The 288,358-nt window shown below is 43.8% G+C and overlaps 1 protein-coding gene across 2 annotated transcripts; it reads left to right on the forward strand.

The window, feature by feature from the left end:
• Positions 1 to 23,660: 23,660 nt before the first annotated feature.
• TBX15 (T-box transcription factor 15) lies at positions 23,661 to 163,986 on the forward strand. 2 transcript variants are annotated; one of them, XM_044983970.1, is made up of 10 exons: positions 23,661 to 23,842; positions 82,459 to 82,473; positions 96,343 to 96,347; positions 106,782 to 106,995; positions 116,605 to 116,706; positions 118,303 to 118,474; positions 118,925 to 119,092; positions 126,040 to 126,104; positions 141,956 to 142,053; positions 162,354 to 163,986. In XM_044983970.1, the coding sequence occupies exons 1-10, from the start codon at positions 23,661 to 23,663 to the stop codon at positions 163,136 to 163,138; spliced, it is 1,806 nt and encodes a 601-aa protein (XP_044839905.1). In that variant the 3' UTR covers positions 163,139 to 163,986. The 2 variants fall into 2 exon arrangements, with proteins under 2 accessions (XP_044839905.1, XP_044839898.1); XM_044983963.1 differs by lacking the exons at positions 82,459 to 82,473; positions 96,343 to 96,347 and having other exon boundaries at positions 23,661 to 23,862.
• Positions 163,987 to 288,358: the final 124,372 nt, after the last annotated feature.

Below are 288,358 nucleotides of genomic sequence, written 5' to 3' on the forward strand. Positions count from 1 at the left end.
ACAGGAATAGGAGTCTGGAGACCTGGCTTTGCATATGCTTCCTGTGTGACTTTGGTCAAGTTACTTTAGCCCTCTGTGCCTCAGTTTCCTCAGTTGTAAAATGAGGCTAAGAAGCCTTCCTTGCCTCACAGAGGTAAACTACTGTTTGTCAACCTAGAGTTATAGCACTTCAGCCTGAGACACACTGCCAGTGGAGTGCATGGCATAGACAAACAATGAAACATACCAGGGCGCAGACATTTCAATCCTGCATAATAAATAAGGAAGCCAAGGAAAGCATTAAGCCTTCGTGTCTTACAGAAACCTACAGGCGAGGCCTTCCTATCTTGGTTTTCTTGCTCTGCTCCAAGGGCTCAGCTGGCTTGAAAGAAACATGCATGGCCCTGCCCTATTGCAGCCCCTTCATCTTTCCTTTCTCCTGGCAGCTTGAAAGGGAGGGCCTCCACCGAGGATCTAATATCAAAAGGGAAAGGGTAATGCCACTAGGTGGAGGGGGGAAATAATTACCAAATTTCCTGAATAGTAAACAGCTTTAAACCCCCTGAACGCTTTGCTAGCTGGGCCCTAGTGGATGCCTGCACAGTTATATCATCCATCTGCCTGCTGCAGTTTGGGCTATTGTTGCAGCTCACACACACACGAAAATAGGTTGATTTTAAAAGTATCATAAACGTTAATAGCGGTGGGCCCGGCAGGAGAAATTGAATGAATTCTTCAAAGTCCGTGGACAGGAGGGAGTTTCTCCGGTGCGGCTTCCCCTTCCCTGCAGGGAATTACACCGCTCCGGTGGAGGCTCCGCCGCCGCACACGCCAGGAGTTCCAAGGGAGAGAAGGGGCCGGGGCACGAGCAGTAGCTCGGGACGGCCAGCAGGGGGCAGCGTGGTGACTTGGCTCGGGCGGGATGCAGCCGCCGCGCGGTGAGTCTGGCCAGCAGCCCGGGGGTGGGTAGCGCTGCCCGCGCTCTGCAGGGCCCGGGAACCCGAATCCGCCGTCTCGGGACACAGCTCGCTCCCTGCCCCGCAGCCCGGCGCTGCTTCCCGCCCGGCGACGCTGCTCTGCCCGCGCTAGAGAGCGCAGCTCCGGCTCCCCACTGGAGCCCCGCCGGGCTTTGCCGCGGCGCTGGGGGGGAACTTCCCAAAGCGCGTTGGAGCCAAATCCCGAAGTGGCCCTAGCGGAAGGGGGGAGCAGGGGCAGAGGCGGGAATGGGGGGGTCTCAGCAGCAGCACCCCTGGTCCGTGCCGGGGCAAAGTCTGACCCTGGCCAGCCGGAGAACAGGTCCCAGCCCCACCCGGCTCCGCCGCCGCTTTCTGGGAGGCGTGCGGGGGGGTCGGGTCCCACCGCGGCTGGGAAGGTCACGGATCAATAAAGGCAGGTGTCGCTTGAGATCACATTGCACGAAACTCCCCATGGCCGCGGAAGGACCAGCGCCGGAGCGAGGAGTGAAGTCTCGGGCCCAGTTTCAGCTCCTTGGAGCCCGAGGGGCACGTGAGGGGGTGGGGGTGGGGGGTCCCTTCCTGCAGCACTGAAATATTGCACGCTTTGGCCTGCCCCCTTACCGTGTAGATTTCAGAGCGGAGATGTATAGGGGACAATCCCGCTCCCTTGGGGGGAGGAGGTTTGACACTTGGATCGGGCAACCTAAGGCGGCCAATCGAGCCCGTGCCTTAAAGCAAAAGTGAGTTTAATACAGGGTAAGACTCGTGTTGCTCTTCAGAGCACGAGACGCTAAGGCACAGATGAGAGTAAATCTGTGCACCAAACCCCTCTGCTTTTCTCAAACATACACACAACGCGAGAGGCGCCAAGGCTCAGGTTGGGTCGTAGGGCCTCCCTGAATGTCTATCGCACGTAGGGGGAGACGCACGCTCGATTTCCTTGGAACCTTTATAATACTCCGTAAAGGTATTTCCCCCAGGCATCTCGCTAACCACTGCTGGAAACTCAGGCAACACAGCCATATCTTAAGTACGGATGTGACACTGAAGTACGTTACCCGGCTCTTGGTTTGTCTTTGATTCAGTTCTGCGCCGTGATACACACCAGTGCTTATGAGAGGATGGCTAAAAATATCCCATCTCCTAAGGAGACCGCTGCTCCTCAGTGAGTAGCAAAGGCAGCCGCCTAACCTGCGGGCTCTTCCGCTCTGCGCTTGCCTGTTCCATGCTGCTAAGGGCTCTGCATCCCGCAGGGTGAGACGCGTTTAGTCACTGCCGTGCCACTAGTAGGAATCCCGTCTCCAAACAATTGCCATTGAGCGAGTGAGGGTGGCGGAGGCTGGGAGCGGCCTCAGGGAGGGAGCATTTTCTGTAACCCTTCGTCTATAAAGTCCTGCAGATCTAGATCAGGACTGTGTAGGTGGGAAATGCAGAATTGTTGCACCCATCCTAATTGCATCCCTATTCCGGTGGCTTTTAGGGGAGAATTCGCTTAAGTGAGCCTGCGTCAGGCTGAACCTAGTTCGACCGAAGTGTACATGTCTTCGGAAGACAAAGAATAGCCTGTAAGCTGCGAAATACCCCAAAATGTAACATTCCCAGCCCTGGCACATGCGAACCATTTTGGCAGAGCACGACGTCAACTTTAACTTTACATGAAAATGCATCGGGGAAACGCACAGCAAGCGCTGGCGCTGGCAGGCAGAAACACTTTTGCCTGAAGTGCAAGAGACCTTGTTTTTCAAGCATCTCAGAGGGGGGAATGAAAGTGATTTCACAAGGAAGGAAAAAAAGAGTTTAAAAGAAACATAAAAGCACAAAACAATCACAGACCCAAAGAAATGTAAATCCCAAGCTCCGGACAAAATTCCGTGCACGGAGTCCCTTAGTTCTCTGTTAATGCCCCCGTGAAGATTTACAGAGCCATGCGTGCTAAAGAGGACTTCGCCATAGATTCTCACTTGAACACTAGAATTCAGCGTTTAGAACATTGTACAACAGCGAACATTCAATGCGGATACAGTTCTAGTTAGCTCCCGTTGTCTTCCCATTGTTATGAAGTCTGGGCAAGGAGCTCTCTGACCCCACACATTTCTGGGATTTCAGCATTCAATTTCATAAAAATATCCGTTTTATATGGGGGGAGGGGGTTCCGGAGCGAATAAATCAGTGATTCAATAAAAAAAAAATCCTGGGTCCCAAATACTTTCAAAGAATATTGCAACTTCCCTTACTGATCGTTTTTTTTCTGAACAAACATTTCTTTCAAAATATGGACAGATTCTTTTTTATGTACTCGCTGTCTATTTCTTTATCTTATAGTGCAATACAGTGTTTGGTCTTGTACACATGTGCGTCAGGTGTCCCCCCCCCCGCCTTTGATTCTTGACAGCTGGTCAGCTTTGAATTATGAAATGAGTATTCATACGTGTCTGACTGTTTCCACATTCTAGCACAATACAATGTATATTGCGCCTTTGGAGATCCGTTTGGATACAATCCTATTCAAACACACATGAAAGAGGATTTCAGGGAGGAGATTCTGTATTTAAGGCATAGAAATCTGCATAGAAAATACAGCATGTGGGTGCATAGTCCGTGGGAATATGCATTTTGTATGGGTGTACGCAGAGACAGATTGCATACGCGAGATTTGATGTGTAAAGCATAAACGAATAATATAGTGGGGAACAGCTAGACATGCAATCTGATTATCAGAAAGTGACACACGGACTGTCTCTCTCTCTGTAAATACTGCCTGCCCTTAGGTACCTCTACCTCACCAAAGCAGTAATTTCTCAGCACGGTAACTCTATTGACTCATTGAGATTGCTCTCTGAAATAAATACTGTTTCAGGCTCTGGAGCCAAGGTTCTGTGGGTCTCGTGCAGGTCTTCTGCTCCCATGGTGCTTCCTCTTATCTTGCTGTGGAGCAGGGTGCACACGATGAAGTAAGAACTTTAATGTTTTGAAATGCAATGTTGAAAGCCTCGCGAAATTGATCTTTTCACTAGCTGCAAAATATTTTGGAGACTCCCCCCAAACCCCTCTCGGAAAGGAAGTGCTTTTCAAAGACCCTCTTAGCCGCCGCAGATGTGGAGGCGCTGCAGATTTGAGTGCAGGCGCTGCAGATATTCTGAAACCCTGAACGGTCACACGTTTCTTGATGTCTAATATCTTGGGACATGGTATCCAGTGGCAGTCAGTCACCCTGTCTTCATGCTCTCTCTGGGGAGCAACGTGCTCTGTGCGTGGTTTGGTGCATGCGTGTGTGTTAGCCTGCGTGTTACCAGTGTTTCAGTTAACTTTATGCTCTGTACGTTTGAAGGGTATCCCTGATTTCTCTCTGGCTTTCACACCCTCCTGTGGGCAGGCTGGAGTCCCTGAGTATTAATGGCGCAGCCCCATGGCTCTGACCTTCTTTTCTCAATATAAGGGAGCTCCGCTTCAATTCCCCACCCAATGGCTGGATGTTGAAGCTAGACAAATTCAGACTGGGAATAAGGGGTATATTTTTAAGGGTGAATGTAATTAACCTCTGGAACAATTTACCAAGGGTCCCGGTGGATTCTGCGTCACTGACCATTTTTTACAAGTTCAGATGTTTTTTTTCTAACAGATCTGCTCTAGGATTTATTTTCAGGCAGTTTTCTATGGCCTGTGTTCTACAGGGGGTCAGAATAGATGATCACAGTGGTCCCTGCAAGCCTTGGAATCTAGGAACATCTGCGCTCCTAACCCATCCACTCTCTGGGTATTTTTTTTATCTTCAACTTTTCAGCAACACTTTATTCTCAGCTCTCCTCCCTGTCCTGAACTTGTAGTGAGGCACCAGAAAGATGTTGGTGAAACGTTGTGTTTTGTGGGAGGTAATGATTTCAAGAGATCCATACAGTTGAGCCTCCCGCCCAAATAAATACATAAAAATCGCACCTATTCTCTTAACGTCGCCTGTCCTTTCCGAGGTGAGCTCTTGTCCCTTTTCTAACTTGCAGATCGACCTAGCTATCTGTCATTTGCTAATCCTGCTACGTGGTGGGCACATTATAAATTAGACACAGAGATACAATCGGTTGGGTTCGATATAAATGATAATGTGCCCTTACTTGAGTGTCTAGTTTTCCTTGGCTGCTCTGGTTCTTATGCAACGAATTTAAAAAACAAAAACAAACAAAACAATTCAAGACGTTTAAAAGAAAACCCCACCATCACCAGCCAGAAAAGCAAGGGGCTTTGACTGATTGAGATTTCTGTGAAGGAAATGTGTTTATCTGACTTGACTATAGTAAAATCGTACAAACTCTCAGGCCATCAAAACGAAGCCAATGCATAAAACAGGGAAAAAAAGATAAAATTCAGCTCTCATCAAAGGCCTCTCACAGTCTATTGCTACTTTTGAAGAATAAACATTCTTTTTCAAATGTAAAAACCCACCGAGTTCTGATTTTCTTAATAATTTTCCTTTCCGATTTTCAACCCTTCTATTTTTTTAAGGGCTCTTCCTTAGAAAACAAGGGAATCAGCAACGGTGGAGTCTAGCCTTCTGATGAAAATGTGAAGAAATAATGCCTATAACCCAATTTTGTTACTGGGGGGGGGCGTGTGTTGGAAAATAGCAATAAAATTATAAAAATCATTAGAAGTGAGCCCCAGCGTGAACACACGAGCAGAACACCGTTGTGAATCACGTTGGCTCCAGAAACTAAACAGGGCCCGATCCTGCAACTTTTGCTATCTAAAAAGTCAAAATTATTATCTACTCGAGCCAATAGATACACCGAGTGATGAGGATGCAGGATCCAGAGCTTACGGAGGAACTGCGGAACCGGCGGTTACTGCAAGATTTATGGTTAGGGACCTTGGAAGGCTTTGAACAAAAACCCCAGCGGATTTAATGTCTTGGATTCGGAATAGCTGCATTTTGGGAGTATTTTGCATTTTGCAGCAACTACCTATGATCCATATTGTATCGCTCAGGTGTCCTCCCTCAGGCTACTTCTACCACCTGTGCCCGATTTCTCTCTTGATCTCTTGGGGGGAGTAGTTTGCTAAATGGCCTCCCAAAAAATTACAGAAACTTTTTAACCAAGGCTCTTTTTTTTAAGTGCTGTGCAGCCCTGAAAATTAACAGTCCTCAGGGGACCAATTATGAAATCTGAAGCTGGTACAGGTAACCCTGAAAATCTTGAGGTGGAAGAGAAGGAGGACTCGTGTAGCATAAGTTGGTCGGTACTGTGCTAAGCCTTGTGTTTAAAGAATAATAAGGGCGATAAATATGGTAGCTACAGTAAGGAAGCTGCTAAGAAAGACGCGAACGCTGTCACAGGGAGGGATCGGGGTTGCTCGTGCCAGCCTGCACGTCTAGTCCTATGTTTATGCAGAAGAATCTGAGCTTGAACGGGGAAAGAAAAGGACGGGTGCCGGGTTTGACAGACATTGTTGTCTGCATTGCGGTGTGTGTGGACAGTGGAAGAACAGCGGAGTCTCTTCTGCGCTTCTCTTTAGTGTAACGAAGCGAGTGGGTGGAGCATCCTAGCTAGGGCAGAAGTAAAGGCGGGGTGAGGAGCAGGACACCGGGTTTGGTCGCCACCGTGACCTGTCTGTTGGCTCGATGAGGCTGCCGGCGCGCTGTACCCGGGAATGTTTGCGGGAGCAGCGCCGCACCGGCCGCCCGGGTTACATGCAAGGCAGCAAAGAAAGGCGACCAGGGCCTACAACTGTGCCAAGGATGTTTGTTTCTTTGGGGCTGGGGACGGGGGGGGGATCCTTGCTACGGCAAAGCGTAGTCGCACCACTGTCTGTAGGGGGGGATTGACTCCGTGTTACGTTTGTCGGCTCTGTTTCGCAGCCAGATATTTGTTCTGCCAGCCCGCAAGGTACCGGTCACAGCATCCATCCTGCAAAATCTGCTCAGGCGAGTAGGCTCGCCTGCCGCAGGCCTGGTCGGGGCCTTTATTTTGCAGCAAAACCCCTTTTTTAGATCCATGCCTGGGCCAAGAGCTCAGAATGAAGCCAGCAGCCCAACCGGCGGGACCCTTCTCCCTCTGCTCCCATCTTCTCTTCCTGCCTGGGGGAGAACAAAGGCCCAGATCGCAGCCGGAGTCTGACATTTGTGGCGTTCAGATATTAACGAGCAACAAGCTGTAAAGACAATTATTTAGATAAGGAACGTTCACAACAGGGACCCGCGGAGAGGGGCCTACACCTCCCCCCCCCCCGAAATCTGACCGATGCCGCCTTCCCTGCTGTCCCCTCTCAGCCTTTGAGTGGTTGGGAGGATGGCCTGTAAACTGCTCGTTACTCCACAGTCATTTCTCCCCCGCAGCCAAGCCAGGCGATCCCTTCTCCCTTTCTGGCGTGTGCGCTGCGCTATAAACTTCACAATCATGCTTTGCAAAGGGCCAGTCTCGGCTACCAGCCAGAGGTACAGTCGCCCCAGCCGCCTCTTTCCCTTTTGCAGGAAACCCTCTGCCAGACAAGCACTGCGATCCTATAACTGTATCCTTTCGACACAGAGATCAGGACATAGGTACTGGAACTAGAGGTGCTAAGGACGCTACCGCACCCCCAGCCTGAAGCGGTTCCCATCCTATACAGGATTTATAATTTGGTTCAATGGCTCTCAGCTCCCGCCACTACACAAATTGTTCCTGCACCCCTGGATCACGGGTCCGATCCTGCGGGAACAAAAGCCATGGCATCCGTGGGAGTGGAAGCCAAGCAAGGAGAGTGGCTAAACGCAGATACACCTGCCTCCCTCCTGACTACCTCTAGATGCCCGTCTGTTACGGATATTTTTATGCGATGGGTATGTTTAATTTCTTGGTATACAACGAAATAAACATTTCTCTGGAGCCCCTAAGGACCTGATTGCTTCGGTCCTCCGCACCTGAGAATACCCTGCTGGGAGCTGGCTTATTAAAACAGACTAATCCTGTCGTCCCCCCGTCCCCCCCCCCATTAGTGCACCGCATGCTATTGGGTTATGTTAGGCTACTGTACCATGCAGGGGTGTGATTGCTTTTTAGAACCTCCTATAAAAGACTGAAGCATAAGGCGCAGTCTGGGTCTGAAACTCGTTTTCCTGCGTATTATTAAACGGCAGCCTGCATAGTCCGTCAAACAGCTGTAGAAATGGCGCAAGGCACAGAGAAAGACCAGCCTTGTGTCCCTCCCGTTTTATGGACAGAAGAAAGCTGCGTACGGCGTTTGCTGTCTTGAGGTTGTGTGCAGCTCTTTAGGCAGGTTATGTCTTTGGAGCCCAGCCACCGAATCCATTGTCTTTATCTGATGCTTGAAAGATTGGGGGGAGCGAGGGAGAAAAATCATGGTTGAAAACGCTTTGAAGTCGTCCGACTGTTGCAGTTCCAGTTTTCCCCCCGCCAGTCTCCAGATGCATCACGACTCCTGACTTTGATCTCCCAAAGCCGCGTTTTATATTTTTTAATTTTTCAAAAAATGGCTGGGTGACTGAGAGCATGATGGCAACCATGCCGGGAGTGAGCTCATGGGGCGGGGCGGCGGCAGATAGTTAATGGAGCTGAGGATTGAAGATGCAGGGAAGGGATTTCTATCCACGGGCTCTAGAGGAACATCTGCACCGGGCTCGTTTTACAGCCATTCTTGTTCACAGGGGAAAACGTTCCGCCAGTGCATATGGGCGTAGCTGCCGTATGCGATGCGCTTCCCTTTATGTGTAAACGGGTCTGTTCGCGGGCTGCGAGAACTGGGGCACGGGGCCTGGGAGGTGGTTCACAGCTGGGGATTACAAACCGCCTGGGATCTTTTAAAACCGGGAAAGTTCGTCTAAAAACAACGCGGGAGTTTGAGTGGGCTGGAGGGCCAGGGCCAGGAGCCACACATACGGGAAAGCCACTTGCCGGGGGCCCACGTCCTTCCAGAGAGGACAGGAGAAGGGATTCCGTTTGCTTCGGAAAAGGGCCCAGCCGTTCTGAATCGCTCGCCTAGCAAGGGGCTGAGTGAAAGGAGACGGCTCGTGCGGTTTGTTTGTGTCTAGAGGTTTAGTGTCATAATCCCAGATCGGCTGGGGATTAGGGAAAGAGCAGGCTCATGCCAGCCAAAGCCGGGGCCGCCTGCGTTCCTCCTACCCCTCACCAGGAGGGCAAGGGCTCTGGTTGCCCTGCATTTCCCGAGGTTCCGGATCTGGCTCCAACAAAGTCACACGCTCTTCCCAGGCTGCAGTGAATGAATGTCTCCAGGCGTATAGGGGGCGTGCTGCAAGGCAGAGACCCTGGGCACCTTCTTAGGCCTGTAGCTGAGGGTGACCAGACAGCAAATGTGAAAAATTGGGACGGGGTGGGGGGTAATAGGAGCCTATATAAGAAAAAAGACCCTAAAATCGGGACTGTCCCCATAAAATTGGGACATCTGGTCACCCTAGATCTCTGGCCCTGCTTCCCCTGAAGCGCCCTGCTCAGAGTTCCTATTAACACTCCCCTAAAGCCCTGAGCCGGATGGCCCCTCCTACCTGTCCATAGCCCCTGATCATTTCAGAGGCTTCATCAGCCAACCCGCTCCGGACTTGTGTCTGGCCCTGGCATACTGGAGCAGGAAACAAGACGTGGTGAAAATCCGCTCGCTGCTCTTTGGCAGAGGAAAGCGAATCCAGAAGTAAAACACAAGAGAATCCCAGAGGCAGTATCCGGTGCCCAGAGCTCTTTTAATATGAAAGGAAAAACATGCGGTGAATTCCACGTCACCACTAACAATATTCAGATTCCTGGTGCTAGCGGGGACGTAATTGCTGTGTTATTTATTATGATCGGCATTTATTAGAATTAGTGTTTTATTTGTTTTACGTTATTAATCTATTCGTATTTTACTTATTTCATTATTAAAACCCTTTGCCTTTCAAAGATGTAATTCACTAATTATTTTTAAAATCTGTCTGAATTATTAAATACACTTTCTTCAAATTCTCTTTCTTTCGCTATACCCTAGTCCCCCCTTCTTTGTCATTGGCTTTATTGGGAGCAGGATGCTACACAAGAGCCATCTAGTCCTCTGACGTTTTAGATCACGGGAGCAACAGATTCTGATTTCCTAGGAATTGAAGATTATCCCTGTGGAAGTGGATTAAATGTAAATGGAACCAGGCATTCTTATTCTGTAATAGGAGTGTCCACACATGGAGTTAATCCGGAGTAGCTAAAAGCCTTTTCAGTAATGGAGTGTTTTGGGGTGTTTTTGAAAGTCTCCAGCGCCGACGCAATACATGGAACATATTATATTCGCGTTTATATTTCTACTGCCCCTAATAAATACAAGAAACGAAATTAGTACAGTTGCTTACAGTTCACAAAGCAAAGCATACACATTAATTAATGAGAGTAGATAAAAATTACAGGACAAAAACATCCACAAAAAGGATATATTAATTGAACAGCAAAAAGTGAAGGTTGCTACTTGGCGCAGGATGTCTTGGTTTTATATATAATATTGCCAGGTTAATACAAATTGCAGACCCGATCCTTCAAGCCCCCTGTTCACATGAATAGTCCTTACTCCTTGTTAGGAGCTAGTCCTTACTAATTATTTCAAAGGGACTTCTCATCTCACCTTCCTAAAGCTTTGCAGAATAGGGCCCACGTATGGTACATTAACCAAATGTAACCCCCCAAAAAACAGATTCAGGGCAGGAATAGACACTATAATAAGATTGACAAAGAGTCCTGTGGCACCTTATAGACTAACAGAAGTATTGGAGCGTGAGCTTTTGTGGGTGAATACGAAGACGAAGTGGGCATTCACCCAGGAAAGCTCATGCTCCAATACGTCTATTAGTCTATAAGGTGCCACAGGACTTTGTCACTGTTTACAGATCCAGACTAACAGGGCTACCCCTCTGATACTATAATGAGATTGTGTGTGCACGTACAGAGCACACCTATATGGATCCAAAATGTGAATGTCTCGCACACACAGCCCCATCTCTCTCTCTCTCTCTCTCTCTCTCTCTCTCTCTCTCTCTCTCTCTCTCACACACACACACACACACACACACACACACACACACGCTGGCATGCAGCCGCAGGACTTAGAGCACTCATCCTTCACAAAATCCTCATGGAAGAGCCCGGGTAACATTTCCGTTCACTAACAAATAAAATAGCATCAGAATTCAGCTAGAGACGTGTGAGTCTGCCTGCGTGTGAGTATGAGGAAGAGACAAATAGATTGATGGCAAAAATAAGTTGTAGAAAATAAAAGAAAAATACCAGGCTCCGTCAAAAGACGAAAGGAAAAAGGAAAAAAAGAGACAGAAATTGTTAGACGCGGACACGGAAGAGTTATGGGGAGACAGCAACATTTGGTGCCTATAAACCACCTCAAAGAATTGCAGAGCAACAACAAAATGTCTCAGAATACATTTTAATGTTCTGTTTGCGTTGGACAAGTGCACACATGCTGAATTTCCCATCAGAGGGGAATGAAAGCAGCAGAGGAGGAGTTTTTGCCAACATTCCCCAGAACCTCATAGTCAGGGAGGAAAAGGGATAGATTTTATCCTGAAGAGCAAGAGGAGAAACACCACCAACCCATAAGGACTAGATGCAGCAGGGCAGAATTGCTGTGGCACATCAGGCTGGTAAGAAATGGACTGATCTGTTGCAGCATCTCTGTCCAGAAGAAAGCTTCGATTTTGACCGTAAGAAATGTTTCATACCCTGCCACTAAAGACCCCCGCCCCTCGCGCCCAGGCGGGTGCCGGGGTTCGCCGCAGGCTGAGGTTTAGGTCTCAGCAGACGGCGAGGTTTTCTGCGCAGAGATGCCAGTGTGGAATCGGCTTTCATCGGGGGCCACTTGCAAGCCCAGCCCCAGGGTGCCCGGCACACTGATTAGACGAGAGGCAAGGGCAAGTCTCTGCTCTGATGGGGAGCCCGTCAGCATCCGGACAAACACGCCCAGCTAAACGCCGTTTGATTGCCACTGTGTCCAGCTTTGGCTTTTCCAATCAGCCAGTGCCGCCTGGCACACAGCTTGTGTCTAGTTCTCCCGGAGAGGGACGACTAGCCCGAAACAGCCCCCTCTGTAGCTGGGCGCCGCCCACCACACAAAAGAGCAGCTAGTTCAGGAAAAACAATAGGGTGACCAGACAGCAACTGTGAACAAACGGGACAGGGGTGTGTGTGTGTGGGGGGGGGAAATAGGCACCTATATAAGAAAAAGTCCCCAAAACCGGGACTGTCCCTTTAAAAACGGGACATCCGATCACCCTAAGAAACATCCCTCTGCCGCAAGCACAGACCCGAGCTCCCTAGCTAAGGGCTGCTTAGCTTGCTGCCTGCAGGGGATGCCCCCCCGGTCTCTGGCACTTTACTAAACCCGAGCTACAGTGGCGCAGACTCTGCCGTGTCTTTTTGCCGCTAGCAATTTTCTTTCTCTCCCCAATGCTGCCTGCACGAGCTCCCCTCGGGGTCTGATCTTCCCGCCTATGGCAATAGCCGCGAGCCTGACCCCTTTGGCCTGCCGGGCCAATCCAGGGCCCGGGTCCCTTGCCAGCCGTCCCATTGCCAAGGCAGGTCCCTGGCAACTGAGCTGCACACAGGCGCCTGGGAGGAGAACAGAACTCTGCTCCTGTCCCATCACCTGTGGAAACACGTCCAGGCGGGGGCAGAGCTGTCAGCCACGCAGCGCCTTGATGGACCCGGTCCCCGGGACCCAGCAGGCCGGGAGCTTGCTCGCTCCTCTTCTGGGATGTCAGCCGTCAATAGCTGGCCAGGGGGGCGCGGACTCGCAGGCTGGGCCTGTGACACGGCAGAGTCTGCGCCACTGTAGCTCGGGTTTAGTAAAGTACCTGATAACCCTGTGGCATCTCCCAATTCTGGCCAAGTCCCTGCCTCTGTAGCTGTGTGAGCTGTAGGCGCTCAGACACTGGGTCAATTTACAAGCCTGGGTTGCTAACCCTTCACAATGATGGGCAATTAATCATTGTCTCCCTTCCCAGCGGCCAAGCCATGTCACTTGTTTCCGGGCCAGGCTTTCTGCGCTGCAGTCTTCTGCCGGGGCTGCAGTTCGGGTAACAGGCTGCCACTGCCGAGATCGCCTCAGCTCTGAGCTCTAACACGAGCTTTCTGCCTGACCCCGGGCTAAGCTCTGATCTCACACACTTCCCTGTCTCACAGCGTGGGGGTAAATTTAAATCCACACAGAGCAGGGCGGCCCTCAGATACCAAACTGCTGGGTGCCGTATCAATTCCCTTCTACATGGTCCGCGCAGCTTCCGGGGTCTTGGGTCTGCATCTTCACTACTAAGGCTGAGGACCTGATGGGGAAGTTGTCTTCCTTCAGTCCTAAGGATAAACCTTTGAGATCAAAGTCTCCTTCTGGAGCAGAACAGGTGAAATAACACAAGAAGCGAGTCAGGAAGAAAAGTAACCAGAACCGGTTACGCCGATGAGTGGGGCTGTGAATTTTCACATTCCAGAAAATGTTCGGAAATGCAGAAAGTTTTAGAAATTTTAGTATAAGTGACTGGCCTAAAATTCTGTATCAGAAGGTTTCAGAGTGGTATCAGTGTTAGTCTGTCTCAGCAAAAAGGAGTACTTGTGGCACCTTAGAAACGAACACATTTATTTGGGCATAAGCTTTCGTGGGCTAACACCCACTTCATCAGATGTGTGCAGTGGAAAATACAGTAGGTATATATATATATATATATATATATATATATATATATATATATATATATATATATATATATATATATATATATATATATATATATATATATACACAGAGAACATGAAAAAATGGAGGTTGCCATACCCACTCTAAGGAGACTAATCAATTAAGGTGGGCTATTAGCAGGGGAAAAAAAACTTTTGTAGTGATAATCAGGATGGCCCATTTCAAAGTTAATAGGAAGATGTGAGTAACAGTAGGGGGGCAATTAGCATGGGAAATAGTTTTTAGTTTGTGTAGTGACCCATCCACTCCTAGTCTTTATTCAGGCCTAATTTAATGGTGTCCAGTTTGCAAATTAATTCCAGTTCTGCAGTTTCTCATTGGAGTCTGTTTTTGAATTTTTTGTTGTTGAAGAATTGAGACTTTTAGGTCTGTAATTGAGTGACCAGGAAGGCTGAAGTGTTCTTCCACTGGTTTTTGTATGTTATAATTCTTGACGTCTGATTTGTGTCCATTTATTCTTTTGTGTAGAGACTGGCTGGTTTGGCCAATGTACATGGCAGAGGGGCATTGCTGGCACATGACGGCAGATATCACATTGCTAGATGTCCAGGTGAACGAGCCCCTGATGGTGTGGTTGATGTGATTAGGTCCTATGATGGTGTCCCTTGAATAGATATACGGACAGAGTTGGCAACGGACTTTGTTGCAAGGATAGGTACCTGGGTTATTGTTTTTGTTGTGTGGTTGCTGGTGAGTATTTGCTTCAGGTTTGGGGGCTGTCTGTAAGTGAGGACTGGCCTGTCTCCCAAGATCTGTGAGAGTGAGGGATCCTCCTTCAGGATAAGTCGTAGATCCTTGATGATGCGCTGGAGAGGTTTTAGTTGAGGGCTGAAGGTGACGGCTAGTAGCGTTCTGTTACTTTCTTTGTTGGGGCCTGTCCTGTAGTAGGTGACTTCTGGGTACCCTTCTGGCTCGGTCAATCTGTTTCTTCACTTCAGCAGGTGGGTAGTGTAGTTTCAAGAACGCTTAACCCTACGTCCCCACTAGCACCAGGAATCTAATGAAGTGGGTTTTAGCCCAGGAAAGCTTATGCCCAAATCAATTTGTTAGACTCTAAGGTGCCACAACTACTCCTCCTTTTTGTATCAGAAGGAGTGACACTGGTGACCCATCAATCAATGTTTTCTTCTTTAAAAGGTTTGAGTCCTCCAAATAGGGAGAAAAATCAATAGCCGATTTTTATAAATAAACAAATCTATTCCTAGAAGTGGCAGAGGTGCCTTAGAAATAGGAAATAGGATTAAATGTGCAGTGAATATTCTTGACAACTAATAAATCCACCAGCTCTGTACAAAGAGGATAACAGCTATATATTAATAAAATGTAGTGTTGCTTTAATAATTATAATTATAATTGTTATTCTTTGCATGGCTTGTTGATCGAAAATAATCGTGGCAATTTTGTAAGTGCTGGAGTCTGATTTATCTCACTAACTTCACTTATATTTGTTCAATAACTTATCTTGGTTAAATGGAAGAGTTTTACATAATTAGGAATACATAAAAGCATAATACCTATTCGACGACTTTTGCAAGCATACAGTAGCTATACAAAAATTATTGTAATGGCGATATCCGGCAACCCTTCCCTATTTGAATAGTCCCAGTGAAGTCTGCTATGCCTTAGGGTCAGACCTAAAGTGGGATGTTTACAACATAATATACATCAAGTGTGGGGCTGGGTAATGCACAGGCCTTTCCGGACTCAATGTTTGGTTCACAAGAGCTGGGCCCACCCCTCGATCCCCCAAACAAAACGCCCTTGTATTTACTGTTTTGGCGGAACGCACATTGAAATGCCCCGCAGAGTTAGACTTTAGATCTGGAAAAGCGGGGCAATAGTTCTCTAGTCCAGCCTGGATCCTGTTTCGGTAACAAGGGATGGCTGTGCGGGTGCAGCAGGTCATGTGAGAGCCCGTGTACGTGAGAGCCCAAGCCCAGCACTTTGTGGGAAACGATTCACATTTAAAGCGTGCAGCTGCAGGCTTGGAGTGCGCGGAAGTGGGCGAGTTGAATTTGCGAGGCGGGCCATGCACAGAGGGGGCAAATGAAGGATGCAAGCGGGTCAGGTCCCTTTGGAGACTCACAGTTTACATTGTTTTCCACTTTGCCTTAATAGCTCTCATCTCCCTAAAGCTAGTTACCCGCCCTCTGGGCCGGGGACTTTCCCCCTCGTGCTTCTGAAATCCCGCTCAAAGGAGATTGTTGCTTTCTCTGCTCAGTTCTAGTCCGGGTAGGGGTGGCAGGAGGCTGCGGGGCGCCCAGAGAGGTCCCTTCCCCTCTCTGATCCGGGGTGGGAAGGGATCCCTCATCAGCCAGATGGCCGCCCTGATTCCCTTGAGCAGAAAACAACCGGCCGAGCGCTTGTTCCCACTTCTAGCCAATAGAAGGGGAGTCTCCAGGGCCCTGCTCCGTTCCCAACTAGGGGAGGAATAAACCCAAGAAAGCGCTCCGGGGCTTGCAGAGCCCCATCGGACTGTCCCCGGCTTTGCGCACTACGCACGCTCTCCCTGCCCTGGGGATTCTCACGCAGGTTTGAGACAGACCCTGTCAAACCCGGTCTTCCTCCTTCAAAGCCTCCCCAGACCCCGAATCTTGAGTCCTGGGGACAACGGCAGCGCACTTGTGTCTCTAAGGCGAGCAAGGAGCGTTGGCAGGAATGGGAATAGGCAGGAGAAGGCCTCTAGGGCTCCAGGCTGGGTTGTGTGTCCTGACTGGCATCAACCAGCATCAGGAAAAGAAGCAGATTTGCTGAGACACTTTCTGGCGGTTTCTCGGGCCAGCTTTAACCTTTCCCTCGGGGAGATTCGCCTCTCAAAAGCAAACCCACCGTTGCTTCCCTGTGGCTCGCTTGTCTCAGGGATGGGCCCCATGCACTCACAGTCTGCAAATCGCTCTGAGTTACAGGGCGCAGCGAGATTTTTGGGGAAGAATCACACACGCTGTATGCAAAAAACCGAACCCTCAAGTTATTATTGCCCAGACTTTCTCACGCCGACACGTTCACCCCCGCAAGTAATTAAAAAGCAGCGGGTGGGAAGCTAACAAATGTATGACTTTGCCAACAACTTTGTGAAGAGTCGCCTTTTTATGAATTACAAGTCAAACCCTAAAGACCTGATTTCCAGTGAGGTCAGCGGAAGTTTGCCTAGGGACTGAGCAAAGGATCTCAGAATTTGGCAGAACACTTTAAAATAGGATCACATAAGCAAACTATATGTTTAGGCGCTTAAATCTAGTTTGCCAGCCAGAAAGCATCAGGCATTTTTTTTAACTCTCCATGAGTCTGACACGGAGTAAAATGATAGCAAAGAAGGTTCATCTGTTATCAGTTTGCAAAGAAACTATCCATTTTCCTTGGCTTCTCTGAGTCTCCTAGGTCTGACTCTTACACGATTGTTGTATTTCATAGTACATACAGGCTGCTTCTATTCAAAACTGTTTAACTTCTTGCTTCCAACAATGCGATATTGTTCCATGGTTGTTATATTTTATCAAATAAACTTTGAATGATTTAGCGAAAGTCTTTTTATTCCCAATTACCATATAACCATGTTAACATCATCAGCATTTAAGAGTGACACGGTCACTGGATTAATGATACTATTTTATTTTGTCTGCTACGGAATGAGAATATTCTGTGCATACACACACACGCACACAGGAGAGATAAAACTGCGCCTGTCCTCTAACCTTCCAATCTCTGGGAGACGGTTGTCGTTTTGTGGCTTGATTATTACAGATAAAATGTCCTGTACAAAAAGCGATCGCAGAAATAAATATTCACACGCACACCCATGCACACACATACACGTCCATGTACTTCTCTCTGCGATTGCTGTCACAATAGACCTGACTTAAGCTATAGCTCTGGTTTAAGCGTCTGCCAGAGGTAAACCTACTTGCCGTCTCGCCTCTGCTCTCAATTTATCCAATCATTTCAGGGTTCCACCTTCCCCATTTTCTTCATTCGCTTTCTCGATCTTGCCTCTTTTCTTCTGAAGTGTATGTAGAAAACGATAGTTGAGGCTTTTAAAATATACGATCCCATTCTCTAACCCTTCCTCTCCGTGGAAAAACAAATACACCTGCAAGCCAGGAGCAGAGCGGCTGAGGTAGGAGCCCACATGAAAACATAAAAACAACTGTAGGAACAAAGCAAACGCCTAGTGTTCTCTTCCTTTCCAGCCGGGGCTCCGGTGTGACAGCAACTTCCTCTCCGTGCCAGCTCTATTCTACAGGACAAATGCAATGGCCAGAAAGGTAATAAAGTGAGATGGGGACAAGGCGCTTTGACACAGCTGACTAGACCCTTATCTTTCTCCTTGGCCTTCCCTGGGGTTCAGGGGAGCCGAGAACACTGGCCAGTCTTAAGTAACCCTATTTCTTTTGCAATCGCTGCCTGCGAAGCGGCGAGCTCTGCAGCATTCCCGTGCGTTTCGGGTGCCTCTCTCTTTCAGGTGCCCTTCGGTTAGCTCGCTTTTGTCCCGAATGATCTGGGACCGGTGACCACACGAGCTTGCCTGTCAACAGAGACCTCAGCAAGAGCAGGTAGCGAACTTCAAAAGAAAGTTACTCCGCCAGAAAGCCGTGTCCTGATACATCCCTATAGCGCGCGCGTGTGTGAGGGGGGGTTTTGTGTACCGAGGTGTGTTTGTGTGGAAGCTGTGTGTTTACCACTGGGGTGCTAATACCAGGTGCTAAAATGTGTAAATCAGTGTGCGGATGCGGATGTGCGATTCTGGGGTGGGGGGTCGCCATGTCAAAAGGCTTAAAACTCTGCAGACAGTCTCTGTGCAGGAGGACCGAGTATAGTGAGTTTTAGATTAAAAATAGATCCGCCTGTTGCTCGGGGTTACTTGGAGTTTTAGCGTCGAAAATGCAACATACATGTCAGCCAGCCCTTTATTTGTTGAGCTGGGAGATAGTGTGTAAAGAGGCTTCCTTGCACGCCTAGTTTGGGCTCTGGGCTTGATCAGTAAGGGAAATTTACTGGGTATGAATTATCCATCGGAACTATTTCCAAAATGCTCCCCGGGAATGCTTCACAACAGTCAGAGAGGCACGGTGGGTGAGGCGGTATCTTTTACTGGACCAGCTTCTGCTGGGGAGAGAGGAGCCTTGCAGCTTCCGAGGAGCTCTGAGTAAACTCCAAAGCTCGTCTGTATCCCCAACAGAAGTGGGTCCAATAAAAGCTATTACCTCACCCACCTTGTCTCTCTCCTATCCTGGGACCAACACGGCTACGCCGCCGCTGCATTTCACAGCAGTCAGGTCTGGTTAGTGCCTGGGAAGAAGCGGCGCCTGGAGCTGGTGGAAGGTTAGGGGCAGTTTTAATTCCAGATGGGTGTCGCCTTCTGGTGGCGTGGGGCCGGGGGCACGGGGGCACTTGGCTGGCTTTAGAGAAGGAAATTTCTTGCCAAATCCTTGCTTTGGGGATTTTTAACTTTCGCCCTGAAAACAAAAGGAAGGCAGAAACCAAGCCCGAGCAACGGGCGGGCTTTGGGGATGGTACAACCCAAAGCCAACCAGGCTGAAGTCCTGGTGAAATGGAGGGGAGCTGGTGGCTTGTTTTATAGTCCAAGTGGATAATCAGATTTCTCTCTCTCTCCTGATAGAAAGCAGATAAATTTATGGAGGGAGAGCTAAGAGAATAATTACAGGGTGAAAGTAGTTAAATTTTATTTCAAGTCCCAAAGGAAAAACCTGACATTTTATTGCAAACATCTGGAAGGTTTAAGAGGCTGGCATGGTGTTTGTTTAAAATACTAATAGAGGTTTTTATTCTGTAAAAAACAAACAAAACCCCACTTAAAAACGCTCGGACCTGTAAACATTTCGCGGTGCTTCACTACTCAAAGCCTGAGCTGGACCCAGGAGAAGCGGTTGAAGGAGTCCGGTGTCAAATGGGTGCATAGCTATTAATTAGCTAATAATAAATAACAATACCGTTTGTGCAGGCTATAAAAAGAGAGTGTAGGCATATTTTTACAGTCACCATAAATGACCTTGCACAGCACAGGAAATTCACCCCTCTTGAAATTCCACTGGCAAACTGCAATTCTGCCTAAATTAATCTCGCCTCTTAAACAAGCGCTGGTTTAAACATACTCCAATCCGCTTTAAAGACAATCTAAATTGTATTAAAGTCACGTAAATCATTCGCTCACATTATAAGGCAGCCTTCAGCCCACACCCGCTGACTAGCTTTAACATTGTTTTCAATTACTAGCTCGAAAAATCCCCAAGCTAGCTCTGGCTGCTGCAGGATTCTAGTTAACGTTTCTCGTTTTGAGTAGCAGAATGTCTGAAATCCGCTCCTTTCCGCCTCGGAGAGCAGAACATCTGCACGGCTCTCCCACCTCGCAGCAGGCACCCCCATTCCTTTTTTGCATTAATATTGCCAGAGAGAAAGGAATAGCTCCAGCTTGCACTGCGACGACTGGAAAGCTGGAGTCTGATTTCTTTATACACGCTCGGACCCGACCCTGGGTCTTTATTCAGCGGAGCAGCTTCCTTGACAATGGGGCTACTCCGGAAAAATCAGGACTATTCGCCTCTTGATTAAGGCTCAGGAATTTCCTATGAGATAGATACGTTATTTTTTAATGAGGAAAGGTCAAATTCTGACACCAGTTCCTGCGGTAAATCCGGAGTCACTCCAAACTGACTTCAGTGGGGTGACTCCAGATTTACACAGCTGTAACCAAGATGCTGGTCCCAAATACTGCTCTTTTAGTTTACCCGAGCAGAACTCCAGTGGTCCAAATTAATCCCTGGGGTAACTCCATTGAGTTTGACTTATTGACTTTGTCGTGGTGTGAATAAGGCACCAGGATTTGGCCCTAGACTTTTAAGAATGGACGGAGATCTCATTTTATGTTTGCTCCTGATTAGCGAGGACTCGCACAGACAACACTTCTTAACACACAAGAAGAAATCTTTGCAAGAGGGCGGCCTTTGTTTTCCCCATAACAACAACAAACAACAACAACAACAACAACAACAAGACTATTAAACTACTTTCTGTCCTGTGCAGTAACGGTGGCCACATTTCAGGGAAACAGAGGCATTTCTTTGCTTTGCGTTTCTGCTCTTGGTTTAAAGTCAATGATAAGCCGCCAACAGGTTGGGCGTTGTTGGTCACAACTTTGGGCAAATTTTCGATATTCATTAGAACTACGAATTTACATTATGCGCGTAAATTCTACAGGTCACAATGATACCAGGGAATTTTGACCTCTGTCTGTGTCTGCAAGATAATAAATGTAACACACAGCCCTATATTAATGTATACTGGTTGCATCCAAATTCCCCAGTAACTTTACCAAACGGAAATTAGTATCTGAAAATCTTGCTCCTTCTCAATTATTGGCAAACTTTGTGACTCTTTGAGTCTATAATTATCGGTTGTATGATCATGGTATGTAATCTATATATGCTAGGGGTTTTGTAAATTTTATTTAAAAAGTGTTCCTGTATCAGAACCTTTGAAACTAGAGATTGTATAGCACACACAGATGGATAGATGAGAGAGAGAGAGAGAGAGAGAGGAAAATCTATATATCTTAACAATTATAATGGAAATTGGTAGATAATTAAAAAAACTATTGTCTACTAAACCAACACTTTTTTAAAGCTTGGGGAAGGTATCTGAAGGAAATATAAGCTCAACATGTGATTTAAATATACTGCTTTTCAAATACAATTCCGTGTTGCTAAACTTCATAAGTGATTCTGTGTTTTCTTGATCTTTCTTCTTCTTCTTCTTCTTCAAATCTACCTCTTAACATGCGATTCTTCTGTAAAATCGTCCTGGCTGTCTCCGTCTCGCAGAAGAATGCCACAAGGCGTGCAGAAAAGAGGGAATCATTTTTCAGGAAATTTCTTCTCCTTTAGCTTTAGAGCAAAACCCCCTGGAAAACAATCGTATTTAAATAAATCTGACCTCTCCAGTTCCCTAAGAATGTAATAATAATAATAATAATAATAATAATAAATCTAGCTTCCTCAAAAACCTCCCTTCCGAATGGCCTCTTTGCAACCAGGGTTATCTAGGAACGCCCTAAGACCCCAATGGCCATGCGATGCAGGGAAAGGCGAGAACACCCCAGTGCACCTCAGTTGGTCGCTGTGTATGTGCCTGGTGTTCAGCTGTCGAAAGCGATCTATTTTGAAACAAATAATTCCCAGTTCCCGCCCAGGAAAATTGCATCGAGTTTCCCCATGTCACTCAGCTGTTGAAATCACACCTTTCAGGTCTTTTATCTTTAAAACCTCTTCCTCGCAAAGGTTATTGTTTTAACTTTACCAGAGGGCTACGGAGTATTGGGACAGTCTAAAGAGAGATGTGAAAGCGTCGTTGATGCCACACACATGGACATGGAGGTGTGTGTGTTCAGCCCCAGAAACTGATCCATGGCTGCCTCAAAGTCAGGGGCGCTGGAACAATTTGTACAATGGGGGAGCTGAGAGCCATTGAACCAAACTGTAAAGCCTGTATATAATGGAAACCACTTCCAGCCAGGAGGTGCTACAGCACCCCTCCTTCCAGCACTTATGCCCAAAGTTTTCATTTCTGCCCACAAGTCTTTGGGATGGTGCATCCACCGCAAAAGTTAATTTAAAATTAGTCTAACTACGTCCAGCCATTCTACCTAGTTTGAAAACAGCTCCAGGTCAGCCATTTCTCTCTTTTTTCCCCTGTGACCATCAAAATAAAATAAATAAATAAGTAACTAAATCCGTTACTGAATTTGAAGTGTCTATTACATTTTCCTCCTCATTTATTCGATGAGGAAGATCCAATTATTATGTTGTCCGGCCTTCTATTTTTCTAATTTCTATTTTGTTGATATATTTTCCATGTTTCATTTATTATTTACGTCATACAATGCTTAGCGTTATGTTTATCTGTCTTTCTAATCATTCAAAATAATTTCTTGCTGAGATACATTAGCGGAAACATGAGTTTTTTCTTGGTAAATCGAGCTATTCTTAGTATTGCTAGGAACTCCCTCCCCAGATGGTTTTACAGATGTATACTGTTATTTATTTATGTGGCCTTTACCTGATTTTCTCTGGCAGGATACAATTCTACACTAGCAAAAGAACATGGAAAATCCAAATGTCAAAATACAAGGTAGTCTCAATGGCAGCAAATATTTACAACTAGGGCAAAATGGCGCAGTCAGTTTAACACCGCTTTCACAGCCCGATTGTCATCAAAATCACGTAAAAAGAGACACCATTCTCAGGGGAAACGGGTCTAATACACGAAGCCGTTATTTTCGAAAGGGAAACCACCAGCAGCAGCAGCAGCAACAAAGACAACAGCACTGCATTTGAAGGCGTCCTGCAAATAAATAGTCCCTCATCGTTAAGTCCCAGGTTTTAAGGCCCTTTCAAATACTATGTTTGGTGCTTTAGTGGCTAGAAGTCACTAAAAACTCTGGGTGCGGAGGGGATTCGCTAAGCGTTGGAGTTGTTACCTCGCTGCATTTATAGCTAGATTTTTTCCTGCACGTCTCCATTCTTTATAGAGTTAATTCTCCTCCAGGGTTCCAGGACCCACCAGGCCAAATTCCTAGCTCTCAAGCCTGAGTCTCCCTCCCCTCCTCATTGGGTTGCAGCTTTTGGGTTTCTCTCCTTCCCTTCCTCCTATTGGTCAGGGACTTTTTTTTTTTGACAGGCGCAAGCAGCCTGCCTAACTCTTTGGAAAAAAAAATTCCCAGAAGTTTGTATCAATCAGAGGGAGGCAGAAGGGAAAGGAGAGGGGGAAAAAAAGATGAAATCCAGCCTGCAGTCCCTCTGAGCAAGTGCTGAGGACCTGGGCTGCCCACTCTCGCCCGACCCTGCCACATGTAGAGCCTACAGAGGACTCAGGGCTCTTCTGGAGGCGCAGCTGGGGAGGGGCTGGTGGGGAGAGAGGCGACCGGCTTTGCCTCTGCTCCCCAAGCTCTGCCTTGCGGGCCCCTGGTTGCTCCTCCGGCGCGGCTCCGGGCTGGGGGCTAAGATGAGTGAGCGGAGAAGATCTGCAGTAGCCCTCAGCTCCCGGGCTCACGCTTTCTCGGTAGAAGCCTTGATTGGGACAAATAAAAAGCGGAAACTGCGAGACTGGGAGGACAAGGGGTTGGATTTGTCCATGGAGAGCCTCAGCCCCAATGGCCAGCTAGGGGAGAACGAAGACCCGACCCAGTGCCTGGACCTCAACCCCGGTTAGTGACCCGCCTTTTCTATCCCCATCCCGCTTCCCTCCCGTTAGCCACAGAGCCACTCGCAGCCGCGGGCCCCTTCGCCGGGCGGCAGAGCCTTGCACCGCCCCGTCTCCTGCAGGCTGGTTCGCGTAGCGGGGAGCCGGGGGGGGGGGGAATGGCTCCCACCCGGCCGACACTCACTTTCTCTGGCCCTGACAGCCCCCAGGCGGGGCCCGGCTCCGCTGCTCCCCCCAGCTCTCGCGCTGCGGGGACACACGCCTTTCCTCGCTTTGCAGGGCGCGGGGCGATTTCCTGCGCCGCTAAGCAACTGGTGCCCCTGCTGAGCGGGCGGGTCACGGTGTACTGGCGTGTGTGTGTGTGGGGGGGTTAATCCTGCGGGGCGAGTGGGTTCCCCCCGGGTCCGCACTCCCAAGCACGCTCCGCGATCCGCCTCGCCTGTAAACCCTCCTCCCCCGGCTTTTGCAGCCACTTTGCTCCCGCCAGCGCGCGACGAAAACAAAAGCGCCCAGCCCGAGGCGCCCCAGCTGTTGGCAGGAGGCGAAAGCTCCGGCCGGGCTGACTGAGCGGGGATTGCGAGCAACGCCCGTGCCGGAGCTGGCCAGGGAAAGCAGCACAGAGACGCAGGGGCAAATGCCCTGTGCAGCAAAGCAGCGAGCGCCGCCCTGAGCCTCACCAGAGGTCTGGGGCCCGATCCTGGCCCCGGGGAGGCCAACGGGCAAAGTGCCATTGAGTGAGTGTGGAGGCGGCAGGATCGGGCCCCGGAGGGATCTGGCGCTGGTGCCTCGCTAGCGCTGTAGGGACTGGCCCGCAGCAGCCCCTGGCTCAGGCCGACAGCCCCGGGCCATAGGGGCCCGTCCCCCTTTGCGCGGGCCTCGCCGTTACTTTCCGTGGGGAGCTCTGCTCCTCTCCCGGCCAGGCGGCCCGTTGCAATGATCTCCCCGCTTGCGCCCTGGGTCTGGCCCTCCTCGATTCCAGCCTTCCTGGTGGAAAGGGAAAGGGAACGAAAGGAAATACGTTAAAATACGGCGTAATTTTAAAAATATATTAATTACACTAATAGATTCAATACTGTCTACGTGCATTCAGTGACAGATACTGCGTAATATACGGAAAACAACCCCCGGGGTTCACAACACAAAAAGTACAAGACAAGCCGGTTGGCCCCAGCTCGGATTCCTGCTGGGGATTGTCTGAAAGAACAGGCTGGATTCGCTTACTCAGTTTTCACTTGTTTAAAAAATTAAAATCTTGACTTAATTAAGAGATTTCTCGGAGTAAAAAAATTAAATTATTGTCCCGTGGTGATTTTACTCATGCCTAATTTCCATTTTAAAAAGCAAATGTGCCCAATAGAAGTCCCTGTCTGTAATGTACTCGGGGAATACAGAAGTACAGATCAATGCCACGGCTAGAGCTACGGGGGAAAAGAATAGACACTGGCTGAAAACTATTCCTTTTCACCAAATGAACAACCGTCCTGCTAGGTTAGTTGCCTTCGGCTTTTTGCGGCTACACAATCTTTTAAAATACGATTACAGCAATTATTATTACGATTATGATGATTAGGGGCGAAAGGGAATTCTATATAATTTCCAAATCACTTTTTGTGTCTGGGGGAAAGTTTTCTGTTCATCGCTGAAAAAATCACTGTCTCCCGTACTCACTTGAACCCACGATACTTTGGGACGCAAATACTTATTTTTTGTACAATTTTAAATGATTACATAAAGATCGCTTTCCTCAAATCCCGCATAAAAATCGGACAGAAAGGTACTGGTCAAAATTTAACAATTGTAAAAAAGGATTTAAAAAAAAGGAAGGTGGGAAAATACTGAAAATTCTAGAGACCCTTTCTCCGCTCCCTCCAGCTCTCAAGGAACTGTTATTTTTATTATTAATAAAAGTAATCTGAATTGCAATAACATCAATTTCTTCTTCCTATGAAACTCAAAGAGACTTGCCTAAAATTTTATGGTTAGGGAATTCCCTGTGAAGAAAATGCTCCCTAGCAATGAGAAAAAGTGGAGACACGAATAATAATAATAATAATAATAAATACATAAATAAATAAAAAGTAAATCAAGTTTACAAATTATTCCTCAGGAAAATCAATCAATCAATCAATCAATCAATCAATCAATCAAATCCCTTCTCCAGTAATCTGGCAGATCTGCGTGTTATCTCGTTTTTCGTTATATTAATTTCCAATTAATACCCTTTATTGGAGGCTACACACAAAACATAAGACTATTTAACTTGTCCATTTCTGCATGAATTTGGAATAGAGACACCCCAAAGAGCCAGAATGGAAAGCGGGTAAATACGGCTGCTAACGTCTGAAATATTGGAAAGCAAAGTGATTTCATAAAGCCCAGCAAATCAAGACCAGATGTTAAAATCATTTTTAGGGTGATAGTATAAATATTAAAAAATCTGAGAGTGCAATTTGCACAATCACTTCATTAAATCCATTCAGTCCAAATCTACTGTAGTTTTCCTTTGCTGCTGGGTGAAAATAGATTAGCTGTTATAGATAGAAATAGCTCTATCTCTATCTATCTACATATACGTGTATAGCATATACCATGCCTATTGACAAAAAAATTACCAATTAAATGCAAACTTTGAAGCTAAATCTTAATAAATCTCAAAAGGTGCATTAGAAGTGAAATAAAAAAGATAATGCCACAAACTCAAAGTCTTGCACCAAATAGTACAGCAAATAGTCAACAATGTTGTACGTTGACAATGGATTTATTATTATTACTTCCCATAAATTCCATATTTTCAAGCCAATTTTTGTTAAAAGTTTTCCGTTATCTACCAGGGTTTAATTTTATTTTTATTAAATTGAAATTAAGGAAACGAAATTGGATCTCGGGAGGTTTTAAAATCACGATAATTAGGTCGAGCATACAATATTATAAATAATAAATACGTAATCAATATTTAATAATCAATAATTACTAGTACTTCATGCTAATATAGTGCGGTGTCTGTCTGTATAGACTAATATTTAATGGAACCCGGGCGCAGCTGGGACTCATTTGATACTTCAATTCCATATTTTAATCTTTGTTATCAGGGCGACCGGGTTTGGGTTTAATCGGGGCTAGCTGAGGTGTTAACGCCTCTTCCCGGGGATGTGCCCGAGCGAGGTGGATGGCTGTATGTTGTCAGGATTGCTTGTGAATTTCGTGTTCTGGGACCCCTACCCCCTTCCCTAAAGAAACGAAGCTAATGCGGGTGTTGCTGCCTGACGCTGCGTCTCATTTTCATTCTTGTTTGGAAGCGCCTTTTTTGCGACTCTCTCGGTGAATCTTACAAAAGCCATTCCGCGAAAAACCACGTGCACCGGGGAGCCAAACCTTTTCACATTCACACATCTCCCTTTCGGTTAAACAAACCACCGAGTATTGGGACTTCCCGGCCATGCCCAAGGCCTCGCGTTAGAGTGTATTCAACAGTAATGAGACCTGAGATCCCAAGCTGGACACAACCCCACCTTCTCCTGAAGGGAAGGGCAATGTCTGCTGCCCGGATGTGCTCTGTGAAGGGGAAGAATGATTTGGATAAATCTTCTAGGTTTATAAAGATCTCTCCAGTAGATGCAAGTTATTAATGCCTCAGCAATGAATCTTGTCGTCAGAGTTAATGTGCTGTTTTATGAGACTCAGTTTACACAAGTCTGAAGCTGGATTCGAATCACAAAGTTATGGAAAGGCATTCTGGATTAACACCCCCCCCCCGCCGCGGGTGAACTGGGTTGTTCTGAAATAGGCACACGGCATGGCAGGAGTTGTTTGGAGACTTTCTGAGTGAGTGTGTGTGGCACACACACACAGAGATCCGGCGGCCAATGCCGGTTTCCCTGAGCGAGGAGTAGAGGATGGAGCCCTGCATGAATGTGTGCGCACTGGGTGAGGAGCCAGGGGCTGGTTTATTCTGTAATTCCGTGATCAGCACAGAGTCCTAGAAAGGAAAAAAACGCCCCACAACTGTCAATAAATCCTTTAAAATGCGCCCTTGCTCCACTCAGTGGCCATAGCAGTTACACCCCCCGCAGGCACGGAGCGAACCCCAATTCCGCTCTTCTGCGCAGCGCCCGGAGCCCAGGCCTTAGGCACATAACGGGGGGATGGCTCAGGATCGCCGCTGCGGTTTATCCCCACCACTCCGCATAGCTCCGGCGGCTGGCTGGGCCGAGCAGGTCGGCTGAGGGGGGGAGCCCGGAGCAGCAGGCCGGCCGCTGGGTCTCAGAACTGGCCTTGGCCCCGGGGCAGCAGGCGGGCGGGGGTGCGGTACTGCCCTGGGCTTGCATTGCCCGAGCCGCTGGGTGCGGGTGCAGGGCCGGCTGCGTGCGGCTGGGCCAGGGCGAAGGCCAGCCCGGGGCTACCCCGGAGCGCAGAGGACTGGCGCGGGGAGCTGAGCGCTAATGGAGGACGCAGCCTGCCCACGCCTGGCAGGGGGCAGGCGCTGAACTCGCCTCTGTGCCGGGCTGCGGCACAGGCAGCGCCTTGGCTGAAAGGGCTCCTCTGTCTGCGCCGCCGCACGGCTCCGGCGGGGGCTTGGCCTGGGGGCGGCGGAGCGGGCTGGACGGGTTAACACGTCGGTGCTGGCTGCGCTCCCGGGGCCGGGCGCTGGGCTGGGTGGAGAGGGAAACCCTGCCGGGAGCAGAGCAGCTGCAGGCGGCCAGAGGGACGCTCAACACCCGGCTCCGCGAGCCTCCCGAGCCTCCTCCTCTCTTGCTGCCCGGCCCTGCTCTCACTGCGGCCCCCAGCACCCGCCCCTGCCTAGCCAAGGGCTTGCGGTGGCTCCAGAGCTGAGCTCGCGGCCGAGGGGATCCCCGTGACTCTGGTCCCTAGCGCTGCAGATTAACTGCCGTAGGGGCCGGGCCTTGATTTGCCCCGAATGACCTCGTCTAGGTCACTCCCCTCCCACTGGCTTATTGTGCAATCGCTAAGGGCACTTGGCACCGCGCTGCTGCCTCTCGCCTGCGCATCTCAACGCGCGCCGCAAGCATTCACGAGTCGGAGCTTTCCACGCCTCTGGGAAGTGGGGAAATAGTATCCGCATTTCAGAGATGGGGAAAACTTGCTGTTGGGTTAAATCAAACACTGAAATGCTCAGTCCAGTAACGGTTTTAGACAATCAATTAACACACATCCCTGGTATCTCTGGGTTTCCAGGTATTTGTAGGCTAAACATGATCAGCGCTAAAGTCTTGCGTGTCTTAATCACTGTATCTTTCAATCCTTTATGTATAATTTATTCATCGTCATTTACAGCTGTATCTTTCAGCAGGGACGGAGTGACATTAGCAGGCTGTGGGGAGAGTTTAGTGAGCTCATCTGCTCTTCAGAAATTTGTGATTGACGTTTTTGTGGGTACGTTCGAAATCTGGAATTCCCTTTGAAGCACAGTTTTTCGGTCAGTTGCCCACGTTGTACTTTTAGAGATACACACAGGCCCATTATCTGTATTAGAGAGAGCCAGCGAGAACACAGTGATGTGGTAAGCCCGTTTTTATTCTTCGAATTTAAGATAGCCTTACTACAAGCAGAGAAGCCACCAGTGAAATATGCACATTTCCCTAAGCAAATGCCTGTAACACCTTGATACTACACAGTCCCCCAGGATATTGTTTATGCCACATATTTTACAGAAGAAAACATTTGAGAAACGTTGGAGAGTTTTACATTTTGTCAAATTCGGTCCGCATTTCATATCCTTCTTCCTGTCAAGCCATGCACCCTAGTTACTGTAGGGCTTTGGAGGGAGAGAAAATAATACATTTTAGAAAGATCTAAAAAAGCTCCACCACACTGTCCTAATTTTATGGTGTGATGACTTGTGTCCTACCAAGATTAGGAACAACAGCATTACACCCTTGGCAAGGGGGGAATTCCCAGCTCCTTTCCAATGGTATAAAGCTCTTATGCCTGGACCTAAGTGTTCATGAGCTATTCATCTTAAACGTGCTCCTGGACTGAATACTGACCATCTTGCACTTCAGCATCATGTAATTTTGTGGGGGAAATTCCAGACGTTGAGGAAAGGAGAAAGCAGGGATGTCTAAAATAACTACAACAAACAGCGGCTGTCTAAATCTGCTCAGAGGTTTAGAACTGGCAAGTAATCCTGGCCAAGAGGGATTAGTGGGCAGAAAGCAGGTACGAGAGTCAAAGGGCTGGTAATTCCTGCAACAATAAATACAGTTTACCACATGCTTCCACAATTGATCATAGAGATATAATCACCACTTATTTGTTATTTTAATGTATATACGTCATTACATTCATTCCTATTCATGTATATGAATCTATGTATAATATAATATACTCAAGACATGTATACTTGTACATAGGTTAGAAATAATAATATAAGAACAGCCATACTGGATCAGACCAAAGGTCCATCTAGCCCAGTATCATGTCTTCCTACAGTGGCCAATGCCAGATACATCAGAGGGAATGAACAGACCAGGGCAATTATCAAGTGATCCATCCGTTGTGGTCCAGTCCCACCACCTGGCAGTCAGATGCTTAGGGACACTCAAAGCATGGGGTTGCATCCCTGATCATCTTGGCTAATAACCATTGATGGATGTAGCCTCCATTGGCCTAAGCTGCAAAATATGGTTCCAGCTCTGATTGTTTAGAGTTGAGTTTTGGTTACGACCTATCTGATAGAGTGTGGTGAGGCAACCCAGGCAGAGGAAAAGGAGTTGGGAAACTTAAGTTCCATTCTTAATTCTGCCACTCACTTGGTGTGGAACATTATACAGGTCAAGTCGCCATTCTGTGCTTCAGCTTGCCCATCTGTAAAATCGGGTGTATGAAATATACCCACCTTTGTGATCTGCAGATCCCAAATGCTGTATTAGAATTAAGTGTTAGATAGAAAGCTCTAAATGTGTAATTGAGCAGAAGTGGCTGAGACTGTGATAGTCTGTACTGTATTTGATAATTTGAGGAAATAATGAAAATGTAACCTCCAAGACATGTATGCACCCCCTGCGCTTTGCCCACAGAGTGGATGCTATTGCTGTCAGACGGTGACATTATAGAGAAAAGAAGATGGAGCTGTCTAGATGGGAACCAGGAGTACAGTGTGGGAGCTCAGACTAGGTTTGTGTTGCTCAAGTTCATCCAAAAAGAGCGAGCAAGTGAGAAGGGTTTATCCCTACAGTAATCTCTATCTTATTGAATTGGTGGGCTCTGCTGTCATGCCTGTTAAACTCTTCCTGCAAGGAGGTGAATTGTTCACACTGAACTAAGACTGCAGGTAATGGAATAATATGAAAATACCTAGGAATTGTTTCCAAGGCAGCAGAGTCTTAGAAAGGAAACAGCATGTCAAACAATGTCTTGCTTTCTTTTTACTTATTTTGAATATCCAAAACTATCCAAATTATTCCATCTGCAGGAAGTGGGAAAAGGTGGGAATGGAAAGGACATTCACGTCTGTGACGAGATCTCAGGGAAAATCGAAAGAGCTTCTATTACAGGCACAAGTCAAGTAACTTCCTACTAACCATCCATCATGTCTCCCTCCTCCCAGTTCAGGCTGAGCTCTTATATCAAATATCAGCGTAACTAGTCTCCCTCAGGCAGAGGTGTCCTGGTCTATCTATATCTGTCTTTACAGAAAACTGATGTTTTTTTCAGATGGAAAAGTAAGAGAGAGATCGAGAGACCCTGGCTCAGTGCAGGGGATGGATTAGATGACTTCTTGAGGTTCCTTCAAGCCCTACGTTTCTATGATTCTACAATTCTAAGTCTGGTACCTCCAGAAAAGAACATTTCTATTGCTGTAGGGCCTGATCCTGCAAACCCCTCTTCACATGAGTAAGAATTACTCACACAAGTCAAGTATTCCTATTGAAGTCAATGGATTTCTTGCATGAAACAAGGTTTGCAGTCTTGGGCCCTCAAGGACCAACATGTTTTTTAAATCGCTCTCTCTCTGAGCCCTGGTCTATATTATAAAATGTGCTGGTGTAACTAAACCCATTAAAATCAATGTAATTACACCAGGGCAAACCACTAATGTACATGTACTGAAACTGGTTCAAAAAGCACTTCAACCAATTTATGCTTTAAGCTAAATCAGCTTAAGTGCAGTGTAAACCAGTTTAAGTGCATCTATAGCAGGAGTTTATGCTCGTGTAACTAAATCAATTTTTTAGTTACATTGGTGGGAGTTTTCTACTATAAGAACGGCCTATCGGGTCAGATCAAAGGTCCATCTAGCCCAGTATTCTGCCTTCCGACAGTGGCCAGTGCCAGGTGCCCCAGAGGGAATGAACAGAACAGGTAATCATCAAGTGATCCATCCTCTGTCGCTCATTCCCAGCTTCTGGCAAACAGAGGTTAGGGACACCATCCCTGCCCATTCTGGCTAATAGCCATTGATGGACTTATCCTCTGTTAACTTATCTATTCTTTTTTGAATAAGCGATAGTCTTGGCCTTCACAACATCCTCTGGCAAGGACTTCCACAGGTTGACTGTGTGTTGTGTGAAAAAATACTTTCTTTAAGTATTAGTATACTATAAAAAAGGCTTCCTAGATTATCATAGTTTCCCAGAAGGGCTGGGTTTCTCAGTATCTAGCGATGAAAGTTTATTAATTTGTGACCAAATATTAGTGCTCAAACATCTTGTGCAAACACTTTTAATGATATTGTACAGTTTGTAGCAGGGGAGAGGGAGGCATTTAATATTAAATAGTAGATGCAGAGGTGAAATGATGAGAATTTGCTGGTCAGGGTGCATGGTGTTCGCAGCTTTCATTTAATCTTTTTAGTTGAACCACATTAGCCTTTTAAATGAACAAATGAACGAACAAACACTTCCACCTTTGCTAAAAATGGTACATCTCTACTGGCAGCAGCAACAATGGGAATCATAGTGTAAACAGGACTCCAGGCAGCCTTGTCTTTTAAAGTATCTCGTCATCTAACTCTGCTTAGAGCTGGTCTACACAACACAATGTTAAAAATATTGGCATTCTCCCGTACCATATCTACATGAGGGCTTCCACAACTGCTATCACTAATAGTGATGCACTGCAAGTTGTTAGCAGCACTGGGATATTTTTCAGAAAAAAATGCCAATGTAGACAAGGCCTTTTAGCCTCAGTTTCAACCTCTGTAAAATACAGATAACAATATTAACCTAATTGATTGGTAAAGCACTTTGAGATCCTTGGGTAGAAAATACTTCTTCTTCTTCTGGTAATGTTTGTAAGGCCCTATAGTGACAATGGCTAGAGAAATGCAAAGTGTTATTATTGTAAAATTAAACTGAAATGTTAATGGAAGCCAGTAAAGATATTTTAAAACTGTAACATGATCAGAAAACCTATGTCCAGTTAAAGCTATATCAGCAGCATTCATACCAAATACAATATTTTAAGTGTGTAGATTGGCAGACTAGAAAATGATGAGTTACAAAATCATTCGGAGCAGTGACAAAAGCATTAGAAAAATTAATATCTCCATGTGTCATTTGCTAAGTAGCCCTATTGATCTGACAATATTGTGAAGATGGTGTGAAGAAGACCCAGTGACAGATGCAAAGTAGTTGTCCAAAGATTGCTTCAGAGACAATGTAAGATCGAAAATGTTGATATTTGTAAATGTAAATTATGATTGTAATGTAGGCCAGAGTGAGGCCAGCAAATACTTTAGGCCAGCTACTACCAGTTTGTCTTCCTAAGATTTACTTTCATGTTGACATCTATTCTGTCTCTGTTTCCCCACCACACTGACAATGGCCCTACCTTCCATGATGGGAACATACGAAACACCTAGAGCATTGTCAAATAGACATCCCCAGTGACATCCCCAGCAGGCAGGAAGCTGCTGGGCATAGCTTGGAAAGAAGGTACTGCCAACCAGCCTTAAAATAAGGGATTTACGTTTTCTGAAAAGTAGCTTACAAACTGGTTAGGTACTGATACAAGTTATATTAATAATCAGCACATTTCTGTGGATGTGGTCCCAATATTGAGGCCTTGGTGCTCAGTGAATTAGTGCACCAGCACCTCACCTTTACCTTTGGAAAGCTGCAGTCAACTCTAGACTAGGTCACAAGGGAACATAAATTTGGTGGTCTCTCATCAAAAACTCTAATAAACGGTTGCACACATTGGAAAACCTCCACATAATTTGTATAACAGAGCTGCTGAAGATGTCCCAGGATTGTAATAGGGATGCGGATCAGGACTGAGGGTGTTTCGGCAGAGCGATTTGTGGAAGTTTGCATAGCAAATTGCATACACTATACCTGCCTCAAGGCCATACTGTTAGACCCGAGCATTGTTATGATTTTCAGTTAATCAATACTTTATTTTAAGAAAAGAAAACTAATGTTAGAGAGTGGCTGGATAATTATCTCACAAGTGCAGCATCACACGTTCCATCGGCAGGGAAGAATCACAGTTCCAAACTCAGGGTTACATTTTGTAAACCCCTTTGTGGTCTCACAAACCTAAACCTCATACTTAATAATCTTTATAATACAATATTACCAGACTGTCTGTTGAACTGATCTGGACTGCCACACACCAACCCAAAGCTCATGATCTGGAGATGTCAGAGTGCTCTGGTTTCTCCAATCAGTCTCGCACCACCAATAATCCCCGTGGACTTCGCATTGGGAAGTGTATTTACCTTGTGCAACTCTCTCGGGCTGTAGATAGCCATGTCCAGCGTGGGGTTCAGGAAGGAGAGGTCTGTCCATTCCCTCATTCCATTTGCTTCTTTCAGGAGAATTAGACTGAAGGTGATTTTCTCACAGTTATTAGGAATCAGCGTGGCGCGTTGATGAGCCTCAATCCCATTAATAAATCCTTGTATAAGATTGAAGATGTTATTTGTTTAAATATCCAGGTGTTCTGGCTTGTTTATGACCTTTACAAATCACATTGTGTGTAACTTGGCTCCCAGATCTTCCCAGTGCTGTCCTGCTATCCCTACATCTTAGTCTGTGCTTCTGAAATCATTCGGATGGGCATTACATTTCACCTGGTTTTATTCTGCCATTAGCACTCCTGTGCATCTGGGTGAGAAAAGTACAGGAAATAAAATGAATAGGATCTACTCATGTTCTCACAGCAGCTAACAGCAACACTCCCACTGGTTTCTGTGGGAGCAAGGTCTAGCCCATACATTATACCAAATGCTGCCTAAGCTTAAATAAACCTCCATGAGATAATTGAGATGGGTGACCATAAATCTTTAGGCAACATTTCCTCTTGCAAATGTAGCAATTGCTTCTGAAATTACTCTTTTTATGTGTTTCCCAGACACACACAGGGCTGTGATACTTTGATCTAATTCTGACTGTTGGGTTTAATGTGCGAGTGGCTGAGTGGTGCGGGTGACCTGTGATATACAGGTGGTCAGGCTGGATGATCTGGTGGTCCCTTTTGGCCTTAAACTTTGACTGAATGAAGTAACAAAGTGCCTATTCTTTATCATGTTGTGGCATATGATAAACCTAAAGTTATGCTGAAGCCTTGTTTACCTGCTAGCTACTGTATTAGGGACCGATCCTGTAAGGCGCTGAGCACCCACCACTCATAGTGGCTTTATGGTGCGACCTTTTATATCTGAAAATTAGGCCAGAAAGACTCAGAGGTGCTGATCATCCAAAATTCCCACTGAAATCATCATGACCTCTTCCTTGGGCAGTTACCCGGGGTCTCAACTACTCCAGTCAGGCATTCACCACCAGCCACTGCCCTCCCCATCTGTGGAGTCACCAGGTGTTCCTGATTTGTGTACTGGCATCTCTCTCTGATGTGCTGAGATGCTGGATCAATCACAGAGAAAGCCAGAGGAAAGCTAGAGGGTTAGATCCACAAACGGACTTAGGTGCCTCATTGCCACTTAATGCAACTGAGATGCACTTTATGCCACTCAGATCCTCAAAGCCACCTCTCCGCCACTGCCTACCTCGGCCTAACAATGTAGGCCTCTAAATTGCGATGGTGCCTAAGGCTGCCTCTACACTACACACCACTTTGTGTGGTATGGAAGGGCTGCGTAGTTACACGCCATGCTGGAAAATGCACTGTGTCCCCAGTGCTGTGTGTAGCTACACGTGTCAGTGAAAAGCTCTGGCAGGACAGGAGGGAGCATTTCCCCACTGTATCCCCTCTGCCAGAGCCTTTCCCTGATGCCCGACTCTTTCCCTGCAGCGGGGAAAGGCTCTAGCAGCAGGGAAGCAGCAGGGTGATCTCTAAAAATATTAAAAATAGTATTAAAATATGTACTAAAAATAGCAATGCAGATGGGAAAGCCTGGCTTGGGCTAGTAGAGAGCCATGTAAGGTATATGCTCGGGTTCATACCCACAGCCTTCAGGTGTGTCTGTACTCACCTCACCGTCTACACTGCTACTTAAACCAGCGCTGGGGACTGCCTGGGTACATATTCTACATGTCGCCGGAGGAAGTTTCCATTGGTGGGCATGTGCACCACTGACTTGAGTCCTGATGCTGCTGAGTTGCTTGGTGCCCTGGCTCACACCTAAGCCCTGGTGGGATTCCCTCACCTGCATGGTCCAATCTGGCAGGTGTGTCCCAAGCGTGCTTAGCCCCCACAAAAGATGGTTGGGGGTGATTAGCTCACAACGTTTTGGGGCTTGTGCATGTATGCATGCATAAATATCCACAGAATACTCAACAGGCCAGAGTAGGGCACTCCCCTTGGATATGGGAGAACTGGGTTCAAGACCCTACACCAAAAATTATTTCTACACAGTGGAACAGCTTCAATGAGTAATTGAGAGGGGCCAGAAAGACACCTTCCCCCTTGCTAAGAACACCCAATAGCCTGGTAGTCAGCTACCTCTGCTGGGATATGAGAAATCTCAGTTCAAGGTCCTCCAGCCCTTCCCTTTGATGAATGAGGCTTTGGCCCCACCCCTCTCCTTGTCATTTCCTACTGGTTATCTTAGACAGCTTCCTGCTCAATCTGCAATCTTCTGAGGATCCCTTTCTTAAGCACCTAACTCTCCTTATGTATTGTATTTGGGGTGCCTAGGAATCCTAGGCTGAGGATTCCCCTGGCTGGCAGGGTGCCTAAAATGAGGTATTGCAATGCTTACATCTCTTTGTGGCTCTAGGTCTGTGTGACTGCTTTTAGCACATGAAAGGAATCAAGTCCGCCTCTAGTGTAAAGTTACCAGATGGTAATGCTCCTTATGCTTTCTATCTTGTTGTCAGTTTAGGTTTTCTATAACGTGCTCATCATTCTGGCATTCTAGCATGTGACCTCTTTATTGTGTAACTTCTTCACAGCCCTTAACGCAAGGCCACTGGAAGACTGTGCTTTTAAAGTAAGAAGTTGGATCTACCCTTCAAAGCATCATGCTTGAGGTGTGTGGGAATGCCTGGAAACATACAGTCCAGCACATAGTCCTGGCTGCCTAAATGTTTTTATTTCACTCTCAAATTTAAAAAAAATAATCAAAGGATTTATTGTTCTAGGATTTTGGGATTTCCTGTCCAGGCAGCTTGGCGCAAATAAAAAAAGTGTCCATCAAACAACTCAGGTGAAGGCTCTGTTCAGCCCAGGCACATTATCTGCTTTAATGCTGCTAAGTGATACCCACACAAGACTGTAGCACGGCAGGTCTGCTGTGCAAATCGTGCAACTTTCTGGCTGGGTGGCAGGAAGGTTGTGTTGCCCTCTTAGAGACTGTTCAGGCTGACCCTGAAACATTAGCTCTATTTGCTCCTGGATTCAAGAAAACCCTCAGAAGGAGCTGGGATGGTTGTGGAGATTTGTAGTGATTTGTTTCGATATTGAAGAAAATGGTGTTGGTGAATAGACTTAGTGAGGCTATACTTACACGACAGGGCTTCACTTATTTCCTTTATTAAGGAATCTGTGCTGAAGTGCCGGCTCATCAGAGGGGTTCCAGATTTGTTGTCTGATTAGCAGTGAGAAGCTGGGGGGTGGGTTCCAGGAAAATGTGGGGAATTATTCACTTTTTTATAAAAATGAAGACAAGATTAATCAAATTCATACAGGACACAACAGCAAATGATCCAATACTATCATAACCTATTGCAGAGGTCGGCAACCTTTCAGAAGTGGTGTGCCGAGTCTTCATTTATTCACTCTAATTTAAGGTTTCGCGTGCCAGTTATACATTTTAAAGTTTTTAGAAGGTCTCTTTCTATAAGTCTATAATATATAACTAAACTATTGTTGTATGTAAAGTAAATAAGGGTTTTAAAATGGTTAAGTAGCTTCATTTAAAATTAAATTAAAATGCAGAGCCGCCCCGGACCGGTGGCCAGGACCTGGGCAGTGTGAGTGCCACTGAAAATCAGCTCAAGTGCTGCCTTCAGCACGTGTGCCATAGGTTGCCTACCCCTGATCAATCAAATCTACCCCAAAGAAGGCTTTGGGCACTTGTGGTTCCCTTTCTGCTTCCACCATATCAACCCGTCCCTTGAAGAAGAGTCTGGAGATAGCTGCTAGACTGGGGGTCCATTGGGCTCCTGTAGGAGCTGAGCTACCCCCAGGCTGAGAAGCTGCGCTAGGGAACCCTGAGAGCCACAGGAACGATCAATTATTATTATTGTTGTTGTTGTTGCTGTAGTGCCTAACCGCCTCAGTTAGGGTCAAGCTTCCGTTGCACTGGGCAGACAGTTTCTGCTTTAAAGAGGTTGCCATCTAAATAGGTAAAGGGGGGAGGCAAAGGGTGCAACATACAAGTAAAGTGATCAGTGATCAGGTATATTTTTTAATTTTTGTTTTGATTATATATATCTATAATATCATGCCCTGGGTGGAGTGATGGGGAGATCAGGAAGAGAGGAGTTAATAGGAGCACAAAAGTAAGAAACACGACAGAGATGGGGGGTTGATGGGGGAGGGAGAGAAGAGGGACTATAGAGTGAAAGAAAGAGAAGGGGAGGGTTAGGGGCCTGAGCACACCACATCCCCAGACTGTGTGATGCATGAATGGGAATTTGATGTTTTTTCATCCCCTTGGTGGGTTTTTGTACATAGGGACTAGCCTGGCTCTTGAAGGGGATAGGCAGAACCTATTAACTACAGTCCAGTGTCATTTATGCAGGTACTGGACATCAGTTCAATATAGTGTACAAGGCAGATGGGTAAAGTATTGACTAAGAATACTGGCTAGGGCCCGTTAAATTCATCCAAAATGTTATGAACAAGGCTGATTCCTTATCACACTGCCACAGACCACCACGGGGTGGTGGAAAAACCTGGTTCATGAATTCACCCGGATGGGGCCTTTTTATTGGTTATTTATGGGTATTTGGACAACTGCCGGGTATTCCTGACAATGTCTGTGAATTCCCAAATTGTCACAGATTGTAGCATGAGTGATTACAAGGCCCAAAATTGTCCTGGAAAGGGAAGTATTCCGTATTAATTACGCACTCAAGTGTGGGTTGGCCTGCATGGAGTGCAGGGACAGGGGGAGGCACAACCTGTACTGATTATCCACCTTGCAGTAGCAGTGTGAGAGGGAAGCAGGCTGCACACAGCTGCTATGTCTCCACTTCATGCAGTTGATTGTGAGGGGGAAGAATAGACCAGGGACTGACTCCACTCCCTCCCCTTATTGCGCTGACCAGCATAGCTGCTCCAGTGATCCAGGGAATGGCTATCATGGCAGGCAGAGCCCTGGCACAGCTGATTGCCTCCCAGGCTCATGGCAAAGCCACCACTGAACCCTCTTCTCTTGTTTAAAACGTTTCAGTCATCCAGGAAATGGAAACAACAATGTGTGACCATGGTGACCAGTCACACTACAATGGGAATTGCGAGTGGAACTGCAGTCTGAAAATCATTCATCCAGCCTGTATTCTCAAAACTTACAAATAAAGAACTCATTTAGAGGAAACCAGCATCAGTTCATGAACAATTTGTGACCAGAAAAACAACTAAACACATAACAAATCGGGCAGCAGCTGTTCCCTGAGCAAAGTTATTCTATTATTATTATTATTAATAATCATATTAATACAGTGCCAATAATGTAGCAGGCAATATGCAGACAAATAGGGAAACACTGTCCCCAGAGACTTTATGATTAACAGATTATTTGGTTAGATGAACACCAGCTATTTAACACATTTCTGCTGGAAAATAAAAGTGTTTCTTGATTATTTTTTCCCTATGTTACTGTTTGCCTTTAAAAACAAAACAAAACCAAAAAATCCCCAGAATTGTGACTTTTTGACTTTTTTGATACAACAGGGTCAGGCGTTTCTCGTTTTTGTTACCATGTGACAAATAACTAATCTTTCTGCCGAGACATTACTATTTGGGATATTACATATACTTAGACTGCAAGCTCTTCAAGGCAGCGTCTGTCTTTTTGTTTTGTGTGTACGATTCCCAGCACAGTGGGCTCCTAGCCTATGGCACGGGTTCCCGGAAGCTACGGCAACACAAATAAGAAATAATAATATGAAGGTGGAGTTGATCAGATGCCTTCCAACAAGTAGGTTCCCTTTGTTTGACCCTTTGACCTCACTCCCGTCCCTGTTATCTCGTTAGTTGTCCCCCGGAATTATTTGGTTTCCAGGCCCTGTGGATCCTCCCCTCAGGCGGGGGAGGAGGGTCCTTAAGCGGTGGGTGGGCTCTGCTTTTTAAATCGTTTTTAAATCATGACCCTCTATTAATAACATTTACACATCTTTTTCAGCTGGACAGTCTTAGAATTATTACCCCTTCTTTGGCATTTGCTGTGAGCAGGAGAACAGGGTCTTAAAGCAGGAAGTTGTCAAGTTTGTGTGAGTGGGGTCTTAGAGTGGCACCATTTCATGATCAGTAATAAAGGATTGTTGTAGATATTGATCTAACAGAGGACACAGGGACCCAAACACCTTAATACTGTGGAACCTGCTTAGAGAGGAAGGGAAAGAGTGGAAATTACAGTTGCAGTGAAGTAGAATGCAAGTCCCACATTGTTTCAGTTCAGGATTCATCATAGATTAACCCATCATAGATTTTATAGTGAAATTAGTTTATGAAAAAGAAAAGATTCCTGACATAATAGTTCTGCTTATTCTACCTGGCACACTAGGGGAAATTTTAAAAATAAAGTTTTCCCCACATTAAAATGATAGAAAGAAAGGGCTTTTTGTCTTTCTGCATGCCAAGCACTCCTGAGGTAAGAAGGCTTGGTTAACATAGACATATCAAACCTTTCTGTTTCCGGCCCACTTTGCAATGATCAGGATAAAGTTTTAAATCAGATTAAAACACAGCAGAGAGTCACCTTTCAGAATCATCAGATCCAAAATATCTTAGTAAGGAAGATGCAGAAGAGAGAAGACAGAGTTTAATTTTTTTAAGGGAGGAATTTACAAAGATCAGAGCAATACCAGATTATTTTTTCCCTCCAATTAAATTTCAAGTTGTAGTGGCAGAGAAAAGAAAAACTTATTAATTAGAAAGAAGCACGAAACTTTGAAAAACATTTATAATGGCAGTTTCCTTTGCATCTGTACTGCATACTTGGTTAGATATTCATTAGTACTTAAGCACATGCTTAACTTTAAGTATGTGAATAGTCCCATTAACTTCAGTGGGAGCACTCACATACCTAAAATTAAGCACATAGATAAGAACATTGCTGGATTAGGTCAGAGAGCTCAGCAACTTGCAGGAGTGAGCCACTTGCATCACCTGTTTCTAATTTATTTTCCTGTATTTTTTAGATTTATCACTCCTTTAATAACTGGGGATTTTTTACTAGAAGCAACTCTCATTGTTCTTGTTATTTCAGCAGTGATAACTACAGTTTTGGGCAGTGAAAGTTTTAATTGTGTGTGTCTATCTTAATGGTTTTTTATAGTCTTTTTGGTACAATCTATCTGTCTAGCTGATTAAATCTTCACCAGTCTTTTGAAGTTCACAACTTTTAAAAAAAGGTGCTGTTTAGAAATCTTGAAACAGACGGAAATTTTTCCCTGTCTTTAATCAGAGTCACTTTGCATCTTCACCTCTCCCATTTATACAATAGATTTGTTTCTGTGACAGCCAGGGCTTCCCAGAAGACAAGCGTCAGGGTGAAATTTTCTCTCAAAAAGAGTAATTCTATAACTCCCCAGTGTTAAACAGAAGATTAAAAAAAAAAAACAAAAAAAACCCCCAAACCCAACAATACATTGAAAGACACATTGAAAACATTTGCCTAAGATTGTCACTTTGCTAAACTGAAGCAGAGCTGGAGAAATTCCTGAAGCATTTACATCTAATGAGCAAGGCGTGGGCCAAGCAGAATGGAAAGAAGTTTTAATGTTGAATAACTCAGGAGCAACTGCAAAACAGCCATGAGGAGAAGAAAAGCTGGTGCTTTTAGCAAAAGACAATAATAGTCTAGTAAAAGCCAAACCAAGCAATCTGGGGTTGTATCCTACCATTAGTCCAAAAGGGACACTGTCAACATGATTTTTTTTGACACTGCCTACTTTCAGAATCATCCAATTTCTTATATTACGGGCTGATTTAAAAAAAAACTGCCTTAAACATTTTTGATTAGAGCTTTTCTGCTCCTCTGTTCATACTTATCAAGGTGATTTCAGTTAGTCAGTTTCCCCATTTTGATAGCTAAGGTCTCAAACCTGCAAACGCTTAAGCATGTGCTTCACTTTGCAACCATGGGCAATCTCACTGACATCACTCATGGTAGTAAAGGTAACCATACTCAGAATGGTTGCAGGATCAGGGGCAGCTGTACAAGGGAAATTGAAACTGCCTATGCACAAAGTGCTGCCAGTGGCACAAATTAACCATATGGAGAACACAGAGTAAAATATTGTCCTCTCATTCCCCGATCACAGGAATCTTGGATGTTATTAGTAACTACGGCAGATACACAAATTTCAGAGAGACGTATGATTTTTCATGTCAAGTATGTCCTTTTAAACAGAACTGCTCATTGTAATTAAGGGATGATTTGGCTTGATACATATTAGAACTGAGAGGGTGGGGGACAAAATCTGATTCTTTTAAAAAAATTATTTTCTTTTTAATATAAAACTGTTGATCTGTTTGGTTGCTCTCCATTGGACTCTAGTGAGGAAGAAGCCTTGTTTTTATTTCACCTGCCTTATGATGTCTCTTGGTACATTTAGCATTTCTGATTACGGAGCTCAGGACGGTTTCATTCAGAAATATTGATGTTATTATTGCATCCCCATTATGGTGACACCAGATGCCACAATAGAAAATAAAATCAAGCCACAACTCCTCTGAGTTCTTATTCACGTGACTAGTCCTGCTAACGTCACTGGGTAATGGCTTGGCTAAAATGTATATAAGTAGAGACTTATGCTCCTAAGCGACTATGTCACTTTTGAAAATGAGACTTTGGTTTCTAAGTCACTTAGTTGTTTTTGAAAATTTGATCTGCTGCCTAGGCCAAGCTTGAAAGGGTTATGTTGGCGTGTGCTAACTAACGTGTTAAAAGTCCAGCCTAGATAAGGCATACTGCTTTTGGCACATGCTAAACTGGTTGAGTTAAAGCTTAGGGAGCCCCGGCCCTGACATCATACCTTAAATCCTATTGACAAGGCAAGTGACGGTAACACGATCAGGCCCAAAATAATGAAGTCAGAATAATTTTGGGATTGAAAAGGATTTGGTGAAAAGTTTGTTTCCTCTCTAAAATATCTATCTGAGATACAGGCTAAAAAGAAGAGAAGACGTCTGCTGTCCCCCTGCTTTTTGGATTTTGATTGCAGAGAATGTGCAATGGAGACAAGCAATTATTGTTTCCAGCTCCCAGCCCTCGTTTCCCGCACAATCGGGCTGCTCTTTTATTCTGAGCGCCATTTGCACAGCACAGGGGGAGATGTCAGCAGTTTGATCTTTAACACATGTGGGGAAAACAACTGGAGAGTAGCACATTTGGAAGGTTGTAGCAACATTTTACACTCCGAGGTCTCCATGTTGCAGTCCTACCACTCCTCGAACTCTGATTGACTTCAGTGCATTTTGGTAATTGGAAAAATTGTGGTGCAGAGAGGCAAACTCCCCTAGTTTTACACCCAAGTTTTCAAAGGGGCCTCAACCCTTTTTTATGATAGAGGTTCAGTGTGAGCTCACTACAGTGCCTTGGGAAAGTTTCTGCTCCATGCTAGTGAAGGTTATTTTAACACGGCTTTTGTATTTTATATAATTTGCTTTATAATTTAAGGTGGTATTTCCCAAACTTTTGGAAGCTGAGCCCCAGTCCAGGAAAATGAAACCAATCGTCCCTACCCCTGCCGCCCTGGAATGTGTTGTTAAAGGCTTACTCATGTTAATTTATATACCTTCTGTGCCCCCTCACTCCGTTAGTCCTTCCTCTCTCTCCTCCCTCAGGAGGATGCCCTCCATATCTTGGGGAACACTGGTGTAGATCTTTATAATATCGCACTTCCTCTCCTTTCTTACAATATGTGATGAGCAGTGAAATAGTTAATGCGGACATATAACATATCATCAGCATCTGAGTGAGCACCCACCAAAATGATCAGTGCCATTCACAACTCAGAGCTACTGTTTCAGGCTCTCTACAAACTCAGGCAGATGTCTGTGCATTGGTTACCCTTGTGTCAGACTTTGAAGGTTCTCTTTGCAACCATAACTGCTAGAGATTGACTTTTTCTTTAAATGAGAAGTGAAATGTTGAAGAGCAATTGAGAAGTGTATCTATGCTTCCTAGCTACCCTTTATAATCCCCATCCAGGAGTTTATGCTGTACACTTTGGGAAACATTATTTTAAGTGATACAGCACTTCCTAATGGTTAGAGCAGGGGACTTGGATTCAGGAGACCTGAGTTCTGTTTCAGGTTTTGCTACTTACTTGCTGTGTGACATTAAGCAAGTCATTTAGCCCCAGATTTTCAAGGGTTTACTAGTTTTGTGTGACTCAGTGTTTGGGTTCCCAAACTTTACACAAAATTCTTTGTGCCTCAGTTTTCCCACCTGTAAAATGGGAGATAATACAAAATTCACCCCCAGTAGAAAATGTTTTGAGATCCTAAAATAAAAGGAACTATATAAATACAAAGTATTATTATTAATCATAGTTTTTAAAAGTAAAAATATTTTAAGATTAAAACAAATCCATTAAAATAGTGTTAAAATACCTGTGTGGTTTTATTTTTCACTATGATTATTTTGACCAAGATATGCCTCATTGTACATGTAAGTGAGATATTTAACTGTAACAATATCTTCTCTTAAGACCAATTTAAATCCTGTACGAAGGGTTCAATTTCATCCATTGGCCCTTGTGTGGAGCTTCAGGTATTAATTTTACCCAGAGTACAGATAGCTACTTCAGGCTTCCAACATTGCCTAAGCTCCTTCGGCTCACCATATGCTCACCATCTCTGTGTCCCTGACCTAGCTTTGGGGCTTGTACCTATGTCAGTGGAAGTAATAAAATCTGAGGCTAAAATAACAGCAGCAGCAAAGATGTGCCATTAAAATAACAGCACCACCACCACCACTCAGTGGACAAAGAAGCATGAGGTAATATGTATAGGCCTGAGCCTGTGTTCCTTGCATACCCTGGGAGTCTTGCGGGTACAAAGAATGCAGGATCTGGATCTAGTTTGTATATTAATAGATTTCTCCCATTCTCCCTCTTGCAAAGGCCAGGGAACAACAGAAATAAATACAAGAGAACAAAAACGATGACATATACAGGCAATGAATTAAAATGTAAATGGAACCAAAACAATGAATAATATTAATGTTTATTTTTAGCAACTTATTATTAATACGGTTGTGAGGACTTTGAGCCCAGTTCTGCTCTCACTGTAAGCAATGGGCCATTGATGTCAATGGAAGCAGGACTGGGTCCTTGTACTGTATAGTGTCTCAACTCATCTGTGGTGTGATGAATTCATATGATTGCATCCACCAGCACTGCCTCCTGGAACATTTTAGTGCATTTGGTTAATACATCTTCAGAGCCAGCATGATGCTGACGTGACGATGAGACTGAGGTGATTAATGCAGCATAGATGCCTAGATAGGGAAGCAATGATATTTTCCACACATTTTCAGAGCTGAGTTGGGGTTTTTTTGGAGTATTTGATGGGATTTTTGTAAAACCATCAGTTTATGCTCTGAATCCCCCAACCACCCAACATTGTCTGTGCTACAGGAAAAGGTACCTTTGCAAACATAAAGAACATAAAGGCTTTTAAAATTACATGCAGATCTGTCTAACTAGGCTACCTAGATGTGGGGAATTGATTTAAACACAGTAAAAATAAATAAATAAAAAGGCTAAAAGTACAAGACTGAAGGTGACTTTGGACGTGGCTTCAAATTCTTAGTGCAGAGGGCAGCTTTCGCTGCTGTGAGTGTTCGTGTTTAGTCATGTGGGTCTGGTTACCATTTTAAACACTACAGCTTAAGTGTTTGCAGGATGGGACCATTGTCTGTCTACTAAAAGAAAAAATCTCCTAATAATTTGGAGCTTCTGCTTTTGGGGAGTTGGTTACTGTGAGTCAAAGAGCGGCTGGTACCAGCTAAAATTCTTTCCCCCTCCCTGTTGCTCTACCTCCAACAATAAAATCAATGGCACTTTCACCAACTTTCATCAGAAAATCCAGTGAGTTTTGTGCTGCTATAGTAGGGGTGGCCTGAGCTCAAATAGACTTTATGCAAACCACCGCTAACTGCAGCCTGGCTGCCCACTACAAGAAACTCCTCTCTGTTTTGTGTAACTGCCTCTGGAGTTTCGGGTGCGTGCCAAGGTTCTGGGCTTTACTGCTCTACCTCCCCATATCCATGGGCCGGATCCAAAAAATCTTTACTCACATAAATGGTGCCAGTGGGGCTACTTGTTAGTAAGCAGTAAAGTAGCAGGAGCTAGAGGATCAACAGCTACACTCTTTAAAATGCTTCCAGATTTCTTCAGCCTCATATCAAGGAAGAAGGACACAGAAAAATGGTTGGTCCAGCCTTGCAAGCACTACCAGGTGTAGCACTTGCTACAGTGAGTATCCAAATGAAGTAAGTTTGCAGGACTAGGATTCTTAAGACATGGGCCTTTCTGTACTAAAATTACTAACAGCAATTAATATCTGTCATTTCATAACTACAATAATGCTAACATTGTTATTTATAAAGTGGCCACCCACTGAATTGTTGGGAGTACTGCAATAATACAATAAAAAACCAATTAAAATATCATGAAATAATTCATATAAAAACAAAATCAAATAACAAAGAGCAACACGACGTGGCAGCATGAAAAAGGACATTGAGTAAACATTTTCATAATGAATGGTAATTGGAATAGCAGCTACATATGAAGACTTATTTCCTGTTACTTTGGGTTTGTTTTCTGCATTACCGCAGGTACCTAGGCCAGGGACAGTTAGCAATAACATCATTTTTATTAATAAAATATCATTAATAAAATGCAGTATCAGATGAAGGTGTAAATGAATTATAGAGGCAAGCTCTTAGTGTGAGAGACTATAAAGGGTTTTTCTTTCAAAACGACTGCATGCTGTATTGGCTTCAATTATATTCAGATGTGCAAGATACTTTACAAGAATGCCTGGAAATGTGAGAAAAAGAGAGAGAGAGAGAGAGAGAGAGAGATGGGGATTCTAAAGAGCTCTGAAAGATAAGAGCCCAATTAATTATTAATAGGCACACAGAATATATACATATCCAAAAGTAATGATAACAAAACCCAATCTGTCTTACAACAGTCATAAGAATAAAGAGGGACATAGTAGTATAGCATTTATATTTATGCCAAGGGTGATTTATACCAGCTGAGGATCTGACGGATTTTCTAAAAAGTTACCAAAAAAAAGGCCTGTCATTTACAGGTGTCATATGTTCACCCGCCTGAGCTTGTCTGTGTCTTATGCACTATTCTATTTGTGTTTTAAGGGAATATTTGAATGGACAAGAACTTTATTTTACAATTAAAAAAGAATCTAACAAAAAAGTGGATCATGCATGCTGTCCCTTGAAACCCTCTCAGCATGGAAACAGCCTTCCATTTTTGAGCACGCAGAATAACATGACAGTCAGATCTCCTTCCTAGGCCCCTTCTCTTGTGCAACAGCTTGTCTCATTTTAAATCTGAATCCTTCTAATAGCAGGCACTGTCCATGCACTTTACAAAGGAGGGTAATTACCCTTATCTGTATTTTACAGAGTGGGAACCTGTGGCACAGAAAGGAGAAATGACTTGGCCAAGGTCACACATGGATGCCCCACTCCTGCATTTTGTTTCACACAGGCAGACCCAAGACCTGTGAAAATTCTGCTGACTTCAGTGAGGCCAGGTCTACATTATAAACTTATATCAGGATGACTACTTTACACAGAGGTGTGAAAAATCCATCCCCCTGAGCGATGTAGTTATTCCAACCTAATCCCCAGCATAGATAGCGCTATGTTGACAGGAGGGCTTCTCCCATTGACATAACTACTGCCTCTCGTGGAGATGGATTAACTATCCTGACAGGAAAAGCTCCTCCATCGACATAGTACCATCTTCACTGAAGTGCTACACCAGCACGACTGCAGTGTTTTAAGTGTAGACATGCTCTGAGTCTCTGAACAGATTCAGGGGTCCATCCATAGTCATCAGAGTGCTGGATCAGAGCTAGAATTAGTGGCAGAAAGAGGTTTAAAATCCCAGTTTCCCGACTGCCAGACCAGTGAGCATGCAGTCTCTCTGGAGACTGAGCTCTGAGAGATGACAGAACTAAATGGGACCGGTTTCTGTAACCATCACTCCCTGCAAACAGCTCATTACAGCTACAGATGCAAATTCCATCCAAAACCAGACATGTTTACATGAACAGCAAAAGGAAGCAGCAGGGAACAATTCCATTCCCATTACAGAAGCCAAAGGAGAGTCTGTTCCCTAATGCACTCAGGCAGTGTCACAATCCATTCTCCTGAAACCACTGCCACCTGGGGGGAAAGGAGGATAAACAAGGGGTGCTTAGTGCTCCTCTCCTGCTTTTATCCTCAGCCATTTTCAGTCTGAGTCTATAAATTGCATGCATATTTTCATCTTTCCTTCGGAAGTAATTTGGGGTGTAATCCACTTATTGTTGCTTCTTCTGTTTAGCCTCTGGGGGTGCTATTTTTGTAGCCGGAGCAAATATCGCCTTTCGAGGCCTGCTGCATTTGGAAATGTTCTTAGAATATTGTCCTTTCCACTTTGGACACAGACCGTGGATATGTCCTTGCAAACAGACAGAGTGGGGACACCTGAAACAAGCGCTGCATTGAGCGGGAAGTGGAAGGAAACATGCAGAGGAAAAACAATATTTTACTTGTATTTGGTTTTAGAGGAAAATAAGTGCCAGGTGGCATTGCCTTTGCCACTTTGTTTGGTAGTTATTCTATGGGTGTGACTACACTGCAACCCCCTCGACTCCTGCAGCAGCAGGTCTCAGAGCCTGGGTCTACAGTCTCGGGCCCATGCTATGGAGCTAAAAGTAGCAGTGTAGCCATTCCTGCTCAGGCTGGATCTCAGACTCTGAAACCCAGCGAGGGGAGTGGGTCTGAGAGCCCGAGCTCCACCTCAAGTAGGCATGTCTACACTGCTAATGTTAGTACCCTAGCAGGAGCCTACGTCTGTAGACCTGGACTCTGACCTCTGCTGCTGCAGAGGTTGATTTTTTTTGCAGTGTAGCCATACCCTATGTGATCGCAAATTTTAATAATGTCCAGCACCAAGTGTCAGCTCTATGGGTGAGTCTGTAATACTGGCTCTACACCAAAATACAGGAGGAAAGATTCAGCAAAGCAGGACAAAATGGCAGGTGATGAACTAGAGAGGGGGAGGAGAATGAGACTTGCCTTTTCCCTCCTGAGAGTTTTATGAGTTTGTAGCCTTCTTTCTGCACACGGAGGAGAAACAGCTGATTCTGACGAATCTTGCAGTCACAGGAGACCGCAGGATTCTCAAGAGTTCACAGATGGGCAAATATTTTTGCTACGGATAAAAATGATATGGGGGTTAAGGGGTTAAGAAATACAAGGAAAAGGGGACACGGAGAGGCAAGAGCGGGAAGGGGGAGAATAGATTGTTTTGCTGATGAGATCAACTAAATGATGTTGAGGCACTCCCTTGAGAAAGTCTTTCTAAGGAGTTTGTCCTTCTTTAAGTGTGAATTATGTGTCACACCAGGGTAAATCTGGAATAACTGCATTGAATTCAGTGGAATTACTCCTGATTTACACCAAGGAAACTCAGTTCAGAATTTGGCCCACAGACTGCATGGCGTTATTCTAGCTTTACATTATTGTAATTCAGAGCAGAATCTATCCCATAATCTGCCTGATTCTCCTCTTGTTTACACTAGTGTAAATCAGAAGCCAAAGAGAGAGGATAATTCTGCAGCCTGTACGGGCTTTGTTCTTTACTGGAGCCATGTCTGGGTTCTGGACCTGATTTACAAAGGATAGGCCCATAGCTAGACTATGAAGGGCCCAAGATGCTCTTTGATGACAGAAATCCCAGAGCAGTGCTTTCCATCCACTCGCCTACACATCAACACTTCAGGCTTTTGGGCTCCCCTTTTCAGTTTAATGGTGAGTTTCCATGCTAGGCCCCAGTGCACTGGTGCTGCCCCATCCCATTCCATTGTGCATGCTCTAAGCCATGTTAAAATCCTTGCAAACCAATCAGTTTGCAGTTCAGACACTATTGCCTGTGAGAGTGGGCACAGTTGATTTGGAGGCAGTGGCCACTGGTGGGTACAGGTGAAGTTGAGGTGACTGGGAGCCATTCTCCTAAAAGTCCTGCAGGACCAGGCAACCCATCACTAGTTACCCTGTAGGATAGTCCACACAATGAACAAGATGTAGCTCATAGAGGCAGGATCTGTTCAGATCATTCAAAGGTCCCAACCTAAAATGCTCCCTCTGGATCTGAATGGCGCTATGCTCAGATCAAATGGAAACTCAGCATGTAGCATGCCCATCTTAAAGATGAGAGTGTCTGTGATCAGTTCAATGTCATACCAGTGAGAGGTGGCCTTCATGGTCCTGGTAGTTTGACAATGCAGAAAGACTAGGGGTGTCCCCAAAGTATCAGCTCCCTTTGCAAGTCAAGGCAAGGAAGGCACCCTGCCTAGCTAGAGAAAGATTGATTTCTGGTGCACAGACGGGGGAAATGCTGCTTACTATTAAGTTTCTTGAAGCCGTGAGCAGTTGCAAAGGCAAGTTTGAAAGCAGGATACACTTGACAAGGACATCCAGGGCTTAGAAGAGATTTAAAAGGTTTTAAAGAGGAAATCAGATATGATCAAGAGAGTTTGAAGATGGTAATTTAACAGGGAAACGACATATTCCTAGAGGGGGGATGCTTCTTTGTGTATTGATTTTTCTCTGATTCAACTGAAAATATGCAGGAGGATATTAAAACCAGAGCTTCTGGGGTATGGTTTGGATGAAATCAGAAAGAGGGAGAATGTGGCAAATTTGCCCACACTTGAAAAGTCACGTCAGGGCCATAAACATTGCAAGATGCAAGGCTGCCAAATGCAAAGGCGGAGAAATATCCTTCTCCCTTCAATTGGCTCATTCCATATGAAGCCACAGTGCAAGCTAGAGCAGCAAGGACTCTGGAAGGCAAAGAGAAATCACAAAGCAGCCAAATACAGGGCCTAATGCAAGAGCAAAAATCTCCTGTACCTCTTTGCATGTAACCTACCAAAGCTTTACAGCAAGTGTATTGAGTTAGTAGACTGAAGGGACCAGATTATCATCTTAGTTACACTGGTGTAAATCAACTGAGTTACTCCAGATCTACACCACTGCAAAAAAGATCAGAATCTGGGCCTACGCCTTCAGAAGGAAAAGGGAGCTTGCTCTACATCTGACATTTTCTTCAGCTTTGTAAAAGTCATTGATCATAGCGTTTTGCAGGTACACTTCCCAGTAAGTAAAACCAAAAATCTGGCTTGGTTTCTTTGTATGTGTTATTTTCTCTTTCCATTTCCTGCACTCTTCCTTTTTCCTGCCTTCTGCTATGAGTCTCACCTTTCCTTTGTCTTTTTCAAGCTATTTTCTCTTCACTCTCAGTTTTCCAGACAGTGTAATAACTGAGCACTCTCCTTCCGTCTCTTCCCCTTTCATCTCCTCTCTCTTTTGGGACTATGGAGTGGGGAGGGAACAAGGCCTCCCAAATCCAAGGACTTGGGGGAGTCCTGGGGAAGGGCACCCCTAGCTTCCTGGAGTCAGGAGCCATTTGCCTCTGTTTGGCTCCAGTGGCCCCATTTCCCCCTCAGGGATCCAGAAGAATTCATGCTGCCATTAATTGGTATCCCTGGCGGCCAGGGCTGCTTCTAGGGTGGGCAAGCGCTCTGGGAGCCATCTTCCAAGGGCTGCCACATGCACTGCTTGGCCACTTGATTTATTTAGTTGCTCTACTGATCAGCCAGACTTTTTTGCTGTTGTTGTTGGTTTGGTTTGGTTTTTTGCCTGGCTGCTCCGGAGGGTCGCCAAGACTTTTTTCTGTTCTGGCTGGCAAAATTCCTAGAGCTGTTCCTGCTTGAGGCTGCTCAGTAGCAATTGTGGAAGGGGCCCAGCTGTAGTTGATAGAGCTGTGAGTTGCGTTAACTGCCCCCTGGATTTCTGTGTTTATGCTGGGTCTGCAGCGGGTGTGTGTGTGTGAAGCTGAAGCATGGTAAGGTCCTTGCTCTGTGCCTCAAATGACCCAGAGACCCTTCTTCAGAGAGTCCCATTAGAGAGAAATGTGCAGCTACTGGGAGTGATGCAGATGTGGTATCTACCTTCTGTGCAGACCAGGAATGTGCACTTGCAGAGGAGTAGCTCCAGGACATAGTAAATGATGTTGGAATTGCAGACATGTTGTGTTAGCCTAAATCTTGATATTATCACCAAACACCTGTACAGTCCTCCAAGGGTATTTCTCTGATTCCAAAGCAGGAGCTTCTTTGCTTCAAAGCTTATGTTTAAAGTAAGTGATGGCAACATGAACAGTACAACCAAAGAGTCAAACGGAAAGCTCACAAGGTCCCAGACTATTTCTTCAGGCGCTCTACAGCTTAACTTTCCTTGACAGGCATTTCCTCCAACCCATCTACCCACCTGCAACTGAAAGTTAATAGATTTAAGTGAAACAGCCTAAATTGAAAAAATTCCCAGACAGAATTTCATATGTATCAATTTGAAATAATTCACAAAAACAACAGAGCAATAACTACTGCTTATTTCCCCCATTTTACCTTTCTTTGGCATTATGCAAATAATCAAGTATAATTGACAGTTTTCTATTCCCATCGATAGGTGGCACTAGCAATTTCTATATTTCAATTAGCAAAATGGGTAGCACTAGCAGTTTCTGTGCTTGTTGCTCTCAGAACTAAGGGAATACATTATGTTTGAACTTCATAATTCTTATATTTAATTTAGAAATTATTTCCTTCTAATTTTCCATGGGGCACATTTTGTCTTGATTAACTCACCATGCAACACCACTGAAATCAATGGGAATGCCCAGAGCCAATCATTTACTGAGCTACATTCCTATTGCATTCAGGGAACGTCAGAGAAGCCCTCCTATAGGTAATGTAATTCATGTACATTCCCATGATTGCAGCTAATGCAAACTCTAACATCATAGGTCATGTTTTGCCTCCATTGCACTTGCAGAACTGTATTGAAATGACTGATTGTAACTGGAAGCTCAGTAAGTTCACATTTTTTTGGAGTGGCATTTTAAACATTGTGCCAAAAAATACTTTTAATCCAAAGAGATTCTTCATTTAATAAAAATATTGGCGCAAGTAGTGAAACTGCAGTGTTATATTATTAAGTCATGTTATATTATTAAGTGTTATATTATTAAGTATCCATGTAGTAGACCTATGGTATCAGTGGATGGGCTGGGAACAACCTTTTGGCCAGGTACTATTCTCAATTACTCTGGTATAAATCCATTAGGTTCTATCTACATTCTTCACTCATGTTCATAGAGTTATAGATTCATAGAGTATAAGCCCAGAAGGGGTCATTAGATCATCTAATCTGACCTCCTGGATACCACAGGACATTACATTTCACCCAGTTACCACTGTATTGAGCCCAATAACTTGTATTTGACTAAAGCATCTATTCCAGAAAGGATCCAGTCTTGAATTAAAGACATCAAGAGATGGAGAATCTACCACTTCTCTTGGCAGTTTGTTCCAGTGGTTAATCACCTTCACTGTTATACATTTATGCCTAACTTCTAATTTGAATTTGTCTGGTTTCAGCTTCCAGCCATTGGTTCTTGTTATGCTTTTCTCCGCGAGCTTGAAGAGCCTTTTAGTTAATGGTATGTTCTCCCCCTGAAGGTGCTTATACAGCTGTATGCAAATATGAATTAGTCATTATATGTACAGATTCCTACATGAACTGGGCCAGAGAAAGTGAAATGGCTTTATAGCCCACACACTGTCCTGGGAAATCCAGGTTCCAGCCCCAGCTCCACTGGATATTTAAGTATTTCATACAAAGTGAAAATACAAATTGAAGTGCCCAAGTTAGCCTGGGGACTTCAGTTCAGGCCTCCTATCTCCCAGATAAGTGCTCAAACCACATAAGGAGTGAGTGGGGGTGGGGGCAACACCTCTTTGTTTTTTGTGAGGAAGGGCTGACCTGGCTTAGATAATTCTGGGAGAGGGTTTGCAGCTGTGAATCCCAGGCAGAGTGCCTGATGCCTCCCTCCAGCCCAGAGTTAGGAGAATAAATCCCCTTGAGGGAATGGGGCTTAGGCTCCCGACCCTGGCATTTCCTACTGGCTAGCTTCAGTAGCTTCCCGTTCTGCTTGCTGACTTCTGTGATTCCATTTAGGCCCCTGACTCTCGCCATACATTGTATAGGGACCCTACGAGCCTAACTCAGGGCTCAGGATTCCACTGGGCAGCAGGGCACCAAGGGCTAGAGACATAAAATGACTTGAGCACCTAAATGTCACTTTAGATGCCTAAATCCCAGATTCACCAAACCTCACTCAGCTGCCATGGAACCCTGTTGATGTCTAAACTCAATCAGCATGTACATTTTTGCAGCAAAATTCCCTCAGTGCCTATGTTTCTGCCTCTGCACCTACGCAGTGCAGCTCCCACACCAGGCGCCCAAATGCCTAACTCCCTGAGGGGTGGATCTTAGGACACATCCCTCTCCTTGCCAGCTCCTATTGGCTAGTTTAGACAAGGAGTCAGCTATCATGCTGGCTTTTGTGAATCTCGTTTACAGGTGCCTGTCTTTCTCCACTCACTGCACAGGGCTGTTAGGTGCCTAACTTCGGCTTTGTAAATCCCAGTGATTTTTCCAGGATCCTAAAAGTGAGGCTTTGGGATGCTGAGTGTCACCATGCCTAAGTTGTGAATCTAGTCCCTACCGTCAGGCGGCGCAGGGCTGAGTCCCTTTTGTGGATCTAGCTCTTAAAGGTCAAATTTTTAGCAGTAATTTTTTAAACTTGCAATGTTCAGAGTTTCTTGCACCAGCGAGGTATGTTTATTGTTGCCTTGCTGTGGAGGATCTAATGCTTGTAAATTCCCAGGTGCTATTTAATCTTGACTAATGCAACCTCACCCCTTCTGGCTTTCGCTAATGTATCCCTGGTCCATTCAAGTCCATTCAAAACGCTGCTTCCAAAATCACCTTCCTAGCTCTTTGTTTCAGTTGTGTCATCCCCCTCTTCAGGTCCCTCCATGGGTTCCCCCTTTTTCTCTGCATCAAACTCAAACTGAACTGTGGAGGTTGACTGAATTACTTGTCACTGAATCCTATTTAATGTGAGTGTAATTTATCAATGTCTGCCCTCAGCTACACCTGTGCAACCCCAAAGAAGTCAATCGGTGGCACTGGTATGAGGACAGACAGTGGCCTTCAAATTGTCAATTGTTTTCTTGTGGTTCTTTTTTTTTCTAGATAGCATATCTATGACAATGCCCATATTAATAGAAGCAGCAGTCACACCTGCTAGCAGGAAACTCTGGTGCATGCTAATAGTCAGCTTTAACACTAGTACTGCAGCTGCTAAGACAGCGTGTAAGCTCTTGGCCTCACCATCATTCACACATGCACATGGCTGTCACTTTTTGCTCCTCTGCCTGTGCACCTGTGCCACAGTGTTGGTGTTTACAGCATAACACACAGGGTAAGTCAGGTGATTTCTGGGGCTTTTGCACCTGTGAGTTTGAATTTTGTTCAGTGAAAGCAAAATTTGGGGAGAAGGGATAGAGATTGTTCCCTTCCCGTCTCCAGTCAAATACAGCTGAGGAAGAAGGGTGCCCCCCCTACAGCCACACACACTTGAAGGAACAGGAGAGAGGAATCAGAGGGGTAGCTGTGTTAATCTGTATCAGTAAAAACAATGAGGAGTCCTTGTGGCACCTTAGAGACTAACAAATTTATTTGGGCATAAGCTTTCATGGGCTAGAACCCACTTCATCAGATGCATGGAGTGGAAAATACAGTAAGCAGGTATAAATATACAGCACATGAAAAGATGGGAGCTGTCTTACCAAGTGTGGGGTCAGTGCTAATGAGACCAATTCAATTAGGGTGGATGTGGCCCATTCCCAGCAGTTGACAAAAAGGTGTGAGTATCAACAGAGGGAAAATGACTTTATGTAGTTACCCAGACACTCCCAATCTTTATTCAGGCCTAATTGGATGGTGTCCAATTTGCAAATTAATTCCAGTTCTGCAGTTTCTCGTTGAAGTCTGTTTTTGATGTTTTTTTTGTTGAAGAATGGCCACTTTTAAGTCTGTTATTGAGTGTCCAGGGAGATTGAAGTGCTCTCCTACTGGTTTTTGAATGTTACAATTCTTAATGTCTGATTTGTGTCCATTTATTCTTTTGTTTAGAGACTGTCCGGTTTGGCCAATGTACATGGCAGAGGGGCATTGCTGGCACATGATGGCATATATCACATTGGTAGATGTGCAGGTAAACGAGCCCTTGATAGTGTGGCTGATGTGGTTGGTCCTATTGAATAGATATGCCGACAGAGTTGGTAACAGGGTTGGTTGCAGGGGTTGGTTCCTGGGTTAATGTTTCTGTTGTGTGGTGTGTAGTTGCTGGTGAGTATTTGCTTCAGGTTGGGGGGCTGTCTGTAAGCGAGGACTGGCCTGTCTCCCAAGGTCTGTGAGAGTGAGGGATCCTCCTTCAAGATAAGTCGTAGATCCTTGATGATGCGCTGGAGAGGTTTTAGTTAGGGGCTGAAGGTGACAGCTAGTGGCGTTCTGTTACTTTCTTTGTTGGGCCTGTCCTGTAGTAGGTGACTTCTGGGTACTCTTCTGGCTCTATCAATCTGTTTCTTCACTTCCCCAGGTGGGTATTGTAGTTTTAAGAATGCCTGATAGAGATCCTGTAGAAGTTTGTCTCTGTCTGATGGATTGGAGCAAATGCGGTTGTATCTTAGGGCTTGGCTATAGACAGTGGATTGTGTGATGTGGTCTGGATGAAAGCTGGAGGCATGTAGGTAAGTATAGTGGTCAGTAGGTTTCTGGTATAGGGTGGTGTTTATGTGACTATTGTTCATTTGTACTGTAGTGTCCAGGAAGTGGACCTCTTGTGTGGACTGGTCCAGGCTGAGGTTGATGGTAGGGTGGAAATTGTTGAAATCCTGGTGACATTCCTCAAGGGCCTCCTTCCCATGGGTTCAGATGATGAAGATGTTATCAATGTAACACAAGTAGAGGAGGGGCGCTAGGGGACGAGAGCTGAGGAAGCGCTGTTCTAAGTCAGTCATAAAAATGTTGTCAGACTGTGGCGCCATGCGGGTACCCATAGCAGTGCCAGTGACTTGAAGTCACTCCATTGCTACATAGTTAGAAGAAAGGGGAGAGAATTTCGCCTTGCAGCCACATAAAATTAGGGGATGACAATTCAGGTCTGGTCACCCCATCTCAGAAAGTATTCAGCAGAAATGGAAGCAAACAACATGATTACAATGATTACAGATGTGCAAAAGCCTCCATACGAGGAGAGACTGAAACTGTTAGGACTGTTCAATTTAGAGAGAAGGTGAATAAGAGGGGAATACAGAACAATGGTTGGGATAGAGGAGGTGAATCAGGTGCTTCTATTTACAGTTTCTCATAACACAAGAACAAAGGGGCTTCCAAGGAAACTGAAAAACAGTAAATGTAAAATGAAATACTTTTTCATACAACTCATAATGCCAAGCAGAGTTGGGCTGAGGTCTCTAGGCACTTCCACAATGGCACCATTACTAGACAACCCCAGAGAGGTGAAATGACTTGCCCAACACCAGCTGGTTGCCGGCAGATCTGTGGGGAAAGGGATGAAGTGTCTTACACCACCATTCCTGGGGTTTGAGGCTAGGAAGACACATGCACAGAAGGTGTGGGAGTGCACAAGCCCATGGTAGCAGCTGCAGGATCATCATCACAGATAGCCACTGGGTAAGCGTGGGAGTTCTCTGCCATCAGCAGTGAAAAGATAATGTCTGAAGGGTTGAATTTTGAATATTGTTTTCAAAACTTTGAAAATAGCTTCTTTCCATTTGGAGTGGTTTGAATTGCAGGCACCCTGCTGCATGTTATGTCATGCTATATGGGTGTCTGAATAGGAAGCATCGTGGTCTCTACTGGGAATTATAAGTGGAGCTGGAAACAACCCCTATATTTAAGACTGCCTAACACTTTCCATTACAAGCCCCTGTTTTCAGTTGTTTACAACTTGGACAAACTTTTACTGTTTGGGTTGAAACTTTCCATGATTGCTCATTGCCTAGGGCTGATTTTCTTGTCTTTATTTTTCTCTCTCCCTGCCTCCTCCTTCCTTTAAAAAAAAAGTTTTAGCAAAAATGGCTTAGCTGTTCTGAGAATGAGTTTAGGGAAAAATAAGCAGCTTTGCCTATATTAAGTCCCTCCCCCCCAGTGGCTTCTATTCAGATCTCTAACATCTCTAAGGTTCAGAGCAGGAATCTGAAATTTGCCGGGAAGATGCTTTTGTTCCAATGAAAATCCACCCATTTTTGACTCAGTGAGAAGCCTCTGAAAGTTGCCATGCTCAGTAAAGCTTATTACGGGCTTATTGCTAAAAATCTCTGAACAATCCATGAGCACTAGGCATGCTCCAGCCTTACAGAGTTCCCTGCATAACAAGTTCCCTGAGCATGATCTCAGGCACAGAGCTGGAGGAGCTCACGAAAGGCAGCAGTAGCAGCAACTACCCTAGCCCCTTTGGCCTATGGAAGGCAAAAGTTAAAGTAAGGAGGAGCAAGGATGAAAGCAGAGTTTCCTGTCCGCTGCTAAACAGCAGAAGGAGCACTCCTCCTACCGCTCCCTGGTTTAGGGATACTGGTCACCATCCTCACAGTGAAAACCAATGGAGTGAAGGTTTGCATAAATCTATATGAATTTACATTTATTTAAATATATTTGCATACAGCTAGAAAGAAGGAGAGAAAAGGAGATGAGAGTGAGAGGAGGGCAAAGAGACTCCAGCGTTTCATTCTCTTCTGCCTTTTTCTCCTCAGCATGAGCATTTCATTCATTTCCTGAAATTTAAGCTGTTTAGGGGAGGGACTTCCTCTTTGCTATGTATTCGTGCAGTTCTTAGCACAATGGGGACCAAGACTGGGGCCCCTACAGGCTACAGTAATACAAATAATAAATAATAGTTCCCTTCCCTCTTTCCCTCTCTGTCCAAGAGTTTCATCCTTCTTTACCCCAAGACCAAGTTCATTCCAAACCCACCCCCCAAACCACATTCCCTCTCCCCGCAAAGACACAATGACATTTAAGAACACATACCCTCAAAGTGCTTATTAAAAATAAACTCCCCCTAAAAATGCCATGCTTGAAACACTCTCCCCTCCCACTCAGTATAAAAAACACTAACACTCCTCCAATCTAATCGTGTTTTTAAAAACCAGCCAAAAGCCCACCAATTTTCAAACAAACCCCAAACCATACACACATCCACCCAAATTCACCCATTTCGTTTAAGAAATTAACACGGCCTAAAATCCACCCCTTTCACGCATGCACACCCTCTCTACACACAAATACCACATATAGACAGCTGGGGAGCAGGCAGGATCTTCCTCCTGCCTCCTTCACCATGAGAGGGGAAGGGCAGTGTAGGGAGGGTCTTCTCCCTCCCTTCTAACTCTAGGGGACTCAGCACAGGAAGGGTCTTCACTTGCCCCATTCTTTCCCAGGTTTAGTGAGCTGGGCTGTGCAGGAAGCTGGAGGAACAGGAACAGCTGCTACCCAGCCAGCTGCAGCACTGAGAAGTTACCAGCCCATCCAATGGGAGACAAAGGGCAGGCGCTTCGCCTAGTCCTAGGTCCTGTTCTGTTCATTTCCTCTGAGGCACCTGGCATTGGCCACTGTCAGGAGACAGGATGCTGGGTTAGATGGACCTTTGGTCTGACCCAGTACGGCCGTTCTTATGTTCTGGTTAGAATTTAATTGAACTGTGTTACCCCAGAAGGGGACCGAACTGAGCTAGTGACTTAGCTGGAGAGCTGGGGTCAGAAAGGCTCACGACAGAGCGAAGAGGTGCCAGGGAAGGGTCTGGGCACTGCTCCATAGCAGAGCAGGTACCATTGGAAGCTAGTCCAGGAGGGACGGAGGCTAATCAGGGTACTGTGATAGGCCCTGTTAGACTGACTGAGAATCGAGCCCGGAGACAGGGCTACAGGCTGAGGTTACAGAGGCCACCATGAGAGACCCTGTTGGACTTGTACCGCGGCAGGGGTCCATTTTGTGTGTATGGCTACAGGCTATGTGTGACTCGGCCAGAGTCGCTGAAAACCTGCTCGAGAAGTTTAACTATCAACAGGGGTCATGCAAGCAGAGCAAAGCTGAGAGAGTGCAGGTGCAGACACACCTGGATGGCAGGGGCACTCATGTGAGGTGAGTGGCCCCGTCACAAGCCCATTTAGGAACATAAATAAATTACAATGTGATCCTATGAGGAGCTAAATTTCCTCAAATCCCATTGACTTCAGTTGGAGCTGATCCGGATTCCCAGTACCTCACAAGAATGGGCCCTTTTTTGAGCAGAGTTGAGTAGGTAGAGTTTTACCAGATAAAGAGATGAGAGATAGACATTACATTAAGAAAGAAAATGATGAGAAATAAGAGGGCTAGTATGACTAAAAGAAGGTCTAGTTACCCAGCAAACACACAGAAGAGACTGGATAAAGGAGTGAGAGGACTGCAAACCAGAGGGATAAAGAAGGCATGGGGAACTCAGAGGATAGAAGAAGAGGCAGAAGAGCAAGGTGAAGTGTTATTGCTTAAAGCAGTGGAAGGAAATAGGAAAGTGAGTGAGAGATGGGGGAGATGAAAGTTGTGAAGGGAGCAGGCTGTTGCATCGAGTGAATGGCAGAAATAGCAAGTTATTGCTTATTATTTGTATAGAGCTTTCATTGTGCTAAATGATTTACAGTGTTCCAGATGGAAAGTGTTCACACTTGGAAGCCTAAAGTTGGGAACATCAATCCACATTTGGGCCCCTACATAAGTGGCCTGGTTTTCAGAAGGGCTGAGCTCCCCAGAAGTCAATGGCAGTTTGTTCTGGGTGTTGGCCAAAGTCAATGGCCAGTGTATGTCTGGTGTCTCAGGTGCCAACTACTATTGCCACTAAACTAAAAAACCACAAAGGAAACACAGGGTCTAAAATAGGGAATCCTGTGATGATGTTATCTTTAAAGAAATCTGTTACTGTTATTACCTGATACTTCTCCATAGCTCAAGGAGGTAGATTGGTTTACGTTTAAAAGAGGTTTTTGGTGCCAAAGGCAGAATTTAACTAACTCAGTTTAACAAACTAACCTACTATAACAAAACCAATGCAAATTTGTCTAGACAACCCTAAAAACAGAGATTATATCCAGTCATGCTTCAGGTGATCTATGGAGGGATGGCATAGCAAGCAGGAGAATTGCTCTGGAGGTTTGAAACAGAAACTAGTCTGAGGGAGGAAGATGAGAGACTCCAAGGGAGATTCAACAGAAATCCATCCTGTTGGAGACTCAATGAAGTGAGCGAGAGAGATGAAAATAGGAATGTTAACCCCCCCCCACATTAGTTTTTTTTGTGATGCACACTAATAAAAAAGTACAATACCTTAAAATGAAAATCATGTGGGAAATGGCATGTTGCATGAAAAACCAACACAAAGAGCAATGTGTTCTCCTTAAAATAATTAAAAACACAAAATGCTGAGAAGATTGCAGAGATAATTTGCGTCCTCTCGTGGAGTGCATAGGGAAAGCACATTCAAAGCAAAATTAATTCCACATATAGCAAAGGCAATAATGAACTTTGAGCTAAACATGGTTTTCAGTGCTGATCTACACTAGCCAGATGGAAGGATGCACTAAAAGCAGAAATAAGTTTTAGCTAATATTTTGCTAGTTCTTTTTTCCCATCTTCTCCCATTTTGCTAGTTCTATTAAATAGCCTTGACATTTGCCTGGTACACTGAAGATATCTCAGAGTGTGAAATCGTAAGGAGCTGAAGTTGCACTGCAACCCACACAATCCCTGGTATTGTGATGCCACAGAGCAATGTTTTCTGAAATATCGCTGGCTAACCAGCAAGTAACAAGCAAAACAAGATTTTAAAAAGCTAGTTGTTTGTATTTCTGTGTGGACTCACCCGTGGAGCCTGGTTAGTGGGAATCATTCAGTACAGAAATCAGGGAAACTCAATTTACATTTGTGCTTTGCAATTCACCTTTAACATTGTCTTCTAGCAAGATTTTGACCACTATAGCTGTCTGTTGTTGGGGACTGATAAATGCAGACAGTGAATGATCCATCACATATATAACTTCAACACAGAAGTGGAAGGAATAACTACTTACGGGCTTGTAAAATAAAGTAAAGTGTTAGAATAGAATCGTTCTGCATAGGATTATATATTATACAAACTCACCAAATAAAAGGAAAAAGACAAACCACAAGGGAAAGGCCACTCACAAGGCCAAACTCAGGCAAGCAAGTTTATCCCCTGAGGAACAGGAACTCAATGACTTATAGCCCCAGTATAAAGCCTATCGCCCTTAGTTTCAGAACAGAGCACTTTTGTCAGCCTCAACAGAGTGACTATTATTGACTTTCAGAAGCAGGAAGAGCAATATGGACTAAGTGCAGTGAACAAGCAAAAGGCACACAGGTTAAAATCCAGACTCCAGCACCTGGCCTGGCCCAGGACAGGTGAGTGGGGGGAGGGCAGGCAGGAAGAATTCTCTCTCCAGGCCACACCTTTGAAGCCTCTCCACAGAGTCTACCTCAGCCCGTGGCCTCCACTCCATTCCTACCCCTCAAGGGTAGGATGAGAAAGTCTTATTGATACTCTTTGCCTACCTATGCCTCACTCCCTCTGCCATTGGTGTGCTGCTGTGTAGGGGCCTGTGCTGAGTTGAGCTTTGCAGGTCCCCCATCCACTCCGCATCCAGTCCCAATTGCGCATAGGAATCATACCATTTCTGCTGTCTGGGGTGCCTTTGCACCTGGGGCAGGGTGGGGTGGAGCTATTGTTTTGCCCTAAAGCCTTAAAACACATGGCATATATTACTCAGCCATGGCTTCTATGGAATTGGATTTTTTTTCTTAAATATTAAAAGTTCTTGATCCTTCATGAGATGTTCCTCCTGTATCTTTTCCTACTCCTTTGCTTTCAGCTCTCTTTTTCACATTGGCTATGTCCCTCAGCCAGCATTTTGTCAGCCTTGAGCTTCTTTCTCTGCCTTTTGATTGGCCAAGAACTGGTCCAACACATTGGCCTTTACTCTTTTGCTGGTTTTCATGCAGAAGTTCTCCAATTTATGTATGGTGACCTTTCACCCATAATGTATGTGCTAGTCTGCATAATAACAGCCCTGGGGCTTCTCCCTGGAAGCTGAGAGTTTGGAAAGTAGCACAACAGGTCTCCTTGGAAACAACTTGCTCAATCAGTAAAACTAGGCACACATTTTTCAGAACTACATGGTGTATAATGCCAAACCAACAGAAGTTCCTTCTTTGACAGGGTTACAGGCCTAGTAGATGGGTGGGAAGCAGTAGATCTGATATATCTTGATTTTAGTAAGGCTTTTGACACAGTTCTTCATGACAGTTTCACAAGCAAACTAGCGATATGTGGCCTAGATGAAATTGCTATAAGGTGGGTGCAAAACTGGTTAAAAGATGTTATTCAAAGAATAGTTATCAATGGTTTGCTGTCAGATTGGGAGAGTGTATGTAGTAGCATCCTGCAGGGGTCAGTCTTGGGTCCAGTACTATTCAATATTTTCATTAATGACTTGGATAATGGAGAGGAGAGTATGGTTATGAAATTTGCTGATGACACAAAGCTGGGAGGGGTTGCAAGCACTTTGGGGGACAGGATAAGAATTCAAAACAACCTTGGAAAATTGGAGAATTGGTGAAATTCAACAAGATGAAATTCAGTAAAGATAAGTTCAAAGCACTTCACTTATGAAGGAAAAATCAAATGCACAACTACAAAATGAGGAATAACTGGCTAGGTGGTTGTACTGCTGAAAAGGATCTGGGGGTTATAGTGGATCACAAATTGAAGACGAGTCAACAATGTGATACAGTTGTGAAAAAGATTAATATCATTCTGGGTTGTACTAATGGAGTGTTGTATGTAAGACACGGGAAGTAGCTGTCCTGCTCTACTCAGCTCTGGTGAGGCTTCATCTGGAGTACTGTATCCAGGTCTGGGCACCATACTGTAGGAAAGATGTGGACAAATTGGAGAGAGTCCAGAGTAGAGCAACAGAAATGATAAAAGGTTTAGAAAACCTGACTTAAGAAGAAAGGTTAAAAAATGAGCTTGTTTAGTATTGATAAAAGAAGCCTGGGGGTGGGAGCGTGTCAATCTTCAAATATGTTAAGGGCTGTTATAAAGAGGACTGTTCTCTCTGTCTACTGAAGGTAGGACATGAAGTAATGGTCTTAATCTGCAGCAAGGAAGATTTAGGTTAGATATTAAGAAAAGCTTTCTAAACTATAAGGGTAGTTCAGCTCTGGAATAGTCTTCTAAGGTAGGTTGTGGAATCCCCATTATTGGGAGGTTTTTATGAACAAGTTGGACAAACATCTGTCAGGGGTGGGCTAGGTTTGTTTGGTCCTACCTTAGCACAGGGGGAAGGACTAGATGACCTCTGGTGGTCCTTTCCAGCCCTACATTTCTCTGATCCTATAATTATGGTCAAAAAATACATGTTCATAATTTATTTGCATTAAGTGCATAGTTTTTTGTTTGAAAAATTTTATATAAAACCCATTAATTTTAATTGCAAGCAGTCACGAGAGCTGCACACACAAATGGCCAGTTAAAATATTTATCTAGTAATCTGCAGTTTTCCTGTGACTGTGCATGCAGTCATGGCAACTGTACATATAAATTACTGCAGAGAGTAAACAAACTACATAGTTCTGAGAATTTAGACCACAGAGTACCTCTTACGTTTTCTGAGTTCCCTTCCTGTTTTTGGTAATTAAAAAAAAAAAAGTGAAGTCATTGTTGTGCCGTGTCTAGTTGCTTGTGTAGCATTTTTAAACTTTGCGTGTCTGCTGGTTTGGAATCCATAGCCTCTAGTGAAAATGTTCCAGCTGCAGGAATCTGCTCTGAGGAAGAAGAGGATGGCAGCTGGCCATCTTTGTTTTCTAACGTGCATGGTTCGAAGAAAGAAGAATCCCTTGTGGGAGTTGATTTAGATAGTTTTGGCAGCTTTAAATTACTCACAGCATGCTGCAAAGTCAGCGCTATGAGATATTTTCAGTTCCGTTGAAATCTCATGTTAACCCACCCCCCAACTCAAACAGAAATAAGGCAGCAGGGCAGGAGATCACTACAAACATGGCTGTCAGCTGGCTCGTGCCTGCCTGCTACATAGTTGGAGCATTAATGAGTTGAGTTAATTGCTTTGGGAGCTTTGTGTAGAGATTGCATTGAAACACCAAATTTTGGGATGCATTTCGAGATGTACACAACGAATTGCTTGTCTTTCAAGCTTGTGTTGTGTGAAAAGGAATCATCAGATGGCACTTTTACAGATAGTATTACACTGTTGTTTTAGGATAATGCGTATTGTCAGCTGCAAAATAGTATTTTAGGAGCTGAACATTTTGCCAGCAAAGTCAGTTCTTCCCTATTAGAACCAAGCTATAATGTTTTTGCACCACGTACAATTTTGTTCACTTTTGTGGTTATAGCACGTACACAAGTTGAGAAGGATTCTTAGACAGAGAACGCAGCTGCTGCTTACAGGTTATACGCATATAAGTTAAAAAACTTTAAATGGTGTCAAATTATAATTTCATTCTAATCTGAAACATGACTATGTCACATTATTACTCAAAGTCTCTTCCTTTTCTTCAGAGTAATTTCTGTCTCTTTTACTAATTACAATACATTTTTTGTAGTTTTTTTTCTGTGTATATGCACTCTAAGGAGTTTCTTGTACTGTCCTCTGAAGCACCGCGTACTGGCCACTAATAGACTATATAAACCACTGGTTTGGCACCATATTGCCATTTCTATGCATCAAATTTATAGCAGTCTTAATTTACAACTTAAGGGACCAATCTTGTTCCCTTTAAAGTCAATAAGAGCCACAATTAAAAGAGAGTTTCCATCAACACAATTGTTACCTAAGTTACAATTGCAGAATCTTTATTGTTGAGGATGCATGTCTCAGAAAGAGCCCAGCTCGACTCTCAGATCCCAGAGTAAGTTTGCAAGGCTGGCAGTTGAAAACATCTTTTTACGTGTAAATTGAGCAGATTTGATCCAGAAATGATCGAGGGACAATGGACATGGGACTCCTTAATGTCATTTTGACAATCAGTTCTTCAGAGCAAAACTTCTACAAATATTACAATGTGTGTCTGGAAAATGGTCAAGCACACTCTCTTCCCACATCCAAATGGAGAACATAACATAACAGGGTACATAGCAGCTATTCTTAATTTTTTTTTGTAACTACTGTGACACCCAGGCCAGTGGGGTACAGGAGACTGGTAGAGGGCAAGTATACTGGTCACTGGATGAGTAGTTTTCTGTTCCCTGAGTGACCAGAGCAGGGGCTGCACTAGAGTAATCAGGAACCTGCTAGAACCAATTAAGGCAGACAGGCTGATTAGATCACCTGCAGCCAATCAAGGCAGGCTAATCAGGGCACCTGGGTTTAAAAAGGAGCTCACTCCAGTCAGGGAGGGGGGAGCCAGAGGAGAGGAAGTGCGTGTGAGGAGCTGGGTGCAAGAGGCGCAAGGACCTGAGTGGGAGTGGGAGTGCTGCTGGAGGACTAAGGAGTACAAGCGTTATCAGACACCAGGAGGAAGGTCCTGTGGTGAGGATAAAGAAGGTGTTTGGAGGAGGCCATGGGGAAATAGCCCAGGGAGTTGTAGCTGTCATGCAGCTGTTACAGGAGGCACTATAGACATCTGCAATCCACAGGGCCCTGGGCTGGAACCCGGAGTAGAGGGTGGGCCCAGGTTCCCCCCAAACCTCCCAAACTCCTGATCAGACACAGGAGGAGTTGACCCGACTGTGGGGAAGATCACTGAGGTGAGCAAATCTGCCAATAAGCGCAGGACCCACCAAGGTAGAGGAGGAACTTTGTCACACTACTCAAACATCAAAAGATAATGTCCCTTAGCAAGGGAAAGGGATGGAATGTTGTCAGCAGCATATTCCCTGAATGTTGTAAATGAGAAATGAGTGTCACAATGGAGAGTGAGCTAGAGCTATTCAGTTTTCCTTTGCACTGCAATGGGTCATTCCAATCTCTGACCTTGCTCCTCAGCTCAGTACTCACTTCACTGCCCTATTCCAAGTATCAGTGGAGCAGCAAAGCAAAACTGACGAGAAGCCCAATTCTCAGTTGCTCTACCCCATCCAAAAGCCTCTCCAATTGCATAAGAGAGCAGTAAACCATGTGGGAAATAAGTAAGAGGTTTTATTGATCCGGGTAAAGCTCCCAGAATAACATTATCCCAGCCACTGGCATCAGAGGCATGACGACAGTGTGTCAGGGAGCATGCGGGAGCATGGACAGAGGGCACTGTGCACCTTCTTTTTCAACTGGCAGAAAGCTCATATGAGGCTATTGGAGCCAGAGCATAAGAAGCACTGAGGCTGCTTTGACTTATTCTGAGGGCCCCTTCAGTATTTGGACAGCCGAAGGTAAAGGAACACAAAGGTGAGTTAAGGCCATCTTTGCTTGGCACAGGAAGAGAGGAATGGAGAAGTGGGGCCAAGATATTTGCCCCTTCAGAGATCTTAAGTATTGCTGGTCAGAAACCAGAATTCCCACTCCATGGGAAAGTCTGACATTTTGAACATTGTTTTCATGTCAAATGGGAACAAAAAGCTGAATTTTTGAAATTTCCCAAGAACAAAAATTTTTAAAACTTTTGATTCAGAACCATCTAAATGTTTCATTTTGATAATGTTGGATTGTTTCATTTCAATAATATTGACACATTATTACAATATAATATAACTAGTTGAAACTACATGAATAGAAACAGTAAAATAAAAAAAGTCTTGATGCTATCAAAATAACACAACTAAATCCAAATGTTTCATCTTGACTTTTTCACATTGAAAATTTCATTGAAAGCAACACAGTTGTGTGAAATGTTTGGATTTTGACAAAACTGCATCTTCTGACCGAAAACTGTTCCGTCTAAATTTTTTTGACCAGCTCTAATATTGACAGTTTCATTTTGTTGCTGCTTTCTTATGTGGCCCAGAATAGTAGGGGAAAAAAGAGGCATAATGAAGTGCTCGTAAATTGGACCATGTATTCATTAGTACCTGGTACCCAGCCTCCCTTTTACCCACCTGTTCTCAGTACATTCTTCATTCGGGCTCCAGTTTTGTGCAGCTCGTTGTGATGTTTCTCACCAACGATGACAAGTAGTGGAAGAAGGAGTGAGGGGAGTGGCAGGAGCTTATTCCTTGCACCCCTCAAAACTGTTGGTGAGAGGACTTGGGCAAGGTGGAACCTGGGGTTTTTTGGAGTGAACTGGGGTGGGGGCAGGTCAGAGGGCGATTGTTAGGCAGTGGGGGAGGTTGTCGGGGGCAAGGGGCAGGCAGTGAAAGGTTGTTTGGAGTGAGAGGGGAAGCCTGGGGTGGGGATGTTGGGATTAGATGGGACAACTGGGAGAGTTCCCCCCATTCTGCCCCTTCTTTCCATTAGCGGCCCCCATTCTGCCAGCTATAGTCTGTCCCTGTCTCTTCAGTCCCATCCCACTGACTTCAGTCTCTGACCCCACCCTGTCCCGCTCCATTGCCCCTCCCCTCTCCTGAAGGTAGGGCACTGAGGCAGCCAGCCAGTTGCTGATGCTTTCTGCTGCCAAGAGCTCTGTTCAGAGCCTGCAGAAGGACCAGAGAGTAGCCAGGCAGCTGCCTTCAGACCCATCTTCACAGCAATCGTGGGGGCCAGGAGGAGAACTGCAGGGAAAAGGCCATTCACTCCCACAGAATCCTTGAGCAGGACTTTGGAAAAGCCAAAGAAGAGACCAGCTGCCAGAGTAGCCATCTCAGGTTTTACACTGACACCAGACCAGGCCGGGACTTGTGGAGTTTATTCCGTATCCTATGGATGGCTGTGTTATGCAGGCGTGACCAACACATTATGTACTTCCTGATGATGGGTCTCAGTGATTAGATCTAAGGAGCTTTTCTGGCACTGCAATATAATAATAATGATCACCATCTTTTAAAAACTCCTCAGGTCAGATTCTCTGCTGTGCTGAGTTTCTGCTTCATGCAATAGAGGGCTGGGGGTGGACCACCAGGCTGCCAGTAATGGCTATCTGATTCCAGCTCCTTGACTATCTAGCTGACCTCCGTTATGGTCCTCAAGAGACTGACTATCATCTGAGGATAGCTGCAGCATAGTGTCGTCTAGCCATGCCTCCTCCCCACCCCTAACATATCCCCTGCCATGGAGGCTGAGAGCAGTTTGGATACAAGGGTCAGTTATGCAGTCTCTAAGCACACTGGGGAGTGCCCACTGCCAGGGAGTCTTCAGCAGGGGGCAGAAGGCCAGATTCCATCCCCTTTAAGTGTTGTTCTTTCTCATTTCCCATACTTCTTGCATTTGTGCTTAGAAGTTACAGAAATATAAGTGAAATAATACATGTGATACATGTGACCAATACACACTGGGATAATTCAGTGTGGAAAAATCTTTCAGACTATCCCTAAGGCCTAATCTTGAAAATGGAGGTGGAGGAATGAGGAAAAGAACAATGACAATTACAATAAGATTATACTGTTATTTAGATCATTATGGGCAAGACTCCTGGGTTCTAGTCCAAGCTCTGCCATGAAATCGCTGCATGACCTTTGACAAGTGCCTCAGTTTTTCTGTATGTAAAATGGGGGTAATAAGATCTAACTAATGAGTTTTATTTTCATTGTCCAAGCTGATAGAAATGCAGAAAGTAACGTTAACAATTAGTAGGGTGACAAATAGATTTTTTTTTCATTTTGCTTAATCTAAGGTGCTCTATTGGTAATGTGTAAGGAACATGTATAAGGAAATTTTGTTCTCCACAGCTGCATGATTTTTATCCTATGTCTGTTTACAGGCATTAATTGTCAATGCAAAGAGGTGCAAAAGGAAAACTGTTGGGCAAAAATATGTCCAGAAAGTAGCAAGCACGTCTTATTCATTTCTGGGCAGTAGAAAAGCTCTTTAAAAGGCCTGTGCATAAAGCAAATGGGCGGATGGGGTGTGATTCAGCTCCTTCTCTCCCAACCATCTGGTGAAGTGAAAAAGCTGTTCCATGTTTTTATGCTGAAATAATAGCTACAGAACAGCTCCATGGCCCGGGGATGAGGAGTCCTTTCCCTTTTGCCTCTGTAGCAACCAAAGTACTTCAGCAGGCAGTAGGGAGAGGATTTGAGGGACTGGAAATGCCAGAAGAATATAAGAACGGCCATACTGGGTCAGATCCATCTAGCCTAGTATCCTGTCTTCTGACAGTGGCCAATGCCAGGTGCTTCAGAGGGAATGGACAGAACAGGTAATCATCAAGTGATCCATCCGCAGTAGCCCATTCCCTGCTTCTGGCAAACAGAAGGAATAATAGACAAGGTGGGTGAGGTAATATCTTTTATTGGACCAACTTTTGTTGTTGAAAAAGACAAGCTTTGGAGCTCTCAGAGCTCTTCTTCAGAATGTCACAACACAATAGAAGGTGGAACAGGTTGTTTAGAATATGTGTTAACTACTTATGCTAAGAGAGCATTCATGGTAAAGTGGCCTGTTAACACCTCTCCAGTCATAAAACAAAAAAGGGGGGTTAGTGGATTACAGATTTTTGTAATAAGCCATAAATCCAGTGTCTTTATTCAGATCATGATTTTTAGTGTATGGCAAAATTATGAAATTAAGCTTCCAGCCTCATCTTTTGAAGGTGTCCTGTAGGTTTCTTTTGAGGATGAGGACTGAGAGGTCAGACAGGGAGTGATCATTTTGTGAAAAGTGTTCAGCCACAGGTAATTGGGTGTTTTTGTCTTACGATTTTTCTGTGTGAGTTAATATGAGAGTGTAGTGATTGTCTGGTTTCACCCACATAGTTGTTGGAGCATTTGATGCACTTGGTGAGGTATGCCACATGTTATGACAGGCACTTTTTAAGACCCATGGATCTTGAAAGGTGTGTTGTTGGGGGGTGTTGACGTTTGAGTAGTGCAACTATGTCTGCATGTTTTGCTTCTGTTGTTATGGCAGGGTCTGGTGCCACTTCGAGTTGGTGTGTCTTTGTCTGTGTGGAGCTTGCTTCTGATGATGAGCTTGGAGAGGTTGGGGGTTTGTTTGAAGGCGAGAAGAGGAGGTTTCTGGAGAGATTTATTTCAGGAAGTAGGCCCCATCAAGTATGGGTTATAATTGTTTGATGATACCCCATGTGGACTCCAGTGTGGAGTGGTAGGAGACAATTAGAGGAATGCAATTGGTGGTTTTTTTGTTTTTTTTTCTGCATTGAAGCACATTCTCTCAGAGTATTTGGGGGGCCCATTCCATGATGCGGTGAAGCACTCAGATACCACAGAATATGCTCGGAGGAGAAAGCCTGGGATACCCACCTTAACATACTTCAAACTGTCTTCATCAAAGAAGGAAACTTTACCAGAGAAGTAGATTGCATTATGGAAGAGGCCACCCAAATATTCTGAGAGAACCTGCTTCAATACAGAAACAGAAAAACCTCCTACAGCACACACCTAGTTGTCCTCTGTTCCACACTGGAACCCACAGAGGGTATAATTAAACATTTATAATCTATACTAGATGGGGACCACACCCTGAAAGAAATTAGTCCCAAATCCTCTCTTCTGACCTTCAAACAATCCCCCAATCTCATCATCAGAAGCAAGTAGAGCTCTGTGTAGTTGCAAGCTTGTCTCTTTCACTAGCAGAAATTGATTCAATGAAAGATATTACCTCTCCCACCACCTTATCTCTCTAATATCCTGGGACCAACACAGAAAACAAGAAAAAATAATGAATATTTCATGCTCTCATTCATTTTCTTACACTGTCTTCCCATATAAGTACCCAGAAACCTTTATTTCCTAGCTATTATCTATTTATTTATTTATTATCTTGATTACAGTCTCTTCTGCTTTCAACTTCCTCAAGACATGTCCTAGATTTTGCCTCTCTGCCATCTGGCTAGGTTCCCTCCAAGATCCTCTAAGAGATGCTACCAGAACCCAACCTGACATGGAGACACAGAGCCTGATTCTCCATTCTCCTTGTAAAGTCATTTACACCCATGCAAAGGGAGGGCAAAACATTGAATAATCAAATTGCTCCTCTGGTACCAATGTGAATGAAAAATGCTGCTGAAATCATAGGGTACGTCTACACTACAAGACTATTTCGAATCTACTTAATTCGAATTTGTGGAATCGACCTTATGAAGTCGAATTTGTGTATCCACACTAAATACACTAATTCGACTGTCTGAGTCCACAGTAACGGGGCCAGCGTCGACTTTGGAAGCGGTGCACTGTGGGAAGCTATCCCACAGTTCCCGCACTCCCCGCTGCCCATTGGAATGCTGGGTAGAGCCCCCAATGCCTGCTGGGAGAAAAAATGTGTCGAGGGTGGTTTTGGGTAACTGTCATCATTGAACCGTCAATCACGCCCTCCCTCCCTCCCTCCCTCCCTGAAAGCACCTGCGGGCAATCTGTTCGTGCACTTTTCTGCTCAGTGACAGCGCGGGCGCCACAGCACTTTGAGCACGGATCCCGCTGCAGTTATGGCCATTGTCAACTCCTCGCACCTTATCGTCCACCTCTTCCACAGTCAGCTGCTGAGAAATAGGGCTACTTTTCAATGGTGCTGCGAGCACTGGTGGACCATGGGGGACGTTTTACCAACATCAACGTCGGGTGGCCAGGCAAAGTTCATGACGTGCTTGTTTTCAGGAACTCTGGTCTGTTTAGACGCCTGCAGGAAGGTAGTTTCTTCCCGGACCACAAAATAAGTCTTGGGGATGTGCAGATGCCTATAGTGATCGTCGGGGACCCAGCCTACCCGCTAATGCCCTGGCTCGTGAAGCTCTGTGCAGGCGCCTTGCACAGCGACAAGGAACTCTTCAAGTACCAGCGAGCAGTGAGCAGCGTGACCTGTGACTGTTCAGTTTCTTTACAGAGAAGCTGAACCTGCCCCTGTTTCTTTACCAAGTTACTGTTGACTAGCATCTGCAGTTACATACCCCGCCAACCCCGCTTCCCCAACTTCCAACACATGTATAAAAATAAAATACATGTTCCACTGTAACTTTACAAAGGTTTCTTTATTGATGACTTTGCGTTACAGGGTTGAAGCTGGGACACGGACTGTGCTGGGTAGGGTGTGCGGTGATGTAAAGACCGCCTGTAAACTCGAGGAATGACAGGCTCCTGCTCCCAGAGCGGTCTGCAGTGCCGGACTGGATGTTTCAACGGAGCCTGCCATCCCTCCTTTTTGGGACTCTGTGTGCGTGGGCTATGTGGCCTTTTGGCGGGGGAGGACGGATACAGATTCCTCTGCTGCGTGGCTCTGTGGTCCAGGACAGGGACCATTGCATGAGATCTGTAACCCCCCTCCCCCGCTACAAAGCCACGTACCCCCCCCCCCACAGAACCTGCAAACCACCTCCCATACCTACCAGGGTGCGTACTGACTGCAGTGTGTGTGTGACCTGCTGCTGATCCTGCCCCCATGTCTGTACCCTGGTAAAGGTGATTGTCCTGTCAAATTACCAACCCCCTTCCCCCCCTTCAAACACAGTCTCCTCTAAAAGAACATGACGGAAAAAGTAATTAACAGAAAAGTATTTTTTATTATCAACTAGACAGTTAGGGGATGAAACTGGGATGGGGGCTTGGGTGAGGCGGGAAGGAAAGGACTTCTCAAAAATTAGGCTATGAGAGCTTTTCGGTACTTGAGCACTCTGCTGGGGTGCAGTGACAGTTTACACGGCCTCTGGCGCCCCTCCTTCTGGTTATTTTGGGTGAGGGGGGTATGGGACTTTGTGGCGGGGGAGGGCGGTTGCAGATACACTGCAGGGGGGCTCTGTCCTCCTGCCTGAGGTCCTGCAGAACATGCACAAGGCGCAGGAGCATGTCCGTTTGCTCCCTCATTAGTCCAAGCAGCGTTTGAGTCGACTGCTTGTCTTCCTCACGCCACCTCTCCTCCCGTTCGCTGTGTGAGCGCTGGTACAGAGAGAGGGTCTCCCTCCACTGGCTCTGCTGGCCCGCCTCGTCTCGGGAGCACCCCATAACTTCAGCGAACATCTCATCCCCTGTCTTTTTCTTTCGCCGCCTAATCTTTGCCAGCCTCTGTGAGGGGGATGCTGTGGCAGGTCTGGAGACAGTCAAAGCTGTGTGATGGGAAAAAGGGAGTGAATTCCTTGCAAAGATAAATTTTGGCGAACAATGAACACAGTGTAGTCTGTCTCTGTGAATTCTGGGTTGAGATCCCAGTGCCTGATAGGGCAAACACCATTTTCGCGGGTGGTTCTGGGTAAATGTCGTCAGTCATCCCTTCCTCCGGGAAAGCTACAGCAGACAATCATTTCTAGCCCGTTTTCCCTGGATTGCCCTGGCAGACGCCACAGCATGGAAACCATGGAGCCTATTTTGCCTTTTGTGCCTGTCACCGTATGTGTACTAGATGCCGCTGACAGAGGCGGTCCAGCAGCGCTACACAGCAGCATGCTTTTGCTTTTGCATGATAGCAGAGATGGTTACCAGCCATACTGTACCATCTACCATACCATAAATTGGTAATAAGATGGGCATGGTTACCAGTCCTTTTGCACTGCAACATTTGCTGCTGTCATAAGTGCCCCTGGCTGCTCTTAGCCAGGGGCGCAAAAGCCAAAATTGGGAATGACTCCCTGAGTCAATCCCTCCTTTTTGGTATGTAAAAATAGAATCAGTCCTGCCTAGAATATGGGCAAGTGTACTAGAGAACCACTGTATCAGAGAACCAGAGAGCACAGCTGCTCTGTGTCAGATCCTGCATAGATTATGAGCTGAATGCTATTCACAGGGGGTGCTCCTGCAACAACCACACCTGTTCATTCCATTCTTCCCCAGCCTTCCTGGGCTACCATAGCATTGTCCCCCCACTTGTGTGATGAAGTAATAAAGAATGCAGGAATAAGACACAGTGACTTGTTAGTGAGATATGAGTGGAAGGCAGCCTCCAGTTGCTATGATAGTCCAGATAGGACATTAAGGAGTGTGGAGGAGAGGAGCCCAGCATCCTGCTGCTAGTCCAGGGGCAATTGAATCTTTTATTTACACATGAAGGGTGGGGGCTGATGAAGCTCAGCCCCCTGTTGCTATGATGAAGACGGTTACCAGCCATACTGCACCATCTACCAGGAAAAATTAGGGCCAGGCGCCCTTGATCGACCTCACTGATGCTAGTACGTATGGTTACCAGTCCTTTTGCACTGCCCCATGTGCCAATAGGCTGATGATGACGATGGATATCAGTCTTATTGTACCATCAGCCATCCATAGCGTGGGGGGAGTGAGGATGTCGGTGTTCAGTGCTGCACCATCGCATCTATCTTCAGCATTTAGTAAAGATACGGTGACATGTAAAAGAGTCAACAGAGGATTGTTTTCCCTTTCACTTCTGGGGGTGGGGGTGTGTGCGTAAATTGCCGAGCTATGCCCTGACCCACCGCGGACACTGTGTTTGACCCTAGAAGCATTTGGAGCTCAGCCAAGAATGCAAATGCTTTTCGGAGACAGCAGGAACTGTGGGATACCTTGCGTCCTCAGTCCCCCCTCCCTCCATGAGCGTCCATTTGATTCTTTGGCTTTCCGTTACGCTCGTCACGCAGCAGCGTGCTGAATCTGTGCTATGCCGTCTGTCCGGAGTTTTTTGAAAAATACTCTGGACCAGGCGTAACATTACAGTAATTCCCCTAATTAGATGCAGGACTCTCCGAGCGAGATCACCCTGAGGACGGTCACTGAAGGAGATAGAGAGCGCATGCTGCGTGAAAGCCAGCACAAACCAGGGCCCTATGCAGCAGTGCTCGGGGAGGCAATGCTCCCTGAGTACCTCATGAAAGCCTCGCGCGGAAAAGTGTGCTGCCACGGAGCACCCAATAAGGCAGCTCTCCCCAGGAACCTCCTGTGGAGGCTTTTCGATTACCTGCAGGAGAGCTTCGTGGATATCTCCCAGGAGGATTTCTGTTCTATCCCCATATATAGAGAGACCTCCTTTTCACATACTTCAGATTCCTGTTATATTAAGAATAAAAGTTTACATGGTTAAAGCACTTACCGAGTGATCCTTCTCCTGATTCAGGATCCGGGTTAATGGCCGGGGAGGGTTGGTAGGGGATCTCCGTGACAGTGATGAATAGATCCTGGCTGTCGGGGAAACCAGCGTTGTAAGCGCTGTCGCCTGCCTCGTCCTCCACAAACCCTTCCTCATCTTCCCCGTCCGCGAACATCGCAGAGGAACTGGCCGTTGACACTGTCCCATCGTCAGAGTCCATGGTCGCTGGTGGGGCAGTGGTGGCAGGCTCCGTAGCATCCATTTGCCGCTTTGATTTTTTGGTAGCCTTGTCTGGGGTCCTTGATTTTCACGCGGCGCTGCGTGGCATCCCGGCTGTATCCTCTGTCTCTCATGGCTTTGGAGACCTTCTCGTAGGTCTTTGCATTCCGTTTTTTGGAGCGCAGCTCTGAAAGCACAGACTCCTCGCCCCACACACCGATCAGATCCAAGAGTTCCCGGTCAGTCTATGCCGGGTCCCTCTTTCTATTCAGAGATTACATGAACTCCTCTGCTGGAGAGCTCTGCATCGCTGCCGGTGCTGCTGAGCTCGCCCCGATGTCCAACCACAAAATGAGATTCTAACTGTCCAGACAGGAAAAGGAATTCAAATTTTCCCGGGACTTTTCCTGTGTGGCTGGTCAGAGCATCCAAGCTCGGACTGCTGTCCAGAGCGTCAACAGAGTGGTGCAGTGTGGGATAGCTCCCGGAGCTAGTAAGTTCGATTTGCATCCACACCTAGCCTAATTCGAGATAGCCATGTCGAATTTAGCGCTACTCCCCTTGTCGGGGTGGAGTACCGAATTCGAACTAAAGAGCCCTCTAGGTCGAATTAAACGGCTTCCTAGTGTGGACAGTTGAGCGGTTAATTTGAATTAACGCTGCTAAATTCGATTTAAAGTCCTAGTGTAGACCAGGCCATAGTTATGCTGGTGTAAAATTGTTGTAAATGAGAGAAGAATCAGGATCAATTTACATGGATGTACATGACTACACAAGGTTCATGGCAGTGAAGAATCAAGCCTTGACACACACTTACTTTCCACTTGTTGATACTCGGCTTTATATCTTCCTGACTCTGTTCATACATTTTCAATAGTTTGGGCATTTTACAGAACTAAGGAAATTATATTCCCTTTCCTTTCCTTACTGGATCATGGCTCCTTTTCCTTTTTCACATGCACCCTGTTTTGTGTCTAGTTGTCCTTCTTTCCTACCCCCTGTGCTGCCTTGCTTCTCCCTCTCTGATTACACGCATGCAGGTCCACTCCTGTCTTACTTCACTGCTCCAATCTACGGTTCTCCTCAGAATAGCAAACAAGCTAGCTTGCATTTCAGCGGGCTTGCTAATTGTGCAGCTACAGTTCTCTGCTTACCAAGGGAGTGGAATGGCCTGTGGGGAACAGAATGGAATGGAGAAAAGTGTCAGTACGTTGTACTGGCTGATTACTAGCTCAGGACTGAAGTGCATAGGTAGAACTGTGTAGGAAGTCTACAGATAGGATTGCAGGGAGAAACTGCATGCCAGGAGTGATGCTAGTGGTGGTGGTGGGGTTATCTGTAGACAAAAGAATGAGATCGTAGTCCGATAGCAACTTTTCTCTCATAAGTGGCAGTGATGATGTTTTTATCTGTTAGTGCTCCCTGCTGTTAGGTCACCTTAAAGAAATGAATAGGTTCTATTTCTTTAATGTATTTAAACACATTTAGAATGGGTGTTTACAAAAACCCCATACTTTGCATAACCATAGATTCCAAAACCAGAAGGGTCTATTTTGATAATCTTGTCTGACTTCCTGTATAACACAGGCCATAGATCTTCCCCCAAATAATAATTCCTAGAGCAGATCTTTTAGACAAACAGCCAATCTTGATCTAAAAATTGTGAGTGATGGAGCTCCACCATGACCCTTGGCAAATTGTTCCAATGGTTAATTACTCTGTTAAAAAAATTATGCCTTATTTCCAGTCTGAATTTTCTAGTTTCAAATTCCAGCCATTGGATCATTGGATCTTTCTCTGCTAGATTAAAGAGTCAATTGTTAAATATGTGTTCCTCATGCAGGTACTTATAGACTGTGATCCAGGCATCTCTTAAGCTTCTTTTCGTTAAGCTAAATAGATTGAGCTCCTTGAATCTATTGCTAGAAGGCAGGTTTACTAATCTTTTATCATTTTCATGGTTCTTCTCTGAACCCTCTCCAATTTATAAATGTAGAAACTGTCACCTACAATGGGACAGATTTACTCCAGGACCCATGTTGTTTTCTAGTAACACAGATGCTTGCAGAAAGTCCACCACGGTAGCTTGAGGTGACAGAAAGTGAATGGAGCCTCCCCTTTGCAGGGTAAGTCAAAATGGGAAAGGCTAGCCAAGAATTGGAGGTGGTAGGGGGCCCGTACCCTCTCCAGTGAATCAGACCTAATAGCTCTCTGAAAACTATCAAGCTTCATCCCGTTACCTCCTCTGTAACAATGAAAACAGTTTCTCTTTTTTTTAGAAACAATATTTGTAAGTGTTTCACAGTCCTTTAGAGCTAGGCTGTCCCAGTTCAGCATCCTTGGAAATTTCTGAAGCACACGCATCACTAACATACTTATCTGCTTAATAGGGAAAACCAGGTCTTTCTACAGCAGCTTTCTTTCTTCCTCCTGGGTTACATCTTTAGTGTGTCTTCTCCACTTTCACTTTTATTCCTCATTTACTTTTTCTCCTGGGCTCTTCCCTGTCTCTTAATTTTTCTTTCCTTTTTTCTTCATGTTCTAGTTTCCTCCCTTAATGTTTGTATTCTCTCCCTTCCCCAGTCTATCACTGAGGGCCGGCCATAAGATTTTCTGGGAGTGTTACCTTAGAGATTCTTTTTGGCCCCTAAAACTGAAACATTCATTTTAAATAATAATAATAATGATAATAAATCCTTGATCTACAGATGTAGCCTTTTCTGCTGCAGAAGGAGTGGTTCCCAGCTGCTTGCATTGACAGTAATGGACAGTACCCAATGTCTGAAAATGTTTTCAAGCGATAGTTCTCCAAATAAACTAGGAATTTAGTTTATTGGTCAATAGGCCACCGTACATCGAAGGGTTTTGTGCACATGTTGTGGCACATGTTGCCAATTCTTTTTCTTTTTAGTATGCTCTCTCCTTTCTCTATTTATTTCACTTTGCTCATCCGTGTCTGTCCTTAATGCCCTCCCTTCCCCACCCACCCAGAGCCCCATATCTTTATCTTCATATATGAGGCCAATCCCTTCCTCTCCCCAGCTTGACTCTTTGTGGGTCCTTCTCTCTCCTGTACCTAAAATTTTTTTCCTACCTAAACAATTCACTGAAATCGACACAAACTAAATTTTTTAGTGATATTGAGTCTGCATTTTTTGCTGAAAAAGTTTCATCTGAAATTTTTTTCCCTAACTCTAAGTGTGGTGCTGGCAGCAGGGTAGAGAGACTGTCTGTTCCTCAACCTGCTGGTGCTCAACTAGTCCAGGAGGAGGAGGAAGCAGAAGCCTGATGCTTTAGGTCCTTGCCAGCAGAGACAGAATAGGGAATAGAATGAGCAAAATGGGTGTCAAGGGGGAACATTCTGGAAAGAGGGAGACTTCATTTGGGATCTTATTTCCCAGGCTGGACTCTCAGGTTACCTTCCAATTTCAGTGTAGGCCAATCCTTCCACATCTGGATAAGCTCTGTGCAGAGAAAGCAGCTCATCTGCCATGGAAGCATGTGAAGGTAAAGCTATTGAACTTGTGTATGTGTTTGCGTCCAGCTGTCTTATTCAGGCTGAATTATTCTGGAAAATTTCAGCCAAAACAGTTCAGCTGTTTCTGAGAACAAACTTAGTGAAAAATATGTTGTTTTGCTCATGTTACAAAATTCTTGAAACCTTTCCTTTGAAAGTTGTGTAGTGTGGAGTGAATGAGGCAGGAGATTACAGGAAGAGAAAGGACAGTCTCATGGGCAAAGGAGCTGAATTCTGCTCTGGAGAATTGGATTCTATTCCTGCCTCTGCCACAGAGTTTCTATGTGATGCTGGGCAAGTCACTTAAGCCAGACTTTTCACAGGTGGTCACTAACTGTATGTTCCTCATTTTCTGGGTGCTGAGTACTCACAGCTGTAGCTGAAGTCAATGGGAGCTGTGCTTGGAACATAGGAAGTACTATATAATGCTAAGAACTCTGAAAAATCAGGCCCTAGGCATGTCAAATTAGACATGCAAAATTAGTGGACAGTTTTGATCTTAAACTCTTTGTGCCTTGGGTCCCCATTTTTAAATGGGGATAATAATACCCCCCGCATCTCAAAGGGATGTTTGTGAAAATATATCAGTTAATATTTGTGAAGCACTCAGCTACTATAGTGATAACATACAGCACTATTATTATAGTGATTACATGTACCACTATTACTGACATCACACCTTTAGTTAATCTGGTGCAATTTCGTTTATAGATGAGATTTAAACCAGCCTTCTGCGCACAGGCTGGTGACGTGTGTTAGTCAATTCAGTCATACTTACTGGTGTGACAAGCTAGACAAGTATTGCCCAAGTGTAACAGATTTGTCATAGGTGGGTTGATACAGTCAAAGCTGGTTGGGTTTTATAGTGTATCTGGATCTCTCTCTCATGTCTATTTGTTTTTCATAGATTCCAAGCCCAGATAATTATTTTCAACGCCCATTCCTGTTAATTACTGATTGGGATCAGTTGATAAATTTCATAATCATACGTCCTCTCAGGAGCTTAAATGCCAAGAAAACAGTCAATAGCAGTTGAGTAGGGCCAGTAATTTGACATTGCTTGAGCAAAGATTGTGCAGGGCCTGGAATGCCTCAATTTGCCATTCTGTGCTATAGTATTGCATGGCTAGATACTAAGGCTATCTGGCCCTTTTGGTTAATCTTAGTTCACCCAGCACTGCCTATGAAGTTCATCATAGCACCTGGGAGTGGATAGTTTTGATCTGAGCAATTCCCTCAAGTATGAGTCTATTTGGATTTAGCCAGGAGTTGCTTGGCTGTTCCATTCAGGCCAGTCTTAGCATGATGCAGTGGGGTATTGGGAAGTTCTACTCGCAGTTGTTTGAGAGCACTGTAACTTACGGATACCATGGAAGATAATGTATATGTGTATCTTTGCATTTGTGCATACTTAGCCCCTGCCCAAATCCCCCAGATCACTAGCTATTTCTACAATATATTAATAGGTAAGAAATAACTATAGCTGGCTGAAAAAGACAATTTTATTTCAAATTTTCTGTGAACATTTTTGCACAAAATTGTTTGGGTTGAATTTTTTTGTGTGGAAATAATACTGGATTTTTTGACCAGTTCTAACTACAAGTGAATGATGGAACAGGGATTATAACACATGATTTCTGCTTTCTTGACTCCTGTGCTACCAATTAGACCATTCAGCTTTATAAAGTATGAAAGCCCTGTTCATTCTTGGTCAATGGCAAACTTTGTTGATCTTTTGACTGATGTGCATGATTATGGGCTGTACTGTGCTTCTTGCCTCAAATTTTTCATATTGCTGGGGTTTTACTTTGAAGCGCTTCCCCACACCTTTGAAACAAAAGTTCGTGTAGTATGTCTGAGCACACAGGTAAACATAAGGAAGACACATGTAGTAAGTCACCAGGAGCCTATGGACAATCTGAGGTTTGTGAAGGAAATAAAAAAATGAACTAGCAGTGACACTGTCAAAGATATGTAACAAAACCTTGAAAATAGTGGACTAGAACCTCAGCTCCATGGAAGCTGCATTGCACTGCTCCAGTGGCTCAAAGCAGCAATAAAGCAAGCTTCCTTTCCATACACACTAGTTCCTGTGCAGATGGGCACTATGCCACTGTTGCTGTGAGGGCCTCTGGAAAGGGCCTGTTTGGTATTTACAATTCTGCGTGTGTAGGTTGGTGTTGATGGATGAGACAGCATTCATGTTCTCAGCATGAATGCTTCTGTGTTTGGAGTTATTGCTAAGTTCATAATCAGGGCTTAGGCCTTTGCTATGCTTGGTCCGCTATGTGCAGAAGTAATGGGGGACCCACCAAGGGAATCCCGGGGGCCTGTTAACTTCCGTGTCAATGGGGGCAACTAGATAGTTATTAATCTGTGTTTAAATAAATTGTCTTATTTAATGAAAAAAATCATCAATTGAGTGTTGGAAAGTATCAGAGGGTTAGCTGGGTTAGTCTGGATCTATAAAAGCAGCAAAGAGTCCTGTGGCACCTTAAAGACTAACAGACTTATTGGAGCATGAGCTTTCGTGGGTGAATACCCACTTCTTCGGACGCATGTACACGAGTATTGGAAGGAAATCAAGCACAAAAGTCAAGAAATGCAGAGTAAAGGTTTGCAAGCCCCATCTCAGCTCTGCCTCCTTGTGTTTGTGCATCAAAGTATAATCTGTGATCATTGCACATTATTTGTCACTTAGCACAAAGTGAAATGACTTTTACAACTTTACATGAAGTACAGCTCTTTATTTGCAATTGTTATTATTTCAAAGTGGTATAAGCTAAACTGAAAAAAGGCACTCAGAGTGGAATAAGAGTGTCTACCTGGGGATTTATACAGGTATAACTATAGGGGTATAATTATGCTGGTAATTTCCCCATGTAGACAAGCCTTGAGGTGATTCTGGTCAGCATGATAGGCTGCAGTCACAGCACACCAGCAGCTTAGCAGTTATCTAGTTGTTTGTAGACATCACAGTAAAGGAGAGTTTTGAGTGTGGATAATGAGGTTGCTTTACGGAAGCTTGTGGGGGAACTTCTCCCATGCATGAGAGATGGAATGAGAGTTCTAGTTACCAAATTTAACAAGTGGATGATGAAGACTGGCATCATTAGCCAACTGGAGGTGGGAGCTGACTTCTCATTAGCATATTGAGAAATGGTAGGTGGGAAGGGACTTCAAAGAGAAGACAAGTAGTTTTTGTTTGATGTCATGATGGGAGGCAAAAAAAGGGGTGACATGGTCAAAGTGACAAGATAGGAAGCTTATCTTTGGAGCAGTGTTTGGATGGATACGAGCAGGGCAAGAATGCATTTCTTGAGGTCAGAGAAGAGGACATTGCAGTTGTCAAACATGAGTATTGCCAATTCACACAAATTTGGCCCCTGTGCAGCTAGTGTCATGATGATGTGGATACCTGCAGCTCCGTGTGATGTTTGAGATACATTGCTCTCTAGAGTAGTGGATGGTGTACTGAATTACACACACAGCACGCCTGAGATCCACTGGCTGGTATTAACATTTCGGTGCCTTTCACAAGCCCTTATTATGGGCCATGGTCTCATACCCCAGCGTATCACTATGAGTCACATATTTCATAGATAAGATAATTAGTAGTTTGTAGAAAGTTACATCAAGTAGAGCTAGGAAGAGAACCCAGGGCTCTAACATAACAGAGCTGAGTCATCTACCTTGCCACACAGTCTTTCAAAACAGCCATCAGATTACGTGCTTGTGTAACCCACTAACAGGGGCTCTGTGTCACCCTAGAGCAGGTAGTCTGCATAGGAAGGTTTTAAAGTCGGTTACTGTGGGAATGCTACATGAGCTCATTCTCTAGGTTAAGCAGTAGAGATTCATCCAGAGATTCCTGGTTCAGCCCTAACTGATAATCTGAATAGGGATGTTGGTACATTTGGCTATGTTGGACCACAATCTATTCCCAGACCCAGGAATAGAAACCCAAAACCTTGATGCCCAGTATTCCATTGTTGTCTCACAGATACTTGTCTAACCCACTGCAATGTGTGTGTTGTGTTTCCCTGCATTGGCTGGTCTGCACAGAGGGTAGCAGCCTGCTTTCCACCTACTGCCCCTACCCACGAGGTATTCCTATAGCTGAGGAGGTCTAGGCTGCGGATCTAAAGATATGTATACAGATTAGTGTAGGGATCCTGCAGTAATTGTTAGAATCATTTTATATTGTAAAACATTGTATTTAGAGGTAAAATTTGGATGTTGTGCTTATTGTTTTACTGTTGCATTTTTATTCTTTGTATTTGGTTAATGGGAGCTGTCCCTTTAAGAATAGGGGGTGGCAGATGTAGAGTGTTTGAGACTGTGAGCTCTGTATGGGAGATGTTGTCTATATTACATCCAGAGCATGGAAGCCCATACCCGTGAAAGCTCCAAAAGGTCAGAATTTGATTTAATCAATTTATTTACAGAAAGCAGGTCTCCTTTTCTAAAGGGTCGTTAGCATTTATGGGGACTGGATGTGGCAGGGCATTGCTTATCAGCTACAGAGTCTATTACAAATAGGTGACAGTCTGAATCCTGCCCAGCTCAGCAGGGATTACCAGCTGTTCACATCTAATGGATGTTTGGTGGCCTCTATTTGAGATGAGTCTCAATTCTAGGTCCCACATCACAGACTGACCACACTGTGCCTTGCACTACAGTGTCATCTCTTCAGGGCAGGTCTCTCACTGGGTGTTTGTTCTGAGTCTAGCCTGACGGCACCCTGATCCCAGGCAGATCCTCTAGTTAGAGCTCCTGCAGCAGGGGTCAAACTTGCCCTACCCACTATAAGTGTGTGGGAGTTGGCATCACTGCAGTTGTTACCCACACATTAGGGATGAGCAGGAGGAATTAATAAATCAGCAGACAGACAAAAAAGTGATTCAATCTTTTTAAAAAAATCAGGATTTTTCAGGGCAATCTCATGATTTTCTAGGGTCTGATCCATGAGTTTTGAACTTTGGGTTGGTGGTACTATTGCACTTAACCCAGCTATGATCTGTTGTTTTTTCTACATCTATTATTGCTGATGGTTCTTATCACTCTTTGTAACTTAGAAGTGATTTTATTAAGGATAAGTCATCTAGCTTCAGTTCAAAATAACCTCAGAGTTATGAACTGCCTTAGGAATGGAGGTTGTTCGTAGCTCTGAAATGTTCGTAATTCTGAACGAAATGTTATGGTGGTTCTTTCAAAAGTTTACAACTGAACATTGACTTAATACAGCTTTGAAACTTTACTGTGCAGAAGAAAAGTGCTGCTTTCCCTTTATTTATTTTAGTAGTTTACATTTAACACAGTATTGTACTGTACTTGATTTTGTTGTTGTTGTTGTTGTTGTCTCTGGTGCTGCCTGATTGCATACTTCCGGTTCAATCAGAATAGCTCAATTGACCTGAGCCAATATATACCATCTAAAGATCTGGTCCAGTAAAAGTCCAGTGAGTGAAGAGTCTTGTTTGAGTTATGTCAAAGCCAGGCAGGAGTATTTTAGTTCTGAAGATGAGTTTCAACATATTGACTCCCAGCCTGGCAATATGTTCTCACAACTCCTCATGGGCCAGTTTGTGACAATCTGCAACAGGCCCTCCATGGGGGCAGTGTGGAATCACATTACCTGAGAGGAGGTCCAGGAGTGATTTATCTCAAGAGGTCTAATCTCTTCCTGAGCTTCCTGGCATACATGGGGAATGCACAAACTCCACCTTCCCTTAGGAAGGTGATGCAGCCCAGCTCCCACGGGTATACCCATGAAGTTCTACAGGGTGGTGTGGATAAAAAGTGGACCATAGCCTTGCCTCTCCCCCCTTGGGGTGAGCTGTGACCATGGGACATTAGGCGCAAGCCATCCATGTACTCTCCTCAGTACTGGCACCGCTTTTGTGCTAGGCCATTGTGTGAGGGAGAATAAGGAAATGGTGGCAAAAGCTCTTTTCTCCCCTACTCCCCCATGCAAAGATCGGTGGCACTTTCACCTTTGTGGGTGAGCGTACAATAGTTCCTAATGCAGTTTTGGTTCATAATGGTTTAGAATTCTGATTTGTAGAAGTGTCACCGAGAGGGAGGAGGCTGAAAAAACTACAAACAAAACAACCCTGTAGCTAAATGGCAGGAGCAGCTGCCTCATGACATTGCCTGGCACACACTCTCCTTTTTCCATGTTCAGCTGGCAGTATAATGTAATATAATGTGTTTAGGTGCATGGCACAATGGGAGCAACATGAGCCTGTATGGAGAGGAGGAGCACAGTGCACCATGTTATGCAGAGGAGGGAAATGCTTTGTTTTCCCAGGGATGAGTGCTATGTTATATTCCTTCCTGGGGGAGGGGAGTGCTTTACAGCATGTTGCCCCATGGGGGAAGTGGAGTGCTGTGCTACTTTTTGTCTGCAGGGGAGGGGAGCCCTGAATGGCACTTTACTGTGCTGAGCAATGCAGTGGTATGGTGTGTGGGGCAGGAAGGTGGGGGGTGCACTGCATGTTGTCACTTGCAGTAGTGGAGCGCTGCATGGTGCATTGACCATGTAGCTCTTTTGCTCACATATGTGCTTCACTTCCATTTCTGACCTCAGAGTAGCCAACGTTTTTTCAAAGGCAAGTCTGGAAAGTTGAGACCCCTTTGTTCAAGGCTACAAGCGTTTGTAGGTTACTCTAGGCCAGAGGTCATCAGTTATTTTTTGGCCAAGGTATAGTCAACCTCCAGACTCCAGAGAAAATAATTTAAAAAAGAACAATAATGATAATAATAAGTAAATAAAAAGATTTCACAGTCCGTTCAAAAACTTCTGGTGTTCTGGATTTGGCCTGCGGTCCGCCTATTGACTACCCTTGCTCTAGGCTGATTCCTAGTGTCTTGACCTTTGCAGTGGTGTTAACTACTTTGAATAAATTGGCAATCAGTTAACTTGAGGTAAAAAATCTCTAGAGAAGATAAGCCCTAACCACTGGACTCAGAGATATTCTGTGGGTCTTTCTCACTCTCCTGTTGAATCTGTTCCACTTTAAATAAATAATTAAATATTGAGTGAGCCAGAGTGAGTTTGGATCTATAGCCCAGTGGTTGGGGCACTCATGTGAGAGGTGGGAAACTCCTGTTCAAATCCCTTCTCACAGGCGGGTGGGAGTTGAAGTAGAGTTTCCCACATGGTAGCATAAGCACTGGGCTAAAGGTTGGAAGGGAGACCATCTACTCCCTCAGCTGTTTTGTGTGGAGCTGTTGGGCATGCTCTGAGCATGCCTACTGGATCAGGCTCTGCAAATGAAATAAGTGCCCGCCTTCCTCCGGTTTGTGGATTGTGCTGGGGTTTAGGTGTGAGCTAGGCATCTGGAGCCTGCCTGAGGCAGCTGTGGGCATGCTCAGAAGCAGAAACATAGGCACCTAGGGGACTTTTACAGCAAAAATTTGGGTGACAAGTGAGTTTAGGCACCTACAGGGCTTGGTGGCAGCTAAGCGATGATTTTTGTGGCTCACGATGGTGCCTAAATCTGGGTTTTAGGCACCTAAGTCTCTTTGTAGATCTGGGCTTTAGGCTCTCACTGCCCCAAATCCCCATCTGCCAAATGTGGCTCCTAGTACTGTCCTGGGGTAATAGCACTGTCCTACTTCAGCGGGGTGCTGTACGGGTCATACATTACAGATTGTGAGCCCCACACGTTACTATGTAAATCCCGGAGATTAATCTTCATTTAAAAAATCTGTTTATCAACATATTTCATATTAATGAGTATTTTCAACGAAATGCCATAGCTTCGTATGATGGTGGTGAGATGGGAATGGAGGGTAGTGCATGGCAGTGGGATAGATTAATGTTATAGTGAAATTTATGGGGCTGTTTCAGTAGAATTTGGTTCCTTTGGGCCACAGAGTACACATAGCTCTTGCTAAAGGGACTGTCTTCTGGGTAAATATTACAGCCTTTAGGAGTAAAAGAAGCCCATGCCTGTAAACCCTTCACACTCCTAGCTCCTTCCTCTCCCAGCCCGTCCGCACCTTTACTTAACCTCTGCTTTCTTCTTGTTTTCCTCCCTTCTCTTCCCTTCCTTCTCTTTGTCTCTCCCCCACACCACCAGTCTTCCACAATAAGCTTCCCTGAAAAGCAATCCAGCTGCTTCTCAGACCCTGCTGAGCTCTGCAGATGGGCTGGGAGGGGGAGTAACAGATTCCCTTTGAAGCACCACTGTGGAAGTTCACGATGGGATTTCGAAGGGAAATTACTGCGTTCCCCCTGCAGCCTGGCTGTGGGGCTCAGCCGCCCTACAGAAATGGCTGGGATGCCTTTCACTGACTGATTGAACAAGAGGAAATGGAAGGGTAGCAGGCGGGTGGTCAGAGGGAAAGTGGAAAGCCAGGGAGAAAAGAGGAGCACTGACATTTTGAACCTGTTTTTTGACCACCGTGAAGTGAGGGCTGGCCGCTTTTCTATCAGATCAGTACAGACCTCTGGCCACTTTACACTATTAGAAAGGAAGGACTGAAACGGCTTTTGAGCTACAAATTGTAGTTGACAGGGTAGCTGGGATAATGGAGGATGGGAAGAGGAAGAAGAGGTCCAAATATCCAGTTTCAAGAGCTAAATTAATTACTATTAAATTGAGCATGTCTCCTTAGTTTAATCCAAATGCCAGTAAGGGGTGCCTTAGCTGGCTATTGGTGCACTTGGCCTTTGGCCCCAATCCACACAACAACCCTGGAATATGCACCAATACTTGACTATATTTTGCCTTCATGCTGTTTTGTCAGGCATTCTGATTGTCTAGAAAGATTAATCTGTTGCAGTGTCTGGGATGGATGAGGTGGAACATCTGTGTATCCACAAATTGTATATTTCCTGTACTAAATCATCACTGGCACAGGTAGTGCCTGTTACGTGACCTGATCCAAAATCCATTGATCTCAATGGGAATCTTTCTGTCCGTGGGCTCAGGATCAGACCCATAGTCAATTCATTGTACTTTGCAGCAAGCTGGATCTAAACTCTGTGACATGGCTTCCTGATTTCTTTGGCAGACAGGAAATTTTTGTGGCACCTTCCCTTAAATTAAAAAGTGGAGATTTTTATTGATTTAAGTATAAAAATGAATAATTCTGTGAGTGCAGTAGCCATGGCGAGAATTATTTTGATATTACATTCCATTTATTTTACGCTTTCTTCTATTTTCAGTTTTCTTATGCCACAGATTTTTGTACTGATGACACATAACTGCATTGGTGTAGAAATAAGTTGTAAATTTTTAACGGTGAGAGTAATTAACCATTGGAACAATTTACTAAGGATTGTGGTGGATTCCCCACCACTGACAATTTTTAAATCAAGTTTCGATGTTTTTCTAAAAGATCTGCTGTAGGAATTATTTTGGGGAATTCTGTGGCCTGTGTTATACAGGAGATCAGACCAGATTATCACAGTGGTCCCTCCTGGCCTTGGAATCTATGAATCATAGAATTTGTCAGTAGGTAAGCTGTAGGTTTTGGCAGCTGAGTAGAGGGGAAATGTGGGGTTTGGCACATAGGAAAGTATGGAAGACATTTAGGGATTGTGAGATAAATATATGATCTGTGCCTGCTAAAATGATCAACAGTGAAATGGTTAACTATGTTGCCACTGAAATTGTCATCTTTAGATTGCAGAGTTAACTCCCCACTGAGATAAGTGGGGCAGTTCATTTCTCTCAGAACTAATGTTTCAGGCTGTCTGTAGTCTCAGGAAGTCAACATTACATTGGTTTTCTCAGTTCACGTTCTGAAGGTTTTTTTGCAACTTAAAACCTAGATACTAAAGCAGAAACTCATGGCAAGGGAGATTCCTCAGTAATATCTGTGGCAAGAAATCATGGAATAAGTGGGTACTTTGCTATAATTAAGACTGAAATAGAGTTCCTGTTATAACCATGTTTTGAGATACTCATATGATTCCTACGTGTTTACCTTTTAATCTGAAAATTGTCATGCTTGGTCTCTATCCCAAAAGGAATGTTTTTGAAATGTTTGAACATTATTATGTCTTTGAGTTATGATAGAATGGAACAAAAGTACTTTTCCCATTGTCATAAATAAAATGACTTTTTCAGTGGGGTGAAGATGGTACAAAAACAGCTAAACTGGAACCTCGAAGTCTGTCATGATTCCAGTTCTCCATGTGCAGCACATGCTTGTCAAAGTTTAAAAAAATGGGTTGTGAAATAGCCTAGTTCTGAATGTTTGAAAATGGACAGCTGTGCATGTATATAGAAAATGTATGTCCATTTGTGTGAAATAGCTTGGATCCTAAAAGTGCCTACGCCAGCCCCCCCCGTAAGTCAATAGCATGTAATACATTGACTTCAACAGCTATGGGATTAGGTCCTTAATAATGTGCCACTTTCACAACTTTAACACTGCCAGATTGATTGACTATGTACAAATAGGTTGGTATAAGTTATGTCGCTCAGGAGTGTGAGTAAGCCACCCCCCTGAGTGATGTAAGTTACACCGACCTAAATGCTGGATAGAACATAGGTGTTTGAATGGATTTCTCTGTGTGTGACACTGAATGTCAGGACAAGAACAAAGATTTCTTTCAATGAAGGGAAAGGGTTTAGGGACATCTTCAGTGCCTGTGTGATTGGAATGTGTGAGTCTGTAAATATGAATGGAGCTTGCAGGTTCATTTGGTTCAGCTTGTGGTTGCAAGGATGTTTGAAAACGTGTGTATGAATGTGGGTGCTCCTCCTGTTTGACTAGTAATGTACATAGATAGGGGACAACTGTATGTGAGTTTGTCTACGGGCCAAATCTTCAGCTGGTGCGAGTCAGGGTAGGTCAGTCAAAATCAACAGAATGACACCAGCTGAGGAGCTGGCTGATGGAATCTATGCGTGATTCCATGTGGGTGTACGGCTGTCTGGGATCGTGACTGGCACACTGTGTAAGGATGCTGCTTTGGAAACTTGAACCGAAAATAGCTTGTAATGCAAGAGAGAGAAAGCCAAGCCACAAATAACCATCAGTGCAGCAATGAGGTTTTCTGTTAAAGAAAAAGAAAATGCTCACTGAGACTGGTTCACCAGCCTGTTATATCAGCTGTATGATGGTGTTACTCCATTGAAATCTATAGGGGCTCTGGGTGCTTAGCACTTTGGAAAATCAGATCACTTATTTCATTGTTTAAATATGCATTTAGGAGCCTACCTTTAAGCACACATTTTAAAAAAAGTCTTGGCCTTAGCTTCCCTCTTTAATGCTTATGCTCTTTAAATAGCTATATATGGTTATCTTGTGCACCTGTGCATCACTATATGTATATAGTTCTAAAATCTTTTCCCATAAATCAATCCGTCTAGCTCTTAAAGAATTTTTTCCTCTAGTCTGAACTCCTTCCAGGTTTCTCCTACATATTTCAGCTACTGAAGTGCCCCAGCTGAACACAATATTCCAGCTCCCCTCTCTCCAGGCCTAACTAGAGAAGGACTGTTCCTACTATAGGCTAGTGTGAGTTAACAATCTGCTCTGAGCATGGGGTAATGTGTTGTTGTGCTGTCCCTGGAGTAACCCAGGAGGTAGGTCATGACATACTGCGTCAAGCACTCCTTGCTGGCTCCCTGCTGCTCAGGGGAGGGAATAAATAGGTATAGACTCAGTGCAGCATGTATCTGTCAGGTGCTGACTCAGCTATGCTGCCTGGCATGTAGGGAGCAGGGAGGAAGCCAAGGAGCCACTTTTCCTACTTCTCCACCCACTTAAAGGGGAACGTAGTGGTTCTACCGAGCCTGTTTCCCCTCCTGCACCATGAGTGAAGGTAGTCAGCTCAAGGTAGTAAGGGGGCTTGGCTTCCTACACCCTGTAGGAGAGCTGCCTTACCTGGTCTGGTTCAGATTAGCCCCTGCCTCAGTTTCCCCATCACTTGCCCCCACACTCCTAACTTTCCCAGGAACGACTCTCTGCCACACTCAGAGTCTTTCAGGTCCTTCTTCCAGGGCAGTGTTTGGTTAATTCAGACAAAACAAAATAAGACAAACTCACAGTGTAGGCTGCCAGTATTCTCTTCTCCCTTCTCTCTCTCTGCTCCACCCATTTGATGATGATTGTCCATTTACAATTACATGTTGAGACCTATCAGTTAGCCAGCTTTTAATCCATGTTATGTGTGCCTTGGTAATTTGATATCTTTCTAGTTTTTTAATCAAATTTTGTGTTTTACCAAGTCAAATGCCTTATAGAAGTCTGTCTATTACATCAACATTATTATGTTTTTCAATCAAACTTGTAATTTAATAAAATAATGATACCGAGTTAGATTGACAGGATCTGTTTTCCATAACCTCCTGTTGATTAACATTAATTGCATTACCCTCCTTTAATTCTTTATTAAATGAGTCCTGTGTGAACCACTTCATTTTCTGCCTTGGATTGATGTCAATCTCACAAACTTATTATTATCCAGGTCATCCTGTTCACTCTTTTTTTAAATATTGGTAGAACATTAGCTTTCTTCCTGTCTTCTGGAACTTCTCCAGTGTTCCAAGACCTATTGAAAATCAGCATTAATGATCCTCAATCAACTCTTTTAAAACTCTTGGATGTAAGTTATCCAGACATGCTGATATAAAACTTTTTAACTTTATTAGCTGCTGTTTCACAGCCTCATGAGTTACTATTGGAATGTAAAGAGTATCATCATTATCATATGATATGATTACATCATCTGGCTTTTCTCCAGATATAAAACAGAAATATTTATTGAACATGTCTGCCTTTTCTGCATGATTATTGATAATTCTACCATTTCCATCTAGTAATGGACCAGTACTATGTTAGGTTTCTTTTTTTTTTCTTAATATACTTTTAAAAACTCTTTTATTGTCCTTAATGATACTGGACATATGTTTTTCCTTTTATCCTTTTGCTTCCTTTATCAATTTTTTACAATTCCTAGCTTCTGATTTATATTCATTAATATCCCCTTTAGCTTGTGACACTGTTCTGTCTCACACAGTAATGCAGGCTTTGTTTAAAAAAAAGTTTTGTGTGGTCCTTGGGGGCTAGAGGTTAAAAAGGAAATCTCCGTTTCATACAGATTTTTCTGGTGGGCTTGTCTCATTCAACCATAGATACCTTATTACATGTCCAGACACTAGTACTACAAATGATCCAGTTTAGATACAAGGCATTAATCTATACAAGTGGCTGAAGAAAGCAATACATTTGCCACTCAGGAAAAAATACCTGAGGATGGTTATAGACAGTTCAATAAAAACATCTGCTTAGTGTGCAAAAAAGAGGTTAAAAAACAAACAAAAAGTTAAATTGCATAAGGAAATGGAATAGAAAATGCTAATGAAAATATAATTCCATTATATATATCAATGGTACACACTCTTCTTGAATGTTGAGTACAGTTCCAGGAATCCAATTTTTTTTTAAATGAAAGGGGCTCAGAGGCAGATGATAAAACTGATTAGAGGAATGGATAGCTTCCATCTGAAGAGAGACTAAAAGGACTGGAATTAGATGTGAGAGAAATTCAGAATTTCCATCCCATGGGAAATTCTGACATTTCAACATGTTTGCATCCCTAATCAAGATGAAAAGTTGAAATTTTGAAAATTTTCACAGAATGGAAATAAAAAAAATCAGTTCAGAAATGCCAAAATAAACATTGCAATTTTGAGAGAAATGAAACATTTTGACATTCTGAAATTGAAACATTTTGTTTTGGTTTGTTGAATTGATCTGAATTGTTTGTTACCAGTTGTTAAACTGCATTTTCTTGTTGTGGCACATTGCCTCATAGGAGTTGTAGTTCAGGAGCCTGGGCCAGGCTCCCTGGCCAGACTATATCTCCCATGATACACCATGCAGCTTAGTCAGAAGATAGCACTGCATTATGGGACCCAAGTGCATAGGGACAAATGGGAGTCGAAACTACAATTCCCATAAGGCAGTGTGCTGATAGGGAAATGCAGTTTAATATTTTGCTGAACTTATTCGAAACTAAAAGTTTTGGGTCAGTTCATCAAAACAAAATATTCCAATTCAGGTTGAATCAACCCAAAACAAAATATTTAATTTCAGCTTTCCTGACAAAAAATTGAATGGGGGGGGGGGAATTTCTCACCCAAACTTTTGATTTTTGTGGAAACTTTATTTTTTTTCCAGAAAATAATTAAAATGGAAAATTTCAAGCCAGGTTTTATTCAGATTAGTGAGTTTATCCCATATAAAAGGGATATGGTAGAGGTATCTAAAATAATGAAGACTACTGAGAAGGGAACAGATGCTTATATTAATGTATTCTCATAATACAGGAACAAGAGGACATTCAATTGAACTAAAAGGAACATTTAAACAGATTTAAAACTGAAAAAAGGAAATACTTCTTTTCCCCATTGTGTAATTACATTGTGGAGCTCATTGGTCTTTGAGGCCAAGAGCTTAGCAGGACTCAAGAAAGGATTAGACATTCCTCATTATAGTGACTGGCTTCCTAATACTTCTGGGTCATAGCCACAGCAAAAAGTGATGGTATAGGGAGACATATGTAATGCCCCTTGTTTGGAGTTTATAAACCACCACATTTCTGTGAATTGGGATTCATAAAGATTTAAAATGACAATCTTTGATTTGTCTGAGTTGAAATAATTTGTTTGATGGACAGTAGCTTCAGTTTGGCTATGGCTAATCTCAAGAATTTTAATCTCAGGGCGAGTATCATACATTTCTAGCATTATTCCTATGGGCAGTTTGTGACAGTGAGATTATTGTTTTTCCTTTCTTCACCAATTTTTGCTTTTGCTGATAGAGATAAGTGCAAGCTGAAGAATCCAGAAACAAACTGCCACAGAGGCTGTGATTAGGAAGGGTCAGCCATAAAGCTTGGATCTGGTTTAAAACTGCACACTTTGCAGTTATTGAGATCCACAATTTTGGTTCAGACCAATCTGTAAATATTTGTTGTGTGATTTTATCTATAAGTATAATCATTCTATATATGAGCTACACCATATGATGTATCCACTACCTGGTCTTCTTTTTAGTTTTCCTTACCTTTCAAGTGTGTTTCCACTCTTTAATTTTACATAGACTCTTGGATGTTGGTAGAACAAATTCTTTGTTGTCTGTACAGCCGAGTATCTTGATCAGGTTAAAGAGGTCACTAATTTCATACCCTCCTCATCTTTTTTTATGGGCCACTTTCTCCTAGTACTTTTTATATTTGTAAAAACCCATAGCCTCTCTTTTGTTCTGCATTTGGTGGTGGATGTTGCTCTTTTCTTTTTTTGTGCAGTGTTAACTGATTTGTTATATTCTTATCTGGTTCCCGCCTCCTTTTCCATTTCAGGTACAGGCTTTTTAAACCTCAGATATTTGAAGTGTCTTTATAAGCCAATTTCATCATTTCTTGTCCTTAAGAGTCAGTGGATCAATGCCAATTTACACTAGCTGAGAATATGTCTCAGTGACTTTTAAGATTCTCCTGACTTCTTCCATTCTAGAAGTTTACTTGCACTTTGCTCACTAGTGGTCCAGTCTATTCAGATATTGAATATCCTCAGCCCCATTTTCTTCAGTGGAAGTTGAGGGTGCTCAGCAGCTGGAAGGATTGAAATTTTTTAATTCACCAGGATTAGTTGCCCTGCAATCTAATACTGGGGGCAGTTGTGGAGTACCAGGATATGCAGATAAAGGAGACTATAAAAGAGAGCAAGATACATAAATCCAGAGATAATAGTGTTGATATAATAGGCTCTTGTTTAATATCAGATTGATGGAATGGCTGAATTTCTTGACTGTGACAGATAATCTTGGGTAAGGTCCAGATTGACTGGTTTATGGGACTAAACCCTGCAAATAAACCCTGTTCTGAAACATCACATACAACAGTCCTGGTCCCTTGCTTCACACATATGTAATGTGCTTTGCAAGGAAGATTCCAATGGTTACATTTTCAGAAGAGCTCAGCATTCAGCTGTTCCCATTCTCAACCGGAGCAGCTCTAAATGGGAGCTGAGCTCTCTCGAAAATCTGGCCCCAAACTGTAATCTTCAAAATGTAAAAGCTTCCTTTACCTCCACACTGCTAGGTGGGACCTCAACGCTATCGAAGAAGAGGACTGATTAGGAAATAAAGAGCCACTTTAAAGTTTTAGACTGTGAATATATACTCATATTCCTGGATGAAGCAAGAGTTAGCTTTTTGAGACAAACATATAAGGCCAAATACACTGGTAAACTCCAACTGCTTTGCACTGTTCTACCAATTCAGAGGAGTAGTAAATCCAATTCAACTGGTGGGTTAGGATAGATGTACAACAACTTTGCATTTCTGAAGCAGTGCCAAACAGATGAAGTGTACCGGTGAATCAGGCACATATTTTTTACTTCTCTGGGACCCTTGTTCCTTTATTGAGTCTTGTGTGGAATAAACCACGGAGGAAGTAATGGAGCCTGGCAACATGCAGTCCAGTGGATGTGAGACCCACATTTTGAACTAGAGTGACTGTTGTTTATTTTTTGCGTTTTCACTTTTAGATTCTCTTATTAATATTTCTGAGATGGCTCTATGTAACACTCCATTTGTCAAACATTCTTCTTTTTCTATTATCGATTAACATAACGATGCGCTTTAGAGCATTTCAGTATCCTTACTGATGGGTATAACCCTCATTAAGCACACTTCTAAAACTTACTGAAGGGAAAAAGGATATCCTTGTGGTTATGGCACTAGACCAAGGCTCATGAGCTCTGGATTGAAATACTGACTCTGTCATAAATTTGATGGATGACTTTGGGCAAGCCATTTAATCTGCCTGTGCCTCAGTCCCCATCCGTAAAATGGGATGATAATAATACTTACCTTTCTCCCACTTTTTGTCTGTCTGCTCTATTTAGCTTGTAAAGTCTGTCACTATGGACCTAATTCTCATTTATGTTGAAGCTCCTTTACTCTGCTCAGGCTGTGTAAAAGATCTCGAAGTGGAAGGAAATGATTTTGAGGCCCCTTTCTGCTGCCAGAGTGTGTAAAGGGGCATTAGTAAATGAAAACCAGACCCTGTGTGTCTTTAAAGTGGCTAGCACAATGGGCCCAATATTGTCTGGGGCCTGTAGCTGCTAGTGTAATACATATAAAGCATATTTATAATAATGAATGTATTACAATTGGGACTGCACACTTTTTATAATGTACCTCAGGTTTGAGAGAGCACAGTTAATGCATTCGAATGAATGAATGAGAAATCGTTTTTCTGGTAAGACACTCTGGTACACCGTGACAGACTGCGGTAGAATTATCATCCAGTTGTATTTTATGTTTAGCATGTGGCATTTGGCTACTATGAAGGATACTTAGGGAGCAGTCTATGTGGTTGAGCTACCACTATATGGTTGCTATATCCTCCAGGTACTTAGCCTTCCTAGATATGTGACCTTTTGTACTTATGGCCCCAATAACATGGTACACCTCTAGCCCAATATAACGCAACCCGCTATAACATGAATTCGGATATACTGCGGTAAAGCAGTGCTCCGGGGGGGGGGCGGGGCTGCGCACTCCGGTGGATCAAAGCAAGTTTGATATAATGTGGTTTCACCTATAACGCGGTAAGATTTTTTGGCTCCCGAGGACAGCGTTATATCAGGGTAGAGGTGTATCTTTTATGCATGTCTGTTACATGTGATTGACTTTGTGGAGGCCCCCTGTGCTGACATTAGTCAATATGAAAGTGAGAGATCTAGAGAGAACCACAGAGTCTGTCTGTGTTTAGCAGCCTGAATAAGGAATTCCCTTTATATTCATTTCAGCTGTGTTCTGTCTCTACCACAAGGGACACTGTATAACTATATGTGACCTCGCCCAAGTTTGCCCTGTCTACATGTGTGCAGGGTTTTGCGTGATCTATTTAGGGCATGGATTCTCATTGTTAGCAAATGTACTTTAAGGAGAGTAATGGCCACCTGTTGCTCAAAATGTTGTTGTTCACAAAGCTTGCAAATAGAAATAAGCTGTGCAAATAAATAAATAAAACCTAACAGCTGCCACATTCTGGCCCAGAGAAACCTCCATTGCAGTGGAGTGGGAAGGGATCCACACTATGTATATATACATACACAAACAGAGACAGAGAGAGAGAGTGTGTTAAGAGTTGTAAAGTGTTCCTGGACAAGTGGCATAATACACATGTAAGGTTTTTCCTCTTTATTTTTAATATTGTGTAGTTTAGTATCTTGGTACTTTACAGTAAGGCATTTTTGAAGCCTAATATAATGAGTAATGCCTCCAAAATAAGTGACCAATAGGAGAACCCATTAGGAGATCTGAAGACAGTCATTGTGGACCAGTTCTGCCCTCAGTTACAGAAGTGCAGCTCCCAAAACAAAGATTTATAGATTCATAATTTAAAATCCAGCAAGGCCATTAGATCATCCAGTCTGACCCCCTGTATATCATAATCCATTACACGTCACCCACTTACCCCTTTACTGAGCCAAGTAACTTGTGTCGTGGCTAAAGCATATCTTCCAGAAAGGCATCCAGTCTTAATTTGAAGACATCAAGAGATGGAAAATCTACCAGATCCATTTGGAGTTTGTTCCAATGGTTAATCGCTCTCACTGTTAAAATGTATGCCTAATTTCTTATTTATATTTAACTGGTTTCTGCTGCCAGCCCTTGGGTCTTGTATGCCTTTTTTCCGCTAGATGAAAGAGCCCTTTAGTTCACTGTATTTTCTGCCCCTGAAGGTACTTACATTCTGTAATCAAGTCACCTCTCAATCTTCTTTTCAATAAGCCAAACAGACTGAGCTCTGTAAGTCTCTCACTGTAAGACATTTTCTCCAGCCCATGAACCATTTCTGTGACTCTTTCTACACTCTCTCCAATTTTTTCCAACATTCTTTTTAAAATGTGGACATTAGTACTGGACACAGTATTCCAGAACTGGTCTCACCAATGCCACGTACAGAGGTAAAAATCCCCTACTCCTACATGCTATTCCTTTGTTTATGCTTGGGTACGTCAGAGTAATGCATTTTTTGATTGCACGAGTTGCACGACTTGAATGCAAGATTTACCTTATATGACCACGGGTCCTTTTTCTTAATGAATGAATATAAGGCACAATATTTCCATTGTATTCCAAGTACAAATAAAGCCCTGCTGAAAAACAATGTGTAAAATTAGTGAAAAAAGTCAGCACCTTTCATAGCTCTGATATGGCTTCATCTTCAGCACTGGGTTGCTGTGTGGTCACAAGTTGGCTGTTATGAAAAAGTAGGTTGTGTGGTGAACATTGGGAAACTGGGTTATACAAAGCACTTGAAAATGGTAGACTGTTGTGTTGTATAAAGTGGGACTCCAGGGCATGTGGGGATATGCGGCTATGCTGCAGAAAGCAGGTTGGGGATGCTGCCCTGCTGTGCACCACATAATGCAGGTGGTGGCATTGTGCTGTTGGGCTGTGGAGAGAGGGGACCAAATTCTGCTCTTGTTTACACCTACGCAAGGGATTGGAATATCAAAAGAGTTGCACAGTGAAACTGGGGCAGAATTTAGCCCTGGGTCGGGACAGGGGCAGCTCCAGGCACCAGCACGCCAAGCGCTTGCCTGGGGCGGCAAGCCGCAGGGGGCGCTCTGCCAGTCGCCGGGAGGGCGGCAGGCAGGCTGCCTTCGGCGGCATGCCTGTGGAGGGTCCGCTGGTCCCGTGGCTTCGGCGGACCTCCCACAGGTGTGCCGCTGAATCCGCAGGACTGGGGACCTCCCGCTGCCCCCTGCCCCACCCCCTGCCCCCAGCCAGCCCCTGCCCCCAGCCACCCCCAGCCAGCCCCAGCCAGCCTCTGCCCACAGCCGCCCCCGCCCCAGCCCCTGCCCCCAGCCAGCCCCTGCCCCACCCCCTGCCCACAGCCACCCGCAGCCAGCCCCCTGCCCGCAGCCACCCGCAGCCAGCCCCTGCCCACAGCCGCCCTCTGCCCCACCCCCTGCCCACAGCCACCCGCAGCCAGCCCCTGCCCCCAGCCAGCCCCTGCCCACAGCCACCCACAGCCAGCCCCTGCCCACAGCCGCCCTCTGCCTGCAGCCAGCCCCTGCCCACAGCCACCTGCAGCCTGCCCCTGCCCACAGCCGCCCTCTGCCCCACCCCCTGCCCACAGCCACCCGCAGGCAGCCCCTGCCCCCAGCCAGCCCCTGCCCACAGCCACCCGCAGCCAGCCCCTGCCCACAGCCGCCCTCTGTCCACAGCCAGCCCTTGCCACAGCCACCCTCTGCCCGCAGCCAGCCTCTGCCTGCAGCCCCTGCCACAGCCACCCCCTGCCTGCAGCCAGCCTCTGCCCACAGCCGCCCGCAGCCACCCCCTGCCCACAGCCACCCGCAGCCCGCCCGTCTGCATCACCTGCCCACAGCCAGCCCGTGTCACTCCCTGCCTCCAGCTAGCCCTGCCCCACGCCCCTATCTGCAGCCAGCCCCACATCCACTGGTGCCCTGCAGTTCCCAGGGCAGTAACCCTGCACACGTGCTTTAATGGGGGGGGGCAGGGAGCAGCTGGGACCCACACATGTGCACACCCTAGAGTGACCAGACAGCAAGTGTGAAAAATCGGGATGGGGGTGAGGGGTAATAGGAGCCTATATAAGAAAAAGACCCAAAAATTGAGACTGTCCCTGATCACCACCCACACATGTGAAACGGAGCTCATTTCTAGTTCAGCTCCATCTTTTTAAAAAAGAACTTTAGGTAGGGTTAAAATACATCTGTATTTTCCTGGACATGTCAGGTTTTTCGGTTCTTAATCACCTCCTGGGAAAATATGGATGTATGGTAACCCTATTGGTACAAAAAATACATGCTGTCGCACATCCCTTAAATCAGAACTTTTTATAGGGAACCCGTTGTTAAGATTTTGGCAGCTCATCACTGCCTAGAGCTGCCCCTGGGTGGGGAAGACATTGGGCTCGTGTATAGTGGAAAATGGATAGGAGATACTGGGTTGCTGTTTCAGAAGGCAGATAGGTAGACTTTAATTTTTTTAAGTAAACAGTAGGGACAATGTCAGATTTAATACCCCATTAAAAGTGGTTTGTTACAGTAGGTATATCCCTCCATAAACCTCCATTTCATGTCCATGTAACACTGTTGGTCCACTAGGAGATGCTTGCCTTTGAAATGAGATGAGTTCTGTGGTTGGGATGGTAGTAACCTTTTCTCGTTGTATAGTCAGTTCATTGGCAACAGGTTATGGTGGCTCTCAGTAGCATTTTTGGGAAGTGTGCACATTGGGTGTCACACTGCCTCCAAGAACAGTTTCAGTTCACAGTAGTGCACACAAAGCTCTGTGGAACCCGTAGACAAAAAATAGCATATATGGTGAAAGCCACGGTGAAAGCCATGAGGAGGTTCAATTTATTTGACGGGAAGAGGAAAAGGAGATCTAAAAGGGGATTATTGGTAAAGTTAACAAAATATCAGTCATAACATCAAACAGACCAGAATAGTTTCCTCTTGTCCCCCAGTCCCAGCCAGCCTTCCCAAGCACCAACATCCCTGAGGGCTCACAAAGTGACTTCATGGTGTTGCTGATAGGCACAGGCACTGTTAACCATTCCAGGAGTTCCCTTTTCCTTCTGGGCCAATGCTAGCAGACTGCTGGATATGTGGTCAGTGTGATGGTCAGAGCCTTTCACTACAGTAAAAATCCATACAATAGGGTAACAGAAAGAGGAGAACTTGTTATAAACACCACACCCAATAGACATAAGGTCATTGCTTCAGGTCTAGGGATGTTTATTATGCATATAAAAAAAGCCCAGGGTACCTTCTGAACCTAACTGTCAATATTGTTGCAAGAAGTTACACAAACAGCACCAGCTCTTCTTATGCAGGTCAGAGACAGTCTTCATCATCTGAAATGGGATCAGCTCACTGGTTCTACAAGCTCTTTGTGATGAGGGGTAGCAGGTTGAGGGCTCTTTATGCTCCTTTCCTTCTCTAACCTCTCTGGGGAGAGAGAATTGCCCCGGCTGACTGAAGGGACAGCATGTTCGTGTGGTAGGCAGGGACTTCTCTGCACAGAGAACAGAATGTCAACATTTCCTTCCAGGTACATCACTACATATATCACGGATGAGTTAAACAACAGAGAACAGCAGAGGGAAAGAGACTATATGAGGTACAGGCCAGAGAGAAAAGGGTTGTTTTTAGAAGAGATTGGAGAAGGCGGGAAAGTCAACAACACAGGGGTACAGGATGTTGTTCCAGTCAACAGGAGCTATAGAGAATCATACTGGATGACCCTTCCATACAGAAGGGTCATACTGGAGATAGATGTTTGACTGGAGGGAGTTCAAGGAGAAAAGTCCATAAAGTCAGCTGGTGCAAGTCCTTGGTGGCTGTTAGAAACAAGGAGGGCAGATCTGAACTGAGCTCACCCTAAGTGAGAGGGGTAAGGATACAGTATGAAAGGATTAGAATCCTCCATTGTCTTCATCCCCACCCTTACTAATGTCAGCAATGGAAGAGCTCAGCTTTGATGTGTCCTTTCTGAGGGACTATATCCTGCCCTGGAAGGAGGAGAGACTCCACCTAGTAGGTCTGCAACCACTAAGAATCAAATGTACTTAGCAAATAGTATGAATTCCCACCCCCCAGCCCATCAGTGCTGTGTATGGCAGCAGGTAGCCAGCCTTCATATGGTACCAGTCACTATAGTGTTCCGTCTTTCACAGGGAGTCACTTGCCTGTGTGTCCTGCACCTCCCCTGGATCTCAGATTAGGCACTTGGAGTTTTGTATGAAGCAGTTCTTCCAGGGGACTCTGACGGGGTCTTTCCTTGAGGGAGATAGAAGAAGCCATATGAAGCTTCTCTCACTTGGAAATCTGTTTGTTAATATCTCAGCAGCAGTAACTGGTGCCTGCCATTGCTCACCATTGAGCATGTCCACAAACGTCTCTGCATCAGGAACCACTCCCTCCATAGCCAGAATCACAGGGCTTCATCTTCCCCACAGTTACACCAGTGTAAACCAGAAGTAAATCTGTTGAATTCAAAGAGAAGAGTTCCAAGCCCAGAAGATCAAAGTGTCAGAAGTGACTCAGGCTGTGTTGCTGCTATATTCCATTACAAACAAGTAGATGGGCCAAAATGATCTATGCTATTGCCAGCCATTGGTCTGGGCAAAGAATAACCCTTGGGACTGGAGGCAGCAGGTTCTTTCTGTTAGGACCTAAAACTAAAAAGAGCAGGGCAAGTTGGCCATTCCCCTTAATGTATTATGACATTTTCAGACTCACTTGGGGACAGCAAAGTCCCTGATCCTCAGTACCCCAGTGCATATCAAAGGTAGAATGCTATGGTTTTGGAGTACTGCAGGATGCAGAGTAGGAAATCAATCAGTGGAGCTGACTCTGAGGTGCTGAATGCCCGCAACTCATTTTGAATTCATTAGGAGTGGAATGAACTTTGGATCTCAAAGGAGGTGCTCAGCGCTTCACAGGATCAATCTTTTTTTTAAGGTTGACTCCACATTGGAGGACTTGGCTCAGCAAAAATAAAGGAAAATGCTAAGTAAGTCCCAATGATTACAGAACAAAGAATTGGCAATGCCAGTGAGACCTCCTCACCCATATCCCAAATCAAAAAACAAAACAAAAGGGTAATTTTCTGAACAATAGCATTTGCTGTTCTGAAGTCTAATCTAGGGGTAATCACAGATCATGCTTCAGGGCACAAAAATGGGATAGTCATAGGGGTAAGGAAGGATTTGGTTTTCCCATGTGTCACATTGCACAGTTGGTCAGATATTGACATATAAGATATTGGCCTCTGCTGGAGGCCTCATGGACTAACAGTTTGCATCTGGACGGTGAGTTATAATAAAAGGATCTGATTCTTTTTTCACTTACATCATTGTCAAACTGGAGTAATTCTACTGGAGTTACATCAGTGTAAAATGGGAGAGAGGAGGATCAGGCCCAAGATCTGTAGATCTTGGTAGCACACAGTTCCAGTCAATTCACTGATATGCTGTTGACTCTAGGCATCTGCTTAAAGCCAGAGATTGTCCAACGAGAAATCACAGGGATGACTTATACTGAAAATTGTTCAGAGTGAGGTTGAGTGCCAGGTTCACTCAGGATTGTTACAGAAGCAAAAAGGTTTGTGAATGACACCTTATACTGTAAATTCATCAGATAATACGAACTAAGCAGTTTGTGCCCATGTCATTACAGTTAGGAGTTTTCCAAGAACCCTTATATGCTTCAGGAAGTGGTGTTGGTGGTTCAGTAGGTGGCACTTTTCTCTCTGAATCTTTACTGAACCAGTGCTTTTTGCCTTCAGATGTACTCTGCTGCTGCTGGTATGTCTTTCAGATAAACTGTAAATCGGAGACTCTGACCACTTGTGATTATTAAAAATTACATTGCACTTTTTGCAATGGAAGAGGTGCTAGCCCTGATGCTAGCCCTCCCTATATGTCCCCTACGAACAGTATTTCCTGTCTTAAACAGTATGTAATATTCCTGTACACCGTTAAACAGTTGTCTTATTCTCCCATGGACATGGCTGCATTTGAGTGGTTGGTGAGGTCATCCTTGGATATAGTTTGTATATCAATTTTTTTTAAATTTGCAAATCTCCTTAGAATCCTTTGTTCTGAAAGTCTCTGTGTACGTTTATGTTATTTATCAATTGCATTTGATTATTTAATTTTAATATTAGTAAGTAATTTCCCATAAAACCAACTTGTAAGGCAATCTCTAATTTTAAAATGTTATGAATTTCTTTCGATGTAAAGATGGTGTGAATACTGGCGCAAGGAATCACCACTATTAAACATAACTTTAATTTACCCCAGTAGTCTAGTACTATACTGATTATTGTGCATTTGCTTGTTAGTACAAAAGATATTTTCAGTATAGTCATCTGACTCAACATGCCAGCTTTTCTTTTGGTTGATCTCATTCCCAGCTCTCTTCCTTTCTATCTAGCCCCCTTTACTCCCTTCCTTCTCCACAAAGAGATCTAGGGGTCTCTTGAAATCCTTTTATGCCATTTGCTTCAATTGCTTTCCCCAGTAACTGATTCCACATGTTTACCATCCTTCCTCCTTGTCCTTCAGTAGCCTATAGCATTTTCCTCACCAAAAGCTGCATGGTTGTTTTCCCAGGAAATGTCATTGTTCCAAAAATTATAGGCGCATAGATGCCAGGTTTGTATAATTTTTGGTGGTGCACAGAACAGGTCCAAGCAGAGCTATCCTATCCATAGAACGGACTGGGGCAACCCCCCTGAGCCCTGTGCTTTGCGGGGCCCTGCACTTCTGGGGATGCGGGGCTCAGAGCAGCCTGGGGATTTAGCAAGAGGCCTGGCGCCGGCAGCATTGAGTGACCCAGCCCCAGCCCGCTCTGTTCCGCTCCGCCCTGCCGGCTCCCGGCCTTGGTCAGGGGAGGATGCGGAAACCAGAAAGAGGTGGGGCGGGGGCTCGAGGGAAGGGGTGGAATGGGGGAGAGGTGGGAGAGGAGCAGGGGCAGGAAGAGGCACGGCGGGGGATTGGGGGAAGGAGTGGAGTGGGGACGGGGCAGGGGCAGAGCAGGGGCGGGAAGAGGTGGGGCAGAGTTGCTGCTGGCGCAAGGCCCCCCGCTAACCTCCAGACTGCTCTGGACCCTGTGTCCCCCTGAAGTGCGGAGCCCGGGACAGTTCCCCTAGTTCATCCTATTGATGGGATGGCTCTGAAAATATAAGCCACAACACTGGTGGAGCCGGGCCCACGTTCCTGAATATTGGTGGAGCATGAGCACCACGGTCCCATATAACTCACCGTCTATGTATAGGAACAAATAAAATACATTTCCAAAGTGGTGCTGCCAAAAAGCAAAAACAAAAAACCCTTCATTATTTTTGATGGCCAGGGTATTAAAAGGAAAAAAGTACTTTGTTTTAAAATAGCTAACTCTGCAATAGTAGTGTGGGATGATGTGCAATTAAATGGGACGTAGTTTTCCAGTGAGCCCGTTTAACTGTGGGTTGAATTATCTTTTTTTCCTTTCTATTTTTAATCTATACATTGTGTTTCATTCTCAGCCTCATGATGATGTTTTATATTTTATGTTGTGGGCAATTTTATTCAGCTGTTTCTAAAACTTTACTAAAATGCTAGATGTCATGTTGGAAACACAGATCCAGAAATCAGTTCATAAATCAGAACAAACTATAACAACATATAATAAAAGCCCATTGCACCACTCTCCAGAGGTTCTCACTGTTGGTTCTTTTCCTTCCTTCCCCCACTGGTGCAGCAGAACTGAAATGTCTTATGTGGTGAATTTACTTTTCAGATTCAGAGCAGAGTACTGGGTCAGACACAGAGGTGTTGACTGAGAGAACATCCTGCTCATTTGGCTCCCACTCTGACCTCACATCTGGTGGCTCAGGTCCCCAGCCTCCTCCTCCATCATCCATGGAGGAGATCCAGGTAGAGCTGCAGTGTGCTGACCTCTGGAAAAGATTCCATGACATTGGGACAGAGATGATCATCACTAAAGCAGGCAGGTAAGATATTCCTGGCTTCTTGCCCAATAAAAACAAACAGAAAGTGGATACACTTTTTAGTATGGTTACGGCTGGGTTTTAAATATGTTTTCTTTCTTTAAAGAAGAATGAATATATGAATGAGTTAGAAGAAGCAAACAGTTGTCAAAGTTATGTAGCTGTACCTCCTTGTGCTGTGATCTTGTCAGATCTCACAAGTTAACCAGGGCTGAGCCGGGTTACTGTTGAGAAAGGAGACCTCCAAAGGAAATTAATGTACTGCAGGATCAAGATATGATTGATGCTGATCTTCTCTCAGAGGGAATACTGAGACAACGGCCATAGTGCTGTCTTTCAGATGAGATATACAATTGAAACCTCGGCCATTCATGTTCTTTAAAGATCCCATAACATCCCATGAGGCTAGCTCTGTTAATCCCAGTTCTAGTGGAATTAACTCAGGTTTGTGTCAATTTAACATCTTCCTCCAGCTTCAGGTGGGAACATTCTTGACTTCCTGTACTAACAGGCACATACATAGGATTTCTCACAGCTGTTATCTTCCACCCCAGAAGTAGCTGCATTTCAGTTGGGAGTGTGGAGGAACCAGAAATAATTTGGGATTTTTTTTTAAAAAGGCAGTTCATCCTGTCACACCATCAGCCATAACTGAAGACTTTTTCACTCATGGAAATAGTTAAAATTTTATATGAGCCAAAAATGAAAGCTGAGCTTAGCCTTAACATTTCTCGAGTTCTCAGATTTGAAGGTGGGAGGGAGAATTCCAGCTCTATGGGCATTAATTTTATGCTGTATGTTTCAAACTATTGGCATTTTAATTCCAATTAAGTTGGTTAAAAAAATCAGCACCATGGACAGAGAAATGATAAAAGATGAGTGAGCCAGTTTGGCTAAAATATGAACTGCTCTGCCCCTTTTCCAAAAATGCATATATGGAACCTTTCTGAAGGTTTGAGGAAAACAATTAAAATATTTCTCTGTCTGGTCCTTTTAGGCTATTCTTGTGGGATGTTCACCATTGTTTTGTGGCTCCAGGAGGATCAGATAGCTTGGGGAAAGTTTGGAAATATCCATCCTTTGAAAGCTTCTTAGAACCAAACTGACTTTGGGGACCTTTTGAGGCTTTCTCATCACTAAATTGAGGTCCCCTCATCAATAGAGGCTCACCAATACTCTTTGTGTTGTCATTCTTTCAGACTGCAGTACATGTCCTCCCATCACAAATAGAAGAGGAGGGGTAACAGGAATAACTTAATAATAATACTTGCTCTTATATAATATTTTCCATCTATAAATCTCAAACCTGGTATTGGCTGGGATTATGGCACAATTTCTTTCTGCAATTGTTTGTAGGAGTCACTTAACTAGCATGCACAAGAGAAAGGTATTTGTGAGCTGAAATCTCTTTTCGGATTCATCAAATGTCCTGATGTTCCCAGATTGAGAAAATTTGGAAGATGAATTCCAGTTCCTTCATCTCCTACAGCTTAAATTAAGACACATTCCCATTGAGCATAAGAAACACGAAGGGGTAATGGCTTTGGGACCAAGGGGCTAACATTCTGTTCCATTCCTCAGGTTTGTGCATACTGGGATTTATACTTGGAATGAGTGATTTATATGAGGAGATGTCAGCTCCATGCATCTCCACTGCCATTGTCAGGAGTGTCCCAAGGAGTGTCCTTGCATCTGAAGAAGTGGGTATTCACCCACGAAAGCTCATGCTGCAAAACGTCTGTTAGTCTATAAGGTGCCACAGGATTCTTTGTTGCTTTTACAGATCCAGACTAACACGGCTACCACTCTGATACTTGACACCATGGGAATTTTGGATATTTCAATATTTATTTTCATCCTAAATGTGGATGAAAAGTTGAGATACTGAAATTTTACATGGACTGAAAAGTTCCACCACATTTTGATGGCAGAATGTTGTGTGGCATTTTTGAGCAAAACAAAACACGTAGATATTCCCCCAACTGAAATGTTTCATTTTTGTCTGTTGAACTTCCTCATGCCCCCCTTCTTTTCTATGGGCAAGAAGGTGCCTGGCTGGACTACACTTCCCCTGATGTGCCTGCAGTCACGTGCTTTCCATGAGGCACCAAGTGGGTCAGACAGCGAATACTGCATTGCACCATGGGAGATGTAGTCCAGCCAGGGATCCTGGCCCACAGGAGACTCTGGGAGCATGAGGCACCTGAACTAAAACTCCCAGAAGACAATGTGACAGCATAGAAAGATACAGTTTAATAAAACAAAATATTTTGGGTCAGCTCAACAAACTGAAATATTTAAATTTAGGTCAAACTCATCCAAAACAACATATTTCATTTTTAGCATTCCTTCAAAAATTTTGGAAAATTTCATTTATGCAGAAACTGCATTTTCTATTGAAAGATATTTTTGATGAAAATTTTCAGCCAAAAACTTTTGGCTGAAAACAGACTCTTGCAATTTGGAATTGTCAAAACATTTTGATTTGAGATTTTTGATTGAAACAAAACATTTCAACATTTCTGGATTGAAACACTTCATTTCAACTTGGTTTGACATTAAATCACATCCTTGGAACTTCCACAGATCTCATGGAAGTTGTAGTTCAGTTGTTTCATATGTCCCTTCTGCTCTGTGGGCTGGTCTCCCCAGATGGACTACATCTCCCATGATGCACCACAGTCATGTGATTCCCTTGATGCACTGTGATGGGTCAGCAAGAAAGGAGGCTGTGGTTTATCATGGGAGAGTAGTCAAGCCAAGGAACCTGGCCCTTAGGGGAGAATAGGGGCATGAGGCACCTGAACATGAAGTGCCATAGCAGCAAACGTTGACCAATTTTAACTTTGAACTGTCCTGAAATAAGACATTTCCTCAGCCTGAATTTTTTTGATTTGGTCAACATGATCCAAAATGAAATATCTTCTTTTCAGTTTTCTCAAAGGGAGCTTTCAGTTTCTGACTGAAAGTCTTTGGTTTTCAGGTTTTCCTTTAAAAGTCAATGTTCTGTGGAAAATCTTTGTTTTTGTCAGTATTTTCCATGGATCCTCCTCCCCGATCCCAATTTTTTCAACACTCTCTAGAGCTGAAACACCTTGTCTGAGATTTTTAGCAGCAAATGTTAAAATAGTTAAGAGCCTTAAAACGATCTGCACTGTAAATAGGCTGATACAGCATTCATTTAAGTCATGTTTAATATGGAACAAAATTGGGGAAATATTAAGTCTTTAAAGGCCTAGTAGGGAAGGGGTCACTTCTTTCTCTGTTTTGTACCATGAGCCCATTGATCAATCCCAATGATAGCTCCTTTAGGTGCCTTTGAAAGTCCTAGCCTTGATTATTTCATTTATTTTTCCACTAACAAATGTGTAAAATCTCTGGGCATGATACAAAATATATTACCCGCCCTCCCCCCACAACTTATTGAGCAAAACCATAGACTTCTTCCTGTCTCAAAATCATGTCTACTCATGCAAAAGTACTGAAAGAAGAGAGAAACCCTTCACTGTACATGTACTGAAGGTCAACAGGCGCATGCTCTGGCTGACCAAAGGAGAAACAAATTCCACAAAATAGTCTCTCTTCCTAGCCTACCAGCATTTATAGCTGGGCACCATTAGCAAAAGCACTTTACCCTATCTCCTTTGCCACTTGGCTTGATCAACTCACACAGGTGTGGGGAGATGAGTTTGGAAGGGAGGGGAGTCAAGAGCTCCATCTGGTGTTGAGAATTTTGACAGGAATTTTGGCATCAAAGTTCATAAGTGAGTTTGTGCAATAGGAGCAATACTAAGGTGACACATTAAGATTCTTCTTAATAGAAATGCTGCTAACTAGCAACTAGTATTTAATAGCAACATATACTCCCATCCCATCAACATTAAAGTGTTAAAGTGATTTGGATATGGACTAGAAGCATACTGCTTATTATTCACTTCTTTAAAAGAGAGGTCCTACCTATAATCAATGTCGTGGATCCAAGAATGCTCAACTGAACAGTTCTGCTGCATACCATGTGTTCCGGACATGTGGGTTTGTTCCTTGCTAATAAAGTTTGGGTTTTGGAGGCCTACATGAGCCTGGTGCTAAAGCAAGTGTGAGTAGCGAAGAAGCTTGGTGTTTCAAAGTTGATTGTTTTGTGCTTTTTTTCTAATTGTGGTTATATTTAACTTTTAACCCCTCACCTTCCCTCTGCTCATTAATCCGCCTACACTGGGACATCTTCCAACATCTGAACAGCTTCAAGCACCTACCATTGTGTTCTAAAACAACCTGCCAGAGAACTGTTTCCTTCTTTCCCTCTGATGTGGTGTTTCCCCCCAAATCAAACTTGACCGAAGTCTAGATGTGCACACTCCTGTGATAGAATAATGGGCCAGTATCTCGTGACTCAGCAAAGTTAGAAACCAGAGCTTTAAACCATTGGAATGAGGAAGTCCCCAACTTTGGAATGTGTATCTGATCCCTGTCACCACAATGTGTCAACACTTGTTGCAAAGGAAAACGGAGACCTTGTCTCTGTATTAAACAAAAAAAGTTTAAACCAAGAAAATGTGCTGGCTGCCCCAAATTAGCACTTCCTTCTAGCCCTGAAAGATCCTCAGACATTGCTCACAATCAATATGTTGTTGTGTATGGAAAAGCTATTTTAAGTAGTTATTAGAGATTTAAAAATATTATTAGTTTATAGTTTGCTGTGCCCCAAGAGTCCTATACATTTGAATTCATGGTATTATGGCAGCCTGGCATTGTAGAAGGAGTGAGATGAACAGCTGTACCAATAATACTGTTTAAAAAATCCTCACAAATATTCCTAAACTAATGATGGTGATTTAATTCAAGCACATTTCATCCAGAAGGCTACCATGCCCACACACAGACTTTTTCCATATAGAGAGAATGTATGGTGCATGTGTGTTTTGAAGATTTTATACGAGCTTACGTTTAAAGGCCACATTACTGCTGAGTAGTAAGTAACTTGGTCACCTCAAATTCATGTTAAAATAAAACCACCATATTGTACCATACCAGAAACTCATGTATTCCCTTTACATACGTACAGCAATTGTGAGTATAATTATTAATTGTGAAGCTAGTTGGTATCTTTCTAGATGAAGGGTGCTTGAACATTGATGAAGTCATTAGCCCATTCTCTTCTATTTCTCTCTTTCATCCATCAATCCCTGCTGGATGCCCACTGCGGTAGTTCCTTATGTCTAAGAACTTTGAGCTACTTTTACAGCCACAGCGAAAGAAAACAATATTTTTCTACAAAACTTTACAAATAAACCCAATTTTTTTAGCTGTAGCATTTTTATGAAGGCAGGGGGATGCATAAACTTCTTCCCAATTATCTCAGAGGTTACTCTTTAAGCCTGTTGAATGGGCTGTGGTAATCCTTTACAAGGTATTTCATGTGCAACCAACCCCTTTGGCTATTCTGCAACCCTACACTTGAGGTTTTAGCTTTGGAGAGAGTCACTTGGAATACGCTGCATTCAATCTTCCCAATGTGGTACACAGATTTAGACCCAAAGAGCCTCAGATTTAATCCTGGATTCCTCATCAACCCGCTGAAACATGACATCTTTTAAACTGTTCCACAGCCTCCTCTTTCCAATTAAGAAGAGCTGGGCTATAAAATGCCACATCCTGTACCCATGTGACTTGGCAGGTTTAATGAGCCATTGTGGTAGAAACAAGGTAATGCCGCTCTAGGCTAGTCCATCGTTCCTCTTTTAATTTATTTAGTTGTTCAGCTATGAAACTAATGCCATCCAGTGCATACATCCACATTCTCACTAAGGGGCGCCTGCACAGAATTCTTCTGACAGTTTTATACCTCTCATTCTAGCTGGCTGGGCCTCAGGGACCATAATGTGTTTTTCCTTTTCTCCTCTTGTGAATGCCCCTTGCAAAGCGAGATTCAATAATGACTCAATCTACATTTTCCTTCTTTTTGGAATAAAGTGGAAAAGCTGTGGCCAGGTGGAGCAGTGGCTCAGTAGCACATCACAGAGATTAAGAACTGACACTTCCGCCTTCCCCACCCTCTGTCCGTCTGGAAAGCGTGAACTGGTCAGGAAAGAATTAAATACCCTCCCATCTCCCACACCCCTACAACAGAACCTTTAAAAATGTTTGAAGAAATAGTTAAATTCTTCCATTGTCTCCTTCTTCCACTTTATACCTAATGTGGCAAGTCCCTGTGGAACTTGTTGGACATTGGATGGAACTTGTTGAATGTTGGAGAGCTAGGGAAAGGGCTAACTCCCTGGTCAGGCCCCAGTTCTGGGTTGCTGGATGATAATTTGCCACAAAGTGAGAAGTGTCTGTGTGTGTCTGTGTCTGTGTTGGGGCAGGGCATCTGCTAGGAGGATGTATTGTGTTGATGTTACAACCTCCCTGATACTTTGACCCAACTTCTATGAGTATGTCTACACCACAGTCAGAGGTGTGAATGCAGCACCTGTCGACATACCCCAGCTAGTTTACATAACAATAGCAGTGGAGTTACAGCAGCATGGGCAGCAACACTAGCTGTAGAAACCTTCCCCAGGATGCTGGATGTGTACTCAACTTGCTAGCCTGTGCTGCCACCCATCCTCCCTCAGCTTCACTGCTCTTGTTGTTTAAACTAGCTAGATTAAAGCTAGTTTGGGCATGTCTACACATGCTGCAGTCACACCTCTGTTTGCAGTGTAGACTTATCCTATGCCTCAGATGAGGTTAAATTCAGTTTGAAGGATAAGTAAAGAAGGGAGGAAGATGTAAATATTTTTTTTTTCTCAAGCATGTCACTCTTCTCTGCTGAAAAGAAGAAAAAGCATCTTATATGTAAGGTCTACTAGACTGTGCAATAGTCTTTCAAGGGATGTAGTAAAGGACCCATTGCTTAAAACATTAAAACTAGGTAAAACAAAGCCCTGGAGAATACACTTTGGAGAGGAGTGAGTCATGCATTGGTCTAGATATCCCTTACTAGGTCTCTTCCATCCCAAATTACTCTCATCCTATAAGGAGGAGCTTGCCACCTAATGGAGAAATGGAATTATAATTACTTGTCAGAGGGTATGGCTACACTTACAGTTTGCAGCGCTGGTAGTTTGCTGCGCTGGTCATCCAGCTGTGTAGGAGCAGCGCTGGTGTGTGGCCACACTCACAGCTACCAGCGCTGGTGTGTGGCCACATTTGCAGCATTAGCAGCGCTGTTGGGAGTGATGCATTATGGGCAGCTATCCCAGCATTCAAGTGGCCGCAACGTGCTTTTCAAAAGAGGGGGGTGGAGTGGGGTCTAGTGTGACAGGGAGCGGGGGGAGAGAGAGAGTGGATTTTTGGAGCCAACACTGTGTGTTTAGCTTCCTGCCTTGAAAAATCAGAACATTTTTCCGACCCCTTAGTCTTAACTCTTAATTGCAAACAGCCTGCAGCCAACACAACTCCCCGCTGTTTCATTCGCTCCCTGCCTGCCTCTCATTTGATTGTTTACAGCCAGGTACAGATGATCACAGCAAACAGGAGCTCTGTTTGTTTTTTAGATAAGCAGCAATGGCAACGGAGCTCCGCGGAGCTCGTTCACAACAAAACAAAGAGAGGCTGCATAACAAAACAAAGAGAGTAATTTATAAAAGCATTCTGGGATACATCCTTATACCCTGGAGGCCAATCACAGCGCTGGTATGTGGCCACACTTGATGACCAGCGCTGCAGCACCAGCGCTGGAATCCTTATTCCCCATGCTGAGTGAGGTGTACGGCCAGCGCTGCAGCCAGGGAGTTGCAGCGCTGGAAGTGCCCTGCAGGTGTGGCCACTTACTAATTGCAGCGCTGGTGGAGGCTTTCCAGCGCTGCAAATCGCCAGTGTAGCCATACCCAGAGTCTGATACTTTCGGGTGCCCCATTACACCAGTCTCACTCTGCTTCACTTAACATGATGTTTGAGGACAGTTCAGGATGGCAGTGGAATGATTGGCAAGAGGAAGGCTTTTGGAAATTAAAAATGCTGCCACAGAAGCACCAGTACTGAAATATTTTGAGTTTAACGAAGAACCTACTGTCTCAGACAACGCAAGCTCACATAGGTGGGAGCCTGTCCTTCTGCAAGACACTTGCCTAGTGGCTTATGCTTCCTAATCACAACAGAGCTATTCCCAGTATGCTCAGATGGAACAAAAATGCTCACAAGTGATTTTTGGCTTTGAACATTTTCAGGAATATGTTTATGGGTAGAATTCAATCAAGACAGAAACAGACCATAAGTCGCTGGAATTTACATTACAAAAAAATTATATTACAAAATGCACTACCTAGACTTCAGAGGATGATTATGAAATGGCAAAAGTTCTCATTAAATGTGAAATATAGGCCCAATAAAGCAAATTCAGATGAGAGATGTGCATTTAAGAGTGCCTATAAACAGCACAGCGAGGCTCTTCAGGAAGGGGAATTGGATGTAAATATGACTTAAGGACTACCACAGTTTCCAGAACTAAAATTGATCTGCTCAGTGAAGAACACAAAAAGTCCCAACCTTACAGTGGCTTGAAAGGGTAGTGCTAGATGAACAGCCACCAGAAAAAGCCCAGGCATCTTCAAGCATAGAAACCTTTCTGGGGCTATACAGATGGCATTGCTTCATATAACAGGATTCTTTACAAGGGCTTAGTGTCACAACACGCTATAGCGTGAAGTCAAAAATGGCTAAGCATAATCCACAGTGCACCCCTGGGTACTGAAAAGTGTCAGAAGAGAGTTTGTGACGGCTGTTTCTGGCCAGCGATGAATGTTGTCACTGAAGGTAAAGTATCCAAATGAGAAATTTGTAGTTCATATTGGGAACAGAATGCAAAACAATCCCTGAAACCTCAGGAGATTCCTCATTGCCAAAGCTATTTGCATTAGAAAGGAAAGATTGCCTAATATCAGTGGACCAATATTTAATTTTTTGTAAGTTGTTGCACAACACATTGAAAAGCAATGTAGTAACTCATTGTAAATCACAGTTTGCTTTCCGGGGATTCTAGCTGAGTTGTAATGGCTCACAATTCATGAGGGGCTCATTTCAGCAATACTTTTTGATATATCAGTTCAAGCACACCATGTCAACTCATTTAACTCTGTATAGTAGGGGCTTAACAGAAAAGTCAGTACAAATAGCAAATAACTTGATAAAAACAGCCTTGGTGGATTCAAGGGATCCAGATTTAGTATTTTTGGATTATTGAAGCATGACTCACAATACTTTATTAGCATTACCAGTTAAAAGACTCACGAGCAGAAGGACAAAAATCTAAATTCCAATATCTAACAAGATTGGTGAGTCAAAGACAATTAATCCTGAAGTAGCTATGGAAGAACTATGCACCAGGAAACTAGAACAGAAGAAGATATCTGGTAACCTACCAAGATAACAACTATAGCACCCACACCAAGCTGATGTCATATAACCACCCATAAGTCAGTCCTACAAGCAGGACCTGCATTACAGTCTTCATGTGGCAATATTCTTATGGTTGCTACTGTCGTCAGATAAGATCCCAACGAGTCTCCCAAGCTTTTCTAATAATTCTTGCATTCACCATTTTCTTCTTCATTTCTACTTTTGTTTTTCTAGGAGAATGTTTCCAGCCATGAGAGTGAAAATTACAGGCTTAGACCCTCACCAACAGTATTACATAGCCATGGACATTGTGCCTGTGGATAACAAGAGATACAGGTAAGACTTTCAGTGGCAGAATGAGGAACACCATGAGAGCTAGATTCAGAATACCAAAAGAATGAGAGTCTGGAAAAAACATTCACCACAATACACAAGTGTAAAGGTGCATGCTTCAATCAGAGAGAGATTGAGTCAGATTCCCCAACTGATGTAAATCAGCATTGCTTCATTGACATCAGTAGTGCAATGCTGATTTATACCATCTGAGCATCTGATCCATCATACTGAGGGTCTCACTGAGTCAGGGGATTAATACATTCCCTCCCTTGCATTTCTGGATACCAGTGGCGGCTCCAGGCCCCAGCACACCAAGCGCGTGCTTGGGGCAGCATGCCGCGCGGGACACTCTGCCGGTCGCCGGGAGGGCGGCAGGCAGGGTGCCTTCGGGGGCATGCCTGCGGAGGGTCCGCTGGTCCCGCAGCTGCACCGAAGCCGTGGGACCAGCAGATCCTCCGCAGGCACGCCTGTGGGAGGTCGACCGGAGCCGCGGGACCGGCGACAGGCAGAGTGCCCCCCGTGGCATGCCGCCGTGCTTGGGGCGGCGAAATGTCTAGAGCCGCCCCTGCTGGAGACCAGGATTCAAACCCTGCCTGCTGATTCAAGGAATAAACAATTTTTCTCTTTCTAGTCTCTATTGGTCTGTGTGCATTTCACAATTAGCCAGGATTAGCAATCACTCACCAAGAGAGCCATGGGATGGGCAATAGCAGGGAGTGCTGCAGGTCAGGACTGAGCTATTTGTAGATCTGTATTAGGATGCAGCACTGGAGTAGCAGGTGACACAGGCACTGATGCTCTCAGGCATTTGAATTTCCATCCAGAGTTGACACAAATCAAAAGAAAAAAAAACATTGTCATCATCTAGTAAATAAGAAATAATAAAATAGAAATATAAAAATTAAGAATCTGAATAAACATATGTAAAGCTATATGATTGCTTGAATAAATGTGTGTAGATACAGTTTATCCCCTGGTAGCAAAAAGACATATCCAATTTAGTGTAAAAGCTATATTTAGTTGCATATCAACATGTTTTAATGGTTACCAACCAGTGAGAATCATCTTCTCTTTACGAAAAGAACTAAGAAGTACAAATGCAAAACAAGATTAAAATAGATGATTTAAATCAAGTGTTCTTGCTTGCTGATTTAAAACATGATTAAAATCAGTGATTTAAATCACTTTTAGTCAAATCAATCCACCTTGAATGTGTATGCTGAACAGCCCAGTGTGAGAGGTCCCGCCCCACCAGGTTTATCTTCTAGAAATAATGAAGTGCTAGCAGTATTTTCACAGACTTGTATTCCAGCACAGAGAGGGTTAAGGAGCCAGGACAGCACATATGGCAGAGCTTTATAGCTGAGAGGAACTGGGAAGGTGGTTTTAATAAAGAATCCCTTGGCCACTCGTTCAGTTCGATTATCTGGTTTGCGTTTGCAAGGTGAAAGGTTGCAGTAAAGCACATTACCCCTATGTGTGCATGAGGCCTTGGCACGTGTATGGCAGGGTGGCGGGGAAGGGGCGCTCTGGCAATGTTCCTTCTTCACTGACTCTTGAGTTCCTTAGCCATAAAGATTCACCCCTCTCTCTCAGGTACGTGTATCACAGCTCCAAGTGGATGGTGGCGGGCAACGCTGACTCCCCAGTGCCTCCCAGGGTGTATATCCATCCCGACTCGTTGGCTTCTGGTGACACCTGGATGAGGCAGGTTGTCAGTTTTGACAAACTCAAGCTGACCAACAACGAGCTTGATGATCAAGGCCACGTAAGTCAGAAGCTAATCTCAATGCCCTTGCCCCAGCCCGCCCCCTACCACGTCCCAGGGAGATATAACACTTCTCAGCTCTGCTGCTCCAAGCCCAGGGATGCAACCATTCCACACAAAAGCTAGAAAGGTCTCTTGCCCAGCCCCATTGCTTGCACTCTGGGACTTGCCTAACCACACTGATGTATAAACCCTTGTCCCCCCAGTCCCAGGGCTCCCTTTGGATAGGAGCTCAGTTTTGTTGGGGTGGCTGTACATACACACACACCACGGAGGGATCACTGGCTGAATCTCACTCAGTTGTCAGACAAGCGTAAAGACTGTGCAGTTGTATCACAATAGGCTAAGTCTTGGGATTTGTTAGTCTGCCCCCATCTCCATGTAGTAGTTATTGGCCGAGCATAGGAGCCCTGAAGGCAAATCATTTCCCCCTCTCTTCTTTATTTAAAGATAATCCTACATTCAATGCACAAGTACCAGCCTCGAGTTCATGTGATCCGCAAGGACTTCAGCAGTGATCTGTCTCCTACAAAACCAGTCCCTGCAGGTGATGGAGTGAAAACTTTCAACTTCCCTGAAACTGTCTTCACCACAGTGACAGCCTATCAAAACCAGCAGGTAAAGCAGTGTGTGTCCCTGGCACTTATTACCTCCTTCACCTGCAGTGTTTTTCCCTGTATTTATAAAAATAGTAGCATATTCTGTGTCTCTCTGAGAATTAAATCTCTGAGAAAGATAGCTAACAGAGAAGATGTATTTTATGGGCAGTTAAACTATGTCATCATTGCAAAAAAGATGGCTACCTATCCTACTGCAAAATCCTAGTGGACACAGGGCATTGTAGTTTTACTCTGAGTTAGCTAGGGGAGGCCAATCATTGTGGGTAGGGGGAAGGAGGATACTGTTGACCTCACCTACCTCCCTTGTAGTAAAAACCACTAGGATTTTACAGTGGGTAAAGCTAACACATTTTAGGGTATGCCTACACTGCAAAACCCATGGCACAGAGTCTCAGAGCCCAGGTCAATTGACTCAGGCTCACAGGACTCAGAATGTGGGGCTAAAATAGCAGTGTAGACATTCCTGCTCGGGCTAGACCCTCACTCCCACCGAGTCTCAGATCCTGGACTCCAGCTTGAGCCAGAACATCTACACTGCTATTTTTAGCCCTGCATGAGCCCAAGTCAGTTGACCCAGGCTCTGAGACTCAATGCTGTGAGTTTTTCTTTAGAGTGTAGACATACTCATAGCTATCCCATGGTAAAAACACACCATTTTTTGGCAGTGAAACAAAGTCATAGATGAGAGAAAGGGGCCGCTGTGCATAGCAGCTCTTAATGGCTTAATACTTTACTTACAAGTACAGGAGCTGGCCACTTTCCACAGGAAGGTAGGTACACGAACTCAGTATACCTTCACAAAAGGGCATTGCTATGATGAAATTACGATCTGGAGAACTAGTTATTCCTGGAACAGATAATGCTTTGATTATAGACTGTGTTCCTTCACCCAGACTTTTAAACATCCAGAAATGCCATCTTAGTCCATATTATTTATTTGTGTTGCAGTAGCCATACAGTAGTCCTGAACCAGGAGCTGTACAAATACAGAAGCAAAAGACGGTCTCTGCCCCAGAGAGATTTCCATGGAGAGCTGTTTTCATTCACCTGAGTAAATGGGCATTCTAGATGCACTAAGGAAATTATTATAAATAATTTATATAGGATTCCATACCCATTCTAATTAGGAATGACTTCAAAAAGATGTTTTGAAAGGATATGAATTTCTTGAGACCGAAAGGAAAATAAAACAATGGAAGCAGCTGAGATTTTAACCAAGACAGGAAGTTTTGGAGTAGAATGGCCAGTTCTGTATTACCTAAAACACGCCCTGATGAAAGTCTGGTTCACTCTTTCATCCTTCCATAGTTTGCAGAAAACAATTGGCATTCTTTCTGCAACTACAGAACTCTGGTCTGAATCAATGCCTGAGAGCTGTGGGTTGTGCTTAAAGAGAAGAGTCCAATTGTCCAGAGGTAAAAGGACGAAGAGACAGCTGGTTCAGAAATCCCATACTGATGGCAACTTTGCTTTCTAAAGACTTTACCTTCATAGGGATGGATTCAGTGGCAGTTTTTACCAGCAGCTCAAGCACATGGCCCATAAGGCAGAAAGTGGAGAGTGGTTTCAATCAAGTCTTTACCGAGCCCCAAAGTGGGAGAGGAGGTGTGGTCAGGTCAGCAGGGTAATGTGCTGATCCCTAAGCTATAAGTTAAAGCTACCCTTCCCAAGTGGAAATCCCAAGGGAGAGCAGGTGTCAGTGCTAATGCTTGCCCTTATCAGAGTGAATACTCCCAAGGTGCAGGAGGGTCAGCTGGTGCAGGGAAGGAGATGAAAATTACATTAACTGCCGCTACCATTTTGGTTGTGAGGACATATTATGTCACACGACTTTAAAGGGGCTTGGAGCAGTTCTCCTGATTCTGGGAACCTGGGTAGAGCTGAATACAAGTTGAGTGTGAACTCAGTTCCTGAATGTCCAGGGAAGTCTGAAAGCCACAGAGAGGGAGCACACACTGGGCATAGAAGCAAGGTCGGTAGAACAGTGCTGGGATAAAAATGCATGTTAATGCAAATTCTCACCATTTATCACAGCCATGTGAGGTAAAATGTCGTAACAGACAAAGTCGTATGCAGTGTGCCAATATCATGGTGGTCAAGTTATATATCATAAGCCAGCATCATAAACTAGAATGACAACATAAACCAGCTTGAAAGGAAAAATCTGATATTGTAGCCTGACTTGAAAGGAAAATATGGTTTGCAGTTTGCTGCTACAGATTGCAGGGATGAAAGAATTTGTCTTAAATCAAGAATGGTAATGAAAAGATGTTTCTCATCTTAGATATTTTGCAGACAACAACATTGTAACCTCAATCTTTAGGAATCACTCCTCTTTTCAATATAGTCAGATTTATATGTTAAAGTGAACAACCTTGAAATAAGTGACAATATCATCTCAAAACAATTCAAATGAGTTTGTCACATTTAATTAATTAATTATTCCAAACTGTTTATGCAGCACCATAGAACTTTATGAACCATAGGACACACACCCTTCTGCAAAGAGCTTACAACCTTGACATGTTTTCATTCCATCTGAAAATTGTGTATGGTGGGAAATCTAAAAAAGGGAAGCGGAGGCCTGGAGAAAACTTCAGAAGATGAGGTTTCCCATTATAAGATTGGCTATTTTCCTTTCATTCCCAAATCCCCCCTCAAATCCCACTCCTTCTTTGAAGCCTTCCAGCTGCAAGGTGATGTATGTGGTGTGGGATGCTGGATAGATTAAAAAGACGGATGCCAGGTCCACAGTCACTCTATTTAGATGGTAAGTGTCAATACAGTTAATGGTTAATGTAGGATTAAGATAGTATAGGGTGATCATATTTCTCAAAGTGAAAATGAGACACTGCAAGGAGCTGGTCCCAGCTAATCATCTGAGACCCCCCACCTCTGCGTGAGGCTGGTCCGATCCGCTTGGCCAAGGCTCATCGCTTGCCCCCTCCAATATTCCTCTGCACCCCATTGGGGGGCGCACACCACTTTTTTGACAAGAGCAAACAGGATAAAAACCTATTCAGCCAAAAGAGTCGGGACGTCTGGGACAGGGCTTAAAAAGGGGACTTTCCCAGCCAAAACAGGATGTATGGTCACCCTAAGATAGTGCCTTGAGGTGTAGGAGGAGATAGGTTCAGTTCCTAACTGGTTCTAGGGTACATTGGTGGCTTATGTGTCTGCTTCTCACTTATGGTGAGAGATCATTGATTCAAATTCCAAGCAGGCCTTAGCCTTACCATTAATAATTGTTGGACCTGTAAGGGGGTGGACTCACCCCTGCAGTGCCTCCTGCTGGTCATCTCAGGGAATTAGCTCTTCCAGCGTCCTGGAGCACCCCCTGCAGGCTGGAAGGCAGGTGATCCACCTTACCACTGGCCTTCGCGTCCCTCCCAGACCCAGTGCCCTGTTATCTGGGGCGCTGCCCCCTGGCAGTAACCCCTCAGTCTTAGGGTCTCCGCTCCCCAGGGAACCCCCACCCACTATCCTCACCTTGCCTCAGTATATGGCTACTGCCAGTCACCATCTAGCCCCACTCCCTGGGGCAGACTGCAGTATCAGCCTACTCATCACTGGCAAGGTTGGGTTTGGACCTGCTGCCTCTCTCTATAGCTGGGCTGCCCCTCTGCAGCCCTGGTACTGGTCTTAGGCCCCCAGCTAGGCCCACAGCCTGGGGGTTTTCCTAGGCCAGAGCTCCCCAGCTCCTCTAGCCTATCCCCAAACCCGCTCCACCCCCAGTACCCTGCTCAGCTCCCTAGCTGCCAAGTCCTTCTCTCTCTATAAGCAGAGAGAGACTCCAGAGCTTCTAGACAAATTAAAGGATTGGGCCAAAAGAAACCTTATGAGGTTCAACAAGGACAAGAGCAGAGTCCTGCACTTAGGATGGAAAAATCCCATGCACTGCTACAGACTAGGGACCGAGTGGCTAGGCAGCAGTTCCGCAGAAAAGGACCTAGGGTTACAGTGGACAAGAAGCTGGATATGAGTTGACAGTGTGCCCTTGTTGCCAAGAAGGCTAACGGCATTTTGGGCTGTATAAATAGGGGCATTGCCAGCAGATCGAGGGACATGATCATTCCCCTCTGTTTGACATTGGTGAGGCCTCATCTAGAGTATGGTGTCCAGTTTTGGGCCCCACACTACAAAAAGGATGTGGAAAAATTGGAAAGAGTCCAGCGGAGGGCAACAAAAATGATTAGGGAGCTGGGGCACATGACTTATGGGGAGAGGCGGAGAGAACTGGGATTGTTTAGTCTGCAGAAGAGAAGAATGAGGGGGGATTTGATAGCTGCTTTCAACTACCTGAAAGGGGGTTCCAAAGAGGATGGATCTAGACTGTTCTCAGTGGTAGCAGATGACAGAACAAAGAGTAATGGTCTCAAGTTGCAGTGGGGGAGATTTAGGTTGGATATTAGGAAAAACTTTTTCACTAGGAGGGTGGTGAAGCACTGGAAGGGAGAGAGAGTCCAGAGCTTCTGGCTGCCCTGGCCTTCTTATAAGGCCCAATTAGTCTGTTGGGGCATGGCCCCAGCTGCAGCCACTTCCCCCAGTCAGCCAGGGTTTTACTCCCTTCCCCAGCCCCAGCTCTCTGCAGGGCTTTTCCAACCCCTTCAGGGCTGGAGCGGGTGCTCACCCCGCTACAGGACCTTTGGCTTTTTTCCTGGGTGAGGTTCTATGCCCTGTGCTATGCAGGAGGTCAGATTAGAGTCTCATAATGAGTCCTTCGGGCCTTATGATTTAAGGATCTATACTGTTTTATTTAATATTTTACCCACTTTTGATTATGAGCCTTTTGGGTGTGTCACATTGCGGGGTGCAATCCAGTCCAGTGAGGTTCTGTCACTGCTTGCCCTAAGACCTGGGATCCTCACAATGCTTTGCTGTTGTAGCTCCCAACAAACCTTTGGCTTGGAAAAAAGCCAAAGGTCCTGTAGCGGGGTGAGCACCCGCTCCAGCCCTGAAGGGGTTGGAAAAGCTGCTGAAAAACAACCTACCAGCATGCAGGTCACACCTGAGTGTCTGTGTATAGCTGCAGCCCTGATCCAGCAGCCTGTCAGCAACACTCCAGTCACACACTAGCTTCCACCAGTCTTGGTTACTACTTGCTGGGTGACCCCAACAGACTCCCATTCCTAGATTTTCCCCAAAAAACATGTGTTCTCCAGTTTCCAGCCCTCTCCTGGGCAGTTCATATATTAAAGGTCCACTGCTCCTGTAAAGGATCAATATTCAACCATTTACTACTTTAACTGGGGTTACCAAACAGTTTCAGTTTAAACACAGCACCAGATTAGTTCAGATTAAAAATAAAACAAGTTTATTTAACTACAAGGAGATAGGTTTTATGTGAGTACAAATATAATGTATTAAAGTTAGAAATGGTTACAAAAAATAAAGGTAAAATGTTTCTTAGTAGCTCAAACTTAAGCTACACTTGGTTCAAGGTAAAATCCTTACCACAGGCTCCCAGCAACATGGCTGACCAAATTCGCAGGTCAGGCTCTCCCCACAAAATCAAAAGGCTGGTTCCTTTGTCTTGTTAGGTGAAAGAGAGAGATAACCTGGGGTGTTTTGCACCTCACTTTTGTAGTCCAGTCACCCTTTGAAATGCATTTTCCTGAGGTTACCCCTAGATAAAGCTCACTCCAGCTGTGAGGATGGAGACATGGGGTCTTGTAGTGAAAGAGGTTCCGTGTTGTTATTTGCTAAAATGAACATCAATCTGTTCCTGCCCCCCTTTTGTTGCCAAGCAGTGGTCACTGGTGATTGACAATCACCTTTGATGACACCTGGATAGAGGCATCAACCTGTTCTTTGTCTTTGAGAAACCAGCATTCCTACTATCCTGACTTATCTGGTAAACACACTGTAGTCATAATTTCAGCCTATGTTTATAACTCTTAATATGCATTTCATACATACATTACACAAGAATATTGATTATCGGTGTGTTGTTAGTTTTAAATGATGCTTCACAAGGCATATTTTGCACAAAGGTTATTACATGAAGTCTAGGGGTGAATACAGGGGTGAATACTAGGTCTCTGATCTTTGACTTCTCCAGTCTATTGTACGGTGCCATGTACATTATAGCAGTGTATGAGTAACAATAAAGTCCTAAAGTGGGGCACAAACTTGAATAATTTCTAAAATATTCTGATTAATGACTTTGAGGTAGGGACCAGAGAACTGGTTTAGAAACCAGCTGTACCTCATCCCCTTGAACCTTCACCATCTGACACTTGAACTCACACCAAAGCTTTTTCTGAGGTCTGAAATGTGCAGGTAAGTTCTGTCATTTGCATTTTCAACCAAGCTGGGAAATGCTCAAAACCCTGTGCAGGAGGCAGTGATCCTCAGGAGACGGTGTCAGAAATCACAGTCTATTCTTGTGATTTTCCGGCCTAATTTTGCACAATGAAAGAGTCAGTTTCATCCCTATTATTGAAATCAGTGGAATGGAGTTACACAAGGTTGACTATGGATCAAAGAGCCATATTCAGCGGCAGTAATTCTAGTGTGGCCATGTTTGGCTCTGGGGTGCAGTTGGTTTATTATATGTATATACTCTGCAACCCCAAGATATCTCTATTCTGAAACAATTATCAAACACAAACAGGACAGTTGCTATCAGAATGACTAGGGGAACTAACTAACCCAACTTTGAGTAGTTATGAATCACCAACCACCAGGAAGCAGAGCTAACAACAGACCCCTTCAGGCTGGAACCATCTTGGGTTTTGCAGTCCTGCCTAATGCCTGGAGGCTGTACTCTGTGCTTTGCTGTTGCCTTTTCTCCTTAACATTGTTTGGGAAGTTAGTAAGTAGAAAATAAAAAATACGTTGGGTGAATAGAGGCAGCATATATTAGGGCATTTAGGGTAGTTTAGTTGCTCTAAAAATAAAAATCTTCAAACAACTCCTAATTCTCAGCTCCTTCCTTTTCAGATTACTCGACTAAAAATTGACCGAAACCCTTTTGCTAAAGGATTCAGAGATTCTGGGAGGAACAGGTAAGAAGATCTCATTTATCTTTCCTTCTGTTTAGCTCATTTTTTCCTTGTACCCCTTACACTCTCTTTTTTATCCTTTTTAAGTCCCAGGAAAGCACTTTGTTGGGTAATTCAGTTTTACAGCAGAAGAAAGTCGCTGTAAATCTGTTAGTCTTTAAGTTGCCACCAGACTCCTCGTTGTTTTTGTGGATACAGACTGACATGGCTACCCCCGATACTTGCTGTAAACTAGTTACCACAGAACTTTGCAGTGGCTGTTTTAATTTGCTTAAACACACCCACTATGTACTGCTGGCATCAGTAGAAAACACAGATTAAAATTTCTCCTCACAAGTCAGTTCTTCCATTTTGTTGCTTTTCAGTGAATGTATTTCAGTTTGTCAGTATTTTCCAGATAATGTGGTGCCCAGAACTCAATTCAGTGTTCTAGGCATTGTTACACAAGATCCCTATAAAGAGAGATAGATATCATCTTCCTGCTTCATGACATTATGCCCCAAAATGCAATTGTTTATTTTGCTGATTTATCAGATTTTAAACTCATGTCTAATTTGCTGTCTATTATCACCTCATTGCCTCTTTCAGCACTACTACTTCCAAGAGCACTTCCTTCCATTTTATGTGCTTCACATTATTTTTCATGACCTATATTAGCACTGAATTTTTCCAAGTCAATTCTTCTTTTTTTATTATCTGGTCATGTATCAAATCTCTTTAGATATTGTTGTATTATTTTTCTATTCTCTCTGAAGTTTGCAACTCTTCTCAATTTAGTATTATCTACTGATTTAATTGCTGTGGTCTTTGCTGTCTCTTCCAAGTCATATATAACTATTATTTACTACTTCCGTAGTACCATAATATATATAGGGCTTTCCATAAATAATAAAGATATAGCAAAAATATTGTTGAGTTTTTCAAAAATAGATGATAAAAATTGTTAGAGGCATGGAGAGACTTTTATATGAAGACAGACTAAAAAAGTTTGGGACTGTAAATTTAGAAATAAGAATTAGAAGAGACATGATGGAGGCATGCAAAATAATAAATATTAGCAAGACGGTAAACTAAGTGGTTCTGTCTACTCTTTCTCATACTTAGAGTTGGTGAGAAACCAGAATTTCCGTTCAGTGGGAAATTCCAAAACACTGGGGGAAAGAAACTGTTCAGAATTGGAACAACAAGCCAAAACTTCAAAATTTCCTGTAGAACAAAAATTCCAAAAGGTTTTGCTTTGGAACCATTGCAGTATTTAATTTCAATAATGTCAGTTCATTTTGTTTAGACTCTTATATCAAAATATTAACTATAGTATAAAATTATACAATTTAGAAAAATATTAACATTAATATGTTCCTAAAAAATCAAAACAAAATCAAAATGTGAAAATTGAAACAAAGCATGTTTACCTATTAAAATGTTTCAATGTTATCAAAATAAAACAAGAAAGTCAAAATAAAATGTTTTGACTTTTTCCTGTTAAAAATTTCATCAAAATATCCCCGTGAAATACTTTGATTTTCAATGAAATTGCATTTTTCAATTGTAGAATGTTTGACAGAACAATATTTCACCAGCACTACCTCAGTGAATGGAAAAGCAATACATTAAAAACCTATAAAGGAAATACTTTTTATACAAAGCATGATTTATCTGCGAAATTCATTATTACGAGTTATCACTCAGGCCAAGAACTTAGTAGGATTCCATCCACAGTTATGATAGATAGTGCGGACAACACTGCCTATAATTAAAGTTGCTTAACACATGTCATTATATGAGTAAAGACTTGTTAGAGTTTGGCAGCTAAAATCTTTGATGATTCCATTTACTCTGAATATGCTCTAGCTGAAGGCTCTAGGGGCTGAACAGAGTGTTCCCTGTAATTGCTGCTCCTAGCTGCTATAGGCCTCCATGGGGCTGGGTAGTAGAACTGAGAACAGGGAGATTGTCTCTCTGGTGCTTTCAGAGCTTCTTCTGCTGATAGCCAGGCAGTAAGAGGGAGAAAACAGTCTGACTTGAATGCAAAAGGGACAAGAGCTGGACTCGGGGCCTGGGGGAGAATGGAGAGGGTAGATTGAGAAAAAGGAGTCTGAGAGGGAGACTGGGAATGGGACCTGGCAGTGTGTGTGGGAAGCCTGGGATTGACTGGGAAAGGAGGCTGGGACTGGGAGCCAGGTGTGGGGGGAAACAGGGATGGAAGGGGAAGAGCCAGTAAGGGGGAAAGGAGCCTGAGATTAGATGAGAATTCAGTGAGAAGAGACTGGGACTGGATGGGCAAGGAGACAGGGACAAAGAATGTAGGGTGGGGACTTAGATTTAGATCCTGATCATGAAGGAGACTGAGATCAGATGAGGAACCCAAGCCTGGAAAAACTGGACAAGGAGACTGGGACAAAGAATCTAGGGAGGAGACGCCAGTCTCATGGGGAAGTGGCAGGGACCAGGACTCTGGAGGGGAAGACTGAGACTGAATGAGGAGCCCAGGGTGGGGAATATGTGGGACTGCCTGGGCAAGGAGACTTGGACAATGAGTCTGGGGGTCAGAGGGGAATGGAACTGAGAGCTGGGGACAAGGGAAGAGACAGGTCTGGGCCAGGAACAGGCTGGAGGAAGTAGGGGCAGCAGAGGTCAGGCTCAGAGGGAAGCAGGGGCAGAAGGGTTTCTGAACGCTGGAGCACGCTGGTCCCTGAATGTGTTCCTCTGTGGGTATGCATATCCTCCATGTGCCCAGAGTCAGAATTCTTGAAAGCAGCGTCTGTTGGTCCATATGTGCATCTTTGCTCTCCTCATGCATCCAGCTGAGGACATAAATATCAGAGTGGTCTGACTGCCTCTCCAGTTCCTTCTTACTGCCTGATGGCCTGGGTTGGAAACTCCAGCATCTGGACCTTCATCTATATATCTGTATCTGTATCTATATCTATCTAATAATTTAGAATTTTTTACTCTACAGTTTTAGCTAAGTTATATAGTTAAATAGACTCCCCATCCCAGGGAACTCCCACCCCATTATGGGTATTCAATTATGCCCAGAATCCCAAACTTCAAAATCCCTGCTTCTTGCCCATGCTCCTTCTCGGTCAGCAATAACAATCCCTATACCGCCTCAGGTAAGTGCCTGTTGCAGCAAGGCGCAGTATCTGCTCTTTCTCCAGTTGAACTTGTGAGGGGCAGGAACTTTGTTTTAAAAATCACCTCATGGAGAAAGCCACGAGGCCACGGTTGGACCCACACCAGGGGACCTCTGTGTACATCGGCCGAACTCAGAAAAGAGTGTGCCTTCCGCCATGAGGTCTGACTTGGGAACAAGGGAATTTACTCCCACAGATCCCCTGTCAGGGTCTTGTCAGGAAGGCATGAGAGCAGATCCTCCTCTAAGCCATCTTCAAAGAAGTCGGATCCAACCCTGCCTAAGTCAAGGAAGTCTTCCCACTCAGCCCATGAGGACTTGAAATGGCCTAAGTTCCAGGACCATGACAAGGAAGCGTACCATTCCAGGGCTCTGTTGGTGCTGGATCACACATTGACAGCAATGATGCCTGTGGTACCTGTTAAACCTAAGTGCTGGGAACCGATGGCACTGACAAAAGGTGACCATTGGAAGCTTTGATCGCCAATGGTACTGGCACTGCCTTGTCTGATAGTGGTGCATAAATTCCCTGGTTCCGTCCGTTCAAACGGACAGGAACCCTTTCACTCCAGGAAAAACAGAAACATACGCTACACCAGACAACATTTTTGGTCTCCCTGGTCCTGAACCTGCATTGCTAACAGGTCCTTCCCTCACCAGGGAGATCCTGACTCCAGATGACCATAAGCAGTTCCAGGAACTGTTGCATAGGGTGGCAGAAGAGCTACAGATCTCCCTAGAGAAAGTCCAGGATCTACAGTATAAATTCCTGGACATCCTACAACCTTCCAGATCCAGCCAAATAACTCTTTTTGTTATTGAAGCCATATTGGAACCAGCTAGAACAGTCTGCTGCCACAGAGAGATCTAGACACCAACATCTTAGATCTATTCTGGTTGACAAGGAAGCTAAACACTTAGATTTGTTGGTAAGGAAAGTCTTCATACCTATTAGCCTTCAGTTCAGAATATTAACAAGTGGTGTTGGCTAAGTATGATTACCTGAGCTATTCTGAGTTCATGGATTTTATGAACAAGTTTCTGCAACAAGATAGAGCTCAATTCAAGGGTTTCTTTGAGGAAAGCAAGTTTGTAACCAGAACATTTCTATAATTAGTGGTAGATGCAGGAAATATATCATCAAGATCAATGTCAATGTCCATTTGATATGCCTTGAATCATGGCTTCATGCTTCAGGGGTTCTCAGGGAGGTCCAGGGCGGTGCAGAATGCCTTGGAGCATCTGCCCTTTGATGAAATCTATCTTTTAAAGCAAAAGACAGATGTGTCCTTATATACCCTAAAGGAGTCCAGGGTCACCCTCTGCTCCCTGGGAATATATACTTCTGTTCCAAAGAAAATCCCTAAAAGCCGAGACTGATGGCTCAATAATTTTACCAGCAGCAGCCTTACGAGCCACCCCATAAGAGACAAAGAGTTCAAAAGTCATTTTTCTCTGCATCTTCTACAGCAACATCATCATCTCAATCCCAACTCCAAATTTAACAATATTTTTGACGAGCATTTGAGAGCTGCGCCAATAATGCCACCATCTACCGATTCCAACACATCCTTTGGGGGGTGGGGTGGATTCATCTCACACTCTTTTCCCACAACTGGTGTGCAATAACAAGACAAGTGGGTATACAATCAAATTCTCTTCCCTGCCCCCCTGCCCCTCCAAAACCCTCATCTCCACCCCTTTTCAGGGGCCATTCTCATGAGGAGATTCTCAAACAAGAAGTAGAATCTCTCTTCCTGCAAGGCCCAGTAGAGTGGATACATCTTCAACACCAGGGGAAGAGTTTTTACTCAACTTCCTAGTACCCAAAAAGAAAGGCAGCTGGAGACCCATTCTCAATCTCCATCATCTCAACTGATTTATGTGCAAGCTGAAATTTTGCATGGTGACACTGGCATCTATAATCCCATCCCTGGAAAAGGACATGTTTACAGCTCTCGATATGAAGGGTGAACATTCGCCCCACTCACAACATTTTCTCAGTTTCCTGGTGAGTCTGGACCATTTTCAGTACAGAGTACTCCCATTCAACTTTGCAACTGCCCCTGGGGTCTTTACCAAGGTTGTTACTTGGTAGTAGCTGCCCACTGTCTCCACAACTGGCTTCTCATTGCCAAAACACATCAAGAAGTCTACAAGTCTACATGTTAATGCTTCAGCTCCTGTCTTCCCTAGGGGTCAGTATAAACTTGGAAAAGTCTGTCCTCACTCCAACAGAGACTATATACTTCATCAGACTGACCCTAGATTCAGTCTCTGCAAGAGCTTTTCTACCAATGGACAGATTCCAAGTGATGGACAATTTCATAGATCAGGTCACGCACAACCCTTGAGCCCCAATCAGAACTTGTCTTTCAATCCTGGAACATATGGCTTCATGCTCTTACATTTTGTCATTTGCCAGACTCCATCCTGGATGCCTGGAGGCATGGCTTCAAACAATGTTTGCAATATACAAGCACATCATATCTACTGTGGTAGAAAAATCCCCATCAAGTATGTGTGGGCGTTCCCTTCCTTTCCCCCGCACCAGACAGGATGATCATCACAGATGCCTTCCTCCTGGGCTGTGGAGCCCACATGGACAGACACAGGGCACTCGGATGCCCCAAAAGGAATTGGAATTGCGGGCTGTCTGAGAGGCTTGCAAAGCCTTTCTCCTATTCATATAACGTTGCCAGATACCTATAATATTAGACAATATGACAACTGTCCTTGACATCAACAAACAGGGAGCAGCGAGATATATTTCCCGGTGTGCAAAAACAGTCACCTTATGGAATTGGTGCCTCAGGAATCAAATCACCCTATCAGCAGTTTATTCTCCAGGGACTCAAAAAGTGTTGGTCGACACCCTCAGCAGACACTTTACTATGGATCACGAGTGGGTTATAAATAAATCAGTAGTGAGCAGTATTTTTGCTCAGTGGGGAACACCTTCCAGGGATCTGTTCACTTCTCATACAGGAAGTGCAAAATATACTGCTACACAGGAGCCCTAGGATGTCACTCTCAGGGTGATGCCCTCCTCCTTCTGTGGTCCGACCATCTGAACTTTGCCTTCCCTCTCTTGCCATTTCTACCTCAGGTCTTACGGAAAATTTGTCAGGACAAGATACAAGTCATTCTCATCGCCCCCAATTGGTCCAGACAATTTTGGTTCCCAAGTTTCCAAAATGAGGCAACGGGGTGTGTGTGTGTCATTTTTGGAAAACACAGTGTGTGATCATGTAATTAAAGACTGTATCATAATGTGTACGCAGAGGGTGGCAAATTATGATGGTACAGACACTCTTAATTCTGGCATTTCCTAACTTTTAAGTGTTTGACTTTGCAACCTTAATATCCTTTGAACGTAGATTTTAGTTAATAATAGTATATAGGGTAAATGTGCTGGGGATTGTGGGGAGACAAAACATCTTGTTGGACTACTAGGATCTCTAGTCTGATTTGATATGCCATTTCCTATGTTCTCATCTCACATTAGGTTTAGGGAAAGTGAGCTAACACCATCCTGTTTAGATCAGAGATTCCCATCTCAGGGCACATATACCAGTTCTGATATTTCAGGAATGCAACTGTTTTCCTGGTCTCCTCTCTTAATGATGAGTGTCTGTCCTTTGTTGCATCATGCCTCCGCTTAGTGGAGGTTGAGTTGCTCACAGTGGCAAGAATGAGGCTTGACACAGTTCATAGCTGAATGGGAAATTGAGGGCAATGATGAGGTCTTAGTCTGGTGAATTTGGACAGTGTGCTGAAAAGGTTGGGAACTACTGCATCTTGTGGCTCATTGACTTAAGGAAGGTCAAGAAATTGTAACATGACTGCAGCTGTGGGTAGAATTCATAAAGCTCTCTGCTGATATAAAGAAGAATTAAAATCTTTAAGGTATTACACATCAAAGAGAGTAGCCTGGAGTTTTAAAGAAGAGGCAAGGGAAGGTATCTGAGAGCACATATAACATGAAAGCATCTGTCTACTAATGCTGCGGCTGCCAATTCTCAGCCAGGTTGGGAAATGTTCTATAAGTCTTAGAACCTTTCTCCAAAAAACAAATACCCGCTCCCTACACACACATACACAGACACATGTGCATGTATGCATCCACCCACAAACACAAGAGAAAAAGGGACTCAGATCCAAACTGTGCTAAAACTAGAGAACTGGAGTGAACACGGAGTGGAACAGATCCTTTAAGTGTGTGGGACTCTTAACTATGCTAGCTAACTCTTCTTCCTTCCCTCAACGCCCAGCTCCAGCCTCATCTTAGACGGGGCAGACAGGAAGAACTATCATGTGGTATTGTGCCTTCCCCCATTTCCCCCAACAATTTCTGTCAGTTATAGCATCCAGGGTTGCAGCTGGAAAACATTCCCTTTAAAATGTAGCTGTCTTTTTTTGAAAAATAAACTGGCATAATTTGAGAAAGGCCCGTTTCTGAAGCAGGAATGCACACAGCTTCTCATTGAGATTTCATATTAAAACCTCTTTCCCTTTAAATAAACAAGCACCAGTGGGAGCTACAGAATGACTTGCGAAGCTATGCTCCTCTCTACAAGCCTCATGGGAACTGTGTCAGTGTCACTGAATCTTGAGATCATGTTTTTCACTAAAGTTTTCCAAGAGGTGATGCAGAACAAATAAAGCAAAGGAAAAACTAGCACAAAATGAAAAGAGGAAAATATTTGGCCTCCTCTTTCTGTTGAGCTTTTCCCCTAAGAAACTGTTTGGTGATGGGGCCATTACTGTGAAATAGAAGCTGTCCCTTTCCTTTTTTTTCTATTGTTTCTTACTCTGTTCCATTTTCATTTTTGTTTCCTCCCCCAGCATCCACAGGGACTAGATATTGCCGTTAAAAGTGCAAAATGGGTCTCCATTATAAACCTTTGGTTTTTATTTGCTCATAACTTTCCCCCAAAACTCTCCATTTGGGCTGAACCTGGCTTGATAGTGCAAGGCAAGGCTGAATTAATTGCTGCCTTGGGGAAACTGTATGATTGTATGACTATCCGAATCCATCCGGGGAAGATCTCGCCTCATAAAATCCCTGCCCTAATGCTGAATACATCACAGCAAAGCTCTGTGGTTTGTAAGGTGGTCTCTGGCTGCTTGTGGAGCTTAGAAACAATGAAACAACAGACAGATTATAAATCATGAACCAACAAGTCAACCATAGACCTAATGAGGATGGGGTGAAACTTGGGTTAGCATGGACATATGCCTGGAATGGTCTTCGCTCCCTGCTTTTCCACTTCATTGCATGTCTCCCTCAGGTTCTAGGCCATTTGCATGAAAGAACTGATCTCTGTACAGCTCACTGCCTGGGTCACCAGGAAATGTGTTTGGAGGAAGAGGAACAAACAGTATGGAGGAAACAAGGGTATGCCCAAGAGCTCAGTGTGATGAGCTTGGCCTTAAAAATGTTAGCATTTAAAGAATGTTAATTGATGGTAGCTAGTGATCTTACTGTTTTTTGAAAGGACAGTTAGGGGAATAACTAATACTTGGGAAACCTAGATTCGATTCCTTTCTTTGCCACACACTGCCTGTGTGATCTTGGGGAAGTCTCTCTGTGCCTCATATACTGCCTTACCTCACAGGTATGTTGTGAGGGTAAATCAATGAAAAACAGTGAGGTGGACAGAGAGCAGGGTGATGGGGGCTAGACAAGTACCTAAGATAAATAGTTAGACTCAGGACAGAACAGGTCATGCAGGGGGGTGAATGGCACTATATGTGAAAGAAAATGTAGAATCAAATGAAGTAAAAATCTTAAGTGAATCCACATGTTCCATAGAATCTCTGTGGATAGAAATGTCATGCTCTAATAAGAATATAACAGTAGGGATCTATTATCGACCACCTGACCAGGACAGTGATAGTGATGATGAAATGCTAAGGGAAATTAGAGAGGCTATCAAAAATAAGAACTCAATAATAGTGGGGGATTTCAATTATCCCCATATTGACTGGGAACATTTCACTTCAGGACGAAATGCAGAGATAAAATTTCTCGATACTTTAAATGACTGCTTCATGGAGCAGCTGGTACAGGAACTAACAAGGGGAGAGGCAACTCTAGATTTAGTCTTGAATGGAGCGCAGGAGCTGGTCCAAGAGGTAACTCTAACAGGACCGCTTGGAAATAGTGACCATAATACAATAGCATTCAACATCCCTGTGGTGGGAAGAACATCTCAACAATCCAACACTATGACATTTAATTTCAAAAGGGGGAATTATGCAAAAATGAGGGGGTTAGTTAAACAGAAATTAAAAAGTACAGTGACTAAAGTGAAATCCCTGCAAGCTGCATGGGCGCTTTTTAAAGACACCATAATAGAGGCCCAACTTCAATGTATACCCCAAATTAAGAAACACAGTAAAAGAACTAAAAAAGAGCCACCGTGGCTTAACAACCATGTAAAAGAAGCAGTGAGAGATAAAAAGTCTTCCTTTAAAAAGTGGAAGTCAAATCCTAGTGAGGCAAATAGAAAGGAGCATAAACACTGCCAATTTAAGTGCAAGAATGTAATAAGAAAAGCCAAAGAGGAGTTTGAAGAACGGCTAGCCAAAAACTCCAAAGGTAATAACAAAATGTTTTTTAAGTACATCAGAAGCAGGAAGCCTGCTAAACAACCAGTGGGGCCCCTTGATGATCAAAATACAAAAGGAGCGCTTAAAGACAATAAAGTCATTGTGGAGAAACTAAATGGATTCTTTGCTTCAGTCTTCACTGCTGAGGATGTTAGGGAGATTCCCAAACCTGAGCCAGCTTTTGTAGGTGACAAATCTGAGGAACTGTCACAGATTGAAGTGTCACTAGAGGAGGTTTTGGAATTAATTGATAAACTTAACATTAACAAGTCACTCGGACAAGATGGCATTCACCCAAGAGTTCTGAAAGAACTCAAATGTGAAGTTGCGGAACTATTAACTAAGGTTTGTAACCTGTCCTTTAAATCGGCTTCTGTACCCAATGACTGGAAGTTAGCTAATGTAATACCAATATTTAAAAAGGGCTCTAGAGGTGATCCCAGCAATTACAGACCGGTAAGTCTAACGTCAGTACCGGGCAAATTAGTCAAAACAAAATAGTTAAGAATAAAATTGTCAGACACATAGAAAAGCATAAACTGTTGAGCAATAGTCAACATGGTTTCTGTAAAGGGAAATCATGTCTTACTAATCTATTAGAGTTCTTTGAAGGGGTCAACAAACATGTAGACAAGGGGGATCCAGTGGACATAGTGTACTTAGATTTCCAGAAAGCCTTTGACAAAGTCCCTCACCAAAGGCTCTTACATAAATTAAGTTGTCATGGGATAAAAGGGAAGGTCCTTTCATGGACTGAGAACTGGTTAAAAGGCAGGGAACAAAGTGTAGGAATTAATAGTAAATTGTCAGAATGGAGAGGGGTAACTAGTGGTGTTCCCCAAGGGTCAGTCCTCGGACCAATCCTATTCAATTTATTCATAAATGATCTGGAGAAAGGGGTAAACAGTGAGGTGGCAAAGTTTGCAGATGATACTAAACTGCTCAAGATAGTTAAGACCAAAGCAGACTGTGATGAACTTCAAAAAGATCTCACAAAACTAAGTGATTGGGCAACAAAATGGCAAATGAAATTTAATGTGGATAAATGTAAAGTAATGCACATTGGAAAAAATAACCCCAACTATACATACAACATGATGGGGGCTAATTTAGCTACAACGAGTCAGGAAAAAGATCTTGGAGTCATCGTGGAAGATGTCCACACAGTGTCATCTCTGAAGATGTCCACACAGTGTGCAGAGGCGGTCAAAAAAGCAAACAGGATGTTAGGAATCGTTAAAAAGGGGATAGAGAATAAGACTGAGAATATATTATTGCCCTTATATAAATCCATGGTATGCCCACATCTCGAATACTGCGTACAGATGTGGTCTCCTCGTCTCAAAAAAGATGTACTGGCACTGGAAAAGGTTCAGAGAAGGGCAACTAAAATGATTAGGGGTTTGGAACAGGTCCCATATGAGGAGAGATTAAAGAGGCTAGGACTCTTCAGTTTGGAAAAGAGGAGACTAAGGGGGGATATGATAGAGGTGTATAAAATCATGAGTGATGTGGAGAATGTGGATAAGGAAAAGTTATTTACTTATTCCCATAATACAAGAACTAGGGGTCACCAAATGAAATTAATAGGCAGCAGGTTTAAAACAATACAAGGAAGTTGTTCTTCATGCAGCGCACAGTCAATTTGTGGAACTCCTTACCTGAGGAGGTTGTGAAGGCTAGGACTATAACAGTGTTTAAAAGAGAACTAGATAAATTCATGGAGGTTAAGTCCATTAATGGCTATTAGCCAGGATGGGTAAGGAATGGTGTCCCTAGCCTCTGTTTGTCAGAGGATGGAGATGGATGGCAGGAGAGAGATCACTTGATCATTGCCTGTTAGGTCCAATCCCTCTGGGGCACCTGGCATTGGCCACAGTTGGTAGACAGGATACTGGGCTAGATGGACCTTTGGTCTGACCCGGTACAGCCGTTCTTATGTTCTTATGTTTATGGTTTGGTTGGTTTCCTGAAAAGTGGTAGGAGTGTGGGAACCACAATTTTCTAAAATAGCTTCTGAATTGCACATGCAGATCAGGCAGCTGAATGTTTAGCTAGCCAATCTACAGATGCAAAATTGCAAGACATATTTTGGAGACCTGCTTGAATCTCTTTTGTATGGGTGCCTCATTCCTCTGGGATGTGTTATTCCCTGCAACCAGCAGGAGGCAGCTCACCCGTTAAAAAGTAACAATCTGCAAATGTAGGGGGAGAGGACAAAAGGAAAGAAAACTCTAAGCCATGGGCATGCAATCACTCTTCCCTTTACTTAGATCTCTGGCAGCTGAGATGAACAAGGGTAGGCTGTGCCAGGAGCAATCAGAGTCTTTGGATAGGGAAGGAGACACAGGAAGAATACTTGGAGCCTATGGATTGGCTTCATGAGTGAACAATGAAATGGTGACATGAATTCTGCGTGCAGCAGGCATGGCCGGGCCAGCCATATGGAATGGATTATTGACACACACACAGATAGCTGGGACATCTTTTTTCATTTTTCAGACAATGGAATTGTTTAATTTATTGCCCAGTATTAAAACTTTATAGCATTGAAAATCAAAAAATCAAGTGAAAAAAGGAGAGCAAATTCTGGATACCCATTAAAGGGGCCAACCTTATTAAAATAAAGCTGGCAGTGAATCCTCTTCAGATATTCCCCCCCCCCCCCTTCATAAAGATGTTGTGAGATGGAGAGGATTTGTGGCTGGACAGACAGTTGGAATTTTGAGTGGGGTCCTGTGAAAAGGAAAATGGAGATTATGCAGATACTCTCCAGTGCTCTATGGGCCAGGTTTTCAAAAGAGCACAGCAGCTCCCCTTCAGGCACCAAAATAAGTGGTTAGATATTTCAGAGGAGCTCAACATGCTGAGTAATCCCAATTCAGAAAAGCACGTAAGCACCTGTTTAATTTTAAGTGCGTCTCAATCCCATTTACTTTAATATCATGTGGGCATATGATTAAGTGCTTTGCTGAATCAAGGTCAGAGAGCTTTGCCACCCAACAGCGAAAGAGCACTTTGTAAAAGAAAAGCATCCGTAACAAATAGCACTCTCAATTGCCTGCTATAACCACTAGACAACACTCCCCTATCAGGAATAGATCCAAGGAAGCTTCATTTTCAACATTTACTGCTGTCTTGCAAACATTTTTGTAACCTGCTTAGAAAGCGTCTGTTGCTTCCCTCTCTAGTGGCTAGTGCACATACAGAATAAAAGCCGGGTACTGATAGTAGCTGATGAAGTAACTGATTTAGCTCTAGTGGTAGAGGTCAGTTCTATGGCTCTGAAGATCCTGGGGTCAAACCCAGTTGATCATCTCTTCTGCGGGGGATGTTCATTCGCGTGGCTGATGATGGAATTTTTTTTCTTCAGTTTTCTTAAAAAAATAAAAATAGGAAAATCTACACAGAAAAACCGCACTAAAACGATATTATTAAGGTTGCAAAATCAAGGACTCAAAAGTTAGCTCATGAAATCTTAATTCTGCCCCCTTGTGTGCATGCATGATACACTCTTGAATTACATGATCACATACTACTTTTTCCACAGGACCCATACCTCATTCAGTGAAAAGAATGGAAGGTGAATAAGGCAGAGCTGTGTAGTAAATGCGGCTGTTGTGTGGAGGAATCCTATCTCATTTGTTGCAACTGTTGGGAGTTATGTAGTGAATGAGGCAGGTGACTGCAGGAAGAGAAAGGATGGCCTTATGGTTCAGGCAGTAAACTAGCATACAGGAGAACTAGGTTACATTTCCACCTCTGCCACGCGAGGCTTGCATGACTTGAGCATTTATAGATCGATGCATTGCATAAGCAACTACTCCTACTCCCACTGGAGCACACTAAAGGGGACAGAGAAGAAGCAGGGCCCTGGCCTTGCCTTCCCCTCTGCACTGGCACACAGAGTGGGATAAGCTTGTGTATTACTGGGCTCACTTCCCCTACAAGTGGGTATTCCCATGGTGCCCCTGGCATGGTGCAGCTCCACACGTCCTTTACTCTGAGCTGTACCTAACGGGCACAGTCTAGTCCTGAGACTGAAAGCTCTACTCACCAAAGAGCTCTGCATTTTAGTTCTGTTTTGCTTTTCATTTGTTCCAAATTATGCCCGTTTTTCCCTCGGGGGAACCCCCCCCCCCAAACCTGTGTAATTACAATGAAGGGCTCCACAGCTAGACTCGGCGAGCTAGAACCCAGGATCAAGCTGAGCCATGCTTGGTGCAGGACCCAGGATGGGGGAGGGGCATTTCTGCTCCTCTGAGCCACAGCCTGACTGGAGGCCACATTGGCACACTGGCGCTGGAGGTCAGGTTCTGGCGCAGAGAATGAGGATATGCAAAGGCTAAGGGTCTAAGAACACTGTTAACTCAGCCACGCTGTGCATAGATCCTCTTTTCTAGTGAGTAATGTGGGTTGACGTGTTACTGTTCATTATGGGACATGCAAAACAGCCAAGTTAACATTGCTGGAACCTTTATTCCCTTTAGTTTTCATGTGACAGGAAATCCTCCCTCGGGATTTGGGCTGTTGATGGTTTCATGAGACCAAGAAACTATACCTGTCTCTCCACAGCTTCACTTTTCTGTGTGAGAAGCAGAAAGAGCTAACACTGGCGTGACACAGGAGCTGATTTCTCAGCAAAGGAGAGAAGACATTTGTAAGGTCCTGGGGATGCCAACAGCTTACATGCAGCTTCAACACACAGTTCTAGGCTTAGCTTTTTGGTTTATGGGTTATGTTGTCTTGTCTCTGAGCTCCATGAGCTGCCAAAGGCCTCCGTATTAACCAAATAGTTGTGTTGTAATATATTCAGTGCTGGTGCGAGCCTGCTATGTGGAGATGTCTTCTGTTCCTACTTCTAACAGCTTAGCAGCTAATAAACACCAGGCAACAATCTTTCCTCTAAACCTCCTCTTAAAATACAGAGAGTTTGGTTTGCCAACTCCAATATATTTAAAGCATCCAAGCTTCCGGGGCGACTATGAAAAGTTAACTATGTGAGTGGAGGCACGTGCAGGAAGACATTTTCAAAGGCAAAAGCCAGCTGCAGTATCAGCACTCAGTCTGCTGAGAGGCTCTGGGGATGTTAGAGCCACTTGCACTGAAAGGGGATACATTTGCACATTTAATGAAGCATCGCTTAGCTGTGCTTAATCAGTACAAGGAAGCCAACGTGCCATTGAAAGACAGACAGAAATGAAGCAATCGTGGGATGAGTTGAGCAGATTTCACTCTAGAAAGGAGAACATATTTGGGGAGGAGGATCCCATAAAGACCATACAGCTCTTTTCCTGCTAACTCTTCTTCATAGCCCTAGATGTATACTAAGAACTTAAAATCAAGGCATTTAAGGATAGCTGTAAACTAATAACCCACCTGACACCTTCAAGGTGAAACCCAACCACTTTAGGAAGCCGAGAAAATTTCAGCTCACCTTTTTTCCTATCTGTTTCTGCACTTGTTTTGGGCTAGGAACCCAAAGTGGAGGTGCCAACCATCCCAAGAAAAGGCCTCTCATTTCTGACCCAGGCAAAACTAGAAAGCAGTGGGGCTCTCCCAAGAAAGCCTCCTTTGGTTAGGGTTCCAGACTGATTTTGAAAGGAACATGGTTCAGATAGGTATCCAAAATTTGGGGGAAAGGGCGAGGGGGAATTTCGTAAAAAATCCTCCCTCCTCACATTTTCTTGAGGTTCACTAGGCTGAATCCCATCTTGCACGTGTGTGTGAGTGTGAGAGAGAGACACACACACGCACACACAGATTTCATGCTGCGCAGCTTGGAAAAGTCAGCAGCAAAGAATTAACCATCAAAACTGCTCCCCACAACATGTACAGAGATTTTAGGGTCCTGGTTAAAAAGAAAAATAATTGGAATACTGATACAATCTATTCTTATCCTGGACTGGGAAAATTCAGTTTTATTCTTGTGAACAACACCTGTGCAGTAGGGCTTGCTTGAAGAATTCACAGATGTCAAGGTGACCTTACAGTGGCCATTGGCAGTTTGTCAAATGAGGTTAGGACTATTTCTTTATTGAAGCTGATATACTTGCTAGCTGTTTGACATTTTCTTTGCTTGCTCATTTTCATTCCACAGAACTGGCCTGGAGGCCATCATGGAAACATATGCGTTCTGGAGGCCCCCTGTGCGTACCCTCACTTTTGAAGATTTCACTACCATGCAGAAACAGCAAGGTGAGCCATTGTATAAAGGGCACAAAAATGGTGGCAGGGAGGCAAAAGCCATGTTATATTGTCCAGCTGAGTCACAGAGTTTGTTGTCTGCCATGAAAAGATATAAAACAAAAAAGAGAAGCAACCAGCTCTAGAAATATGGAAGTTTTATAATTTAGGATATGTGGTGTAGCCACTTGAATATCCCTTGGATCTCTGGGGTATATAAGGGCTAGAATGAGGAGGAACAGAGGTACCTACTCAGATAAATACATTTGTTTAGCAAATGTGGGGAGAGTACAGAAGGGAAGTGGGGGAGACGCGCCTGCTTGACGAGAAGGTGACAGAAAAGGGCATTGTTACGTATTTACCATTTGAGTCATGCTCTGATGTGGTGGGAGGAAGGAGAAGACTGGACTGCCTGATCCACTGGGGACCTTTTCTGAACCAGAAGATTCCATGAACCTGTATCATCATGTGCATGCCAATAGAATCACACCATCTCTCATATGAAACCAAGTCTCACTTTCAAGAAAATCCTTTGTGTTAAAGTGAGACTTTTGGAAATTGTCCAGTATATGAGACATTCCCTTTTCACAAGTTCTTCATACTGTTTCTTACTACAGTTTCTGCTTACCGTATCTCTCAGTGTGTTAAATGGGGCTGTCATCTCTAGCTAAATCAAGGTAAAAACTTCCTGTGCCTTGTCCCCACTCAGATTTTACACTAACATAGCTAGTTAGCTATCTCAGTGTGAAAACACACCTTTTTAGTGGCAGTGAAGACATAGCCATCACTGGCTGGCTTTACTAGATTCTGCAGTGACATAACAATACTAGCAACACACACGATTAAAACTCAGACTCTTCTGTCATGAAACAGACTGTGATATGACAAGTAGAAGGAATGTGACTTCATTTCCCTGCAAGCTAATAGAAATACAGAACAGAAGGAACCATGGTCATTTCTTTATCACTGCTCCCTTAAAAAAAGTTTGCTGCAGTGTGAAAATCCCATTTTAAATACAGTGGTGATGTAAGTTTCTCATTGCTTTGGGCCAGATTGTGATACCTCATCTCACACTGAGTAGTTTTTTACAATTGACTTCAGTGGACTACTCATGTTAAAAGGTACCATTCACTGTGAGTAAAGGTATCACAGACTGGTCCTCTATATTCAGGTATAAATGCAAAACAAACAAACAAAAAATCCCTGTCTTTTCATGTTAAGGTTGTGCAGTTAAGCAACCAAAAGGAAAGAAATGCAAATGGCGAGATTGAATGTACAATCTTAGGGCCACTTTCTCTAGTCTGATTTGTGCTTGGCACAAGACCAAAAAGGGTCTCCAAAGATCTTAGGTCAGGGACGGACCTAGCCCCAGCATAAATTAGACCATCTTGAAGGCTGCTATTATTTATGCTCTGTTACTTATGGCCTAAAGGGGCTGTTCCAATAGGTAGGGATTGTCGAGGTGCAGTGATGCACCAGCCATATACCCTTTCTGCAGAGAATGCACATGGCTGGGGCAGTGGTGTTGGCAGAGAGATGCTACTCTGGCTCTTCATCACCTGGTAATTCCCATTGCACCAGCATAATCCCCAGGTAGCCTGTTGCTCCAGCTTTCCAGTGGCACAGAGCCAGAATCAGGCAGTAATGTCAATCTCCTTATACATGCTCATTTCCTGATCACAAACTGTTTCTCAAATAGTACAAATATAAGAAAGAGTGTATTTTCTACAGCCTCAGATACCCATGTCTCAGAAAACCTGTGAACATGACTGCTTAATGCCCAGAGTCCAAAACATTTTCTTTACATGGCCCACATTTTAATAAAAAGATTGCCTTATGGACACTTCCCCTTCTACTCATGATCATTAAAACAACCTCCCATCACTGCAGATTAGCTGGACTACCTGCTTCCTATTTGTGATTGCACTGTTCACTTCCCCTCCCACTGGTTATCAAATAACACCCTAGTAGCAACGACAGCAATTGCTTACATGGTGAAGTAATGTTAGGAAAGGAAAGTATTTAATGTATTTTTAGCTTCTTTTAATGCAATTTGGCAGCTGAAAAACCAGGAAGAGAGCCAGCACCATTTGACCGGCCAGTTCCCTGCAGCCCACCACTAGCTGCTTTACAGCCCACTAGGTTCAGGCTGGCCTTAAATAAGTTGTGCCCATTTGGGGCCCCTGATTTGCCAGTTTTATAACTAAAGAACTTTCAAACTACATAACTGATGTTCGTCAGCCTTGACCAGTTTGGGGCTCTTATGATGACTTGGAAGAATCATGCCAAGTCTGAACAAAATTGCAAATGTTAAAGGTGTTAGGTCTTGATTCCCTGGAGCATTAGGTCTGCTTTGCACCATGCTGGCAACACAAAGCAACCCTAAAGCTGGTGAATCCCCCTAGCTAAAGATTCACCCTGCCAAAGGGAATCCTCGAGTGGCATAGAGCCTCTGAGATTTCTACACCCCTCTTTCCCCAGCCTGTGGGATGGGGGCCTGGCTGTGGCATCTGTGCATCCATCTGATCCCCAGCGGCTGGAGCAGACCCGGAGGGTCATGGGCAGCTAGCACAAATAGATCATACTGCAGGACCCAGTTGCTGAACCCAAGGCTTTAAGCCACCTCTCGGACTTATGCTGAGCAAGCCACACGATGTCCTTAACGATTCATTTTCTTGCTATTAACCATTTGGGTTGTGTAAATGATGTGACAGGTAAGTCCATGGTTACTGTTCAGCATCCTTGACTTCAGTAGGAGCCGTTTGGGCTCAGCCCTTCTGAAGATCAGCCAGCCTGATAATTTAGGGGACTAAATATGGATGTAGGTGCCTAAGGTTAGGCCCCAAGGGTGAAAATTTTGGGCTGAATGCAGTTCTGTTATACACCTTGAGATCTATGATTTCAAAAGTTTAGGGCATTATTTTAATAAATGTGCTCATAAATTGTGAACAGAGCATGCAGTTGCCTCTTAAAATGGGTGATTGTATGGCATCTGTGAGAGAGACTGACAAGTTTCAGGAATCCATTTACTTCCCACAACTGCATGTTTTGCATGCAATGTAAGTGCCCGTTTTGGGATGGGGCCCTTTTGTGACGCCAGTGAAACGTACACTTTTGGATATGGCATGTAAATTCACAAATGCTGAGCTGTCAGTGTCCAGGAAGGTGGAAGGAGCGTTGTAAGAACTGTGATAGCAATAAAATGTGGCTGTTGCAGGATCTGCTTCCTGCTAGGAATGAAGGTTACGTACAGAATCTTCCTGTTACTCCAGGGGACATGACTGTTCTACACCATTACACCGCAATACAAACCGCAGAATTCTATTAACCAAGAACCCTGCCCATCTATTCTGATAGTGGATTTTAATATATAAGGTTTCAGGGCAACACCCACTTACTGCTCAATAAAGTTAAGAGTCATGATTTCCAGAGCATAGGAAAAGCGACAATGATGGGGCAAAATCAGCAGATACATTGAGGGTAGAATAAAATCCATTAAAAACAGTATTTTCAGTTGGTCATAAATAGCATATGAGAAGCTACCTGCATTTGCAACATCACTGCTTGCCTGTGGGACTCTTCAAAATAGATTTTATAGTTCTGGAGTGTGATTTTTAATGTCGCATTTGTTTATTTTCTCTTGTGATGGCAATGGTGTCTAGAAACTCAGAGCCCTAGATCCACAAATGTACTTCTGCCCCTAATTCCTGGTTTTAGGCTCCACTACAATCCACGAAACTCCTGCTCAGCTGCTGCCCAACCCTGTAGGTGCCTAAACTCACTTGGTACCAATTCCGGGGCCCCCTCTGATGGTGATTTAAAGTGCCCGGGGCTCCACTGTAGTAGCAACGGCTGGAGCCCTGCACCCTTTAAATTGCCACCAGAGCCCTGCTGCCGGAGCCCTGGGGAAGCAGCGGTGGGGCTCAGGCAGTGATTTAAAGGGCCCGGGGCGCCTGTTGCAGCTACCACCCCAGGCCCTTTAAATCGTCCCCGGAGCCCTGGGGTAGCAGGTATTTAAAGAATCCGGGGTTGTGGCAGCCGCTACCATCCTAGCCCTTAAAATAGCCACCAGAGACCCGCTGCCACCTCCCCAGGGCTCCGGCAGCAGGGCTCCAGGGATGATTTAAAGGGTCCGGGGTGGTAGCAGCAGCCACAGCCCTGGGCCCTTTAAATCACCTCCCAAGCCCCCGGCTGTTGCTGCTACCCAGGGGCTCCAGCAGTGCGGCTCGGGTGACAATTTAAAGGGCTTGGGGCTCCCACTGCCACTACCCTCCAGGGCACTTTAAATCACCACCCAAGCCCTGTTGCTGGAGACCTAGGGTAGTGGCAGATGGGCTTTGGTGGTGATTTAAAGGGCCCGGGGCTCCCAGCTGCCGCTACTGCGTCGGAGCCCTGGGCCCTTTAAAGCTCCGCCACAGGCTGGAGCCCCCTCCAATGGTGATTTAAAGTGCCCGGGGCTCCCAGCCACCTCTGCAGCTGGTAGTTCTGGGAGTGATTTAAAGGGCCCAGGGGCTCCCAGCTGCTGCTACCACAGCCCCAGCCCTGGGCCCTTTAAATCCTGATTTAAAGGGCCCAGGGATTTAAAGGCCCCGCCTCTTCCATTTGAGGCCCTGCAAGCTCCTAAGGACTCCAGAGTACCGGTAAGTCCTTTAAGGTACTTTCACCCCTGCCTGCAACCTGGATTTAGACGCCTATGTCTGTCAGAGGGGAGCAGTTCAGGACACACCTCTCTCATTGGCATCTCCCATTGGCTAGCTTTGGCAGCTTACCACCTAGCGTGCTGGCTTTTGTGGATCCCATTCCTAGGTGTTTGTCTCCCTATTCATTGAATAAGGAGCTGAGGCACCTATCTCAGGCTTTGGGGATTGCAGTGTTATACCTGTGATTTTTCTAGGAGCCTGGGGCCCTTTGTGGATCCAGGCCAGAGACCCTTTCCAAAATAGATCTTGTCAAACAAATCTGATTTCATTCTTTGATGGGATTACAAGTTTGATTGATAAAGTATAAAAAGTGCTGTATAGATGTACTATACTTAGACTTTGGTAAGGCATGTGACTTGTATGACATTCTGATTAAAAATTTAACCCTATACAGTATTAATAAAGCACATGTTAAATGGATGAAGAATTGGCTAACTGACAGATTCCAAAAAGTAGTTCTCAATGGGGAAATCATCACTGAATGGGCATGTTTCTTACAGGGTTCTACAGAGATCAGTTCTAGGCCTGATGCTATTCAACATTTTTATCAATGACCTGGAAGTAAACATAAAATCACTGCTGATAAAATTTGCAAATGACACAATGTTTGGAAGAGTGGTAAATACTGATGAGGACAGGGCAGTCCTACAGAGCGATCTGGATCCCTTGGTACCATAGGCCTATTAAAAGAAAATATATTTTAATATAACCAATTGCAAGGTCATACATCTAGGAACAACACCTATATAAGGGGGGAAGGGACTATATCCTGGAAAGCGGTGACTCTGAAAAGGATTTAGGGGTCATACCGGACAAACAACTGAACATGAGCTCCCAGTGCAGTGCTGTGGCAAAAAGGGATAATGTGATCCTTGGAGTATCATGTAGCAGTAGGGAGGTGATCTTACCTCTGTATATGGCATTGGTGAGACCAGTGCTGGAATACTGCTGCATCCAGTTCTGGTGTCCGCGTTTTAAAAAGAATGTTGAAAAATTGGAAAGTGTTCAGGAAAGACCCACAAAAATGGTCTGAGATCTGAAGAAAATGCCTTATAGTGAGAGACTTAGCTTATCATAAAGAAGATTGAGAGGTGACTTGATTACAGACCTTCATGGGATTCCTTCATGGGGAGAAAATACTGGGTACTACAGGGCTATTTAACCTAGCAGATCCTCAACAACTTTATGTGCCAGTAAGGTCCACAGTTTAATCATACATTGTGTGAAAAAGTGTTTCCTTTGATCAGTTTTGAATTTGCCACTTTTAACTTAATGTCTCCTTGTTGTGTTATGAGACAGGGAGAACAGAAGCGGCTGATCTATCTCCTCTCTATCATTCATTATTTTATAATTTTTTATTATCTACCCTCTTAGTCATTTCCTTTGTAAATTGTACAATCCCAATCTTTTCAATCTCTCTTCATATGAAAATTTTTCCAGGCCCTGGATCCTTTTCATTGCACTTCTCTCCCACCCTTCTAATTCTTCAATATCCTTTTTGAGATGGGGTGACCAGTACTGCTGACAATATTTGGATGGCACCACACCATTCATTTATATAATGGCATTATAATATTTGCTGTATACAATTCTCCATCCCATTCCATAGGCACCGTACCATTGTTTGCTTTTTTGACTGAACCTGCGCATTGGCAGAGCCCACGGTGACGTTGCCCAGAATCAAACATCTAGTGCAGTGGATGCCGTTATGCTACACAAGGACTGAGCAACACTGCCATTTAAAAAAATAACAGGTTTCTGTTTGCATTTGAAAATCACACAAATGATACCGCAAACACTGGCACGTGTGTGTACCCTTTCTTACACATGTGTCTGACTGACTTCATTGGGACTACTCACTAGGAAAGTTAAGCGCATATGGAAGCCTGTGCAGGATTGGTACTTTAGAGGTCACCAGATGGATGTCCCAGTGAGGGGCATGCTGCTTCTGTCCAAGAACCAGCATGTCCTTCAGGGCTGAGCACAGAATGTTTCCTGAGGAGCAGAGGGTCCAAATGAGTCCCAGTTTTGCAATAAGTGGAGTTTGCCACAATGACAACAGACCTCCATCCAGCTGAACTTTTGAAGCATGATGTCACCATCACTGAAATCTACTTATTACCAGGGAAAAAAAGAATTTGGGTTTATTGAATGCATATGGCAAAGAGATGGGGGGAAAGCCAAGAATCTATTAAACTCTTTAATTGGAATATATTTTTGAAATTTAGACTGAACCTGATCCAGATTCTCATTATTAAAAAAGATGTGGCTTGGTTTCTTGACTCTAACAAAGAACATAAAACAAATAATAAATAAAATATGAGTTCCAATAATCTGGACTATGTCACTTTCCAACACCAAAAGAGCTGTTGCTGACTCCTCTATACTAGTCCGGTCCCCACAAAACATTAAGATGAGCAGATCTTTAACAGTAATTGTAAGAACATAGGATTAAACAAACTGGATTAGACCATTAAGTCCCATATCTCACCAGCATTGTGGTAATGATGAGAACCTGATGCTTCATATGAAAGCAAACAAAATGTGCAACAAGTAAAAATTAATGCACCCAGCCCATTGTTCATTACTCTACTTGGTGGGAGAGATTTCCTCCTGAGCAGAATTGCAAAGCTGGCAAAATATTCATGTGAAATGTTGTTTCAACTATGTTGTACCCCTCAAAGTTCACTTGTTCACTAAAGAGCTATTTTCACAGTAAAAATACATACAAATTCAAAATTTTAATTCCAAACAATGACTTTTAAGGCATCATTCCTTTCAAATGGAACATCTTTGCTCTTTGCTGAGAACACTGTACCATCTGCTCCTGACTCTATTAACTGCAGCATCCCCATTGATCTCAGCTGTCTTGTGTGTCACAGGTGGAGAGACTATCTCTTTCCCATGCCGCAGCCTTCAGGATTAGGTCTGGGAGCTTGAAATAGATTTAGAACTGAACAGGGAGCCAAAGGAGTGTGTGGAGCATTGATGTGATGTGCTTTCATTGCGCTCTCTCGTTCATAGGCAGGATGCTGGGTCTTGTGCAAACTGGCATTTCAGTGTAGCCCTCACAGTAGAGTGGATTGTAGCAGTGTAACTTAGAGCTGACAAAGGCATGGACCAAAGTGGTCCTCAGCCAAGAAGAAGACACGATCTGGCTATTTTACTGGCAAAATCGAGTAAGACTGTAGTTCCAGAAACAGAGATGAGTCCAAAAGGAACCTGAGGCTGCATGGTACCTTGACAGTTGAAAGAGAGAAGCCTTGAATTGAGGGTGATGCTGATTTTCTAGCTAGTCTTTCTCTAAGTGTTCCGCTCTTCTGATAGGCATCACCTTGTTTTACCTAGGCTGAGTTTGAGCCACTTGCTATTCAATACTGCCACGATTCTCAACCAGGGGCCCAGGGCCTCCTAGGGGGCCCCAAGAAGGTTTCAGGGGGGCTGCCAAGCAGGGTCAGCATTAGACTCGCCGGGGTCCAGGGTAGAAAGCTGAAGCCCCAATACATGGGGCTGAAGCCCAGGGCCCTGAGTCATGTCACCTGGGGCTGAAGCCGAAGCCTGAGCAATGTAGCTTCATGTGGCATGGGGCCCTGTGGTGTGGGGCCCCAGGCAGTTACCCTGGTTGCTACCCCCTAATGCCGGCCCTGGCTTTTATACTCAGAAAACCAGTTATTGTGGCACATGTGGGCCGTGGAGTTTTTATAGTATGCTGGAGAGGCCTCAGAAAGAAAAATGTTGAGAACCCCTGCAATCCTGTTTATGCATGTGCTTATTTCTATCAGGCCCTGGTAACCCTGGGTCAATGCGGTGACCACATTTGCTGAAACAAAGATTGTGAGTGAATGTGTATGCGGGTGTGGGTGTTTGTGCTAAAAAGTAAATGAGACTCCACATACAAGGGCTCGGGGGTGTGAGGGGGCGGGGTATGAGGGGGGGGCGGGGAAGAAGAGCACTTGCCTGTCAAGTCTCTTTGGGATTTGTCTGAGATCCCCAAAAGAGTTTCTTCCATGAGAACATAACTGATGAAGTCAAAGGCAGCTGAAAGATCCATGGATGTTTAAGCTTGGATATTTACCACCTGTCCATTGCCATAATTTTTTTAACAAGTGTCACAACAGCTATCATGCTGCTGTCTCTGGTCTGAAAAGCAACTGTGTGTGGTCTAGGATAATTGCAGCCATCAGATGCTAGGGTTTGGTCTCCATTATCATCTTGACTAGTTTGCTCTAGAAGGAGATGTTAGAAACAGGGCAATTATTGGCAGAGTTATTGGAATCAAGTGCTGGTTTCCTAAGTGCGAGTCAGACTATTATATACTTCATATGGCCAGCACTGCTTCCTTTAAATGAGGGCAAACTGGGCCACCTTCTGGTAGCTTGACAAACTGTTGCTTTTTGGGGAGGCTGCAGTTTGGTGCTCCAGAATCTGTAATTCCATAATTAAAAGTTAAGATAATCTTCCATATGCGACTTAAATGTAACCAGTGTAGTGCAATGCAATACTATTGCTGATCAGGCCTAGTGGTGAAGATGAGAGTTTGGCCTGCTGGGTCCATGGTGGGAGGAGTCCAGGAAATGAGCTGAGGGTCAGTACCGGAGGGTCAGAGGCCAAATGCCAGAGCTGGAGACGGTAAATCAGAGTGATAAGCTAGAGGCAGAGCCATAGATAAGTACTGGAGAGGTGGAAGCTGAATGCCAGAACCTGGGGGTCATCCAGGGTCATAAATCAGAGGCAGAGTTGGGGGTCAAAGCCAGAAGGGAGCAGAGGCTGGAGCAGAGACTGGAACAAGGGCTGGAGGAAGTGCAAGTGCAGCTGCAGGTGTGGTGTGTGCTGAGCAGCTGCTGACAGGCTGTGGGGGCCAGGCTTATGTAACCCCTCTGCTAGGCTGAAAATGATAGCAGCAAGGGCCAGGTTCAATACATAGGGGTCCCTTCCCCACCACGTAATGCAAACCAGCTCGAGCCCCCACCCAGTGACCTGGGAAAATCTTACACACACCCCTGGGCGCCTCAAGGAGGCAATACTTCCCCTCTCGCAAGCACAGACACTTGGTGTAGCAGAAAAGGTTTAATCACATAAGATAAACAACAAGCATTAAATTTGGAAAATACCTCAACTAGAGTTCATAGGTCAAACCGTGAGCAAAGACCCACCCCAGCAAATTGGGCCATGTCCTTCTCTCTGGGCCCTTGAGTCCAGCAACCCCCCAAATCACCCACAGTCCCAAAAGTCCCACAATTCAAAAGTCTCTGTCCCGGGTCAGTGCAGCCCCAGAGTTCAAGAGTCTCTATGCAGAAGTCCCCCTCCCCAGCCTAGGTAGAAAGGGGCACCTTACGTGGTTCGGGGCCAACTGCCCTGCCTCTTCGTGGGGTTCTGCTTCCACTAGTCGTCCCCGCAAACAGCTCAGCTCTGCTTGCTCTGTGGGCTGCTCCACTCTGCCAGCTGCTCTGGTCCACCAGCTGTCCTGTGATCTGCTCCAGCCGTCCTCACGAGCTGCTCAGCTCCACTCACCCAGTGGCTGCACAAACTGCTCCACTCCACTCTGCCAGTATTGCTTCAGGCTCCCCCACTCATTAGCACAGTGCTCTCAGCTCAGCAAGTCCAGCTCTTCAGTGATTTCAGCTCCACTCATTAGCACAGTGCTCTCAGCTCAGCAAGTCCAGTTCTTCAGTGATTTCAGCTCTTAGTGATTCCAGCTCATAGTAGGGGAGCCCCAGTACCAGTGAATTCAGCTCAGTAACCTGCATCTAGATTCTTAAGGGAATCAAAAATTAACTCTGACATTCCACAGTGGAGAGAGGCATAGGTGGAATTGGCGCTTCTGGCTCACACAAGGCGCCTATATCACCAAGTACAGATATCTGTCCCCAGCCTCTCTCTCTTGACTGGGTTTTGGAACCCATGTCCCTTGTCTAGCAAGTCCTATTTAATTGATAATGAAACACTCTATCATAAGACAGTTTTGTAGTTCCTCATTTACTTAATTGGGGTGACAACATTTTATTGCTCCTGCCCCAATAACAATGAAATTGGGGCTCCCACAGCTGTGAAAATAACCATCCCAGGCTGCTGTGCGGTATGCTAAGTGGGGGTGGGTGTGCCAATGCAAATAACTGAATTGCTAATGCGAATACTTGAAACTTCTTTCTGCACTCCCCATAATCTACCACCAGAGGTCAGGGTAGAGCTCATCTTGACTCTGCTTACATCTATAAGCAGGACTGCTACACCAGCAGCCAATCAGGGGCTGTGGCCACTCTGGGAGTTCTAGGGCAGTGCAGCTGGGCTCATTGGTTGCCTAGCAGCGCAGTTAGTCAGGGAGAAGGCCAGCAGCTGCTCCTAGCTGGTCTGGTGCCTGACAGTAGCCTTCTGGGGTCACCTCCCAGGAGACCTTGGGCCGGGTTTCTTGGGCTAGGTCTGGTGGAAGGTGCTCAGGCAGTCTGGGGCATGGATGTGTTCCATGGTTTCCCACAAATGCAATATCCCTCCCAGTCAATCATATATTGGAGCCTTACCCAGGCTTGGTGGGATTCTAGAATCTGCTGGCCCACGTATTCCTCTTCATCTTGTTTGGTTATCGGCAGAGGGGGAGAAGTAGTGCATTATGGGAAGAGATTCTCAGTGAAAGGTTTCAGTAGAGAGAACACAAGGTGGACCTTGAGGGATCCTTACAGCTGCTGTTGAAAGGCTACCAGGTTAAGTTGTTCCATGATTGTAAAAGGTCCCTAAGTATTTGTGGTCCAATTTTCAGATGGACAGTTGGGAGCAAAGGATTTGGACAGATTGCCAAAGCTTATCCCTTACCTTGAGGTTAGGGGTCAGCTGACAGTGTCAGTGGGCGCTTGTATGCTGTGTTAGTCTATGCTAACCAGTCAGGGGCGGCTCTAGGCATTTTGCCGCCCCAAGCACAGCAGGCAGGCTGCCTTTGGCGGCTTGCCTGCGGAGGGTCCGCTGAAGCCGCAGGACCAGCAGACCCTCCGCAGGCAAGCCACCGAAGGCAGCCTGCCTGCTGCCCTCGCAGCGACTGGCAGAGCGCCCCCAGTGGCTTGCCGCCCCAAGCACACGCTTGGCATGCTGGGGCCTGGAGCCAGCCCTGTAACCAGTGCCTGAGTTCTTGGTGTACTTGGTAGATGTGTGCAGTGAGGTCTGCAACAGTGGGCATTTGTAAAGAAAGGAGTCTGATGGGTGACGGCATGCGTGGACTTGTAGGCAAATTCTACCTGGGGAATGAGTGCCAGCCAATTGTCCTGGTTGTAATTTAGGAAGCAGCATAAGTATTGCTCTCTCTGCCTGGCCATTGATACTAGTGGTGGTAATATGTCAAGGTGCAAGGTTCGGTGCCAAGTAAATGCAAAAATTCCTGGAAAAAGCAGGAAACAAACTGGGACCCTTGGTGAGATATTGCACTTGTGGGCAGTCCATGAAGGTGAAAGATGTTGTCTTCCAACAGATGGACTGTTTCCTGGGCAGTGGGGAGACCACAACATGGTATAAAATGCACCCCCTTTGTCAGTCTTTTGTGATAATGCATCTGCCTTCCCATTCCTGGTCTTGAAGTGGTAGGTCACCATGGAGTCGGTTCGTGTGAAGAAGCAGGATCAGCACTGATTTAGGTGCTGAACCATCTTCAGAAATTCAAGGTTCTTGTGGCCAGTGAGGACATGGATGGGAATCTGGCACCTCCAGGAGATGCTGCCATTCCTCAAAGGCTGCTTTGAGCCATAGTTTTGCTCCACTGGGGTGAACTTGCTCTAGTAAAAAATGCAAGGGTGCAGCTGACCATTGGAGGCTGTCGTTTGTGGGAGGTCATGGGCAACAAGCCAGGGCATTCTCAGGATGACCGGAGCATGGGGGGCCCTGAATCAACCCGAACCGAAGAGGGTCCCAGTGCCCCAGAAGAGTAATTACTGCTAATGGGTGGTCTGGTGGATGACCAGCACCAAGGCTAGGAACAACCCATAAATGGTTTCTGCCAGATACAGAGAATTCTTACACACTGCAGGGATCCCGTGGGCCTTAGCCACATCCTCCTCCATAAAATTATCTGAGGCCCCTAAGTTGACCAGAGTCTTCAGGTGAACCGCTGGTGTTAACTCTGAAGCCTTATTACAGAATTTAAATGTTATCAATTTCACTGCTAATCAACTCACACAAGGGAGAAAAAGGATAGTCGTATTATGAAGAATTGCACAATCTACTATGAATGGCATTTTATTTCAGTGTAAGTGGAGCTTGGTCTGTGTGTTGGGCTTGGGATAGTACTACTATATTTTCCCCCACAATTAAAAAATCTTGCTTAGCAGTAGGCCTGAGGGCAGGGATCTGCTTAGCATGTACTGACCTAGAGTTCCCAGGACCTCTGCTGGACTGGACCAAACTCTATCAAGAATGGTGGAAGAGCCACTGGTCATTGTCTCAGATTGGTTTCTTTGGTGCTGAGGAGACTATCTCAGATTTGATTAATCTTAGCAGCAAAATTGCAGGATTTCCTTGCATATTTCGATATCAGACACAGAAGGGTGCCACAAGTATTTGTTATTTTGCATCCATTCTTTGTTTGATATACTTCATTGGGGCAGTGGCCATTTTGTGGCTAGTATATCCATGATTGTGTCCAACTGATTGTTGTAGTGGTCAGTGCACTATTCTTGATGCTAGACAGTTTCTCCTCTAGGGTGTCCTGGAAGCTCACTGTGGATCCAAGAGCCTACAGAGATTAATCAGATTAATAGGTCTCTATCTGAATTGGGGACATAGGAAACTAATTTCTGTAGGTGATGTATGGTCTAGGAAAGAGATCTATTTTCTTCATTATTGCTGGCCATGCCGAAGGCTGACAGTCCAGTGCAATGAGCATCTGGCTGAGTGAGTGTGGATGCAGTACAGGAAAATCCTATGGTTGTCATGATGGACACAAGCCATTGTGTGACAGACTATCCGTATGGGTATTATTGTCTCTTTTCCTTAAAGAAAGCATGGCCTAGTGATTAGCATGCAGGACTGGGAACGTGGCACTGTGGGTCTTAACATCTGATCGCTAGCACATTTTAAAATCCTGGTGTAAACAGGAAAAGTTGTTGCTTTAACATGTTGTTTGGTCAAGATGCACTATAGGGTGACCCTTCAGAAATGCTATAGAAATGGAAAGTATTATTGTAACTGGTTCTAAAGTTACTAATATTTCTACAGATTCTCAGACTTGGAGGCATCTTAAAAGAAGTGACAGCTCAGGTTTCATTATACCCTTCTAATTCTGAATGTCTTAGTGTCTAATTCTTTGTGTGTGTGTCCCCTAATAAGTCCTCTCTCCTCCTAAATCCATCCCTGTAACGATCTTTGTTGCCCTTCTGTGGACCTTTTCATAGAATCATACGTGAGACTGAAAAGAGCTTCTGAGAAATCCTGGCTGTTTCTCTGCCAGTGCAACAACTACGCAAACAGCCTTTCAGCCTCATCTCTGTCCTTTTGAAGATCTTGCTGTGAATTAATAATTCAATGATTGGCCAAAAATTGTAGCGAGGAAACAAGCAGTTATGTTCTTATGGAGCAAATCTTTATGGAGAAATAGTTCGGTCTCATCACCCCATGAAGGGGGAAGATATAGTTCCCAGAACCAAGAAAGAAACAGGATGGAGCCTAGCACATTGCAGATCTGGGAAGCAATTTGTACTGCTTCCATTCTTAGCTTGCTGATAACCATGGGTGGAAAATTCCGTTGACTTTTGCAGGAAATGTGGGATTGGATTCCAGTGACTCACAAATTCAATACTCAGTATTGTGAGGATAATCAGCACAGGAATGACAGCCTGGATGGAACTGCTAAGCCAAGGGCATTGCTTTTTTGTGAACACTCCGGACTTCTTTTCCATTGGAAGGTCACATAGCACTGCACCTGCTGGAATTGAGATGCCTAGAAAGAGGCATCAAAGCTATGTAGTTTCGGAACATCTCCACTGACGGAGAGGTAGTGCAGGCAGAAAGAAGAAACTAAACTAATCTGAGAGGTTGCAGGGGTAATGTGATGAAGAACTCTCTGGTGTCTCTCTTCTTCCCAGCTTTCTGCCATTTTTAGATTTCTGTGCAACTGAGTTCTTGAAAATTAGGCAAAGCAGATAGAGATATAGAGAGGGCATGCGAGGGAGAAGTCTGCTGCTTGTCAGTCATATTTGTAATGCAGAATTTGGAAGGACAACAGAAAGGGAGGAGAGCACCTTTTATGCACAGTATATAGTTTCGGTTACAGTAAGTGAAAATCTGTCATATATTAAACTACTAGCTTCAGGACCTCCACTGGGGTTTGATTAATGAAGGAATCCTGTATTCACAGGCAGCTCCAGGCCCCAGCACGCCAAGCGCGTGCTTGGGGTGGCATGCCGCGGAGGGGCGCTCTGCTGGTCGCCGGGAGGGCGGCAGGCAGGCAGCCTTCAGCAGCATGCCTGTGGAGGGTCCGCTGGTCCCGCGGCTCCGGTGGAGCCGCAGGACAAGCAGACCCTTCGCAGGCACGCCTGCGGGAGGTCCACCGGAGCCGCGGGACCGGCGACCGGCAGAGCATCCCCCGCGGCATGCCGCCATGCTTGGGGTGGTGAAATGTCTAGAGCCACCCCTGCCTGTATTATACATGATTATACTCCATAAATGGATGGCTAAAACAAAAAATCTTACTTGTCAGCAAGGCTTCTGAACAATGGAGGGTATGCAGAATAAATATTAACTATGGCATTCTTTTTAGAAGTAGATAACAGCAACCACTCAAGAGTGACTAGTATGGTTAAAGTTACATAAGTTTGCATAAGCCCTCACTTACTCATAACCTCCTGAAATGTTCACCTTTGGGTTATCATTTTCATTCATGTTCTCTGTGCAAAGGCAAAGTGGTTTGGAAAGTTGAAATAAGATCTCTTGAGCCATTTTTAGTCAAAAGTGTGTGTGTGTGCACATGTATGCGCCTGTGTGTGGAGGGGGGGAAAGGGAATTATGTTTTCTTACTCAACATATCCGTTCCCTGTATGCATGCAGTCATCTAATGAATGTCAACTAAAAGGGTAACATTTTGAAAAGCATCTAGTGTGATTTCAATGGGACTTAGGCAAACAGGAGCTTTTCAAAATCCCATTAGGCTCATATCTACATCTTTAGGTGCCTAAATACCTTTAAAAATCTATCCCCAAACCCATTTTCAAAAAGGACTTAGGCAGCTAGGAGCCTAAGTGTCACTGAAAGCCAATGGAACTTAGGCTCCTAAGTCAAACTGAGCAAATTGTTTTTCTGGTTCAGGGTCTGAACCAAAAAATCCGAAGAAAAAAAAAACCCACAAAAAAACAAAAAAACTAAATCTCAATTTGTTTCTAACCAAAATGGACTTTTTTGTTTTGTTTTGTTGCCAAAACAAAAAACCAAAACAAAACCCCCAAACTTTTTTTTGTATCAAAACCCACCAGAAACAAAATTTAACTGAAACAAAATAAAATTTGTTTTGTTTTGTTTTCATGTTGTTTATTCAGGGTGTTTTTAGATCAGAAATTAATTTCGGGGTGAGGGGTGGAGAGGCATCATGGAATTTTCAGGAGGGAGGTTCACCTTTTTAAAAAAAAAAAATACATATAGCTAAATTTTGAAAAAAACCCAACCCTCTACTTTGAAATGAACTCCAAAATGGTTGAAATGAACTGGTTTGACTTTTCAAGGGGAAAAAATGAAATTTTTCCAGCCAAAACTAAATTTTGAATTCAACCTGAATTCACGAATATTGTCAGTGCCCTAAGAAATGCATTCTTTTGCCTAGCTCCTACACCTGTGTCACGAATTAAGCTGCTAATTCACTCAAGTGTCTTTGAAAATTATATCCTAAGGGCTTATTTACATGCAGATTTGCACCAGTTTGACTAATGGCTTGTCTACATGGTGGGGAAATGCGCATTAGCATGTTGTGCATTAATTAGTCCATGTAGACCCTGCTGGTATGCACTAAAATTTTCCAAGTGCACTTCAACATAGTGCTGTTTCAAACAGTGCTACTTTAAAGCACCGTAGGGAATTTGCAGTGTGCTCTAGCAGGGTCTACATGGACAAATTAGTGTGCAACACATCAGTGCATTTTAGAAATCACAAGCCTGTAGTGAGCATTACCTGCCCATGTAAACAAGCCCTAAAGGTGTCATTTTAAAGCAGTTCAGTGAAACCAGTAGAAAAAGTTGTTTAAACATGTATTTCAGTGTAAACCAGGTGTCTTGGCATGAGGAACTTCTGAAAAGTGAGTGGAGGAGTTGTTAGAAGAGAAAATGTGTTAAAAGAATTGGCTTGCCAAATCTTAAGGCTTAGGTCAAGTGTGACTAAGGCCTTATCTATACACAAATGTGCACCAGTTTAGTTAAACTGGATTAGTTAAAATTGATGCAAATCCCTGTGTGGGCATTCTTATTTCAGTTTAAAAATGACTTATTTTGGTTTAATTTAAACCTATTTTTAATTGATTTAAGCTAAACTGAACTATGCCTCATTTAAAATGAAATAGAATGTCCACACAGCCTTTTGCAAGGCCTTAGTTTGATGGATGTGCACTTGCTGGACTTGGTGCTTTCTAAAGTGGGAATTAACCATTTTTCCAAGAACCAGACACTACAAATGTCAACTCTAGGAAGATACTAACCATATCTGGCTGGTACAGGTTATTGAGTGCTACCCTAGAGGGCAGCTCAGAAACTTCAGCTAGTGCAGAATGCCGCTGCTTGCCTTTTAAGCAGGGCAAGCTGATATGAATACATAACTCCTGTACTCCATGCCCTATGTTGTCTTCCATCCTGCTTCAGATGGAAAATCAAGGCAATGGTTATACTCTATAAATTACCTGACACCTCACTACTCAGGTGACTACTTCAGCCTCATGCCTTCTGCAGGAGTTGGGACTTGCCCGAAAACTCTTGTGTTCCATGCTTAGGGTTGAACGCCTGAGGTGAGTGGTCATCAGCTCTGGAATTGCTTCCATTGTTGTGTCCATCAGATCCTGGCCATTTTTAGGGCCTAGTGCAAAATACCTTTTTAGGTTGGCTTTGTCTTAATTACTGGATTTGCACTGCTGGCCAGTGGATGGGGATGACTTGGAGCGGAATCACTTTAATTCCTGTTTATGGGCAATGTTAGGTGTACAATATAATTATTACATTTTGTAATACCACTAATATAGATCTTTGCATCCTTGCTTTGAGGAAGTGGAATGTCTACTGGGGATAAGATTCTATCCCAATTTCCTGAACAAACATTTCAAGCCTAGCATATATCGCAGCCAGTAGTTTATGCTGCTTTTCTACACCATTTTCTCAAGTTCATCATAGTGTAAGAGGAAGAGGTCAGTGAATTAGTCACAATAAATAATTTATTCAACAAATTTTATTACAAACGGATCTCAACATTCTCACAAAATTCACAGAAATTATTTGTTGTTCATATTTATTCCCAAATGCTGTCATCATATAATTAATGGCCTGCAGATTGTTCACAAAAAGTTCATTTCAGATCATCGCATTTTGACATTTTTGCTGTGTTGGTTCATTTCACATCACATGGTATTGCATCTGTTCCCTAACTGAGTGACTTGTTTAACTAACAAACAGACAAAGAACTGCAAATTTTACAACCAAATACAAATTTCTGAATTCACTTACAGTGAAGCTTTGAACAGTCAAGCTCAAATGTGCTTTTCATGAGTACACATGCTAGGAAAGCTTGAATACTTGAATGTTTCTGGAAAGTGATGGTCCTTAAATGCTGTTGAATCAAAATTTACTTTTCAATTTGAATGAATATTTGAGGACAGTTTTTTTCTGCAGTTTACTCAGAGTGAGGTAGAAATTTTCAGATGAGAGGACATTAGAATGATTCAGAATAGTAGTTTGGTTCTGATAATCACCCAAGAGTTTGGATGCTTATCAGAGCTATCCAGGCTGAGTTTGCAGAACTAGGCTGCAGATCTTATGAGAATAGGTTTTTAACTTCATGATTTCCAGAACCTCTTTTGCTGTCTTGGCAGGAAATACCCAAGACCAGCCTTTCTTCTTGTATTTCACCATTTCTGGTTCTCATTCCAAATAGATGTGAAAACAAAAACAAGTTTATTCATTTCTTCCAAATCTACATGTCTCCTTCTGACCTCCCCCACTCAGTTTCATCTCAAATATTCGATCGCTTTCTAACGTAGCATCATCAATGTCCCACCACTCACTCAGACTCAACATGGTGAAAACAGAACTTGTCCTTCAATCACTGACAATAGCTATATTATCCTCATCATCCAGCTGTCCAGCCTCAGTGCTGTATTCAATCCTCTCTCATTTTTATACCATGTCCAGGCAGTCTCCAACTCCTCTTATTTTTTCCCATGACAGTACCTCAGAATCTGTCCTTTCCCTTATGAAACTCACTGCTAAAATCCTTCTCCTTACCTTGGTCAGCTCTCACCTTGATTACTGTATCTTCCTGTTCTCTAAGGCCTCCGCCTCTTCTCTGGTCCCTTCCAGCTTGACCAAAATTCAGCTTTTACAGTCATCTTCCTCTCCCTCTGCTCTGGTCCCATCACACCTCTAACCATATCACTTCTCTGGCTTCCCTATACTTCTTCTGCAAAGCTCTTCCATGCAAACCCTGCAAATAAAGAAATATGCAACACGTAAAAAGAAGCATTTGAAAGAAAATATCTTCTACAGTCTGTGCTCAGTGGAAAATTGCACTCCCCAAAAGCCATGCCTCTGTCATTGTTCATCCATTTTCCCACATCCCTTCCTGGTATGTTGTCTTCTCATATTATTGTGTTTTCAGCTTCTTCATATTATCAGCTCAAAGGGGAAAGGTATTCTATTTCTCAGTATGGCACCAGGCACATGCTTATTATGCAGTTTAGTTAATACCGCAATAGAAATTATAATAATCATTAATAGTAAATGAGGGGCATGCAATCCAGTACCATTTTAAAGTTGAAGCAGATGATGGAAGAACCTTATTCAAACATGTCATTCATCTGCTGTGCAGAACACACAGTAGCTTGTAACCATTGTCCATTTTTAGTGTAACTTATCCTGTGGCTTAAATCAGTACTATTGACTCCACAATGAGCCATCACAGAAAATCATGGAGTGCTGTAAAAATCCTACATGCTCTCAGTCACTTCCTGCCACAGGCCTACAGTGCTGATGATAAAGCACGTGTGTAGCAGTGCAGTACAGACTGCTGAATAGGTGGTCTTCCTGGAAACCAGTAGAGAGTAAGACAAGACTTTAAATAAGAGCACACTAGATTAATATCCCTGTAAAATGCAGATCTCTTGACAGATGGAGTTGGGTTTCCCCGCAGCTGTTTTCACTGGAGTTTGCTGTAAGGTGTTTTGCTTCTCTTTCCTATTGTAGAAGGGAAGAAAACCTGTTTAAAAATCAAATGATAACAAAAGAAAGAGCAACCAATTTCATTTGTGAAACTAAGGTGCAAGCTAGTAGAGGCTAATTTTTACGGTGGCCATTTTGCCTTACGTGTTTGTTTACTAAAAGAAGCTGCTTTGTAAGGGGACCGTCTCGTTTTGCATATGTGCTGTGAACCTTTTAAAATCCACTTTTGTGTTTTGTTTTTCAGGGGGCAGCACAGGCACCTCCCCAACAACCTCCAGCACCGGGACCCCATCACCCTCTGCCTCCTCTCATCTCCTCTCTCCATCCTGTTCCCCTCCAACCTTTCACTTGGCCCCCAACTCTTTCAATGTTGGCTGCCGGGAGAGCCAGCTGTGCAATCTCAACCTGTCCGATTATCCCCCATGTGCCAGAAGCAACATGGCTGCCTTACAGAGCTACCCAGGGCTAAGTGACAGTGGGTACAACCGACTCCAAAGTGGCTCTGCTTCTGCCACTCAGCCCTCAGAAACCTTCATGCCTCAGAGGACTCCATCCTTGATCTCAGGAATGCCTACTCCTTCCTCTCTGCCTAACAATGGTAAGATGGAGGCCTTTGGTGGCCAGCTGGGGTCATTCCCAGCCTCTCAGTTTCAATATGTCATGCAAGCAGGCAATCCTGCCTCCACCTCTTCTTCTTCACATATGTTTGGTGGTGGCCACATGCAGCAGAGCTCCTACAATGCCTTCTCCCTTCACAACCCTTACAACCTGTATGGATACAATTTCCCTGCTTCCCCTAGGCTGGCAGCAAGCCCAGAGAAACTGACCACCCCTCAAAGCACTTTACTCTGTTCTTCCCCTTCCAATGGGGCTTTTGGAGAGAGGCAATACCTTTCAGCAGGGGTGGATCATGGAATGCACATGATCAGTCCTCCAGCCAACAACCAGCAAACAGCCAGTGCCTGTGACAACAGACAATATGGGGCTGTTCCAGGCTCATCTTCACAGATGTCTGTGCACATGGTTTAACCAGTGATTTGTCTCCTCGGAACTGAAGGCAGCAAGACCCTCATTGTCTCCATGGGTGATCCTGTCTCAATACCTTTTTGCCTTTAAACTCATAATGGAACTAGTAGTTTAATTATCAGTGGAAACACAAGCCATCTAAATTACACTCTAAGTAATCCAATGGAAAGCCCCTGCTGACAGCCTCTGCTGCTCATTGTAATCCAGGGCCTAAGCATCTGCAATGGAGCGTCTGTGCCAAATAGACTTTTCAGAGGGAAAGGCTCACTTAAGAGAAGCTGGAGTGAATCAGATTAAATACAGTATATGCATTAACTCTCAATTAGCATGAACTCTTGATGTTGAAGGAGTCTTGTATGTGTGCTATCTCCTCCATACCAAAGGAAAGAAGTCACTGAAGACTTCATCATACAGAACTGCACTGCCCATGAGAGGCCATTGCATTAAGGGCCTCACCCTTCCCTGACTTTTCCTTGCTGCCAGAGTGGTTTAGCATATTGCTGAAGTTAACACAAGTCCTGCGGTCCCCTCTCCCCGCTGTAGTAACAGGACATTATTGCTGAACTGGAACTTCTCTCCTGCAAAAGATATTTACTTTCTGAGTCTGGCTGTGTCTGGCAGGCAGTTTTCTTTGTATGGGTCTAGCTCACAATGGTGCCATGCCTGCACAAAGAGAGAGAGCCAGAGCGCGGAGTTTTAACTCATAAATTAAATGTTTCTTCGAACACCCTAGTCAGCAGAGGTGGAACCTCTGCCATATACTGGGGGGCATTTTTAGAATGATACAGAAGGGGAGAGGTGTCTCAGCTGTGCAACTCCTGTGGATGTCACCCAGAGTAGTACAGCCAACCCCCCCCCCCCCCCCGAAAACCTGTCTTGGAACATACATGCCCCACAGCATTCAACTCAACAAGAGAAAAAGCTCCAGATTCAGCTCATGGTGAATGGTGGCAAGAAAAGAGAGCTCTGCTCTTCTGCAAACCTGAGATATATAGTATGGCCAACTTCATCTATCTTGCATGCAAGAGTTGCCATAGAAAACCTTTAGCATTTAAGTAATGATAAGGGCAGGTGTTCTCCACCCAGCCTGCCATTAGATCTCTGTTTTACCAAATAGATCATTGCCTTTTGAAGTTTCTTTCTTTTCTGTTTTTTTCTCCTTTTTCTTCAAATCCTTTAAAAATGAGAAAACAATTGTAGCTTGGTGCGAGCTAAGCATTTAAGTTGTGTGAAAATGCAAATACCAAGTAACAGAATACAGATATTATTGAGATTTGTTTTGAGGTGTTGTATAAATGTATTTATGTGCCTAGTGGGGGATTCAATATTATGAATATAAAAGAGGGCAATAAAAAGTGTATGTAAAATATGTATGAAGAATAAAAGGTGTATAAAGATTTGCCCTATGCACGGAACTCTGTTTCTAAGTGCCAAGCACAGAATGCGCTAAATAAATCTTTGCAATTGTCCCTTTTGTGTTTTGTTTGTCTGTGAGAGTCAATCCATAGTCTGTGGTCATCAAGTTTTTAAAATGCTGACATGCTTTTATGGGCAAAACCCAGGAACTGCAGACACAAATGCAAACACAAGGTTACCACACATGGAAATTAAAGAAGGTTCAAATATATACACACACATCTGCATGACTGGTTCTGAATTGATCCAATATAGGAGAAGTGTGGGCAAAGTTAAGAATATTGCTGTGCAGCTGTCATTGTAATAAACAACTTGTGTGGCAGATTCCACTCAAACAAGAACGTTTTATACAAATGAGAACCTTGATATAGCTACAGTCAGATTCTTATTCACTACTAGAATTCCTCCAAGTATTCATTAGCCTCAGGAGATAAGATGATAGATAGGAATACAGTAGCAATTCCTTTACAAAATAAAAACTTCTCAATAAACGTTGTTTTTAAATGTCGGAGCTCTATAAAAAGATTTGAAAAGTCAAACATACAGGATTTGTGAGATGTCTGTACTGATAGGAAGGATTATCTTACATGTAACAAGAATTTCCAGTTTTAACTGTGAATTTATGAAGACCATATTTAAGGTTAATTTTTAAATGAAGACAGAAAATTACAGATTGTAAATATTTTTAACTTTCCATTTGTTTTATTTGTCAACTTTTCTGTGGCATTATATTCCCGCATATGTTACTGACATGTTAAATAATACCTCAAGCAATGAAAAAAGCTGAAAAGTGCAGTTTTGCAGTTCATAGCTTTTCCACTGTTAAATGAAAAAATGTCCTTTGAATTGCAAATTGTTCCTTGGAAGGAGGAAAACACTTTAGAAGTTAATTCTCTAAACATTTTTTAAAGAGGAACATAGGAATTGTCACACTGGGTCAGACTTGTGGTCCATCTTGTGTAATATTGTGTCTCTGACAGTGACTGGCATCAAATGCTTTAAAGGAAGGTGCAAGAAACCCTGCAGTAGACAGATGTGGGATAATTTGCATCTCCTCTAGGTGTCTTCTCTTAACACCTAATAATTTGCTATTGGTTTAATCCCTGAATTAGTGAGGCTTATACCCTTTCCAAAAACTCTTAAATATTTCCATAAATCTCCTATTCCTCTTTGAATCTTGCAGAATTCTTGGCTTCAGTGGCACCCTGTGGCAATGAGTTCCACAGTCTAAATTTGCATTGTGTGAAAATGTAGTTCCTTTTATCAGTTTTGAAATTGCTACTTTTGTTTCAGTGAGTGTCCCCTTGTACTTGTATTGTGAGGCAGGAAGAATAGATCCACTTTCTCTATATTATTCATTATTTTGTGTTCTTTGATTGTGACTGTCCTATGCATTTCTTCTGTAAAGTAAACACGCTCAATCTCTTTTCATAAGACAGTTTTTCCAGGCTTCTAATAATTTTCATCATTCATTAATGAACTTTCTCCAACTGTGTAATATCCTTTTTGAGATAGGGTAACCAAGACTGCACTTAGCATTCTAGATGAAGGCAAACCACGTATTTATATAATGGCATTATGATAGTCTATGTATTATTCTCAATCCCATTCCTTATACAGCCTCACATCCTGTTTGCTTTTTTGACTGCAGCTGCGCATTGTGCCAAGGTCTTCACTGAGCTGCCATTTATGCATATTCTTTGTTTTCTGTCTCATAGCCAGTTTTCCATCCATGACTATACTTTGCCTTTCACCCCATAAATACATAGGTTTTAGGAGCTTTTTATGAGGGACCTTGTCCAAAGCCTTTTGAAAATCATGTCAGCCTGACCTCGTTTATCCCCTACTTTATTTATACATTCAAAGAATTCTAACAGATTAGTGAGGCATAATTTTCCTTTGGAGAAACAGTGGTAGTTAGACTCTGTCATATTCAGGGCTGGTGCAAGGATGTTTCGTGCCCTAGGTGAAACTTCCACCTTGCACCCCCCCGCCCCGCCCTGAGGCACCCCCCCCCCACGGCAGCTCCCCCTTCACCCTGAGGCGCCTCCCCCTTGTGGCAGCTCCCCACCCTCTGCCCTGTGGCACCCCTCCCCGCCCCAGCTCACCCCTGCTCCACGCACAAGCATGAGCACCCTGAGCATGCCGTCGCTGCTTCACTTCTCCCGCCTCCCAGGCTTGCGGTGCCTAAACTGGTTGGCACCGCAAGTCTGGGAGGCGGGAGAGGTGAAGCAGCTCACCCCTGCTCCGCCTCCTCCCTGAGCACGCCGTCACTGCTTCACTTCTCCTGCCTCCCAGGCTTGTGGTGCCAATCAGCTTAGGCTCCGCAAGCCTGGGAGGCAGGAGAAGTGAAGCAGCCATGGCGTGCTCGGGGAGGAGGCGGTGCAGGGGTGAGCTGGGGCGAGGAGTTCCCCCACGTGCCGGCCCCACCACTTACTTGCTGCAGGTGGCCCTCCCTGCGCTCCTCTGCCCCAGCTCCCTCCGCCTAAATGCCGGTGGCGACTGGGGCGGCCGAAGATCCGGCTGCCGCAGTTGCTGCCGAAGAAAATGGCGCCCCCCAAATCTCAGCGCCCTAGGCGACCACCTAAGTCACCTAAATGGTTGCACCGGCCCTGGTCATATTGTGAACTTCTAGATGTGTTTTTCTTTAATTATAGTTTTGACCAGTTTACCAGGTACAGATGTCAGGCTTACTGGTCTGTAATTTCCTGGGTCACCCTTAAAGCCCTTTTTAAAATAGAGGTGCAACATTTGCTACCTGCCAACCCTCCACTGTAGTAGCGGTATTTAATAAGAGACTGTATATTTGTTCTACCAGCTCAGCCCAGTTCCTTCACTACTCTTGGATATGCACCGTCTGGGCTGGATGGCTTACTGCTTTTTGATTTATTGGTCTGTTCCAGCATGATTTCTTCTTACAATCTCTGAATGTACCACACCCTTATTACCAGAAAAGATCAAGTCCAATACCTTCTGTGATGAAGAGTGATGCAAAAACATCATATTGCTCAAAAGCTAAGTCTTTATCTTAGGCTATGGCTACACTTGCACTTTGAAGCGCTAAGTGTAGTCAAAGCGCCAGCGCTGGGAGAGAGCTCTGCCAGCGCTGTCTGTACTCCACCTCCCTGTGGGGAATAACGTACAGCGCTGGGAGCCGCGCTCCCAGCGCTGGGGCTTTGACCACACTGGTGCTTTGCAGCGCCGCAATTTGCAGCGCTGAAGAGGGTGTGTTTTCACACCCTGCTGCAGCGCTGCAAATTTGCAAGTGTAGCCATGGCCTTAGTTAATTGCTTCCTTTAGCCCCTAGCGAGCTAGCATTTTTAACTGATAAAAATGGAAAGTGCCTTGAACATTGATTTAAAAAAATTAAACTGTAAAAACCAAAATATATATCTTCGATATATGATTTAAACAAATACCTAATTTCAGCAAAAAAACAGCACTGGGAACCCAATATATAACCTTTCAGACAACAGCCTCGGACAGCCACAGCAACTTGGCTGAGACTTTCAAAAAACACATAGAGGAACTGGATGTCCATTGCCATTAAACTTAATGTGTGTGTGTGTGTGTGTGTGTGTGGTAGGGATTGTGTGTGGGGCGGGGGGGGTTATGTGTGTGTGGTGAGGGGTCTGCACAGGGGCGTTGTGTGTGTGTTGTGAGGCGTGTGTGCAGGGAGGTTGTGTGTGTGGTGAGGAGAATGTGGGGGTTGCATGCTTGGATGTTGTGAGGTGTGTGCACAGGGGGGTTTTGTGTGTGTGGTGAGGAGTGTGTGTGTGGGGGGGGTTGTGTGTATGTGCTGTTGGGTTGGGTGTGGGAGGGAAGGGATGTGCAGACGGCATGCCCCAGTATAGCTTATCCCCTGTATCACACACTAGTCTCTGTCTGTGCTCTTTGCTGGATCCCAGCCCTTGCCTGAGTCAGACAATCAATATTTATTGGTAGCCATGGACTGCTTTACAAAATGGCCTGAGTCTTACCCAGCAAGGAACCAAGAGTTTGTGACAATAGCAGAGATTCTAGTATACACAAACAGGCAGCTAGCAGGAGAGTTTTGGAGGGTGTAGCTGCTGACTCTGTGCTTGGAGGTAGCGGGACTTGGTGAGTGGGGCACTTGGTCTGTCTGTGGCTTGTTTATTTGATTGTTTATTTCTTCTCTGTGTAGGGGCTTCATAGCTAGGCATGGGGCCCCTGAGTGAACAGCTGAGAGAGGTTTATTTGTTGGTGCCTTGGTAAGGGGCTTGAGGCAGAGATTCCAACCCTTGGAGTTTTGATCAGCTTGGCTATTTAAAATCTTTGAGTGGTTAATCACTCCCTGGTGCTGAAGGGTGGAGCTGAGCTGATCTAATCAGGGAGACAGTGTAAAAAGTCACTTCCTAGGTATACTTGAGAGCAGGGGTGGCTCCAGGCACCAGCACGCCAAGCACATTCTTGGGGCGGCATGCCGCGGGGGGCGCTCTGCTGGTCGCTGTGAGGGCGGCAGGCAGGCAGCCTTCGGCGGCGTGCCTGCGGAGGGTCCGCTGGTCCCATGGCTTCGGTGGAGCCGTGGGACCAGCGGACCCTCCGCAGGCACGCCTGCGGGAGGTACACCGGAGCCGCGGGACTGGCGACTGGCAGAGCGCCCCCCGCGGCATGCCGCCCTGCTTGGGGTGGCGAAATGTCTAGAGCCACCCCTGCTTGAGAGTCACCAAAAGCTAACTGGAGAATTTCGGAGCGAGTTTAGAGAAGGAGTGTAAGAGGCTTTCCTTCCAGGTTCAGCTTTACTTGCAATTTCATGATAGCCAGTTGTCATGTTCCTATATCAGATATACACCGACTATGAAGCTAACTTCTGAGAAAGATACACACCAGATCATCATAAGATCTTCTAATGCACTACCAGGTATGGCTGAGGTTAGCTTAAATACAGTGCCACTTACTGACTGAACAGTATGATATAGTTTAGCATTCCATTACATCTCTCTCTTTAGGTTCTACATTCCTGCCATTTACAATATTTACACTCATAGAATCATAGAATCATAGAATTCAAGATCAGAAGGGACCATTATGATCATCTAGTCTGACCTCCTGCAAGATGCAGGCCACATTAGCCGATCTACCCACTCTTTTAGCAAGCGACCCCTGCCCCATGCTTCGGAGGAAGGCGAAAAACCTCCAGGGACACTGCCAATCTGCCCTGGAGGAAAATTCCTTCCCGACCCCAAATATGGCGGTCAGCTGAACCCCGAGCATGCGGGCAAGACTCTCCAGCCATACCCTCTGAAAAAGGTTAAGAATATCATATTATTGACCCAATTTGACCCAATTAAGTACCAGTTTGGCACTTAATTGACCTATTGACTAAGCCCGTTATCCTATTATACCATCTCCTCCATAAACTTATCTAGCTTAATCTTAAAGTCATGGAGGTCCTTCGCCCCTACTGTTTCCCTCGGTAGGCTGTTCCAGTATTGCACTCCCCTGATGGTTAGAAACCTTCGTCTAATTTCAAGCCTAAATTTCCTGACTGACAATTTATATCCGTTTGTCCTCGAGTCTACATTAGCACTGAGCTGAAATAATTCCTCTCCTTCCCTGGTATTTATCCCTCTGATATATTTAAAGAGTGCAATCATATCTCCCCTTATCCTTCTTTTGGTTAAGGAAAACAAACCGAGCTCCTCAAGTCTCCTTTCATACGACAGGCCTTCCATTCCTCGGATCATTCTAGTGGCCCTTCTTTGTACCCGTTCCAGTTTTAACTCATCCTTCTTAAACATGGGAGACCAAAACTGCACACAATACTCCAAATGAGGTCTCACCAACGCCTTATATAACAGGACTAGCACTTCCTTATCCCTACTAGAAATACCCCGCAACCACTGTCACACTATCTTTGAAATTCACTACCTATCCATCTATTAAGTGTCTCTGATTTTCTAATTACACGACTTGAATGCACAACGACGTGGTCATCCGCCTGTTCATTAGTTGCAGCTACTGACTGTGGTCAGTCTAGAATCCTTGGGTCATCTTCTTGTTCTTCTTCTGCTATCTGCAGAGTTTGCTCTGTTGATTGTTCTTTCTGAGAAACAAACCATAGATGTTGGTTTCTGTTGAACACTCTGCTGTCAGTCTCAACCGCATATGATCTGGACTCTAAATTCTTTTTCTTTACAACAGCTGGAGTTGTCCATCCTTTTTCTCCATCCCATTTGACACGAACAGTCACCAAGATCTAGACCCAGCAGTTCTCTGAGAGATATCTGTTGTATAAGTGTTCAAACACTCTTTTAGCCTTTGTACCCAGTTAGGCTACTCTCTTCATGTCTGGCTACTTTGGAGACATTCTTTTCCAAAGTTGGAACAGTAGTTCTGAGTTATCTTCCCATCAGGAGTTGTGCTGCACTATAGCCAATAGCTGTGCTGGACAGAAGACAAAGATAAGTGGCATACAGGACCTGATCCAAGAGCTGACTATTGCTGAACCACTTGGTAATAGCAACCACAATGTGATTAAATTTAACATCCTTGGGACATGGGGAGAAATACCAAAGAAACCCAACACAGTAGCACTGAACTTCAAAAAGAGGAACTACACAAAAAGGAGGAAGCTAATTAAATGGAAATTAAAAGGAAAAGTCACAAGAGTGAAATGTCTACAAGATGCATATAAAAATTTAAAAAACACCATAATTGAGGCTCAAACTAAATGTATACCCCTAAATAAAAAAAACCAGTAAGAGGATCTAAAAATGCCACCATGTTAAACAACAGCATAACAGAGGCAGTTAGAGACACAAAGGACATCCTTTAAAACGTGGAAATCAAATCCCACTGAGGAAAAAGAAAGAAGCTTAAACTCTGGCACGTCAAGGGTAAAAGCAGGTCAAAAAAGAAGTTGAAGAGCAAATAACAAGACATACAAAACTAACAATATTTTAAAGTACATCGGAAGCAAGAAGCTTGCCAAACAATCAGTGGGGCCACTGGATGATCAAAGTACTAAAACAGAATTCAAGGAAGACAAGGCCATCAGTCTTCACTGCAGAGGATGTGAGGAAGATTCCCATGCCTCAGCCATTCTTTTTAGGTGACAAATCTGAAGTTCTACATTCCTACCATTTACAATATTTACACTATCACACTATCTTTGAAATTCCAGATTGAGGTGTCAATAGAGGAGGGTTTGGAACAAATTAACTAAACAGTAATAAGTCACCAGGACCAGATGGTATTCGCTCAAGAGTTCTGAAAGAACTCAAATATGAAATTGCAGAACTACTAAGTGTGGTATGTAACCTATTGCTTAAATCAGCCTTTGTACCAGATGATTGGAGGATAGTGAATGTAATGTTATTTTTTTTAAAAAGGCTGCAGAGGTGATCCTGGCAATTACAGGCTGATAAACCTGACTTCAGGATTTGCTGACCAGGCAAAACAGTTGAAACTATAGTAAAGAACAGTTATCACACACATAGATGAATATGACATGATATGTTGGGGAAGAGTCAACATTGCTTTTGTAAAGGGAAATCACGCTTCACCAATCTATTAGAATTCTTTGAGGGGTCAACAAACACGTGGACAAGGGTGATATAGTGGATATAGTGTACTTGGACTTTCAGAAGCCTTTGACAGGGTCCCTTGCCAAAGGCTCTTAAGCAAAGTAAGCAGTCATGGGGTAAGAGGGAAGGTCCTGTCATGGATCAGTAAGTTGTTAAAAGATAGGAAGCAAAGGGTAGGAAAAAATGGTTAGTTTTCAGAATGGCAAGAGGTACTCCAAGGATCTGTATTGGGATCTGTGCTGTACAACATATTAATAAATGATCTGGAAAAAGAGGTAAACAGTTAGGTGGCAAAATTTGCAGATGATACAAAATTACTCAAGATAGTCCAAAGCGGAGTGCGAATAGTTACAAAGGGATCTCACAAAACTGGGCAACAAAATGGCAGATGTAATTCAATGTTGATAAATGCAAAGTAATGCACATTGGAAAACATAAAAGACATATAAACATTTAAAACAATGGGATCTAAATTAGCTGTTACCACTCAAGAAAGAGATCTTGGAGTTTTCGTGGACAGATCTCTGAAAACATCTGCTCAGTGTGCAGCAGAAGTTAAAAAAGCTAACAGAATGTTAGGAACCCTTAGGAAAGGGATAAATGATAAGACAGAAAATATCACAGTGCCACTATATAAATCCATGGTACGCCCACACCTTGAACAGAGCATAGAGTTCTAGTAACCCCATCTCAAAAAAGATATAGTAAAACTGGAAAAAGTACAGAGATGGGCAACAAAAATGATTAGAGGGCATGGAGCATCTTCCATGTGAGGAAAGATTAAAAAGACTGGGACTGTTCAGTTTAGACAACAGATGACTATGTGGGGGATATTCTAGAGGTCTATAAAGTCATGACTGGTGAGGAGAAAGTGAATAGGGAAGTGTTATTTACCCCTTCTCATAACACAAGAACTAGGGGTCACCCAATGAAATTAATAGGGAGCAGGTTTAAAATAAACATAAGTAATTATTTCTTCACACAACACACAGTCAACCTGTGGAACTTGTTGCCAGGGGATGTTGTGATGGCCAAAAGTATAACAGTTTTCAAAAAAGAACTGGATATGTTCCTGGAGGATAGTTCCAGCAATGGCTATTAGCCAAGATGGTCGCAGATGCAAACCCATGCTCTGGGTGTCCCTAGACCTTTGACTGACCTAAACTGGGATTTGACAACAGGGCTAGACTCAATAATTGCCCTTTTATGTTCAGTCCCACTGAAGCACCTGGCATTGGCCACTGTCAGAAGACAGGATACTGGGATAGATGGACCATTGGTCTGACCCAGTATGGCCGTTCTTACATTCCTTTGTTCTTATTAGTGTTTTCTGTTACTCAGAAGAGCAAGGAACTGATCTTTCAGCAGTATGATTTTCTTGGCTCTGTGTACTATTCTCTCAGCCTCTCAATTCAGTTGTGGGCAATGTGGGCTGCTTGTAGGGTAATCAGAATTGTATTAAATTCAGCTGCAGTGAATTGTGGTCAGTTTTCTGTCACTAGTTGTTCAGGAATACCAAAGAGAGTATATATGCACTTCAGTTTCTCTATAACACTGCAATATGTTATGTCTTACTTTTATATACCTCTGAATTTGCATAAACCTGCAGCTAGTCTCCTCCAAGGTCTCTCTGGTAGGGGTGTTATTAAAGATTCCTTGTGTTGGGCTGTTACTTCACATGTTCACATGCAGATACTTCATTGTTTATATCCTTGCTGAGGCCTGGCCACCATACTGACTGGCTGGCACATTCACAGCATTTAGTTAATCCTTGATGACCTTCATGGATGAGATTTAAGACTTCTCCTCTCATTTTGTTTAGAATTAGGTTGCAATTGTCCTTAATCCTGTACCACAAAGTAGTCTCTTGTCACTTCCTTCATATCCTTTCAATACTTGGGCTAACTCATAGCTGGAGTAGTCCTTTTCTGGCATTGGTCTGTATGTGTTTACAGTCTCCACGTACACCTTTACTTAATCTTTGAGCTCAAGGGTAAATTTATGGAGATATACCTATCTCAGAGAACTGGAAAGGACCCTGAAAGGTCATTGAGTCCAGCCCCCTGCATTCACTAGCAGGACCAAGCACTGATTTTGCCCCAGATCCCTAGGTGGCCCCCTCAAGGATTGAATTTACAACCCTGGATTTAGCCAGCCAATGCTCAAACCCTCCCCCCTTAGTTGAGTGCAGTACTGGGCTCCATGAAAGAGAGTTTGCTACTATCAGATTTTTTCCAGGAACATATTTAGCAATTGTATTAGATCAGATTAATCTCATCAATAGACTTTGGCATCTCATTGGTGCTTGCTCCAGGTCTTTTCTGTTGATGAAGATTACAAGTGGTTTATGATTGGATATCAATGTAAATTAATCCAATCCACACAGATATTAGTAAAAGTTCTCATATGTCTGCCAGGCACTATTTTTCAAACTGTGCATATGTTTTTTCTGCTTCTGGGAGTGTGCAAGACTAAAATGCAACTGGCTTCCACTCAGATCCATGTTGTTGCACCAATATACCACCTAGGCCATAGCTCTTTGCATCTGCTCTGACTATTGTGGGTTTGTTCACATTGTAGTACTTGAGAACTGGAGTGTTAAGATTATGTCTCTTACCTTTTTGAAGTCATTATCTAGATTAGGCCCCCATAGCCAAGATGTGTTGGACTTTAACGCTTTTCTACTTTATGAAGTAATAGGATAGAAATTTTACAAATGGAGGTATACTATATGGTTCAGGATTGTCTCTTAAGGTTATTTTTTACAGGATCTCCTTTCAGAAGTTCAATATCACCACATATTCCATGGAGTTCTTCCACTTTTCTCCCTAGGCCTCTCCTGCCTGCTTCACTGTGGCTGCGAAAGCTGTTGGTCTGTGGTTCTTTGATCACGTATGCTCTGAATGCAAAGCTTTTGTCTTCATGAGTTGTTTCAGTGGTGAACTGGCCTATGCAGTTCAGAATATCTCCAGGGTTAATCAGAGCTGTGTCAGATGACTTCAGCTCTAGGTGGTTTGTAGGTGAGTATAAGTCCCTTCTGACATGATCATGACACCAGCTTCTGTATCAATTTTAAAATCAATAGTCTTGCCATGAATATTCAATTTCACTCTCAAGGCAGGCTCTGTGTCATCACAGGTGATACATCCAAAAACAATAGCTCTTGAGTATCTGTAATATGGGTCAATTCCCTTCCTGCTGTGGTGCGGTAAACTGCAAATATTTTGTTCAATGATTACTTTATGTGCCTCTGGCTAGATGCATGATCTCTTGGGATATGATTTTTTCCCCCACCTTGTGCCGGTAGGCTAGAATTTGTTCCTTTTAACCTGGGAGTTCTCTCTCTCTTTGCCTTAGGGTTTTTTATGATAAGGACTTTTAGCACTCAAGTGTCTGTTTATAACTTTTAAGCTTGTTTCAGGTTCTTCAAGTTTGACTAGTCCAGACTGCTTTGTTATCTAGCTAGCTGTGTGTAGGATTAAATCTGTTTTTAATTGTAGCTGCTGTGAAAGGTTTTTAATCTGTTAACCCTATAGCCAGCCCATCTCTGATATGTTCACATTTTGCAGTTCCAAATCAGTTTTCAGCCAGTGTATGCAGACCTCTTATAAAACATTCAGCATTTTCCCTGGTTCTTGAATTCTCTGCTGAAAACATGCTTTTTTATAAACCAAAATTTCGAGGGTATAAATTATGTATCAAACATAGCCAGAACCCTTTCAAAGTCGTTTTTCTGTCTTCACTAAAAGTAAAAGATTTAAAGGTATGCTTGCTTCCCCATAGCATAAATTAAAGAAGATATCTGTATACCTCCAGTTTCTTGGTGGAGCTTGTTTGCAATTCAAAATCATGCAAAATATGGTTTCCATTATGTCCACTGTGAAGGTTTGTGAAAACTGAAGTTCTCTGGGGCACTGAAGCGTGGCATGTTGATGAGCTCCTGCAACCGTTCTTGCATTTTTCTTCCATTCTGTTGATAAATTGTATAGTCAATTGCTTGACCACATTTTCATTTGTTATGAAATATATTCAAGAGATCAAATAGCCAGTATCAGTCAGATTTATTCCTATAAGCCAATAATAATATAATACAGGAACAAAGTTAAATATAATACCTATCTCTGGGATGCTGTCTCATGCAGAATTGTTACACTCACCTTACACCGAAGGTATGCTCCCCAAAGTTTCACCCCTAAAGCCATCTTTTTATAACCTTCCTGTTTACAAGTTCAAGGTACAGCGTATGTCATTCAAAACTAGGTTTAACCAGTCAATTTTCCACCTTGCTTTCCTGGTACCATGGTATACCCCTTTTCAATTTGTTCTGAACACATTCATTCCAGGTATGAGGGGGTGTGAAGGCACCTCCTAGGTCTATACTAGGGTAGAACAATCCTATGTCTTGTCTTCTTCCTTTGGGACATTCCAGTACAGGCCTGTGAGAATTACGCTCTACCTCTTGCTATCCTATCTACATAAGCCAAAACTTCCTTCAGCTAATTCAAGGTGTTATAAAATACTCAGGATAAGGGACCAGGATTAAAGTAAAAGTATAGACCAATTTAGGCTGTATAACTGCTGTAATATGTGTACTTATTGCTATTTGTGCTTAATGCATACTAATATATGTATAGTGTGGATAATACATATGATTTCACCAGCAATGGAAGAGCAATGGTGACCTAAAATGAATGTGCCGTGTTATTTTTTCTTCCTGAAGTCAGAAGGAATTTCCTTTGCATGAAGTGCAAATTGGTAACTGTACTGAAGGAAAAGATTCTTAGATTGGAGTGGCAAGTAGAGATGCTACTGAGAATCAGAAAAGAATCAACAGCTAGGTTTGGAAAACATCAGTACTTCAGGTTCAAGAAAGAAAGGAGCTGGCCACCAAGAAGTCAGCAAAAGAGAGAGTCAGAGTCAGAGAGGAGGCCTGGCAGTTTGCAACCACCAGAGGCAAGAGGTCATGGTGGCATTCTACACAGCTGGAGACGGATGAGTATGGACAGGTTGTGGCCACCAGACAGAGGAGGACCAGGCGGAATTCCACACTGCTAGAAGTTTCCAATCAATTGCAGGTCCTCAACATGGAAACTGTGGAAGATAGCTCTCAAGATCCAGTTGGCCCAAGGGAATGGAGAGACATATAGGGTCATACCTGTGCATGTCAGCTTGTCCCAACCTCTAAGAAAATTAAGTTTGCCAACAAAGAGTTCTCCAAATGTCCAAGGAAGACAAATGGTCCTTGTACATAGATTCTGTGGCCAGAAGGGACAATTATGATAATCTAGTCTATATAACATAGGCCACAGAATTTCCCCAAAATAGTTCCTAGAGAATATCTTTTGGATAAACATCCAATCTTGATTTTAAAATTGTCAGTGAAGACATGACCCTTGGTAAATTGTTTCAGTGGTTAATTACTCTCATTGTTAAAATGTATGTCTTATGTCCAGTCTTAATTTGTCTAGCATCAACTTCCAATGAAACATTCAATACTCAGAAAAATTGAAAGTACATTCTTCAAGGGACAGTGGGATAACAGAATGGGGTGCTGCCTTCATTCTAAGATTGGTTTGGATTCTGAAATCGACCAGCAAGGATCTATTGGTGATGGTTTATATCAGCAGTAATGGCACTGCATTGCAGGATGTCTCACAAATAATAGGTTACTTCAGGGAACTCAGAAGCACATTGAAGAAGAAGACTGTCCAAGTGATCTCCTCTGAGATCTTTTCTGGCCCACGAGTGAAGGAAGACAGGAGGTGGTAGATTCTGGAAGTGAACTGTTTGCTAGGTAAATGGTGGAGGGTTTTGGTTTTGTGGAATATTGGCGCACCTTCTATGGGGAGAGGAGGCTGTATAGTTTGAACGATGTCCACCTCAGTAGAAGGAGAACCAATCTCCTCAGGGACAGACTGTCTAGAGTAATCAGGAAGGTGATACATTAATAACAAAAGAGGAGGGTGAAAAGAGGGAAGATGTGAGCATTTATTTAGCACAAAATTGAGATACTGAGGACAATATTAATTAAGTAACCAAAGACATGAACAGAAGACATTCTTTAACTGTTTATTTACCAATGCGAGGAGCCAGGGTAACAAATGAGGAATGGGAATTGCTCATGTGTGAGCATAAATTCAATCTATTTGGTAATACTGAAATTTGGTGGGATGATTCCCATGATTGAAATGTTAAAATCAATGGCTATAACCTATTTAAGAAGGATACAGTGGGCAAAAGAGGAGGGGAAGTGGGACTGTATGTAGAAAATGGCATTACCTGTTTCTGAGTCACTGAAAACTTGGAAGAAAATTATTTTGAATTCTTATGGACCAATGCCTTAAAAGATAAAGCACAAGGTGGGATATTAATTGGTGTTTTCTGCAGACAACCAAGTCCAACTAGGTAATACAATGACAAGCTTCTTACACAAATATCTATAATGTGTGTGTGGGGGGGTGGGGGGAAACTGTGTGATCATGGGGGACTTCAATTTGAGTGATGTATGCTGGAGGTCTCACATTGTCAGTATAAAAGATGAACATTTCCTAACTCAAAAAGTGTTGCATACAACATGGGGGAATTCTATATTAAAGCTCATGTTCACAGATAAAGAGGAACAGATCCAGAACTAAGAATTATTGGTAGTTTAGGTACAAGTGCTCATGACTTGATCAGATTTATTATGTGCAAAGGGAATAAAATCCAGACCAGTAATATATATACATGGTGCAATAAAGCACAAAGCTGAAAACAATTGTGAGCCAACTAAGCTCGAGGAAGAATTTAATTAGAAAAATATAAATGATAATTGGAAATTGTTTAAGAATACTTTACTAGAGGGCCAAAAGACACAATTCTATAATCATGAAAGAAGGCCATATTGGTTAAAAAAAACCCTGGTTTAGAGGGGAAGTGAAGGCAGGTATAAAACATAGAAATAATATATAACAAAGAATAATGTATAACAAATGAAGGAAAAGGGAAGTTAATATAGTAATGAATATAAAGCAGAAGCTAGGAGTTTTAGAAAATTGATAAAGGAAGCAAAGAGACACAAGGCAAAAACATCAATGGCCAACAGAGGTAAGGACAATAAGAAGGGGTTTTTGAAGTCTATTAGAAACAAAAAGAATTCTAACAATGGTATTGGTCAGGGCTTACATTCTCCTACAGTATTTCCCAGAGCCCCCTATGTCACTCCCTGGGAAAAGGAAGGGTAGGTGCCCTGATCTGGTCAGTCTTGGGAGGAACCGTACACAGTACAGACCCAAATAAATTAAGTGGCGTATAGGCAGGGGCGGCTCTAGCCATTTCGCCGCCCCAAGCACGGCGGCATGCCAGTCCCGCGGCTCCGGTGGACCTCCCGCAGACGTGCCCTCGGATGCTCCACCGAAGCCACGGGACCAGCGGATCCTCCGCAGGGACCCCTGCGGGAGGTCCACCGGAGCCACCTGCCACCCTCCCGACGACCGGCAGAGCGCCCCCCGCGGCATGCTGCCCCAAGCACGTGCTTGGCGTGCTGGGGCCTGGAGCTGCCCCTGCGTATAGGATACAGCTGGATTCCAGGACTAAACCCCAAGTTATCCATAAGGACTGCACCCAGAAACTAAAAATAGAGCTGTGGACCCTGAGGCTGGCAGAGTAGTGACAGTAATTTTGTTCATTAGGGCCAGAAAGCAAATTTCACAGAAACAAGAGACATTCCCCGGGGGCTCAGTGAAAGAGGACCCTCCCATGTGCAAGGAAATTGAGCAGGGAACGACCCCCAAGGAGATTTGGATGAGAGTAAAACCAATTTGGGTTGGTGATGTGAGAGTATCCTGACAGAAAAATCCTATGTAAATAGTTAGGCATATGTTGTTTGAATTTGTAAACAAATTCTTTTCTTTCTGTTTTGGAGGGTCAAACGGGGCATTACCATTCTGAAGATGGGGGCCTTGTTATGATGGAATGTGATTTGAAGCTGGGGGGCATGGCATGACCCTTCATTCAAGATAAACATAAGAAGCAGTTAAGCTCCTTTTTGGTGTAAAATAGGTGAAACAATAGGAGCCAATTCCCAAAACACAGGCCAATGCAAGGCTGGTCAGAAACAGACACCTGTGGCTGAAGGGATTTCCCTGAATATTGTTTGATGAAGATGTGTGTGTGTTTGTGAGCAGAAGCACTCCAAAATAGCCCAGAAAACAGGCAAAAAGAAGTAGTGAAAAGCCCAGCGAACAGCAGCAGAAGAAGCGAGCCAAGAGAAAGTGTTTTCCGGGCAGAATGCTGGCTGAAGGGAAACTTAGGAATGTGAGCAAAGAAACAGCCTTCTGTGGTTTGAGTCCTTCTCTGTTCAGGGAAACTGGGCTTTGTGTACATTCTTTGTAAATACACAAGCTTGCATCCAAGAAATACCTGACTATCACCAATTGCTGCTCCTAACAGAAAACAATCTGCAAGAACTCGAATACATCGGCTAACCACTCAGGCTGGAAGGGATAAGGTTATAAATGGTGTGTTTTGGACTGTTAGTGAAGAACACTACTATAATAGTCCACTGTCTGTTTGGGAAGAGGTTCCATGGACCACTTTTAGTCCATAGAGCCCTTGCTGGTGGTCTGCACAAAGCTGGGTGGATAGTGTTCTGAGTGCTTCTCCTAATTTCTAGCTGGAAAGTCATACTAAAAGACAACTAAATACATGAAATATTTTCCAAATATTACTTTTCCATGTACGCAACTAGTGTTGTTGCCACCGGGATGTTATGTGATCAAAAATGGGAAGAGAAGTCTCTGTGAGATAATCTCTCTTTCACTATGGGGTCCAATTATAAAAAATCAAGAATTCCTGGCTTGAAGAATAGAATGGAAAATACACTTATAGGAATGTAGGAAGCATGATACCGTAACAGACCAGTGGTCAATATGATCTTTATGTTGGACAATGGACAATATCAGATGCTTCACAGAAAGGCATAAAACCTCCATAATTTAAATTGTACAAAGTAATTGAAATACTTTCCTCATAGGTTGTATTTTCTAAATGGACAACCTACCTAATTCTCAATTACTGAGGGACAATCTCCACTCATTGTTATAGTTTGCTTTCCACAACCAAATCTCTGTACAACTTTTCATGAGTGATGTACCAAGTATTCGAATTCTAATATCTAAACTACCAGGTATATTGTTAAATCTATTCACTTAAATGTGGGAAATTGCTGATTATGTATCATATGACTTTGTCCACAAATACAAAGTTTGTTTTTAAATCTAAGCACTATACCCAGATGTACAGACACTCTTTTCTCAACCTATGTATTATATAATTTTTTTAACATTAGCTTTAATAAAATTCCTCTGGTGAGATGAGGGATTTTTTTTTCTGACCCCTACCTGAGGATCATCTTATGCCCCACAGCAGAAGGATTAATAGTGCGTGTAATTTTACACTAGCTAATGTTCCTGCAGATGCTATTCTTATTCAAATAATTTTCTAATCTTGTTTTGTACCTTACCAAGCTATTATACTTGACTAGATAATGACTTACTGTAGAGATAGAGCATAACTTTTAATCAAGGAGCTCAAAGCCTTTGACAAACAGCAGCAGAATGTTATTAATTCATTTCTCACCTTGAGGCTGGGTTTCTGCAGTGCCAACTGTGATTCAAGAGAGAGTGCTCAAAGATGTTTTAAAAAAAATTAAACTGCAAATAGAAAAAGGAAAGCAGCAAAACAAGAGTACTGAATTAGTTAAGGCTGTCAAAGAAAAGAGAAGTACAGAAAGAAGGGAGAAAATTAATATGGGGGAAAATATTGGAATAAAGTAGGCCCATTAACATGTGGAAATTAGAAATAAGGAAGGAAATCAATATCAACTCCTATTTTACTCAAATTCGGAATGCTTTGTAAAATCTGACTTTAAATTAATTTTTTTAAAAAGTTTGGATAATTATAAAATAATGAAGACTGTGTAAAATCTTTATGGATGAAACCAGATAAGGAAATGGGGACCATACTGATAATACATACAAATCTGTGGGTGTGGATGATATGTAGGATGCTATAGGAATTAGCCAGTGTACTTTCTGAACCATGGACCTTTATTCCGAAAATTCACGGAGAATTCGAGAAGAACCAGAGATTTGTAAAAAAGCAAACAGTATACTGATTTTCAAAATAGTAATTCTGGCAGCTGCCATCCAGTCAATCTAATTTTAATCAGTAGTAAAATAATGGAACAAATATGAAGAGAGAAAATTGCTAAGCATCTAAGTAATGGAACCACGAGCAATAAGCAGCATGGATCTATAAAAGACTCACCTCTCTACATCTCTGTGCTTTTTCACATTGTTGTTTATCATAATCCTTTTTCATGATTTTTGAGCCACTTTCCAATCCACGTGTCCGTGCTCATACACAGTCACACACAGTTCAGCACCAGTTCAGCTGCACCTATTGCTGACACCGATTATCAGCAATGGTTCAGTTTTGTATCACAGACAAGGCTGTAGAGAGGGGATGGAATAAGAGAAGGGAAATTTAAGTTGACTATCAGAGAAAATCTGCAGGCTGTGAGTTGTATTAGGCTGAAGAATAGTATCCCAAAATGCTTTGGGACATTTAAAACTCGGCTGGACAAAACACTAGCAAAGGTGCTATGGGAACAACTGCACATGGGCTAGGAGACAGTCTAGATGACCAGCTTTAATGATATTTTCCATTTCTAAGTTCTACAATTCTATGGCAGAGGGAGCAGCATACAGACCCCACTGGACTGCCCTTACATGGAACTTTGGGAGTTTACAATTTCTCAAAATAGTTGAGATTCAATTGAGCTTGAATCCAAAATCCAGAAAATCTCTAGGTTCATCCCGCCATACTATCTATGTTTTTTCCCCTTCAACTGCAGCCACAGTTATGCCACTGGGGGGTTCTTTAATTCAGTTCTCTGCTACTTTTATCCATGTTTTCCAAAGCTCTAACAGCTGCAATACTACAAGATTATTTATGATTTCTAAATATCATCTTCTAATGCATCTCCCAGGCTAGCAGAGCAGCAGCCAAGCAAATCTCAATGAACCGGCACTGCCTGTAACAATCCCAAAGTGTCCATCCATTCATTTCCATTTCCTGAACTCGCTGGCTTCACACTTCACTCTTCAAATTTCCTTCTGAATTTTTTTTTAACATGGCAATAATAAAAATGAAAATGTTATTGGCTGTTGGCATTCAATCCCAGAAGACAGATAAAGCTTTGTCTTGGAGCTTCTTCTTGGACAAACTTGTAGTGTGTGATTGAAAGATCACAAGCTCTGTCCCAACTGCAGTTCAAAGAGGAGAGCAGGAAAGCATACGCGGGAAGGGGACAGTATGCCTACTGGCTAGCATCACTAAGGCTAAATCTTCAGAATGACTGAAGCTGAGTGGTGAGTGCAAAATGTGAAGCTGCACAAATGAGGACACTTTCCAACAACCATCTCTCCATGCCCTGTCATCTGAAGTTCCTTCCAGCTTGGCATGCTTCCCACTTCCACCAGGCCCTGACCTTCCATCCACATTTCTAGTCTCAGATAGAAACAAACTGTGAAATGTTTGCTTCTGTGGTGCTGTGTCTGTGGAATGCTTGCCCGCCAGTCCATAGATGTAGAACTAGCTGCTTTTCAACAGAATGTTTAGAAACGTCTGTTTGAAAATCTTTTCCTATAGCAGAAGTATGAAATTTCATATTTCCATCTAGTTCCGATTGTATGCTGAGGAAATATGAATGATAATTTTAGCTGCTTCATTTGATTGTGAAGGGCCTAAAGCATCATCTTCGTAGTGCTAGGCTTTTATATAGTGCTTTACATGTTCAAAACACTGGGGCAATCATTAACTAGTTAATCCTCACAACAACCCTGTGTGATAGGAAGGTAAATATTGTCATCTGCCTTTTGCAGGTGGAGAAGCAAGACAGAAAGATGAAGTGATTTGCCCAATGCCACACAGTGAGTTAGTGGCAGAGCCAAGATTAGAATCCCCAACACCCAGTCCCCTGCTCAAGCTACTGCAATACATTACTTTGTAGTAGCAGGGAAGAGACACCAAAGAACATATTTTTCACACAGCTGTTATTTTACTAGTCAGACGTGCAACATCGGTGGCACCAAGCTCGTCATATTACGAGAGAGTCATGGCAACATTTCTTATTACTACCAGCTACCAAACATTTCCCATTCAGTCTGCCAAGGTTGTAGCTGGCACAGACTGAAGAACTCTCTTGTTAATTTATGCTGCCCCAGAGACACACCAACAATGCTGCTGCTAGTCATTAGGAAACTCGGGGCAGCAGTTGCCAGTTCCTCATTAGAACCATCTCACAAGCAACCTCTCTCTGTTTAAAACATATGTTACATGTCTTTGCTCTTGTCAGATTGTTTACCTTTTTTCTGCACACAAAGATACGTGCATACATGCCAGTGGCCGTGTATGTGTGCAGGCAGAGCTACCGATCCAGTCAGTAACATATACCGTGCTCTTCAAAAGAGTGGTGGAAATGGAAAGGGCATTTATCTGAAGGTATGAGAGCTACAGGAAGAGTCACAAAAGATTTGGCCCTCCTAATGACCAAATTAAACAAGATACAATGGCGTCCAACTTGACCTACCAGGCATCTTACAAGCCCACACTTGAGATCCCTCAGGCGGGGTGGGGAAGGAACCAAGTTACCCTCTATGTCTTATTTAGCTTGGCCATGTTAAATAGTTCTAACTTCAGGGATGCTGGAACAATTTGTATAGTGGGGATGCTGAGAACCATTGATCCAAACTGTAAATCCGGTATATGATGGAAACCGCTCAAGCCAGGGGGTGGAGCAGCACCTCTGGCACCCCTAGTTCCAGCACCTATGTCTAACTCTTTTGTGCCTTGTATGTTTCTGGAGAGCTCGTACCTTCATACTATTGGACTTCACTTCTGGTCTTTTGGGTGAGTTTTAAATGCATTAGGTGACATTATGTCTTTCTGTTTAGAACACTAATCAGAGGAGGCAAAGCATAAAGTCATTAGTCACAGTATTGTGGAGAAAAACATATTTTGGGAAGAATTTGAAATGAAAACACAAACTCTGGTGGGATTTAGAACTAGAAGACCAAAATCTAGACCCCTTATTCATAAGGGCATTCATCAAAAATAGCCTCACATAAAAAATCATGGCATCTTGCCAAGCTTCCAAGGCTGCCACCGGAGAAAGTGCACATGCTCCCATGAACACATGGGCTGCTTACTGAAACTGACAACGACAAAATAAACAGACACTTAAATAAAGGCTACAAAGTAGAGCTGTGAAAAACTGGCAAATATAAAAGTTATAAAAATGTGTACAACCTTTTTCACTATTTCTTACCCATAAAAATTGTTTTCATGAAAATGCAGAAAACTGAACATTTCTCATATGGAAACATATGAACAATTGAATTACTATCTTTGATTTAAATTTACTTGCAGATTTTTGTTCTTTAAGAAAAAAAAGCATATGAGACTAGGAATAGAGTCCCTGTAGATGCATTGCATAGCATAGCATATCAGGGTTGGAAGGGACCTCAGGAGGTCATCTAGTCCAACCCCGTGCTCAAAGCATGATCTAGACCTCAGTTCAGCAAAGTACTTAAGCATGTACTTCATTTTAATGTATACCTGAATTTGAGTCTGCATTTATCTAATTTAAAATAAAAAGATTCCAAAAACATATTCAGCACCAGGATCCTAGTTAGGGAGGAGGCAAGCATGAGCTCCAGCAATAGGCTTGGACAACATCCTGAGCATTCCCCTTATCAATAGCCTTAAAGAGAGAGAGAGAGAGAGAGAGCAAGCGACTATGTTGGTTTCCATGTTTAATCCTGCTGGTTTTTTTAATTTCAGTCCCAGGTAAAAGTTTGGAGATTCTCTGGCCTTTAGCTACCTGCTTACATCAAGAAGGATGCCAGATCCTCTCCAAGAAGTCACTGGAAAGACTCCTGTTTATTTCAGTGTGTATTGAATCAGCCCTTAAACTTCCTTACAATTCTAGGCTTCCAGCCACCTCGGCTTAAATGTTGTGGTTTGCAAGCAAAGTGGCAATGGTCATTTTATCATATTTTTCATCCTCTACTTCTGTATAGTGCAAAGTCCCCAGGGCAGGGGCTCTGTCATATTCTGTAAAGTGCCATGCACATCTATGGCACTAGTAATAAATAATAACAACACACACTTGCAACACATTTATTATGACATGACCATCAACCTCTAATGAGCATCCAGCATCTCAGCAGAAAGTGTTTGATGCCCTCCCACATTTCAGCAGTCAGGAACAGGGTGGACTCCTCCACCTATTGGCAGCCAGGAGAAGTGGCAGTGCCTCATTTCTGGCTACAAGATGATCTAGGAAAGCTCTTATCTGTGCTCTTCAGGCTCTAAATGGTTTAAGGTTTGATCCGGCAGCAGAAAGGGAAGGTCAGTCACTGTGTTCAGCATTGGCTCTGATACTGGCAGTGAGTGATAACTAAAGCTCATGAACCATTGGCACAGATTATGTAGCTGCCACTAGAATCTGGCTAAAGAGAAATAACACTCTATATTAATGGTAGGACCCCTGTCCTGCATTAGACAGGGCACATTATAATAAAGGGACACTGTACACAGTATATACAATATCATCATACACAGTCTGTGCAACCTTCCACCTGTGACCTACCCAAGACTCCAAGATTTTTGAAGAAATAGTTCAGACACATGATACAAAATATTGTATCATGTGTCTGAACTATTTTGTCTCTGTCTGAACCTGACATAGACCTGAATAGTGAAGATCAGATCCAAAAATCTATCCCAATGAAAACTTATCCAAAGTTCAGTGGGGTTAGCTTTAGAGCCCTTTAGAGAGGTTTTGGCTCATTACAGAGACAGGTTTGAGTGGTGAAGATTGGATCCAGACCTGAGTTTCCTCCAAGTTTCATCAGCATAAGAGTTTGGAACTGTTGTTCCAGTCTAGGCTAGCTGGAACTAGATTGTAAGTTATCTGATACATAGATTTGGTCTTCTTAGAAGCTTGTGCAGCAAAAAGCACATTGTTGATAGTACATATTAGTATGTAAATAAATGTGCCAAATCCTGCATAGAGACTGAGTAAAGACATCAGGCCTTGGGCCTGTAAAAGTACACAATGTGATGCACAGATGTGTGTCTTTCTCCTACGCAGATGCTCCACAGTCTGGCATGAGTTTCTTACTCGTTAGTAATACAACTCTACAAATGCCTACGTTGCTGTTTCTAAAACCACCATTCACATGGAACTGAGTTACCAGCATAGTGCTGGTTTTATTGTTCACTACAAGAACAGGCTCAGTTGTAATATAAAGAGTCTTTTTTTATCCCCCATCTGTGTTTGTATCACATTGTCAAGTGCAAGGAAGGGATTTCTTCTTTTACATTTCCTTTCAGCTCATGAACAGCTTTGCTATTTCATGTTTTCATCAGTTCCTTCTGAACAAGCAGGTACTCACTTCTGCTCCAGTGTCGCACACCATCCATTCTTGAAGTTCTAGCCTGTACCTTGTGGAATGAGCACACTGAGGTAGTGGATGTGGCAGAATTTTTCCCTTGTCTTCCTGCTTCCCCTGGTATTCCTCAAGGACATGTCCTTCTGCCTTCTTCAGCCTTTTGTTTTCTTCTTCTTCTTCTTCTTCATTCTTTTGTTGTGTATGATATGAAGTTCTTTGGTGCTTTAGTGAATGCAGGAGCCTGCGGTCTCCCATGATAACATTTCCCCTATGCCATTGGCAGGGAAGTGAGAATGAATGTATGGCGTCTGGCTCTGACACTGACAGATTCTCATACTGCTTCCAGAGAGATGCCCAAATGTTATAAAGATAAACCATATGGGAAGCTCTAGCACTCAATGTCATTAATAGGAATTTTTAAACAACTGTGATTGATGGAGCAGCTCTTACAAGTCTGAGATCAATGAAAATGCAACTTGATCTTTTGAACTCAAACTTTTTTTTCTTTTTTTGGTTCCTTTTTCTGTAGAAAATCCCATAAAACCATTTCTATGCAGACAAAAGCTGTCTGGCGCTCCTCACATGGATTTCTCATACAATTTCCTCTTCTCCCCACTTGCACCCCTCCCTCCCTTTCCAAGTCAGACATGCCTGTTGGCTCTGAGGCTTCTTTATCCAGGATTCGCATCAGAACTTTGGTATCAGTCCTTTGTTACAATCTTGACTAAAATACTTAAATTGATCTGCTGCTTGAGAACTATAAATACACCCACTGGATTAACTGTGTTCTGTACAGCTTTTCATCGGTTCAAGGTATTGAGTTTGAATGGTGATCCTCTCTTCAACCTGTTGGTATTTGAACAATAAAAACAGTAAATTTAACAATATAATAGCTATAATGGCAACAATAATTAACTAATCACCATTAATTCCAAAAGATTCCAAACTTAATATGGGGATCACTTCATTCTTTACTGAAATGCAGCCATCCACTTCTGGGGTAGAAGGCATTTCTTGTTTAACAGCAATGTGACACAGCAGTTTAGAGTGGAAAATACAGAAGAAGAATGCTGCATCCATTTGAAACTGCAGGGAGGCAGAATTTTCTTACCTGAGATGGAATGTGGCTTAGATACTAGAATTAAACCCTAGTCTTGGAAAAGCTACTCCAGGAGGAGGTGCTGTGGAGGAACATTCAACCTGTTTACCTGGGACTAGATGCAGGACTCAAATTGAGTAGTGATAGGCAGGAATGCTGTCATAAATATAAAGGGAAGGGTAACAACCTTTATGTATGCAGTAACACAAAATCCCTCCTAGCCAGAGGTACAGAATCACTTACCTGAAAGGGGTTAATCAGTTCAATTAACCTAGTTGGCACCTGACCAGAAGAACCAATGGGGTGGGGTAGTGGTGGCGGCCAGGGCCGGCTTTAGGAAGTGCAGGGCCCAATTCGAACAGTTTCGGCGGGGCCTTGGCAGGGATGATTATTAAAAAAAAACATGTAAAAAAAAGCCTTTAATTTCTTCCATGTATTATTTACTTTCCATAACTATATAAATAATAAAATTATATATTATGTACATTGCATCATATATGCTGTTGATTGATTATTAATGACCGCCGTTTCACATGTGTGGGTCCCCACCACTCCCTTGGGGTGTGCACATGTGTGGGTCCCAGCTCCTCACTGCCCCCCTCATTGAAGCAGGTGTGCAGGGTTACTGCTCTGGGAACTGCAGGGCACCAGTGGACATGGGGATGGTTGCAGGCAGGGCAAGGGGTGTGGGGCTGGCTGGAGACAGGGGAGTGTGGGGCAGGCTGGCTTCAGGCAGGGCCGAGGGGGGTACAGCAAGGGTTGGCAGGGCTGGAGACAGAGGAGTGTGGGACTGGCTGGCTTCAGGCAGGGGGGTGCGGCAGGGGTTGGCTGGAGACAGGGCAGGCGGTGCGAGGCTGGCTGCAGGCAGGGTAGGGGGTGCAGGGCTGGTGCGGGCAGGGCAGGGGGTGCAGGGCTGGTGCGGTCAGCGCTATGTGTGGGGCTGGCTAGCTTTGGGCAGGGCTGCAGGGATGTGTGGCAGGGGTTGGCTGGAGACAGGGCAGAGGGTGTGGCAGGGCTTGGTGGGCAGGGGGTGCAAGGCTGGCTGCAGGCAAGGGGAGCGGGGCTGGTGCGGGCAGGCCAGGGGGTGCAGCAGAGGCAGCTGGAGCCCTGGCCCTTTAAATAGCCCCCAAGACCCGCACTATCCCAGGGCTCTGGGGGCTATTTAAAGGGCCTGGGGCTCCCCTGCTTCTACCCCGTCCCGGACCTTTTAAATAGCCGGGGGAACCCAGGGGAAGCGGTGGGCTCCGGCGGCTATTTAAAGGACTGGGGTGGCAGAGGCAGCTGGAGCCCCAGCCCTTTAAATAGCCCCTGGAGCCCCGTGCTACCCCAGGGCTCTGGGGGCTATTTAAAGGGCCTGGAGCTCCAACCAGGAGAGCGGGGCTGTAGGGCAGGGCTTGCTGCGCTCCCGCCGGGGTCGCGGGGCCGTGGGGCTTGCCGCACTCCAGCCGGAGCTCCAGCCAGGGCCGCAGGGCTTGCTGCGCTCCGGCCAGAGCTCCAGCTGGGAGAGTGGGGCCATGGAGGACCCCGGAGCAGACCATAGCCCGGGTAAGTAAAAAAAATTAAAAAGGCGCCTAAGGCACGGGTCCCTCTTAGGCGCGGGGCCCCATTCCGGGGAATCGGCCTAAAGCCGGCCCTGGTGGTGCCCCCCCACCCCAGAAGTGCATGCAGCTCAAGGTAGAAGCGGCACAGCTGTGGCTCTGCCCTGGACCTTCCGTTTGCTTCTTTGGTTTTCTGGTAGGGTTGTCTGAGCTCCTTAACTTTCACACTGCACTGTAGTGAGTCCCTATTGTGGCCTCTCTCCATCATGCCCTTGGAGATTTTTTCAAATGTTTTGGCATTTAATCTTTTGGAATGTAGTTCTGCTAGCACGGAATCCTCTCCCCATATAGCGATCAGATCCAGTACCTCCCGTACAGTCCATGCTGGTGCTCTTTTTCGATTCTTGGACTGCATGGTTACCTGTGCTGATGAGCTCTATGTGGTCACCTGTGCTCTCCACGCTGAGCAAACAGGAAATGAAATTCAAAAGTTTGCGGGCCTTTTCCTGTCTACCTGGCCAGTGCCTCCGAGTTCAGATTGCTGTCCAGAGCAGTCACAATGGTACACTGTGGGATAGCTCCCGGATGCCAATACTGTTGAATTATGTCCACACTAATCCTAATTCGAAATGGCAATGTCGATATTGGCGCTACTCCCCTCTTCGGGGAGGAGTACAGAAACCGATTTTAAGAGCCCTTTATGTTGAAGTAAATGGCTTCCTTGTGTGGACGGGTGCAGGGTTAATTTGATTTAACGCTGCTAAATTCAAACTGAACTTATAGTGTAGACCAGGCCTAAGGCAGCAACTAAAAGGACTTTTTCATGATTTTATCATGAGTCTCACAAGAGTTTGTGGCTGTCCCTAGTAAAGATTTCCACCAGATTCCCATGATTCTAATGGGGCTGAAACCAGGCTGTCCTTAAGAGAAGATGACAACCTCTTAGGCCTAGTCTACACTATGACTTTAGGTCAAATTTAGCAGCATTACCTCAATTTAACCCTGGACCTGTCCACACGACAAAGCCCTTTTTTTCAACTTAAAGGGCTCTTTAAATCGATTTCTTTACTCCACTTCCAACGAGGGGATTAGTGCTGAAATCGACCTTGCCGGGTCGAATTTGGGGTAGTGTGGATGCAATTCGACGGTATTGACCTCCGGGAGCTATCCCAGAGTGCTCCATTGTGACCTCTCTGGACAGCACTCTCAACTCAGATGCACTGTCCAGATAGACAGGAAAAGGCCTGGGAATTTTTTAATTTAATTTCCTGTTTGGCCTGTGTGTTTGCAGAGCTCATGCAGAGCTCATCAGCATGATGTGCACATTGCCGGGGCACATTGTCCAGCCTGTATTTTGTGAGACGTCTATGACCATGTCCCTCTCGTCACCGTGTTGCTGGTGCCTCTTTGCCTGGTTTTGCGCGAAACAATTGTCTTCCATTGCTCTGATGGAGGGAGGGGCGACTGATGACATGGCTTACAGGGAATTAAAATCAACAAAAGGGGTGGTTTTGCATCAAGGAGAAACACAAACAACTGTCACACAGAATGGCCCCCTCAAGGATTGAACTCAAAACCCTGGGTTTAGCAGGCCGTTGATTTCACAAAACAATTCAGGTCAATTTCTAGTTTTGATCCACTCCATCTTTTACATCTTAGGCTGGTAGCAGACAGTGCAGTACAACTGCAAGCCATCGTCATCTCCTGGGTGCTCGGCAGAAGATGGGAATGACCTGGCTGAGTCACTCCCATGTCTGCCCAGGAGCCCCTGACTGATCTCACCGAGGTCGGATAAAAGAGCACCCAGGAATATGACGACGATGGCTACCAATCGTAATGCACCGTCTGCCACCAAAAGGCAATGAGCTGCTGCTCTGTAGCAATGCAGTACCACGTCTGCCAGCACCCAGGAGACGTATGGTGACAGTGAGCTGAGCGGGCTCCATGCTTGCCGTGGTATGGCGTCTCCTCAGGTAACCCAGGAAAAAAGGCGCGAAACGATTGTCTGCTGTTGCTTTCATGGAGGGAGGGAAGGAGGGAGAGGGTGGCCTGAAGACATGTACCCAGAACCACCCGTGACACTGTTTTTGCCCCATTAGGCATTGGGATCTCAACCCAGAATTCCAATGGGCAGCGGAGACTGAGAAAACTGTGGGATAGCTACCCACAGCTACCCACAGTGCAACACTCCGGAAGTCGATGCTAGCTTCGGTACTGTGGACGCAGTCAGCCGACTTAATGCACTTAGAGCATTTTGTGTGGGGGGGGACACACAATCAACTGCATAAAAACAATTTCTAAAAAACCGACTTCTATAAATTCGACCTAAATTCTTAGTGTAGACATACCCCTAATCACCAGAGGAGCCTGGAATGAGACTGTGAGGGTGGCAAGGAATGAGAATGTGTTAGTAAACTGGACAGAAAACTATGAGAAGTCAGGGGAATGTGGGCATTAGGAGGGAGAGTGAAGCACTACGTGAAACAGTTGTTATAGGATATATTAGAATATAGAATGTGGATTCATCCTCCATATTGGAAGACAGGCCTCAGGACTACAGGGAGACCAGAGAATGGCAGAATGCAGCAAGCATCAACTTTGGTTATTCTGTTATATAAAGGTATAATTTAATTGTTAAAAACACTCCTTGCTTTAATGCAAAGAACAACATAAGGGATTCAGGGAAATATACAGTGTAAGAGGAGACCCGGTGTTGAAAAGGAATGTGGGGTGTAGGAGGGAGACTGAGGGGACAACAAGGGAATGTGAAGTGTAGTAGGAGGCTGAGGGACCGCATGGGAATAGGGATGGTGGAATGTGAGAACGTGAGTAAGAGACTGAAGGGGAAGGAAACATGGGGTAAGTTAATGTAGGGAGTAGATAGGGATCAGGAAATTTGGGTGCAGTGTGAAGGGAGACTGTGAGGCAGGAGACTGGGTGGGGTATGGAGGGAGACAGGAGAGGGATAGAATGGCCACTCTCCACTCCCTGGAGGTAGGAGAGGGTATGTGGATTCCCCTTTAAGCAGTGAGGCCTGCGTTTTTACATGTGCACTGGTGATTAATTTTGAACCTAAAATAATCCCACACAATTTAGGTGTTGGCATCTTGTCCCTTAAGGCTCAAAAATTAGAAGGCAGCTGGAAAAACTATTTATTCTTGTGATTTTTAAGCCAATGTCATGATTAGTTTTCACAGTGGGGAGGGATTGAGTGGTGTTGACTCACACTGTTTTAGTGCTTAGAGTGGGACATGAATACTTCTTTTTCTTCTCATTGACCTGGTTGGCTATGGGCCCATCTCACTCAATACACTCTGTCAAGCTGGCTCAGCCATTGGGTCAGTTTAACTAAGCTTGAAAAGGGCCCCCAGGTTGGGGGTTGGAGTAGAGTGTATGCATCCCACTGAAGAAAGAGATGGGTAGTTATTGCTGAAAGATGCAGATGGGCCCAAACCTAGTTATAAGGAGCCACGAGACTAGAATCCAGGTCAGTAGAGCCTGAGACAGCTGATGTCCTCACATGGCTACCAGGAAGTCACAGAGAGCTGTATCTAAAGCACACTGTGGAGATTAGGCATTGCAGGGTGTACTGCCCAAAGGGCACACAGTGACAAGAACCTGCAGCCTTTTGAGTCACCCATGCTCGCTATTTAAACCCAGAGACCATCCCAGGAATTTGTCTGAGCAATCATGCAGATTTCTGGCCTTCTGTGATTCCAGACCTCACCTTGCTTTCTGCTTTCTAGTCTCTGACCCCAGCCTGACCCTGACTCCTCCCTCCTGATACTACCTTAGCTCTCTGGTCTCTGAGTGTGACCTCATTCTGCCCCTGACTCTTGCTTATCTACTCTGATCCCTGCTTGCTGACTTCCACCTTGTGGCTGTCCTTGACCTGTTCCAGCTGTCACTACTAGGCCAGACTGCCTATGCCCTGGTCCCTTACACTAGTTTGACTACATAGTCTGGAGAGACTGGGCAGCACCCTGACCATATGATCATAAGTAAACTTAGGAGTCTAGGAACAGCGGGTTCAAGCCAGGCCAGTACCTGGGCTGAATGCAGCCTAATCACATGGCAGGGAACTGACTGTTTAGCGCATTCTCAGACGTAACAACATTATTTTATATAAAATGGGGTATCTTTCTCCACCGGCCCATTCACCTTCCAGTCTCCTTCTATGGAAGTGTAGCTGTTGTGCATGGTCAGACATTATAATTGTTTTATGAAACATTTTTTTACAAGCACTTGGGGCATGTTGCTGCTCACTGCTACCCAAACTATCACTATGTTTAGTGCACTAGCGTAAGTATGCAAGCTGGAAGTCAGACCCCTACCTCACAGTGTAGACGTGCCCTCAGATTCATGGTTAATCCACTCTAAAGTGGGTGACTGGGCAACAAACAGGCAGTTAAAATTCAATGTTGATAAATGCAAAGTAATGCACCTTGGAAAACATAATCCCAACTCTACATGTAAAATGATGGGGGTCTAAATTAGCTGTTACCGCTCAAGAAAGATCTTGGAGTCATTGTGGATAGTTCTCGAAAATATCTGCTCAATGTGCAGGAGCAGTCAAAAAAGCTAATACAATGTTAGGAACCATTAAGAAAGGGATAGATAACAAGACAGAAAATATCATATTACCTTTATATAAATCCGTGGTACGTCCACATCTTGAATACTGTGTGCAGATCTTGACACCCCATGTCAAGAAAAGACATACTGGGATTGTAAAAGGTACAGAGAAGGGTAAGTAAAATGATTAGGGGTATGGAACAGCTTCCATATGAGGAGGGATTAAAAAAACTGGAACTTTCCAGCTTGGAAAAGAAACAACTAAGGTGAGATATGATAGAGGTCTATAAAATCTTAATTGGTATGGAGAAAGGGAATAAGGAAGTGTTATTTACTTCTTCTCATAATACAAGAACTAGGGGTCACCCAATGAAATTAATAGGCAGCAGGTTTAAAACAAACAAAAGGAAGTTCTTCTTCACACAACGCACAGTCAACCTGTGGAACTCTCTGCCAGAGATGGTGTGAAGGCCAGAACTATAACAGGATTGAAAAAAGAACTAGATAAGTTCCTGTAGGATAGGTCCCTCAATGGCTATTAGACAGGATGGTCAGGGATGCAACACCAGGCTCTGAGTGTCCCTAGCCTCTATGTGCCAGAAGCTAGGAATGGACAAAAGGGAATGGATCACTTGATGATTACCTGTTCTGTTCATTCCCTCTGAAGCACCTGGCATTGGCCATTGTCAGAAGACAGGATATTGGGCTAGGTGGACCATTGGTCTGACCCAGTATGGCCGTTCTTACAGGGCCGCCCAGAGGATTCAGGGGGCCTGGGGCAAAGCAATTTCAGGGGCCCCTTCCATAAAAAAAAGTTGCAATACTGTAGAATACTAACTATATTCTCGTAGGGGCCCCTGTGGGGCCTGGGGCAAATTGCCCCCCTCTGGGCAGCCCTGCGTTCTTATATTCTTAAACCATGTTGTTGAGCTGCCAGTCACGTTGATTGCACTGCAGAAGAGCTAGCTCAGCTTCAAGCAGCTAACTGGGAGGACCCTAAAGGCATTGGGGCACTCAGCTCTGTGCCATTCTGCACAGCTATGGATGACTCTGGGATGCTATCTAAAATCAAGGGACATGTGGCTTTGGAACTGACAGGTCCCAAAGGCCTGCCCTGGGCAGCGATGGAGGAGACAGGGAATAACCTAGAGCTGTAAGAAAAGTTGGTGACACTTCCCCACAGTGACCAGTTTATATCGGTGACATTTTAAAGACCATTTTGCCAGGAAAAAGGCTAGAAAATTAATGTTTTTCTTTTAATGGCAGCTGTGATTCTCCCGTACATTGTCAGGTCTCCAAACTCAGGATGCTGCTGCTGCTGCTACTGTATCCCCCAATAATTGGCTCTGGGCAGTTGGATTCCTACCCCTAAAGCAGTCAGATGGGAACCTGTGGCACCATCTCCCACTGGGGAACTCCAGTTACATTTTTGGGACAAGTATTATGACCTGTTAAGTGATGTAAAGTGCGTTCACACTTTTCAGAGCTCAAGCACATCAGAATGCCCAAGCAACTTAGGGTATGTCTAGACAGAAAACAAAACATGGCAGCGAGTCTCAGAGCCTGGGTCAACTGACTCAGGCACACGGATCTCACGCTTTGGGGCTAAAAATAGCAGTGTAGATATTCAGGCTCGGGCTGGAACCCGGGATCTGAAACTGAGGACAGGGGGAGGGTCTTATAGCCAGGCATCAGCCTGAGCCCAAATGTCTACACTGCTATTTTTAGTCCAATAGAGCGAGCCCAATTCAGTTGACCAGGCTCTGAGACTCACTGCTGTGGGTTTTTTTGTTTGCTGTGTAGACGAACTCTTAGTACCCTCTAGCAATGGGCACTGATCCAGATTCAGCATGTGGACTTCGACTTTTAAAGAAACTGTTTAGTGGTGTGAAACAAATAGTTTAGAACATGTGTGATTGCGTGGGCCATTTTTTATTTAACTTTTGGCACACATTTATTCTGTGGCTCATACTTAGTAATATGATTACATGAAACCTCAGAAACATCCACTCACATTAGATGGGTCTTTCCAGAAATAAGCCTCAGAGCTTGCAGGATGTAACCATTTCTCACCAAAAGTATTATAATAATTTTCTGAACATAGTGACTCACGATTGCTTAACCTCACAAATACGCCACTAGCGACATTATTAATCTCAGTGATTTAGGCTCAATGCATTGGGGAGTCTTTTCTTTGCAACTCATATTGCTCTCAAAGGTTTTGTGAATATAGCACTTGTGAAAAGTACTAGGCAGCGGCTTTGAAAACTGAAGTCCTCTATTCATAGAACTGATGCACTGTGAGCAGTGGCAGCATGAGCTGACCACACTTTTGCACGCCATCCCAACTTGCACCTCTCAGCCTCAAGATGAACCTGGAGTGACTTGTTTTAGAATGAGAGGTGAGTTCAGCCTCCATGGTACATTCAGCCCTTTGCCTCACTGCTGAGACCACCATAAAAAGCAGAAGTAGTGCTAGTTACATGCTGTGGATTCCTGTCCATTAGGAACTGGGACCCATCTCCCCCAGTTTACGTAAGCCACCAAACTGGGAGGGGGGGGGAATCTTGGTCAATTCCCATATAAACCTAGACTTTAACTCAGACCTAGAAGTGAAAGATTCATTGGCCATTCTCAAACTTTTGAGCTATACAGGCTCCCTTAGCTGGTGTCTGCATTGGAACCCATAACTATAAGGTGAATTGTTCCATATCAAAACCCCTGAGCCCCCATCAGCAATTTTGTGTAACGTTTTGTAGCTTTCAATTCAATTTCCATCCAGCTCACTTCCTTTTATTTTTTTTAAATTTTCTTTATAATAAAACTCACTTTGATATTCATATATGCCATCCTGTTTCAACAGCAGCCTTTCTGATCCCTGACACAAGTGACTATCTTTTATATCTCAGATTTGCCTGATAACAACTGAGCTACAGTGGATGTTCTTGGCATTCTGTGTGAGCATACTATTCAGGACCCATGTCTGCAGCTGCATTTTTCCTTCTCTCATTCTTTAGCTATCATCTTTTCGGTTTTCTCGAAAAAGTACTAATATAGTTTATATTCAGCTCCAAATTGAGGCCATTGCACAACCCCCATAATACACGATCATTAAAAGTGTTTTTATTTTAGACTGTAACTCCTTGGGGCAGGATCTTATCTTTATGTTGCATCTGTAAAGCGCCATGCACACCTACAATGTTATACAGGTAATGAGGTTAAAAATCATGGGCAAGCTACAGTGATTTGCACTGGCTGAGGATCTGGCTCCTAATGCACTTTCCATCATGAATGCTTTTTTTTCACTTTTTGTAATATACTGCAGTCAGTGCAACTAGACGCAGGACAATGACACTTATACTATGAACCAATCAGTTTCATTTTACTTCTAGTCAATTTTGAGTTATTTTCACTTGTAAGTTTTCATGCTCTAGCCCAACACTGCTATGTTTGAGTTGTTGTGTTTCAAATAACATATAATTTCCAGTGGAATTTTTTAAATAATCAGTTTAATGAAAACATTTCTATTGCTCTTGAGTTATATAAAACTTCATTTTTACATAAACTGTCCATATTTGATCTGTCAATGTCTATTTTCTCCATACCTCAGTTTCCTCATCTAAGTGCTAAATACAGTGCTGGGAATATAAGTCTTTTCAAATTTGAAATCATTCTTTTATAAGATTACAAGTCCGGTTATAAAGATAACTGCTGGTTTAGTATATGTAGACTTAATAGCACACGCCATTCTGATTTAAAGAATAGTACTAAGTCTATATATGCTAACCCAACAGTTAACTTCGTATCATTTTAGTTTTTTAAATCAAAGTGGCCTGCAGTACTAAGTCAAACATGTTACAGAAGTCTAAGTTGACTTAGTTATTACTACTGTTGATAAAGTTTGCAGATAACACAAAAATTGGGGGAATGGTAAATAATGATGAGGACAAGTCACTGATAGAGTGATCTGAATCACTTGGTAAAATGGAAATAAACAAACGTTTTAATGCAGCTAAATGTAAATGCATATATTTGGGAACAAAGAATGTAGGCCATACTTACAGGATGGATGACTATCTTGGGAAGCAGTGACTCTGAAACAAACGTGGCGGTTGTGGTGGATAACCAACTGAACATGAGTTCCCAGTGTAACACGGTAGTGAAAATGTCTAATGTGATCCTTGGATGCATAAAGAGGGGGATCTTGAGTAGGAGTAGAGAGGTTATTTTACCTATCTATTTACAATTGATGTAAGAGCTCTTGGAATACTGGATCCAGTTCTGATGTCTGCAGTTGACGAAGGAAATGTGACAGTGATAGGCTCAAGATGCTCTATTTAGCTTAACAAAAAGAAGGTTAAGGGGTGACTTGACCACAGTCTATAAATATGTATATGGAGAACAGATATTTGATAATGGGCTCTTCAATCTATCAGAGAAAGGTCTAGCACAATCCAATGGCAGGAAGTTGAAGCGGGACAAATTCAGACTGGAAATAAGGTGTCCATTTTTAATGGTGAGGAAAATTAACCACTGAAATAATTCACCAAGGCTTGTGGCAGATTCTCCATTTTTCAGTCAAAATTGGATTAAAAATATGGTCTAATTCAAAAGGAATTATTTTGAGGAAATTTTATGGCCTGTGTCATACAGCAAATCAGACTACATGATCGTAACTGCCCCTTCTGGCCTTGTAATCTATGATACTGAAGGGTATGAAATGCTTGGTAAATTGGGCACAGCCAAACTGAACGTGTTTTAACACAGATAAATGCTAATTCATTGATCTTTGTTCCTAGGCCATATTTACAGGTTATTCTGTAATTGCATACTGCAGGATTCTTTGAAGCAGCTGGTCCTAGCCGTCATCAGAGATAGGAACTGGAATAGAAGGATTGTGGGTCCGATTCAGTACAGTGACCCCTATGCTCCTATGAAGGGAGCCTCCTCCCCAGAGTCCATAACTGAAGATGAATTGGTGGGTTGCATGATGTGTCAAGAAGAATCCTACCTCATGTGTTTCAAATTAGGTTTTGCCTCAGTCATTTCTCTTATGTTATTACTGAGCATTTATATTGTGATGTTTTCTGAAGGCCTCAGCCAGATCAGAGACTCATTGCTAGGTGCAATAAATGATACTTTTCTTAGACCTTTCCTTGCTCTTGTGGGGCAGATAGGAAAATGGCCCTGAAACATGGAACATTTTTCCCCATAAAGAGGAAAAATACTTGAGAGGCCTGACTGCCACCCTTTAGAGGGTCTGCAATGGCATCCTTGCTTACACATAATCATTCTCCAATTAACCATCCCTATGCTAGCTGTGGCTGCCTCCTAGAGTACATCTACTCTGCAATCAGAGGTGTGGTTGCAGCTCAGGTATACATTCCCATTTAGCCAGCACGGCTAAAAATAGCAGTGAAGATGCAGTGGCACTGACCCTGGCATGAGTTAGCAATGTGAATATGTACCCAGGGTTTGGGGAGGGCTTGTCCAGCCCATACTATAGCCTCTGCTGTCGCACTTTACAGCTATTTTTAGACACACTAGCTAGATTAAAGTTAGCATGGGGATGCCTACATGTGCTGTGATCACACGCCCAAATGCAGCATAGACATACCCTTTATCTCCACTTCCCATGTAACTGATACAGCTGTAGGTGCACCTCACAGTCCCCAGGCTTACCTGGCTGCCCTTTGCAGCTGCTCTCTGCTGCCTGACCATCTCCATATCAGGCCACCCTGCTGAAAGGGTGCACCCAAACTGGCTGAACCTAAGCCCCAGTTTACTAGCTCATTAGATGATACTGATCTCATCCAACAGAAAAGAAAGATAATTCACTTCTAGGCTGAGAGTGGGAGTGGAGAATTTCAGTCACAAGAGAGAATTGCTGAAAGTGACAGGCCTGTGAAAATATGGAACCATAACAGAAATGGATAGTATTAAGTACAGCCCATATTGAAAGGTATGCACCAAAGTCCGTGTGTATGTACACACGTACACACACACACCTGCCTCTCTATTCCTGTACCTCAATCTCCAGCCCTGTTTCTATTTCCCGCCATCTGGCAGCTTTCAGAATAATCCCATCCACCTGTTAAAGGGAAAATGTCAAGCTGAATTTACAGCAGGGACTGGAAACAGGATGCGACAGCAAAGCGTTTTAATTAAAATCCTCTAATTGAACGCATGTTCCTTGTGAAAACGGAGATGCTGAGAGTGGCCTAATGTCACCGTCTCTCCCTCCACTTGCAGTGAAGAGAGGACAGTTGGCACCAACTCTCAAGGTGAGGAGAGGAAAGGCCATTACCTAGGGTGCAAAACGGCCTGAGTGTTTTCCAAGGTCACCTTTGGAACAAACGGCATTGTTCTCAGGCCATTCAAGATAGATTTGCCCATATCTTATCTGCAGCAGCGTAAGGGGCTGTTAAAGCTCTTAGGATTCAATTCACAAAATCTCCTAGAAAATCCCAGGGATTCACAAAGCCTGGGTTGGGTGCACAAGTTCCCATACAGTGAATGGGATTCACTATAGCCAGCATGCTAGGTAGCTCTTCACTTAAACCAGCTAATGGAAGATGGCAAGGAGAGGCATGTGTCCTAAACCCTGTCCCCTTAGTGGGCTAGGGAAGGACCTCCTGCCTACTGGGCTCTTACCCAGGAAATGGGAGACACCTGGTTCAAGTTCCCCACTGCCTGAGGGAGGGAAAGGACTTGACCAGGGGTCAGCTACCTCTCAGAGGAGTGCACTCATTGAGCTATGGGATATTCTGATGGGGGTGGGTGGGTTACCTCACTCTCTCTCCTGTTGAAGCTGTTCTGCTGTGGATAAATAATGAGCGTCAGTGGGCCAGCGCAGGAGAGCAAAGAAGCATGAGCATGACTCCATAGCCCTCAGGTTAGCACACTCAGGTGGGAGGTTCCAGTCCCCCTGCTCCAACTAATTTTTTAATTATTTATTCCCAATGAAGCAGCTTCAATGGGAGAGACTGAGAGAGGCCCACCTCAGAATACCACCTAGCCTCATGGCTAAGGCACTCACTTGAGAGGGGGCAGGTCCCTGCTCACAGTCATTCTCCCGCTTGAGACAGAGGAGGGACTTGAACTGGGGGTCTCACATCCCAAGAGAGTACCCTCACCACTGGGCTAAAAGTTATGAGGGAGGTCCTGGGGCTGTTTTGTGTGAGTTCACATATGGGGCATATGCTGGTAGGCAAGCTGTGAGCCTGCACACCAGATTGAGCCCCACAGGCGAGTTAGGAAGAGCAATGCCTGTTTTCCCCAGGTTCTGCATCACTCTGGGGTTTGGGGCATCTGGACACCTGGCATGGGGCTGCACTGGGCATGCTAAGAGGCAGAAACATAAGTGCTTAGGGAACTTCTACAGCAAAAATTTAGGTATGAGAGAATTTAGGCACCTATAGTATTCAGTGGCAACTGGGCAGGGGTTTTGTGACTCCCAGTGGGGCCTGATTCTGGGATATAGGCACTTGAAGTGGCAGTTAAGATTCTTTGAATCTAGCCATCATGTAACAAACTGTGATCATATACATAAAAATGCTCGTCACCAGATGGGACTTGAACTCCATCAGAGTGTCTGAAAAATGCAAAGTCTGGCTCAGATATGGAGAACATAACAGAATAAACTCCTTTTGGGAAAGTTTCCTCTTCGTCCCTCTTGAGCGGACAGGTGGAATTGCTAAGCCCTGGCTTACTGCAGTTTGTGAAAGAGACATATAGAAGGAAAGCAACAGTTAGGGACAAAAAGAGATGGAAATAGAAAGCAAGACTGAGATAGAAATAAAGGCAAAGAAAGACACACACAGAAACTGATTCTTGTTTGGATAATCTGGACAGCCATCTAGGGTGTTCTGGAATTGGGGGGCATATCTTCAGCTGCTATAAAGCACTGAAGCTATGCCAATTACACCAGCTGAGAATCTGGCCCTGGGTCATAAAATGCAGTGTAGATGTATTAAATTGTAATTGTATGGTAACTGTGCAGCTCTTGGATAGAGGAATAACAGACTGGGAATGTTCAAGCAACAAAGACGGGAAGCACAAAGAAAGTATATGGGGAAAGGCAGGAATTAGCAAGAGCTGTAGAAGTGACATTGCAATGTAACTATAACTCTTCAAACTACTATGCAAATCCATTGACACTGGGCACTTGTACACGTAACACCTCAGACCTTTCTTACCTTGATTTACAGTATTGGTATTAAAAAAGTAGTTAAAGAAAATAAAATATGCAGTCTGTAGCTAGATCTGAAAAAATTAGTAATCATCATCATAACAATTCATGACATTCTGAATTCAGAATGTTCTGCAACAGTTACAGATTTTTCCATAAAGTTGTCCCGGGCATGAAAATAGGAAGTTTGGCACCACTGCATTCCTATGTCCTCAGGCTGGTAAAGGTTATTTCTCTGCTGCCTTGGGTCACAGAGGAGAAAAGATCCCTGGGTCCTCAGGTGCCTGCCAGTCCCTCTCTAACAACACAAAATCTTTTCTTAAAACATATTTATTTTATGTTTCAATATTTTTATGCTTCATTGGCTTATTTAGAAATTGGAAAATCTTACATCCTCTCTCAAGAGGTCTGGCAGGTATGTTTGGCTCAAGCTGAAAAAAGCAAAACCTCTGGCAAATCACCCAGCCTTTGCTAAAATTTAAAACGAGGAGTCCAAATCTAAAGGTGACTGGACACTCTCTGGGAAAGCTGGGGAGCAGGACATAAAAGACTTGAGGACTGGCACATCGTTTTTTTCTGCAGCAAATGTTGGAATGCAAGAGTTGTGGATTCCAGCATAACACCACATTTCCCCCAGACGGTAGGTGTTCAGATTTTAGGGTGAAGGGGAATAGGGATAATTGGACAGAAGTGGGGAATTCTCCTGCTATCTGGTTGACTTCTGAGGCTCATGAACTTCCATTTCAGTCAGAGGGAATGCTCAGCAACAGCATGAAATGGCTTTGTTCAGATTAGGAACTGAACAGGAGAATCAGGTAGAGGAGTTATTTATCAACTAACTAACTTAAATAACTCCTCTACCTGGCTCGCCTCATAATAATTTTTATTATTAATTATTATTATCTTTTGGCTCCCTAATTTCCTCCTTTAACAGGGTTACTGGCCAAGTAGGTAGGGGTGAAGCTGTAGATGTGATATTTCTTGATTCTAGTAAGGCTTTTAACACAGTCCCACATGACATTCTCATAAGCAAACTAGGGAAATGGATTCCAGATGAAATTATGATAAAGTAGGTGAAGATAATATCACACTGAGAGGGGTTGCAAGCACTTTGGAGAACAGGATTAGAATTCAAAGTGACAAATTGGAGAACTGGTCTGAAATCAACAAGATGAAATTTAATAAAGACAAGTATAAAGTCCTATACTTAGGAAAGAAAAATCAAATGCACGACTACAAAATGAGGAATAACTGGCTAGGTGATAATACTACTGAAAAGAATCTGAGGATTATAGGGGGGTGACAAATTGAATATGAGCCAACAGTGTGATACAGTTGTGAAAAAGGCTAGTATTCTGGGGTGTATTTACAGGAATGTTGAAGGTATGGGAGGTAATTGTCTTCCTCTATTTGGCAGTGGTGAGGCCTCAGCTGGAGTCTTGTGTCCAATTCTGAGCACCACACTTCAAGAAAGATGTGGACAAATTGTAACTGCTAAGTTGAGAAAACCTGATCTCTGATGAAAGGATAAAAAAACTGGGCATGTTTAGGCTTCAGAAAAGAAGACTGAGGGGAGAACTCATAAGAGTCTTCAAATACGTGAAGGCGGGCTGTTATAAAGTGGACAGTGATCAATTGTTCTGCACGTGTGCTGAAGGTAGGACAAGAAGTAATGGGGTTAATCTGCAGCAAGGCAGATTTAGGTTAGATATTAGGAAAAAGTTTCTAACTAATAGGATAGTTAAGCCCTGGACAGGTTTCCAAGGGAGAATGTGGAATCCCCGTCATTGGAATGTTTTCAGATTGGACAAACACTTGGTCTAGATTTATTTGGTCCTGCTTCAGCATGAGGAGATGGATTAGATGAGCTCCCGAGGTCCCTCCTAACCCCACATTACTATGATTCTACGATTTTTATACAATTCAGTAGGTGTAAGTGGCTCTATATAGCAGTAGGGGTTTGCCAGATAAATAAAAATGTACCTAGACTAGAACATCCCTTGGCCTGCGCCACTTCCCACAGCCCCCATTGGCCTAGAGCGGCGAACTGCGGCCAGTGGGAGCTGCGATCGGACGAAACTGTGGATGCAGCAGGTAAACAAATCAGCCCGGCCCGCCAGGGGCTTTCCCTGAACAAGCAGCAGCCCTAGTTTGAGAACCACTGGACTAGAAGGCTCCCAATCCAATGGCTTGTGCTGTGCAGGGTCATCGTTGTTAGAATACATCATGGAACAGGTGGGTTTAAGCAGGGGCCCACGTATTCCAAGAATCTGTAGCTGAAGAATTTGCCATAGACTCCACTTTTTGCTTCAGAGAAACTGTACAGTAGAATTCAATTTTCATTTTTAACATGAACTGAGTTACAGCGAATGAAAAGTTGTCTTTCAGAATCTGCACACAATCTGACACAATGGGACAGGTTCTCAGCGGGTGTAGCGCCACTGAATTCAAATGATCCAGAGCTAAAAGCTGTCCCTGGCAGGTGTACATAGCTATGAAACTGTGCCCTTTTGTTTTCTGCATCTTGTGCCTTTAACATTTCCAGTATTTTTCCTGTGCTGAATTCCCTCGCCATTTTTGTTCTAAGAGTACAGACTGTCAGAGGACATACACATTGTACTCTCTCTTATGGAAAATTTACATTTCTCCTTTTTGAGTCAGGTGATCAATCACACATCATCAGTAGTGATAATGCATAGTGAACTATTTACAAACAACCATAGGCTGCAATTTGTTCCTGGCCAGCTCTAAAAATAATCTTTATAGATTCAGAGAATTTGAGGCCAGAAGAGACTATTATGGCTACCAAGTCTGACCTCCTGAATAACACAGACCATAGAGCTTCATACAATGATTCTGGCATCAAAGCCAATAACGGTTGGCATATTTTCTAGAAAGACATGCAATCTTTACTTAGAGATGTCAAGTGAGAGTGACAAGGATCAGGGGGTAGCCATGTTAGTCTGTATCCACAAAAACAGCAAGGAGTCTGGTAGCACCTTAAAGACTAACAGATTTATTTGAGCATAAGCTTTTGTGGGTAAAAACCCCACTTCTTCAAATGCATGGAGTGAAAATTACAGATGTAGGCATTATATAATGACACATGAAGAGAAGTGATGGTGAATTCACCATATCCTTAGCTAAGTGGCTCAAATGTTCAGCTACCTGCACTGTTAACATTTGTGCTTTATTTCAAATCTGTGTAGCTTCATCTTCCAAACATTATAACATGTGATTCTTTTGTCTTCTGGAATAAAGAGCTTCTACTATCTCATAACTTCTCCCAATATAGGCATTATTATTATCAGAGTCACTGTTTTCCAAGAAACAGTTCACCATATTGTAAATGTGATCTACTTTCTTTGGTGCCTGGATGAGGACCTTGCATTTGGCTGTATTAAAATTCATGTTGTTCAAACCAAGTGATCCAGCTTGGTCTGTGTAACTGACCTAGTCCTATCATTAGTTACCACTTCGCCAAGTTTTATGTCATCTGCAAATTTACCAGACATTATATTATATTTTCTTCCAGATCACTGATAAAGATACTGAATAGCATTGGGCAAAGAACAGATGCCACTAGCAACACGTCCTTTGGATTCCCCATTTACAACTGCTTTTTGATAGCTATTGTTTTTTTAGTCCAATTAATATATGCTATTCTTTTTTAATCAGCATGTTGGCAGTACTAAATCCAATGCCATGCAGAAACTTAAATATAGTAGGCCAGCACAGTTACCTTTATCAATAAAACTTGTAATCTCAATAAATAAATAAAAATAAAGGTTTTTTTTACAGGACCTGTTTTCCATAAAATCTTGCTGATTAACATTATTATATTAGCACCCTATAATTCTTTACATATTGCATCCCATATCAGCCTTGTCCAGGACAAATGTCCGATGAACCGCTTGATAGTTACTTGAGTCAGCCCATTCACTCTTTTAAAATATTGGGCCGTTATCTTTTATCTTGTCCTGTGAAACTTTCCCAGTGTTCCAAGATTTGTTAAATATCAGCATCAATGGCTCAGAGAACACCTCAGTAACTGAAATATTTTGGTGCAAGTCACTCAGTCCTGCAGATTTTAAAATGTTTAATTTTAGTAGTTGCTGTTTAAAATCTTCTCTAGTTACTCTTGGGACAGAAAGTATTTAATTATCACTGAAAGATGTAAACACATCCAAATATAGATCAGAAATATTTATTGACTACTTCTGCCTTTTCTGCATCATTATTGAGATTTTTACCACCTCTATCTAGTATTGGACCAATACTTTTTGTTCCAAAACTATGGGTTTCAACTATTTTTTAAAAATTTTCTAAGTTTCCTCAACCTCACTGACCACAGATTTTTGCATCGATACCTTTAGCATTCCTTATAATCTATCTGCATTTCATAACTGCTAATCTATAACCATATAATTTATAGCTGAAGGAAGCTCTTGTGTGAAGAGTAAGAATAATGTGCTATGCTTTAAATGGCATTTAAACTGAATTGAGGAGGTGCTTCTCCCAAGGACTAAAGATGGGAGACTGGGGAGATGGAGGTACCACTTGTAGGCAGGCTATGGGGAAAACTGGCAGGTGAAATTCACTGGGTTTTTTTCCAGCTACTTTGTATCTGTTAAATGTGATTTTCTGGAGCAGTGCAAAGCAGTTGGGGCATAGTGGCCTGGCATTTTTAAAAGTCCCTCTAGTTGGCTGATCTCAGGAGGCTTTCAGACTCAGTTCAGACACAGAACCTTGTCCATTCCTTTCCCTGATACTTAATAACACAACAGAACTGGGAGAATAAGCAATGTCCAAATTCATTTAAATGGAAGGTGAAGCACTGTAGAGCAACTATTTTTATTCTTGACATGTGGGCCTGCCTCTGCTGTAAGGATGTGAAGATGTTTTGGAGTTTTGGCATTCTTTCTTCTGCAAAAGATGGTAGGAATTGCAGTCTATGATGTAGATTGTTTGCAATGTCTCATGTGACTGAATAGGCCAATCCGAGATTTGCATGATCTTTGGCAGTTATTGCAAATGTATGTATCTTGGTTGGGAGCTGGTTGCATCCTATGGGCTCTTTTATCTTTAAGCTGTAGGAGCCAGCTCCTGTCATGGACTTTGATTCCCTGATGAAGATGATGGCACCACTTGTTTTGGAGTGGAAGAGACAAAAATGGTTTAATGAGCAAGGAAGGAGGGAAAAGAAATATAAATTTCAATAATAATGACCCAAGTTTTGCAAATACCTCATAATATTTTTGACATTTATTCACTGAAATAAGAAAACTGAAATTTTCTTTAGCTGTGTTTATGCCCCTTGTATATTTGCCCTCCATGGATACTCTAGCAAAGAAGGTTACTGGCAGGAATTTGGAGAAGCAATGAATTTTTACCAATGTTTGCAGAAAGCACAGTTTCAACTTTTAAGCATGAGTATTCACACCTGAAAAATTGCCTCCTAAATTATGCTCATCCCATTAGAGGACAGATGCATTACCACATGACCCAAATCTCAAATCAAAACTAACAGTTGGAGGTAGAATTTTCAATGTGCACTATTTGTGCAACAAACTGCTCAGAAGCTATCTACAGATGGAGAATTGGCTGCTGAAATTGCGTGAATAATCTTGAATGCTGAACAAATTAAGGAAAATCGTAAGTTAACTGTGGGGCAATTCACAAACTGGAAAAGAAGCTAAATTCATCAAATGAATTATTATGGTACAAACTATTTGCTCACTTCTAATAATACCCATATCTAGGGCTGATAACTGCCTCAGCATTAGAGTTCATTTGCTACAAAGTCTTTGGTTTCAAAGTTGATTTAGTCTAGGACAGGGTTATTACCTCGTAAACAAGAAGCACACAGGAATGATCATTGAATTCATTTTCTTTAAGAGCTAAGTTAGGACTTTATTCCATTGACAGGCTTGAGATCTGGGTTTCAGCTATTTCACACACTTGTCCCTTCTCTAGCTGCAGTTATCAGAGCAAGCCCACCAACCCAGTGGGCATATGTGTAGTTCAGCTTTAGACTCAGACATTGGGACCCTTCCATTTTGGAAATGGGAGTTTGTCAGTGGACTGGGGCCAGGAGTATGGAGGGGGAAGATTTCATATGATTAAGTAGGAATATGAATGAGAATCACTTCTTTATACGTTCATGGGGGATCAAGATCTGATTTTTTACCTTATTACTGTAACCAAGTGGCCTAGAGGGATTAGTTACACCCAGAGCTGCCTGCAGTCTGTGTTTAAACATATGGACTATGTTTCCTGTGATAGCCCCAGCTCAGCTCTCCCCATCTCCGGAGCCTTGTTTTTTCAGAGCAAAAAGGGGATAAAGTGATTTAAGAAGAGTTAATACCCCTGAACAGATGCACCAGCAATAGATGTGACAAAATGTCAAGTGGAATGTGCCTGAGGGTTCGGAATTTGGCCATGCACACAGCAGATGAGTCCCCAAGATGGCATGTTCCCCAGAGGCCAGACGTGCTTTGGTGACAGCTGTGATTTTTATGGCCTGGTTTCAATGACAGTTTGGGAGGGGGCAGCTCTGCTCTTTTCTGACAGGAATTAGGTTTGTCATCAGATTCTAAAATCCTTCTGATTTACGGCATCAATCACAGCTGTTTTTTACTCAGTTCTGTGTCGCCCTCACTTCCCGTGCACTGGGGAGTGAAGGTGATAACATTAACATTGTGGTTACACTATTCATGGGGGAAAGGAAAGTGGTAGGTTGTTAGGACATGGAAGACACTGACAAAGGCAACCACAAAACGTTCAACATCTATAGTATTTATCTAAAATATATACAGTAAGTCCATAACCATAAGAACATAAGAATGGCCATACTGGGTCAGATCAAAGGTTCATTTAGCCCGGTATCCTGTCTGCCAACAGTGGCCAATGCCAGGTGCCCAAGAGAGACTGAACAGAACAGATTATCATCAAGTGATCCATCCCATTCCCAACTTCTGGCAAACAGAGGCTAGGGACACCATCCCAATACCTATTCCTATATGTACCCCTGGCCCATTCTCCCCCTTAACCCTCTATAATTTAATAGGAGTCTGTAGAAGAAATGTAGAGCTTTAGAAGTGCAGAGATACACACCAGAAACCCATTCCTCGATATTTTGTCTCCCTATATCTGCCAGCCACAAATTAACTGGCCAGAGAGGTGATTTGCAAATGTGTTCAGCACAAAATGTACAGTTTTAAGAGCAGGTGCTGATTGCCTCCAGCTGAGCAGGGGAAGGCCCATTTCAGCACAGGGCAGACTCTCCAGCTTCCATTTGGTGTGTCCCCCAGCATGCATTCTCCTCTTGACTTAAAACTCACCAGAGAATCCTGGAGGCCCTTGCTGACAGTCCTTTAGGACACAGGGAAATCCAGTTTCCCCTCTACCCCCACCTTTCTAATTATGTTATCCTTTTCTTTCATGCACCATAAGCTATAGTGGCCCACCCAATTCCCATTAAAGCCAGTAGAAATACTTCCATTGACTCAGATGAGATTTGGATCAGGTCCTAAACAAACATGTTAAAGGAGAAATGTTATGCACAGTAGAGCCATTATAGTATTTTTCGTTGCTACAACCATAGCATGGCATTACCATGAAAAGAGCGGGGCTGTTGCTTCCAAACTTGACCCATGTGCCTCCTCCTCCCACATTTGTTTTCTGCTGGCACTTTGTCCCCACATGCATGACCCACAGGCACAGCTGTGTCTCCAAACAGAGAGAGGCCAACTGTGGCTCTCCAGTGTGTGGACTGGAAACCATTTCTGCTTAGAATGGTGGGTGGCTGGCAAGAGCTAGGGCCGAGGGAGTGTCCTTCATAAAGAGAGCTGGAGGGAGGAGTCCAACGAATGGAGGCAGCGGGGCGTAACTGGGTCTAGAAGCAGCAGCTCTGCGACAGTGAGAGATACCAGCTCAGTGCTACCATGTATATAGCCACAGCCTTATTTTTAAGACCTCTCCCATAGCACAAAGTAGCACTGACCTGATCCCTAAGGTCAGCTCTAGTGTTCCACATGAACTGTGACATCATCAGCACAGCGCATGCTGGGGGAACACTGAAGCAGGAGCCCATGATTGCAGGAGACAGCTCCTCAGAGCGCAGACCTGAAAAACAACAAGAGTCAAAGTTTAGTAAAACATTAGAAATCACTAAATACACTGCTGCTGTGCTGTGCACGTCTGTGGGTAACTAGCAGGCCTGAGTCACCAGGCCTGTCAGTCTACTGGAAAATATTTATTTGGAAAATAAAAGCACTTCAGCATGCCTCTCTCTCACCCTGACCCTGACATTCTAGTACCCCGGCAGTGTCTCACTTTCTCCCAGCACACCCTCTCACTTCCAGGCATTCTCATCGCCACAGCCCACCCTCACCCCCCATGCTTACACCCTCTCCTCTGTACATCCTCTCACAAAGAGTTTTAAGCATTTTGACTAAAAATCCTTTCCATTGTTACTTGCTCAATTGCTTGATACTCTTGGTGCATCTGAACACATATTCTTATTAGTTTTCCAGTTGTCCATAGAATCTTCCAGAGGAAACAGGAGAGACAAGTCCTGAATAGTAATATAAAAAAACAGAAATAAAAACAATCTAAACAAAACTCCAGCACTTCTTTATAAATCAAATGACCCAAAAAGGGAGACACACACATTTCTTTTTGAAGGTCACTTTTCAGCAAGATTTTGCAGCACATACAAACTTTATGTGCCCTCAACTCATAAATGGCTGGAGGGATTTTTCTAAGCCTGGCTCATGGAAGTTCACCATTTGTCTGAGGCCAAGCATGACAAGTTTCAGCCCTTCCTTCCATAATAATAATAATAAAAGGTGGGGAAGGTACAAGTATCTAAAAAAATAATTAAAATGAGAATCTGTTGGAAATTTTTTACCAAAACATTTGTTCACCTGAAACTGAACTTATAGCAAAATTGAATTTATTTTTCTTTGGGGGAGGGGGCGGGGGTGGATTTTGATTTTTGCCATTTTTTTTCAATTTTTCACTGGGAAAATTCAAGTGAAGTATTTAGGGTTGGTTCAACTCTGAATTGAAATATTTAGCCTGTCAAATTGACTCAAAATCTTCACTTTTTACTTTTCATAGCGTAATAGAATCATAGGACTGGAGGGGACCTTGAGACGTCAGCTAATCCAGTCCCCTGCACTCATGGCAGGACTAAGTATTATCTAGACCATCTCTGACAGGTGTTTGTCTAACCTGCTCTTAAAAATCTCCAATGATGAAAATTCCTCAACCTCCCTAGGCAATTTATTCCGGTGCTTAACCACTGAGAGAGTTAGAGGACGTTTTTGCTATTGTCCAACCTAAACCGCCCTTGCTGCAATTTAAGCCCATTGCTTCTTGTCCTATCTTTAGAGGTTAAGGAGAACAATTTTTCTCCCGCCTCCTTGTAACAATCTTTTATGAACTTGAAAACTGTTATCACGTCCCCTCTCAGTCTTTTCTTTTCCAGACTAAACAAACCCAGTTTTTTCAATCTTCCCTCATAGGTCATGTTTTCTAGACCTTTAATCATTTTTGCTGTTCTTCTCTGGACCTTTCCCAATTTTACTTTTGGTAAACTCAGCATTAATCTGTGTCTATGAGCTGCTACAGAACATTATGGAAACTGCAACTCAGGTGCCTCTTGCCCTCATTCTCTTCTATGACCTGCTTGTCTCGACTACATATCCCAGGATGCACTGTGGTCTCCCCTTTAGTTGAACTGATGCAATGCATCCTGGGATATGTAGTCCAGCCACAGAGCCCAGCCCATAGAGAAAAAAGGGGCATTAGGCATCCGAACTACAACTCCCATGAGGCACCACAGCAGTTCAAGTGGACACAGATTAATATCCAACTGACCTGAAACAAATATTTCAATTACAGTCAGATTTCTATCTGGGAATGTGGAAACATTTGCTTTCAATCAGAAATGTCAAAACAAAACAATTCAAAAATAATTTTTTCAGAACTTTCTGTTCTGTGAAAAAAAATTATATTTCGCCTTTTCATCAGGATGAAATTTTGAATTATCAGAATTTTCCACAGAAAGACAATTCCAATTTTCAACAAGTCCTAGTTAGACTGAGTTGGTCTTTTCATCTGTTACTATCATGTCTCTACCACCAGTGCCATAACATGTCTCATGACTGGTTCTGTGCTAGAGGTGTATAAATGGCAGCTGAGGAGATCAGTCCTATGGATCTGTGAATGGGACTATTTTTCTATTTTTTTATGCTATAGCTGTCATCATAATATTTGAGTGCCTAACAAGGTTAATAATAAAAGTGATGTAAAGGCCTTTAGGGCACCACACACATTAGGGAGACAGTATTGAAATAGGAAAGATCACTAACAAATGAAATAAGATAAAAATGTATTTTATTAATAGTAAGATGTTTTCTCCCATTTCTTCAAGTGGCAGAATCCAATAGGTACATCATTTAGCTGCCTCCTCCCTTGGGAGGCAGTCCACTTTAGCTACAGAGACAGAGGCTTGACAGCACAGCAGTCTGATTGGCCCTGAATTATTATTCACAGCTGCTAATCTCACCTGAAAATGTGCAAATCACCAGTGATGGGGGAACCTCAGAACGTTCCATGTACAGGATCCATTTGGATAAGTATCCGAAAGCTCAATCTAAAGCTTATCCAGACTCTGTAGACCCCTCAAATCTGCAACATTGAACTGACTTTGCCCACAGACGGATTTTCCAGATTTCCACCACTTCTGGTTCTTGTCACTGATACAAATGCCACAAGAATAATCTTTCTCACAGTGTTTTGGCAAAATATTTAGGTGCCAGCTGGGACTCATAAGAAAAAAAAGTTGTCTGAACATTTTAGCGTACAGAAGGGAACTTAGTTGTAATACAACCAGTACAGCATGTGTTCCAGGCAGTGTGCCTTGGCAGCACTAGACTTTAATAACATTAATTAGCACGTGTTAGTGAACATGTGCTAATATCACGCCTTTGGCTGAGTCCGCATTTGAGCTGGGAGGTGTGCTACCAAGCTCGTGCAGATATACTCATGCTAGCTCTGCTTGAGCTAGCGCACTACAAATAGCAGCATAGCTGGGGTGACACAGGCAGCAGTCCGAGCTAGCCACCTGCATACGTACCCAGGAGGTCCAGGCAAGTACATCCTCAGGCAGCTACCAGAGCTGCCCCCTGTGCTACTCCAGTTACAGTGCTATTTTTAGCACGCTAGCTTGAGCAGAGCTAGCACAAGTACATCTATGCGACCTGGTAATCACACCTCCCAACTCAAATGTAGACATAACCTCTGAATCCCAGTCTTAACAATGCCGGGGTGGGGGGGGGGAGAAATTAACTTTTCAAACAGATTGGCTCCTTCCTAGAAATGCCATAATTAGCATAAAAGAGAGGCATTCAGACCATCAGACTGTTACACATAAGGAGGTGCTGGTCCTCCTAACTTCATATTTATGGCATTCATCAAGGGGCGCTCTATTTGCCAGCACTAATTTTTCATCTTTGTTGCCAGCTGTGTAATGCAGAGGTTGTGGAAAGCTGTGTGAGACTCACACATCTCTTTAAAGCAGCTAATGGTCACACAATCCATTGGAGAAAATTGAGTGTGTCAAAGTGAATGAACGGCTGTGTGGCTGATCAGCCTCGCTGAAGTCAAGTTTTAAACTCAAGTGCCTTAAAGCTTGGAGTTAAACATCAGGTATAATTTAGTACTGGGAACCGACAAGTGTCTGACTGGCCTTTGGAGAGAGCCTAACCACTCTGTTCTGCATGTCAATTTAACTACCCAATAGTGAGCTCTCCTGGCTAAATGATCACTCTTTGGCAGGCTGCCACACCACAAAGCTCCCCATACAACCGTCTCAAAAATGAAAACTTGTTACTCTGGAGCTGCCCTGTGAATACACGTTCTGTCAAGACTTCAGGGAAATATTTGGGGTAGGCAGGCTGAGAAAACAGAGAGGTGTTGGGTGTCAGAAATGATTTAAAGGGTCTGCAGCTTTGCGCAGGAGCACTGGAACACCGCAGCTTGAGGACAGGAGAGCTTGAATAGCAACAGAAGTGGGGGAGCAGAAGAGAATGATTTAGGCATTTGGGTCACAACTGAGCTCTGCCTCAAAGAAACACCTCAGATGTCTTAAGCCCCATTAAGAGAAAAGAACAGACTAAGGGGTACATTTCCCTCTTGACATGGGGCGTGTAACCTCCACAAAGATTAATAGGCATCAAGGAGCAAGGCCAGCAGATTGGCGAGCTCACTATGCATTATTGGCATGGGACTGTGCATGGGACTCCTTACCATTTGTAACTCAGGTGTCCTGCATGACACACTGAAGTGGAACCCACTTATTGATAGAATGATAGATTCAGGCAACCACAATGACTATTATTCAAACCAGCAGTGTTAGCAACCTGTTGCATGAAGAACAGGCAGTGGCCTCTTACCAGATCACTCTGATGTCCTTTGATAACATCCGGTTGTGATTATTGCCAAACTATATGATTTCCTAAGTACAATAAGATGAAAGAACAAGGGTCTCAGTGAGCACATGACTAAAAAGGGCCACTGTCATTTTCAGTGGCTTCAATGCTGTGGCATTCATAATCATTTTCTCTCTGCTGCTTCTTAGCACTAGGCCAGGACGATCAGGAGAATACACCCATGATTTATTAAAGGAGACAATCAGCCAGTGTAAATCAAATCTGTTAATACAATCATCCAGACCTATGACTCTTGTAACTGCATTGTCCATAGAGTGTGCCTGATTCTCAGTGTGGACTGGAGGGCTAACATATCATTACATTGCTAGCACACATCAGACATTTCCAAACTACTGATTGCTGTCACCCTATTCACTGATGTGAGCTTGCTCTGGATAGACTTCTATCTTAGTTGGAGGTAAAATGCAATTGCCAACGTGCTGCTAGCTACAGACACTCCCTGCTTCCCAACTTGTAGTAAAAATATATAGGGTCAACTCTGAGGAGTCTCAATCCATTCCCTTCCTTAAAATTCAGAACCTCTGAATATCAGAACTAGGCCATCCAACAAGTTGATCCGCCCTGAACAGCTTGCTTTCCTGCCAGGTATCATAGTATTGGCTTGATAGAAAATGTGTTGTCACTTGCCAATTAACCCCCCAAATTCTTCTCAATAGCACAATGGGCACAAGTGTCAGGACACCGAGGTTGTTATATCTGACCCCATAGACACATCTCTATGAATAACAAATACTGTGCTGGCCCACAAGAAATCTGGGGCATTAACCTCTGGGCAGTGAAATGTGCCATTAGTACCCCATGCCTGCAGGAGAGGAGTTGATGCTACATTTTTCTCCCATAGCATGTTGACAAGAACATTCTGGAGTTGAGCAAGCCAGGATCTTCTCTGGAGCAGTTATAGGGATCCTCCATTAAGTTCAGGTTGGTGTATCCTAAATGAGCGATTTCCCATCCTGCATTTTCCAGTCCTGCATTTTTCTTCCCATTTTCTACTTCTTTTTTTCACTGATTCATCTCCACTTCTGTTGAAATTCTCATCCCTACCTTTGTCTTCTTTCACCTTTTCTACCTCGTCTTCCTTCTTTATGGCATCCCCAAATCCCAGGTTTCCAAACACCAACACATGCAGAATGTCACTACCCATCTATTCACACATACAGAGAATTGTGACCACAGAACCACATTCCCAGAAAACTACATTTGTTCCCCTATTTATTCCATGATCCAGTTCAGAATCAGTTTCAAAACTGTCCATGGACTTGGCCAAGTTTACCATAAAGACCCTAACTCAAGACACAGCCACCCCACACCATCAACTTACATAACACCAGACTTCTCTTTTGCAGTTCCTACCATCTTCAAAACATTCTCTGAACCTCTCTGGCTCACAGGAAAATAACTCTTTTCTTTCCTGCATTTAATTTCTCCCTCCACCTGTGCACCTCACATCTGCCCCATTTTTTAATGCACAAATTATGTTTAAGAAGAACAAATGTTTCTTCTTCGATTGCTTTCTCATGTCCATTCCATATTAGGTGTGTGTGCTCACCACATGCATGGGTGCCGGAAGTTTTCCCCTCAGTGGAATCCATAGGGGACCGGCTCTGGTGCCCCCTGGAGTGGCATGCACATGGCGCAGTATAAGCGGAGCCACCACTCCCTCCCCCGCTTAGTTCCTTCTTGCCACCAGTGACAGTGCCGGAACTTCTGCTGCTCTGGCTAGCTTTCGCTTAGTTCAGTGTCTCATGAACGTTTCTCAATAGCTGTATGTAGTCGTTACCCTTAGTAGTTACCCTTAGTGTTAGTTCTAGTTAGTTGGTCCCAGACGGGACTCAGCCTAGGGAGGGAGCATGCCCCGGACCCCAGGCTTTAAACCATGTGATCGTTGTAAGTGGCCTATACCCGTCAGTAACCCACATGTTAGCTGCTTAAGGTGTCTAGGTGAAGGACATATACGCAACAAATGTCGCATCTGTAAGTTGTTCAAACCCCGAACGAAAAAGGAGAGAGACATCAATCTCAGTGAACTCCTGACCTGAGCACCAGAGCAGAGATCCAACTTGGACCCAAGTACGGCAGCATCAGTGCAGAGTGCCCCGCCGGTGCTGTCTGTGAGCCGGCACCGATCCCCCTCCCTGGCCCCGGCCAAGAAACCCAAGAGATCCGCGAGGGGAAGATCTCCCACTTCCCGTAAGAGAAAGGAGAGGGACGGAGGAGAGCCAAGACCCATGCTGGGTGGCTCAACACCTCCGGCAGGGAGTTGGGCCTCACCTCATATCAAGCAGTTGAGCCCCTCCCGTACTATGTCTGCCACACTGGACAGTGACGAGGGCCTCCGTCAACTCAAAGTCCTGTTGACACCCAAGGCCCTGCAGGCAGTGCAGGAGATCCTGACACTACTGTGCCACCCACATTGGCTCCGGCGGTATCCAAATCCAGGGGTAAACCCGCCTTGGGACCATTCCCAGTGTTCCCGCCTCAGCAGTGCCAATCACCATCACGGGGGACATCCCGCCAGCGCTTGCCTGCACAGAGCTGTCATGCCTCGGACCTTGGGAGAAGCCCTCTTTGGTCTCCAGACCCTGGGCACCGACAGTGGGATTTGAGGCGTGGCTCACTGGTAACCTGGTGCAGACCTGTGGAGGCATGTGCCCCCCATCATGAGCATCGAAATTGACCCATAGTGTTTCCAATGCTTTGGCACTGGTCCTATGACTGATCGGCGGAATGGGGTCACCGGTCACCCACCTGCCAGCACCCATCACCGAGATGCAAATCCCCTCGATCGGGGAGATCCTACCGATGACCGGCCTGCTCCAACTCCCAGTCCTGCTCTAGATCCCAGTACCGGTCAAGCAGCGTGAGGCGTAGATCACTGGTCTACCGACACAGATCCACCAAACACTGAAGATCCCTGGGGTCCCACGGGAGGAACTCATCCTGATCAGACAGGCTGTAGTTGAGGCACAGTGGCCAGCACCGCAGGGAGGAGGGCCACCAGGCTACCCAGTCACTGTCACTCTGCAGCGACCGCTCCACTTACAACTCAGGTGTTGATCAGGAGTCCCTGGCAGCAGGACAGGCCCCAGCAGCAATGGTACTGTCAACTTCATGGGCAATACAACCGACCCTCTGGCCTCTGGACCAATGGGCGGCAGCGTGGTACCCTGGAATCCATGGGGGTTCACCTAGCCTTCCCAGGATGCCTGGCCAGTGATGGGGGCCTCAGATAGGCCATTGTCTGCAGCATCCCGCCCTTCTCTGGAGGTGGAGGCCCCACAGGGAAAGACCCCCCAGGCCCATGAGGACCTAGGGGAGCAGCCAGTTGGACCACCAGGGGATGTGGTAGATCCCTCGGCACTGGCTTTGTCCTCATCATCGCCAGATGAAGCAACTACGGGTCCCCCTCACCCAGTTTTGCAAGAAGTTGAAGTTCTACATGGTCTCCCTGGCCTCTATTATCCTCTTCCTGGATCCAGGAGACTGGTATGCCACCCTCGACTTGAAGGATGCATATTTCCACATAGCAATCTTTCAAGGCCACAGGCGCTTCCTATGTTTCACAGTGGGATATGACCACTATCAGTTTGTGGTCCTCCCATTCAGCCTTGCAGCAGCACCGAGGGTGTTCACCAAGTGCATGTCGGTAGTGGCTGCTTACCTCAGGCGCCGAGGTGTTCAAATCTACCCATACCTCGACAACTGGCTTGTGAAAGGCCACTCCAGGTCCCAAGTCCAGAGAGATGTCATGGTGCTGCAGGCCACATACAGATCCCTGGACCTGTTAGCAAATGACAAAAAGTCAACATTAGTTCTGGTGCAGAGGACAGAGTTCATCGAAGCGGTGCTCAACTCCACCTGCGCCAGAGCGTTTCTACCTCAGGAGAGGTTCCAGACAATGATGGACTTCATTGCGGGAGCCTCTGCATCCCCCTGACCATGGCCACAGTTTGCCTGTGCCTGCAGGGACACATGGCAACATGCACATACGTCGTCCTCCCTGCCAGGCTGAGGATGAAGTCCTTGCAGCAGTGGCTGTCAATGGTCTATTCCCAGTCCAAGGATCACCTGGAAAAGGTCGTTACCACCCCACCTACAGTACTTACCTTGTTACATTGGTGGACTGACCACAGGGCGGTCCTGAAGGGAGTTCCATTTGACAACCCTCACCACTCGATCAAGTTGATATCGGACGCCTCGGATCTTGGCTGGGATGCGCATCTCAGTGGCCTCCAAAGTGGTCTCCAGAGGAGATGACATTGCACATAAACGTCAAAGAGCTCAGGGCGGTATGCTTGGCATGCACAGTATTTCTACAACACTTGGCAGGCAAGGTGGTGAGAGCATTGATGGACAATACGGCCTCAATGTTTATATCAACAGGCAAGGGGGGGGCACGCTCGTCGGCCCTGTCAAGAGGCACTCTGACTGTGGTATTTCTGCATCGACCACGCGATCCACCTGGAGGCCTCTCACTTCCCTAGCATCAGCAACATGCTGGCAGATTGCCTCAGCAGATCCTTTTCCTCTCACCACGAGTCAGGGGTGGCTCTGTTTTTTGCCACCCCAAGCACGGCAGTCAGGGAGCCTTTGGCAGCATTTCTGTGGGCGGTCCGCCCCGGTCACGTAGATTCTGCAGCGGTTCTGTGGGTGATCTGCCAGTCCCACGCCTATGGTGTACCCACCACCGAATTGCCGCCGAAACCACAGGACCGGCGGACCTCCCACAGAGACGCCGACAAAGGCTGCCAGACTGCCGCCCTCACAGCGACCGGCATGGTGCTCCCCACAGCTTGCTGCCCCAGGCACGCGCTTGCTCGATGGTGCCTGGAGCTGCCCCTGCCATGAGTGGTCACTCCATCCAGAGGTAGCCCAGACCCTCTTCCAAAGTTGGGGAACTCCCCAAGTGGACCTGTTCACCACTAGATAGAACAGAAAGTGTCATTGCTTCTGCTCCCTAGAAGGCCTGGGACAGGGCTCCCTCTCTGATGCCTTCCTCCTGTCTTGGTCAGGGGCTCTGGTGTATGCATTCCCGCCAATCCACTCATCAGCAGAGTCCCTGTCGAAGGTCAAGAGAGACAACATTGCCCCGGTACAGCCGTGCCAGCATTGGTTTGGCACGCTGTTTGACCTAGTGGTGGCCGCTCATTGGCCTCTTCCCAATCGACCAGATCTGCTCTCACAGGATCACGGACATCTCCTACATCCCAACGTTGCCCCCCTCCACCTCACAGCATGGATACTGCATGGTTGAATTTGGAGGACAGGACCTGCTCTAATGAGGTCCAGCAAATCATCTTGGAAAGCAGGAAGCCTTCCACTAGAGCAACCTACCTGGCCAAATGGATGAGGTTCTCCCACTAGGCGTCTGAGCATAGCATCTCTACAGTGCGCTCCTCTTTACAATCTATCTAAGATTACCTGCTCCATTTTAAGAACCAGGGGCTGGCCCTCTCTTCCATCAGAGTACACCTTGTGGCTATTTCCACTTTTCACCAGGTAAGACAGTGTTTTCACATGACATGTCAGTCCGATTCCTCAGAGGCCTCAAGAGACCCTTCCCACCAGCCCAGATTCCTGTCCCACAGTGGGACCTTAATTTGGTTCTTTCTAGGCTCACGGGCCCGCCCTTTGAGCCTATGGGCTCCTGCTTCCTCTCCCACCTGTCATGGAAAGTTGCATTCTTTGTGGCAATAACATCCGTGAGACAAGTGTCAGAGCTTAAAGCGCTGACATCAGAACCACCGTATATGGTATTCTACAAGGTCAAAGTTCAATTGCAGCCTCATCCGGCCTTTCTGTCAAAGGTGGTATCTTCCTTCCATGTTAACCAGGACATCTTCCTCTCAGTGTTTTGTCCCAAGCCACACACCACTGGGGAGGAAAGGAGGCTGCACACCCTGGACATCAGACATGCCCTGGCGTTTTACCTGGAGCATACCAAGCCCTTCTGCAGGTCAACCCAACTCTTCATCATGACAGCGGACAGAGCAGAGCTGTGTTGCAATCTACACGTCCGTGAACTCCTACCTGCTTCTGCTGGCTCTATTTGGGAGTGACCTAATATGGAATACACGTGAGCAATCACTCGAAGAAGAAAAGACCGTTACCTTTTCCGTAACTGGTGTTCTTCGAGATGTGTTGCTCATGTCCATTCCATGACCTGCCCTCCTTCTCCACTGTCAGAGTTTCTGTCAAGAAGGATCTGAGTGGAGGAGGGGGAGTGTGTGGGGGCACCCCTTATACCGTGACATGTGTGGGTTGCTTCAGGGGGCACCAGAGCCGGTCCCCTACAGATACCACTGAGGGGAAAAGTTCTGGCACCAGTGCATGTGGTGAGCACACACACCTATTGTGGAATAGACACGAGCAACACATCCTGAAGAACACCAGTTATGGAAAAGGTAACTGTCTTTTAACAACAAATTCAGATGAACCATCGTCTTCATCTCTCATCAGATCTGGATGTCTACACATCTTCAGGATAGCTTGTCCAACAGATTTGATTGGATTATCAAATCCCAAAGGTACAGACTCCTCTTCAGTGGGCTTAGGACCCTTCTTAGAAGGCTTTAGGAACTGGGTCCTGGCAGACAAGAATGCCTGCACAGAGCCCCATCCACTTTCTCTGCCAGAGCCCACTTCTGATCCCAGCCCTACAACATGGCCCTGGGAAGCAGATGGGGCCATGCTGAAGGTCTGGGATCAGGATGGAGCTCTGTCTAGTAGTCGATCAGTACTTATGGAGTACAGCCTTCTGCTCCCCTGGCGACCCAGCCCTTCAGCGCAGCCCTACCCACTTCCCCTGTGAAAAATTCCTGCGTCTTGAAAAAAACAAAATTTGGGTGAAGTTAATAGCATCTACAGCTGGGATTCACAAAGAAGATTTTTTTACCTGGATGACATTATGGTTTGGGGGTAGGGGTGGACACTGCCCAGATGAACAGCACTTAACTCATAATGTATTTCAATGGATTTGTATTTGATTGCTATCCTACCTGGGGCTCCCCAGGACTGACAACCCACCGTGAGGCTGACATGACAGATAAAAGCTAAACATAGGGACACATTTATTTTAAAAATGACTTCTGAATTCTCACTCACCAGTCTGCAGCATGTACAAGTTTTGGGTGTGATGTTTTAGGAACACAAGATTTGCATACCATAAAATTCAAATTTGTGTGTGCAAACTATGTAATATTTGCTTGAAGACTGCTGATTTGAATGCACAAATGCTGTGTCCATTCAGGAAAAACCAAGTTATAGAGCATGGAAAATAGCTGAATTTGTGAAAATGCAGGCACAAATTTAGAGGGCAGGTTGAATCTATGAAAATTTGGCCCTTAGTGTTTCCTGGTAACCAATCACTAAGGGCCAAATTTTCATAGATTCGTATAATCTATGAATATTTGGCTCTTAGTGTCAAATTACCAAGCAGAGAGTTTCTTCTTTCCCTTCCTGAAAGTCTCCTTGACTCCATACCAGTACAGACAACAACTAACAACTGAATTACCCTGCTGATGTCAACATTGCATTTAGGTCTCAAAATACTCTTTGTAAAATAAAACTCCTGTGTACATAATTAAACTCAGCCTTCTAGTGCAATTTAATCTAAGTATACCTGCCCAAAGTTGTCTTTTCAGGAGACAGTGATAGTGTGGAGCAGAGGGAGGTGGTGCGGATTTTACCTTTAGTTTTAGATCCTGGTACATTGCTTTGTAGGCAGTTAGGGGTGCAGGTTCCTCTTTATTTATTTGTTGTGATTTAGAGTTGGTCCATTTAAAATGCCAGGTGCTGATACATGTTCCTGCTATCAGCACCTGGCATTTTAAATGGACCAACTCTAAATCACAAAATAAATTCCAGAGTCAAGGACTGATTACAGAAAATGCCTTTCCCAACAGTCCCACCCCCTCTTTTAAGCCCAGGGACACCTACATTAAGCACTTCTCCTGATATAAAGTGCACCAGTTTCACAAGGGGAAAGGGATGTCTCTCAAGCCACAAAGACTTAAACCACTTAGGGTTATAAAGGTCTAAAGATAACCTTTCACTCCACATGGACCTAACAAGTAGCCAGTGCAGCTAGCATACCTCTGAATGAAAACTGCTTAATGAGTGGGCACAAACATTTAACACTTATCTACATATCTAAATAGTCTCCTGATGTCACCCAATGTAATTAACACAAAAGTGGTCTAACCCTGAGGTGCAGAGGTCTGGGCAATTATAGTATGGTCCACATCTGAAAGAAAAGGTCTTCTTGCCAACTGTACATGGGAGAAAGTAGCCCTGGCCACAGCTACTCCTGGCATATCCAAGAGCAGATTAGGAGCTATCACGACCCCCTAGACTCTAAAACTGTTTATGAAATGACAGGTGCCCTTCCTCAGTGTGGCATTGCACATAACTTCAGCTTTTTCTACTGGTTGCTTTTTCCAACATTGCTTCCAGCCTTTCTGGGTTAAGCCTCTGCCAGCTTGCCCTCAGCCCATTTTCCAGACATTGGGTAAATCATTCAGTTGCTCTAGTCAGATAAAATTAAATAAAGACATGGAGCTGAATGCCATCACCATACTGAGGGCACTGTCCGCATCTCCTCACTAACCCAAATAATGGCCTTTTATACCAGGAGGGAGGCAAGACTGAACCCTCTAGTACCCTAGATTCATAGAAAGGATCATTGTGATCATCTAGTATGGGTTATAATTTTGGTTCCCGGATGTACAGTAGAACCTCAGAGTTACGGATACCTTGGGAATGGAGGTTGTCCGTAACTCTGAAATGTTCATAACTCTGAACAAAATGCAGCACAGGCTCCAGCAGTTCACGCTTCAGGCCAGGTTCCAGAGGCAGCTAGGCAGCTTCCTTGCAGGCAGCTTCTTGCCAGGGCAAGTTCATGCCGCTCCCAACCGGGGTGGGGGGTGGGTGCAAAGGGGGATGGTGGTGAAAACAGCACACATACACACGGCTGGGGAGGGAGGGGGTGAAAACAGCACCCCTGGCTTACAGGAAAGCAGCACAGACCCCAGTGCTGCTCCTATTCTGGCTGCCTTGGGCTGGCAGCAGGGACTCACAGGTTTGCCTGCGAATCTGTGTCTTAAAGTCCTAGCTATAAATGGGTGCCCCGTGCGTGGGGGCGGGGGCGGGAGGGTAGGGGTGGGGACAGGCAGCCCAGATGTGCCTACCTTTAAGATGCAATACAGACACAGTACAGTATTTTTTTTGTCTCCGCTGCTGCCTAATTGGTTACTTCCAGTTTCACATGGTGTCCGGTTGACCGGTCAGTCCGTAACTCTGGTGTTCGCATCTTTGAGGTTCTATTATATGATTTTATGTTTTGACTGTGTTAACACACATATCATTTGCTTGCAGTCAGGTAACCAAGCAATCCATATTGGTTTTTATCAGTGACCTGTCCCCTTCATTATTTACCACTCTCCCAATCTTTGTGTCATCTAAAAACTTTTCTTCCACACTATCAGCACTATTAACTTTATCAACCAAACTTGTAATCATATCTAAAGACTATGTCAAATTAGTTTGATAGGATCTATTTTCCTTAAACCCATGTTCATTGCCATCAATTATATAAATTAGTTCTTTATTAATAAAGTCCCAAATCAGCCATTCCATTGTTTTCCTTGGGATCAATGTGAGGCTGACAGGCCTATAATTACCTAGGTTATCCTGTTTATACTTTTTAAATATTGGCACAACGTTAGCTTTTTTCAAATTCTCTGGCACCTCCCCAGTATTCAAAGAGTCACTGAAAAGCAATGTTAATGGTCCAGGGAGCTCATCAGCCAGCTCTTTTAAAATTCTTGGATGCAAATTACCTGTACCTGCTGATTTAAAAATATTCGGCTTTAGTAGCTGGTGTTCAACATCCTTCTCACTTTCTATTGGAATGGAAAGCATTTAATTGTCATAATATATCACTATATCATCTGGCTTTTTCCCAAATAGATAAAACAAATATTTTTGAGCACTTCTGCCTTTTCTTCTTTATTACTGACAATTCTATCATTTCCATCTTCTAATGGACCAGTACCATTGTTACGATCCCTTTTGTTTCTAATATACTTAAAAATTCTTTATTGTTCGCAACTCTACTGAACAAAGAGTTCTCCTTACGTCCTTTTGCTTCCTTTATCAGTTTTCTACAATTGTTAGCTTCCGATTTATATTTATTACTCTTTACTTCTGCTTTCTTCATATATAATATGTCACACACACACACATACAGAGAGAGAGAGAGAGAGAGAGAGAGAGAGAGAGAGAGAGAGAGAGAGAGAGAGAGAGCGGTGCTTTCACATTCCATCTAAGCCAGGTTAGTTTTTTAACCAGTATGACCTTCTTCCTCAATGTGATACTGTGGCTTTTTAGGCATATAGCAAAATGATCTGAAACAGTTCCCAATTATCATTCACGTTTTTCTGTTTAAATTCTTTTCCCCAGCTGATTTGGTTCATAATTGTTTTCAGCTTCGTGAAATTGGTCATTTTAACACACTAAGTCCATATATTACTGGTCTGGACTTTATTCCGTTTGAACATAGCAAATGGAATCAAGTCACAATCACTTGTACCTAAGCTACCATTCTGTGATCAATTCCTCTTCATCTGTCAACACAAGGTCTAATATAGAATTCCCCCATGTTGAATGCAACACATTTGAATTAGAAATAGTCATCTGTAATTTTTAGAATGTTTTAGTACTGGCAGCCTGAGACTTCCAGCACAAATCACTCATTGAATTCCCAGATGATAATACAGAGTTTTCTTTCCAAAGCATTATAAATAGGTGTACAAGGAGCTGGTCATCCTGTTCTCTAGTGTGATTTGGCGGAAGCAACTAATACATCATCTTGTGCTTTATCTGTGAAAATATTGATCCATAAATAGTCAAGATCTTCTTCCAAGTTGTCAATTACTTGAAAGTAAGAAATGCCATTTTTGACATAAAGTGTCAGTCCCCTGCCCCTTTTGCCTACTTGAGCCTTCCTAACAGGGCTAGCTCTAGGTTTTTTTGCCGCCCCAAGCAAAAAAATTTTTTGGCTGCCCACCCTCCAGTCCTGGGCTCTCACTCCCCCCACCAGTTCCCTCCCCTACGCGCACCCCCTGCCGCCCCAGCCCTGGGCTCTCTCTCTCCCCCCGCACCCCCTGCTGCCCCAGCCCTGGGCTCTCTCTCTCCCCCCGCACCCCCTGCTGCCCCAGCCTTGGCAGCACCCCATCCTCTATGGCCCTGCCGCCGCTGCTGCTTCTGGCCACCCTGCCGCAGTCCCTGGGTGGCTCGGGCCGCTTCGTCCACCCCCAGCTGTAGCTCTGGGGGGCGGCTGCCCTGCGGTACCTGCAGGTGGCTCCATGTGCCCTGCGGGGTGGCCCCCAGCCCGAGTGTCCCCTGCTCGGAGCCTGCCCAGCCCAGCCACAAGGTGTGGGTGCTGCTCCCCTGCAATGCCAACCACAGCAGCCCCAGGGCGCCCCCCTGCATGACCCGCTGCTGCTGCCAGGGCCGGCTCTAGGCTTTTGCCACCCAAAGCAAAAAAAAAAAAATGATGGCCGGACTGCTGCCCCTGAAAATGTGCCGCCCCAAGCAGTGCCTGCTTCCTAAATAGCTTATCAGTTATTTTAACATTCCAGTCATGCGTATCTTCCCATTAGGTTTCAGTAACACCAAGTAGATTGAATTTATGCTAATAAATGAGCAATTCCAATTTTTCTTGTTTATTGTCCAGACCCCTATCTGTGGTGTACAGGCAATTAAAGCATTTCTTCTCTTCATGCCTTTTGGTTCTTTGGCTCCTTGATTAATTTTGTTCTCTGTAGCTTGATTTTTGGCTACACAAGTGCTCATTTGTTCCCTCTTTTGTTGTTGGTTTATTGCCCTCCTGACTACTCTAGCCAGCCTTTCCCCTACAACAGTATTTCTCAACCTTTTTGATACCAGAGACCGGCTTGCTGCCTTCCTGAATTGTCATGGACCACTTGAGAGAAAATAAATGAACAATGTATCCCTGATATTTCTTGCTGTTTTTTCAATATTGCCAGGCATTTCTTTTTTGCACTATCTGCATGTAAGGCACTTCTTACTTGATACGAAAATGTTAACCTGATTTTTAAACACTGTTTCAAATGAAGGGTACCAATAATTTTGCTTTCAACTGTATATCTCATTTTGTACATTAGAGATAATTCAATTGATTTAGTTTACAAAAATAATAATAAAAAAATCAGATGGATTCATTCACCATACTGTTAATGAAATGTTTGTACCTGTCTTGTAGACACAGATCTTTCAATCTGGGGATGAATGTTTGACAAAGACACTCAGAGCATCTTTCCAGTGCTCAATCAGTTGCAGTATTTTGTTTTCATTGTAGTCATTGCTGAAAATACAATTTCACAGAGGCATGTAGAATGGAACAGGAGCAAAGTTTGGATAGCAAGTTCACTGAGTTGTGGGTTTTCACGTCTGACTTTGACCCAAAAAAGAGGTAGAATCACTTCATGAAACTCTAACTTCAGACCCTCATCACTTGACAGTTCCAGCAACTTGTCCTCCAGTGATGGTGACAGAGAAGTCTCAGTTTCAAGAGAGGAGAATGGATCTCAACCCCATTGCTTTCCTTTCCATGGATCAGAGTCTGATGGGAAATAGTTCTTGAACTTCTGGAGAGTTGATTTTAGATGGGATGCAATATTTAACATAGGGGAGGCAGATCCACATCTTTATTGTCATCAGTAGCAAAACATGGGAACATGTCATAACAGTCATGACTCTTTTTTTCCAGACTTTGAGCTTTTTTTTAGAGGCCGTGATCTTGTCAGCCTATAAAAGACATTTGACATACTTTCCTGCATAGAGAAATGGAGCTGATTGAAGTGATCAAATATATCTTCCAGATATGCAAGTTTGGCGAGCCATTGTAAATCCTGAAAGTATGCTGCCAGACGGACAGAAAGTCCTTCAAGTTCACATTGCAGTCCTTACACTTAGCTTAATACTTTGCCACAGGATAACCACTGCAATTCAGTGTCTAGAATAAGCAATGGTGTTTGGACCCCATTTCTTCACACATTGTAGCGAAGATGCGAGAATTGAGTCTATTTGCTTTCACAAAATTCACAATTTGATCAACTATACCGAGGACATCATTAAGCTCTGGAGACAACTTCTTGGCTGCCCAGACCTTTTGAAGAATAAAGCAGTGTGTTGCTTGAACAGTCAGTACAACTTCCATCACTCTTGCAACTATGAGGAGCGGGAGAGATAGTTCAGTGGTTTGAGCATTGGCTTTCTAAACCCAGGGCTGTGAGTTCAATCCTTGAGGGGGCCATTTAGGGATCTGGGGCAAAAATCTGTCTGGGGATTGGTCCTGCTTTGAGCAGGGGGTTGGTCCCTTCCAACCCTGATACTCTGTGATATATCTGAATATCTGCCTATCATTGCAGCCACTCCATCCGTGCAAATTCCAGTGCAGAAGTCCTTGTCCCACCTCATGCTCATTTAGGACCCAGAAGATTTCAGCACCTGTTGCTTTGCAGCAGTTCTTCACAACAGAGTAAATCTTCATGAAATACACTTTCTTAGGCATAGTGCACAGAAACAATACAAACTGCTGCTTTAGAAATGTCCATTGACTCATCCAGCTGAATTGCACACCAGCTTGACGCTCTCTTACCCTTTACTATCAACTGCCCTTCGATATCTTCTGCAATATCAGTGATTCAACATGAGACAGTATCATTTGACAGTGGAATGGAACTTACTTTTTTTGGCAGCTGCATCACCCAAGACTTCACAACAGTCATCTATTACTTCTTCATCAACTGTAAATGATGATTTGCATTTAGCTATATATGATGCCTTTAACATACCTTCTTTTGATGTCTTGGCAGTGCGCAGTAGTTTCTTTTGCCATTTCACGTCATCTTGCTTCCATTGGAAGAATTCCATTGGCTTTTCTTTTAAAATTGGATGTATGGTTTCAAGGTTTTGAATAATTTTTAAAGGTATTGTAGCATAATTGCTCAGAGTCATGTCACACACAACACAGAGAGCTTTTGGGCATTCTACATCCTCACTTGCAACAAACCAAAACTTAATGTAAGATTAATCATATTTTCGATTGAAGGCCAAACATTTGCATGATAAATGCAAAGTAATGCACATTGGAAAACATAATACTGAACTATACATTATAAAATGATGGGATCTAAATTAGCTGTTACATTCAAGAAAGAGATCTTGGAGTCATTGTGGATAGTTCTCTGAAAACATCTGCTCAGTATGCAGCGGCAGTCAAAAAAGCTAACAGAATGTTGGGAATCATTAGGAAAGGGATAGATAACAAGACATAAAATATCATATTGCCTTTATATAAATCCATGGTACGCCCACATCTTGAATACCGTGTGCAGATCTGGTTGCTCCATCTCAAAAAAGATATATTGGAATTGGAAAAGGTACAGAAAAGGGCAACAAAAATGATTAGGGGTATGAAACTGCTTCCATATGAGGAGAGATTAAAAAAACTGAGACTTTTCAGCTTGGAAAAGAGATGACTAAGGGGGGATATGATTGAGGTCTATAAAATCATGACTGGTGTGGAGAAGGTAACTAAGGAAGTGTTATTTACTCCTTCTCATAACACAAGAACTAGGAGCACCAAATGGAATGAATAGGCAGCAGGTATAAAACAAACAAAAAAAGAAGTATTTCTTCACACAACACACAGTTAACCGGTGGAACTCTTTGCCAGAGGATGTTGGGAAGGCCAAGACTATAAGAACTAGATATGTTCATGGAGGCTAGGTCCATCAATGGCTATTAGTAGGTCCCTACCAAATTCATGTCCATTTTGGTTAATTTCACAGTCATAGGATTTTAAATATAATAAATTTAATGATGTTAGCTATTTAAATCTGAAATTTCACAGTGTTGTAATTGTAGTGGTCCTGACCCAAAAAGGAGTCGGGGGCGGGGGGAGAAGGGGGTTTGCAAAGTTATTGTGGGGGAGGTTGCAGTACTGCTACCCTTACTTCTGTGCTGCTGCAGGTGGCGGTGCTGCCTTCAGATCTGGGCAGCTGGAGAACGGCAGCTGCTGGCCAGCCCAGCTCTGAAGGCAGAGCACTGCCAGCAGCAGCAGCAGCGCAGAAGTAAGGATGGCATGGTATGCATCCGACGAAGTGGGTATTCACCCACAAAAGCTCACGCTCCAATACGTCTGTTAGTCTATAAGGTGCCACAGGACTCTCTGCTGCTTTTATGGTATGGTATTGCCACCCTTACTTCTGCACAACTACCTTCAGAGCTGGGCACCGGGCTAACAGCTGCTGCTCTCCAACGGCCCAGCTCTGAAGGCAGTGCAGAAGTATGGGTGGCAATACCGCGACCACCCTAAAATAACCTTGTGACCCCCCTGAAACTCTCTTTTGTGTCAGGCCCCCCAATTTGAGAAACGCTGGTCTCCCCTGTGAAATCTGTATAGTATAAGGTAAAAGCACACAAAAGGCCAGATTTCACAGAGGAGACCAGATTTCATGGTCCATGATGTGTTTTTCATGGCCATAAATTTGGTAGGGCCCTAGCTATTAGGCAGGATGGGCAGAGATGCAACACCATAGTCTGAAGTGCCCCTAGCCTCTGTTTGCCAGAAGCTGGGAATGCGTGACAGGTTGGGTGACCAGATGTCCCAATTTTATAGGGACAGTCCCAATATTTGGGGCTTTTTCTTATATAGGCTCCTATTACTCCCCACACCCTTTCCTGATTTTTCACACTTGCTGTCTGGTTACCCTACTGACAGGGGATGGATCACTTGAGATTACCTTTGCTGTTCATTCTCTCTGAAGCACCTAGCACTGGCCACTGTCGGCAGACAGGATACTGGGTTAGATGGACCGTTGGTCTGACCCAGTATGGCCGTTCTTATTTATGTTCTTATGTTTTCTAACCCTTCTTTCTTACCACGTTTGGAATCACTCACATCTCTATTATGTTTTTCTGAACTGTTATTAGTTCTAAAAAATCAATCCAGAGGTAACTGCTTTAACAATGACATTGTCTGGTTTAGCTAAGTAAAGTTTTACTAGAACTTAAATTTCACTTGTCGCATTCCGTTAACGACCTCCTTCCAATAAATGCACACGAGTGTGCTTTGCATATCAGCGCCATGGCAACCAATGTGAACCCAGAAATAATTGAATGAATACAGTGATATAATATACTTTACATTTTAAATATTAATATTCTGTGTCAGGGAAATCTCAGGGACTGGCGAGGAGGCTGCTGGTCCATGGACTGGTTGTTGAGAAACACTGCCCTAGAAATTTGGTTTCTCTTCTACTGAGATAGAGGCATCCAAACTATACATCCCCGTATCCTTATACAACATGGATTGATGTTCCACAAAAACAAAGCCTTCCAAGTCTCCCTCTCCAAAAAAGCAGTATACCCACTCAAGGGTGGAAAAAGAGAGAGGGAGAGAGGGGAAATGACTATTATACATCCCCATGACTGCAGATTTATGATGTGTATGTGAAATGGCTAAACCACAAGGAAATGACTGGAACAGTCCCTGGAACTGACAAAGAGCATGATCATTAGAATTCAGAAAGAAACATGATTGTTTTCCAAACTGGTGTTTGCTTTACAGCTCTCCCAACACCAAATCTAAAAAAAAAAAAAGGGTTTCTAACTACTCTGAAGTCCTAGGAACACAGACAGAAAATAACACACAAGACAAGAGTTGCTTTAAGTCTTTCCAAATAAGCCATCTGCTCTTTCCTGTGGGTCCACTGGTGCCTGGCACTGGGATGAGTGAGATGGCTGGCTTCAAAATATTATTGGACGTTTCTGTTGCTTTCTCCCTGTTCTCTTGTTAAAGGCAGACTATTTCCTGTGCTTCAGCCTGCTTTCCTTGCCTGACTCATGCTGCCCTTTCCTTCCCAAACATAAGGCAGTCTCCCTACAAGAGTCTCCTGCCCTGGTGAAATCCTTCAGCACAGTGACCATATTATATCACAAGGGTTATTCACAAGTGCTGCATGCACTCACTGAAGCAAGGGATCACCAAACATCTCTGTGATTTGCCAAACCAATTTGTGCAGAAGACCATAGCAGTTTACAAGGAGGAAGCCAGAGGGGGTGAATTTTGGTGACAATGAGCTCAGAGCTTGGAAGTTCAAGAGCACGTTTCGACAATAACTGGGACATAGGTGGTCAGGCCTAGTGATCAGAACAGAGGGTCAGAACTAGAGTGACCATATTTCCCTATGCTGAATATGGGACACCTGGGTAAAATTCAAATCTATCTATTCATATTCGAATCTATCACCTCGTATTCAAGAACATAAGAACATAAGAAAGGCCGTACCGGGTCAGACCAAAGGTCCATCTAGCCCAGTATCTGTCTACCGACAGTGGCCAATGCCAGGTGCCCCTGAGGGAGTGAACCTAACAGGCAATGATCAAGTGATCTCTCTCCTGCCATCCATCTCCATCCTCTGATGAACAGAGGCTAGGGACACCATTCTTACCCATCCTGGCTAATAGCCATTTATGGACTTAGCCACCATGAATTTATCCAGTCCCCTTTTAAACATTGTTATAGTCCTAGCCTTCACAACCTCCTCAGGTAAGGAGTTCCACAAGTTGACTGTGCGCTGCGTGAAGAAGAACTTCCTTTTATTTGTTTTAAACCTGCTGCCTATTAATTTCATTTGGTGACCCCTAGTTCTTGTATTATGGGAATAAGTAAATAACTTTTCCTTATCCACTTTCTCAACATCACTCATGATTTTATATACCTCTATCATGTCCCCCCTTAGTCTTCTCTTTTCCAAACTGAAGAGTCCTAGCCTCTTTAATCTTTCCTCATATGGGACCCTCTCTAAACCCCTAATCATTTTAGTTGCTCTTTTCTGAACCTTTTCTAGTGCTAGAATATCTTTTTTGAGGTGAGGAGACCACATCTGTACACAGTATTCGAGATGTGGGCGTACCATGGATTTATATAAGGGCAATAATATATTCTCAGTCTTATTCTCTATCCCCTTTTTAATGATTCCTAACATCCTGTTTGCTTTTTTGACCACCTCTGCACACTGCGTGGACATCTTCAGAGAACTATCCACGATAACTCCAAGATCTTTTTCCTGGCTCGTTGTAGCTAAATTAGCCCCCATCATGTTGTATGTATAGTTGGGGTTATTTTTTCCAATGTGCATTACTTTACATTTATCCACATTAAATTTCATTTGCCATTTTGTTGCCCAATCACTTAGTTTTGTGAGATCTTTTTGAAGTTCTTCACTATCTGCTTTGGTCTTAACTATCTTGAGTAGTTTAGTATCATCTGCAAACTTTGCCACCTCACTGTTTACCCCTTTCTCCAGATCATTTATGAATAAATTGAATAGGATTGGTCCTAGGACTGACCCTTGGGGAACACTACTAGTTACCCCTCTCCATTCTGAGAATTTACCATTAATTCCTACCCTTTGTTCCCTGTCCTTTAACCAGTTCTCAATCCATGAAAGGACCTTCCCTTTTATCCCATGACAGCTTAATTTACGTAAGAGCCTTTGGTGAGGGACCTTGTCAAAGGCTTTCTGGAAATCTAAGTACACTATGTCCACCGGATCCCCCTTGTCCACATGTTTGTTGACCCCTTCAAAGAACTCTAATAGATTAGTAAGACACGATTTCCCTTTACAGAAACCATGTTGACTATTGCTCAAGAGTTTATGTTTTTCTACGTGTCTGACAATTTTATTCTTTACTATTGTTTCAACTAATTTGCCCGGTACCGACGTTAGACTTACCGGTCTGTAATTGCCGGGATCACCCCTAGAGCCCTTTTTAAATATTGGCGTTACATTAGCTAACTTCCAGTCATTGGGTACCGAAGCCGATTTAAAGGACAGGTTACAAACCTTAGTTAATTGTTCCGCAACTTCACATTTGAGTTCTTTCAGAACTCTTGGGTGAATGCCATCTGGTCCCGGTGACTTGTTAATGTTGAGTTTATCAATTAATTCCAAAACCTCCTCTAGTGATACTTCAATCTGTGACAGTTCCTCAGATTTGTCACCTACAAAAGCCAGCTCAGGTTTGGGAATCTCCCTAACATCCTCAGCCGTGAAGACTGAAGCAAAGAATCCATTTAGTTTCTCCGCAATGACTTTATCATCTTTAAGCGCTCCTTTTGTATTTTCATCGTCAAGGGGCCCCACTGGTTGTTTAGCAGGCTTCCTGCTTCTGATGTACTTAAAAAACATTTTGTTATTACCTTTGGAGTTTTTGGCTAGCCGTTCTTCAAACTCCTCTTTGGCTTTTCTTATTACACTCTTGCACTTAAGTTGGCAGTGTTTGTGCTCCTTTCTATTTGCCTCACTAGGATTTGACTTCCACTTTTTAAAGGAAGTCTTTTTATCTCTCACTGCTTCTTTTACATGGTTGTTAAGCCACGGTGGCTCTTTTTTAGTTCTTTTACTGTTTTTCTTAATTTGGGGTATACATTGAAGTTGGACCTCTATTATGGTGTCTTTAAAAAGGGCCCACGCGACTTGCAGGGATTTCACTTTAGTCACTGTACCTTTTAACTTTTGTCTAACTAACCCCCTCATTTTTGTATAGTTCCCCCTTTTGAAATTAAAGGCCACAGTGTTGGGCAGTTGAGATGTTCTTCCCACCACAGGGATGTTGAATGCTATTGTATTATGGTCATTATTTCCAAGCGGTCCCGCTATAGTTACCTCTTGGACCAGCTCCTGCGCTCCACTCAGGATTAAATCTAGAGTCGCCTCTCCCCTTGTGGGTTCCCGTACCAGCTGCTCCATGAAGCAGTCATTTAAAGTATCGAGAAATTTTATCTCTGCATTTCGTCCTGAAGTGAAATGTTCCCAGTCAATATGGGGATAATTGAAATCCCCCACTATTATTGGGTTCTTAATTTTGATAGCCTCTCTAATTTCCCTTAGCATTTCATCATCACTATTACTGTCCTGGTCAGGTGGTCGATAATAGATCCCTACTGTTATATTTTTACTAGAGCATGAAATTTCTATCCATAGAGACTCTATGGAACCTGTGGATTCGCTTAAGATTTTAACTTCATTTGAATCTACACTTTCTTTAACATATAGTGCCACTCCTCCCCCTGCACGGCCTGTTCTGTCCTTCCGATATATTTTGTACCCCGGAATGATTGTGTCCCATTGATTGCTCTCAGTCCACCAAGGTTTCTGTGATGCCTATTATATCTATATCCTCCTTTATCACAAGGCACTCTAGTTCACCCATCTTATTATTTAGACTTCTGGCATTTGTGTACAAGCACTTTAAAAACTTGTCCCTGTTTATTAGCCTGCCTTTTTCTGATGTGCCAGATTCTTTTTTATGTGACTGTTTATCATCTGATCCGGCCCTTACATTATACTTCTCATTCCTCTGCTCCTGACTATAACCTGGAGATTCTCTATCATCAGACTCTCCCCTAAGAGAAGTCTGTGTCCGATCCACACGCTCCTCTGCAGCAGTCGGCTTTCCCCCATCTCCTAGTTTAAAAACTGCTCTACAACAAGCAAACTGCTCTACAACAAGCAAATTCAATGGCAATCAATCAGAACTATGCTGTACAAATGTTCAAATTAACATCGGGTTGACTGAGTCCCTATGAAAAAGAAATACTGTGTAGTTGGATTCTTTTTATTTACCTTATCTTTAAGGTTTTAGGGTTCACCCAGGGATAGGTGATGCACACACACTCCCGTACATCTCTCACACAGGGAGGTTGACCCGCCGACCCAACTCTCCCTGCCCGGCACTCTCCACCCTCCACGCCTGGCTGGGACCCCAGGATGGACCCTCCTCTCCTGGTATCTGGTGACACATCTTCCTGAGGCAACACATTGTGGGGCGGGGGGGGGGAGAACACAGAGTGACCTTTCTGCAAGGGTTCATACCAGAATGTGGCCAGCAGCAGCCTTTTGGCACTGTGTAGGAGGGAAGGGACGGGAGCTGCTTCCAGCCTTAGGGGAAGGGGGCAGGAAAGGGATGACCTGGCCCATGTCTTTGCAGAGTTCATCTCTTCCCCTTCCCCCGGCCCCAGGCAAATTGTCCCTTCCTGCCTGCACAGTGTTGAAAGGCAGCTAACACCTCCAGGCTGCTGCTGGCTACCGACATAACCCAGCCGCCTCCTGTCCCCTGGCTGCAGTGTAGGCAGGAAGGAAGTCCCCATTTTACAGAAGAGAAAATTGATGCACAGAAAGAAGGACCACACCGTCTCTCTACAGGCCAAATCTGAAAACCTTATTTTTAATGTTCACATTTTCAAAGACAGGTAAATAAATTGTGTTGGAACTTTTCAAAAAATTCATCAGTCACCAAATCACGTTTGTAAAAATTGTAGTCCAAATGGAACATTCATGAAAATGTTATAAAGGACTGAAAAGAAAAGTACAGGATGCCATGACCTTTTAAACTTTAACTGTCGTGTTCATTAGTAGTGATATTATAATATATGCTCAAGTCCATCTCACACTCTGTACTCCTCCTCCTTTCTTTTTACAGTTGTCAGTGTCGTGTCTGTAACAGGACTCCACTAAAACAGGGTAGGACTTTCCATTCTCCAGACCAGCATTATGCACATGCTCTACTGGCTCAGCTAATCCCTGTGTTCCTGGAGGAGGGAGGTCACCTCCTGGGAGAAGATTGTAGTGAGATTCCTTGTCATCTGCCAAATACAGTGACACATGTACCCAGCTGGTGCAAATTCATGAAAAATGTTTTCATACAGAAACATATCTGTAAAACTGGTGTTCATTTCCACCATTACCAATTGTATAAATGACAAAGTAACTATAAAAAATGGATCATTCAGAACTAGTATAGTGAGGCCATCACATGAGACTGAAAGCTTGAGAGGAGAAGGGATTTTTAGTCAGACTGTTTATAACTCTTTGGGCCAGATTCTTTGCTCCACTTCATTTTTTTGGTGTAGGACAAATGGGATGGAGATTGACCCTATCGCTGGCATAGGGTGGCCCCCCCAGTGGTTGGCATAGATGCTACCATTCCCTGCTGCCTCCCTGTCCAGAGGACATATCGGGGGCATGGCTAAAGTACTTATCCAGCTATCCTCAATTGTAATTTCTTTCTAACTGTTAGCAGCAAACTTTTTATTGACATTTTTGCAAAAATGTGGCTTCTCCTACGGAATAGTGGAATAGTAAAATTTGGAATGTCCTTGTAAGAAAAAGTGTTCACACAAAGTACATACACAAGAGAAGCAACCAGAAATAGGACAGGTATTTAGAAATTTGGTCAAACTTGGAGGAGGCAGGGCCAGCTCCAGGCACCAGCGCAGCAAGCAGGTGCTTGGGGCGGCCAACGGAGAGGGGCGGCACGTTCGGGTCTTCGGCGGCAATTCAGCGGCGGATCCCTCAGTCCCTCTCAGAGGGAAGGACCTGCTGCTGAATTGCCACCGAACAAGCGGCGGCAGTAAAGCTGTCGCTGAAGTGCTGCCGATAACAGATGTATTTATTTTTTCCCGCTGCTTGGGGCGGCAAAAACACTGGAGCCGGCCCTCAGAGGAGGACACCTCGGCCAGCACACTAGTATCTTTACACAGGTTCTTTCAATGTTACCCTGATCCTGAATTAGGGTGACCAGACAGCAAATGTGAAAAATCGGGACGGGGTAAGGGGTAATAGGAGCCTATATAAGAAAAAGACCCAAAAATTGGGACTGTCCCTATAAAATCGGGACATCTGGTCACCCTATCCTGAATAAGTAATAAATAGTGTATGATGTAATATGTTAATGTTTTATTGTAACTTTGCCCTAATTAAAAAGTTTCAAAAAGAAGAGATCCCAGGCTGAACTAACTTGTGCTTAGTATGGGCAGAGAATCAAGAAGCCGTAACTGTCTCCCTGATGGCCTCTCCTCTGCTGTGCTGAGCAGAAAGCAGAGCAGTGAAGAAGCTAGCCCCTTATTTTTGTTTGGTTTTGTTAACATCTATTTAACTCCAATGCCTAATGAACACTTTAAAGATTCAGCTTTCCCCATCCTTCCAGTTTAGGAGCTGAGCCTCCTTTCAAGAAAATGAACCAGCAGCATCCCTCTCATATCTTGTGAAATGCTTGCACATTTCAATTTATACATCATCCACTCATCCAGGCTAGTATATTGCACTCCCCTCCTCCCTCTCATACCTCTTTGGGAAATCTTGGTATAGATCTCTATAATATAATATAATATAATATAATATAATATAATATAATATAATATAATATAAATTTGCTCTTCTTTTTTACATGCTGTGATGAGCAGTCAAATAGTTAATGAACAATGTTGGCAAAAACATGCACAAAGAGAGTAGATGCTTTGTTAGCCAGTAGCGCCTTGATCTATACCTATGAGACATGCCACAGGTGAGAGCTGAGTGACAGGTGGGGACCAAAGGTGGACGAGCTGCCCTGAAGGGACACGACATGCCCCTACACCAGAGGTGCTACCCCTCCCTGAACACCCCATACACCTGTCACTCAGCTCTCACCTGTGGCTCCTAGTAGCTGTAGCATGCGCAGCGGCCACACCCCGGGCAACAGCTTCGACAGGCTGGCTAAACCAGGTTGAGGGTAGCCGTCGGGCATAGACCTTCGGTGAGATGGGGCCTTGTCTATCCCGAGCATGTGAAGACAGACTCCGGCGGATTGAGCGGATGAGACCTTTTGGAATAAGACCAACGGTCATGAAGGCGGTTTCTGCAAGCGGTGTGGTACGCTAAGAGCACGGCAAGACGCGAAAGACGCCCTAGTCAACCACTGCGCCCAGCCCATCTCCAACCGTCTCGACTTTTGTCCTGCCATTGGAGCAAGATGGGATCTGGGAAGAGAGAGTGAGGCTGACTATGCGCACCTCTCCCTCACTTTAATCCAATCCACGCGCAAGTCTTGACATCCCTCTAATTCCCGTAAACTTTAAAGTCCTGTGGCGATGGGCGAGCGATGAAGCAGCAGGTGTGGATACACTGGGAGCTGTAGCCGCAGACCTGCACACAGGCGGCTCAGGTCTAATGGTCGTCTTCTTGCTGACCGAAGCAACAGCTGGATTCGGCGTCTACCTGAGTGACTGAGCAGCCCTTTCTAGGACCGCACTGCTCACCTCCGTAGTAAGAGGAAGGGGCTAGAAAAGGTGCCCTAAACATTGTTTGCTTCATAGAACCCTGGCCAGCTTACCGCGGCTGGAGGGGATCCCATCTTATGCGGTCGAATAACAAAATTTCAAACAACAAAACGCAAGGTGACACCACTCATTATTGGTACATGGAATGTACGCACGCTTCAAGACAACCCCTCAGCAGATCGACCAGAAAGAAGAACAGCTCTGGTCGCCAGAGAGCTCGCAAGATTTAACATCGATATTGCGGCCCTGTGTGAAACTCGTCTAGCCAACGAAGGTCAGCTCACAGAAACAGGAGGTGGTTACACATTCTTCTGGTGTGGACGTAGCAGTGACGAACGTCGTGACTCTGGAGTTGGCTTTGCGATTAAGAATCATCTTGTCCGCAAACTTGCCAGTCTTACCAAGGGCGTGAACGATCGACTCATGACACTGCATCTTCCACTACCGAGAGGAAAACGAGTTATACTAATCAGCGCTTACGCACCCACAATGACAAATCCGGATGAAGTAAAGGACAAGTTTTATGAAGATCTCGATGCCCTACTTTCATCCGTGAAGCGCACCGACAGGCTGATTCTACTTGGCGATTTTAACGCGAGAGTAGGATCCGATCACTCTGCCTGGGATGGCGTCATTGGAAAAAATGGAATCGGCAAATGCAACAGCAATGGCCTACTACTATTGAAGACATGTGCGGCTCATGATCTGATCATCACCAATACCATCTTCCGCCTGCCCACTCGCAAAAAGACGTCCTGGATGCACCCACGTTCCAAGCACTGGCATCTCGTTGATTATGTCATCGTGCGGAGGAAAGACAGACAGGATGTAAGGGTGACTAAGGCCATGCCGAGTGCTGACTGTTGGACTGATCATAGACTTATCATCTCTAAATTAAGCCTTCACATCAAGCCAAAGAGACGTCCGCAGGGAAATAAAGCTGTGATGAAAAAGATCAACGTCAGTAAACTGAGGAACCCCAACACAGCAGCTTCACTAGTAGAAGATCTCGACAACCAACTCTCAGAGCTGCAATTAGAGGAAAACGTTGAGAGGAACTGGGAATGCTTCCGAAATATTGTGCACTTTTCTGCACTAAAGGTTCTTGGACCCTCACACAGGAAACAGCAGGACTGGTTTGATGAAAACGACGAAGAGATCAAGGCTTTACTTGCTGAAAAGCACCGCCTTCACCGTCCTCATCAGAACGACCCGTCGTCAACAGCTAAGAAAAATGCCTTCAACAACATTCGCAGGACCGTACAGAGCAAGCTTCGTAAGATGCAGGACTCCTGGTTGAGTGCCAAAGCAGATGAAATCCAGAAGTTTGCTGATAGAAACGATGCCAAACGGTTCTACGAAGCCCTTAGATCCTTGTACGGACCTCGGCCTTCAGGGAGTTCCCCTCTACTGGACTTAGATGGTGTAACTCTCATTACTGAGAAGACTCTGATTTTACAGCGTTGGGCTGAGCATTTCCAATCCGTACTGAACCGCCCATCTTCCATCAATAATGAGGCGATTGACAGAATGCCCCAGGTGGATATTAATTACAGCCTGGACGTTCCACCATCAGAGACTGAAACCCTACAGGCCATCAGTCAGCTGTCTAGTGGCAAGGCCTCAGGATCTGATGCGATCCCAGCAGAAATCTATAAGGATGGTGGTGCAATGCTTGTTGACAAACTCACTCAGCTGTTCCAGTCCTTCTGGAATCAAGGGTCCATTCCTCAGGAATTGAAAGACGCGTCCATCGTACACCTCTACAAGAGGAAAGGAAATCGAAAAGTCTGTGATAATCATAGAGGAATATCACTGCTTTCTAGCGCAGGTAAGATCCTTGCACGAGTGTTGCTGAATCGCCTGACTGACCACCTGGAACAGGGTTTACTACCCGAGACACAGTGCGGCTTCCGCAAAGAGCGTGGCACTGTGGACATGATCTTCGCAGTTCGACAGCTCCAAGAGAAGTGTCAAGAGCAGAATCGTGAACTGTATACCATCTTCGTGGATCTTACCAAGGCTCTTGACACTGTCAGTCGCGAAGGTCTGTGGCGCATCATGTCGAAGTTTGGGTGCCCTGACAGATTCATCCTGATGGTACGTCAGTTCCACGACGGCATGACGGCTCGTGTTCTGGACGACGGAGAAGCTTCAGAGGCCTTTCCCGTCACAAACGGATTCAAGCAAGGGTGTGTGTTGGCACCGACCCTGTTCAGCATAATGTTTTCAGCTATGCTGTCAGACGCCTTTCAGAACAGTTCCTTGGGAATCAGCCTGAGATACAGGACTGATGGGAAACTGTTCAACCTGCGAAGACTCCAGGCTGTCACCAAGATAAAGGAGACTGTGCTAAGAGACCTTCTTTTTGCTGACGACTGTGCCCTGAATGCTGGATCAGAGCAGGAAATGCAAGCTAGCATGGATAAATTCGCAGCAGCATGCGATAACTTCGGTCTCCTCATCAACATAAAGAAAACTGAAGTGATGCACCAGCCAGCTCCGAAAGCCCAACACCAAGAGCCCACCATCATAGTGAAGGGACAAAAGCTGCAAGCAGTAGACCAATTTACATACCTTGGCAGCACCCTTTCTCACGCAGTGACAATTGACATTGAGGTCAACTGCAGAATCGCTAAGGCAAGTTCTGCATTTGGCAGACTGTTCACCAACGTGTGGGACCGCCGTGGAATAAGCCTTGCTACAAAGCTTAAAGTCTACCGAGCAGTAGTGCTAACTACCCTGATGTATGCCAGTGAGACTTGGACTGTATACAGGAGGCACGCTAGGCAACTGAACCACTTCCACATGACTTGCCTCCGCAGACTTCTGAGGATCCAGTGGCAGGATAAGGTGCCAGATACAGAAGTCCCCTCTCCAGAGCAGGCCTGCCATCAATTTATACTCTGCTTATGAAAGCCCAGACACGCTGGGCAGGCCATGTTGTAAGGATGCCAGACCACCGCATCCCCAAACAGCTCTTTTATGGTGAGCTGTCTCAAGGAAAGCGATCGCACGGGGGACAAAAGAAGCGATATAAAGACACGCTGAAAGCCTCTCTTAAGTCCCTGGATATTGACATCACCTCCTGGGAAACTCTGGCACAAGACCGATCGACATGGCGTATGCTGATCCATCAAGGCTGCCAGACATCTGAAGCCAGAAGGATAACTATTGCACAAGAGAAGCGAGCACTCCGTAAAGCCAGAGCTGTAAATGTAGTAACAGTGGTGCCCACACATGTCTGCCCGACATGTGGCAGAACATTTCGTGCCCGTATTGGCCTTATCAGCCACCTGCGGACGCACTGTGGACAGCTCACAACCTGCTAGATGTCAAGGTCTTCTTCGAAAACGATGGACGAACATCATCATGAGACATGCATCAAATACCAGTGATAGGTCCTAGATGAATAGATAGATTCAATAGCAATAACCACGCCTGAGTGCCTGTACTATGTGGTGCGTCATTTTCTGGGTGCCTGCTGCCTCGAGTTAGGCAACAAATGTGTCCCCTCCCATCTTCCCCAAAAGAAATGTCTGTAGTGGGTGTGGATCTGTTTGAGTTAATGTGCTGGATTCACAAAGGGACTTGGGCATTGCAATGCCTAACTGCTTGGTGCCCTGCTGCCTAGTGAAATCCTCAGCCCTGAATTAGGTGCCCAGGCTCCTTCTATGACGCATGAGGAAGAGCAGAAATTGGCCCACTGTGTATTTTCATCTGAAAGGTAGAAACGTTTACTTCTTTGTTTTCTTTTCACCAAAGCACGTCTGTCCATAGCTGCTGAGTTGTGTGACCCTCATGTTCCAGGTATCCTCATGATGGAGAAAAATCACTTAACTTAAAAAAAAATCCCATAAAAACAAATAAAACAGACTAGATCCTACTATTTATGTATTATTTACTACGTTTGCCAAATCCAACACTCATGACTTGTTTGTTGTTCTGTGATACTTACTGACAGTACTGGTTGTTCTTTTCTCTCTCTTGCAACAGCAGCTGGAGCTAACGTTGGCATAAACAGTTGTGAAAACCTGGCCTTTAACATCCCATAGCACTTTTAATAAAAGTGAGGGCGTAACAGCATGTCCTGGCCAAATTCCAATTCAGGCGACTGCATATTGCCGGCCTACATTTCCATTTAGTTTCAACTGGATACAAGATTCTTAAGTTTCACCTTAAATTTTTATGCCATGCCCTCCAACACACAGTCCATAACAAACTATATGCTCTATCATCACCCCAGCACCCACTTCATAACACTCTCTGCATTCCTTCAGCATCACCCTATGGTATGTCACTTTTCTATGTCTGAATAGAGTTAACCCAGACCTGTAAAATAAATATTTTCTAAGTTCTATGCCTTGTGTTGTGTGCTGATGTAATAAAAGACCTTTGTGGAAGGAACATATGCAATTGGCAGACTTAGAGTTGCTATGGGAACCTTAACTCTGAATTGCCTGGTTTTATGAGATAAAATCTTAGTCTTATAGTTCATTTTCTTTAACAGTGCTGGAAAAATCATTTCTAAATTATCACTTCAATTCTTCCAAACTCTCACCTTTTTACTTATTTTTTGATATTACTGAAGTATTTGTAGGTTTCAAACCTTGGTTCAAATTCCCTTTGTCTACTTCTCTCCTTCTTTCCGTTTGAAACTCCCCAGACCATATTAAATAATTCCATATATATGTGGCTGTACTGTATGTGTAACATACACACTGTGCTTCTGTGGAAAATATAACAAAATATACCTGAATACTTAAAAATGTGGCCAATGCGTTATGTATAATCACAATTTCCATTCTGATATTTCAGAATTAGTTTTTGTCCCAAATCTGGATAAAGTTAAAATATCAATATTTTTTCCAGAACGCAAGCTTGAATCAAAACATTTTGGTTTGTTAAATTGATTAAAAACATTTCATTTCAGCTTGGTTTGATATAAATAGGCTTGGAAGAATTAGAGTTTTATCAGTTAATATTGATTTCACCTTACACACACAAATCAACGAAAGAATATTTCCATCAATAATAATCAAAACGTATAGATGGGCAAAGTAAGAAAATGCTGCTTGAGAACATATTAAGGTACAGCTACACTGCATATTCCTTATGGCAGCATGTAGCATACATACTCTGCACACCCCCTCTAGCACAGGTATAAATAGCAGCATAGATGGTGAGGCATTGTTTAAGAGAGTAAAGACACACCAGAACCCCTAGGGTATGTACCATACACAACACTCTTTATGCCCAAGAGGTACCTCCCCTGCCTACACTGCTATTTTTAGCAATAATGTCCCAGGGTCACCCAGCTGCTGGAGACTTTCCCTGCTTCAGTGAAAGACTCTGCAACAGGGAAAGGCTCCAGCAAGCTCCCCACTGCCAGAGCCCTTCCCTGCTGTCTCCCCCCACCAGAGCCCATCATTGCCACGTGTAGACTACACACTGTACTGTGGATGCAGCCTGCTTTTCACTGTGGCATGTAGCAACATGTACCTACACACCACTGTAAGTGGTGTGCAATCAGGGGCGGCTCCAGGCCCCAGCACGCCAAGCGCATGCTTGGGGCGGCATGCCGTGGGGGGCGCTCTGCCGGTCGCTGGGAGGGCAGCAGGCAGGGATCCGGTGGACCGGCAGAGCGCCCCCCGCGGCATGCCGCCATGCTTGGGGCGGCAAAATGTCTAGAGCTGTCCCTGTGTGCAATGTAGATGTACCTTTAGAGTTTGATTTCAATATATTTACTTTGTATAGTTTGATATATGATGTTGATAATTTGTGTATTAATGGTTACAAAGCTTTAACTTTTTGACCCTCAATGTCAACAGTTGTTAAGTAATTATTGTCTCACCCCTGCCCATAATTTCCCACAACTGTGAACATTTAACAATTGAAAAAATGCTTAAACTCCATCATTTTGCACAACTGTGAAAATTTAAATTGATAAAAAAATTTAAAATGATTAAAAATAAACACAGATATCCATTGTAATTACCAAAAACCAACCAACCAAACAAACAAAACCCTGAATCCTGCCAAGCCTAGATATAAATCAAGGCTTCATGCAAGTTTTAGTTCAAGTACCCCATGCCCTCATTCTCAACTGTATAGCTTGATTTATATTTATTCAAATCTTTAATTTTTACATTTCTTATTATGATGCATTCTTATTTACTAGATTTTTTTTTTGAATGCATGATTTGTGATAAGCTGCATTTGGATGGGAATTGGAATTAAATTAAAAATGCACAAAATCAGCATTAAAATTGCTCTTCTTAGTTAAATAAAATGACCTTGAAATACTGGATACATAAGAAAAAAAGTAAGTTTATATAAATATGTTTTGTATTTAAAACTAACTGATTTATTAAAGGAAAGAAGTATTATCTTTGGTTACTAAACTGAACTGATTATTTCTTATCACTATGTCCTTCCAGATTTTAGAACTAGTAGCTCTCATCCTCTGACATCTTGATTTTATTCATAGTTTGGAAGAGGATAACAAGTTTTCCTGCTTTTTCAACTCCCATTTGGTTTCTCATCTTTGAATGAACTTATACTTGAACTGAACTAGTTGAATAAACTGAGATGAAGAAAACACTCTCTCTGCACCTGCAGAAGAAACTACTGCCATCAAAATTGGTTTACATGGTGTTTAGACAATGACTTTTACTTTTACATGGTGCTTAGACAATGAAATGGTTTGCCTTTCTTTAAAACTTCAGCAGCAAACCTATATGGCTTTAACATCTCTTTTTATAATTTAATTTAAATTATTTTAATATATTATTGTAAGTTTGGGCCTTAATATAGAGTGTCATAAATTCAAATTTAATTGAAATAGGTTCATTTTTTAAAAGAAAAATGTATTTACTTTTAATTTTTAAAATCTAATTAAAAATAATAATTGTTTTTATTCATCCTGCTTTGTGGTCATTTGACTGTCATGGCACACCACTCCTCAACAAGGGAGACATTATGTGGTATTGTGGGTATGACCTGGGAAAACTAGAATTTTTTTTGACAATTCACAGCAGCGTCATGGGTAAAGTATAGAATTTTGCAGACTATGTATGGCTGGTGAGTCCCCCCTGAAATGCTGCAATTTTTCCAACAGTGTGGAGGTGGAAGAAGGCATCAGTGTAGCTCATAATGTGTGGCAGCATCAACAAATCTGGGCAGTTGTTTGGGGAACAAGGGATATTCAGCAGCTGGTTTTATGCAATGCACAGTAGCCAGCATGTCCAATGCCTAGAACACGTACTACAAGCTGCACTGAGCACAAGACCAACATGCATGGATGCCCACTTCCACTTCCCTGCTGATGGAAAAAAATCATAGCATTGGGCTAAATTTCATAATTTCTGTGCAGTCCATTAAATTGCAATTTGTACATGGCCCTAATTATATAGATGTAGACCAGCACAAAGCCCAGCAAAGGAGGCACCTGAACTACAATTCCCATCAGGCAAATGTTGAACTGACCCAAAACAAAATAATTTGATTTAGTTTGACACAGAAAAATGTACAGGCATTTGTTATGCCTTAAGGCAAAATGCATTTTCTCCTACCCACAAATCATTTCTGAGGCTTTCTTCACCCTCTCCAATTTTTTCAACTTCTTTTTTAAAATGCAGACAGCAGAACTGGACGTGGTATTCCAGGATTGGTCTCACTAATATCACATACAGAGGTAAAATCACCTCCTTACTCCTATCCTCTGTTTCTACATCCAAGGATCTCATTAGCCCTTGGAGCTCATCTTCAGTCGTTTGTCCACTATGCCCCTAAATGCTTTTCAGAGTCACTGCTTTCCAGGATACACTCCCTCAATCCCAGTTCCTCAGGTATGGCCTGCATTCCTTGCTTCTACATGTATGACCTTTTATCTGGCTGTATTAAAACACAGTTTATTTGTCTAGGCCCTGGTTACTGAGTGATCCAAGCGTGTTCTGTACGACTGCCCTGTCGTCATCCTTATTTACCACTCTACTAATCTTTGGGTCACTCTCAAATTTTATCAGCAATGCAGCTTGCACTGCCCACATTCTACCTGTTCTGGGAATAAATAGATGTCTTCTGTCTCCAGTACGGACTGTCCACCACTTTCACCCTAAACTGTCACCAAAAAACTCCAACCATCTAATTTGGTAACCTCTGAAAAAATAATTGTGTAGCACTGAGATAGTGCAATCTGCCGTATGAAAGATAAAGCAAATACAGTGTATGGTAAACTTATATTGTTTGTGTACTGAGCCAAGAGTTTCATTAGCATTTTAGTAAAGAGGAATTATTACCAAACTGTGCATGATCCTTGTAGAGAAGTACTAGTAACAGCGATCTAGGAGAGATGAGAGAGTATGCAATGCAGGCTTCCATTTCGCTGGGCTTTGAGCCTTGCTACATGACAGCAAGACCATGTGCAGCTGCAATCCTAAGCCACAAATAGCACAAAACATTTTTTCCTGTCTCAGTGCCCGCTATGCCATTCACGCTACCTATGTCCTGCTCTGGTCCCAGCTAGCTACTATCCCATCTACCCTCCTCCTTCCCCACATTTGTGCCAGATTTATTTTGAGCCCATTTATGTGAGCCATTAATCACAATATGGTTAGTCATTTCAAAATAAAAAGAAAGACTGGTCTGTGGACATGAGAAGTGATTTCCAGCTACTGAACAACTTGGCAAGAGATTTTTTCTCTTTGGTTGAAACTATTCAAGCTACAACAGGGATTTTTTTTTTTGGTCTCTATGTTTATGTAAAGAGGACATGTAAACATGTCCGAGGCTGTATGGGGGGTGGGATGGGAAACAGCCAGCTCTTGAGCAGTTGCTAAAAGATGACACTTTGTAAACTATGTTGATAACCCTCTGTGGGAGGGACAGTGAAAACTTAATTAGTACTGAAATATATCAGGAGAAGGCGTATTTTTAGAGCCCAGAAGGGAGCTCCAAGAATGGCAGCCTGGGGGTCTCCTTGTTTTCATCTTTTTCAGTAGGTGCACAAGACATGTATTCCTTATGAAGGAGAGTTTGGGGAGATTGTAGTGGAATGATGTGGCCTATTATTATAGCCTCTTGTGACTCGATCCTGGATGCCTTGAAGTCCATAGAAAAACTTGAATTGTCATTTCAGTAGGAGAAGGATCCGGGCCAGGCTTTCTGGGGTTTAAACTTAACCAGAGAGGAAAAGTAGTCTTATGGTTAAGGAAGTGAGCTGATACCCCATCGATATGGATTGTAGTCTAAGTTCTGTTACAGATTCTTTGGGCAAATAGCTTAATCTCTCCATGCTTCAGTTCCATCCCTTTAATAATAATGTTTTGTTACTTCCGCTCTTTGTCTGTCTTGTCTATTTAGGGTGGATTTTCTAACATGCTCAGTGACTGTCTCTGTTGTGTAATACACATTATAAAAGTCATCATAAAAATAGACAGTGAAAGCCATTTCCTGACAAGCGTATGGGGAAATATGGGTGCAACCCTCTCCCATTTATCTCACTCGGTAACACGTCACTCCTTGGAACCTCACCTATGGAGGCAGGGTGAAAAAGGGCAAAGAAAATGGTATTGAGCTAACAATCAGAGACAGCATAGCTCAATGGTGGAAAATAGTCAGCAAACTTGTGTATGGCATCCTGTCAAGATGTCTAAAAATAGCCCCACATCTCCTTCCCCATTTATAAATCATCGTTCCAAACAGAACGGTGACACTCGGCGACATCACAGTTGTATTCACAAGATGTGACAGTGATTTGCAAGGTAGAAATGAAGTAATTGATCTGGAGGGTCAGAGATGACCAGTGATGACTGGCTTAAACTGCTGCAAGGCAAACTGCGAATAAATGTCAAGATTTATGATCATCTTGCAATGTAAGGCTCCTACAACAGTGCAGTAGGGTAGTATAAGAGAACTCTTTCCAGGCCAAAGGAGGATTCCAGGATTCTGTGAGATCCTAACTCGCCTCTTGCTAGCATACAGCTCTGCCTTCATGAGGAGATGACATTGTGGAGCAGCATTGTGCAAAAATGGAAATTAGCATCCAGACTCAAGAGAATCAGCCTTTGGATTCATCCAGTGAAATGCCAGCTATCCCTCTGTGCGTGTTTGTGGGAAGGGTAACAGAATATAACAGATTACTGTTCTGACCTGGCTGTGCTTGGGAAGAGCCCTGAAAGTTCACTAGGTTCTAGCTTACTTCTGCACCTCTCAGAGATGAGATTTATCACAGGTTTAGTGATACAACAGTGAAACATACACAAACTCACAGAGAAGGTTGCATTTTTTTTGGCAAATCATAAATTCAGATTTTTCAGGGAACCCAAAACTTTTCACAAATTCAGCTTGCTCCCCCCCGCCCCCAAAATGTTTTTTTTTTAAAGTCAGTTTATGTCAACCATTTCAAAATGAAATACACTTCTACCTCGATATAACGCGACCCGATATAACACGAATTCGGATATAACGCGGTAAAGCAGTGCTCCAGGGGGGCGGGGCTGCGCACTCCGATGGATCAAAGCAAGTTTGATATAACAGGGTTTCACCTATAAGGCGGTAAGATTTTTTGGCTCCCGAGGACAGTGGTATGTCGAGGTAGAGGTGTATTTTGACTTTTCATATGGAAACAACATTTCATTTTGAAATTGTTATATTTATTTTAGAAACCAAAAAAAAAAAGGGATGGAAAATACCCAAATCCAAAATGAAGCAAAAAAGAAAAAAAAATTTGAATAAAGAAACACTCCAAACGCTAACTAAAGTTAAGCCCCTGCTCTCCTAAAAAAATGACGTTCTTTTAAGTTAGTTTAGTTTCCGATGTGTTTTGATCTGAAACCATATTTTTTCCAGTGTTTCTGTTTTGGTGATAAAAACCAGAAAAAATCAATTTTGGTTCAAAACAACCTCATTTTTCCCCAATATTTTTTGGGTTGGCGCCCCAAACTGAAAAATCAATTATTCGCTCAGTTGTACACTCACACACACTGATCCGCACCTACAGCAGCTCCAAGCCAGCGTTCCCAGCTCTTTTTGCAAAACCATGTCAATTTACCACACGAAGACCTCAGTTGTACTTGCCATTGCTCACTATCTCCCATTCATATGCCTGCTCAACTTGCAATGGAGCTGGGATTGTCCAATGCCCAGTCTCCACTGCAGTTCAGAACACATGTGAATAGAAGTAGGCAATGCATTGGGGGTCATCATCATTAACATAGGGATGGGGAACCCAGAATACCAATGCACAGTTCCATGGCGGGGAAGCTCTCACAGCCACATACATTAGAGCTCCCTTTTCTTTTTGAAGGTCTCCCTTGGGTCAGGTGACAGTGAGGTGTGTTAATAATAACCAAGCATTATCATCACACACTTACTGCTGATGGAAGAGTGCTACAAAAGCCATAAACCCTAGCTGGAGGGTGGGCTCCCTTTCACTAACCTAATCTTTATTCATCCAGGGCAAGGAGACTGGGCTGGGCTGATAAAAGCAACCAGCTTTACCAGAAATTGAAGTCAGAGCAGAAATGACATTTCACAGCCTGTAAAGTCCTTCCTCCGGGGGAACCTCATAGTGGCAATCCCTTTCCTGCCGCTCTCACTGGATCCAGAAGAGAAGAGGATGTGCTCAGAGATCAGGGCACATTAACACAGCCACAAGAAACCATATATCTCCTCTGCTTTTCCACCTCATAACAACTTGCTAATGCTGCTGCCTAGAGACATCTGCAGCCCCTGCCACAATCAGTAACATTTCACTAACATCACTGGGTGGGGGCTTAAACTCCCACTGTAACTATTCAACTCTTTCTGAGCATTTCCTTTGCCATCACATATGCCATCATATGTGAGCATGAGCTTTCACCAGCCCAGCCAAACAAATTCTTTCAGTGACATTATAGTCTCATAGTTTAATATCCCTGTTTGTCACCCTTAGAGTAATAATGCCCAGACAAGGAGCCAGGTAACAGTGGGAAGAAAGTTACTGCACAGTCCAGACTAATGCCAGAGGAGGTAGAACTTCCATTTCACTGCTCAGTGCCTCAGTCACAAGGAGATAGAGACATGCACACAGGGTGGTACCATGGACAATGTCCTACCACATGGAGATCTGGTAGGAAGGATGATTAGACAAACCGGCTACCACAGGAACATTTACAGGGTCACATGTACGCAGCAAAACAACAGTGTGCAGAGCAGATTACAGGGAGACAACAATAATTCATCTCTCGTGGGCACCAGGAACACTGCCACTGCTAACTGCCTCTGTCGCTAACCATATATTAACCCTGTTGAGAGACATTTTGAAAAGCATAAATGGCAGTTAGGCATCTCTACCTTTGAGAATCTCCCATTGTGGGCAGGCACAAGCCATGATTAGTGCTAACCGCACCATGAAGTGTTACAAGCTAAGTTAAAACAAGTAGTGCGGATAGCAATAATGTAATTGTTTGGGGAGGAGAATGAAAGAAAAATCAAACACAGGCCAGAGAAATTCCCTGAGAGACACAGATTTGTGTCTCCTAGCTGGAAAGTCCAACTGTTGACAGCAGTCTATGATTTTAAGGATAGACACTGGATGAAAACTGACAAAGCAATACAAATCTATTATGATTTTAATTTGTGCTGCACTTCTACAGCAGCTCCCCCCTTTTATTCTTAACATTGTCCAGATTTAGGGCTCAGCCTCCATCTGTCTGCATCAAGGGGATAATTTGATTATATCAGATGTCTCATAGAGACCCTTTAGATCTCTTTACTCTTTGGTGATGAGATTTGAACTCAGTTGTATGTTTTCACCCAAGTTTATTTGCATGTTTGCTCTACTTCTGACCCTCTCTTCCCCCTCCCTTGTTTTCCACATTGAATTCAGCCAGGGCATGTCTACACTACAGTTAGACACCCCTGGCTGGCCCGTGCCAGCTGACTCAGGCTCTTGGGGCTCGGGCTAAGGGCCTGTTTAATTGGAGTGTAGACATTGGGGCTGCAACCCAAGGTCTGGGACCCTTCCATCTTGCACAGTCCTAGAATTTGGCCCCCAGCCCATGTCTGAACATCTAAACTGCAATTAAACAGCCTCTTAGCCTGAGTCCTGCAAACCGAGTCAACTGGCAGAGGCCAGCCAGGGGTTTTTAATTGCAGTGCGGATATTCCCTTAAAGCCCAAATCTAATGTCCATTGAAGTCAAAGGGAGTCATTCCATTGATGGCAATTGGAATTGGATCAGCCTCACAATCACTATGAACCAGACATTGATACCTTTACTCACATTAAGAAGTATCTTATTATCCAAACCAATGGGCCTACTTGCATGGAAAGGTACTGCTCCTTGTGAGTAAGGGATCATTAATGAGGCCTAAGAGATAGCTTGAAGACTAAAGCAATCAGAAACTGTAGCTGTAAGGAGAACTTTAGATTAACATTTGTCCTTCTCAAATAATAGCATTCTTAGTAGATGACAAACCACTGAACTCTTGAACGTGGAACCTTAACATTGCACCTTTGTGCCCATACATTTATCACAATACAGCCTTTGACTACGTGATCGCATATTCTATTCTATTAGAGAAAAAGTATCATACAAGTCTTTAAAAACTTAAGATACACATGTAATGCCTGGGTGGGTTTTTTTCCCCATTCTTCTTAGTGAACTTACACTAATTTCATTGTCATAATGGTTCAGCATTTGTGTATTAAATATGCTTTGTATATAGGTTCTCTTCCCTCTATGATCTGTATTTAAATAATTTTGTCAACGTCCATGCATTTGTATATTCATACACTGCTTTGTACATTTGGCTGAATATTTGTGTTTACTCCTGGAGACATAAGCACCTCTGAACAGTAATTTATTACCGAAGTATCTCTCAGGTTGCTTTTCAGAAAAATAGAGGCAAAGAAGAATTCTGGAAGAATTCAGAGCAAATTCCACTTTCAGATTTTAGGGACATTATCTAGTCTGTTTTCATTGTAAGTAGTATAAGGAATTAAAAGTAAATTAATTGAAATTTTTGAAATTCTTCCAATTTTCATAGTCTAAAGTGATATTGGTAATAAATAAAATAAATCATTTTTAAAATATACCAATACTTAGATTTCCAGACTTTGTAAAGGAACCAGAAGCCCACAGAAAATATTTTGTTTAAAAGATTAATTACATCTACTTTTGCCATGTATTTTCCTGCTGGATTGTGTGTCTTGCTAGAGGAAGGAAGTATGTCTTTACTGATTTTGATGAGGCATGTAATTCCCTTGCTCTGTGAGTCCAATTTCTTCAGTTCTATTTGATCAGAATGAAGCAGCTATGGAAGACTTAGAACTGATTGAAAACTCATGTCTTCCCACAATTTAGTGGAATCATTCCTAGATGCTTATAATGTGAAAGTGGCTTCAGGGTTTTTTTAACAGTTGGAGATTTGATGCTAATGTGTAAATCAGGGGTTCCCCAATGCGGTGCCTGTGGGCGCCATGGCGTCTAAGTGCGCCCGAGTACTGGCCAGTGGACAAGCATCCGCCGAAATGCCGCTGACAAGCTACGTCATCCAGAGGCGTCATCGCCGAAATGCCACCAATTTTCGGTGGTATTTCGGTGGCGATGCCTATTGACGTTGCTGCTTGTCGGCAGAATTTTGGCGGATGCTCAGCCGCTGCCACGGTCCTCCATGGCTCGTCGTCTGGTGCCCGCCAGATGAAAAAGGTTGGGGACACTGGTGTAACTGTTTACTCTTTCTGTTTTGGGGTTCCAAATAACTATGGTCCACTTTGGTATGAACAATGGTGTACAGAATGTCTTTTTCTCATTCTTATGTTCATTTTTGCTCAAAATGTGATCGTCTATAGTATTCTAAATACTCATAGAATCATAGAATCATAGAATATCAGGGTTGGAAGGGACCTCAGGAGGTCATCTAGTCCAATCCCCTGCTCAAAGCAGGACCAATCCCCAACTATATCATCCCAGCGAGGGCTTTGTCAAGCCTGACCTTAAAAACCTCTAAGGAAGGAGATTCCACCACCTCTCTAGGTAACGTAACCCATTCCAGAATGCTTTGTCTCATTCTAGATCCACCGAACCCTGGTTCTGCAATCCTTACTCATGTGAGAAGTCATTATGGACTAGATCCTGCCACAATTCTCATACTGAGCAGTACCTTACTCCAAGTAAGCAGTACCTTACTGAGCTGTCCCTTTGAATTCATTCACATGTATAAGGACTGATAGATTTACCAATTCTGTTACAGGATTTGAATGTAAAAGTTACAGTGGGCCACGATCCTCAGCTGATGGAAATCAGCAATGCTTCATTGAAGCCAGTCACTGATTTACACCAGCTGAGGATCTGGCCTGGTATATTTAAGAGCCCATTTTCTGTGTGAAGGAATGCCTGATGCAGGAAGCACCATCCACCCTTCTATTTTGAGGCTCCAGATTTGATTTTAAATATCAAAGTCAAAACACCCATTCTGGTTTGCTATCTACAATGAATAGAATTGACTTGTATAAATAACCCCATTTGCTTCCCCTTCTCTTAACCTCTATCTGTTGTTACACTATGAGCTACAAGGGCAGAGACTGTCCCTTCTTGAAAGGATGGGAAATGCCTAGTGCAGGGGTCGGCAACCCCCGGCACACGGCCCATCAGGCAAATCCACTAGCGGGCCGGGCCGGCCTGTCCACCTGCAGTGTCCGCAGGCCCAGCCGATCATAGCTCCCACTGGCTGCAGCTCACTGCCCCAGGCCAGCAGGGGCTGTGGAAAGTGGCATGAGCCAAGGGACATGCTGGCTGCCACTTCATGCAGCCCCCACTCTCCTGGAACGGCAAACTGCGGTCAGCGGGAGCCGCGACCGGCCGAACCTGCAGATGCCGCAGGCAAACAAACCATCCCGGCCCGCCAGCGGATCTCCCTGATGGCCCGCACGCCAAAGGCTGCCAATCCCTGGCCTAGTGCATTGTGGGCACTATCATAAACCAATAATGAATATGTAGAATTACAATACTGTATGGAAGATGCTATTAATACCTTTTTTATTAAGTATAAAAGATGTGTCTCTGCATTGTGCCTGCCAAAATCTGATCTGTCAATATAAAAATATTGCCACTTAAACAAGAGAAACAAAATAGAAAAAAAGGAAGTTACTTATAGTTTATAGTTAGACACAGAAAGTCTTCGTAATACCATAAACTGAAGGTAAACAAGCATGCAGAACATGTGAAACATGATTTCCTCTTTTAGCACCTTGTTGGGTTTTATATTGTATTTTTGACTAAAATGCTATACATTTTTGTTTGGAATTTTTCAGTTGCAGTTTCTCACTTTGCTTGTACTTTTTCCTCTAGCAAAAGTTGTCATTCTTCTCATGGGGTGACTCAGAAGATCACAAGCATCGACATCTATAGCTATATATGGAATCCCTTCAGTGAAAGCAGAATTTAAAAAAAAATTGAGTGCTTGAGTTTTCTATATTTCTACAGTATCTCCTGAAGCTTCCCAGTACACAGGGAGAGGGACACACTGCTACAGCCCCTTCAGGCTAAGATTTTCAGGAGAGCCAAAGGGAGTTTCATTCCCAAATCCCATTGAACATCTTTGGGAGTTGGGTGCACAACTCCCATAGGCCTTTTTGAAATATCTTAACCGTAAGGGGTAAAGCATTCTTTCCCTGTGCACTAGGCCAGTTCTGCTAGCTGGTGTCTAGTAGGTGGAGCCATTGTTCCAGCTAGTCTCTATTTTTCTTCACTTTTCTTTTTGGGTTACTGTAGGAAAGCAAGTTTGTAAATGGGGAGCAGTCTGTGAACTTTCCTGAGTGCAAGGACAGCAATTCTATTTAGCTGTATGCAGGCTGAGCAAGGAGAGGGAGACTCCTTACTTTTTCCCCTGTCACTGTGTGCCTGTTTAAGGACTAAGCAGAATCTAGCCTTTGAGGTTATGATGCCTTTGATGAATTATGTAATGTTAGGTAATGTCTATTATTTAGTGCAAGTGTAATGACATTGTGTTAGTAATGGACTTAAGGGAAATATTTCAGGAGGAGTAAATACAGAGTGAATGATGGTGACATTTACACAATAAACCAGAGTGGGAAAAACACTGAGGCCATTTTAGTCAGGTACTGGTTCATTTAGAGAAGCTTCACCATCCATTTTACCAAAGTTGTTTGTGTGTGCGCGCAACGTGTGTGGCTTGTGTAAGTTGCACTGCATTGCACTACCCCCTCATTTGCATGTGGACCATTGATGTAGGGCCAAATCTATCTTGCCTTACTCATCTAGGTAGTCCTAGTGCAGTAATGTGAGTAAGATTTAACTTTACTGGCTGGATGAATCTTGCTGGGAACCGCCATGCAAGCGAGGGCTTACAAAAAACGCACCATTGAGAGATTTTTAAAAGATGAAGCTGTTTTAGGCCCTGAGCCTGCAAACATGCTTAACTTTACTCACATGAGCAGTCCTATTGAAGTCCATGGGACTACTCATGTAAATAAAAGTTAAGCACAGATAAGTTGTGCAGATTTGGGACCTTAGTATCCAGACAGTGATGAAATCATTTTAATATCACAAATTCAGAACTTTAAAATGAATTCAATGCTACATGTTAGAGAAAAATCAGGTTAGTGTGAAGAAGGAAAAATAAACCTCAGGCTGGCCTGTGCAGCTATTTATTTATAAATAAGCCAAACAACTATTTATATAATAGTGCATCATCTTCACTGCCTTGCACCAGGAGCCCCAGTCACAGGTGTAGGGTGGCCTCTTTACATTGCTCTAGCAGTGCAGATGGGGCTGTAAACTAGCCATCTCCAGCCCTGGGGAATATACATGTATAGCGGGGATTCCCTGGGCACTGCAGGGCTGGCATAATAGCTCTATGCTCATAGACACAGACACACACCACACACAGCACCAGACACAGGGACCAAGTCAAAGGCATGGTTGGGGGAGGTGAGGATGTGTGCGTGAAGCCCAGCTGGAATCTGGCTATTCTCAGCAGTGGAACTGCTCCTTAGGGATCACTGCAGCTGAGGGTAATTTAGAGAAGCCCAGAGAGGTTCTGTAGGAGATATTGTTGCAGAGGGCATGGCCTCCTAACACTGGGGTGGAGCTGAAAGATCTACAAGTTATCCCAGTCTCAACCTTGGGACATCTTTGCCAAGTCCCTATTTCCTTCATCCTTGGCAGCATGGCTCTGTTACAAGCCATGCCATCACTGGTGAGCTGGCTGTGGCTGTGGCCTATCCAGAATGTTCTAACTGTCAGGTTCACCTTCAATTTCCAGCAGATAATGTCTGGATCAATGCACACAGCTAGACTACACACTAGAGTTGATCTTCAATTTAGGGACCAAGTCCTTACAGTTTCAAGCTCCCTCAGTTCTGCAGTCCGTTGGACTCCATTTTGGCCCTAACACTCCCACAGATGATCTTGATTTTCAGATTATCTCCCATGACATCTATGAATCTACTGGAGCTACAAAACTGTCCAACTTTAGGTCAAACTTGTAACAGTGTTCTTGGCAACTGGCCATGGACTATGGACGTGGAGAGAGAAGGGAGAGGGGGGAAGAAGTGTTGATTAAATTTAAAAATTCTGTTAACCTGTGGGAAGGGATGGAGGAAACTAGACTCAACCTTAGAACAGTGCTCAGATACTATATAACATGGACAAGCATGGTGTAAGATTAGATAGATAGATAGATAGATAGATAGATAGATAGATAGATAGATCACCTCCAAAAGGAAATAGGAGCGATGGATACTTCCCTGATTTACTTGGGGCATGTTCTCCCCAGCTCTAGCTGAAATCAGATGGACACCAGTCCCAGGGTTGGTCTCAAGGAGGAGTATCTATCACCCAGGGGCACAGTGCTATGTAGATTCCACTCCTCCTTCCCTACATTGAACAGTAACATATAGCCAATATTTGTGCTCATTTGTTCTCTTCTATGCTATAGAGCAAGGGGAATGATATGACCCTACAAATAAAGGGAATATTTTCAACCACCACTGAAATGCTGCCACCACTAGGGAAGAAGTTTGAACAGTGATAGAAACTTTATATCACAACACAAACATACACAGGGCACATCATCTTGGGGAGGGGACACACCACACAGAGACTGTCGCTGAAATTATATCACATACACACACACCATTATCCCAGGAGGAAGGGTTACACACAGCACAGAAGGTGTAAACAGAAATTATTTCACACACACACATACACCACACACATACACTGAGGACATTGTCCTGGCAAGATAACACACAGTATTGAGTGTGCTTGTATAAAGCAGTGGTTTTCAATCTTTTTTCATCTGCAGACCCATAACAAATTTCAAACAGAGGTGCGGACCCCTTTGGAAATTCAACCTGTGGTCCGTGGACCCCTACCATAGAAATCTTAGACTGAAAACTGACTGAACAGAATTCAGCTATAAACATTGCACGTGCTCAGAATGGCATTTGACTCAGTGTGAGAAAAGGCTTCAGGATGAAAACCACTCTTATAAAGGGTTCAGCAAATCTTCCTCTGTACACATCCACAACAGTGTTTTTACATGTGTGAAATATTTCCCATTGAAGAAAAAGAGTTGTCATGACTAAATTGGGCGCACATCATTTAAAATTGTGGGCTTTATTGCAGAGTACTAGACCAAGAAAAAAAAAAGAACTACTTAAAGAGGAGAATCGATAATAACTTCTGATTTGAAGTCCTTCATATGCAAAGATGCCTCCTTGAAACTAGAACACCGTGGTTAGTATCCTGTCTGAATGCTACATTCTTGCCGCTGGGAGACTATGTGCAACAAAAAAAGAAAAAGGAAAATATACCCCTTATACTTCCAAACAAACCAATGTGGCAGCGGCAATGCAATTGCTAGGAAACCCATGTGCATGTTCATGATGATTGGCTTTCATCAATCAGTGGCAGGGCTGAATTTTAGTAAAATAGCTATCTAATTTTTTGATCACTTTGCAAAATTAAGTTATGTAAATGCTGGTTATTTGCGGCATAACCTTTCTGAAAAAACCTCAGCTGATATCAGGTAATTATTTGTCAAGCAAATGTAATACTTTCTGCCCCATGCCAAGTCATTTTCATGGAATCCGCATGGTGTAATGTGGATCAGAAATACCTTTGCCACCCGTCACTGCTGAAAATCACTAGAGCTGGATCCATCTGCCCATGTTTACCTAGCAACCAAAGTCGCGTTGCTAATGTGAAGGTCGCCCCATATGAACCCATCAATCAGCGAGCTGGCGTTTTCAGCCCCATACTAATTTTGCTGCTAAGTTCAAGAGAACAGTTTTAACCCTTTATTGTTTTTAGGTGGCTACTTACATCGGTGATTTGGGAAAGGAAATTCCAAAGTTATAGCAAAAATTACCTTCCCCAAATGGAACATAAAAGTAGTAGATATAGTGTATGTTCATACATATGTATGAGAAACATATGTATGTGATCTTAGACTGTATTCAGAGTTGTCATTTTCCTACTGAATACTTCACAATACAGTGTATCTAATTGAACTCTGTGTGCAGTATTTATGTTTCGAGTACACCAGCTGCATAATCCTGTACATTATTCACTCTGTGCTGAATGTTAAGCATGTTAGGAATATAAATATGGTTTTGTTTGTTTGTTTTTAAAGTCAAGACATTTCCATAATGCTATGATATGCTTAATATAAGGTAATTTAGATTTACTAACAACTTTAAATGATTTCTACATTAGTGTATTCCTAATGTGATTTGGCTGGAGATATATGCCAGGACTATAAATTGGTCAGCTGTCCAGTTATACTTTTAGGTAACACTATTACTATATGCCCTTTCACTTCATAGGGACCCATTTCTTCAATCTTTGTGACTAATGAGGGTCAAACTATTTGTGGTATGCACAATTAATTTGTCAAATGTAGTCTTTTTTCCTGTTCCTAAATTTTCTGCAAAGAAATCATGATTACCACTAATGTATTTGTTATTAGAAATTGCTCAACTACTGTTTTATACTAACATATTTCAGTTTATAAACTGATTGCTGTAAGTACTGACTCAATTATTTGATAGTCACAATCCAAAAATTGAGTTTGTTTGTTGGGACACAGAGGTCAGTTGGTATGTTTCTGTTCCCTGATTAGATGAGTGTAATGCTTAGAATAAGATTCCCGGTACAAATGTTTGTGATCACAAGTTTGAAATTTACTTTCTGTGAATATTCTGCAATATTCTCTTAAAATCTGTGATTTCATCAAGCATTGCTGCAAGTACAAACTATTAACTTAGAGTATTCACAGGAAGGAAAACAGCAAAGTGATACAAACCCAGTCAATGTAAACTGGTTTACAATTTTAAACAAATGTTGATAAGCAATTTTTGGCAGTATTCACCTTGCTGTATTTACCACTAACATCTGAAATAATTTCCTTGTGTGCTTGTAGTTCTCTTTATAACCAAGAACTTAGAAGCTGAATTCACTCCAGTAGCACTCTATCGCAGTCAACAGTTACAACGGGGTTGATTTTGGCTTGTTCAGTGTTTTGTTGCTTCAATAAAATCTAGTGACAAGTCATTAGAATGACTGTGATGAGACAGTGGTAGCAGCAGCATTCTGCGGTGACAGAGATGACAGTATAAGGTGCTAATATATCTCAGTGATTAATATGGTATAAGAACCTAGATGGATTAGACTGAATTAGAAATGTATATGCTGACTTTAAATAAAGTAAAAAAAACCTCTTCTGTTTTTGTTGCCAAGCTATTTCAACCCACTGTCTGGCTTTCTTGCAGTAAGGATCTTTCAAGCGAAGGCACAAGATCACCATCTCAAGCCTTACAGTGCAGCTCGAACAGCCTTCTAACATGACCTTTTTCTACGCACTGCCTGCTCATATTTGGGGCCACAACACCGGAAACACCCTGAGGTCAAAAGGGCCAACAGCTCTGAGTGTGTTGCATTACCACTGAGGAGCTCAGATATAATGAAGTAATTCCTCCTAGCTCAGAGGCTGAAATTGTCACTCCCACAGCATTCCCAAGGGTGCCAGTCCAATCTGAGGAAGCTGTGGGGTTGCTCTTCTACTCTGGTCTCCAGCAGGGAAGCACAGTATTCTGGCAGCACAGTGTTCCAGTGGACAGGTCACTATACTAGAAGTCAGAAGACCTGAATTCTCCTTCTAGTTCTCCTACTGTCTCATTCTCTGATCATAACTACACCATTTCCCCACTATGGCCTTGTCTATATTACAAGTTTCACCATTTTAGACAAGATTTTTTTTTAAATCAATTTAATTCAGCCAGTGCCACCCTTGTGTGGCCTGTCTGAAACTGATAGAAACTGGCTTACATGGATTTAGGTAAAGCAGGTAAGGAAAACATGCTAAACTGACACAAGCCAAATTCAAAATTAATTTAAGAGTGCTCACCCAAGGGTTCACACCAGTTTAATTCAAGCAATTTAAAAACCAATTTTAGTTAAACTGGTAAAACTCTCAGACAAGGCACCTGTGCCTCCGTTTCTCCATTTGTAAGAGGATTTGTAAAGCTCTTGGAGATCTATGGATAAGAAGTGCTGAGTATTATTATCCTCAGGGCCAACAAGCTTCCTGTTCTGTGCAGACTTTACACTGTTCTTTGTCCTGCTAAAGAGCAATTCCTGTTATGGGCAATATTTTTCCATTGTTCAACAAAATCATATATCAGCCCCCAACAAGGGCAGCTGCGTATATGCATGGTTTCAACAGCCTCCTTGCATCATTAAACACACTTAAGTTTTTCATGATTTTTATGGCACTTTTAATTTTACAACCTGTTTGGCAAACACTTTTGGGTAACAGACATGCGCACAGAAATCAGGCTTGCATGCAGAACAATTCACTATATAGAAACAGGGTAAATCTGTAAGCTGCTCGGGACAGGGGCTGTCTTTTTGTTCTGTTTGTACAGCACCTAGCACAACGGGGTCCTGGTCCATGACTGGGGCTCCTAGGCACTAGGGCAGGGGTTGGCAACCTTTCAAAGTGGTGTGCCGAGTCTTCATTTATTCACTCTAATTTAAGGTTTCGTGTACCGGTAATATTTTAGAAGGTCTCTTTCTATAAGTCTATAATATATAACTAATCTATTGCTGTATGTAAAATAAATAAGGTTTTTAAAATGTTTAAGAAGCTTCATTTAAAATTAAATTAAAATGCAGAGCCCTCCGGACCGGTGGCCAGGACCCTGGCAGTGTGAGTGCCACTGAAAATCAGCTCGTGTGCTGCCTTCGGCATGCATGCCATAGGCTGCCTACCCCTGCACTAGGGCAATACAAACCATACCTTGGCAGGGTTGGCTCTGGAGCCCAACAACAGAACAGCAAGCAGTACTGGAGGTCAGGATTGAGGCAGTGATGTGCTGCCAATACTTTAACAAGGGGCTGCCACAAAAGCTAGTCTCCCTCCCCACCCCCCAACTAAGAAGGAAAGCACCAGCCTTTTGGCAAATACTTTTCTACTAAGTTGTCCAATACTGGCAATGTTTATCATTCTCCTTGCAATGCATATTGCCGGCATAGCACAATGTGTAGAGTCTGTACTGTGGGGGTGAAAGGTGGGTTACAGCAATAGCAGGTCCAGGGGATCCTCTCCTATGAAGAGTTTTTTAAAATCTTTGCCACTTGGTGCACTGAGGTGCATCCCAGAAGCAACATTATATTTATACACATATGTGGCTGTTTCGGAGTTCCAGAGATAAAGGTGATGTGTGGTAAGAGTGTTTCAGCAGTTTCCAGAGAGGTGTGAGTTCATCAGAGGATGGGAAATCAACTCAACCTTCTTTTGGTTGAGTGGCAGAATTTTAACTTGGGGTTTCTGGAGGCCCTTGAGAGCCCCCTTCCAGTGCATTAATGGACTGAGGGGAATTGGCAGAGCAGTGAGGGGAGCCAAGCACTGGAATCGCTAGGGGTGTTTCAGGTCAAGGTTAAGGAGCATCATCAGATTTTTGGCATGGGGAGAAAGAGGAGACATTTAGAAGTGAATTAGTTAAAAAAGTTATTTGCCACGAAAATCTGCCAGTCTTCCATAGAGGATTAGGCCCAACTGCGCAAGGGAGCTCAGGCTCACACATTCACATTCACATTCACACGGTATCGCTAAGGTCTTGGAGTTAATTATAGCTCTGAAATCTGACAGAGAAAAATTAGAGGGGAGAGGGACAGCTGCAGGATCCTGGGGTGAAGGGTCTGATTTCCAGTGTACTCTGCAGCCCACCAAAGATCCACACTTTGTAAAAATAAAGTTCAGACGTTTCTCGTCCCTGCCTGCTGCTTTTCCATTGCATCATGTGAGCTGTGAGCCACTTGTCTTCACACCGCCCAGCCCAGCTGATGCCAGGCAGGGAAGGTTTGCTTCAATGAGAAATATAAATAAATCATGATTTCTGGGACCTCTTACTAATACCCTCTTTTCTTTCTCATTTCTTCCCAGGAAGAAGTTTGGAGGCCAAGAGTTAAAGTTTCTCTCTTCCTAGACATGACGGCAAATCTCTTTCAGGCCTGGAGTTGGAATAAGACCAGCAGGTTTTAAGCGAGTTCCAAACACAAAACTCATAATGCATCATTTGGTCCTGCTGGCCATTTGATTAGGATGGGTGAACTGAGCTGGACAGGGCTCCCACTTTTGACAGTAGGAGTGGATGACATTTGCACTGCAGCTGCCTGACTGTGCAGGATCTGGGACTTCAGCGTGTGTCACTGCCCATCCTCCCATCCACCTGTAGCTCCCTATGTCTAAACAAGGGACCAGGGACAAATATGAATAAAACGGAGCAATCTTTTAAGTAAGAGCCAGGTTCTGGAGCCCACCTGAGGAGGTCACAGCATGAGTCAGGGGTGTCAGTGCAAAGATCACAGAAAGCTGGGGCCACTGTGCAGGCTGCTTCTTCTGGGTTGGGTTAGGGCAGACTGAAGACTGTTCCAACTTCCACAGACTGCCAATACTCCCATCGACCAAACCACAGCCAGGAATTGGTGTTGGGCCCCCATTTCTAACTCTATGCCACTGGAGGATGCCTGGTGCAGTGGGGCAATCCTTCTGGGTCTGGATTTGCTGGCTCTACAGCCAAAATCTGCTGGCTCTGTGACTGAAAGGGGACGCGCTGCATCAAGGAATCTAGCCCAGGTCTCTAGGCACAAACGAACAGTGGAAGTAACAAGATGTTACTTTGAGGCAAGACAGGACGTGAATCTATAGCGCACCAATCTGCTTGACAGTAACTTCCCATGTGCACGCTGCTAAAACACACTAAAAGTCCCAGTATGCCAAACCACACTCAGGACTTTCAATTCACTCTTGCAGTGTCCACATGGGATGTACTATGCAGCAAGCTGGTGCATTACAGAGTCACACCTGAGCTTGCCACACAGTAACTTTCCACGTAGACAAGCCCACAGAGAGAGTGTGACATAATGGGAATAATTGAGATCTGGTGGCATGATTCTCATCAATGAAATGTCAGCATAGAGGGATGCAAGCATTCCAGGAAAGAGAGAAAGAGAAGAAGTGGTAAAGGGGACAAGAGGATAGCATCTTCTAAAGTTAAAAATGTTTAAAATTAGTAGGCCTGGATACCCTACTCTGAAGAATTTAAGCACAGACGGTTGCTCTTGCTCTCAAGAGTTTAGGCAGAGTTGGTTGAGGCATGCTGGATCGTTGATTTTAATTTTTAGTACATCCTGGAATGCTGAGAAAGTTCTAGAGGACTAGAAAAATATTAAGTCTTTAAAAAGAGCAAATGTGATTTCCTGTGTAATTCGAGACTGGTTACCCTGACATCAATGTTAGGCAAAATCAAGGGAAGGCTGGCTGGTTATGAGGTGGAAAAATCTGCAAAACTATTATGATCTTATTTAAGTTGTGAATATCATGAAACATTTGTTCCTTTAGTTTCTCCATAGTTCATCATGGTTTTAAAAGGGAAATTAATTTAAAACATATTTACTAACTAAACGTCAGCCTGTGTTCAGCAAGCCAATGATAAAGATTCTTGTTTAAAGTAATTCATGCCCTGCACAGGAATACCTCCCTTTCCCACCCAGAAAAGAACCCACAAAAAACCTCTGCAGCAATCCAGAACACAAGTTCTTCCAGAGACCATTAGAACTCAAGAATACTGCAAAAGATAGACGTTCTTTTCTAAATCTTGAATATATTTTTGTAATTGTTCTAAATTTGGCTAAATTAATTCTCCTTTCCCTATTCACATCCACAGGTATTCAGGAGTAGAACTGCATTAAATTTTTCATGCAAAACATTTTTGTTCATAGATTCTAGATTCTAAGGCCTGAAGGGATCATTGTCACCACGTAGTCTAACCTCCTGTATAACACAGGCCATAGAATTTCCCTAAAATAATTCCTAGACCAGATCATTTAGAAAAAACATCCAGCCTTGATTTAAAGATTGTCAGTAATGAAGAATCCATCACCAACCTTAGTAAGTTGCTGTAATTATTAATTACTCTCACTTAAAAATGTATATCTTATTTCCAGTCCGAATTTGTCTAGCTTCAACTTCGAGCCACTAGATTTTGTTATACCTTTGTCTGCTAGATTGACGAGCCTATTATTAAAAATCTGTTTGTCATGTAGGTACCTGAAGAATATAGATACAGGTAACCAAAATAATAAGTGAATTTGAGTTGAATTCACCAAATTATTTTGGTTGGAAAAAAAGCAGGAAAAAAATCCAAATGTTTCATTTTAACATTTTTGTTTGACTGAAACATTTTTTAAAAAAAAAACTTTGCCAAGAAGGCCAACAGCATATTGGGCTGTATTAGTAGGAGCATTGTCAGCAGGTCGAGGGAAGTGATTATTCCCCTCTATTCGGCACTGGTGAGGCCACACCTGGAGTATTGCGTCCCCCCACTACAGAAAGGATGTGGATAAATTGGAGACAGTCCAGTGGAGGGCAATGAAAATGATTAGGGGGCTGGGGCACATGATTTATGAGGAGAGGCTGAGGGAAGTGGGCTTATTTAGTCTGCAGAAGAGAAGAGGGACGGGGGATTTGATAGCAGCCTTCAGCTGCCTGAAGGAGGGTTCCAAAGGGGATAGAGATCGGCTGTTCTCAGTGGTGGCAGATGACAGAAAAAGAAGCAATGGTCTCAAGTTGCAGTGGGGGAGGTGTAGGTTGGATATTAGGAAACATTATTTCACTAGGAGGGTGGTGAAGCACTGGAATGGGTTACCAAGGGAGGTGGTGGAATCTTCATCCTTAGAGGTTTTCAAGGCTCAGCTTGACAAAGCCTTGGCTGGGATGATTTAGTTGGTTGGTCCTGCTTTGAGCAGGGGGTTGGACTAGATGACCTCCTGAGGTCTCTTCCAACCCTAATATTCTATGATTCTATGATCACCTGCACCAATGGGAGGGGCTCTCCTATCACTGTTGTTAATCCAACTCCTCAGGAGGTGGTAGTTAGGTCAAGGGAAGAATTCTTCCATCAACCTAGTGCTGTCTATACCGGGGGTTAGCTATGTCACTCAGGGATGTGAAAAATCCACAAGCTTTAGAGGGAATGAACAGAACAGGGCTATTATCAAATGATTCATCCCCAGCAGCCAGTCCCAGTTTGTCAGTCAGAGACACAGGGACATGGGGCTGTGTCTCTGACCATCTTGGCTAATAGCCATTGATGGACCTATCCTCATTATATGTATCTAATTATTTTTTAAACCCATTTATACTTTTAACCTTCACAACATCCCCTGGCAGATTGACTGTGCACTGTGTGAAGAAATACTTCATTTTGTTTGTTTTAAACCTGCTGCCTATTAATTTCATTTGGTGACCCCTAGTTCTTGTGTTCTGAGAAGGAATAAATAACACTTCCTTATCTACTTTCTCCACACCGGTCATGATTTTATAGACCCCTATAATATCCTTCATTGTTTGTCTCTTTTCCAAGCTGAAAAGTCCCAGTCTTTTTAATTTCTCTTCGTATGGAAGCTGTTCCATGCTCTTAATCATTTTGTTGTCTTTCTCTGTACCTTTTTTAATTCTAATATATCTTTTTTGAGATGGGACAACCAGAACTGCACACAGTATTCAAGGTGTGGGTGTACTGTGGATTTACACAGTGCATTATGATATCTTCTGTCTTACTATCTATTCCTTCCATAATGGTTCTTAACATTGTTATCGTTTTTGACTGCATCTTCACCTTGAATGGATGTCCTCAGAGAACTACCCATAATGACTCCAAGGTCTCCTTCTTGAGTGGTAACAGATAACTTCTATATATATAGTTGGGATTATGCTTTTCAGTGTGCATTTCTTTGCACTGATTAACACTGAATTTCATCAGCCATTTTGTTGCCCAATCACCCAGTTTAGTTAGATCCCTTCGTAAGGCTTTGCAGTCTGCTTTGTACTTAACTATCTTATGTAATTTTGTATAGTGTGCAATATTTGCCACCTCACTCTTTACCCCTTTTTCTAGATCATTTATGAATATGTTGAATAGGACTGGTCCCAGTACAGTGCCCTGGGAGACACCACTATTTACCTCTCTCCATTCTGAAAACGGACCATTTATTCCTACCCTTTGTTTCCTGTCTTTTAACCAGCTACTGATCCATGTGAGGACCTTCCCCTTATCCCATGACTGCTTAGTTTTTATGTTCTTAAAGCAGATAATCACTATGCTCTCAAATGAACTCACACAGAAAAATGATAAAAGACAAAAACAGCCTGTCACCCATGGGTGAACACTTTTCACAAAGTGCTCAATCCCTATCTGACCTCTCAATCCTCATTTTCAAAGAAATACCTTCTAAAGAGAAGCCTGGGAGCTTAAATTCATAACTTCCTAGACACTAAAAATCATGGACTTTAAGACAGCGGGTTTATGGTTTATGACAACAATTTGTAATCTACTTAACCTCCTTTTTGTCCTATGACTGCAAAAGTGTTAACTGGTCACTTTACCTTGAATGGTCTCTTCACTATATGTTAACTACTTAGGCTAAACAATCTGTTCCACTTTGTATTTAGCTGTGACACTGTGAGTACCTTTCCCAGACCTGAAGAAGAGCTCTGTGTAGCTCAAAAGCTTGTCTCGCTCACCAACAGAAGTGGGTCCAATAAAAGCTATTACCTCACCCACCTTGTGTCTCTAATATCCTGGGACCAACACGGCTACAACAGCAGTGGTTTGTTTTGACATTTCTGATTTTTGTATGCTTTTTTTCCATTTAGACTGAAACAATTTGCTGAAATCAACATGAATTCATGAAATGTGTTGGTCAAGCCAAATCTGTATTTTTTGGCAAAAAAAAGTTTCAGCTGAAAATGTTTACCCAATTCTAGTCAGAGGCCACACTATGGATTGTGGAACAGGCAGTAAGACAAGCTGATTGGATATGGGGATTTGCCTAGTTCTCCCTCACTTGCTTGCATTTGTGCATAGGTGAGCACGCACATCAAAAGGCCTTTAAGACTCCACAAGATCAGAAGGGGAGAGTGAGACAATATGAAGATATTCCCAATAAGGCAACTGAACAAGGTGGAAAAGCAGGAAGTGCCATTTCTCCCTGGCCAGTAAGACCCATATGTAGCAGTGCAGACTCACCCCTGCAGCACCTCCTGCTGTTCATCCTTGGGAATTAGCTCACCAGCCCTCTGGAGCGCCCTCTGTCGGCCCGTAATCTGCTACCACTGGGCTCCCGTGTCCCTCCCGGACCCTGGTGCCCCTTTCTCTGGGGTGCTGCCCCTGGCTTCCCTGCCTTTATAGGGCCAGCTGAGTCTGTTTGGGGCATGGCCAATCAGCCCAGCCTATGGCTCCCAGCCCTCTCCAAGGGCTGGCTTTTAACCTCTTTCAGGCCAGGAGCGGGTAACCACCCCGCTACACCATGACAAAAGGCCTCTTTGCTGTTCAAAGGGAGACAAACTTGGTGTACTTCTCCACATGCCCACGTGCTGGCCTGCCAATTGGAACACTGAGTTTGATTAGTACTGGATTGACCTCTAGACTTCTACAACCACTGTCATCTATTGCATCGGATGGGTTCTCCTCTTTCCTATCAGCTATCGTTAATAAAGATCCCTATTCGTATTAGACATGTGTATGTGATAGTCCCACATATATAGGTCACACCTCCTACATACCAAACTATTTGGTGTAGCATGACATAGTGACTTAGGGAGGCAATATTTTCTTCTGGCTAGAATATGGGAGTGAAAGTCAAGAAGTCTGGTTACTAACTCTGACTGAGTTGCTATGTGACTGCGGGGGATACATTTAACCTCGCTGCCCCTAAGGTTCTGTTTTACAATAGGCTCTATAATGACTTCATATGGGGTAGTTAGGAGCCTTCACCCACCATGAAGCACTTTGAGAGCTTTGGAAGGAAGTTACCCATGAAGAGCAAAATATTATGGACGTGATCCTCCACACACCCATGTGTAAAGCAACAGTAACCCTGCTGAAGTCTATGGAGATGGCCTGAAATAAAGCTGGTGTAAGTAAGCAAAAGGACACAGGGCAAAATCTAGTGCCATCTGAGTTTTTAAAAGTATATTGGGAACAAAAAGAACACTAATGTTACTAGATGGAAATGGTAGAATTATCAATTATAATGCAGAAAAGGAAGAAGTGTTCAATAAATATTTCTGTTGCTTTATTGGTGAAAAAACCAGATGATTTGTCTCATGACATGGTGATAATAACACTCTTTCCATTCCACTGGCATTTCTGCAGGATGTTAAACAGAAGCTACTGAAGTCAGACATTTTTAAAATCACCAGATCCAGATAACTTGCATCCAAAAGTTTTAAAAGAGATGGCTGAGGGGCTCGCTGGACCATTAATGTTGAATTTCAATAAGCCTTGGAGCACTGGGGAAGTTCCAGAAGCCTAGAAGAAAACTAATGTGCCATTTTTACGAGGGTAAGCAGATTGACTTGGGTAGTGAGAGGCCTGTCAGCCTCACATTGACCCTGAGCAAGATAATGGAGCGGTTGACATTTGATTCAATTAATAAATTAAAGGGTAATGTAATTAATGCAAATAAACATGGGCCTATGGAAAATAGATCCTGTCAAACTGATGAGGTGTTTTTTTGTTTTGTTTTTTTGGTGAGATTACAAGTTTGGTTGATAACGGTAACAGTATTGATGTAATATACTTAGACTTCTGCAAGGCATTTGACTTGGTACTGTATGACATTTTTATTTAAAAAAATTGAATGATATAAAATTAACATGGCACATATTAAATTGATTAAAAACTGCCTAACTGATAGGTCTGCAAATGTAATTGTAAATGGGGAATCATCATCAAATGGGTGTGTTCTTAGTTGGATCTCACAAGGACTAGTTCTTGGATATACGCTATTTAATATTTTTTGTTAACGACCTAGAAGAAAACATAAAATCATAATTAATAAAGTGTTTTAAAAGCTGTCTAAGTGATAGATCTCAAAATGTAATTGTAAATGAAGAGAAATAGTACACAATGAGGAGGACAGGTCACTGATTCAGAGCAATCTGGATTGCTTGGTAAACTGGGTGCAAGCAAAAAATATGTGTTTTCATACAGCTAAATGCAGATGTATACACCTAGGAACAAAGAATGCAGGCCTTATTATAGCATAGGGGACACTATCCTAGGAAGCACTGACTCTGAAAAAGATTTGGGGGTCATAATGAATAATCAGCTGAATATGAGCTCCCAGTGTAATGCTGTGGACAAAAGAGCTAATGCAATCCTTGGACGCACAAACAGGGGAATCTCAAGTAGGAGTAGAAAGGTTATTTTATTTGTTTGGCACTGGTATGACCACTTCTGGAATGCTGCATCCAGTCCTGGTGCTGGTGCCCATAATTTGACAAGGAAGTTGATAAATTGGAGAGGATTCAGACAAGAGCCACAAAGATGATTAAAGGAGTAGCAAGCATGACTTCTAGTGATTGAGCTCTTTAAGTCTAGCTATTTAGTTTAACACAGAGAAAGTTAAAGAGTGATTTGATTACAGTCTACATGAGGAGCAAATACTGGGCTCTTCCATTTAGCAGAGAAAGCTATAACATGATCCAGAGGCAGGAAATTGAAGCTAGACAAATTCAGACAGGAAATTAGGCATACATTTTTAATTGTGAGGGTAATTAACCATTGGAACAATTCACCGGGAGTTGTGGTTGATTCTCCGTCACTGACAGTTTTGAAAAGATTGGATGTTTTTCTAAAAAACCTGCTTTAGGAATTACTTTGGGACAGTTCTATGGTCAGACTAGATGATCACAATGGTCCATTTTGGCCTTGAAATCCATGAAAAAAGAAGCCAGGCTCATGATATATTCAGAGGCATTTCAGAGAAAGAACTCAAGTCAGTGCTGTGCCTCACTTCCTCGCCGCTACTTACTGAAGCATTACTTTGGGGCCTGCTTTTGTAGGCAATGTTGAATCTAGGTACAGAGTGCTGACAGGCTCTGTGGCCACATGGCTGTGTAAGCTCTTGCTGTTTTCTCCATCAGGACAGTAATTACCCACTGCAAACCTGTTTATGCCACAGACCAGCTAGAGAACCATGTGAGAGATCACCAAGCATTGTAGCACCTTAGCTATCCCATAGCCTTGCTCTTCTCTCCCTGTCTTTATTTCATTACTTTTTTTCTCTCTCCCTCCCTTTCCCCCACCCTCTCCCCCCTATTTTTCTCTCATCTCTTCCACACACCCCACCCCATGCCGCTTCTCCCGTCCCCACCCTCCCCACAACCTTACACTTTCTGGCAGAGTTCTTGACTCTAAGTTCAGTCTTATTCCTCCCGGGGGAAATGACTTAATGCTTTGGCTCAAATGAGCTGCTTGCTAACTCCAAGTCCTAACTGCTGTGTCCATGTGGAGATGTGCATGCCAGTAATTGGGAGCTCCATTTCTCTTGTTTCCCCTTTCCATTCCCGCCCCCCCACCGCCGCCCAATCTCATTTATCCAGATGACTGGAAACAGCTTGGAATCAGATGACTTGGTAAACTCTTTTGTCTTAAATCACTATTGTTCAGTCATTCAGAGAACTAGCTCAACAGCTCAGGGAGCACTGACTGCATCAGGAATTGAGCTCTTGAGTATATATAATGTTTCCCCTGTGGGGATATTTTCCTATCTGTTTCCCAAGCAGATTAAGCCGCCCATGGACAGCACATGTTTTGCAATGTGGATGCTAGTCCGGGGAACTGTCTGGGTAAATGTCAGCCAAGCCCTGTTTTCCCAGAGCCTTGGTTGGCTGAAGCAAATCTGTTCACCACCATCTTTGATGCTCCCAACTCTCACCGATTCCCCTCTTATCTCTGAAACACAGGTTTTCTTGGAGTTTTAAAGACCCTCAGGTATCCTAAGCTGATCTGCTCGGTCAACCACTTCCTATAAACAGACATTTATGGTAATTTTAGAGACCACAGAGGCCCCTCCTCTGTTTCAAAGTGAACCTTTGCTCCAAATGTCCAGATTATGATATCTTCTCTCTCCAGCTTTCACTTTCAAACTTTGCCTCTCTTTTGTTTCCTGTGCTTGCCCCTTAGGCGCCACCCCCAGTCATGCTGGTTGACTTTCCAAGGATTTATTTGTTGCCATCAGAGTTGGTCAGCACCTGGTCTGTCAAATAGCTATGAGAACAAATCAATGAGGTCAGTGAAAGACTTGTATTGTGGAACTGCTCCCGCCCAGCTCCCTCCCTGGTGCTCTACCAGTGTGAAGCCAAGAACTCTAGTCAGGTGTCATTTCAGCTCCCGTACAGGGTGTCTACCTCTAAAACACATGAACACTTGCACAGAACAGAAGGGAGAACTTCACTGGGGTTGGCAGAAAGGCAGAAAGCAGGATTTGGGGAGTGGTGCATTTGGTCCATCTGTGGGTTGGTTATTTGACAGCTTGTTCTCTATGCATGGGCTACAGAGCTGGGATGTGGTTCCCTGAGTAAGCAGCTGAGGCAGATCTGTTTATTGGTGCCTTGGTAAAGGTCATGAAGCTCTGACCCTTGGAACTTTGATCAGCCCTGCTGTTTGAAGTCTGAGTGGTTAATCGCTTCCTGGTGGTGAAGGGGTGGAGCTGAGCTAAGTAGGGAAACTGCTATCAGAGGCAGCTAACAGGAAAGTTTCAAAGGGAGCTTGGAGAGGGAGTGTGAGAGGCTTTCCTTCCAGGTTCACTCTATGGGCTATTTCCAGATGGACAGAGAGGGAACAGTGGTGGTAACCTGTAAGGGATGTGCCACCTTTTCTTTCCTGACTGATGCCAGAAGGTACTTTCTGTTCAACAAGTGCAAGGTTGTGGGTATGCTGTAGTGACTATGCTGAAGAAAAACATTCTTGGCTTGGGGCTGCATATAGCAACACTACTATATGGGGGGAGGGATAGCTCAGTGGTTTGAGCATTGGCCTACTAAACCCAGGGTTGTGAGTTCAATCCTTGAGGGGGCCATTTGGGGATTTAGTTGGGGATTGGTCCTGCTTTGAGCAGAAGGTTGGACTAGGTGAGGTCCCTTCCAACCCTGATATTCTATCATAATGAGAAGAGCTGAGGATTTCCTAGACAGCCAGGCTCAGGAAATATTAAAACTGCAGTTTTAAGGAAGAAAGGAGCTTTTCACCAAGGAGTTAGAGAGAAACAAAATCAGAGAAGAGGCCTTTCAGTTCATCACCACCAGAGGTGAGCGATCATGGCAACATTCTATGTGGCTGGAGATAGACAAGGATGGGCAGGCTGTGACTACCAGAGAGAAAAGGACAAAGAAGAATTCCAAACAGCTGGAAGTTATCAATTGATACCAGGTCCCCAATGTGGAAACCATAGAAGATACCTCTCAAGATCTAGCTGGTCTAAGGGAACAGACAGATGTATGGGAAACACCTATGGCTGGCAATTGGGACACTTCTGTAAAAATAAATAAATAAATCTTTCCTACAAAGAGTCCTCCAACTATCCAGGGAAGACAGATGACGCTTGCTGGGAATTAAATTCTCAGGAGAATTGAAAGAACATTATGCAAGGGACAGATGGACAACAGGATGGTGTGCTGCCTTCCTGGAGCCAAGACAATAGATGTAACTCTATGACTGGCTAGGCTTCTGAAGTCAATAGGCAAAGATCCACTGGTGATGGTTCATATAGGCACTAATAACACTGCATTGTGGGATATCTTGCAGATAATTAGATGACTTCAAGGAACTCAGAAACATGCTGAAGAGAAATGTCCAACTGTTTTCTGAGATCCTTCCTGTCCCACAACCGAAGGAAGACAGAGGCAGAGGATTCTGGAAATGAATCACTGATTAGATAAGTATGGGGGTTTGGTTTTGTGGAATATTGGTCCACCTCCTATACAGACAGGGGGCTGTATAATTTGGATGGTCTCCATCTCAGTAGGGGAACAAATCTCCTAGGGGACAGGCTGCTAGAGTAGGCTGAAAGGTGCTAAACTAACAACAATAGGAGAGGACAAAGAGGAAGATCTGTACACTCATTTAGCACAAATTAATCAATGAACCAAAGGACACACAAAAAAAGTTTTTTAATTGCCTATACACCAATGATAGGAGTCTGAGTAACAAACCAGAGGCATTGAAATTGCTCATTTATAAGCATAATTTAGCTCTTGTTGGCATAACTGGAATGTTAAAAACAATAGTTATAACCTATTTGAGTGGACTAAATGGGAGGTGAAGTGGCACCCTATGTCACAAATGGGATTACCTATTTCTGTGTCAGTAATAACTTGGAAGATAATGTCCTAAAAGATAAAGCAGAGTATTAGTTGGTGTCTACTACAGACCACCAGCTCAAACTAGGGAATGGGACCAGTTCTTTATGTATCTACATATAATGTGTAAGAAAAAAAAAGCTGTGACATCATAGGGGACTTCAATTTAAGTGACATATGTTGCCAGTACTAAAACATCCTTAGAACGTCTCCATATTATAGATGACAATTTCCTAACTCCAAAAGTATTGCATTCAATGTAGAGGAATTCTATATTAGACCTCATCTTGATAGATAAAGAGGAACTGATCACAGAATTAAAAATTAATGGTAGTTGAGGTACCTATGACAGTCTGTACCTTGAGGGAACACCCAGCACCCCCATGTTCATCCTTGTAAAATGATTGTGTGGTATCCAATGCAAAGTTTGTCATATCGGGTGTCTTCGAAAGGCTCATGATGCACTGAACATTGATGTTATAGAAATTGTTGTTGCAGGAATGTTATAGTAATATTATAGGTTATAATTTCATGTATATAGTTATGAGGCTGAAAATCTATCCTCATGGTTTAAAATAAGCCAGGCAAAACTCTCTAAGAGGAGAGAGGCAGTTCACACCTCATCAGGGCATATATGGGACAAAGCCAGCCCAGCCTCACAGGAACAAAGGACGCTGGCCTAGGCAGCAACAAAAGGATCTGTTGGACTCTTGAGTGAGTCGCCCCCCTTCCTTTGGTCAGTTTGGGACTGCAATGAGGTAATGCTCACCTGACTCTGAAGGCGGGGGCCAAAGCGAAGAGGGATGAAAGGGCATGATAAAAGTGAGAGACATTTGTCATGCTCTCTCTCTCTCTCACCTACATCTACAGACACCACACCAAGCGACTGAAGTGCTGATCAAAGGGGAGAGCCTGGCTGAAGAGCAACCAGCCAGCCGGTGGTGAGAAGCATCTAAGTTTGTAAGGGCATTGAAAGTATTAAGATCAGCTTAGAATGCATTTTGCTTTTATTTCATTTGACCAAATCCGACTTGTTATGCTTTGACTTATAATCACTTAAAATTTATCTTTGTAGTTAATAAATTTGTTCGTTTATTCTACCTGAAGCAGTGCATTTGGTTTGAAGCATGTCAGAGACTCCCTTTGGGTTAACAAGCCCGCTACATATAATTTCTTTGTTAAATTGAAGAACTCATATAAGGTTGCAGTGTCCAGAGGGCATAACTGGACACTGCAAGATGGAGGTTCCTAGGGTTGTGTCTGGGACTGGAGATATTGGCTAGTGTCATTCAGTTGCACAATCCAAGTGTCTTACATGCCAAAAGCTGCACATGAACAGCCCAGGAGTGGGGGTTCTCACAGCAGAGCAGGGTAAGGCTGGCTCCCAGTGTCAAGGATTGGCGTAACCTAGCAGATCACCCATCCAAATAACACCAGAGGGGAACATCACAGTACCTGATCACATTTATAATGTGCAAACAGAATAAAGTCCAGACCTGGTGCTTTAAAAGGGCCAATTTCATAAAGATAAAAAACAATTATGAGCCAAATCAACTGACAGAAAGAATTTAATCTGAAAAATGTGAATGATATATTCTTAAACAATTCCCAATATTTCTAGATTCCCAAAGAGCCACAATCCCAAAAAACTGAGGAAGAAGGTCATATTGATTAAAACGGAACCCAATTTAGAGGGGAAGTGAATACAGTCATAAAAATAGATATATAAATATAGAACAAAATGAAGAAAGGGAAAGTTGATAGTAATGAATTTTAATCAGAAGCTAGGAACTAAGGAAAGCAAAGGGACACAAGAAGAAATCTATGGCCAGCTGAGTTAAGGACAATAAAAGGAGTTTTGGAAGTATATTAGGAAGAAAAAAAATCCTAACAAAGATTGATCCATTAATAGAATTAGTAGAATTATCTATAATAATGTAGAAAAGGCAGATGTATTCAATAAATATTTCTGTCCTGTATTTGGGAAATAAACAGATGATGTAGTCATATCACATAACACTCTTTCCATTCCCCACTAGTATTTCAGGAGGATGTTAAACAACAACTACTAAAGTTAGACATTTTTAAATCACCAGATTTGGGAAATTTTCATCTAAGAGTTTCAAAAGAGCTGGCTGAGAAGATTACTGGACCATTAATGTTGATTTTCAAAAACTGTGGGAACACCATGGAAGTTCCAGAAGACTGGAAAAAAGCTATTGTTGTGCCAATTTTTAAAAAGGGTAAATGGAATTACTCAAGTAATTATAGGCCTAGCAGTCTGACATTGATCCCAGCGAGATAATGGAGTGGCTGAAACAAGATTTGATTAACACAAATCAACAGGGGTTTATGGAATATAGATCCTGTCAAACTAACTTGAGATCTTTTTTTTATGAGATTAAATGTTTGGCTGATAAAGACAATAGTGTTGATGTAATATATTTAGACTTCTGTAAGGCATTTGACTTGGTACTGCATAAGATTTTGATTAAATAACTAGAATGATATAAAATTAACATGGCACACATTAAATGGATTAAAAGCTGGCTAACTGACTGTAGTTGTAAATGAGGAATCACCATCAAATGAGTGTCATTCTAGTTGGGTCCCACATGGACTGGTTCTTGGACCTACTCTATTTAACATTTTTTTGTTAATGACCTAGAAGAAAGCATAAGATCATTACTGACAATGTTTGCAGATGACACAAAAATTGAGGGAGTGATAAATAATAAAGAGGGCAGGTCACTGATACAGAGTGATCTGGATTGTCTCGTAGACTGGGCACAAGCAAAAAATATGCATTTTAATACAGCTAATTGTAAATATATACATGTAGGAACAAAATATCTAGGCCATGCATATAGAATGTGGGACTCTATCTTAAGAAGCAGTGACTCTGAAAAAAGATTTGGGGTCCTGGTAGATAGATAATGGTAGATGGTGAATAGATAGAACATGAGCGCCCAGTGCCATGATGCAGCCAAAAGGGCTAATGTGATCCTGAGATGTTTAAATGGGACTCTCAAGATGGAGTAGAGAGGTTATTTTACCTCCATATTTGGCACTGGTGCAATCACTGATGCAGGGTCGGCTCCAGGTTTTTTGCCGCCCCAAGTGAAAAAAAAAAAAGCCAGAGTGCCACTGCCAAAGCAAAATAACCCAAACAAACGGAGTACCACCCCTTGAAAAATGCCGCCCCAAGCACATGCTTGGAACACTGGTGCCTAGAGCCAGCCCTGCACTGGTGGAATGCTGTGTCCAGTTCTGGTGCCCATAGTGCAAAAAGGATATTGATAAATTGGAAAGGGTTCAGAGAAGAGCCACAAGAATGATTAAAGGATTAGAAAACATTCCTTATAATTATAGATTCAAGGGACTCAATCTCTTTAGCTTAACAGAAAGAAAGTTAAGGAGTAATTTGATTACAGTCTTATAAGTACCTAAATGCATAACACATATTTGATAATTCAGCGTGGAAATAAATTGTAGTTTAACAATGGCGGTAATTATCCATTACGATGGGTTGTGGAGGATTCTCCATCACTGACAATTTTGATACCAAGACTGTCTCTTTTGCTAAAAGATCTGCGCTAGCAATTATTTTGGGGAAGTTCTATAAGGAAGTCAGACTAAATTATCACAATGGTTCCTTCTGGCCTTGAAATTTATGAATCTCAGCTCCATGACACACAGTAGTCATGCACTTCAAGAGCTGTTGGAAATTTTTCAATGGCACATTTTTCCATCTAAAAATGCAGATTAATCAAAAACAAAATGTTTCATGGAAACATTGATTTTGATTAATCTTCCAATGGAAGACAGCCAAAGCTGCCAGCTGCCTGAAAGCCCTAGATGCATGTTTGCTCTGTGTGGTACTGCTGGTCTGTTCCCCCTACAGGCCTCCCCTTCCTGCAGCCTCTCTTCCTTCTCTGCACAGTCGTATGCCCAGGTACTGCTGTTTGACAGGTGATTTGACTTACTGTTGATTCCCTTTTCCTTGTGTGTACAGGGTCCAGAGTAGAGTCTGCTACCTGCCTCTTGTCTGGTATCCTGATGTGGTAACAATTCTGGAGGGGTCTCCAGCAAGAGATGGGTCTGACTTTGTATTCTTCTTTGGCACTCCACTCAATAATGCATGTCCTTGTACTTGCAACCGTTGCAGTTTCTTAGAACGGATCCTGAGAGGGGTGTTTGCTTTAGCCAGGCACAGATGCATAGGGGCTTCCCCACCTCTCACCACTTCAAGATTGCCATGTGTGGATCCCATGTCCTGGCTAGCTTAAGCAGCTCCCTGCAGCTTGCTGGCTTCTGAACAGCCCTTCCTCTGGCACTTCACTGTTTCCATACATTGTATACTCCTGGGGAAATGCTGCGCAACTGCAGTGCAGCAGAAAAATGCACCCCCCGCAGAATCCCTTTGCTTCCTTGCAGAAAATGGTTTATGTGGGAAAGCAAAGAGAAGTTGCACCAGTGCCCAGTCACCCCTCCTGGCAGCTCAGCAGCTCAGATGCATCTGTTCAGGCAGCCGACAGGAGAGGTAAATCACTGAGGGGAAGGGGGTCTGGGGATGCCAGAGCTGGGGATGCCGGGGCTGGGTCAGCTCAAGCCCCAGAAACTTCCTCTGGCTGCAGGAAGCTCTGCGCCATGGGGGGAGGGGTCTCAGGGTGGGGGGGCAGGCTTAGAAGGGTGGTTCCATGTGCAGGGGGTTAGACTCAGCTGGGGAGCGGTCCGAGTGCATGGTGGTTGGGCAGAGAGAGAAAGCAGCTCCCTGTACAGTGACTCACCCGCGCATCAGGAACCCCTGTCACCGAGCCCCCTCCATATCAGGAGCCCCCCACACCCAGAACCCCCCACCAAATCCCCCACCATGCCGAACCTCACCTCCTGCATCAGGAGCCCCCCCATACCTGGACCCCCACCCCAGTGAGCCCCAACCAACTACATCCAGACACCTCATCCCACCAATCCCACTCCACCCCACTGAGCCTTAACCATGTTCATCTCCCCCACCTTGCAGAGTCCCATTCCCCCTGCACCCAGAACCCGGCACCGAGCCCTTGTGCACCCAGATTCCCCCGGCACCCAGACCCCCCACCAAGCTACCCACATCCAGATTGTGTCACACAGAACCCTGATACCCTTAAAGGAATTCTGCACCAAAAAATTAATATTCTGAAAAGTTCATATATTTTAATTGTCAGAATAACACAGAAACACAATAACAATATAATCACACCATTTTCAATTATTTTGGTAATTTATTTCAAAATACTTGTCAGCAAATAATTGAAAATGGTGTGATTATATTGCGTTATTTTGACAAATAAAATATGCAGAATTTTACAGAATTTTAAAATAGTGTGTGCAGAATATTTAATTTTTTGGCACAGAATATTTAATTTTTTGGTGCAGAATTCCCTCGTGAGTAATTGTATAACTATGATCGGTGACTCCATGTTAGACAAATTCAGTTATTTGTTAGGACTTAGAAGAACATTATCTTCTGTGTTTATGGATCAGAGTTATTAGTGACTCAGAAACAGATAATGCCATTTTTGACAAAAGGTGCCATTTTCCTTCCCATTTAGCCCTCTCAGTCCTTTCTAAATAGGTTTTAACCATTGTTTTTAGCATTCCAATTATGTGAATTATCCCACCAGTTTTCAATAATGTCAACAAGATTTAATGTATGCTTATAAATGAGCACTTTCAATACCTCTGGTTTGTTACCAAGGCTCCTAGGTTGGTCTATAGGCAATTTTAAAATGCCTTTTGGTTCCTAGATTAATTTTGCTCTCAACATCTCAGTTTTGTTTTAATAAGTGCTCATATGTTTCCTCTTTATACCCATCCCTTTTGTTATTAGTTTAATAACCTAGGGTAACCATTCCACTAAGCAGCAAACCACCTGTGGGGTTTGGCAGGTTCACTTTTCCACTCATGAAGAAGGGTTTTGAACAGGGGTCTCCCAGCTGGTTGTGATTGAAGGTTCTCTTTGCTTCTGTTACTGAGATGGTATAGCCTTGCAGAAACAGTTTGTGTTGTTTAAAGTTGGAGTCAGAGCAGGGTTTTTCCAGTCATCTAGCTATGTGCTTCATCTCATAGAATATCAGGGTTAGAAGAGACCTCAGGAGGTCACCTAGTCCAACCTTCTGCTCAAAGCAGAACTAATTCCCAGACAGATTTTTGCCCCAGATCCCTAAATGGCCCCCTCAAGGATTGAACTCACAACCCTGGGTTTAGCAGGCTAATACTTAAACCACTGAGCTATCCCCCCATCTAACATTGTTCCTTGTCGCATGTCTTTTTCTAACTTGGTTGAAGATTACCTTCTTGGCCAGTGAAGAATTGAGAAGTGGCTTGGGTTCAGGGTTTTGATGGCTATAGAACGGTATAATCATCCACTGACAACCAACTCATTGACACTTTTGCATTTCTGTAAAGTGGATTTCCCTTCCAGGCCCAGCAGAATACTTACGGTATGGCTGGTTGGAAACTGTAATTTCCATTCTGCAGGAAATTCTGACATTTCAAAATTTATTTTCATTCCAAACCAGAACAAAAAGCAGAACATTTTAGATTTCCCACAAACAATTACATTTCATTTGGCTAACATGGAAATGTTTCATTTTGATATGAACAAAAATATTTTGTTTTAATAATGTCAAAACATAATATAAAACTGTATTAAATATTATAAATAAATTTTATATACTATAAAAGTCACAAAATTAATCAAAATGATAGTCAAAATAAAATGTTTACCGTATCAAAATAAGACATTTTTATTTTATCAAAACAAAATAAGAGTTGAAATTATTCATTTCAAATCATTTCATTTTTTTTCCAGTCAAAAATGTCATCAATATTGACATGTTTCTGAAAAGCATTTTGATTTTGGGAAAAAAACCTGAATTTTTTCAAGGAAACATTGTTCCACAAACCATTTTCAACCAACTCTAATTTACAGTATTCAAAACGTTTTGCAGGTGAGACAAGTTTATTGGCTCCATTTCCTGGTGAGACAGAGGCTAGACCATGATCTTTACCTGGGCGGGGTGATGGTTTAACTAGGACAGCAGTATATTTGTGATGTCCCTGCTCTATGCAGAGAGAAGATCAGGTCCTGCATGTGCCTGGCTGAATGTTTGAGGCCAGAGACTGTTTGTCCTATGGGCTCCAAGCACGTGAGGAGTTCAGATGCTACAATGTATTTTTTGAGGCAGTTGCAGTCACCAAGAACAATGAAATTAGGCAACTCCAGTACCATACTAGACAACCAGTCCATTAGTTACCCCAGGGAGTCTCTATGCTCTTAATCCAGCAGTCTATAGACCCACAGGAGTCCTGGGCCTCTGTTGGGTTTTTGGCCTTGAAGCTATATGGATGTGTTACAGGGGACACTCACCCTGTGAGCACTTCCTAGTGGCTGGGTGTGGTACCTTTTCTCACCCCTGGTGCTCCCTGCAGGCTGCCAGATGACCTCAGTAAGTCTTCAGCCAAATCACAAGGTCAAAATTAACCTCTTCCAGGGGAGCAAAGAATTAAAAAAAAAAATTGGCTATCTGCCCTCACCAAGGTCTTCAGCCTCAGCTCAGGGTCCTTTAAATGCAACTCTGTGTTCAGGCTTCCGAATGAGCATTGTCCCCTTCTCAGGGTTTATACCACTTTGTTGGTGGAGGAATGCAAGCCCACCTGTTACCCAGGGTTATCTGAACCCAAAGCTATGGTAACTAGCCTCTGTTTTCCAGAAAGCGTCAGGAAATAGCTCAGTGGGGGACACAGTATCTCCATCTGACAAATGATCAATACACACAAGAGTGCTTCCACCCAAAAATCCTTGTTTTTATTAAGTACAAAGCACGCATCAAAAATGCAGTAGTCTAGAATGCCACAGAATATAGTTACCCAAAATCTGAGGTGGTGTTGAGTGATTCAGCAGCAGGGTTCTGGCGGCCAGCCTCTCTCCTAGCTGCTGGGGAGTTTGATGCCAGTCTCTTAGCTAGTGGAAATTGTCTCAAACGTTTCTCTTAACCTTCTCCAAAGTACACTCTCTAACTAAATTCTTTATAGGTTCTCTCCAGACAAAGCACATAATTCATAATGGCCTCAAATAAGCTAATAATCTCCCTAGCAAGAGCAAATAATAATTTATTATTCTACTTATCAGCAATGCAACTTCCAACAAGAAACTTACAAACACAGGCATGCAGACCAAGATCATTTTCCCACACTCTTCTCCCCCTCCCCTCCATCCTCATGAATCTGTCTTTGTTAGTAACACACTGAAGTTGTGCAGATGTTTTGTTCTGTCTGACTAAACCAAAGCCAGATTTTCCCGACTCTGGTGTCCTTGCTTCCAGTTTATGGGGGCTAAATGCACAAGATGGCTGCAGGTTATGTCAAATCCAGTTCTTTCATAACACACCTACTACTCCAGGTTCCAACCCAGAGACCCTATAAACAGCAGCCACATCCCACTCACATCAATTCTTTGTTGCTACTTCCATAGGCCTTTTCCCACCTGGTGCCTTATCTTTACCCAGTTCCTCAGGGTTAAAGTTCTGAGGTCCTTTTTCCTCCCAGCGTAAGCAAATACAGCAAGAACCAAACTCTGGCTAGCCCTTGAGCTCCTTTATCCAGACAGGAGCTCCCTGCCTTGCCCCTCTGATCCCAGCAAGGAAATGACCTACTCAGGCCCTGCTGGGCTCTGGCTTGTTGCTCCTGTAAGGCCTCTCTAATCAGGACTGGAGGATCCATCTTCACTTCTCCTTTCCTGGGGCAGGGTGCAGTGTGACCGAGGAGGCTCCAGCAGGGAGCCACGAAGGCCAGGTACACCCTGTCACATGATGTAGTCAGAATGTTTAGTTTCTAGTATGAGACACCTTCTGCATCTGAGGATAAATGGGAACATGAAGGGGAACTCTTCCCGTCTTTTTCTTCTTGTTGCTTCTGTGTGGCCACTTGCTGGGTTTGTGTTGTATAGAGTAGCTAGAGGGGACTAGTTGGGTTATCATCAGATTGGAGGCAGTTTGAAACTGGGTCTCTGTGGTGCATTGCAAGGTCGGTGTCACATCCAAAACCAAATCATGACTGGTGCTGGTTTGGTTAGTGACCAACCTGGCATCCATTACTATGAGTTTGAAGCAGTCATCTTCTGCTGCCCTGGTTGTTGATGTGAGCGCCAGGCCTTAGGAAAAATCCTGTAGCAAGGCATTCTCTCAAGATGTTCCCCATTCCAGTGAGAGCTGAGATTTTGTAGCATAAGGGCTATTTTTGTTACCTGTGAAAGCCTGAGGTTTCATTCCTCTAAAATCCAAGGTCTGGCAATGGTCTGCTGTCTTTTTTTCCAGATAATTTGCATGTTGGTCCTTGCAATGGCAGAGCTAGTGTAAAAGCATACTGGTGATGGGGAGGGGAGAGGTTGAAGGCATTTGGACAATTTGTGTACTGAGTCAGTCAATTGTTAGCATGGTGTGGCAGATGGCATGGTTTGTCTTCAAACTGTTGATGTAGTTTACCAGGGTATTGTTCCTTACTGCTGTCACATGAAAGTTTGCAGAAGTTGGGGGACTGGTAATAGTGATTGTGGAGGAAGCTTCTTTGTTCCCTGGGGAGCATGGGAGGACTTCTGTATAGAGCTATGCAAATAACTGATTTTTTGATTCACTGGAAGTTTCAAAAAATCAAAAAGTCAGAAAAAAATTCATTTTGGGTTAAACAACATGAAACATTTCATTTCGATTTTGGACATCCTTAATACATTTTTATTAAAAGTAAAGGATGTTTGGAAATGAAGGGCTAGATTCACAAGGGAACTCAGGTATCTTTCATAAAACAAAGGCAATGGTGGTCCCCTTACTAAGCTGTATGAAATCCAGGTTCAAATCCTCACTCTGGAATAGGACCTTGAACCAAAGTCTCCCACATCCCAGCTGAATGTTCTAATCAGCAGGCTACTGGGCATTCTGGCATGGGCTCTTTCACTCTCTCCTGTTCCACTTTGTATTATATAACATTTATTGGGCCAGAAACTGAGAATGATTGTATCACCTGATGGTTTGAGCTTTCATCTGGGGGTAGGGGGAATAGGACACCTGAGTTCCAGTCCCTGCTCCAATGACTTGAAGTTGAGTCTCCCACATCCCAGATGAGTGCCCTAACTATTCTGTATAAGGAAACCACCACCTTTTCCTTTGTTTTGTGAATGACACCTAAGTCCCCTTGTGCATCTAGATTGAAAAATCAAAATATTTTATTCTGAAAATGTCAAAATGAACCATTTTGGATTGTTTGTTTGTTTGTTTGGCTTTGGGGGCACCAGGGCAGCAAGGAGTAGGTTCTCTCTTTCTTTTACTTTCCCAGACACTGATGAGATTGTGTGGAGGCACAGAAGCAAGCTCAGTGATTATTAATGACAGAGAGTGCATGGACTGAAATTTTGAAATGGAGGGAAAGACAATGTACTTGTCTGAGGAGGGGATGATGTGCTTCTTTTTACAAGGAAGTGGGTAGCAGTGTTCTGCACATGCTAGGGAAACTTGGGATTTGGAGAGGCCAAAAAAAAAAAAAGATTGTTTCAACAGGAAATGAAGGTAGAGATGAGGATTTCAGGAGAGGTGGCAATGCTATGGAGATGGTGATGATGACAGGCAAGATTTCAAACGATCCCACCTACATGGGCTTGCTTTTTGGATAATTAACTTACCAGTTGAACACAAGCTCAGACCTGGATGTCTCAAAAATTCCTCTGCTGTTCCTTGTGAATGTGTGACTCTCATGACTAGCATGATACCCTGCCACCCACATGCTCCTTTCTTGCATGGATATGCAGTCATATCATGACATTCCACTGATGTTAATGCACAATGGATTAGAGGCGCAGCTGAGATTTTGACTAGGCTCAACCTGTTATTGTCATGGTCACTCTCCTTCCAGTTGTTGTTCTGAAGGCTGATGCTGCATAAACCATACAAATCATTGTATCGTGTGACTGGTTTCTAGGACCTTGTTTCTCACCCTATTTCACCCCAGCCTTTATTAGAAAAGGATGGTTTGCCAGGATTCAGAATATGGTACACCAGATTACCGACAAGGCCATGATCTAAGAGTTGGCAGTGCCCGTTATAAGAGCTCAGAATATGGTTTGAGAAGTGAGCTTACAGCTGGCGAGCATGAAGCGCAGGGCTACGGCCTGGGACAGGGCAGGGCGACCTCATTTGGGAATGCTGGAAAGAACACACACTTATTATTTCTTTTCTTCCACTATTTCTGGCTTTTCGTAGGCCAGAAATCATGACATTTAAAAGGGGAAAAAAAATCCCAAAGCACCAAAAAATTAATCCAAACTGACTTTTCAGTCACAAACAGGTCAACATGCGCCAACTGGCACAGTTACTGCACAGCTCCCTGTAGCTCTAATTAACCGCTTCTCTGTCCAGTGCTTGCAAGTGATCTAATAGCACCAAGGTGATTTGGGGTGGGGGTGGGGAGAGAATGTCTTTCCCTCCATAGTTATTCATAAAATTTCATCCAGGCCCAATTGCTAATGAGCTGCAAACCACAATGTATGCAGCAGGACTGACTTTATTCCACCAGGCCCCACCCACCCCTACTATTCACATGGTTGGGGAGGGGTGTTTATACTAGTTGTGTCTTTTCTCTTTGAAGCTGAAGCCCTTTTAAATGTACAGAAGAATTGCAGGAAAACACAAAAGGAATTTCTCTGGCCTGCAAAAAGTGCTAAGTTTAACACAATCGTATCTAGTAATGCCACTGTGACTGGCTGGGAGTCAGGGCCCATACTGACTTTAGTGCTAAATATAGCAACATATGCTGCGGCCTCTCTCTTTGGCTAAGTCTGAAGCATTTTGCTTCATACCCTATACACATTGTAGTTGGCATGTGTGCATGGGGAGACATTGTGAGGTCTGGACATAATGGGATCTCCATATGCAAGTCTCTTTCTCCAATGTGACCCCCTCTTCCATCGCCCTGCCCACTATCCTTCTTTTCTGGAGATTTAATTTTCTGTAAAATTCACACTTTCCATCTCAGCAGCCAGGATATACAAACATGAGCTCAGCTTCCAACCAGGAACAAGCTGGAAAGGAGATCTTCTGTTATTATTGTTGTTGCAGAGACAGACTTCTCAAAGAGGGAGGTGTCAGAGCATGAGGCATAAGAATTCCCCCTACACACACACACCACATCTGACTCTCTTTCCCTCAGGCCAAGATAGACAGACCCCTGAGCAGAACAAGCTGGAATAAGCAAGTGAGTGACGAAACCAGGCAGCAGTTGAACAAAATTCAAATTCAGATTAGGAGCTGAGAGTTTCTTTTCTGTGGCTCTATAGCTTGGGCTGGCCTGACAAACAGAATATGACCTTCAGACACAGGCTACCATAAAATGCCCTTGATATTCTTGCTGTTAAAGAATTTCCTCCTCCTGGAGGATGAGAGAGAGAAGGTCCTTCTCTTCCATGGATGTTTTCCAATCAATGAAACATTACACACTATGAGCAGCAACTGTGGAAAAATACCACCAGCATTTGGAAATGAGAGAAATGCTCCTTTGCCTTTGCCAGAACCAAAGGAGCCTGAGCAAGTATGGATTGGAGTTGCAAAACTCAGTGACCCTACACTTACAGGTACGTAGACAAACTGGAGACACCTCCCCCCTCACAAATATGCTCTCTGACTCACTTTGTACCATGGAGACTTTACATAATTAGAGCGAACACTGCTTTCCCTATGATACAAGCCAGCTACAAGGGGGTGGTTTCACAGTATCAAAAACAGATTTAATACATCTAGACTTCAAAGAACCACAGGTTCAAATCCCAACAGAACTTAATATGCTGTTTATCTTTGGATAGATAAAATGAGTAGCATATA

This window comes from Mauremys mutica, chromosome 1, assembly GCF_020497125.1.
Source record: "Mauremys mutica isolate MM-2020 ecotype Southern chromosome 1, ASM2049712v1, whole genome shotgun sequence".
NCBI lineage: Eukaryota > Metazoa > Chordata > Testudines > Geoemydidae > Mauremys > Mauremys mutica.

Coding starts and splice junctions, on each gene's coding strand:
- TBX15 (XM_044983963.1), top strand. CDS start 23,661: ATGAGTGAGCGGAGAAGATCTGCAGTAGCCCTCAGCTCCCGGGCTCAC. Junction 23,863..106,781: donor GTGCCTGGACCTCAACCCCG/GTTAGTGACCCG, acceptor TTTACTTTTCAG/ATTCAGAGCAGAGTACTGGG. Junction 126,105..141,955: donor AGAGATTCTGGGAGGAACAG/GTAAGAAGATCT, acceptor TTCATTCCACAG/AACTGGCCTGGAGGCCATCA.